This window comes from Taudactylus pleione, unplaced genomic scaffold, assembly GCF_031769625.1.
Source record: "Taudactylus pleione unplaced genomic scaffold, aTauple2 ptg000366l, whole genome shotgun sequence".
Taxonomy (NCBI): domain Eukaryota; kingdom Metazoa; phylum Chordata; class Amphibia; order Anura; family Myobatrachidae; genus Taudactylus; species Taudactylus pleione.
In genome coordinates, this window is record NW_028284767.1 from 9,292,020 (window position 1) to 9,565,550 (window position 273,531).

At 44.0% G+C, this 273,531-nt stretch overlaps 3 protein-coding genes across 9 annotated transcripts; all 3 read right to left on the reverse strand.

Moving 5' to 3' along the window:
• Window positions 1-106,668: 106,668 nt before the first annotated feature.
• On the reverse strand, window positions 106,669-172,175 carry ISOC2 (isochorismatase domain containing 2). 4 transcript variants are annotated; one of them, XM_088444571.1, is made up of 6 exons: window positions 172,001-172,161; window positions 158,821-158,961; window positions 129,344-129,556; window positions 124,015-124,085; window positions 113,938-114,055; window positions 106,669-107,218 (listed from the first exon to the last, which is right to left on the reverse strand). In XM_088444571.1, exons 2-6 carry the CDS (start codon window positions 158,950-158,952, stop codon window positions 107,138-107,140), a joined length of 615 nt encoding a protein of 204 aa, XP_088300697.1. In that variant the 5' UTR covers window positions 158,953-158,961; window positions 172,001-172,161; the 3' UTR covers window positions 106,669-107,137. The 4 variants fall into 4 exon arrangements, with proteins under 4 accessions (XP_088300697.1, XP_088300698.1, XP_088300699.1 ...); XM_088444572.1 differs by lacking the exon at window positions 172,001-172,161 and adding an exon at window positions 171,844-171,946; XM_088444574.1 differs by lacking the exon at window positions 106,669-107,218 and adding an exon at window positions 119,709-119,791 and having other exon boundaries at window positions 113,953-114,055; window positions 172,001-172,175.
• Window positions 172,176-186,577: 14,402 nt separating this feature from the next.
• On the reverse strand, window positions 186,578-200,775 carry ZSWIM9 (zinc finger SWIM-type containing 9). 3 transcript variants are annotated; one of them, XM_088444575.1, is made up of 4 exons: window positions 200,526-200,775; window positions 195,940-196,062; window positions 194,164-194,409; window positions 186,578-188,278 (listed from the first exon to the last, which is right to left on the reverse strand). In XM_088444575.1, exons 1-4 carry the CDS (start codon window positions 200,546-200,548, stop codon window positions 186,889-186,891), a joined length of 1,782 nt encoding a protein of 593 aa, XP_088300701.1. In that variant the 5' UTR covers window positions 200,549-200,775; the 3' UTR covers window positions 186,578-186,888. The 3 variants fall into 3 exon arrangements, with proteins under 3 accessions (XP_088300701.1, XP_088300702.1, XP_088300703.1); XM_088444576.1 differs by lacking the exon at window positions 200,526-200,775 and adding an exon at window positions 200,125-200,498 and having other exon boundaries at window positions 195,910-196,062; XM_088444577.1 differs by lacking the exon at window positions 200,526-200,775 and adding an exon at window positions 200,125-200,497 and having other exon boundaries at window positions 186,579-188,278; window positions 195,924-196,062.
• A 10,849-nt stretch (window positions 200,776-211,624) lies between these two features.
• On the reverse strand, window positions 211,625-242,325 carry LOC148508469 (uncharacterized). Of its 2 annotated transcripts, none has more exons than XM_088444578.1 (9): window positions 242,127-242,325; window positions 238,681-238,926; window positions 233,225-234,267; window positions 232,108-232,316; window positions 224,717-225,869; window positions 221,349-221,557; window positions 218,388-219,498; window positions 215,327-215,407; window positions 211,625-211,848 (listed from the first exon to the last, which is right to left on the reverse strand). In XM_088444578.1, the coding sequence occupies exons 3-9, from the start codon at window positions 234,209-234,211 to the stop codon at window positions 211,825-211,827; spliced, it is 3,774 nt and encodes a 1,257-aa protein (XP_088300704.1). In that variant the 5' UTR covers window positions 234,212-234,267; window positions 238,681-238,926; window positions 242,127-242,325; the 3' UTR covers window positions 211,625-211,824. The 2 variants fall into 2 exon arrangements, with proteins under 2 accessions (XP_088300704.1, XP_088300705.1); XM_088444579.1 differs by having other exon boundaries at window positions 242,088-242,325.
• Between the last annotated feature and the right edge of the window lie 31,206 nt (window positions 242,326-273,531).

Below are 273,531 nucleotides of genomic sequence, written 5' to 3' on the forward strand. Positions count from 1 at the left end.
AAGGAGGGAGTGAGAAGTGCAAAGTGTGAGAGATGGAAGGAGGGAGTGAGAGGTGCAAAAGGTGAGAGATGGAAGGAGGGAGTTAGAGGTGCTAAGGTTTAAATGGAAGGAGGGAGTGAGAGGTGCAAAGGGTGAGAGATGGAAGGAGGGAGTGAGAGGTGCAAAGGGTGATATGGAAGGAGGGAGTGAGAGGTGCAAAGGGTGATATGGAAGGAGGGAGAAGTGCAAAGGGTGAGAGATGGAAATAGGGAGCGAGAAGTGCTAAGGGTTATATGGAAGGAGGGAGTGGGAAGTGCTAAGGGTTATATGGAAGGAGGGAGCGAGAAGGGCAAAGAGTGAGAGATGGAAAGAGGGAGTGAGAAGTGCAAAGGGTGAGAAATGGAAGGAGGGAGTGAGAAGTGCAAAGAGTGAGACATGGAAGGAGGGAGTGAGAAGTGCAAATGGTGAGAGATGGAAGGACAGATTGAGAAGTGCAAAGAGTGAGACATGAAAGGAGGGAGTGAGAAGGGCAAAGGGTGAGAGATGGAAGGAGGGTGTGAGAAGTGCAAAGGGTGAGAGATGGAAGGAGGGAGTGAGAATTGCAAAGGGTGAGAGATGGAAGGAGGGAGTGAGAGGTGCTAAGGGTTATATGGAAGGAGGGAATGAGACGTGCAAAGGGTGAGAGATGGAAGAAGGGAGTGAGAGGTGCAAAGGGTGATATGGAAGGAGGGAGTGAGATGTGCAAAGGGTGAGAGATGGAAGGAGGGAGTGAGAAGTGCAAAGAGTGATATGGAAGGAGGGAGTGAGAGGTGCAAAGAGTGAGACATGGAAGGAGGGAGTGAGAAGGGCAAAGGGTGAGAGATGGAAGGAGGCAGTGAGAAGTGCAAAGGGTGAGAGATGGAAGGAGGGAGTGAGAAGTGCAAAGAGTGATATGGAAGGAGGGAGTGAGAAGTGCAAAGGGTGAGAGATGGAAGGAGGGATTGAGAGGTGCAAAGGGTGAGAGATGGAAGGAGGGAGTGAGAAGTGCAAAGAGTGATATGGAAGGAGGGAGTGAGAAGTGCAAAGGGTGAGAGATGGAAGGAGGGAGTGAGAGGTGCAAAGGGTCATATGGAAGGAGGGAGTGAGAAGTGCAAAGGGTGGGAGATGGAAGGAGGGAGTGAGAAGTGCAAAGGGTGAGAGATGGAAGGAGGGAGTGAGAAGTGCAAAGAGTGATATGGAAGGAGGGAGTGGGAAGTGCAAAGGGTGAGAGATGGAAATAGGGAGTGAGAAGTTCAAAGGGTGAGAGATGGAAGGAGGGAGTGAGAAGTGCAAAGAGTGATACGGAAGGAGGGAGTGAGAAGTGCAAAGAGTGATATGGAAGGAGGGAGTAGGAAGTGCAAAGGGTGAGAGATGGAAATAGGGAGTGAGAATTTCAAAGGGTGAGAGATGGATGGAGGGAGTGAGAAGTGCAAAGAGTGATATGGAAGGAGGGAGTGAGAGGTGCAAAGCATGAGAGATGGAAATAGGGAGTGAGAAGTGCTAAGGGTTATATGGAAGGTGGGAGTGAGACGTGCAAAGGGCGAGATGGAAGGAGGGAGTGAGAAGTGCAAAGGGTGAGAGATGGAAGGGGGAGTGAGAAGTGCAAAGTGTGAGAGATGGAAGGAGGGAGTGAGAGGTGCAAAGGGTGAGATATGGAAGGAGGGAGTGAGAGGTCCAAAGGGTGATATGGAAGGAGGGAGTGAGAGGTGCAAAGGGTGAGAGATGGAAGGAGGGAGTGAGAAGTGCAAAGGGTGAGAGATGGAAGGAGGGAGTGAGAGGTGCAAAGGGTGAGAGATGGAAGGAGGGAGTGAGAGGTGCTAAGGGTTATATGGAAGGAGGGAGTGAGAGGTGCAAAGGGTGAGAGATGGAAGGAGGGAGTGAGAGGTGCAAGTGTGATATGGGAGGAGGGAGTGAGAGGTGCAAAGGGTGAGAGATGGAAACAGGGAGTGAGAAGTGCTAAGGGTTATACGGAAGGAGGGAGTGGGAAGTGCTAAGGGTTATATGGAAGTAGGGAGTGAGAAGGGCAAAGGGTGAGAGATGGAAGGAGGGAGTGAGAAGTGCAAAGGATGAGAAATGGAAGGAGGGAGTGAGAAGTGCAAAGAGTGAGACATGGAAGGAGGGAGTGAGAAGTGCAAAGGGTGAGAGATGGAAGGAGGGAGTGAGAAGTGCAAAGGGTGAGAGATGGAAGGAGGGAGTGAGAGGTGCTAAGGGTTATATGGAAGGAGGGAATGAGACGTGCAAAGGGTGAGAGATGGAAGGAGGGAGTGAGAGGTGCAAAGGGTGATATGGAAGGAGGGAGTGAGATGTGCAAAGGGTGAGAGATGGAAGGAGGCAGTGAGAAGTGCAAAGGGTGAGAGATGGAAGGAGGGAGTGAGAAGTGCAAAGAGTGATATGGAAGGAGGGAGTGAGAAGTGCAAAGGGTGAGAGATGGAAGGAGGGATTGAGAGGTTCAAAGGGTGAGAGATGGAAGGAGGGAGTGAGAAGTGCAAAGAGTGATATGGAAGGAGGGAGTGGGAAGTGCAAAGGGTGAGAGATGGAAATAGGGAGTGAGAAGTTCAAAGGGTGAGAGATGGAAGGAGGGAGTTAGAAGTGCAAAGAGTGATACGGAAGGAGGGAGTGAGAAGTGCAAAGAGTGATATGGAAGGAGGGAGTAGGAAGTGCAAAGGGTGAGAGATGGAAATAGGGAGTGAGAATTTCAAAGGGTGAGACATGGATGGAGGGAGTGAGAAGTGCAAAGAGTGATATGGAAGGAGGGAGTGAGAGGTGCAAAGCGTGAGAGATGGAAATAGGGAGTGAGAAGTGCTAAGGGTTATATGGAAGGTGGGAGTGAGACGTGCAAAGGGCGAGATGGAAGGAGGGAGTGAGAAGTGCAAAGGGTGAGAGATGGAAGGAGGGAGTGAGAAGTGCAATGTGTTTGAGATGGAAGGAGGGAGTGAGAGGTGCAAAGGGTGAGATATGGAAGGAGGGAGTGAGAGGTCCAAAGGGTGATATGGAAGGAGGGAGTGAGAGGTGCAAAGGGTGAGAGATGGAAGGAGGGAGTGAGAAGTGCAAAGGGTGAGAGATGGAAGGAGGGAGTGAGAGGTGCAAAGGGTGAGAGATGGAAGGAGGGAGTGAGAGGTGCTAAGGGTTATATGGAAGGAGGGAGTGAGAGGTGCAAAGGGTGAGAGATGGAAGGAGGGAGTGAGAGGTGCAAGGGTGATATGGGAGGAGGGAGTGAGAGGTGCAAAGGGTGAGAGATGGAAACAGGGAGTGAGAAGTGCTAAGGGTTATACGGAAGGAGGGAGTGGGAAGTGCTAAGGGTTATATGGAAGTAGGGAGTGAGAAGGGCAAAGGCTGAGAGATGGAAGGAGGGAGTGAGAGGTGCAAAGGGTGATATGGAAGGAGGGAGTGAGAGGTGCAAAGGGTGAGAGATGGAAGGAGGGGGTGAGAAGTGCAAGGAGTGATATGGAAGGAGGGAGTGAGAGGTGCAAAGAGTGAGACATGGAAGGAGGGAGTGAGAAGGGCAAAGGGTGAGAGATGGATGGAGGGAGTGAGAGGTGCTAAGGGTTATATGGAAGGAGGGAATGAGAGGTGCAAAGGGTGAGAGATGGAAGGAGGGAGTGAGAGGTGCAAAGGGTTATATGGAAGGAGGGAGTGAGAGGTGCAAAGGGTGAGAGATGGAAGGAGGGAGTGAGAAGTGCAAAGAGTGATATGGAAGGAGGGAGTGAGAGGTGCAAAGGGTGAGAGATGGACATAGGGAGTGAGAAGTGCTAAGGGTTATATGGAAGGAGGGAGTGGGAAGTGGTTAGGGTTATAAGGAAGGAGGGAGTGAGAAGGGCAAAGGGTGAGAGATGGATGGAGGGAGTGAGAAGTGCAAAGGGTGACAGATGGAAGGAGGGAGTGAGAGGTGCTAAGGGTTATATGGAAGGAGGGAGTGAGAGGTGCAAAGGGTGAGAGATGGAAGGAGGGAGTGAGAGGTGCAAAGGGTGATATGGAAGGAGGGAGTGAGAGGTGCAAAGGGTGAGAGATGGAAGGAGGGAGTGAGAAGTGCAAAGAGTAATATGGAAGGAGGGAGTGGGAGGTGCAAAGTGTGAGAGATGGAAATAGGGAGTGAGAAGTGCTAAGGGTTATATGGAAGAAGGGAGCGGGAAGGGCAAAGGGTGAGAGATGGAAGGCGGGAGTGAAAAGTGCAAAGGGTGAGAGATGGAAGGAGGGTGTGAGAAGTGCAAAGAGTGAGACATGGAAGGAGGGAGTGAGAAGTGCAAAGGGTGAGAGATGGAAGGAGGGAGTGAGAAGTGCAAAGGGTGAGATGGAAGGAGGGAGTGAGAAGTGCAAAGGGTGAGAGATGGAAGGAGGGAGTGAGAAGTGCAAAGGGTGAGAGATGGAAGGAGGGAGTGAGAGGTGCAAAGGGTGAGAGATGGAAGGAGGGAGTGAGAAGTGCAAAGAGTGATATGGAAGGAGGGAGTGAGAAGTGCAAAGGGTGAGAGATGGAAGGAGGGAGTGAGAGGTGGAAAAGGTGATATGGAAGGAGGGAGTGAGAAGTGCAAAGGGTGAGAGATGGAAGGAGGGAGTGAGAAGTGCAAAGGGTGAGAGATGGAAGGAGGGAGTGAGTAGTGCAAAGATTGATATGGAAGGAGGGAGTGGGAAGTGCAAAGGGTGAGAGATGGAAATAGGGAGTGAGAAGTTCAAAGGGTGAGAGATGGAAGGAGGGAGGGAGAGGTGCAAAGGGTGATATGGAAGAAGGGAGTGAGAAGTGCAAAGGGTGAGAGATGGAAGGAGGGAGTGAGAAGTGCAAAGAGTGATATGGAAGGATGGAGTGAGAGGTGCAAAGGCTGAGAGATGGAAATAGGGAGTGAGAAGTGCTAAGGGTTATATGGAAGGAGGGAGTGAGAGGTGCAAAGGGCGAGATGGAAGGAGGGAGTGAGAAGTGCAAAGGTTGAGAGATGGAAGGAGGGAGTGAGAAGTGCAAAGGGTGAGAGATGGAAGGAGGGAGTGAGAGGTGCAAAGGGTGAGAGATGGAAGGAGGGAGTGAGAGGTGCAAAGGGTGATATGGAAGGAGGGAATGAGAGGTGCAAAGGGTGAGAGATGGAAGGAGGGAGTGAGAAGTGCAAAGTGTGAGAGATGGAAGGAGGGAGTGAGAGGTGCAAAAGGTGAGAGATGGAAGGAGGGAGTTAGAGGTGCTAAGGTTTATATGGAAGGAGGGAGTGAGAGGTGCAAAGGGTGAGAGATGGAAGGAGGGAGTGAGAGGTGCAAAGGGTGATATGGAAGGAGGGAGTGAGAGGTGCAAAGGGTGATATGGAAGGAGGGAGAAGTGCAAAGGGTGAGAGATGGAAATAGGGAGTGAGAAGTGCTAAGGGTTATATGGAAGGAGGGAGTGGGAAGTGCTAAGGGTTATATGGAAGGAGGGAGCGAAAAGGGCAAAGGGTGAGAGATGGAAAGAGGGAGTGAGAAGTGCAAAGGGTGAGAAATGGAAGGAGGGAGTGAGAAGTGCAAAGAGTGAGACATGGAAGGAGGGAGTGAGAAGTGCAAAGGGTGAGAGATGGAAGGACAGATTGAGAAGTGCAAAGAGTGAGACATGAAAGGAGGGAGTGAGAAGGGCAAAGGGTGAGAGATGGAAGGAGGGAGTGAGAAGAGCAAAGGGTGAGAGATGGAAGGAGGGAGTGAGAAGTGCAAAGGGTGAGAGATGGAAGGAGGGAGTGAGAGGTGCTAAGGGTTATATGGAAGGAGGGAATGAGACGTGCAAAGGGTGAGAGATGGAAGGAGGGAGTGAGAGGTGCAAAGGGTGATATGGAAGGAGGGAGTGAGATGTGCAAAGGGTGAGAGATGGAAGGAGGGAGTGAGAAGTGCAAAGAGTGATATGGGAGACTTCCGGTGGGCGGACCAAACGACCTGGCCGCACTTTTAATGGGCTCCCAAGCCGGCTCCATATAGCCGAGACATAGCGCCGCCGGAGAGACTCACTGCCTCACCTAAAGCCACCCTGAGGTCTCTGGGATAACGCGGGTAAGAGCGGCGCATGCCCCGGCCCCCCGCACTGCCCCACAACACCGGAGTACAGCCGCATTGGAAAAGCGGCACTGCCCGCGGCCGCCATCTTGGATCGCGGCCGGGCATAATTTCTCCCCTCCACACTTTCAGCAACAGCCACCGGAGCTATCATTGGACACATAGGAACAAGCGGGACGCCTGGACACCGTTTCAGGGACGCCCCTCAGTTACAAGATCCCCGCTGGCCACACATCACCCGCGGCCGCCATTTCTTGAGACCTGACTAAGCTACTGCAGCAAGCGCTTACCTCCTTTCACAATCCTCTCTGTTTGCTGCTCACACCAGGGAGCAGGGTGGTGTAGCTGGGTCCTCATACTGTGATCTTGTCCTGTCTGGTCCAAGGATAGTGCTCACAAGCCATACTATAAGTTTTAATTTACAGACCCAGTGTCATATATATCCTGAACACCTGGGGCTCCCCCTAGTGGCTCCTGATTAAATCGCACATCACATCCCTATACCATGGAGAAGTTTGTGGCCAGACCACAGCGTGCACCTAAAGGTCAAACTACTAAAGGGAAAGACAAAAATGTAGCTCCATCATCATCTCCTGACTCTCCTACTTCACCTCCAGCTGACAATATTCTGGACGGAACCTCTAAATTGACTCAATTTAGTACCGCCTCAATAGCTAAAGCCCAAGAAATATCTGAGCTTCTTTCTCCCTTGCTTGACAAAAAACTGTCCGGCCTCAAAGAAGCTATAGAATCAGCAGTTTCGCAACTTAAGGAACATGGTCGACGCTTTACGGAAGCAGAACAACGTATCTCCAATGTTGAAGATGAGCTAACAGAGGCACAAAGCGTAATACGTACACAGGAATCAGCGATCTCTGCTATGCAGGAAAAATTGGAAGACTTAGAGAATAGGAATCGCCGCAACAATTTAAGGTTAATAGGCCTACCGGAATCTGTTAAGCAAAGAGATCTCATGGATTTCGTCTCTAAATGGTTACCCTCTGAGCTCAATTGCTCGGCTTCTTCCAATACCCTCATCATAGAACGAGTTCACCGCATAGGCCCTGACCGTGCTTCTGACCAGAGAAGACCTAGGCCTGTCATAATGAAAATGTTGAACTACCTAGACAAAACTCGCATACTGGACGCCTACCGCAAATCAGAAGGCCTCACCTATCAGGGACACAAATTGTTGTTGTTTCAGGACTTCTCGTATCAAGTAGCAATGAAAAGAAGGGAATACTCCACTATTTGTAAAGCATTATTTGATCTGGGACTGAGATTTGCATTAATGTACCCTGCGAAGCTGAAAGTCCTACATAACGGCAAACAACACTTTTTCGATTCTCCATCATCTGCAAAGACTTTCCTGGACTCTCTAACTGACCAAATCACTCCTCAAAATGATATCGTGACTTAAGAAGATACATTTAATTGTACAAATCCGTCTCCTATCGCAAACATGGAGAGTTTGTTATTGGAAATATATATCTTATGCTTGTTTTCAAGATTTCTGGTTATTTTAACAACTGCTAAACGTCAACGGCAGAATTGTCAAGATAATCTCTGGTTTGTTGTTTTCTCCCCTTCCTTTTACACATTTACCATTCCTCCTCTTTTATATCCCCTTTTTTATTTTCTTTTATTTCTTTTTTTCAATTATCGATACTTTTATACCTCACTGGGTTTAAATAGGCCCGTAGAGCCTTATTTTTTGGTTCTTAAAATTTTCAAAAATTGTAAGACTGCATTATGTTTGTTATATTCCATACATTATGGCAGGTCATGTTTTTGTTTTTGTTTTTGTTTTTGTGTTATGTGTATTTTTGTAATGGCACTTTCAAGGTTTTACTGCAGGCGCTCTCTGCATGCTGGGACTGAGAGCGTGATGGTCTATTTACGATGGTTCATTTTTTTGATCTACAGAACAGGTATAGGATAATACAATGTCTCACTCTATTGCTGATCTCACTAAAACACAAAAAAACATAAGATTTTTAACTTGGAACGTAGAGGGTTTAAACACCCCGATTAAACGGCGTAAAATACTACAACAACTTAAAAAATTTAAACCTGACATAGCAGTGCTACAGGAGACCCATTGGAGACAGGGTGACCCTAATACTCTTAGAGACTCATGGATAAAAGATTATACAGCTGCATCTTTCACATCTAAAAAAAGAGGGGTGCTGGTGATTTTCCATAAATCTTTAAAATACACAGTTGTAGACTCGATCCTGGACACCGAGGGCAGATTTCTTTTTCTTAAACTGAATTTAGAAGGTGAATTAATCACGCTTGTCACTTTGTACGCTCCCACAGGTCACAACAATGCATTCTTCTCCGATCTCTACGCCCGACTCCAGAATTGGGCAGAAGGTGCCCTCGTCATAGGAGGAGACTTCAACACTACTCTTTCTCCTAGTCTGGACAGAACGGGAGCATCCGGTGAGTGGCGGGGCAGCACATCTCCAACGCTACAACTACTAATTGAATCCCTCGCCCTAGTAGACCCATGGAGACACCTCCACCCCTTAGCACGTGATTACACGTTTTACTCCCACCCCCACCACTCCTCAGCTAGATTGGACTTCTGGCTGGTCTCAAGCTCATTAATTAATAGGATTCAAACATCTCATATAGAAAACATAGTCATCTCCGATCATGCGCCTACATGGTTCACGTTACAACTATCTACCCCCAAAACATCTTCCTTCAATTGGAGATTCCCCTCATACTTATTCACTTCTCCAGACTTCAAAAAATACTTAGAACAACAATTTCTTAATTATAATAATGATAATGCTTCTCATATTGGCGACATATCATTGTTCTGGGCCGCATCTAAACCAGTAGTGAGAGGGCATATTATGGGATATGTTTCCCATAAACGCCGTAAACTTAACACACGTTTCACGGAATTGAGTAACGCCCTATCACAATCGTATGCCATTATGCTGCAAAATAACAACACAGAGACACGGCGGAATTATTTGAATAACAAAAATTTATATGACACATTGTGCACTGAAAGAGCCCAATATTATCTAGATTTCCAGAAACATCGCTATTTCCGTTGGGGAAATAAAGCGGGCAAACTGCTAGCTAATATAGTGAGAAGTCAGAAAACATCCTCTCCCATTCTTTCTCTTAAAGGTCCCCTAGGATCATTACATACCAACGAGGACATTGCGGCCTCTTTCTTACAATATTACACAGACTTATACTCCGCACAGGATGATAACCCTGTTCTGGGGATGAACTTTTTGAAAGAGGCTAATCTACCTTCCCTCTCTGAAGAGGCCCGCGACTCCCTAACAACTCCTGTTTCGGAGTTGGAGGTTGCTCTAACTATCAAGTCCCTGGCCAACGGAAAGACACCCGGCCCAGATGGCCTTAGTGCCGAGTACTACAAAATATTAAATCCACTTGTAACCCCTCATTTAGTTTCCTTATTTAATTCAATATTGAAGGGAACCTCAACACCACCAGACTTTAACCAGGCCCGAATTATCCTTCTCTTGAAACCTGAGAAAGACCCTACGCTGACCCAATCATATAGGCCAATATCTCTGCTCAACCAGGACTTCAAAATCCTCACTGGTATTATCGCTCAACGTTTACAATTAGTATTGCCACATCTCATACACACCGCACAAACTGGGTTTATGAAAGGACGACACTCAGTGATCAACGTCCGACATTTGATTGCAGGATTAACTAAATCTCACCAAATGAGAAATAACCAAACGCTCCTTGTCAGCTGCGACGCTGACAAGGCCTTTGATAGGGTGTCGTGGAACCACCTACTGCACATCTTCCAGCTACAAAATTTTGGTCCCGAATTTATTACATTATTCAAAACAATATACCACACCCCTATAGCATTCCTAACAGTTAACGGCCTGAATACTCCATCCCTTAGACTACATAGGGGAACCCGACAGGGTTGTCCCCTATCTCCTTTATTATTTAACCTGGCTATAGATCCTCTTATCCGCACCTTTTTGCTATGTCAACAATGGCAGGGAATAAATATCGGAAATAATACTTTGAAAGTCTCCGCGTATGCGGATGACTTATTACTGTATTTTGAGAACCCACATTCTGCCATACCTAAACTCCTTCATATCCTGAAAAACTTCCATATTATCTCTGGTTTTTTGATAAATTATAACAAAACAGAGGCCTTGGCCCTACACTCGGACGTCACAAAAAACTGGAAAAATTCTTTCCCATTTAAATGGGCCAAAACAACTCTAAAATACCTAGGCCTTAATATCCCGGCACATCCCTCCGCCCTATACTCAGTCAATTTCCCTGCTTTAATACAACGTACACTTTTAGATTTTAAAAAATGGAAACATCTCCCACTCTCATATCTCGGTAGATGTCAATTAATTAAAATGATATCTTTTCCTAGGATTTTATATCTTTTTCAGATGCTCCCCTTGCTTCCTTTAGAATCTGATTTAAAATTGATTAACAAAGCGATCAGCAAGTTCATTTGGGCGAACAAAAAACCCAGGATTTCATTATTCAAACTCAGACAACCACCTGCTTTAGGCGGAATTAATCTCCCTTGCTTAAAATCTTATGCTATTGCGTCAAATTACCGATACGCAATTGACTGGATTAGAGGAACAAATGGATTTGCTGACACGCTAATAGAGCAATCTTTTAGTGTTGAAATGCCATTAGCTAGTTTGCTACACACACGACCCTTGTCCTTTCCACCTCACGTAGTACAAAATCTACTACTACATACTACATGCTTGGCTTGGCGCCGAGCCAGAACTCAAATGAGAGTCCCTCCCAATGTCTCCTTGTTCCTTCCTATCGGCCATAACCCAGGGTTTGATGCTGGTTTTCTAACACAAACTTTCAAAACCTGGAACACACAGGGATTGCGTTACATATATCAATTATTGGATCTCTCCACAATGACTATTTACTCTCATAACCAAATACAGGAAAAATTTCCCTGTATCCAAATCCCTTTATTTATATATTTCCAAATACGTAGTTATGTCAATACTTTACTCCCTAAAATTCCCATTATACCTGGGAAAAATGGTTTGGATGATGTGCTGTCTCGCTGCCTCTCTATGTCATTTTCCACTTCTATGCTATACACCTATATACGCCGGGAAATAAATTTGGAAGTGGAGACGGTGGGATTTGCCAAGTGGCATTCCACATTCCCTAACATACCCCTATCCACCATTTTGAAATCTTTTGTTAGACTCAATAAGCAATTAATTTCGGCTTCATACGCGGAAATGCAATATAAATTATTGCATCGTGCCTATTTCACCCCCAAATTAAGACTCATCACAGGTACTTCCACAGACTCAAATTGTTTTAAATGTGGTCAACCTGATGCAGATCTAATGCATTGTATGTGGCACTGTGCGGAGGTACAGAGGTTCTGGTCCTTGGTACACACCTATATTTCCACCAAGTTGGGAATTGCCTTTGAACTAACACCCGAGTGGGCTATGTGGGATATTGTACCATCATCTGGATCATCCTGTGCCCCTGGAGGTGCCCGTCTATTACTAGCAAAGATTGCAGCAGCTGCAAAAAAAACAATATTATCTCAATGGATATCCACTGACACTTTAACACTCAGTCTTTTACAACCTAGAATTACGCACCTATTTAATATGGATTGGTTAGAACTATCCCTTAATAAAGACAAGGAAGCAGAGAAGTTCTTTAATATTTGGCTCCCATATGTTCACACATTAACACCTCAGGTTAAAGACACGCTTCGAGCTGCAGTTCAACTTACAGCCTGGTATAATGAAGAAACCTTGTCTTCAGGTGAACCACCATTTTAATTCCTGTATTGTTACGTTCCTCATGGATACATTGTATTGCACATCACTGTTGTGGTCTTGTTGATGTCTTGCCATTTTCTGATCAATATGTTATATTGTTTATTGCGGTTTTACAATAAAAATATGTTTTAAAAAAAAAAGAGTGATATGGAAGGAGGGAGTGAGAGGTGCAAAGAGTGAGACATGGAAGGAGGGAGTGAGAAGGGCAAAGGGTGAGAGATGGAAGGAGGCAGTGAGAAGTGCAAAGGGTGAGAGATGGAAGGAGGGAGTGAGAAGTGCAAAGAGTGATATGGAAGGAGGGAGTGAGAAGTGCAAAGGGTGAGAGATGGAAGGAGGGATTGAGAGGTGCAAAGGGTGAGAGATGGAAGGAGGGAGTGAGAAGTGCAAAGAGTGATATGGAAGGAGGGAGTGAGAAGTGCAAAGGGTGAGAGATGGAAGGAGGGAGTGAGAGGTGCAAAGGGTGAGATGGAAGGAGGGAGTGAGAAGTGCAAAGGGTGGGAGATGGAAGGAGGGAGTGAGAAGTGCAAAGGGTGAGAGATGGAAGGAGGGAGTGAGAAGTGCAAAGAGTGATATGGAAGGAGGGAGTGAGAAGTGCAAAGAGTGAGACATGGAAGGAGGGAGTGAGAAGTGCAAAGGGTGAGAGATGGAAGGACAGATTGAGAAGTGCAAAGAGTGAGACATGAAAGGAGGGAGTGAGAAGGGCAAAGGGTGAGAGATGGAAGGAGGGAGTGAGAAGTGCAAAGGGTGAGAGATGGAAGGAGGGAGTGAGAAGTGCAAAGGGTGAGAGATGGAAGGAGGGAGTGAGAGGTGCTAAGGGTTATATGGAAGGAGGGAATGAGACGTGCAAAGGGTGAGAGATGGAAGGAGGGAGTGAGAGGTGCAAAGGGTGATATGGAAGGAGGGAGTGAGATGTGCAAAGGGTGAGAGATGGAAGGAGGGAGTGAGAAGTGCAAAGAGTGATATGGAAGGAGGGAGTGAGAGGTGCAAAGAGTGAGACATGGAAGGAGGGAGTGAGAAGGGCAAAGGGTGAGAGATGGAAGGAGGCAGTGAGAAGTGCAAAGGGTGAGAGATGGAAGGAGGGAGTGAGAAGTGCAAAGAGTGATATGGAAGGAGGGAGTGAGAAGTGCAAAGGGTGAGAGATGGAAGGAGGGATTGAGAGGTGCAAAGGGTGAGAGATGGAAGGAGGGAGTGAGAAGTGCAAAGAGTGATATGGAAGGAGGGAGTGAGAAGTGCAAAGGGTGAGAGATGGAAGGAGGGAGTGAGAGGTGCAAAGGGTGAGATGGAAGGAGGGAGTGAGAAGTGCAAAGGGTGGGAGATGGAAGGAGGGAGTGAGAAGTGCAAAGGGTGAGAGATGGAAGGAGGGAGTGAGAAGTGCAAAGAGTGATATGGAAGGAGGGAGTGGGAAGTGCAAAGGGTGAGAGATGGGAATAGGGAGTGAGAAGTTCAAAGGGTGAGAGATGGAAGGAGGGAGTGAGAAGTGCAAAGAGTGATACGGAAGGAGGGAGTGAGAAGTGCAAAGAGTGATATGGAAGGAGGGAGTAGGAAGTGCAAAGGGTGAGGGATGGAAATAGGGAGTGAGAATTTCAAAGGGTGAGAGATGGATGGAGGGAGTGAGAAGTGCAAAGAGTGATATGGAAGGAGGGAGTGAGAGGTGCAAAGCGTGAGAGATGGAAATAGGGAGTGAGAAGTGCTAAGGGTTATATGGAAGGTGGGAGTGAGACGTGCAAAGGGCGAGATGGAAGGAGGGAGTGAGAAGTGCAAAGGGTGAGAGATGGAAGGAGGGAGTGAGAAGTGCAAAGTGTGAGAGATGGAAGGAGGGAGTGAGAGGTGCAAAGGGTGAGATATGGAAGGAGGGAGTGAGAGGTCCAAAGGGTGATATGGAAGGAGGGAGTGAGAGGTGCAAAGGGTGAGAGATGGAAGGAGGGAGTGAGAAGTGCAAAGGGTGAGAGATGGAAGGAGGGAGTGAGAGGTGCAAAGGGTGAGAGATGGAAGGAGGGAGTGAGGTGCTAAGGGTTATATGGAAGGAGGGAGTGAGAGGTGCAAAGGGTGAGAGATGGAAGGAGGGAGTGAGAGGTGCAAGGGTGATATGGGAGGAGGGAGTGAGAGGTGCAAAGGGTGAGAGATGGAAACAGGGAGTGAGAAGTGCTAAGGGTTATACGGAAGGAGGGAGTGGGAAGTGCTAAGGGTTATATGGAAGTAGGGAGTGAGAAGGGCAAAGGGTGAGAGATGGAAGGAGGGAGTGAGAAGTGCAAAGGATGAGAAATGGAAGGAGGGAGTGAGAAGTGCAAAGAGTGAGACATGGAAGGAGGGAGTGAGAAGTGCAAAGGGTGAGAGATGGAAGGAGGGAGTGAGAAGTGCAAAGGGTGAGAGATGGAAGGAGGGAGTGAGAGGTGCTTAGGGTTATATGGAAGGAGGGAATGAGACGTGCAAAGGGTGAGAGATGGAAGGAGGGAGTGAGAGGTGCAAAGGGTGATATGGAAGGAGGGAGTGAGATGTGCAAAGGGTGAGAGATGGAAGGAGGCAGTGAGAAGTGCAAAGGGTGAGAGATGGAAGGAGGGATTGAGAGGTTCAAAGGGTGAGAGATGGAAGGAGGGAGTGAGAAGTGCAAAGAGTGATATGGAAGGAGGGAGTGGGAAGTGCAAAGGGTGAGAGATGGAAATAGGGAGTGAGAAGTTCAAAGGGTGAGAGATGGAAGGAGGGAGTGAGAAGTGCAAAGAGTGATACGGAAGGAGGGAGTGAGAAGTGCAAAGAGTGATATGGAAGGAGGGAGTAGGAAGTGCAAAGGGTGAGAGATGGAAATAGGGAGTGAGAATTTCAAAGGGTGAGAGATGGATGGAGGGAGTGAGAAGTGCAAAGAGTGAGAGATGGAAATAGGGAGTGAGAAGTGCTAAGGGTTATATGGAAGGTGGGAGTGAGACGTGCAAAGGGCGAGATGGAAGGAGGGAGTGAGAAGTGCAAAGGGTGAGAGATGGAAGGAGGGAGTGAGAAGTGCAAAGTGTGAGAGATGGAAGGAGGGAGTGAGAGGTGCAAAGGGTGAGATATGGAAGGAGGGAGTGAGAGGTCCAAAGGGTGATATGGAAGGAGGGAGTGAGAGGTGCAAAGGGTGAGAGATGGAAGGAGGGAGTGAGAAGTGCAAAGGGTGAGAGATGGAAGGAGGAAGTGAGAGGTGCAAAGGGTGAGAGATGGAAGGAGGGAGTGAGAGGTGCTAAGGGTTATATGGAAGGAGGGAGTGAGAGGTGCAAAGGGTGAGAGATGGAAGGAGGGAGTGAGAGGTGCAAGGGTGATATGGGAGGAGGGAGTGAGAGGTGCAAAGGGTGAGAGATGGAAACAGGGAGTGAGAAGTGCTAAGGGTTATACGGAAGGAGGGAGTGGGAAGTGCTAAGGGTTATATGGAAGTAGGGAGTGAGAAGGGCAAAGGGTGAGAGATGGAAGGCTGGAGTGAGAAGTGCAAAGGATGAGAAATGGAAGGAGGGAGTGAGAAGTGCAAAGAGTGAGACATGGAAGGAGGGAGTGAGAAGTGCAAAGGGTGAGAGATGGAAGGAGGGAGTGAGAAGTGCAAAGGGTGAGAGATGGAAGGAGGGAGTGAGAGGTGCTAAGGGTTATATGGAAGGAGGGAATGAGACGTGCAAAGGGTGAGAGATGGAAGGAGGGAGTGAGAGGTGCAAAGGGTGATATGGAAGGAGGGAGTGAGATGTGCAAAGGGTGAGAGATGGAAGGAGGGATTGAGAGGTGCAAAGGGTGAGAGATGGAAGGAGGGAGTGAGAAGTGCAAAGAGTGATATCGAAGGAGGGAGTGAGAAGTGCAAAGGGTGAGAGATGGAAGGAGGGAGTGAGAGGTGCAAAGGGTGATATGGAAGGAGGGAGTGAGAAGTGCAAAGGGTGGGAGATGGAAGGAGGGAGTGAGAAGTGCAAAGGGTGAGAGATGGAAGGAGGGAGTGAGAAGTGCAAAGAGTGATATGGAAGGAGGGAGTGGGAATTGCAAAGGGTGAGAGATGGAAATAGGGAGTGAGAAGTTCAAAGGGTGAGAGATGGAAGGAGGGAGTGAGAAGTGCAAAGAGTGATACGGAAGGAGGGAGTGAGAAGTGCAAAGAGTGATATGGAAGGAGGGAGTGGGAAGTGCAAAGGGTGAGAGATGGAAATAGGGAGTGAGAATTTCAAAGGGTGAGAGATGGATGGAGGGAGTGAGAAGTGCAAAGAGTGATATGGAACGAGGGAGTGAGAGGTGCAAAGGGTGAGAGATGGAAATAGGGAGTGGGAAGTGCTAAGGGTTATATGGAAGTAGGGAGTGAGAAGGGCAAAGGCTGAGAGATGGAAGGAGGGAGTGAGAGGTGCAAAGGGTGATATGGAAGGAGGGAGTGAGAGGTGCAAAGGGTGAGAGATGGAAGGAGGGGGTGAGAAGTGCAAGGAGTGATATGGAAGGAGGGAGTGAGAGGTGCAAAGAGTGAGACATGGAAGGAGGGAGTGAGAAGGGCAAAGGGTGAGAGATGGAAGGAGGGAGTGAGAGGTGCTAAGGGTTATATGGAAGGAGGGAATGAGAGGTGCAAAGGGTGAGAGATGGAAGGAGGGAGTGAGAGGTGCAAAGGGTTATATGGAAGGAGGGAGTGAGAGGTGCAAAGGGTGAGAGATGGAAGGAGGGAGTGAGAAGTGCAAAGAGTGATATGGAAGGAGGGAGTGAGAGGTGCAAAGGGTGAGAGATGGAAATAGGGAGTGAGAAGTGCTAAGGGTTATATGGAAGGAGGGAGTGGGAAGTGGTTAGGGTTATAAGGAAGGAGGGAGTGAGAAGGGCAAAGGGTGAGAGATGGATGGAGGGAGTGAGAACTGCAAAGGGTGACAGATGGAAGGAGGGAGTGAGAGGTGCTAAGGGTTATATGGAAGGAGGGAGTGAGAGGTGCAAAGGGTGAGAGATGGAAGGAGGGAGTGAGAGGTGAAAAGGGTGATATGGAAGGAGGGAGTGAGAGGTGCAAAGGGTGAGAGATGGAAGGAGGGAGTGAGAAGTGCAAAGAGTAATATGGAAGGAGGGAGTGGGAGGTGCAAAGGGTGAGAGATGGAAATAGGGAGTGAGAAGTGCTAAGGGTTATATGGAAGAAGGGAGCGGGAAGGGCAAAGGGTGAGAGATGGAAGGCGGGAGTGAAAAGTGCAAAGGGTGAGAGATGGAAGGAGGGTGTGAGAAGTGCAAAGAGTGAGACATGGAAGGAGGGAGTGAGAAGTGCAAAGGGTGAGAGATGGAAGGAGGGAGTGAGAAGTGCAAAGGGTGAGATGGAAGGAGGGAGTGAGAAGTGCAAAGGGTGAGAGATGGAAGGAGGGAGTGAGAAGTGCAAAGGGTGAGAGATGGAAGGAGGGAGTGAGAGGTGCAAAGGGTGAGAGATGGAAGGAGGGAGTGAGAAGTGCAAAGAGTGATATGGAAGGAGGGAGTGAGAAGTGCAAAGGGTGAGAGATGGAAGGAGGGAGTGAGAGGTGGAAAGGGTGATATGGAAGGAGGGAGTGAGAAGTGCAAAGGGTGAGAGATGGAAGGAGGGAGTGAGAAGTGCAAAGGGTGAGAGATGGAAGGAGGGAGTGAGAAGTGCAAAGATTGATATGGAAGGAGGGAGTGGGAAGTGCAAAGGGTGAGAGATGGAAATAGGGAGTGAGAAGTTCAAAGGGTGAGAGATGGAAGGAGGGAGGGAGAGGTGCAAAGGGTGATATGGAAGAAGGGAGTGAGAAGTGCAAAGGGTGAGAGATGGAAGGAGGGAGTGAGAAGTGCAAAGAGTGATATGGAAGGATGGAGTGAGAGGTGCAAAGGCTGAGAGATGGAAATAGGGAGTGAGAAGTGCTAAGGGTTATATGGAAGGAGGGAGTGAGAGGTGCAAAGGGCGAGATGGAAGGAGGGAGTGAGAAGTGCAAAGGTTGAGAGATGGAAGGAGGGAGTGAGAAGTGCAAAGGGTGAGAGATGGAAGGAGGGAGTGAGAGGTGCAAAGGGTGAGAGATGGAAGGAGGGAGTGAGAGGTGCAAAGGGTGATATGGAAGGAGGGAATGAGAGGTGCAAAGGGTGAGAGATGGAAGGAGGGAGTGAGAAGTGCAAAGTGTGAGAGATGGAAGGAGGGAGTGAGAGGTGCAAAAGGTGAGAGATGGAAGGAGGGAGTTAGAGGTGCTAAGGTTTATATGGAAGGAGGGAGTGAGAGGTGCAAAGGGTGAGAGATGGAAGGAGGGAGTGAGAGGTGCAAAGGGTGATATGGAAGGAGGGAGTGAGAGGTGCAAAGGGTGATATGGAAGGAGGGAGAAGTGCAAAGGGTGAGAGATGGAAATAGGGAGTGAGAAGTGCTAAGGGTTATATGGAAGGAGGGAGTGGGAAGTGCTAAGGGTTATATGGAAGGAGGGAGCGAAAAGGGCAAAGGGTGAGAGATGGAAAGAGGGAGTGAGAAGTGCAAAGGGTGAGAAATGGAAGGAGGGAGTGAGAAGTGCAAAGAGTGAGACATGGAAGGAGGGAGTGAGAAGTGCAAAGGGTGAGAGATGGAAGGACAGATTGAGAAGTGCAAAGAGTGAGACATGAAAGGAGGGAGTGAGAAGGGCAAAGGGTGAGAGATGGAAGGAGGGAGTGAGAAGTGCAAAGGGTGAGAGATGGAAGGAGGGAGTGAGAAGTGCAAAGGGTGAGAGATGGAAGGAGGGAGTGAGAGGTGCTAAGGGTTATATGGAAGGAGGGAATGAGACGTGCAAAGGGTGAGAGATGGAAGGAGGGAGTGAGAGGTGCAAAGGGTGATATGGAAGGAGGGAGTGAGATGTGCAAAGGGTGAGAGATGGAAGGAGGGAGTGAGAAGTGCAAAGAGTGATATGGAAGGAGGGAGTGAGAGGTGCAAAGAGTGAGACATGGAAGGAGGGAGTGAGAAGGGCAAAGGGTGAGAGATGGAAGGAGGCAGTGAGAAGTGCAAAGGGTGAGAGATGGAAGGAGGGAGTGAGAAGTGCAAAGAGTGATATGGAAGGAGGGAGTGAGAAGTGCAAAGGGTGAGAGATGGAAGGAGGGATTGAGAGGTGCAAAGGGTGAGAGATGGAAGGAGGGAGTGAGAAGTGCAAAGAGTGATATGGAAGGAGGGAGTGAGAAGTGCAAAGGGTGAGAGATGGAAGGAGGGAGTGAGAGGTGCAAAGGGTGAGATGGAAGGAGGGAGTGAGAAGTGCAAAGGGTGGGAGATGGAAGGAGGGAGTGAGAAGTGCAAAGGGTGAGAGATGGAAGGAGGGAGTGAGAAGTGCAAAGAGTGATATGGAAGGAGGGAGTGGGAAGTGCAAAGGGTGAGAGATGGGAATAGGGAGTGAGAAGTTCAAAGGGTGAGAGATGGAAGGAGGGAGTGAGAAGTGCAAAGAGTGATACGGAAGGAGGGAGTGAGAAGTGCAAAGAGTGATATGGAAGGAGGGAGTAGGAAGTGCAAAGGGTGAGAGATGGAAATAGGGAGTGAGAATTTCAAAGGGTGAGAGATGGATGGAGGGAGTGAGAAGTGCAAAGAGTGATATGGAAGGAGGGAGTGAGAGGTGCAAAGCGTGAGAGATGGAAATAGGGAGTGAGAAGTGCTAAGGGTTATATGGAAGGTGGGAGTGAGACGTGCAAAGGGCGAGATGGAAGGAGGGAGTGAGAAGTGCAAAGGGTGAGAGATGGAAGGAGGGAGTGAGAAGTGCAAAGTGTGAGAGATGGAAGGAGGGAGTGAGAGGTGCAAAGGGTGAGATATGGAAGGAGGGAGTGAGAGGTCCAAAGGGTGATATGGAAGGAGGGAGTGAGAGGTGCAAAGGGTGAGAGATGGAAGGAGGGAGTGAGAAGTGCAAAGGGTGAGAGATGGAAGGAGGGAGTGAGAGGTGCAAAGGGTGAGAGATGGAAGGAGGGAGTGAGGTGCTAAGGGTTATATGGAAGGAGGGAGTGAGATCTGCAAAGGGTGAGAGATGGAAGGAGGGAGTGAGAGGTGCAAGGGTGATATGGGAGGAGGGAGTGAGAGGTGCAAAGGGTGAGAGATGGAAACAGGGAGTGAGAAGTGCTAAGGGTTATACGGAAGGAGGGAGTGGGAAGTGCTAAGGGTTATATGGAAGTAGGGAGTGAGAAGGGCAAAGGGTGAGAGATGGAAGGAGGGAGTGAGAAGTGCAAAGGATGAGAAATGGAAGGAGGGAGTGAGAAGTGCAAAGAGTGAGACATGGAAGGAGGGAGTGAGAAGTGCAAAGGGTGAGAGATGGAAGGAGGGAGTGAGAAGTGCAAAGGGTGAGAGATGGAAGGAGGGAGTGAGAGGTGCTAAGGGTTATATGGAAGGAGGGAATGAGACGTGCAAAGGGTGAGAGATGGAAGGAGGGAGTGAGAGGTGCAAAGGGTGATATGGAAGGAGGGAGTGAGATGTGCAAAGGGTGAGAGATGGAAGGAGGCAGTGAGAAGTGCAAAGGGTGAGAGATGGAAGGAGGGATTGAGAGGTTCAAAGGGTGAGAGATGGAAGGAGGGAGTGAGAAGTGCAAAGAGTGATATGGAAGGAGGGAGTGGGAAGTGCAAAGGGTGAGAGATGGAAATAGGGAGTGAGAAGTTCAAAGGGTGAGAGATGGAAGGAGGGAGTGAGAAGTGCAAAGAGTGATACGGAAGGAGGGAGTGAGAAGTGCAAAGAGTGATATGGAAGGAGGGAGTAGGAAGTGCAAAGGGTGAGAGATGGAAATAGGGAGTGAGAATTTCAAAGGGTGAGAGATGGATGGAGGGAGTGAGAAGTGCAAAGAGTGAGAGATGGAAATAGGGAGTGAGAAGTGCTAAGGGTTATATGGAAGGTGGGAGTGAGACGTGCAAAGGGCGAGATGGAAGGAGGGAGTGAGAAGTGCAAAGGGTGAGAGATGGAAGGAGGGAGTGAGAAGTGCAAAGTGTGAGAGATGGAAGGAGGGAGTGAGAGGTGCAAAGGGTGAGATATGGAAGGAGGGAGTGAGAGGTCCAAAGGGTGATATGGAAGGAGGGAGTGAGAGGTGCAAAGGGTGAGAGATGGAAGGAGGGAGTGAGAAGTGCAAAGGGTGAGAGATGGAAGGAGGGAGTGAGAGGTGCAAAGGGTGAGAGATGGAAGGAGGGAGTGAGAGGTGCTAAGGGTTATATGGAAGGAGGGAGTGAGAGGTGCAAAGGGTGAGAGATGGAAGGAGGGAGTGAGAGGTGCAAGGGTGATATGGGAGGAGGGAGTGAGAGGTGCAAAGGGTGAGAGATGGAAACAGGGAGTGAGAAGTGCTAAGGGTTATATGGAAGGAGGGAGTGGGAAGTGCTAAGGGTTATATGGAAGTAGGGAGTGAGAAGGGCAAAGGGTGAGAGATGGAAGGAGGGAGTGAGAAGTGCAAAGGATGAGAAATGGAAGGAGGGAGTGAGAAGTGCAAAGAGTGAGACATGGAAGGAGGGAGTGAGAAGTGCAAAGGGTGAGAGATGGAAGGAGGGAGTGAGAAGTGCAAAGGGTGAGAGATGGAAGGAGGGAGTGAGAGGTGCTAAGGGTTATATGGAAGGAGGGAATGAGACGTGCAAAGGGTGAGAGATGGAAGGAGGGAGTGAGAGGTGCAAAGGGTGATATGGAAGGAGGGAGTGAGATGTGCAAAGGGTGAGAGATGGAAGGAGGGATTGAGAGGTGCAAAGGGTGAGAGATGGAAGGAGGGAGTGAGAAGTGCAAAGAGTGATATCGAAGGAGGGAGTGAGAAGTGCAAAGGGTGAGAGATGGAAGGAGGGAGTGAGAGGTGCAAAGGGTGATATGGAAGGAGGGAGTGAGAAGTGCAAAGGGTGGGAGATGGAAGGAGGGAGTGAGAAGTGCAAAGGGTGAGAGATGGAAGGAGGGAGTGAGAAGTGCAAAGAGTGATATGGAAGGAGGGAGTGGGAATTGCAAAGGGTGAGAGATAGAAATAGGGAGTGAGAAGTTCAAAGGGTGAGAGATGGAAGGAGGGAGTGAGAAGTGCAAAGAGTGATACGGAAGGAGGGAGTGAGAAGTGCAAAGAGTGATATGGAAGGAGGGAGTGGGAAGTGCAAAGGGTGAGAGATGGAAATAGGGAGTGAGAATTTCAAAGGGTGAGAGATGGATGGAGGGAGTGAGAAGTGCAAAGAGTGATATGGAACGAGGGAGTGAGAGGTGCAAAGGGTGAGAGATGGAAATAGGGAGTGAGAAGTGCTAAGGGTTAAATGGAAGGTGGGAGTGAGACGTGCAAAGGGCGAGATGGAAGGAGGGAGTGAGAAGTGCAATGGGTGAGAGATGGAAGGAGGGAGTGAGAAGTGCAAAGTGTGAGAGATGGAAGGAGGGAGTGAGAGGTGCAAAGGGTGAGATATGGAAGGAGGGAGTGAGAGGTGCAAAGGGTGAGAGATGGAAGGAGGGAGTGAGAGGTGCTAAGGGTTATATGGAAGGAGGGAGTGAGAGGTGCAAAGGGTGAGAGATGGAAGGAGGGAGTGAGAGGTGCAAAGGGTGATATGGATGGAGGGAGTGAGAGGTGCAAAGGGTGAGAGATGGAAATAGGGAGTGAGAAGTGCTAAGGGTTATACGGAAGGAGGGAGTGGGAAGTGCTAAGGGTTATATGGAAGGAGGGAGTGAGAAGGGGAAAGGGTGAGAGATGGAAGGAGGGAGTGAGAAGTGCAAAGGATGAGAAATGGAAGGAGGGAGTGAGAAGTGCAAAGAGTGAGACATGGAAGGAGGGAGTGAGAGGTGCAAAGGGTGATATGGAAGGAGGGAGTGAGATGTGCAAAGGGTGAGAGATGGAAGGAGGGAGTGAGAAGTGCAAAGAGTGATATGGAAGGAGGGAGTGAGAGGTGCAAAGAGTGAGACATGGAAGGAGGGAGTGAGAAGGGCAAAGGGTGAGAGATGGAAGGAGGCAGTGAGAAGTGCAAAAGGTGAGAGATGGAAGGAGGGAGTGAGAGGTGCTAAGGGTTATATGGAAGGAGGGAATGAGACGTGCAAAGGGTGAGAGATGGAAGGAGGGAGTGAGAGGTGCAATGGGTGATATGGAAGGAGGGAGTGAGATGTGCAAAGGGTGAGAGATGGAAGGAGGGAGTGAGAAGTGCAAAGAGTGATATGGAAGGAGGGAGTGAGAGGTGCAAAGAGTGAGACATGGAAGGAGGGAGTGAGAAGGGCAAAGGGTGAGAGATGGAAGGAGGCAGTGAGAAGTGCAAAAGGTGAGAGATGGAAGGAGGGAGTGAGAAGTGCAAAGAGTGATATGGAAGGAGGGAATGAGAAGTGCAAAGGGTGAGAGATGGAAGGAGGGATTGAGAGGTGCAAAGGGTGAGAGATGGAAGGAGGGAGTGAGAAGTGCAAAGAGTGATATGGAAGGAGGGAGTGAGAAGTGCAAAGGGTGAGAGATGGAAGGAGGGAGTGAGAGGTGCAAAGGGTGATATGGAAGGAGGGAGTGAGAAGTGCAAAGGGTGGGAGATGGAAGGAGGGAGTGAGAAGTGCAAAGGGTGAGAGATGGAAGGAGGGAGTGAGAAGTGCAAAGAGTGATATGGAAGGAGGGAGTGGGAAGTGCAAAGGGTGAGAGATGGAAATAGGGAGTGAGAAGTTCAAAGGGTGAGAGATGGAAGGAGGGAGTGAGAAGTGCAAAGAGTGATACGGAAGGAGGGAGTGAGAAGTGCAAAGAGTGATATGGAAGGAGGGAGTGGGAAGTGCAAAGGGTGAGAGATGGAAATAGGGAGTGAGAATTTCAAAGGGTGAGAGATGGATGGAGGGAGTGAGAAGTGCAAAGAGTGATATGGAAGGAGGGAGTGAGAGGTGCAAAGGGTGAGAGATGGAAATAGTGAGTGAGAAGTGCTAAGGGTTATATGGAAGGTGGGAGTGAGACGTGCAAAGGGCGAGATGGAAGGAGGGAGTGAGAAGTGCAAAGGGTGAGAGATGGAAGGAGGGAGTGAGAAGTGCAAAGTGTGAGAGATGGAAGGAGGGAGTGAGAGGTGCAAAGGGTGAGATATGGAAGGAGGGAGTGAGAGGTGCAAAGGGTGATATGGAAGGAGGGAGTGAGATGTGCAAAGGGTGAGAGATGGAAGGAGGGAGTGAGAAGTGCAAAGGGTGAGAGATGGAAGGAGGGAGTGAGAGGTGCAAAGGTTGAGAGATGATAGGAGGGAGTGAGAGGTGCTAAGGGTTATATGGAAGGAGGGAGTGAGAGGAGCAAAGGGTGAGAGATGGAAGGAGGGAGTGAGAGGTGCAAAGGGTGATATGGAAGGAGGGAGTGAGAGGTGCAAAGGGTGAGAGATGGAAATAGGGAGTGAGAAGTGCTAAGGGTTATACGGAAGGAGGGAGTGGGAAGTGCTAAGGGTTATATGGAAGGAGGGAGTGAGAAGGGCAAAGGGTGAGAGATGGAAGGAGGGAGTGAGAAGTGCAAAGGATGAGAAATGGAAGGAGGGAGTGAGAAGTGCAAAGAGTGAGACATGGAAGGAGGGAGTGAGAAGTGCAAAGGGTGAGAGATGGAAGGAGGGAGTGAGAAGGTCAAAGAGTGAGACATGGAAGGAGGGAGTGAGAAGGGCAAAGGGTGAGAGATGGAAGGAGGGAGTGAGAAGTGCAAAGGGTGAGAGATGGAAGGAGGGAGTGAGAAGTGCAAAGGGTGAGAGATGGAAGGAGGGAGTGAGAGGTGCTAAGGGTTATATGGAAGGAGGGAGTGAGAGGTGCAAAGGGTGAGAGATGGAAGGAGGGAGTGAGAGGTGCAAAGGGTGATATGGAAGGAGGGAGTGAGAGGTGCAAAGGGTGAGAGATGGAAGGAGGGGGTGAGAAGTGCAAGGAGTGATATGGAAGGAGGGAGTGAGAGGTGCAAAGAGTGAGACATGGAAGGAGGGAGTGAGAAGGGCAAAGGGTGAGTGATGGAAGGAGGGAGTGAGAGGTGCTAAGGGTTATATGGAAGGAGGGAATGAGAGGTGCAAAGGGTGAGAGATGGAAGGAGGGAGTGAGAGGTGCAAAGGGTTATATGGAAGGAGGGAGTGAGAGGTGCAAAGGGTGAGAGATGGAAGGAGGGAGTGAGAAGTGCAAAGAGTGATATGGAAGGAGGGAGTGAGAGGTGCAAAGGGTGAGAGATGGAAATAGGGAGTGAGAAGTGCTAAGGGTTATATGGAAGGAGGGAGTGGGAAGTGGTTAGGGTTATAAGGAAGGAGGGAGTGAGAAGGGCAAAGGGTGAGAGATGGAAGGAGGGAGTGAGAAGTGCAAAGGGTGACAGATGGAAGGAGGGAGTGAGAGGTGCTAAGGGTTATATGGAAGGAGGGAGTGAGAGGTGCAAAGGGTGAGAGATGGAAGGAGGGAGTGAGAGGTGCAAAGGGTGATATGGAAGGAGGGAGTGAGAGGTGCAAAGGGTGAGAGATGGAAGGAGGGAGTGAGAAGTGCAAAGAGTGATATGGAAGGAGGGAGTGAGAGGTGCAAAGGGTGAGAGATGGAAATAGGGAGTGAGAAGTGCTAAGGGTTATATGGAAGAAGGGAGCGGGAAGGGCAAAGGGTGAGAGATGGAAGGCGGGAGTGAGAAGTGCAAAGGGTGAGAGATGGAAGGAGGGTGTGAGAAGTGCAAAGAGTGAGACATGGAAGGAGGGAGTGAGAAGTGCAAAGGGTGAGAGATGGAAGGAGGGAGTGAGAAGTGCAAAGGGTGAGAGATGGAAGGAGGGAGTGAGTAGTGCAAAGGCAGAGATGGAAGGAGGGAGTGAGAGGTGCTAAGGGTGAGAGATTGAAATATGGAGTGAGAAGTGCTAAGGGTGAGACATGGAAGGAGGAAGTGAGAAGTGCAAAGGGTGATATGGAAGGAGGGAGTGAGAGGTGCTAAGGGTGAGAGATGGAAATATGGAGTGAGAAGTGCAAAGAGTGAGACATGGAAGGAGGGAGTGAGAAGTGCTAAGGGTGATATGGAAGGAGGGAGTGAGAAGTGGAAAAGGTGAGAGATGGAAGAGAGTAAGAAATGGATGCTGACATGACCCGTTTTGAGTGGCCACGCCTCCTCGTGACACGTGGCCACGTATGACCACGCCTGTTTTTGGTGCACAGTGTTCCTCCAATTCAAAATTCTAACTTTGGCCACTGTGTATAAGTGTGTCAAGAAATGTTTATTTAGCTACAGAGGAGATTTTGGTTTCAATGCTTTACTCTAATCAAACACCTAATGGATGCGTTTGGTTTTTTCAAACTTTTGTGGTGGCTTGTTTTGCCAATAATATTTTTTTGCCGGTGTCCAGTACTCCAGAGGTAGGCAACAGACGGGTTGATTTCCTTACGCCTACGTTCTGTGTGACTTACAGTACTGTTCCATTGTTTCATAGCTTTATCCTTGTCATAAGGGGGCCATAGGCGTCAAGCCACGCACACAAATGAGATGTCTGCCTTCTTACTTTACATATGCTCTTCCTGCATACATTCTGATTTTTACAGACACACTACTGTATAACTAAACACAAATACTACATCACTATATAGTTTCATAAAAAATAATAGTAAATCTTTGCACAGACAGATGAACTGGGATACGTCTTAACACAAGAGACGGTTCATGGGCATCCGGTCTGGGACCGTCAGAGTGCTTCTCTCTAAGAAGATTTGTTTATAATTCGCAACCTGTAGTTGAATGTTCACGCGCCTGTGTCTTCACACTGTTGTGAGTCGCATACAAATAACTGAAACAGGAATAGACCTTCTAAATATAGCCCAATTGTTTGGTAGAACTGTGTCTCACATGTGACTGCAACTGTCAGGAGCCTGTTAATTGGTGTGAGTTCAACATACTAAATGGTTTCTGTGTGTATCTAAATATGATCACTGTCTTCTCATCCTATTACTGTTCATTTTAGTTTGGCTATAGATGGATCGTCATGGGGAAGCTGTTGTCTTTACATGTCTAAACCCAGCCTTTTGGGCGCGATAAGTGCATTAATTAATTGGCACCCAAAACAATAGAATTGCTCCGCAGGGTACCCATTGATTTCATGTTATTTTCTCTAGTAAGTAGAGAAACATGTGTAAATGATGTGGGACATGTATGTTAATATGTTGTAGGGCTTTGTTTTTTAAGTTGCAGATGTTTTTTCCCATTTTCTTTTCTAGTTGTATGTAAACACTTAAAAAAGGGCAATATTGGCAAATAAATAAATGTATTTGCTGAAATACACATGCTGGTTATAATTTTTCATTCATATATAAATGTTGTAGTATTCCACACTGTGACACCTTATAACAGCCTCTTATGGCTACTAACAGCCTCCTGGAGTCTCCTTATGTGGCCATCTGCTCTCTTTTTTGGGGTTCAGGATGGTTTCCCCGCACTGTCAAGCACTTCCGCGCACTGCAGAAACATGAGATGGCCCCATGTTGACGTGTGGAATTGAATTGCGCATTAAGGTAACTCAAAGTACGCGGATTTGTTAACGCCAGAGCCGACACATTGCAAAACATTATGTGTATATTGCCCAATTATCTGAACATACATCTCACTTCATATACACAGACTGTGAAACTGAATGGTCTTCGGATATAGGCCTAATTCTTCACACATCATCCCCTGAACAAAACTTTTATTTCCAGAACTGTTTCATACTTAAAACGTCTAGATTAGAAATTTCTAAATAGAATTTCTGTTGATTTGTTTTTTAACAAAATCTATGTATTTATTAAGAGCACAAATAGTACAAATGTGTAATATACAGTTATTTTTTATATAACAGAAGAAAATGTTTAAGAAAATAAATTTAAAACGTGAAGAAGAGTTTTCCAAAAGAGTGTAATTATTATTAAAATGTTTTGCCATTTATCTTCTTTAAACGATTCGTATGTATCACTTGACACAAACAAAAAAAAATGTTTTGATTAAGGTTAAGTTCAAGGTTAAATTGTATACTATTGCCAGCGTTGTTGCACAGCAGGATTAATGGCATTTTAGGCATATTTGTCCCTTTTTTTGAGTGCCTTTGGAATGCCCTTGAGCTCTTGTCGCAATGTTTTCTGAATTTTTGAAAGGAGAATGTTGAAACCTGTAGCCCAGAGGTTCCCAAACTCCACCATTGCAGTCCTGGTTTTATGTATATCCTTTAAACGTGGAATGTGGTGGCAGAGTTTGGAAACCTCTGCTGTAGACTAACTTTGGCTGAAGTTAGGGGTGCGCACCGGCCACTTTTCGTGTTTTGTGTTTTGGTTTTGGATCTGGATCTTTCTTCGTGTTTTGGAACTGGATTGGTTTTGCCAAAACCACCCTTCCGTGTTTTGGGTTCTGGGTTTTGTGTTTTGGATCTGTTTTTTTTTTTTTAAAAAAGCATAAAAACAGCTAAAATCACAGAATGTGTTGATTTTTCTGCTCCTATGCTATTATTAACCTCAAAAACCTTAATTTCCACTCATTTCCAGTTTATTCTGAACACCTCACACCTCACAATAGTGTTTTTATGTCCAAAAGGTTGCACCGAGGTAGATGGATGACTATGCTAAGCGACACGAGTGGGCGGCACAAACACGTGGCCCATCTAGGAGTGACACTGCAGTGGCAGACAGGATGGCAGTTTGAAAAACTAGGCCCCAAACAGTACATAATGCAAAGAAAAAAAAGAGGTGCAAGATGGAATTGTCCTTGGGCCCTCCCACCCTGCGTTATGTTGTATAAACAGGACATGCACACTTTAACAAACCAATAATTTCAGTGTTGTGTACCTCCTCATCCTCACAGAGTATTAATTGGTCCCCACTGGAATCCACCACCACAAGTCCCTCTGTACGTTCTGGAGGCTGGTCTCCCTGGAAAAGTTGATAATTAATTTTTATGAACATCATCTTCTCCACATTTTGTGGAAGCAACCTCCTACGCCTTTTGCTGACAAGGTTCCCGGCTGCACTAAACACTCTTTCGGAGTGCACACTGGAGGGGGGGCAACTCAGGTAAAATAGAGCCAGTTTGTACAGGGGCCTTCAAATTGCCTCTTTTTCCTGCCAGTACATGTACGGACTGTCTGACATGCCTACTTGGATGCTGTCACCGATGTAATCCTTTAATAGACAGACGCACGCTTGTCGCTGCTGCTTTGAGGATGCAGGTGCAGCTACAGCCCACACAATTCACAAAGACAGAAAAAAAAAGAAGAATTTTTTTATTGTTTGTGGAGCACACTTTGAGGGTGTCACCACCCTTTAACAGACAGACGAACGCTTGTCGCTGCTGCTTTAAGGATGCAGGTGCAGCTACAGCCCACACATTTCACAAAGACAGAAAAAAAAAGAAGAATTTTTTTATTGTTTGTGGAGCGCACTTTGAGGGTTACACCACCCTTTAACAGATAGATGCACGCTTGTCGCTGCTGCTTTGAGGACAGTATCATATGCAGTGACAGTAGACTTGTCAGAAATTGTTGGCACGTCCTTCAGTCCGGACCAGATGTCCAAACCGGCCCTTGACTTATGACACAGGCGCACGCTTGGCGCTGCTACTGTGTTGATGCACGTGCAGCTACATCGCACACAAGTCACAAACACAAAAAAAAATGTTTTTTATTTTTTGGAGCACTTTGAGGGTTACACCACCCTTTAACAGACAGACGCACGCTTGTCGCTGCTGCTTTGAGGATGCAGGTGGAATCTAGACGGGATTTGGAACCGGGGACACACTACCTCCATCAATTGTCTAAATCCCACTGCACTAATGGCGGATACCGGATGCACGTCTAACACCAACATAGCAGTCAAGGCCTCAGTTATACGTTTTGCTTCAGGATGACTGCTGTCGTACTTCATCCTCATCGCTAGGGACTGTTGGAGGGTCAATTGTTTAGTAAAAGTAGTGGTGTTCCTACTTCCTCTCTGGGATGATGAACAACTCCCAGCAGCAGCAACAGCACTAGGAGGAAGTGGTTCTTGATCTTTCCCTATTTTATTTTTATTGGAGAAAGTTTGATCCTCCATTTATGTTATATTGATATATACGTGCGGCTAAGGCGCACACAAACACAGAAAATATTTTTTTATTTTTGCTGGAGAGTAGTGCACTTTGTGGGTTACACCACCCTTTAAGAAATGAGCCAGCCGGCTCTTTACTTATGGGACACAGGCGCACGCTTGGCGTTGCTCCTTTGTTGATGCACGTGCAGCCACAGTGCACACAATTCACAAACACAGAAAATATTTTTTTATTTTGTTTTGAGTGTACTTTGGGGGTTACAGCACCCTTTAGCGGTCAATCCAGCCGGCCCTTTATTTATGGGACACAGGCGCACGCTTGGCACTACTATGTTGATGCACGTGCGGCTACTGCGCACACAATTCACAAACACAAAAAAATATATTTTTTTATTTTGTTTGGAGTGCCCTTTGGGGGTTACAGCACCCTTTAACGGACAAGCCAGCCTGCCTTCTACTTATGGGACACAGGCGCATGCTTGGCGCTGCTCCTTTGTTGATGCACGTGCAGCCACAGTGCACACAATTCACAAACACAGAAAAAAAAAAAATTTTTTTTTGCACTTGGGGGGAGCACCCCTGACGGACAGAACACCCCCTGGACAACACTACAGCACCCCTTTAGGACTGGGACACTGCACAGGACTTTGGAGTGGACACAGCCCCTATGGACAACTGACTGCACAACACAGTCCAGCCAGCCCCTATGGACTTTGAAGTAGTGGACACAGCCCCTATGGACAACAGCAGCACAGCGCAGCACAGCACAGCACAACACTACACTGCACTACACTAAACTACACTACACAGCCCAGCCAGCCCTAACTCCCACCCTCCCTCTTCACTGTCCACAGCCGAGTGAGAAAATGACGCCGACGCGGGTACCTTATATAGGATCCAAAACCCGCGAGACCCGGAAGGCAAGATGATGACGTTTTGCCTCGATTTCAGATCCGAGTCAGGCGGGAAAAGTCGAGCCTGACTCGGATCGGCCTCGGATCGGGGGGGATCGGGGGGGCTCGGGGGGGTTCGGATTTCAGAAATCCGAACCTGCTCACCCCTAGCTGTAGTATGTATTAAGGTCTATGGCAGTATTTCCCAACTCCAGTTCTTAGGAAGTCTTAACAGTATATATTTTCTAGATCTCCAAGTTGGTGCATAGGTGTATTCATTACTGCCTGCATGTTTTAATAGATACAGGTGGCACTAATGAGTTTACTTGTGATACTAAGGAGAAATTTAAAACATTCACTCTTATGCTGAGTACACACTTATACCACTTTTTCACTACTGCAATAACCCGGGTTATTGTCGGGCCTACCCGGGTCACGGCTCGGTGGAAAAGGGTCCCTGAAAAATAACTTGAGTCAAGTGACCTGGGAATCCAACCCAGGTAGCTACTAGGGTCGGACCCAGGATGGACATGGGTAATGGTGCAGTGTAAACGACGCAACCCAGGGTTATCCGACCTGGGTCATGCCTAAAATGAGCTGATTGGTGGTTGGTGAAAAGTCACCTCCCAAGTTTAGCAGGGCAGACCCAGGTTCAGTGTGAATGGGTCTGACCTGGGAATAACCCAGATTTAAGGTGCAGTGTAAGGGGCAGGGCCGGATTATAGGCGGGGCGAAGAGGGCGGTCGTCCCGGGGCCCCCACACTGACAGGGCCCCCACACATTGGCACACTTCCCCCACAATGCTTACATTTAAATTGCTGCTGATTCCGTGCAGTGCATTACTTAGGCAGCTATATTCGGTGGCTCAGCTGTTTCTTACAGTGGCCGCCGAGGAACTTCTCCACAGTCGGGGTCTCGCGAGATGATGTCATCATCCCGCGAGATAATGACTGAGACTGTGCTGCTGCCGCGCTGCGACGTGAGTGAAACGCCCGAGGCGCCCTTTCACTCATTGTCGCTCCTTGAAGGCTGCCTAGTCAGCTGCTGCCAGCTGAGCCTGCTGTGCTGCAAGTGACAAGGTAAGATCTCACTGTGCTTGTTCCCTGGCTGCCTGCCCTGTGAGAAAGAGCTAGAAAGGCAGCCAGGCAGGTAGTAGTCGTGTCTCCCACTCATTAAATAAGCACCCCAAGTCAAATAATTTCATTTATATAGATCAATGTATGTATGTGTATATATATATATATATATATATATATTATAGTGTAGGGTGGGGGTGATGCCTGGGTGCTGGTTGTTTAGGATCGAGTGCCTGGGAGCTGGTAGTGTAGTAGGGGGTGTCTGGATGCTGGTAATGTGGTAGGATTGTGTCAGTGCTGGTTGTGTAGGAGGGAGTGCCTGAGTGTTGGTAGTGTAGTAGGGATGTTTTTGGGTGCTGACAGTGTAGGAGGGGGATGTCTGGGTGTTGGTAGTGTAGGAGGGGGGTGCCTGCGTGCTGGTACATTAGGAGGAGGGTGCCTGGATGTTGGTAGGATAGGAGGGGGTGTCTGGCTGCTGGTAGCGTAGAAAGGCGGTGTCTGAGTGCTGGTAGCGTAGAAAGGCGGTGTCTGGGTGCTGGTAGTGTAGGAGGGAGTTCTCTGGGTGCAGGTAGTGTAAGAGGGGGTGTCTGGGTGCTGGTACTGTAAGAGGGGGTGTCTGGGTGCTGGTAGTGTAAGAGGGGGTGTCTGGGTGCTGGTAGTGTAAGAGGGGGTGTCTGGGTGATGTTAGTGTAGGAGGGGGGTGCCTGGGTGATGGTAGTAGAGAAGGGAGTGCCTGGGTGATGGTAGTGTATGAGAAGACTGTATGGGTGTTGGTAGTGTATGGGGGAATATCTGAGTGCTTTGGGTGTGATGATAGTAAATAAAGGGGTATGTCTGGGTACTGCTATGGTGTTGGTAGTGAATAAGGGGTTGTCTGGGTGCAGCAGATGTATTAGTAGTACATGACGGTGGGTGCTGCAGGGGTATTGATAGTGAATGATGAGGAGTGTGTCTGGACTGTGTGTTGGTGATGAATGTAAGAGGGTGATTGGGTGTTGCTGGGGTGCCGTTGGAGAATGACAGAGGAGTGAAGTAATTGGTGAATGATGTGTATATATATATATATTATGGACGTGTGTTCACTTTATACAATTATACCACATACTGAGGGGTTGAAAGCATTACGTGAAGCTCTAGTCAGACAACCACATACCAGTATTCCAGTTGAATATATCCTTGAACTGACTGAAGTGGTACTGGATAATAACTACTTCATGTATAACAAGGTCTATTATATGCAACGTCTGGACACGGCGATGGGATCCAACCTGGCACCCTCATATGCAAACCTGTATATGGCGACATATGAGGAGAAGTACATCATGCCTAGGTTTGGGTCTAATATCATCTTCTTTAAGCGTTTTATAGACGATGTGTTTTTGTTATGGATTGGAGGTGTGGAGACCTTTAATAACATGGCTGAGACCCTTAATGCGCTAGAACATCCGGTGAAATTGACATCAGCAGTTGATATGACAGAAATAAATTTTTTGGATGTCACTATTTCTAAATCTGGAGGCAAATTATCATCAACCTTGTATAGTAAACAAACGGATCGAAACACCATCCTAAATGCACGCAGCTTTCACCCGCCAGCGCTGATAAATAGTCTCCCCAAATCACAATTCCTTAGAGTACTTTGGAATAACTCAGAAAGTGGAAGTGCAGATAAACAACTAATGGAGATGACTGAGAGGTACATTGAACGTGGATACACACGGAAAGCGGTACAAAATAGCTTGGAACAGGCGAAATCAACATTTAAGTCACCTGGAATAACGGGAGCTTTAAAGGGTGGACGATTGATTTTTTCCACCAAATTCAATAACATGGCCATTGTAATAAAGAGGACACTGAACACCAGATGGCCCATATTAACCACTGATCCTGTATTAAGAATGAAAGGGATGCCACCGCCAATGATGGTGTTCAAAAGGAGCCCCAATTTGAAGCAGTTACTACTTAGACCAATGAAGGTGTGGATTGGCTATTGCAAAAGAAGCCGGGGTGTGTGAGTTGTGGGAACTGTATTACATGTAGAAGTCTGTTACAAGGACCGTCTTTCCCGCATCCCCACACAGGGAAACAGATTAAAATCAGATACCGTCTACACTGTCTGATGGATCTTGTTGTGTACATTTTGGTGTCCCCATGTAGTTTATACTACGTGGGCTTAACATCACGTACATTTAGAGAGAGAATGGCGAACCATAGGGCCTCAATTCGGACAGCCCGCGTGTATCTGATAAGCCCGTAGCTCGACACTTTATTGAGAAAGACCATAAAATCTCATCACTTAAGTGGCGGATAATTGACTGGGTACCCCCGCTAATTCGAGGGGGTGACCTTATTAGGAAACTGCACCAAAGGGAGAGCGGATGGATCAGTCGCCTGGATACTGTATCGCCCAGGGGACTTAATGAACTTAATCCCCTTTTGGTTTTTCTGCCATAATAGTGTGTTTACATCTAGTGCTAGTAGCGTGATGAGACATTATTGATATCTTCATAAACTGCTTTGTATATGATCTTGTAGTTTGAAATTAGTGAGTATTTACGTGGAGGCAAAAACTTTTTTGCATAATGATTTCAACATTATGTTGTTCTGGATAGGGCTGCTTTGATAGCAGAATAACAACATTAGCTGATTAATTAAATCACAGGGAGTGATCAACTATAAACCATGATTGATGATCAATTTATGTCCTTTAAGAATTGAGTTTTATTCTTATGTGATGGTATGTATAATAACTTTGACTTATGTCACGTGTGCCGGGTCCCCAGACTTTGATTACCCCTGATTTGTGAATATATGGAGAGATTGGTTACAGACATGGACTAGGTAGCATATACCCGCTAGACAGCTCTGTCCACACTTTCTGACAGCTCAAACTATGTTTTGGAATTGAACAATGTAGCGTGCATAGGGGGGTCTGTCTCCCAGAGATGGGAGGTTAGGCCACCTAGTATGCACATTATCATAGAATTACACAATTGGTTTGCCTTTAAGTGTGGGCTTGGCTCTATGGCCCAGTGATGGACCTATGTGTCATGTCACCTCTGGTATATCCTATTGAGTGTGCATCATGTGGGGTGATTGGCTACAGGGCGCATGCTATGTGGTGTGCGCTCCAGAGATGGGATGCATCATGCACGGTGGGCCGCGACCCACGTGATCGCTTAGATGGTGTAGACGCTGGGTGTGTATCATGTGGAGCGATTGGCTGCAGGGCGCATGCGCTGCGGTGGGCACCCAGGGATGGGGTACATCACCGCTGCGCATGCGTGGCAGGCTGCGACCCACGTAATCGCTCAGATGGTGTAGACGCTGACGTCTGAGCCTAGTGATCCGGCTATGGGTTGCTGGGAGGTGATGCAGGGTGCGCGAATGGCGCGCTTTGAGCCTGTACAGGATGCAGGTATACTGTGGAATAGTGGACATAGAGCCTGGTGTGGTGTGGTGCAGCCTGGTCTAATGTGAGTACATATCTCTTTTTTACATGCTAGCACTGACTGTAGTCCGGTCTATTGGTTTAGCCATGTGGACCTGGAGGAGGGGTACTAATAGCTGGGACCTGGCCAGAGGCATTTGTTAAGGGTTGTGCGAGTAGTACAGTTATTATTCGCCTGATGGATTATACTATAAATATTCCTTGTTGTGTTGGTGGATTGCAAGCCTTGAAAATGTTCTATACCTAGACCGAAACGTCGGCTCTTTACTGTATGCAACCCGGATTTGCCTGTTTTAACATGGATGAAAAATAAAGGAAGTTGTTTTTTCACTAATCTGGTGAGTGCCCTTGTGACTGCACATTTAAATGTGTGGTATATTTCTATATATTATATATACATACACAGTATATATAAATATGATGAAAAGGTCCAAAGTGTCCGCACTTGCAGCAAAAGAATCAAGTTTGGGGTGCTCAATTAGAGACAAGTAAAGCCCAAATTAATAACAAATTGGAATCAGCACTCACCAGGTAGCTGACAAAAAATATTCAATTTAATTACCCATCCTTATTGGAAGAAAAGTGCATAGAGCCATAAAGTGCAGTAGTCTACGTTTCGGTCCAATAGAGGACCTTCATCAGGACATAGCAGCAGACATGTTACAGCTTGACAACCAAGGAGAGACTGAACACCATCAGCACTAGCTGACATATATACCCACATCTATCAAGCAGAACTCTGCCCACACAGAACACAGGGCCTGCTGGGACATAGTCCATATACCTACAATAAATCTAAATATACACATCCAAGACAACAGTAAAGCAAACCCTTCACTAACACTGAGTTTAACCGCTATAGTAGCGTGGAATATAACTCCTAAATGGAATAATAAAATGAGAAAACAGTGAAAGCGCTATTACCGGAAGTTCCATGCGTTCCAAAGCAGTGGAACGCATACCCTCAACCGGAAGTCGCGCACAGAGGACATGGAATACAGCAAATCAACCCGGAAGTTGCAAGCACTCCAACTCAGTGGAACGCAAGCACTAATCACGGAAATGGCAGATCGCTCACTATAAACAGATAGTACATACCCAAGCACACAGTAAACACGATCTGTGCGTAAAGTGGCCATAATAATAGGAATCCACAGCTCTAATGATTCCAATAGCATACATTAGCCCGGAAATGAAGAGCATACAGCACAATCAGAAAAATTAATCACACCCCCCTAATGGTCGGGAGGATAATTACATCATTTAAAAAATATGTGAATGAATGAATACCTATAGTGCAACAAGATATTAATTTAAAAATTTATATTGGTATATGTCAGCATATCACATGACACCCAACATTTAAAGAAACAACATGCATAATATAAACAATATAGTGTACAGAGGTCATTAAACAAAGAAGAAAAAGAAAAAACTCCCATAGGGATATTGGAAATTAATTCATTTCAGAAAAACGTTAAGTGGATTGGATTCATTAAGTCCCTTAGGAACTAAAGTGTCTAACTCAAAAATCCATCTTGCTTCACATTTACGTAAAGCAACTTCCCGGTCACCACCTCTTCTCAAAACAGGGATATGATCCATCATCATGCATTTCAGACTGGAGACAGAATGTCCAACTTGTAAAAAATCTAATGCCACAGGTTTATCAGTTCTCTGTGTGTCTAGTGCCATTCTGATAGATTAGCGATGATTCGCAATTCGTTCCCTGAAGGATCTTTTTGTCATCCCGACATAATAAAGTCCACATGGACAAATAAGAATGTATATAATAAAGTCCATAAGACAATGCAACTTATGTTTTATTTTTATCCTTCTACCATTATGCGGGTGAGCAAAGGTAGGCCCAGTCAATAATGACCGACAGGTCGTGCAATCCGGACACTTAAAACATCCCATCTTCTGGTTAAACATCCAAGTATTGGCTCTTGCTTCTGGTGTCATAGTGGGCCGCATTAAAAGATTTCGAAGGTTAGGACCACATCGATAAGCACACAAAGGCGGCTTTTTACCAAGTGCTCCTAATTCACAATCCGACGTGATTATCGGCCAGTGTTTACGAACAATTTTGTTGGCATAATGGGAGGTTGCATCAAAGGTGCTCGTGAATAGCATCCTTGTTGAATCTGATCTAGGATTTTCCGTCAGACCTGTCTGTGAGTGCCGTTTTTTGCCTTAGATAGACATCTGCGTAAAGTCATATCCAAATAACCTCATTCCAAAAATCGCTGTGTCATGCCAGCAATCTGTGTTTCCGCTTGTAAAGCTGAGGAATTATTCCTGAAGATACGCAAAAATTGAGAAATTGGTAAACTTTCTTTCAAATGACTTGGATGTTGGCTCGTAGAATAAAGAAGAGTGTTGCGATCCGTATCCTTCCTGTAGAGGGTGGTGCTGAGAGTACTGCCATCACGATAAATTGTGACATCTAAGAAAATTATTTCACAGTGATGTATTTGACTAGTGAATTTTATAGGAGAATCCAATTCATTTAAAAAGCCGACCATGTCCATAAATTGAGCCTCAGAATCCAACCAAATCAAAAACAAGTCATCAATATAGCGTTTGTAAAATAAAATTTTTGACCCAAACAAAGGTAAAATGTATGTCTGTTCAAATTGTGCCATGTACAAGTTGGCATACGCCGGCGCCAAATTGGACCCCATAGCGGTGCCCTTGCGTTGTACAAAATAACTGTTGCCATATTGAAAATAATTATTGGTCAAAACTAATTCGGTAAGTTCTAACAGAAATTCAACTGGAGGACCATGATATTCGTTGTTTGTAAGAGCCTGTTTAACCACCTGTAAACCGCCATTGTGCGGAATCACAGTGTACAACGAGGATACATCCAATGTAGCCAACTATATAGAGTCTGGAAGACATGTCAACGATTTAAGGCAAGTAAGAAAATTGTTTGTATCCTTCACATAACTGGGCATCTTAACAACAGATTGCAAAAATGAGTCCATAAATTGAGCCAAAGGTTGCAAGGTAGAATTGCGAGCCGATATTATCGGTCTGCCTGGAGGGTCAACCAGTTGTTTGTGGATTTTAGGTAGCGTGTATAATATCGGACACACTGGATGTTCCACTTTTAACCAACTGGCGACCCTCTCGTCAATCCAACCATGTTGGCATGCCAAATCAATGGCAGAGTCAACTTTACGTTTCACTCTAATCATTGGACTGACATCAACCTTGGTATAAGTGTTCACATCAGACAACTGGCATTTGATCTCTCTATCATAGGCGTGCCAGTCTTGCACGACTGTAGCTCCGCCCTTGTCAGCTTGTCTAATCACAATTTGATCATTCTGAATTAGAGATTTAAGGGCAACTCTCTGGGCTTGAGACAAGTTATCATATTTTGGCTTAGAATTGACAGACATCATATCATTTTCAAAAAGCCGTAAAAAGGTTTTGATGCTGGCATTACTGCTTGGTGGGTCAAAAATACTAGGTGATCGAAATGATGAATCAGGCATGGAATTATTGGATTTACCAAAAAATTCTCTAAGTCTAATTTTTCTACCAAGTTTGTAATGGTCGACTGACCAACTGAAATTATTGTGTCGACATGTTGGAACAAATGATAAACCAAGAGATAAAACTTCCAACTCTGCTGTAGATAGATCATAACTAGATAAGTTGAATACATTATTTAATAACGGCTGCCCCAGCCTCTTCTTCTTCTTCTTATACCCCCCTCTCCTCGAAGGATATCTGGACCTCTTCCTCTGACCTAACCCACGTTGGATCTGGTTACTCTGCCTAAAAAAGTACCACTGGGTGGTCTAGAGTCATTGGGGCCCATCAAACTAGAATCAGTGTGTTCACTCTCTGAGAGGGATTGGGATGAAGAGGAGTCAATCTGTCTAGATGTATGTGTATAGGCTCTGGGTGGCCTTCTTAATCTTTTAGGACCTGAATCACCTTTCAACCACTTATAAACCTGATGGTTGGTATAGTCGTAATTGACCGTGATTAGCTTTTTCCGTTTGAAGGTAATGAGGTCTTGTTGGAAGCTATCAATTTGTTCCTTAAGTTTATCACACCAATTGACAGTTTTATCCACTGTAAAGAGAGTAAGAGAACTTTCATCAAAAATGGCAATTTCCTGTCGGATTTTAGTAAGCTCAACCCCCACCTCTTCAATTACTAACAACATTAGGTCTAACGAACATTTGTTCAATACCCCACACCATTTAGTGCAGAATGTAAGATTGTTACGACCAATAGTGGGTATATTGCTAACTCTGAACCCTCTAGGGATCCTCTTGTTTCTATAGTAATCCGACAGGAATTGACCATGTAATTTAAGCTCAATCTCTCTTTTCTTCAATCTTAAACCTTTATAGAACAAATCTTTGGGAGTTTCATCAGGAAGCTGTGTAAACTCCAAATGATCAAAGAGAACTTTGTCCGCATCATCATCGGTTAAAGATATTACATTGTTCTCAATGGCGCTAAACATAGCTTCATCAATCTCATATACCTGAACAGACGCCATTATAGATCGACAAAAAACACAATAAAGCTGGATAAAGAGGCTCAACCAATGGACAACAATACCACAATTAATCAAAAATGACATGTACAAAAAAATATTTTTTTTTTAAATTATCAATTTTCCCAAAAAAAGATAATCATATGTAGGATCATGGTAGAACAGTCAATATCCAGGTTGTATTTGATAAAAAGTGACCATATTAAACATCAAATCCGCAAAAACAGTAGAGGGCAGTGCTGAACAAAATCCGGTTTGTAGATCAAACTAGATGAATAAATAAAGGTCCAAAGTGTCCGCACTTGCAGCAAAAGAATCATGTTCGGGGTGCTCAATTAGAGACAAGTAAAGCCCAAATTAATAACAAATTGGAATCAGCACTCACCAGGTAGCTGACAAAAAATATTCAAATTAATTACCCATCCTTGATGGAAGAAAAGTGCATAGAGCCATAAAGTGCAGTAGTCTACGTTTCGGTCCAATAGAGGACCTTCATCAGGACATAGCAGCAGACATGTTACAGCTTGACAACAAAGGAGAGACTGAACACCATCACCACTAGCTGACATATATACCCACATCTATTAAGCAGGACTCCACCCACACAGAACACAGGGCCTGCTGGGACATTGTCCATATACCTACAATAAATCTAAATATACACATCCAAGACAACAGTAAAGCAAACCCCTCACTAACACTGAGTTTAATCGCTATAGTAGCGTGGAATATAACTCCTAAATGGAATAAATAACTTCCGGGTTGATTTGCTGTATTCCATGTCCTCTGTGCGCGACTTCTGGTTGAAGGTATGCATTCCACTGCTTTGGAACGCATGGAACTTCCGGTAATAGCGCTTTCACTGTTTTCTCATTTTATTATTCCATTTAGGAAAACAACTGTGGTGGATGACAGAAGAATTATTTCCCTGGTGAAGAAAAACCCCTTCACAACAGTTGGCCAAATCAAGAACACTCTCCAGGAGGTAGGTGTATATGTGTCAAAGTCAACAATCAAGAGAAGACTTCACAAGAGTGAATATAGAGGGTTCACCACAAGATGTAAACCATTGGTGAGCCACAAAAACAGGAAGACCAGATTAGAGTTTGCCAAACAACATCTAAAAAAGCCATTACAGTTCTGGAACAAAATCCTATGGACAGATGAGACAAAGATCAACTTGTACCAGAGTGATGGGAAGAGAAGAGTATGGAGAAGGAAAGGAACTGCTCATGATCCAAAACATACCACCTCATCAGTGAAGCATGGTGGTGGTAGTGTCATGGGGTGGGCATGTATGGCTGCCAATGGAACTGGTTCCCTTGTATTTATTGATGATGTGACTGCTGACAAAAGCAGCAGAATGAATTCTGAAGTGTTTTGGGCAATATTATATGCTCATATTCAGTCAAATGCTTCAGAACTCATTGGACGGCACTTCACAGTGCAGATGGACAATGACCTGTAGCATACTGCAAAAGCAACCAAAGAGTTTCTTAAAGCTAAAAAGTGGAATGTTATGCAATGGTCAAGTCACAAGTCAATCCCCTGACCTGAATCCGATTGCACATGCATTTCACTTGATGAAGACAAAACTGAAGGGAAAATGCCCCAAGAACAAGCAGGAACTGAAGACATTTGCAGTAGAGGCCTGGCAGAGCATCAACAGGGATGAAACCAAGCGTCTGATGATGTCTATGCGTTCCAGACTTCAGGCTGTAATTGCCTGCAAAGGATTTGCAACAAAGTATTAAAAAGTGAAAGTTAGATTTAGGATTGTTTAGTTTGTCCCATTACTTTTGACCCCTTAAAAAGTGGGAGGCACATACAGAAACCATTGTAATTTCTACACCGTTCACCTGATTTGGATGTAATTACCCTCAAATTAAATCTGAAAGTCTGCAGTTAAAACACATCTTGTTTGTTTCATTTCAAAGCCATTGTGGAGGTGAATAGAGGCCAAAATATGAAAATTCTGTCAATGTCCCAATATTTATGCATCTGACTGTATATATATATATATATATATATATATATATATATATGAAATTGAGAGCAAGAAAGAAAGGGCGCCACATAGTGCATAAACCATGGAAAATTTATTGCATACAGCGGACATAAAGCTCATTCAACATATATGCGTACCACAATCAGCGGTCAAGTACCACCGTAAGTATTGTATACAATTTTTTTTTTTTTAAAAGCCAGAGTATCACCCGAACATCTCCGGGATCTCCGTCGGCCACTAGATCAGTATAAGGAAGCAACGCCAAACCAGGCCCCAAAGCGTTTCGTCATCGACTTCATCAGGAGGCGTGAGTCTTAGGCATGCTCTTATACTAATCATCCCTCTACTTCCACAGGTGTTTTATAATTAGACACTCTAGCTATTCAGCTTTTGAAACATTGTAGGGAAATAGTAGCGGATGTTACAATCATAATAAAATATGGATACTTCAAATCCAAATACATATATTGCACATTGCATGACATATATTTTAAACATAATACAGATAATATGTTAAAACATGATACAAATAATATAAAAATATTAAAATATCAATATTTGGATAATAAAACAATGCATTTATACATACTCAAATAATTTTCCTTAAAAATACAGACCCATCATAAGGGCATAATTAATAATATAGAAAATAAAATACAATACAAGAATTAGAATAGGGAATACAAGATTGTTGAGACAAGGAAAGCAAGAGATAAGAAAACAGGTCTAAAGTAACAAGCATTTTAATTCTTTAAAAAAGGTGTAATGTCATATCACTCATTTAAACCATTAGGTTGCAAGGTATTCAAAGTTATAAAAAATTGAATCTTGGCAGTGAAAGGATTATTATTTAAAACATATAATTTTTCCCATTCCCCCATATACAGGTTCGCCAGAGAAGGTGCACAAATAGTCCCCATTGCGCAACCACATGTCTGAAGATAAAAAATATCTAAAAAGGTGAAATAATTAAATTTAAGAACAAAATCCAAACAATCACTAATAAAAATTATTTTTTTTTTCTACAGTCATATTTAAATCTGAACTAAGGACATCTTGTATTTTTGTCAGAAAATCAAAATGGGGAATAGAGGTGTACAATGACTCAACATTGATGGTTCCCCAACCAAAACCTTCTTCCCATTTAAATGTATAAAGTATTTGTAAAACATGCGTGGAATCTTTAATATAAGTATCGAGCTGCGAGACTTGAGGTTTTAAAAATATATTGACATATTCTGATATCCGCGACACCAAAGAGTTTATCCCAGATACTATCGGTCGACAGGGGGTGCGTTCAGATTTTTGTGCATCTTGGGTAAATAATAAATATTCGCTATACGTGGATGTAAATTGTATAGATATTGATATTCTTCTTTGATTAAGATATTAGAATGTAACCCTTTATCTAATAATGTTTTCAACACAATCAGATATTCATTAGTGGGATCTTTATCTAACTGTACATAAGATTTCTTATCAGATAATAATCTCAGCATTTCTTTTTCATAGTCAGTACAATCTAGATTTTTACATAACACACATTTTTAGTAAATAGACCCCCTAAAGCAGATAATAGGAATCATGTGGGATTTTGGAAGAGTGGTGTTTATTGCTACAGAATAATATCATATGCCTGGTTTCAATTACAGACAGGAATCCATTTTACCAGATAGTCACCTACTTTTGGTTTCTCCAATTAACTACAGAGGAATGAACATGGCCCCATAACTTGTTGAAATTCTAATCTGTAAATTCAGGTTCTTTGTAAATGAGGATAGAAGGTCACACTCAAGGAATAAGAACCTTACTTGCTGATGTTTTGCTAAATCCTTCCAGGAGATCCTGGAGAACCGGAGCAGGTGGTATGTGCAGGAAAAGCGGCATGATGTCATTGCAGTCCTGCAGCCCAATGATATTGGGCAGTGGGGGACAAGACTACGATCACACAATTCATTGCGAATCATTAAGACCCTGGACTACTGCAGTGGACGTGGGCAGACCTGGGAGGTTGGCCTACTCTCTTGGGAGTAATGAAGAGCTCCTTAAAATGTGTTATTCTCCTGGACATTCTGAGAAAGTGGGCAACTATGAGAACTTAACTGTATTAATTATATACAAGATATTAGTTACAGTGTGATCTGCCCATAACAAAAAAATGTATATAAAAAATACAGGGTCTCATTTAACATACTGTATGAGCTCGCCCCTTCAGCAATCATCTATATGCAACTATTAACAGAACAGATACTGCATGTTGCAATTCTAACACTACAAACAATATTATTGACTTTAAACTATAGTTTGATGAGCTACAGCACTTTGAGCAGTGTGAAAGTCAATTAGCAGCAGATGTGGATGGATTAGCAGTCAGTCTTTCTTCCAAAAATACATAATAGGCAAACTCTTGAGTTTAAGTGGATGTGAAATTTAATGCAAGTCTCTAGTCAAACAAGATATCTGTATACACACATCTATTATATATTTTCGTTAAGGGATGAAAAAATAATCAGTCATCACATCAGCGGGCATGCACATCAGCGGTGCATACTGTGCACAGCATGTTCCTGCTGCTAAGGGTCAGGAGCTGTACTTAGAGGTTGGGTTGTGAGGATATATCATTTGCTTAGTCTCTTTGTCCAGAACACTCTTTGAATTTGAATATCTCAAAGACTAATTAAGATATTCATGTGATTTTTTTTTGCGCTGGATTTCAATCAGAAATAAATTAAAAATTTGGAATTAAACTACAAAATTTGATGAAAAAAAAAATGCTTTGGTATTGCTAACCTTAAAATGTCAAGAAAACTACCAGAACACAGAGCCGGCACAGTGACAATGGGGAAGCGGTATAGCGGTGACCGGCGACGGCTACTGTTCTCACGCACTACTGGTGGTCTGTGCTCTCACATGGACCTGGTGCCCTAGCAATGTGCAGACACTATTAACGTTCTGCCCAGTTCGGCTCCTGATTGGCCGCGTGACATAGCTATTACATAATGAGGGAGGGCACGTGGGCGGCACAACACATGAGGCTGCTGCCGTAGGGGGCACTCTTCCCTCATCTACTTTCTCCATCATGTCGATTCCAGACTTGCAACTCCCAGCCAATCAGCACAAGGTTTGCGCCTCAAAAGCAACATCTCTTTTCTCTGCTTTCCAAGAGAGCTGCCAGCAGCCGCTGATTGGGAGGCTGGGAGATGGTGAGGCGAAGTACCAGTGCATTATCATTTGCATCTATAGGGGCTCAGCTTGCAATACCCCCTGGAAACGGTTCATTTTGCTTCAGAGTCCATGGCCAAATACACCATCACACTTACAAATTAGCGAAATGTTACAATAAAAAAATACCCAAAAACCAGAAAAGGGTGTGGCTTAGTCGGTTATGTTTCACACTCATTTTATAAACCGACTCCGTTGTATTAACATATGATCTAGCCATTGTCTAGAGAAGGATCTTCTGTATGTACTCTCCTTACGGCAGTGGGCTGACGGTGCGCAAGCTGCACATAGGCCAGTGATTGCAGAAGACCTATAGAAGTCCTCAGCGTCTCCTCGTTCAATCACCACCCAAGGTCTTCTGAGCACCCCCGCACTGGCACTGCCTCCTACATCCCAGCAGCCGCTAGGATATTATTGCGGGCTGCTGCTGGTGATTGGGGCCCGCTACCTCTCTGCATATAACCGGCCCTACAGCGTCTGGTCACGCAGGGCTGGCTCGTGAGCAGTTCCAGTGCGGCTACAACTGGGCACTAGACTTGCGCTGACTACCAGCCGCTGGTAATAGCACCAGGGTCCGGCGCAGGTGAACAGCCCACTCTGCCTCCAGTCTGCCCCGCAACTGAAGTTCCACTGTCTGGCTGACAGCATTTGTGCCCCTCCTCCCATCATGTGCTGACTTTCGGGCCACAGACTTTCCTACATGACGGCCTCTCCACATCACTCAGAAGTAGACAGAGTAGCGGGGATATACAAGGGATGCCATCTGTAACTTGAAGTCCACCTGTTGCTGTCCACGCAGGAGGCCAGGGAGGTGGACACTGCCTGGAGCTGGAGGTCTACACTCAATCATAATCTACCCTTGACCCCCTCCCTATCCCCAGTACTGTCCCAGCTGCTGTCCTGACCCCCTCCCTACCCCCAGCACTACCCTCCTTGCCAGAACAAGTTAGTTATGTACCCTTACCCCCTTCCCTACCACCAGCACTGCATGCAATTAACCCTCTCCTTGCCCGCCCGCATTGTCCCAACTGCTGTCTGCACTTACCCCCTTCCGGCCCCCAGCTTTACTCCAACTTCTCCCTGCTTTTAACCCCTGCTCTACCCCAACTGCCACTTGCCCTTAACCCCTTCTACTCCAAATGCTACCTACTCCCAGCACTGCCCAAGCTGCCACCTGACCCCCCAGCACTGTCCCAACTGCTGCCTGCCCTCATCTCCCATAATATTAGATGGGACCCGGAAACTGTGGAGTAGGACCCCAATACTTGGAAGTGAGGGGTCCCTGGGACCCACATTTTTTTTGCTCAGCGCAATCACTGATAGGCATGTGTTATATGCGGCGTGGTGGCAGTGCTTGATGGACACTGCTAGCAGCCTCACTGCTGTCCACATTAAGAGACACCAGGCACTTGTTTGGAGGGAGTGTAGGACCTGGCCATCCACTGTCCCACCTGCACAGTCCATAAAGCAGTCCCCTGCTCCCCACTGACAGTTCTCAGGCATCAGAAGTAGAGTCGGGCACTTTGAAAGGGTGTGTGGGGCCTGTCCATCCACTGTCCTGCCTGAACCAACCATCCAGCAGTGCCCTGCTCCCCGCTGACAGCTCTCCACATTTTATTTTTGAAAACTAAAATCTGGCTAATAATTTAAATTTTCATAGAAAAACAATGATGCATTTATTAATACAGTGATTTATCACTATACAGTATTAATAAATGCATTGATGTTTTTCTATGGAAAATATGGTTATTAGCCAGATTTTAGTTTTCAAAAATAAAATGTGGCTCTTCAAGACGTATCATTTTTCTCAAGTAGCTCCCACCCTAATTAAGGTTGGAGACCACTGGTATAGATCAACAACATGACCATTACCATTATGTGGTATCCCTCTGTGACTTGGAGTCTAGATCTTCCGGGATTGGGCCTCATCCACCATCCAATAATTGGGGAAGTTGCTAACGATCACAGGATACTACTATACACAATATTACTACACCAATATTACTACTACTGCAATTTTACTACTACTGCAATTTCACTACACCAACAGAATTTAAAAAATTGTTCTGAGGGCAGGGATGGTGGGGGCCGACAGAGGTCATGAAAATGTCCTGTTACGGCCTTGGTCACAAAAACCTAAGCTGCAAGCTACAAAGTGGATGAAAGTAGGCCAACTGGGATGTTAAAGCTGAGCTAACATTTCTGTCTAATTCACCTTAGTCACCAATTAGACTTTTCTTTCACATAATTAAGACTTTAGCCTAGTTCAGTGGTTCTCAATCATTTTCCACCTGGATACCCCTTGGCAGACCATTTGTGATATATTTGTACCCCTAACAATTGCAAGGAATATAATTTTTATTTGATAAAATATTTAATTTCCACTATATATAAAAGCAATAAATGTGCCATAAACAAGATCCAATAATTGGCAAGAATAGAATTGTACGTATATATTTCTCACATATTACAATTTAAGAAACATAAAATTGACAATAAAACTATAGTTCACATCAGCTTTCTTAATATATTTTTAAAACTATGTTATGTTATGTAACAATTACAGGGTCACAGGGAATATTAGTCTGATGCCATAGTTACAAGTCCTGACATTAGGGGCACTGTACAGAAACATGAGGTCCATGGTGTCAAGAGCAAGAGAGAATAGCAGAAATCTAATAAGAGAGTAAGCCTTAATGGATAAAAGTAGGCAAACACAGATGGTAGATATAGAGGTGCTTTTTATCACAAAAAATGCTTCACAGCACAAACAACTTGAAAAACTCATTAAGAGACATTGGAACATTTTAACTAAAGATCCCTTACTAAAAGATTGTGTATTCGCTAAACCTAGAATAAGTAACAAAAATGCGGAGAATTTAAAGAACATATTAGTGAAGAGTGCCCTACCAGTAGAAGAAAGAATCACCAGGATCAACTCAAAATGATTTTATTGTTGTGGTGTATGCAGCATGTATAAAAGTTGTAAAACCGATAAAAAAATAACAGTAAAAATCAAATACTACTTAACAGATGTATTTAATTAAAGACTTTATAACATGTGGTAGTAAAAATGTAATTTATCTTTTGGAGTGTGGTTGCGGAGTTCTATATGTTTCTTTAGATTTCAAAGAAAAATACTGTTGCAAGGTTAAAGACCTTAAAAGTTTTTGTGGTATTAAGGGGTCTATTTACTAAGCAGTGTTAGGAGACAGAGTGAAAAGTGATAAGAAAGTGATAAGGTGCCAGCCAATCAGCTACCAACTGTCATTTTTCAAACACAGCCTGTGAGATGACAGTTGGGAGCTGATTGGCTGGCACCTTATCACTTTCTTATCACTTTTCACTCTGTCTCCTAACACTGCTTAGTAAATAGACCCCTAGGATATGTAAAAAGAATTAGAGAACTAAGGATACAGAAGCGTCACTAGCAAAGTTGGAAATGAGAATTATATATGAAATTAAAACTTTGGCACCAAGCGGTCTGAACGTGGATTTTGAGTCAAAGTGGATCATATAAACATCGAAGTGCAATATATGGATACATTTTATTTGTCTCAAGCGGTGACTACACTGTCAGATTTGTCAGATGTATTGAACGATTTGAACGATTTTACCAAAGATTTGAACGATTGAACGATTTTTGACTGCATTAAAATGAATGGAATCTTCCAAGTCTGACTGCAAACACATCAGATGTCGGATATCGTTATCTGACATGCGGGAACGCGCATCGTTCATCGTTCAGGCATGTCAGATATGTCAGATTTTCCTTCAGATATGAACGATTTTTTAAATTGTTGTCGTTCAGATCTGAAGGAAAATCTGACTTTGTGTATGCACCATAATGCTTCTTCTTTTTTCCCTTTCTTTTTTTTTTTCACTTTCTTTTTCCCCTTCCTCCCCACCTATGTATATTTGCTTCATACTGTGGATTTATGAGGAATTACCATATACCTGTTTTTTATAATAATTTATGATTTTATATGGAATGTATATTTTAATACAAATATTTTAATATGGTTGCACTGTTCTAACATGAAGGACAGTATCTTTTTATAGTGGATTAGTTTTATTTAATATCTTTGAATGATAGATTTATCAGATGCTCTGGTTTTTTGGCCATTATGTATAACTAGAATGGAGCCTGAAAGTGTTAAGCACAATATAAGTTGCCGATTTTTAAGCATCCCCATTGGTGGAAGAATATCATGTGAACGGTCAGCTCGAGATAAGAGGCCCAGTTTGGTTGAGAGTGTGGCAGATCTTGAAAAAGGAGAGAGGACTCTCCAAATCCCGTATAAGCCACACTAATACCAGGAGGAGAATACCAGCCTAAGGAGGTCTATCCGTTCAGCCACCCATGTGATCCGTTGTCTGCGGCACGGTGAGCGGCCGTCCGTCTTTGCCTCTTTTTCCGTCCGGGACCTCCGTGCATCAGGAGAAATAAGTACTGATTGTTTGTAAGTGTTCTATCCATGAATAGACTCTGTGGATTGTTATGCAGGTTTTTGTACTAATAAACCTGTTATCATTTAAAGAACTGGACGTTTCTGCAGGATTTCTCATACCAAGAAACCTTGATATGCATGCGAGAATTTAAATGTAAGTGCCTTTTCAACAGGAAAGAGTATTCTGGGTGATGTCTGACTCTAATATCCATAGGACAAAAGATACCTTTATGTGCATACGAGCCAGAACGTGAATGTAAGTTTTGGCCTGATAGCTCGGGAAGGAGAACAGGGATTATTAGGAGTGCCAACCTGGAACATTACAAGTGATCTGGCCTCCATATATATACTTTTCTCCGACTAAAATTTAGCGCTGGTTACCTCTTATTTGTATTATACTCACAGTGTGTGACGAGGTTAGCAATTCCTGAGTAAGGTCAGAGCTTGTGCAGGTGTGCGTGAGGCTGCCATGGTACGCAATGTTACCAATGGTTTTGCAGTCTTGCTAAGTGTTACAATGTGTGTTAGGTAAAGTGGGCATCGAAATGTAGTGCTGCGACGGCATACTATCGCAGTGAGACTGTGTGCGTAATCCATATTGCAATCAAAGTTGTGATCCGTAATGAATCAGGCCCATAGTCTTCCTGCTGAAAACTCACTTACCCTGCACATATTTCTGACTTCAAGGTAAGCCATTTTTCAACTGCTTTGCTTCTGCAGACAGTATGAAGTGGTGAGTGAGGATCTAATACATAACAAAATTGTCTCAGTTAACAGATTTACATTTTCCCATTTTTAAATCACCAACAGCACAAACAAGTGATGCTTGCTAGTTACTTATGCCCCTTTTACACCAGAGCTAAAACCCGGGTTAATGCAGGGTTTAACGCGGTTAGCTGCTTGGTGTAAAAAGGGGACTGGGTTGGATTCCTGGATCGTGCCGCATGCCTGCCGATTGGCCAGCTTCAGTAGCGCTTGGAAATTACATCCACTTAAACGTCGGAAAAGCCGGGTCACTGCAGACCCGGCTCCGGTGTGAACGACGCCGACTTGGGAATATCCTGGGTCGGCGCCGGCTTCCGGGTCTGATCTGGTTTGGAACCCTGTTCCAACCTCCGGGTCAGACCCGGAATTTAGGTATAAAAGCAGTATAATTATTTTTTCCTTAGTAATTAAAAATTTTGCTGAAAAAGAAAAACAAACACTCAAATAAGGGAATAGTGGGTATGATGGTAGAAAACACAAAACCTAAAATTGCCCTCTATGTAGACGATGTTCTCCTAGCAGTGACAGAACCAACTCTATCAATTCCTAATCTTTTTAAAGGAAAAGAACATTACAACCACATATCAATTCATACCGATGTTCTAGATTTTTACATCCCATACACAGAGAGAATTTCCCTGCAACAAAAATATCCCTTCAAAAACCCTCAACACAACTATAGGTACCTCTGACAATGTAATAACTAAACAATACTATCAACACTCCCAGGCCAATATTCCACAATTATTGCCCCATATTATGTCCAATCTCAACACCTGGAATCAAAATTTTACATCTTGAATAGGTCATATTAATGCCACAAAACTGAATGTACTACCCAGACTATTATACCAATTTCAAACTCTCAAAATTCACACTCTTCTATATATATCCAAACATCATGTTTTACAGAGATTGCCAGGGGTATCCTGAACCTTAAGAATTGTTATAACATGCCACAACTAACTCAAAGCAAATTATGGAGTAGCCCAAAGTCCACGAGAAAATAGACACTGGCAGGGGTGGAGACTCTGAAGGTCATCTGGCTCTCTTTACTTCTCTGGCCACTTTGGCTTCTACACCCAAAAGCAGTCCAGGACAACCCCATAAAATACCCTATATGTAATGAACATTTGGATGATCATAAAGCAAATGAATGACATTACACATGATAATTCTTCCCTTTCCATCGCGGATATGTGGGCTAAGTTCATCAAGAATTTCTTTCAAATTCTGTAAATGGGCATAAAACACAAACACAACACAATGGGCAATGGCCACAGCAGCCTTGCAAAACATAATAAAATAAAAAAAACTAACAAGTAATCCGCGTGATTAGAGAAGGTAGGGGGGGTGCGAGCTCCAACTACTCTTTTTTAAAAGAAATACCTGATTTAGTTCCGCTGTATCATGTCCGCTGAATTATCTAGTTGTCAAGTGCATACAGTACTATAGAAATAAATCTAATCCAGCCTTCTTTTAACCCATTGTCCACTGCAGTATACCCAATTTATTTGGCAATTGCAAAAAAACCTGGAACAGACCATTGCTCAAATTGAAATAGCTCATGCCAGGGTTGTACCGAGGAGGAGAGACTGCTGCTGCTCATGACCCAAGGCCAAGTGGGTAGTGAAGTTGCTGCCCCAGCGGCACCTGTTTCCGGCTTGTTGGGTACCTGGAAGCCTTAGGAAACACCTGATGCCCAGCTTCTGGCCTCCTCTTCTGTGAAGTAATGAGGTATAGTGCACATAATACAAAATAAAGCGGCCATGTTGTTACTTTGCGTAACATGCTTAGGTTTAACTGGAAATTAGATTCCTTATCAGCAACTATGGTAGTTTGGCCACCTACAGATGTGTCCACATTCATCTTACTTCCTTGTGCATTAAACAGCCCTTCTATTCGCGCCATGCCGTGGCGTCTTTATGTGCGACTTTTTACTGTCAAATGGAACTTATTCGCAAAGCAATGTGAATAGGGCGCACAAGCGCTTACTGATTAAAATGATATGCAGCATGCCTATATTCTGTGTGTGACTGCGAGTACATCTGCATGTGAAATGCTACGTTACAGGGTCACAGCCGCTGAAACTGTAACGTAGCATTTTGCATGCAGATGTAACCGCAGTCACACACAGAATATAGGCATGCTGCATATCATTTTAATCAGCAGAAGCTGTTTGTGAGTTATATTCCCATCGCTTTGAGAATAAGATGCATTTGACTGTAAAAAGTTGCATGAAAAGATGCTCTACACTACCGAGTCGCACAATGCTAGCGCATTATGTTTAACGTGTATTGTAGCGCACGGACATAAGATGTATGTGGAAACATCTGTATATAGCTATATTATTAAATGAATAAACAAACTAGCAGATGTCAATTAAGACCACATCAGTATTATGGGCCTGATTCTGAGATATAAGCCGCATACACACTAGACGATTTTTATGAACGATCTGGACGATAACGTTCAACAATATATTGCTCATATCGTTCAGTGTGTATGCAGTGAACGACCAATGATGCGCGCTCCCGCAGGTCATTAACAATGTTTTTTGTCATCCATACATGCAGGCCAATCTGACGATATTGTCAAGAATTGCCTGTTCAGAGATGTGGCAGGATGACTTCACTGAAAGATATCTTTCAGTGTACAACTTCTTTACTTTGATAGAAGAGCCACCATGCCAGAGGTTGATAAAGGGGTTGAGAAATTCTATGCAAAATGGGAACTTTATATAGAATCTCTAGGCAATGATACTCAACAGCATATTTCAAAACTTTTCGAGAACACTGATCGGTATTTGCTCAAATATCTTACTTAATTACCATTGATGTCCTTGTAGCATTGCCTTTATCTCCCTTTTTTCAATGTTTTCTATGCTATAAGTCAGGGGAGTATCGAGGTTGGTTCCAGTGGAGTATGAGCTCCAGGCGTCAAAATGAACAGAGGGTGCCATTCAGGTTTCCAGAATTTATGGGGCGCTGCACAGTTTGACAGCCATCTGTTAGTTTTATCTCAGTTTGTTTGCTCTATGGGCCTGATTCAGACCCGGTCGCAAGCATTGAGCGCTCGCAATCGGGTCGATGATGGCCCACAGCGCAGCCGGTTCCGTCGTGCGCATGCACGAGACCCAGCTAGCGACGGGCAATCCGTCGCTCCGGGTCTCACACCAAAGGGGGCGAGCTGTCGATGTTGAGTGACAGCTCGCCCACTTTGGTGGGCAGGCCGGGGGGATGGCTGCCCAAATGGAGGCGTTCCCATGAGAACTCCTGCCGTTTGGGTGCGGCCCCACTGACATCACGAGTGATGTCAGTGGAGAGATTCCGGCTCTGTTAGAGCTGAAATCTCTCTGGGGCTTGCGGCCACAAGACCCTACCACAAGGATCTCGTCGCAAGTCCGATGGTCGCGATGGTCTTGACCATCGCGACCATCATCATGGCCGCTCGCAATAGCTGTGGGTGGTCACCCACAGCTATGTGAGCGGCCAAGAGGCCTATCCAAAAAAAAAAAGCCCAGCCCTGATTCAGAGCAAGCGCTCTGTCAGAGCGAGCGGCTCTGAATCAGGCCCACTATCCTAAATAAGTAACGGATCTGAGATTTCATGCTCTCTCAAGATGCCCAGATTGCCTCCCCTCCGGCCCTCCCTCCTCTGTGATCATCTTGTGAGGTTCTGAATTTGTTGTGGACCCGGGGTGGTGATAGGAGCAGACACAGAAGCAGACTTAAATGAAAAAGTGGTGTTTTTAATAAGTGACTTAGAAGACATGGAAATGGCAAATGAAAAAGTCCAGGTTTAGAGGGGGTTAATGAAGAAATGTCCAGATAGTGACAGGCAGGAACAGTCCAGTATACAATATGGTGAGCAGTAACAGAATGCAGCAGGTATGATGAACTGTAACTGAATGCAGGTATGGTGAGCTGTAACGAATGCAGGTATGGTGAGCTGTAACGAATGCAGGTATGGTGAGCTGTAACAAATGCAGGCTGAGATAATGAAGTCCAGCTGGGAGTGAAAATGAGGCAAGGTGCAGGGAACCAGCAGGTTTAGGTACTCAGGCAGGTGGGAACAGTGGCGTAGTTCATCCCAGATGCCCGGAGGCAAGTTATAATTTGGTGCCCCCCCACCACAGCCGCTGACACTGTAATGTAGCAATTCGCATGCAGACAGGTTATAGATAAACGAAGGCAGCAGCTGATGGTCTGACATAGAGCTCTCCACTAGTGTATGGTAGCTTCTCAGGTGCCGGGAAGGGGTGCCATGTATTGGGCAGCCATGACGGTACACTCAGGGTACATAGTTACAGCCCTAAGTGGGGTGAATATGTTGTGGACAGTGGAGGAGGTGCCCCTTAAGAGCTAGAGCCCGGCGGCAGGTGCCTCCGTTGTCTCCCATAGTTCTGACCCTGGGTGGGAAGGTATATGGAGGGTGCAGGGTAAGTCCAGTAGGTTGGAGCATGCAAGGTTCAGGCTAGTAGCGTAACAGACAGGCCGGCAAGGCAAGGCACAGGTACTCTCTCTCAGCCGCAGCTGAGAAACACTTTGCACTGGCAAAGAAGGAAGGCTCTGGACCTTCTTAAATACTCAGTGCCGCGCTGTGTCTGGGTGGAATGAGCACATGATCTACCGAGATTGGACAGCCGGAATCACATGGCCGCAGGCAAGATGGCGGTGCCCTTGCCAATGGAACGGAAACACCGCCAGACCTCACCAGGCCTAGTGACAATGTGCTCGCACAGAACCACGTGCAGCCAATGCCCCTCGCCAAACACCAGCACCGCTGCCAGAGACCTCCCGCCATAACGACCTCACAGGTAATACCCGGTGACTACCATGCCGAGAAAACCTGGCCGTGACACATCTTCCGTCACCTCCCCTTACCTGTCAGATTGATTACATCCACTTCTCATCTCTTTAATTCCCTCCCCTCTCTACCCTATGATCGGCTCTTTGCCCCTGTTCACTCCTTTCTTATTGGCTTCTGTCACCACCCCTCTCCTCTCCTTTTCTTATTGGCTTCTGTCACCACCCCTCTCCTCTCCTTTTCTTATTGGCAGGTATGAGTTTTACTGCTTTGCTAATTAAAGTATTGAGGTGTTCCTAGGCATGACCACAAAGTGTTATTTGAAAGGTCTTTTAAAAAATACTGTATTAGGAGACCTGAAATAATAGTGGTAGACAGAACATGATTAGTAGTACTCACATTAATATACAGTAGGTGCTTCCCATAGGTGTTCCCACTCCAGTGACAGCTGCTTGAGGCAGTAATCGCAGTCATAAGCTGTGCGCCCTGTGGAATCTCACTTTAGCACATGTATTCTGTCAATTTAAATTAAATTATCAGAATATATTATATAATCTGCTCTATTGACTAATAATGATTCAAATGACATAAAAGTCAGATCCTAGGTGCTATACATAAATAAGCAGTGCCAAAGCAGCTACCCCTTAATGTCAGATAGTGCATCACCGAAGCATTCTATTCCCCCAATGGGACCTCAATGCCCAGCATGATACTGCCACTGTTTGCTGTTTTTCTCTTCATTTCAGTATTCCCCCCACAGGCTGGCCATACCCCACTGGCACAGTTCAGTACAGGGAGGGCGGGGGGCGATACGGCATGCACTTTCTCCGGGAGCCATGGTTCCATGCTACTCCTCTGCTCTAAGTTCATATTCTACATTAATGTATTTCTCACCTAATCGGCTTACATATATCTGCTGTGAGTATCTCCCTACATTTTCTATTACCTATTTTACCCCCTCTTCACCTATGTGTTGCCCTTTGTCTTCCAGAAGGCAATAGTCTTCTTTATATTACACAATTTACATCTCTCTTGCTCTGTTCCCAGGCTTTATTGTTATGTACTTATGGTCATCATAGCATAATATTTAAGGGCGTGATTCAGAGCCGGACGCTCTGACCAGAGCGCTCGCTCTGAATCAGGGCCCTCCTACATGAAAATGGAGCGGCCTCTTGGACGCTCGTATAGCTGTGGGTGACCACCCACAGCTATAGCGAGCGTCCATGATGATGGTCGCAATGGTCAAGACCATCGCGACCATCGGGCTTGCGACGGAGACCCTGCGGTAGGGTCTCGCTGCCGCAAGCCCTGGAGTGATTTTGGCTCTATCAGAGCCAAAATCACTCCCACTGACATCACTACTGATGTCAGTGGGGCCGGCTTCAGACGGTAGGCGTTCCCATGGGAACGCCTCCGTCTGGCAACCATGTCCCCGGCACGCCCACCAAAGGGGGCGTGCTGTAAATCAACATCGACAGCACGCCCCCTTTGGTGCGAGACCCGGAGCGACGGCTATCCCGTCGCTAGCCGGGTCTCGCGCATGCGCACGACGGAGCTCTCTCCGTCGTGCGCATGCTCAGTAGGGCACCATCGACCCGCTTGCGAGCGTACTGCGCTCGCGAGCGGGTCTGAATGACCCCCTAAGTTCTGTTTATATGATGGAATTTTGTTCACTTAGAACAAGATCAATTTTATAGTAACAGACCCTATTGATTTCTTTATCTTCATTGTACTTTTGGGAAAATTCGTACGATTCTATCTCTATATTGCAACAAGACAACTATGGTGTACAGTATCTATGCGTTACATAGCTTTGTGTCTGATTTATTTATGTGTTTGTTACAACAGTGGACCTGATTCAGACCTGCTCGCTTGTGGTAGGGTCAGGGGCATATCTATAATGGGTGCAGGGTGTGCGGGGCACACGGGCCTCCGGATCCAGGGGGGCCCCGCACCGCACATCCTGCACCCATATAATTTAAAACTCACCTGTCCGTAGTCCCGTGTCGGGTGTCAGCGCTGCACAGAACACTGGAAAATGGCCGCCATGGACATTTTTTCCGGCGTCCTGCGCAGTAGACTCCGGGCACAGTCTAGTGCCCAGAGTCTACTGCTTCTGCGGTGGCCGGCCAGCCGCGTCAGTTGGCTGCCGGGGAGAGAGGAGTGGGCAAGGCGCAGAGAATGCACACGGGCCCCCTCCTCTCTTTAGATGCCCCTGGGTAGGGCATAGTTAACAACAGACGCTGCGTTTGCTTCCGATGGTCCTCGATGTACCAATGGTTGCATACACTTCCTGGAGATGACGTGCGCAAGTGGGCGTCTTAAAACAGGCTGGTGGGTGTCTGCATACACAGAGCGAACGCAAGCCAAGACATAGTGGGTGTGCTTGTGCCTTGCCATGCGATGGCCTGCCTTGCTGTCACTTAGGCGAATTTGCATACACATCCAGCGAGTGTACGCATCTAGTGAGTGGGTCTGAATCGAGCCCAGAGAGTGGTCTCTCACAGAATTTGTCTTTATTAAGTTTTTAAAACTTATATAAACATTATATTAAAAAAAAAAAGATATCTTTCAGTGTGTACACCCAATATCATTTGTCCTGCACTACAGAAAGTTCAAGGGAAATCTTTCACCAATATCGTTCATACAGCACATGGTCTAGTGTGTATGAGCTTCACGCAAATGCAATCGTATCTGTGATCTCCTACGGATCGCAGTTGCTAAAATATGCTAATGCCTTTCAAAGCTTAGCCAAGCATAGGGACGCCTACTGCTGCCTTCTCATATCTGTACGATGACATACAAGACCGTAAACATTGGTACCATCAATGCAGATCGGGCAGCCACGCAACTTCTAAGTCAAGTCTGATCGGCCTCAAACACTGCGGCTCTCCTGTCACACTGAGGGCTCTCATGCTGCGAAGGAGATTGCATTGGCTAATTTATACACACCCATAAAATGAAGTTTAAACAGCCCCAACAAGCCTACATTTGCCTAGCCCCCCCCGATACCTCCCCCAAAAGCTGACTACCTGTCACTCACTTTGCGACAGAATCTTAATGGGGACCCTGTTCACAATACAATTGCTGCTCATGCGCGTTGGCTAACAATTGCTCGATCTGCGTAAATATCGACATTGCGTAAATATCGGAATCAGACCCTATGTCTCTAAAAAAAACTTTTACTTCAAATCCATCAACCATATAACATTGTTATTAATTGCGTAGTATAATTCACTGCAGCTAGTGTTGCTGAGGTACAAATGTACTAAAATGTTCATACATTCCCTATAGCATGACAACAGACATTTGGAGCAGTGCTCATTGCCCCTGAGAGTTTTCGGTGACAGTGATGTATCTCTTGCGTATAGTAAGTAAATCCCAAGGGGAATTTGTGTAGTGGAGCACTGCCAACATAAGACCAGGCCAGTGAGTGCGCTTGAATATGCATAACTAGGAAACTCAATGCATGTCATGTTTAGATGTCTATCTAAATAGACTAAAACATGCATGTAAAACAGCACAATATTATATTATTTATTACCAATTATTTATATAGCGCACACATTCCGCAGCGCTTTACAGAGAATATTTGGCCATTCACATTAGTCCCTGCACCAGTGGAGCTTACAGTCTATATTTCCTACCACATTTACACACACACACACACTAGGGTTAATTTTGTTGGGTGCCAAATAACCTACCAGTCTATTTATGTAGTGTGGGAGGAAATATTGGCTCCCACAGTTAGGGCCATAGTGAGAATTGATCCCGCAACCTCAGTGCAGTGAGGCAGTAATGATAACTATTACGCCATCTATCAAACGATTAAATTATTGTGAAATACTAACAACCACAAAGGTCCCACCACATTCTTCTCAGGCCTGAAATGGACTGCCATATTTACAATAAACATCTCTAGTAGCAATGTGTTCTTTTGAGCCAATGCAAAGGGGTAGATGGAAAAAAAGCTAGGATTTGAAATGCAGAACCCTTGACCTGTGTTCTCAGATTATTGTACACTGAACAGGGATTGGCATCTACTGTACAGATATCTGATGTACATATTTAAAAAGATAACAAGTTGGCAGCAAAGCTGATACCGTATACTATATTTTATGCATATATAGCAATTTACTTGTCACTGCAGCAATTATTTTTAGGTTAGTTAAGCTGGGTACGCACTATGCAATCCGTCGTACAATATATCGTTAAGACACAGATCAGAACGATATATCGTGCGGATCGTATAGTGTGTACGCCCAATCGTGTGTGCACGCGGGTTGTACACTGCATCATCCCATCTACTATGCTGCCTAGCAGATGGGACGATGACATGAACACAGTATGGAACGACACGTCGTGCGGTCATACACCGCATCGTGCAGTGTGTATAGACAGCACAATACATATTGTTACACTGACTCATCCTCTTTGGCTGGGTACACAATTGTATAGTGTGTACCCAGTTTTACAGTATAATGTCAGATCCTTGTGGTATTGGAGAGCCTTAATGTTAGTGTGCACCCATTACTGGACTAATAATTCTACTGTTAGTAAAATTATTGCTCATTAATGGTGAATATGAAAAACATTTCATAAAATGTATTTTATGGATGTACAAGTTTGTTTGTGCTGTAACTTTGTTTAATTTGTTTATTTTCTACATCTCTTTAACCAAGGAATTTGTTGTCAAAACAACATTGAAAATATATAAACTACATTTAAATAGACAATTTTGTTCTGAATTACAAACATATATTTCTATTCGGAATTTCACATCTTTTTATTTAGAAAAGTGGGAGACAAATGTGTTAAACAACCACAAGCGTACATTACATTAACAAAAGACGGTAAAAGAAACAGTCAAATGTTACAGATTACGGGATGAAGAAAGAGGGGGGGATGAAGGGGGTAAAAAGGAGGTAATCACTCGGACAAAACTGCAGTAAACAGGGCATGTAAAAATGGGTAGGATGCAAGGAGCTCAAACCCTACAGTAGAGGCAGCCAGTAATACTATAAGGTGTCAGGAATTTGGCTATGGCTATAGGGCAGCGATTTTCAACCTTTTCAACTCGAGGCACACTACACAAGATTTTAAAATTGCAAAGGCACACTATCCGGCGAAGCGGCATGCGTGACCAATGAAAAAACATACACATTGGCTCCCATATAAAATAAACACACACACAGTGGCCTCCTCAGGAATAAAACACACACATTGGCCTCCTCAGGAATAAAACACACTACATTAGCCTCCACAGGAATAAAACACACTACATTGGCCTCCCCAGGAATAAAACACACTACATTGGCCTCCTCAGGAATAAAACACACTACATTGGCCTCCTCAGGAATAAAACACACTACATTGGCCTCCTCAGGAATAAAACACACACGCATTGGCCTCCACAGGAATAAAACACACTACATTGGCCTCCACAGGAATAAAACACACTACATTGGCCTCCTCAGGAATAAAACACACTACATTGGCCTCCTCAGGAATAAAACACACTACATTGGCCTCCTCAGGAATAAAACACACTACATTGGCCTCCTCAGGAATAAAACACACTACATTGGCCTCCTCAGGAATAAAACACACTACATTGGCCTCCCCAGGAATAAAACACACTACATTGGCCTCCCCAGGAATAAAACACACTACATTGGCCTCCCCAGGAATAAAACACACTACATTGGCCTCCTCAGGAATAAAACACACACACATTGGCCTCCTCAGGAATAAAACACACTACATTGGCCTCCTCAGGAATAAAACACACTACATTGGCCTCCTCAGGAATAAAACACACTACATTGGCCTCCTCAGGAATAAAACACACTACTTTGGCCTCCTCAGGAATAAAACACACACACATTGGCCTCCTCAGGAATAAAACGAACTACATTGGCCTCCACAGGAATAAAACACACTACATTGGCCTCCTCAGGAATAAAACACACTACATTGGCCTCCTCAGGAATAAAACACACTACATTGGCCTCCTCAGGAATAAAACACACTACATTGGCCTCCTCAGGAATAAAACACACTACATTGGCCTCCTCAGGAATAAAACACACTACATTGGCCTTCACAGGAATAAAACACACTACATTGGCCTTCACAGGAATAAAACACACTACATTGGCCTCCTCAGGAATAAAACACACTACATTGGCCTCCTCAGGAATAAAACACACTACATTGGCCTCCTCAGGAATAAAACACACTACATTGGCCTCCTCAGGAATAAAACACACTACATTGGCCTCCTCAGGAATAAAACACACTACATTGGCCTCCTCAGGAATAAAACACACTACATTGGCCTCCTCAGGAATAAAACACACTACATTGGCCTCCTCAGGAATAAAACAAACTACATTGGCCTCCTCAGGAATAAAACACACACACATTGGCCTCCTCAGGAATAAAACAAACTACATTGGCCTCCACAGGAATAAAACACACTACATTGGCCGCCACAGGAATAAAACACATTACATTGGCCTCCTCAGGAATAAAACACACTACATTGGCCTCCACAGGAATAAAACACACTACATTGGCCTCCACAGGAATAAAACACACTACAGTACAAGTGCACTGAGCTGACCGGGACAGCACACTAGACAACCACGCGCAGAACACTAGTGTGCCGTGGCACAGTGGTTGAAAAACGCTGCTATAGGGGGACCAAATACTCCAACCATTGTGAGAGTTGCATCACGTTGTTATTTTGAATAGTATAAATCTAATTAAAAGATCAAGAAAAGAGCTACAAAAGGCTGTCAAAAGAATAATAATGGACAAAAATAAGTGGTCACAGTGGGCAGTACATAATATGTAGCAAACATCATGCTAAGTGAGCAGAGCAAAATGGGATAGCGAGAAGTGAAGGGAGAGAAGAAAAATAAGAAAAAAGAAAGTAAAAAGAAAATAACTCAGAAGGGCAAGGGCAATTGAGGGGGGAACAGAGTTGGGGGCGAGGGAGGGGAAACGAGCCAGGAAGAGAAGAGAGTGGAAAAAAGCAGAGGAAAAAAAAAGGGGGGGGCGCAGCAGTAAGAAAAGATGGTAGGGTGACAACAGGGCAGAAAATTAGTGATTAAGTGAGACCAGGAAGGTTTGCATTGTGGAACCCATACCATGGAGACCAAGAATTGTGAAACTTGTCCACTGTGCTGTTTTGAAGGCTATCGATTGAGGAGCTCCTGCTGCGTCAGAGGGGAAGGATGTTTCCAGGCCCTGGCAATCTGGTATTTAGCTGCACAAGAGATATGCATAATCAGTTTATTGTCAAACTTGGATAGCTGGCATACCGGGGCACATAGGAGCAACGAGGTCGGGAAGAGGGGAGGGCACAGTGGGACTACAGAGGACATAAGCAATTGGACAAGCAACCAAAAAGGAGCAATATTAGGGCATGCCCACCATAAATGGAGAAGAGATCCCACTTGACTACAATTCCGCCAGCACAGATTGGAAGTAGCGGGATACATTTGGTGTAGACGTTCCGGGACAAGATACCAACGAGTATACACTTTGTAAGAATTTTCTTTAATGGAAACACTAATAGAACATCCCTCCCAAGTGTCTTCCCCCAGAGAAATACCTAGATCTTGTTCCCAGGAAAGTTCATGGACTGCCAGAGGTGGTTGGTCCTGGGTTAGGATAGTGTGATAAATGCGGGAAATGCCGCCTCTATCTACAGGACTATAAAATGCAAAGACATTCTATTGCCGTGGGGTTGCTTAGAGATTGGGAGGATGGAAGAGATGAGGTAACGAAGTTCCAAACTTGGAGATATTGGTAAAAGCAGGATTGTGGAAGTAAATGTTTCTCACTAGGTCAGTGAACATTTAAGGTGCAAAGCTACCAAGGACGTGACGAAAGTGGGCAATGCCAGCTGCTGACCATGTAGAAGCCATATGAGATGAATTACCAGGGGGGAAAGAAAGATGATGCCACAAAGGAGTTTGGGGCGAGGGGTAGGAGGACAAGGCAAATTTAGAGGAGAGAGAATCCCAGACAGACAAAGTGAGAGCAACTGGAGGGACTGAGAGGGCTAAAAAAGGTCTGTTTGTGGAGTAACAAAGGTAGATCAGAGATGGAGGCAACCTTACAGAGTTCAGATTCCAAAATCAACCCAACGTTTGGTGCCTTTAGGGAAGTGCCAAGCTGCCAACTGGCTGAGTCTAGAGGCTTTATAGTATTTAGATAGTGATGGGAGGCCAAGACCTCCTGTTACTGAGCTCTTGAAAAGGGCCGCTCTGCACAGACGAGGCCTCATGTTGTTCCAAATTAAGTTACTGTAAAACGATTGAAGTCAAATAATTGGATACGATCGCTTTACAATTATTATCTGACGATATAGTCGTCTATGGTCTGATGACGTATTACTAGGACGCTACTGTGCGTCGGTGCAATCTAATGCGCACAAATGCGAATCCACAACACACACACACTGACGCACACATATAAATATACATATATACACACAGACGCTCATCTGTATATATTCACATACATACACATAGACGCACCTTTACTATTTCAATACACAGACGCACATATGCGAACGTATACATATAAAATGGTTCCCACACATTATAGATAATAATCAGAGTAATTAAAGGTATGTTAGCTAATAATTATGATGTGAGATGGGGAGGAACAGCCACAGGGAGAGTCTGAAAAATATACAGTAGTTTGGGAAGGACATTCATTTGTACCGCATTTATGCGACCTATCCAGGAGATGAAAAAAAGGAGTTCGCCAGCGGGAAATATCTTGTTCGATGGCATCGATCAGAGGAGGATAGTTTGCTTTGTACATACTGATAAAATTTTGTGAGATGAATTCCAAGGTATTTAATGGAGTCTGACTGCCAGGTAAAGGTTAAATTAAGACGAAGATGGTCCAGGTATGGACTTGGGATGTGGTGGGGCAAAGCTTCATATTTATCGTAATTGAGCTTGTAACCTGTCAGTCAAATAATTGGATACGATCGCTTTACAATTATTATGTGACGATATAGTCGTCTATGGTCTGATGACGTATTACTAGGACGCTACTGTGCGTCGGTGCAATCCAATGCGCACAAATGCGAATCCACAACACACACACACTGATGCACACATATATATTAGGGATGTGCGCCGGACCATTTTTGCCGGATTTGGATTTGGTTCTAATTCGTCGTCCGGCTTTGGATTTGGATTTGGATTTGCCAAACTGCGGTGACTGGCTTTGGATTTGGATTTGGATTTTTTTACAAAAATTGACAAAAAAAGCTAAAATCACATAAATTGGTCTTTTTTTTCTTCCTAGAGTATTATTAACCTCAATAACATTAATTTCCAGTCAATTTAGACCATATCACAGCTCATAATATTGTTTTCAACATTATTGGCCAAAGGTTGCAGTAAGTTGACTGGTTCCTAAGCGACAGAGCAGCGGCACAACGACACAGACACCACAGTATAAAGTACATCTATGACACATTGCCACACAGCAGTGGCAGAAATAAAAAGTAGTGCACCCACCCAGTGGGGTACGGCCAGCAGAGTCACAGTACTTGTTTACATAGTGGGCTACGGCCCAAGGAGTCACAGTGCACAATCTTATTCACATTACACCGCACGTAGGGCCTGATTCACATTACACCATAAAGTAGTGTCTCTTATTTATGTTACGACACACAGTAGTGCCCCTTTTTCACAATGCCCACAGTAGTGACCCTTTTACACAATGCCCACTGTAGTGCCCCTTTTACACAATGCCCACAGTAGCGGTGTTCTTTACACAATGCCCCCAGCAGTGGTGCCCCCTATGCAGTCCCCTTAGTAGTAGGGTCCCCTATGCAGTGCCCCCAGTAGAATGCCCCCCAGTAGTATGCCCCCCATTAGCAGGCCCCCCCAGTAGTATGCCCCCCATTAGCATGCCACCCAGTAGTATGCCCCCCTTTAGCAGGCCCCCCCAGTAGTATGCCCCCCATTAGCAGCCCCCCCAGTAGTATGGCCCCCCAGTAGTATGGCCCCCCCAGTAGTAGGCTGCCCCAGTAGTAGCCCCCCTGTAGTATGGCCCCCCCTGTAGTATGGCCCCCCCAGTAGTAGTAAGCCCCCCCAGTAGTATGCCCCCCCCAGTAGTAGTAAGCCCCCCCAGTAGTATGCCCCCCCCAGTAGTAGTAAGCCCCCCCAGTAGTATGCCCCCCCCAGTAGTAGTAAGCCCCCCCAGTAGTATGCCCCCCCCAGTAGTAGTAAGCCCCCCCAGTAGTATGCCCCCCCCAGTAGTAGTAAGCCCCCCCAGTAGTATGGCCCCCCCAGTAGCAGGCCCCTCAGTAGTATGGCCCCCCCAGTAGCAGACCCCCCCAGTAGCAAACCCTCCCCCAGTAGTATAGCCCCCCCAGTAGCATGGACGCCCAGTAGCAGACCCCCCCAGTAGCAGACCCCCCCCAGTAATATAGCCCCCCCCAGTAGCAGGCCCCTCAATAGTATGGACCCCCAGTAGCAGACCCCCCCAGTAGTATAGCCCCCCCAGTAGCAGACCCCCCCAGTAGTATAGCCCCCCCCAGTAGCGCCCCCGGACCTTTGACAAGTAAAAAAAAAAAAAAAACTTACCTGATTCCCCGCTCCCGCGCCGTCCGCTCTGCTGTCACACGCTGCGGAGGGAGCCGGAAGACGGAGCTCATGTGTGAGCTCCAGCCGGCTCCCTCCGTACAGCAGCCAATGAGAGTCTGTGTGACTCTCATTGGCTGCTGTGACAAACACACAGCTGCGCTCTGCCCTACACGCGAGGAGACCTGATGTCGGATTCTCTAGTGAGAATCCGACATCAGGCGGCCGCCGTTCGGCCCCGAACGGGGATCCGAGTCAGGCGGTGAACACCCGAACAGGGTTCGGGTGGACTCGGATCCCCAATGTTCGGAGCGGTTCGGATTCCACAGAATCCGAACCGCTCATCTCTAATATATACACAGACGCTCATCTGTATATATTCACGTACATACACAGACGCACATTTGCTATTTCAATACACAGACGCACATATGCGAACGCATACATATAAAATGGTTCCCACACATTATAGATAATAATCAGAGTAATTAAAGGTATTTGTTAGCTAATAATTATGATGTGAGATGTACTTAAAAGAGATATAAGGTTCAGAATACAGTGGACATGTCATGTTTGGTATCACACTAAATCCCTGTTTATTTGCAGACATCCGTTTCTATCGGCAAAGAAGTCGCACCATGCGTCCGCTAGTTATGGATGATAGGGAGTTATTGAAAAGAATGTCATTACTTGTATGCAGTGTTGTAGCCAGTATTAACCAGTTCTTCGGCGGGAAGGTACACAATGTGACTGTTGGAAGACTGAGCCATATCCCTGATGACACCGTATGAACTGACCAATGACCAGATTGACCAGAAGCAAGAACCAATGAAAACCTGTCATTTTGTCCCTTTGTTAACTCGGAAAAATGTAAGGTATATCGGCTGTGTCCTGACCTCAGTGTACACACATCTTCTTGCGACCGCAGACTTCGGGATTGATGACTGTATACTGGGACCATTGCGCACGCGTATGTATCGGGCTGTACTATTTTCATTGCTTTTTACTCTAATTGTTAAATCTTACATCGTGTTAACCCTTTTACATAAATAACTTTTTGTACTTTGGAACCACACGATTAGACTGGAAAGCAATTCTTTCGTAAGCGACTTGCTTCGCTAAATAGCGACTAAACGGCATTCATAAACCGGAGAGGTGGTCGTACAGATACAGTTCCTGAAAGAGATTCAGAAGGGAGATCAGAGGGTTAGTGAGGTTGAGGAGGACATAGGCCCTCATTCAGAGCCGTACGCTCTGAGCAGAGCGCACGCTCTGAATGAGGGCCGGGCTCCATTTTCATGGAGCGTCCTCCTGGACGCTCGTATAGCTGTGGGTCACCACCCACAGGCTATACGAGCGTGCTTTGTGATGGCCGCGATGGTCGAGACCATCGCGACCATCGAAATTGCGAGCCGGAGCCTGCGGTTGAGGTTTTCAACCGCAAGCTCCGGAGTGATTTTGGCTCTATCAGAGCCAAAATCACTCCCACTGACATCACTAGTGATGTCAGTGGGCCGGCTTCTGACGGGAGGCGTTCCCGTGGGAATGCCCCCGTCAGGGAGGCACGCCCCCAGCACGCCCACCAAAGGGGGCGTGCTGTCAATCAACATTGACAGCACGCCCCCTTTGATCGGACACAACGAGCGAAGGACTTTCCTTCGCTCGTCGCGTCTGGCGCATGCGCACGACGGAGCTCCCTCCGTCGTGCGCATGCACAGTGCATAACATCGACCCACTTGCGAGCGGACAGCCGCTCGCGAGTGGGTCTGAATCAGGCCCATAGTTGGCAAAAAGAGAGTTTGCATAAAAAGTTGCCAATAGAGATTCAAGAGATGTCCGTTTTCACTCGGATCCTGCAGGCTAGGGGCTTGATAATCAAGACAACAATAAGCGGGGAGAGTGGACACCGTTGCCTAGTGCCGTTCGAGATAGGGAAGGGGTCTGAGAGAAGACCCCCTGCTAAGACAGAGGTGGAAGGGTTGTAGTAGGGAGCCTTGATGGCCTGGACAAATTTGCCCATAAAGCCGAAGCTGAGTGTTGGTCATAAAAGGCCACAATACCCTATCAAAGGCCTTCTCTGCATCAAGTGCAAGAAGGAGAGAAGGGGGCCTAAGGGTATATGCATGGTGGATTAGGTCGTAAAATGAGGAATTAGAAAACCTTGAAAAGCCTGGCACTTGTGAGGGTTTCTGGGAAATTAGTTACCTCCTCTTCAGTTATGGGAAGACTAAGATCCATGGCAGTAATAGAGTCAATCTGAGGTAAGGAACAGGAAGAAAGATATTAAGAAGTGGGGATAGGGGGGCGGGCTGAGGAGAGACGTGATTCTTGAGGTTGTAGAGGTGAGTATAATAGTCCCTAAATATAGAGTTAATTTTAAGGGGGTTGTATTGGAAAGAGCCAGAGTGTTCTCAGTGAAACAAAATAAGATTCTTGGATACAAAGAGTTAATCAAGCCACACAAAACAATGGTCCTCATTCAGACCCGGTCACAAGCGCTGAGTGCTCGCAACCAGGTCGATGTTTAGGTCCTGCACATGCGCAGCGGCCGCACTGCACGTGTGCAAGCCCCGGAGCGAGAGAGAAATTCTCTCGCTCTGGAGCTCACTACAAAAGGGCCGGCTGTTGATGTTGATCGACAGCTCGGCCCGTTTTGTAGGCGTGGCGGGGGGTGGTTTCACAAATGGAGGAGTTCCTTAAGAAACGCCTGCCGTTTTGTGGGCGGCCGCACTGACATTAGCAGTGATGTCAGTGGGGAGCTTCCTGCTCGATCAGAGCAGGAAGCTCCCTGGGGCTTGTGGTTGCCGATACCCAACCTTACGGTCTCGTCGCAAGCCCCGATGGTCACGATGGTCTTGACCATCGCAACCATCAACCTGGTCGGTCACTAAAGCTGTGGGTGGTAACCACACAGCTTAGCTAGCGACCAGGAGGCCGCACTTAAAAATACAAGCGGCCGCCCTCATTCAGAACGAGCACTCGCTTCTTGCGAGCGCCTCTCAATGAGGGCCAATATCTTAGAAAAATGTTATTTATTACAAAATAAAAACAAATAAAAATAATACATTAAGTAGCTTCGGCATATAAATCATTAGGCACTCTCTATCCAGGAGCTTCAATCCCCATAAAATGGAGCTGGATTTCAAAGACAACACTTTCTGGTCACCAACTGCACATCAGGTCCAGGTAAATGCAAATGCAAAGGCTACTTCTATACTGACAAATTACAGGTTATATAGGCTGAAAACTCCCGAATAAACATTTTAACAGGTATAAAGGTAATTTGTTGGAAATATACATAAATATTAATAGACAGTAGGGGGCACTGTTGCCTCATTATGAATGTTGGAAATCTCAACAACTTGTTTTATGGTGTGTATTTTCAGATTAACTGAAGGTAACACAAATGTTTATTTGGGATTAAGTATATCTGGTAACAGTGAACTTGTCCTTTCTTAACTTCTCTCTGTCAAAAACACCTTAAGATTATCTTATACATAGAAATATATATTTATATTTCACCATAACTTCCCTTAAAATACACCATTTATATTTGTATAACAACCACCCTTCTTAAACTTATATTATACACAAAACAAAACATAATTACCAAATGACATTATGAACATAAATGAAACTGCTGAAAAGACCCTCTAAACCTAAAACACAACCTTATATAGCTAAAGACAACGCCTTAAGGATTTATGGCATGTTTACTTTCCACATTCCTGTACCATTTCAGGCCTCATACACCACCTAATGTCTGACTCACACATAAGGACCATGAATAGACATGGCTGTCAGTTGCCATTTTGTTCTCCCCTTACACCAGAGGGATCCAGTAGCGCCGGTATCGCTAAGAGAGCCATACAGGCCTTCAGGCAGTGGGCAAGAAGAGTGTCTGCCTTATTACTTTTTTCGTAGAAGCTCTGATATAGCCATCTAAGAGATTTCTCCATCTTCTCCTAGAAAATAGCGTTAATAGCAGATTTCACTACAACCAGTTGCCTATATAGGACATCGGTCGGGATACATTTATGAAGAGACTCCAACTGATGGACCTGATCCGTAAGGGACCCGAGGAGTTGTTTATGTTCCTTATTCCGGAGTGAGGCGTAACAGATAACATGGCCCTGGAGGAAGCATTTATGAGCTTCCCAAAAAAGTGGGGAACATCCAAAGTCAGGGACATTAAGGGAGAAGTAGTCAACGTCTGTTATCTTTGTCCAAAAAAGAGGGATTTTCAAGAGTGTCTCATTAAGTCACCAAGAAGGTCAGGCGACTAGGGTATCCAGAAAGTAGTGACAATAGAGTGATTGGACCAAGGATTAGACACACACATAGCAACCAATCAGATTCTACTTAATATTTAACTAGCACCTTCTGGAAGATAATAGCTAGAATCTGATTGGTTGCTATGGGCAACAACTCCACTTCTAAAAACTCTTACTTTAGTAAAATTACCCCTAGGAGGCTGCTGAGGATTAGGTCGATTCTCGAATATGAGCGGAGTGAAGCAGAAAGTTGTAATATCTGAAAGAGGTATTGAGAGAGCACCATGTATCCAAAATACCAGCTTCTATAACATGTTTAGTGAGAGATCTAGAAAGAAGACATACCTGGGGATGGACCTGGGGGGGAAGATTTATCCAGAACCAGGTCCAGAACACAGTTAAAACTGCCGCCAAGGAACAGGTAGCCAACACATCGCTTATGCAGGGTGCCAAAAAAAGATTTAAAAAAGTGCTGGTGACCTACATTAGAGGTGTAAACATTAGCAACAGTGATGCCTATATGTCCCAGTCTGCCAGTTAGTATGATATAACGACTGTTCGAGTCAGTAAGGACACAGAACTTTGGATGAAGGGCAGTTTATTGTCAATCTGCAACTCCATCGTGTTGGTTGTGCTGAAGTAGTAAAGCACAGTGAAGAAAAGTTTAGAAAGCAGGGACAGATGGCATGGGGTACAAAAGTGGGGTCTCTTATAGAAGGATAATATCAGCCTTTAGACTACAGATGGTACGGAACATATGCAATCGTTTCTGGGTTTATTAAGACCTTGGACATTCATGGAAGCAATAGTGAATATCAAGGTAAGAGAAAACCAGATAAAAATACAGTAAGCTGGAAGAGATGGGCAGGGGGAGCGGAGAGGGGAATAAGAAAGAAGGGCAACAAAGAATAAAATAGACTGGAAAGGAAAGAGGAAAGAAGGATGAACTGGAGCGGTGTATGTATTGTAAACCCAAACACAGTCGTCCAAAGAGGTGCAGGCAAGAGAGCCTTTGACAACTCTAGGGAGAATGGGCAAAGGAGACTAGCTATAGATAAAGAGTAAAGATCCTAATAGATTATACAGAGAGGAGAGGAGATATTTGGAGGCAGCAGTGCCCCCGGGGGAGGGAAAGGGAAACAAGAAAGAAAAAAAATAAACGCTAAGGGTAGAATACCAAGAATGAGGAGAGACAATAGTTGGGAGCCATAAAAAATATGGAAGAGAAGGGGGAGGGGGGGGAACATCATGCCAGGAGTAGTAACAAGTAAACAATAGCTGCATATACAGAATTGTACATATTGGGAGGGGCTGTTAGAGGGATTATACAGTATCATGGCCTTCAGGTAACTGGGTAGCAGAGCTACATGAAGTAAGGTTGCCGAAGGGGGGCGAGGAGAGCTTGACACAAAAAAAAAAATTATTGCTATAATCAAGCGGCAGGCCCTATCACAGCAACACCAATAAAGGATACAGTCATATGAAAGGAGAAACATTACCCAGAAAGGAGGACCAGAAATTACTAGTACAAAAAAAAAAAAAAGAAAAAAAAAAAAAAGGAGGGTCTCTGCATGTCAATTATATATGTAAAAAAAGAGAGGGAAGGGTGGCTGAGTGGTAAACATAGCAAGAGGTATTCACATGTAGGTTGGTGCAGCCTAGACCAGTATCATGTGATAATGTCATAAACATTAAGATACTAGTATCTTGGAGAAACAACAGAGGCATTAAATGGTAAGCAAAAACAGTGAAAACATGGTCAAGACATTGCTACGGGGAGGAAGAGAACTCACCAGTCGGGGGAATCATTCCCAGGAGGGGGACCAGATTCCTGCAGGTGGTTTAGTAAGTCCTAGCACTCTATGAGATCATGGATGAGGGCCGTTTTGTCGTTCAGATCGACAATGAGCTTGAAGGGAAACCGGATTCTCCTGTCGCAAAGAGTTCTGGATAAAGTCTCGAAAATGTCTACGTTTCGTGGTCGTCAGGGGGGAGAGGCCTTGGTAGAATTGAAGCTTAACGAAATCAAAGAGAATATGGGGCTTACTCCGAGTAGGGGCCAGAATGAGTTCCTTGTCCTTGTACAGTAGCTAAGGAAGCACATTATCACATCACGAGGAGGATCATATCTCTTGGTTTAAGCCAGAGGCGCTATGAGCCCTTTCCAAAGGCAGCATCCGGGCCACAAGATCAGAATCAGGAAAGAGAAGAGGTTGTGAGATAGGGTTCCAAGGGCTTTGAGGAAACTAATTCCGGAATGTTGCGTATACGGATGTTGTTTCTATGCTCCTGATTTTCCAAGTCTTTGTTCTTAGGAGTTCATTCAGACCCGCTCGCTAGATGTGTACGCTCGCACCCAGCGTATGCAAATTCGGCTAACTGATGGCATGGCAGGCGATCGCACGGCAAGGCATAAACACGCCCTAACATAAACATGTCTTGGTGTGCGATCGCTTTGTGTATGTAGACGCCCACCAGCCTGTCTTAAGACGCCCACTAGCGCACGTCATCTCCAGGAAGTGTATGCAACCATCGGTACATCGGGTACCATCGGAAGCAAACGCAGCGCTTGAGGTTGACTATACCCTGCCGCAAGCACTTCAGTGTGAAATACAACCAGGTGACGTGTACTATGACGCTGCCTGTTAATTATGCACGCCTCTGAAACGGCGTTGAGACGTTCAGGCACGCCTGCGTTCGCACCTCCACTCCCCCGTTTCTAGTGGCCTGCCCCTGTCACCCCCAACAAACTGCTTCTTCCTTTTACTCACTCTGCTCGGCAGTCTATGCGCAACGTGTGTCCGCTTCCGGACGTGTGTCCGCTTCCCGATCTCTCGCACTGGTTCGTGCACGCGCACTGCGATGCATACACAGAAAGCGACTATCGGCCAGCTACGAGCGTTCGCATCATAGCGAGTGGGTCTGAATCAGCTCCTTAGTGCGAAGGTCTGAGAGTGTCTCTCTCCACTTTATCTATATCCAAGTTTTGATAAATCTCCCCTATAGAATATTGCATTTAACATAGAGTTTCCACTTATAGTATAATTTAAGATTTTATTACCACGATAGGGGGTATTTTTATTTAAATTGTTAATGTTTAAATAAATGTTTATATTTTATTAAATGAAGCATAGTTTAATTAAAGCATAGTTTTGTTATATATTTTTGCAAGAAAGGTTTCTGTAACATAACCAGCAGGGCCGTAGCTAGGGTAGTGCAGCCGGTGCCATCGCACAGGGCACCACAGGGCAGGGGGCACTGTTTGGGCCTGTCACATTTCTGTTTACTATCATTCTTGCTTGTAGCTTCCTCTTATTTCATCCCCAACATCTCCTGGACTGCCCTATCTCTTCCCTGGCCCTTCTCCATGAGGCCATGGCCCTTTTTTGGGTGCATTATGTCCCTTTGAAAAATGAGGGGGGCGCCAATGCTCTTTCTGGCACAGGGCACCAAAAAGTCTAGTTACGGCTCTGATAACCAGATTACATTATGTGCATCAGAAATTAGATTTAACCTGCTAAAACATTCTGCTTAACAACAAACCATCCATTAGTTGGAGGTTACGAGATGTTTGCATTAGATAAATAATGTATATTAGGACAGATAAGATAAGATAGGGAGAACTATGGCCCTCATTCAGAGCCGCTCGTTAGCGGCAGTACGCTCGTTCCGAGCGATGTTTGCACATCTGCGCATGCGTACGCTTTTTAGTACGCATGCGCGAACCAGTCAGTGCGGCCGAAAATCGTTTGTACGCTATATAGCGAGTGCCAGCTATTTTGAGTGACAGAATGAGGCGTATGTGGGTGGTAACAGGGGAAGGTGCTTGAAAATGGGGAGTGGAGATCCGAACGCAGGCGTGCTTAAAGGTCAAAACGGGCGTTTTATGGGTGTGTATATTTAAAACAGCAGCGTCAATGACCACGTCACTGGGTTATTTTAGAGCCAGAACTGCTCGCAAATTTGTGGTAGCAAACACCAACCACAAGAATAGCGAGCAGTTCATACGCTGATCGATGTACTCGATTAATCTAATAAATAGCGGACATGACGTATGGTGCGAGCGGCCAGGGGGCATTTTTAACAAATAAACGAGCGTATGTTTTGCTCGTTCGTTCAGACTTAGAGGTGTGAACAGACTGCAATGTGCGTACGGATCATTTGAATAGCCACCCCTTGTTTTTAAACGAACGACCGCAAATAGCGAACGGCTCTGAATGAGGGCCTATGTGTGCTCTGGATAAACTAAAAGGCTAATCTGTTTTTACAGGGTGGATTGATAAAGTGGGTTACCCCGTTTTTTATGCATAAAACACTTAAGTCATGAATAAATTAAATTGTAAAACAAAAATAGGTTTCAATCATTTATAATATTTAGAGAAGAGGACACACCTTCATCTTAAAACAAGTAGTTTTATTCAAATAGTCCATGTAATTGTGCATAATAGAACTGTGAACAAAAATGTTTTGCATTAATTGTGCACAGACACAAGTCCGAATGCTTTGATTTACTATCCAAATCAGTGGTCAAAGTGGGAATTTAGGAGTGACGGTATGAAAAATGTAATAGAACGGCTGGGGGTCGGGGGCCACCTGTAGCTTTCGGGATTTTGATAATATGAGATTAATCCCTGGGGCCCTGGCAAGTACAGGCCAGTCACTAAAAAGTCTTCCTTATATGTGGTATCTCTGCAACGGGGAACCTCTGAAGAAATTGTTCCCCCCTGGACAGATGGTGACTTCAGTCGGTATTCAGGTAGGAGATAACATGGTCCATAAAATGCCTGTTTGCATAGAAATATAAGAAAATCATAATCATATAGCAGAGGTTCAACCAGATAATACAGCCATGGACAAAAGTTTTGAGAATTACACAAGTATTGGTTTTCACAAAGTTTTCTGCTTCAGTGTTTTTAGACCTTTTTGTCAGATGTTGCAATAGTATACTGAAGTAAAATTACAAGCATTTCATAAGTGTCAAAGGCTTTTATTGACCATTACATTAAGTTTATGCAAAGAGTCAATATTTGCAGTGTTGACCCTTCTTTTACAAGAACTCCGCAATTCACCCTGGCATGCTGTCAATCAACTTCTGGGCCACATACTGATGGCCGCCCATCCATGCGGCCGGCGGTAAATCATACCGAATGCCTACAACTATAGCATATCTGTTACCTTATACTGGCCAAACTAAAGCCCATGGGCCAAACACAGCTTGATCCCTCGTAAAGTCTTGCCCCCATCTAGGATTTTTCCTCAGCTCCAGACACCTGGACTCAGGAAGCGGTATAAATGCTTTACGTGGCAGCAGGGCCGGTTCTATGATTACGCGTGGTACGCGGCCGCATAAGGTGCCACATAGTGAAGGGCGCCTTGGACGCGACCATGCAGATTTATTAATTTACTGAGCCAGCAAGGGAGAGGCTTACTGCGGTGCAGACTGTGTCTCTGTGAACTCCGTCCGGTCAGCGCTACACAGTGCCAAACAAAGCCGCCAGCTGTGTGTTTGTTTCAGCAGCTGATGAGAGTCTGTCAGACTCTCATCGGCTGCTGCTGCTCCTACTGTGGGAGCCATCTTCTGGCTCCCGCAGTGAGTAATGGGAGAGACGTTATGACGTCTCTCCCATAATGCAAAACGGCCCGGGAGGACGGACAGAGGAGCTGATAGCGGCGGGGAGGGGTTTGGGAACTACAAGAGGGGATTACTACTGGGGGAACTACAAGAGGGGATTACTACTGGGGGCACTACAAGAGGGAATTACTTCTGGGGGCTTACTACTGGGGGCACTACAAGGGGGATTACTACTGGGGGCACTACATGGGGGGAACCTCCACCGGGGGCACAACAATGGGGGGAACCTCCACTGGGGGCACAACAATTGGGGACTACTAAGGGCACTACAAGAGGGGGGACTACTACTAGGGACACTACAAGGGGGGGACCACTACTGGGGGCACTATATGAAGGGCAATACTGGGGGTATTGCATAGGGGGGGGAACTAGAACTGGGGCCACTGTTTAAAGGGCTACCACTATTGGGGGCTCTGCATAGGGGTACTACTACTGGGGACACTATATAAGGGGCTTACTACTGGGGGCACAAGGGGCACTGCACAGGTGGGCGCCAAAAAATATACTCGCATAAAGGGGGCCTTGGGCCTGCATTTAAGTGAGGGCTCTGGCTGGAATGTAAGAGGGGTTCTGGGCTGGCACATAAGTAGGACTCTGAGCTGGCACATGAGGGAGGCTCAATCAAAGTCACACCTCAATCAAAGTCACACCTTACTAATACAGCATCTCATTACAGTGAGTAAATCATTAAAAATACTTTTATTTCAAGATACAGTATTTGTATTAGTTAATGTTTCTTGGAATTAGATTTTATCAGCAAAAAACCCTTACCTAATTGCTGGAAGACTGAGAAAAATAGTTTGTGGCCCTCTGTTGAAAGTAATTTTCTTAATATGGCACTCCAAGAGGAAAATATGAAAAAAACACTGCGCTCTGATAATTAAGTAGGAACATATGAGTAACACCTTAGTATATTAAACTCAATTTATTATCTATAAAAAAGATATTAAAATAATGATAGGACACACATATAAATGACATATGAACACATAATAATCACATAAAATCAGCTAAGGAAGCTATATAGATTGTGAACAATAAAGGATAATTAAGATTGTGAATACAGATAAAGGAGATGATCAGGCTCCAATATTAGTAACTCAATCCTTTACTAATTGCTATAGATATATTATGACAATCTGTGCCAGAAAGTAAAGCTGCAGCTAAATAGCCAAGTTCAGGTGTAATCAGCAATGCATGTAAAATGAGAACATTTACACAGTCTAGCTAATGGTAGCTCTCCCCTTTAGAAAAAACAGAAGCCTTTGGTGTTATGTCCAACACATGTATCAAAGTCCTGGATACAGAGCGTTATCCCCAACAAATTGTAAACATGAAGAACCACAAGTAAGTCTGTATCAGGAAATAATTATAAATTCCTGAAATGTGTTCAGGACACAAACGTAGGTACCTGAGAGTTTATACAATGATGGAGGCCAAAGGTTTACCTGTGAAGACTGCTATCACAATCTCTGAGTGTTAAAAACACAGGACCTAGTGTGGCTTAGCGTGGATCAGCACCGCCAGCCAGAGAGTGACGACGGCAGAGGTAGATGTACTGCAGCACACTGCGTGTTGGGGGATAATACCAATCTCCGTCTGTGTGCTGACGTCCACCGGGACCTTCAACTGGCAGAGATAGCGTCTTGGGTGCCTGTGCTCTGATAGCACAGTGTGGTCAGTGGACAAGGATCCGTGTGCACCCGCACTGTCTCAGGAGAAATTGTAGATTACCGCTTCTGGTACAGCCGCACTTAGGTAGTGGTAACAAGTCTCCTGAAAAAATGTTTGAGCGGCTGTCAGACCATTAACTGCAGGTATCTTGATCGGGGAGCAGCTCCAATTAGCTGAATAAAGAACACAGCAACGCGTTTCGGCTACCACTGTAGCCTTTTTCAAGCTGAAATGCTCTCTTTAGATTGTGAGTTCATATATATAGTATCAGGCTGAAAGCCATTGGACAGTTGAATAATTGAATTTAACTCTTGACCATTTGTTTCAACATAAATAGATCAAAATATCTTTCTCTCTGTGTCATTTATCTTCTAAAATCACATCTCTTCTCATAGTATCAACATAAAACTATATATCAGTGGGCATAAATAATATAAATATAATCTATTCAAAAATAATAAATTATTCCCTTAAATAAATATAAAAATAATAGTCATACAACAACATATAAGGCAATTAGTGGTACACATGTGTATATACATGCATATTTTGCATACACACATGAAAGCACATCTACCAACATACACAGCATATACCCACATGTATTATCTATTATTTTGCATCATTTTTATTATTATTTATAAACTCAATGTCCCAACAAAAACAACATGACAAAGCCATGTGGACCAAGACTAATAAATAATATATCATATATTCCAGAAGTGAGATGGAGAATGCCCCCGAATCAATTTTTGATTCACATAAACAGGTTAGGAATGATGGGATGTACAATCGTTCGCCCAAATTAGATTTGGGAGCTAGACCTAAAAATAGAAACAACCAGTGGCAAAAGAGACAAGATTTTTCCAACACATTTATGGGCCACCGTCTTTTCTGTAGGGACCATCGATGAGGAATAGTCGAGGACCATAGTTCACCATCCTCGGAGGCTGGCGTCTGTCGTATCCACCAGAGGAGTGCCACCCTGGTTGCCGGGGCCAAATGGATCAGTTGATTTAGATGCAGGTGAGACCCTGATCCCTGTGTTAGCAGGGCCAGCTGGAACACTCGGGAGTGGAATCGTCCAAATTGTAGTGCCTTGAAAGCAGCTACCATCTTCCCCAAGAGACGAAGACCAAGAAGCAAGGACACCCTCCTTGGTCTGAGGGCTAGCTGAAAGAGCAGCCAGATGCCAAGTCTTCCAAAAGGAAAAACCTCTGTAATGCCATACCTAGGATCATCCCCAGAACTGGAGTCTTTGGGACGGACTCGGATTGGGTTTCTTGAAATTGATTATGTCAGTGAGGCATGGTCCAAGAGAAGTGGTCCGATGGAGCCTTGATTAACTGATCGACATGACAGACATAATTTTAGTGAAAACACGGGGAGCAGAGGATAACCCGAACGGCAACGCTCGAAACTGATTGTGAGTTTGCAAAATCGCAAAATGCAGTAAAGCCTGATGCGGTTCCCAATTTGGGACATGGTGATGCACATCCTTTATATACAGAGAAATGAGGAACTCTGCCGGTTCGAAGCTTGCAATGACAGACTGAAGTGACTCCATAGTGAAACGATACAGCTTCAGATACTGTTTGAAGACCTTAGGTTTAACAGGGGCCTTGTCCGTGGACACCGGCAGACTCGTAGAGAAGAACCGTTGTGGAGTGGAAACCTCGAAATCTATTCGGAACCGCATGGAAAGTAGCTTGCGAATCCACGGATCTAAAGAGGTCTGGTTCCAAGCTTGTTGAAAAGTCTGTAAGCAAGGTCCCATCGCAGGAGATCCAAGGTGGGATGGGAGACAATCAGCCACCTGTTGGTCGACTCGTCTTTGATCCTGTCGACGTGTAACTGTATGTGGGCGACCTCTACCTCTGCCACCCCTAATGTGCGATGGGGTACCTCTGGCCCTTTAACGAAAGGGATGCATGAAAGGAATGAAATAAGGGACCAGTGTAAGTCCTCCTGGGTGATGGAGCATTCTAAGGAAGGAAAGAAGACTTACCCCCAGTGGCTTGGGATATCCATTTTTTCAGTTCTGGACTAAAAAGCATATCACCTGTGAACCATAGACCCTCAACAGCCCGTTTGGAGTCTGCATCCGCCTGCCAAGAGAGCAAGCAGAGAACTCTGCGGGCAGAAACAGCAGAAGCGGACATACGAGCACTGATCTGACTGATATCATGTAAACTGCTGACTCACGGAGAGTTCTGCTAGTAATCGTAACTCTGTTCTGGAAGTATCCAAGCCCATAATCAACTGGTCCACCCAGCAATTACAGCATTGTTAACCCAGGTGCTAACAAGCGTAGGCCTAAATTGGGCTGCTGCTGCTGTAAATGGATCGCGGTGATTATTCCAACTTGCGAGCAGAAGAGTTGGAGAGCCACAGTAGTATTATATGATCAGTAGAAAGCAGAAAAACAGCCACACACACAACTATGTCAAAACGCTGCAAACCTTTACTGACTGATGCAGGAAGTGCTGAGACTTGTCCAGCATTAAGCCTATAGGCAGCCACAAGACTATAACCAATCACATCGCTGGTTACGTGAGTGGCCCGGCAAAGGAATCGTTGTTTCCTTAAAAAAAAAAAAAACGAAAAAACAAATGCATCTACTGGAGGAGGTGTTTTCCACTGTTCCATCATGGATAATGGAAATGGATAGCCAGAAGGGAAACAATGTGGATTTGGAACCGCTTATCCAGTTGTTTCCAGGCCACAGAGAGCTTGTCTAGAAGCGGTTGTGTGAGCTGCAGGAACTACTTCCTCAGGTAGATTAAGGATCTGTCTGACAGCTAGAATTTTAAGGCTCCACCCCGAGTGACAGATTCTAAATCCGACGGCGCGGAGCTGCGAGGGGTTCCTCCTATGACTGGAGGACAGTCGGCAGAGGACGCTCACTGCAGGCTTATGATAGGCAGTGGAGGACAATGTAGAAGCGGTACACATAATCTGTACCAGTCCAGATATTTGGTTAACCCTCCTATTAGTCGTCAATTCTGACGTAACAGCCGTCATAACTCCTGCCATGTCAGCGGCCCATGGAGGAGTAGGCGATACAGTAATAGCCACAGAGGTTTATAATGGTATATACAGTGGGAGGAAACCAGAACACCCGGAGGAAACAAACGCAAGCACAGTGAGAACATACAAACTCCACACCCAAGGGCCGTAGTGGGACCCACGACCTCAGCGCTGTGAGGCAGCAATGCTAACCATTACACCATCTGTGCTGCCCCTTGTGTTACTAAACAAGCATCACATAGCGTGGTGTCAACAGCAATTGGCTTAGTTTGTTGTTACATTTAGAACAACCAAACATTTTCTGATAATTGGTATACACACACAGACACTCAAACAGAATCAGTACAGAGACAGAAGGCTAGTGGGAAACAAAGGAGGAGGTTCACACCACTCCCTCCCAATAATTCAGATTCCCTGGACCTTGTACACCCCAGTGTTATCTTCACAGACCCTTTTGGAAAGGATCCTGTAGAAGGGGTGTGTGCCAGGAGATCATCCTTCTGCCCACACTGTGTGGCTTCTGCACTCTCCTGTAATGTGGAGAGATGCAGGTAGTGTGTTACAAACGGCAGCCACGCTGTTGTAACAGCCGCTTGCCGCATATAGAGAGAGCCCGCTCATTAGACTCCGCCCCCTTCCTCCTCCTGAGGCATGCAGTATGGCTGCTTAACGCTGGCCATATATGAACTTCCCCCTCTGACTGCCCCGCTACTTGCCGCTCTACTAGCGGGGAGAGGGGAGCCTGTGTACTGCTGGCTGCAGCACCTGTCAGCCCCTCTGCAGCCCGCGATGTACTAAACTAGCGGGGAGAGGGGAGACTTAGTAGATAGAAAGCAGCGCTGTAGCGCTGCTCTAAACCAGCGTTGGGAAGCAGGGCAGGGAGAGGGGGGATGCGCAGCTGAGTGTACTCACTACGCTCCCTCAGAGGTCTCTTCTCTCGTTCAGCTCAGCACTTCTTCTTGTGACCTTGTCACTGTGTAGAAAAGTGCTGTGGCGATAAGGAGGTGTCAGTTGCTTTTAGGATATACTAAGGACAGGGCGCCAGGTACCCGGACCCCACCTTTAGAGAGGTAGCGAAGGGTACCTAATATAGTGTAAAAGATGTAGTAAAAAAAACTAACCTAAATTAAAATAAAAATGAAATGTAATGCTGGAGCACAGCAGATTGTGACCAGCTCCATGAGGCACATTTTCTAAACTGAGGGCTGGTGGGGAATAGAGGGGGAGGAGCTTCACACTTCTAAATTATTTAAAGTGCCAGCTCTAGCTATCCACGCCTCTATACCCAAGCGTAAGCACCTCCAGTGTCCCCTAGTGGATGAAAGAGAAATAATCTGTTTATTCAAACACAAACCTAGTCCGTATAATACAGGAAAACCAGGAGTGATATTTGAGCCGGACTGGAACCAGAGGCTTGAACCGGGCTAGAACCTGTGGTAAACAGAAACTTGAAGGTATGCAAAACTGGATACAAACTGTAACCATGCAGAGTGGATGAGTCAGATTCACATGCAGCAATAGGAGGAACAGCTTGCAGAGGTGCAGCTGACTGAATACAAGCAAATGCAAAAAGCTGCAGTGAAGCTGCAGCTTGCAGAAGTCCAGTAGATAGGAGCGCAGGTTCAGGCAGTGGAATACAATTCAGGGTGCACAATCAATGACTAGCGAGGGGCATGGTGAGGGGCAGGAATAAACTGTCTGTGAGGCAGGGGATTAAACAGGAGAGTGATATTGACTCCTGCATGCGATAAGAAAATGTCAGTATACATCAGCAGTTCCTCTGGTGGCACAGAGGTACTGCAGTCAGATACAAAATAAAGTCCTAAAAATATAAAAATATCTAATTAAAGTAACTGAAGCAAGATGCAGCTTGGCTAGACTAATAAATAAAAGTTTGTAGCTGGTAATGAAGTAATTAAGGGGGTAGGTGTCATACTGGAGTCCTCAATCAAAAAAATTCTGATTCTGCATATCATGATGTAAAAATGGGAAACTTTCTTCACTTTTCACTGTCAAGAGCCATGAGCTGCACAGACAGGAAGCAGCCGGGAAGCCGACGGACGGAATCCGGACCATCGGCTTCCCGACGGTCTAATCCCGGCAAGGGGTTAAATGACAGGCATCGAAATCCCGTTGCCTGTCATTTTACCTACACCCAGCACCCAGCTTACCGATCGAATGTAAGCCGGACACTGGGCGCGGACAGCTGCGGGGGGGGGGGGGGGGAGGGTTAAGTTTAGGGTTCCCAGGGGGGGGGGACTTAGGGTTAGGCACCCCCCGGGAGTTTAGGGTTAGGCTAGGGGAAGGGAGGGTTAGGGTTAGACACCCCCCAGGGGACTTAGGTTTAGGCGGCGTGGAAGAGGGAGTTAGGCTTAGGCACTTAGAGGGGGGATTAGGGTAAGGCACTTGGGGGGAGGTTAGGGCTAGGCACCCCTAAGGGAGGGTTACAGTTAGGGTGTAGAATAGGGTAGGAAATATTTACCTTGGGATGATCAGGATTTTCACTGCTGCCGGGATGCCGCTGTCAGGATTTGAATCAATCATACTGAATCCGCACAGACATGGGGACAAGAATATTCTTACGGGGTCCTGTCCTGATCGGCCACGACTGATGACAACCTTTCCCTTCTGGCCAAGAATGAACTGTAAGACCCCACCCATCTGACTTTCCTCATTCAGAAAATGCAGGAATACATTTATATTGAAATATGAAGGGAGAATGGAGAAAAAAGGGGTTGGAGTGTGGTTTAGTACCAAACAAACTCCTCTGCTTTGGCCATGCCCCTTCAGGTTGCAAAATAATTTCAATGCAGGACATGTTAAATATTTATTTTGTGATTGAATTGGTCTGACACCCTATTTAATATATACCACAAACTTGTAACTCTCTCAACCTCCCTTGAATGATGATGTTATGCTCTTTCTTTTGGACCATACTCCACCCCTGTTATGTACTCCAGGCCCCCCAAATCTTAGTCCAGCTCTTGGTTGAGGACCCATATGTCATCTTCTTCCAGACAGGCAAATTTGCGCCTTTAAGTGGTCATATCGGGTGCATTTGGCATTAACACAGCCAATTTGAGACATTGAGGCTGATTCAGAGATGTGCACTAACCCGATGTTTAGTGCACATCTCCGATTATGATCCCCTCTGCACCAGCACATGAGCCATACTGCACATGTGCAGTACGGCTCTGCGATCCCACATGCAAACCGGCAGCAGACTGTAAGTGATTGACATTTCTGGGCATGGCGAGGGGGTGGCGATGGCCTCCGTTTCCCAAAATGCAGGCGTGATGCCGCCGCTGCGGGAGAGAAGCCAGGATATCAGCTGGCTGACGGAGATTTCCTGGCCTCTTTTGTGTATCTGCGGTGGTCGGCTACAATGACCCCATGGTCACTCAGTCGTCCGAGGATCAGGCAGATGTTCCGATGCTGCATCCATTTACGCAGCTAGGAACAGTAATGCATGCAGGAGACGTGATGCCTCCTGAGGCATTACCATAATAGTGCTATCACAGCTGCGATAGCAATAGCATCGGGGGCTGAATCACCCCCAAAATACATAGGAATCAAGCTTCTATCATGAAGCTTAGGATTCTAAGGATGCACTGATTTTCTCCTCTCATAACTCCTAAATTTATAGAGACAATTGTGCAGAAGCCACCATAAATATACCCCTTTGTGGCTGATTCAGGGCTGTGTGCAAGTCGGCCGCAGATGCAGCTGTATTGCATGTTCAAAAATAAATGTGGATCTTCTCCTGTATTCAGAGTTTCATGTATCTGTACTGCTACCACACCCCTATTCATCAGCTTGTGAAAGTAGCCATCAGCACAATCAGCGCATATTTGCACCAGCCCTATACGTGGTGCAAGAGAGCTGTCTGACATATGCTCAACTCTACATAGCCCACATCTTCGCCTACACAACCACCCACGACACAACATCAGGACACATACTACAGCCGAATTGACGTCCAGTTACACCGATGGAGATGCAAATGAGACTAAAACACTGGAGTGGCTTCAAGTTGCGTATCGTCGCCTATGAAGCATGCTCAGTGCAATAAAACGCAAGGTCTATCTGCAAAACGAACTTGGGTGCAACAATGTGTCAGTCCCTTTGTAATCCCCTACACGCCCTTGTCTCCAAATGGCCGCACGTGGTCTTTCACAAAAAGAAATTGCATGCTCAATCAACTACATTTAGTTATAACTGCATAGTATATCGAGTATAGTAAAGATAAACTTCAAACCAGTTGATTGAAAAAAATAATATGCTGAGAAAATACCAAAATACAGAGTAATGACAGCTTTTATACTAAATATTCTTATGGTTAGGAATATATATAGTCTGTATATTTCCAAATATTGAAAGAGATTCTGAGAACGCTGGATCTGGCATTTACATAATTATAGTCTTGAATAGAGATGAAGGAATAAAGACTCAAACATCTACAGACTGGACTGTTAATTTAATTAAATTCGACAGCCACTTGCTAGTGATCCAGCTCCTAGGGAAGCTGCTTCAGCACATGGGCAGTGAAAGCAAATCATATCATTCTGTCCAGTGAGATGGAATCATCAGACAGGGAGTCAGTATGTGAAGTAGGAGACCAAGCAGGAGAAAATGACGGTCATAGGGAAAAATACATCATAAAAATAATGATTTTATGTGTGTGTGTGTGTGTGTGTGTGTGTGTGTGTGTGTGTGTGTGTGTGTGTGTGTATGTACACATAAAACAACTGCTTAATATGTTATCGGATTCACAGAGAGCCTTATGCTGGGTACACAATGATACTGCAGATATATCGGCTGCTCCTTTGAACGGCTATAGTACATCGGTGGGTGGATACACACAATAGGTCTGTGAACGGTGCTGTTCACAGATATATTGGATCGGCCCTACAGCACAGCAGATGGCCATTATATCTTTATGATAGATCGGTAATCTGCTAGTGTGTACGGGCAACCCGCTGATTGCCCATACACATGCTGCAGGGACCGCTGGTGAATACCATAGATGACACAAAAACCATCTATGGTGAACCATCAATGGTTTGCACTACTCAGTGGTCACCACTGTTGGGGGCACGGCAAGCTGATCCAAATTACAGGGGGGCTTAGCGGCTGCTGGGCACGAGTCTAAGCTCCGTCCCACCAAATACGAAAAAAAAAAAATCCATCCGCTTACAGTAATCCATCGATGGCGGGGAACTATTGGCTCTCTGCCATCGATAGCAAAACCATCACCCATCGATAGTAAACAATTTATGTTTAACTATCGATGGCCATCCCTAGAGAGGGGTGGGCGCTGAAGGTCCCAGTGGCTGCAGAGAGAGAACTGCGGCCGGGAAATCACAAGGGGGAGGAAGGCCGGTGCAGAAGGTCCTGGCGGCTGCAGGGAGAAGCAGCCGCCGGGTGATCACAGAGGAAGGGGGGGGCAGTGCTAAATGTCCCAAATGGGATCACAGAAGGCCATTTCACACCCGCTGGTTTTCACCGGACGGCAAAAAACTTGCTGTTTTTTTGCCGTTTAGTACATTTATTTAAGTATGTAAACAGATGGGTCCTTTCATACGGCAAGGACACGGCACGGTCGCCGTTTTACAACCGGGAATATCTGTCCAGGGAGATGGAATCATCAGACAGGGAGTCAGTATGTGAAGTAGGAGACCAAGCAGGAGAAAATGACGGTCATAGGGAAAAATACATCATAAAAATAATGATTTTATCAGCTGTGTAAATATATTGTGTGTGTGTGTGTATTTACACAGAAACAACTGTTTAATATGTTATCTGATTCATAACATCATTCATGCTGGGTACACAATGATACTGTAGGTATATCGGCTGCTCCATTTAACGGCTATAGTACATTGGTTGGTGGGTACACACGACATGTCTGTGAACGGCGTTGTTCAGACAACTTGGATATTGCCCTACAGCACAGCAGATGGCTATTATATCTTAATGATATATCGGTCATCTGCTTGGTGTGTACGGGCAACCCGCTGATCGCCCATACACATGCTGCGGGGATCGCCGGTGATTGACATCTCAGCTGGGCGGGCAAATTCAAATGCCCACCCAGGTGTACGTCAAGCCCAGGACATCGGGCAGATGATTGGTAAATATATATGCACTTACCAATCAGATAGGTCGGCCGACTAGGATTCACAGAGAGCCTTATGCTGAGTACACAATGATACTGTAGACATATCGGCTGCTCCTTTGAGCAGCTATAGTACATCGGTGGGTAGATACAGACGATAGAGTGCATGTTCATAGCACACACGTCCCCTCTTTCCTCATGTGACTACCAGGAGTTTCCTGACTGACTGGTTACAGCTTACAAGGACCTTAACCACTTAACTGACAAAATTATTTTCCAAAAACCATTCTGAAATGGTCTTTTTTAGATGATTAAAATGGGTCAAGAATGTGTATTTAAAACTTATCCAACATGATTTTATGTTATACTGTAGCGATAGCCATCGATACGTGCACCATCAATGACCGATGGTTTTGAACCATCATTAGAAAACCACTGATTATGCAGCCATCGATGGTTGGGTTTTGCGCATGTGAAGTGTCAGGTTTGGATTATTTTTTTAACCCGGGGTGGATGCAGGAGAAGAAACTGTAACGGGTTTGCAGTATTGAAATGCAGCATGTTTAATAGGTGTATTATAATTCATGAAACAGTGCTAGATATATAAACTGGCTGAAATAAACAAGTCCAAGTGATGTGAGGCTGAAAACAAATGTCTGGCAGGGAAACAAAGTCCAATTAATGAAGCTAGGAACAGGTGTCAGACGAAAGAACCAAGTCCAAGTAATGAGGCTGGGAACAGGTGTCAGGCAGAGAAAACAAAGTCCAATGGAGGTGTGACTGAGGAACAGAGGTCTAAAGCACTGGAGTGGGTTCTGAGTCCGGAGAGCTGGAGGGTTCATAAACCGTGGGGAGAGTAACGGGGTATAGCAGGGTAGATGCGGGTATCCGGGAACAGCCTGTGATGGAGACTGAGCAGGAAATGGAGCACTGCTGGGACTGCAATTATCACACCGAGCTAAGGAGCACAGAGAACTCTCACACATGCGGTAATATCCACTGACAAGGACGACTGCCGTGCCGTGTCCGTGCCGTCACTGCAAGTCACTGAAGCACAATTTACAATGTTTCCTTTCACACACACAGGCTATCCGACCACAACCCCATCTGCTGCTGTGCTGCACATGCCTACTACATTAATATAACTAACCACAACATTAAAAACGGCTCATCGTCAGTGCATGTGAAAGGAACTGATTGCCGGTATGAAATGGCCCAGAGGGGTGGGGAGGCCGGCATCAAGGTACCGGCGGCTGCAGGGAGAAGCAGCTGCCATGTAATCAAATGGAGGAGGGAGGCCGACGCTGAAGTTACCGGCGGCTGCAGGGAGAAGCAGCTGCCAGGTAATCACAAGGAGGAGGGAGGCCGGCGCTGAAGGTCCCGGCGGCTCCAGGGAGAAGCAGCAGCTGGGTGATCATAGAAAGGGGGGGGGATGCCGCGTCATGAAGATTATCTTCCAATAGCGTATGGATAATGATAGGCGTCGGGATTTCGATGCCTATCATTAGACCCCTCCCGGGATTAGACAGTCGGGAAGCCGGCGGAAGGCATTTCGACTGTCGGCTTCCTGACTGCATCCCGTTTGGACAGGAAAGGGGTGGAGATGAGAAGACTTGGGTGGAGTGAGGGTGTTTCTAGAGAAGTGGAAAATGGGGATGACTGACATGAGATATCAAGTGAATACATTCAATGGTCCTTGTTGTTGCCACCAGGAGGACAATGAAGCATATAAGCTTACTTCAGAGAAATACTGACACAAAGTAGTAGATTTACTATATGTCCGGTTTACAAAGTTGCCGAAGTTCGGTGGCTTTGACTAGGGTGATAGTAATTACTGGTAAATCAGTGTTGTTTAGCATTAACTACTATTGCCCTTTCAAATGCATCAGTCAAAGCCGCTGTTCCACTTCGTTCCAAGTAGTAGTCCACTCGTCTTCATAAAATAACAAAATTAAAACCTGTTCCCACAGACTGCAACTGTACAGTGGCCGTGCAAAATTACAGGTCACTCCGAGGACTGTGTAATTGATTTTAATAGGAAGCACTGATTAGCTAAAGTAACGGTTGGTTTCTAGGGCAGCGTCCGCTCTCTGTCAATCGGCGGACGCTGCCATAGAACCCGTCCGGCTTTAATACTTCATATTATTTGTATTACTTGTCAGGTTCATGAGACACACCTTTCCACTATAGAAATGAAGGGATAAAATAAACCAGGAGTTTATTGAGTTTTTCTTTATACCTTACGATGTTGAATAGTTGTCCAGCAGCAAGAACCTGTCCTCAGCAAGTATCGCACGTATCTCTCTGTAAAACAAAGCCATTTACTAAGGGCATCATTTACAGTTAGGAGTAAAATTAGCTAAAAACTGAACTTTTTCACATTGTCAAAACCAGGATGAGCTGCAGGAGGCAAAATGTAAAATCTGCGGAAGGATTTACAGTTGATTTGGGGTGTGTCCTAACGTAGTATAAAAGTAAAGTTACCCAATATGTAATATGCTACATGTAAAAGCAGTCAGTATTTTCCAAGGAAAAAAAAATTGTTATTTATTTCCCTTCTACATGCTTTGCAATATAAATTTGTCCATTGCAAATTCACCACCTTTTGCTACGAGGAAAACTGCCAATGTAGATTGCACATTTAAAAGTACAGTTGTCTTTGTATTGTTACATTAAAACAGACTTTTCAAAATGCTGTAAAATGATGTCCTATTTTACAGAACAAGCTGAAATGGTGACATGATAAGAGGATTGTTAAATATCTTAAGACGCATAATCATTTTCCATTCATATCATGTATTATTAAACAAACAGTAAATCTCATTGATAAAACATGTTACTTAAGTGGGCTGAATAGTGCAGAAAAATTTTAGTAGCAGCTTTTATTTTAAAGTTATAGCTCTACACTCACTGTTGCTCTATATAATGGTCAGTGTCACCAAAAAGAAGTTTTGAATTTCAGAATAACTACTTCAAGAGACACTTACAAACATGCCTATGATTATTCTACGGCAGTGATTCCCAACCTCGGTCCTCAAGGCATACAAACAGTCCAGGTTTTAGGGATATCCATGCTAGAGCACAGATGGTTAAATCAAAATAACTGAGATACTAATTACGACACCTATGCTCAAGTGCGGCTATCCTTAAAACCTGGATTGTTAGTGCGTCTTGAAGACTGTGGTTGGGAACCCCTGTTCTAAGGGGCATATTTATTCATTATTGGGTTTTAGACATGATATTTAAAATTTATTATAGCATCAATAAGACAATAAGGGCCTGATTCAACATGGATCACAGTTGCACAGTCAGGTGATTGTTGCGTTCAGCGCATGCGTTGCAGTGCGCGAACTAGCTATTGCGATCGGGACTGCGATCGCAAAGGCTATGCAGACCCCTCGCAGAGTGATTGACAGTACAGTATGTATAAGGAGCTAGTACTATACAGTACAGTATGTATAAGGAGCTAGCACTGTACAGTACAGTATGTATAAGGAGCTATTACTATACAGTACAGTAGCTAGCAATCACACAAAGCACAAACCAAACGCAAACTGCATTGGTAGTGTTCACTGGCCATGTCAAAGTAATTGTGGCTACAATTCAGCTTAGCTAAGAGCAACAACATACAAAAACTTGATATCCTGTTACACTTAGCAGAGTGTGATGAATACGTCCTTGCATATTGTGAGACATGGAATCAATCAAGTATGAGCAATTTAATCATTTCTGCACTTACCAAAGCTGCAGGCGGCCTTGGGTCATGTTGATTACACATATACATTTTGTGCAGGTAGGCACACTGTGAATGCTAATCGGTCATGTCATACTTTTGCATAGAGAATTATAGACATGTGTAAGACATATAATTAAAAAAAACAGCTACACCAGACAAATGAGTATTCTAAGAAGCATTTAATTCATACTTGCCTACTTTCTTTCTGTGCCCTCTGAGATCCGGGGAGGGAAGATACAGGTGGGAGGGAGACTCACATCATCATGGTATCACCCAATGACATACTGTACTGTAATGCCACAATTCACAACATTACATAGCTGGGGCAGGGTCGGGATGATTCATGTGATGCACTAGAGAGGTTGGCAGTATGTGGGTTGTCTTCTCCCTCAAATGATGTAGTCTCCAGGATATTCAAGGAGAGTAGGCAAGAATGATGTAATTATACAGTATAGAATGACAATAGTAAAATGAAGGAAGTCTATAGGAGGCTCAGCTTCTCATTGGCCAAATAAAAAGTTTTTAGGAAGTCAATTTACTGTCAACCTGGGAAAACAGGTAATCACGCATAAGGGACAAATCTTATAGGTAAAAATGTGTTTTGTGTGCTGGGTACTAGACCCATGCAGAGGAATAATTTGGTGTAATGAACACTAGACAATCACAAAGGTCTTATGGCTGTTTCTTCAGCCATTTTCATTCTTTATAAGCGATACTGCTTGATGCTCACATAATGAATAAAATGTCTGCGTAATGATGCATCTGTCTTTCTCCAACTACACTATGTAGACAAAAGTGATTGGACACTGACATTAATTAATCCATGAGATTTTATTGACGTCAGTACTTTGTAGGTATACCGTTCTTAGCAAACTGTCCTCAAGTTCCTGGATAACAGCAGGCGGTATGTTTTGCCATTCCGCCTTAAGTACAGTGACGAACTGTGATACTGAGGAAGGCTGAGTCGGCCTAGAACAAACCCGTCGGTCCAATTCGTCCCAGAGGTTCTCAACGGGGTTAAGATCTGGACTCTGAGCTGGCCAGTCCATCTGGGTTACCGAATTTTCTGTGTACTAGTCCAGCATCACCCTGGAAACATGACAGGTGGAATTGTCGTCCTGATAAAAACATGCGTTGTTTCCGTAGAACTGCAAGTGCATGGACCTCCCTATGAAGTGTTCTTGTCAAAACCGCCACACTAGTGGCCATTTGGAAGTCGTGTGCAATGGTATGCATTTCGCTTGCGTGGCGGTGTTCAATCACTTTTGTGTACATGGTGTAGAACACTATGGGCCGTATTCAATTTGGAGCGAAAAGCCGTCATTTTCGCCGAATAGACTTATCCCCGTATTCAATTTTCCCGACTTTTTGCCAGAGCGAAAAGTCAATGCATCAGACCCAGCGAAAAAGTATCACCTATGAATAGGTGGCGAAAAGAGTGCAGAATAGGGGTTTTGGGGTGCAAATTTCCAAAAACCACCCTGCACCCCTTGGACAGTCCCCCAAAGTTAATCTGTGTAAAAAAAAATTAAAAAGTACAACAGGACACCCCAAAAAAGATACTTTCATTTTGGGGGCAAAAAAAAAAAAGTTGGGGACAAACTTTTAAACTAGCGAAATAGACTCAAGGGGGGTCCCCAAGTATGCCCCAGGTGTTTTTTTGACTGCAGGTGCTTGCGGCAGGTGGATTTTTCAGGCTTTTTTAAAAGTTCACATTAGCCACTTCAAAATATGCTAGCACCCATTTTCATGTACCCCAAATTTGATGGGACTACTTACTTTTCCCCAAAAAAGTTGGTAAATGCTATTCTTCACCACGTTACCAAAGACGCACCTATTGAGACCGTTGAAAGACCCCAAATACCTTTAGCAGGGCTATTCGGGGGTACCCATAGTGAACCCCCGTGTCAGAGCATGTTTTGGGTGGTGTCAGGCAAATTTCCCCAAAAATGACAGAACTGTTCGCTGATTTCTTTTTCGCCGGGTCCCGTTGTCGCTGATTTGAAATTGAATACGGGGAATCACGGGTACGAGCGCGATACTTTATCGCAGCCAAAACCTCCGATGACGGCGAAAAGTCCGGCAACGGACTTTTCGCTCCAAATTTAATATGGCCCTATATGTGTGGGACCCTATTTCGGATGTTGTAGATGGTGGTGAGGTCACCTTTTGAGAAAGTATGCCACATACACAGAAGCATAGAGAGGAAAGCCCCAGAACAACATGAAATCCAAGTTGCAGGAGACAGTGCTATTTGGTAAAGTATTTGGAAAGACTAAGAAAGTGATGTTGTTTGAATGGTGTTTAAACAAGTATTTAGTATTACTTAACTTTCTTCATACTTTTCTAACCTTCTATTCAAACACCATTAATTAACACACATCAATCTAATTCTAGACATTACTCTGAATACTGTTTATCTCATCTTTATCTATGAAATCACTTTACATTTACTTAACCTTTATAATAATATTTTGCTTGAAGTCTTTGGTTTTGTACATGAGTGTCTTTAGTTCACTCTTTTAGAATACTTGTTTCTGTCATGATTAGAGCTATGGAAGCAAATGCAGGGTCGTTTTTTCAATCCTGGGATTGAAAAACGCTCAATCCCGATTCCCGGGATTGAGTAGGTCAATGGGGTGGGCGGCCGTGGAGCTGTGCAGCGTGACGTGCGATCAGCCGGAGGCCGGGGCAGCTTGGCAGTGTCTGAGAGAGTGCTGCAGGTGCTCAGCGCTGCCCAGCATAAAAAAATAAATTAAAAAAATAAACAGCGCATGCAATCACTAGTCCCAAAATGCCGGGATTGGAAACTCTAATCCCAGGATTCAAATCCCGCCAATTTTAGACCTAAATCTCGGGATCCCGCCGATCCCGGGATTGGCCTCCCTAATTAGAGCCCACTAACAGTGAATGAATTCAATCTACTTTCTTGTTTGTAGTTCTGGATTGCAATCCACACATCAGATGTAGTTTTCAGATCTTGCAGTTTGGAGGATGTAATCTCAAACCGCATATGCTGTGTAACCCTTAAACCTGTTTGGTGCAAACTGCATGGATAAAAAAAATCTAATGTGAAACATCTGGTTTTACTTTGGCTATGTGGAGTGCCTGGAGATGTATTGTGTGCCCGGCTATCCCAACATGCTTGCTTGTATAATTACATTTAACCAACTACTGCCTGGTCAGGTTGATCAAGAAACAAAGCAAAAGTCAAACCACTTTCCAGGAGCGGAGCTAGAATCCACTGAAGCAGAAATTGTGACACATCGGGGTTCAAGTCCCCACTATAGGGTCCGGCGCTGTCATAATTCTGCCGTCTGTGGCCCTGCTGGCCGTCAGCGGCATCCTCGAGACGCATGGTTGTTAATCTTTAACGTACAGTTACTGCTGTTCTGCATTTTGGGCACCGCCATCTTGTACAGTATTACATGATCCGATCTGACTAACCACTCGCCGGCAGCTCTGGTCACGTGATTCACCCAGCCTATCCGTTCTAAGAACGGCCTATTTAAACTAGGGATGTGCAGGCTCGGTTTTACTCGGTTCTTATCGCCACTTTACCGCAAATTCGGATTTATTATATTGGCTATCCAAAACACATGATAGGCGATAGCCAATAAAATGCCGTTTAAAGATCCGAGTAAAACCGAACCCGCTCACCCCTAATTTAAACCAGGAACAGCTGACTGCTCATTGTCAGAACAATATCTCTCGCTGAGGATCTGTACGCTGGCACTTGGTTCAGTATCTGACTCAGTGCTATCCAGTAAACCCATTCCAGCATTGCTTCACTATTCTGTTCAGTGCCATCTAGAAAACCTTTTCTATCGGTGCTTCCCAGCATTCTGTTCAATGCTATCCAGAAAGCATGTTCCAGCATTGCTTTAGCATTCTGTTGTGTGCTATCCAGAAAACCTGTTCAGCATTGCATATGCATCAGTACGGTACATGCTAATGTCACACCTTTTTTGCCCACATATTACGGGATACCCATTTGGAGAAATTCTTAATCATACAGAGGAAAGAGACAGCCCGGACCACCCCCCTCCATACACACACCACCACAGTCACCCCCCCCCCACCACCACCTAATTCAAGCATTATCTTTCTGCCTGCTCCTACTCTGGCCTATCCTTTGCTCTCATTCCTGACTCCCTATATTGGAACCACTAGGTCCACTATGATGCTTCTTTACTTTATGTCAAGAGGTTTGCCTTTCTTGTACTCATTGTTCTGACTAAAATACTAGCTTTTTCTCTATTCAATGGCTGCCCTGCAGTTTTGTTCATGATAAAGCTTTGTGTTCCTTTTTAGTCACTCAGAGATGTTCAAACAATAAGTTTTTTATTGTATTGATATTATATTCCACCTAGTGTTCCTGTAAATACATCATAAACCTAGTGTCCTTGTGTGTACAACATGCCACCTAATGCTCATGTAGGTACAACACATCTGGACACAATTTACCCCTAATTATTTGTGTGGGTACAGCATACTGTACCAGCCAGTGTTCGTGTGGGTACAAAGTACCAACTAGTGTTCATGCAGGTACAACATACCACCCTAGTTTTCATGTGGGTACAAAATACCAACTAGTGTTTGTGTACAACATACCAACTATTATTTGTTTGTGTGGTTACAACCTACCAAATAGTGTTGGTTTGCATGGGTACTACCAGTCAACTAGAGTTTGTTTGTGTGGGTACTGGGGTACTATCTGCTGCCTAGCATTTGTGGGGGTACTAACTGCTGCCTAGTGTTTGTGGGGGTACTACCTACCGCTTAGCATTTGTAGGGATACAACATACTGCCTAACGCTTGTGTGGAAGCAACTTACTGCCTAGCGTTTAAGTAGATATAACATACTGCCTGTCGTTTGTGTGGATAAAACATACCAACTAGCATTCGTGTGAGTACAACATATCACCTAGTGCTTGTGTGAGTACAATATATCACCTAGTGCTTGTGTGAGTACAATATATCACCTAGTGCTTGTGTGAGTACAACATATCACCTAGTGCTTGTGTGAGTACAACATGTCACCTAGTGCTTGTGTGAGTACAACATATCACCTAGTGCTTGTGTGAGTACAACATATCACCTAGTGCTTGTGTGAGTACAACATATCACCTAGTGCTTGTGTGAGTACAACATATCACCTAGTGCTTGTGTGAATACAACATGTCACCTAGTGCTTGTGTGAGTACAACATATCACCTAGCGCTTGTGTGAGTACAACATGTCACCTAGCGCTTGTGTGAGTACAACATATCACCTAGTTCGTGTGTGAGTACAACATATCACCTAGTGTTTGTGTGGGAACACGTCACCTAGTGCTTGTGTGAGTACAACATATTACAGTACCTTAAAAGAAATTGGTTGGTCCGCGCTATTGGTTGTGAGATATGCACAGTATTATGAACATTAATAGAAAATGAATTGTAAATAGGATAAATAAATGAATGAACCCCACGAGTGTTTGTTAATCTGCTTTTTATTCTAATTGATCAATGAATGGATTTTGTTAGAAGTCACAATGCTCTTATTCCATTCATAGACCAGATGGTATCTGGTGAATTAAAACTGTCTATTGCTGAATTCTTTTTAGGAAAGAACTTGGTCAGTATCCTGATCGGTAGGAGATAACTGTATAATAAACGTACCCTAACCGAAAATACGTGGATGACTGTCAGTTCCCTGAACGGGAGTGATCTTATTTGAATGGCTAGGTGGACAATGCTGCTGTTAGCAGGTGTAGATATGTCCCGGGGGCTGTGTCTGGTGGAGTGGCGTCCCGTGTCCGCCAGGTGCACAACTTACCCGATGGAGCGCTCACCTCCTGGTAAGCGGTGGGATCGTCTTCTATCTTCAGCGTCTTAGCGGGCGTCCGTCTGCCTGTTAGTGCTCAGGGATCTCTGTAGTCAACGGTCCGTCATGTTCCTTCCAAGGAGCCGCGCTCTCGTAAGACTGCGCTGTCCTTTGTGTTCACGTTCTGGAACCGGTCGCTCGACTCGCAGGGGCGAGAAGACTTTCTGGACGCTGGGCTTTTAGATCTTGTGTGTATAGTTGAGTGTGCTCCGACGCGTATCGGCCATTCGGCCTTCCTCAGGGAGTTTGAATGAGCTCCATCATTGATGTGGGGTCTTTTTAAAGGGTTGATAATGCAGCGCCATCTTTGTTGTGGCATAATCCCCTCAGTCTTCCATTCCGGGAATTCTGGGTGATTTGTCCATAGGCACCATTTTAGTGAAGGGCAAATAGTCTTAGTATGCCAGTAGTTCATGTTATTAGGTGAAGTCAAAAATCCCTTTCGTTGTTCTTTGTCACAGAGGTCATAGTGGCTGCACCTCTATCATTCCTATTAGTCACTATTGTGGATATTTGATTAATGCCATAATCTGGTGTTGGAAATATAAAGATTAGTACAGTTAGTGATTGGACCATCATTGATGTAGAGCTATACATTCATTCCTTCAGGATTACTGCTTTAATTTCATTGTCTATATTTAGACCTCGGGGTTTGAGGGTTTTTAGGGTGAAAATCCATTTTAGTTCATTACGATTAAGCACCTTTTCAAAGTCACCCCCCCTCCAATTTTTTTTCACTCCGAGCAATCCCTATGAATATCAGACCCTGTGGGTTCTGATTGTGTTTTAGCTTAAAATGGAGTGAGAGGCTGTGTGTATCTACCCCTCTCCAGACATTACGTATATGTTCTGAAATTCTCACTTTTAGTGTGCGGGTGGTTCGCCTACATATTGTAGATCACAGGGGCATTGTATAAGATATATCACCCCTGTGCTATTGCAACTGATGTGGTGTTTAACTTTGTATGTTTGCTTGGTAGAAGTGGATTGAAAGCACTCTACCCTCCTTGTAGTACTTACACTGCTCCTGCAGTTGGAGCAAGTGCCACAGTAATAGAATCCCTCCCTTAGGGTGCCATGATGTAATGTAGTTTGAAATGTTTTCTTGTCTAATCTTATATGGTTATTTACCAATTTCTGTTGGTAAATAACCTGGGCTTTCCTGTATATCATTCTAGGATGGTCTGGTAATATATCTGCAAGGGTTTAATCTTCCATTAATATATGCCAATGAATATTTATTATCTTACGGAATTTCTTAGTGTCTTTATTGTACCTAGTAATAAAGGCTGTTTTGAACTCCATGTCATCCCCCTTCTCTCTTACTTTGTATTGAAGTAATGTCCCCCTGTCTGTGTCTCTCACTTTCTGGTGTGCTTCATCCACCAGTTTCCTATCATATTGTTTGGCTATGAACACATCTCTCATATCCTGACTTTGGATCTCATAGTTCTTAACTGTGGTACAATTTCTCCTCAACCTAGTGAATTGCCCCACGGGTATGCTACGGAGCCAATTGGGGTGGTGCCCACTGCTAGAGAGGATATAGTTATTCACATCTATTGGTTTGAGATAGGTTTTTGTGTGTAGCTGGATGTCTTCAATGTATATTGTGATGTCCAAAAAGTTTACCTGAATCTTGCTGTAATTGGTTGTGAATATAAGGTTCAAGCTGTTGTTATTAATGTGTTTTAAGAATTTTTGTAGGTCTTGTTCGTCCCCTATCCATATAAAAATTACGTCATCAATGAATCTCCTCCAGAGGACTAGATTTGCGCCAAAGCCATGCCCTGACCAGATGTTGCGGACCTCCAAATAGCTCATGAAGAGATTCGCATAGCTCGGCGCAAATCTAGTCCCCATCGCAGTGCCTGATGTCTGACGATAGTATTCACCTCCAAACCAGAAGTAGTTATGTTTTAGTATAAATCTTATTGCTTGTATGATAAATTGTGTTTGTTGTGACTGCACTGAATCATCCTGCATCACGTAATGTTGTATTGCTTCCATGCCTTGTTCATGATCTATGACTGTGTACAAGGATGTAACGTCACTTGTACACAGCCACATATCACCATCCCATTGTACCTCTTCATTCTTAATATGTCTGTTGTATCCCTTATGTTTGACTCATGGTTCTTCACATAGGGCTGTAGGAAGGTGTCTACATATCTTGATAGGTTCAAAGTTATGGAGTCAGTACCTAGTGCTTGTGTGAGAACATGTCACCTAGTGCTTGTGTGAGTACAACATATCACCTAGTGTTTGTGTGGGAACATGTCACCTAGTGCTTGTGTGAGTACAACATATCACCTAGTGCTTGCGTGAGTACAACATACCACAACATACCACCTAGTGTTCATGTGGGTACAATATAGCTGCCTGGAAATTGGTGACTGTACTAACTATCAGGAACCACTGCTCTGCCTGTGGTGATCAACTGACCACAGCAAGGAACAAGTTCAGTATCTGCTGCTAAATTGTTTTTATCTATGTAATTGTTAATGCGATGGATAATTGTGATCAGATGTGAATGAGCCATGTTATTGGGAGGGGTATCTAAAGGTCCCCTTAGACACACTGGGCCTGATTCAGAGCCGGACGCTCTGACAGAGCACTCACTCTGAATCAGGGCCGGCCTTGTTTGTTAGAGTGGCCTCCTGGCCGCTCGTATAGCTGTGGGTGACCACCCACAGCTATAGCGAGTGGCCAGGAAGATGGTCGCGATGGTCTTGACCATCGCGACCATCGGGCTTGTGACGAGACCCTTGTGGTAGGGTCTCGTTGCCGCAAGCCCCAGAGAGCTAACAGAGCCGAAAGCTCTCCCACTGACATCACTTGTGATGTCAGTGGGGCCGGCCCCAGACGGTAGGCGTTCACATGGGAACGCCTCCGTCTGGGCAGCCACACCCCCAGCCCGCCCACCAAAGGGGGCGTGCTGTCACTCAACATCGACAGCACGCCCCCTTTGGTACTAGACCCGGAGCGACGGAGTGCCCGTCGCTATCCGGGTCTCGTGCATGCGCACGATGGAGCCGGCTCCGTCGTGCGCATGCGCAATGGCCTACCATCGAACCGGTTGCGAGCGCACAGCGGTTGCGAGCGCACAGCGCTTGCGACCGGGTCTGAATCAGGCCCACTATCCCCACCTTTGAAAGAGCTGTCATTTGTGTAAAGCGTTAGAGTGTTTATCAAAGTGATCCTGCTATCTACCACTTATTCAAAGAAGACTTTGGTGGTGGTGCTTGTAATGTATCCAGCAAGTTGGCATCTTGGACTTTGACCTTATTTCCATCCAGAACCGAACTTTACCTGCACACCGCGAACATCTGAGGGCTCCAAGTCTATGTGTATGGAATGTACATGCTATAAGGATTATCCCTCTACCAATGACAAGGTCTGGTAATTACATACCAATTGGACAGTCCTGTGGTTCAAAATGAAATTGGTGAATTGCTGCTACTTATATTTTCTATAAATCCATAAATATATATAGGAACAGGCTATATATACTGTGGGCATTCACTTGAGTGAGGCACTTTGCTTATATACGAATTTGTGTATATTTTATGAAATTAAATTTTTATTTAAATTTGTCCCTCTTTTTTTTTAAATTAAACTGACTTTATATAAAATGTATTCATCTTTCTAAAAATATTTTTTTATACATATTTATGTACTGTAATAGAGCACTACTATCTCGTCTATGTGTTTTTTCTGTATAAGGGTTTAACTATCCCTATTTTAGTAGCTGCTTGGCTAAGCAGACCATCTCAGCGCCTGTATACAACCTTTATTGGTACCCACAAAACAGTATCTGCATATACCCACTGCCTAGTGCCAAGAGCTAGCACAGTGGCTGTATCTATGAACATGTATCTTCACCAACAGCTACACTTGACATTTCACTAACATAAGTAACAGGTGTTTCCCTTACCTCCTAGATTGTAAGCTTATTTGGGCAGAATCATCTATACCTTCTAGTTCATGTCACTGACTCTGGTGCTTTATAAATATAAACTAATAATAATATCACCATGGGGTATATTTACTAAAGTGTGGGTTTTTAGACATGGAGATATTGCCCTTAGCAACCAGTCAGATTCTACTTAACATTTATCTAGCACCTTCTAGAAGATAATAGATAAGATCTGATTGGTTTCTATGGGCAACACCTCCACTTCTAAAAACTTGCACTTTAGTAAATATACCCCAAGTCAGGGGCGGAACTACCAGCGCCCACCGCAATATAGGGGTCCACACTGCCCGGCGCCGTTTGCAGTTGTATGGCTGGCAAGCAGCTGCACTGCAGCCTAGCAGTCATCAAGGCTGTGACTGAGCCGGCCGGCAGCTACAAACACAGAGGACCAGGGCACAGTGCAGTCAGGCTCAGCACTGCAGTGCAAAATGTGTGGGAACCACAGGTGGCAAAATGTGTTGGCACTATAGTGTGGCATAATGTATGGGGCACTACAGTGTGTAGAAGCCATTTTGGATTAAGAATCCATTTTGTATGCCATGTATGCACGGAGGGTGGGTGCGCAGGACATGATGGAGTCAATTCATTGTACAGACCCTGTCATATGTGCACAGAAAAGCATATGTACACATATGGTAAGGTATGCGATTCCAATGTTTAAACAGCACTATAGTCTATATAGAACAACAGATGTGTTACTTGGAACCTATAAATGAGACTGTCTGTTAAATAAAGCGGAGAGGAGGAGATGCTTGTGATTACACATACACATTCGTGTCCGTGTCTCTTTACACACATGATCATATGTAGCCTTTAGCAAACAAGACCCTGGGGTGACTAAGAAAGGACTAATTCAGTAATCATAGTTATTGTCCAGAGTCGACAAGTGTGACATAAGTGGGGGGCACTACAGTGTGGTATAATGTGTCAGGCACCCACTGCATCTCCCTGTCACCTCTTCCTATCACCCTCTCCCCTCCCTGTCACCCTCTCCCTCAATGCCTCTACCTTCTCCATGTTACCCACTGCCCATCCCTCTCACCCACTGCTTTTCTCTGTCACCTCTCCCTGTCACCCACTGCCTATCCCCTTTCCCTTTCACCCATTGCCTGTCAACTATCCCTATCACCCTCTCCCCCTTTTTGTCACCCACTGCTTCTCTCTGTCACCTCACCCTCTCCCGTCTCCCACTGCCTCTACTCTCCCAGTCACCCACTGCTTCTCCCTGTCACCCACTGCCTCTTCCCTCTCCCTGTCACCCACTGCCTGTTATCTCTCCCCGTCACCCACTGCTTCTCTCTTTCACCTTCTTGCATTTCTACCTCTTGCCTTTCCCTGTCACCCTCTACCTCTCCGTCACCCACTGCACTTTGAACTTGGAGTAGGGCAGAGGAGGGGGTGCCAAAGCAAATGTTTGCACCTGGGCCCACCACTCACAAGTTCCGCCACTGCCCCAAGTGTCCCTGTTGATACAATATTACAACTTGTGTGGGTGTGGATACAATAGTAAATATACCCCCTAGTGCTTTATAAAGTGCGGGTTTATATAAGTGGAGCTGTTGCCGATAATAACCAATCAGATTCTAGCTAATATCTTCTAGAATGTGGTAGATAAATAAGTAGAATCTGATTGGTTGCTATGGGCAACACATCCACTTCTATAAACCTGCACTTTAATATATATACCCCTAGAGTTCAATCCTATTAGGTGCGAGTTTGCAAAAACAAGTTTACATCATGAAACTCACATATATCAAGTGACTGTGCATAACTGAGAAATGCGAGATACAATTAGAAAAGCCAATATGCGGGACTCGAGGGAGGGTTGTATGACTTTTCTATAAAAACAGCTATATGGGAAAAGTATGTGAAAAAGTGGGTAAACCATTCTGGACCCAACAAAAAGCGACAACTAAAATAGCAGGACCATATAGAAGGCTGTTAACATACCTCCCAACGCGACCCTCTCCAGGAGGGACACAATGCTCTGGTCCTGGACTTCCCTGGTAAGAGGCAGAGCTGCAGCACAGTCCAAAATTCAAATAGGGGAGCCACACCAACTGTCATATCACATGCTGCCAAACACCACTGGCTGGGACTCACTGGCAGTTGGTGTGACTCCCCTATTTGAATATTGGACTGTGCTGCAGCCCCACCTCTGGAGCCTCCACCAATCATAAATTACCAGGGAAGTCCAGGACCAGAGCATTGTGTCCCTCCTGGAAAGGGTCATGTTGGGAGGTATGTGTTAATTACCATAAGGAAAGTATTGGAGTTTTTTAAAAGATGTGAAATGGCTGATTTTTGCATTTGTTATTAATGGTGGGCAAATGACAGCCAGCAATTGTTTTTCAGCAATATAAAGTCTTCCCAGCATTCTGGGGTACAGAATAATGCTGCTATTTGTGGGCGGGGAGGGGCGGCGATGGCCTCAGTTTTCTGAAAAGGAGGAGTGTCGCCACCGTTGGGGGGGGGAGGGAAGAGGCCAGGAGATTTCCTGGCCTCTTCCTCCCAACTGCAGCGCCTGGCTGCGTGACCCCATGGGTCAGCTTAGCTGGCCGATGTTACGCATATTATCTGATGCTGCGTTGGAGGCTTGAAGCCTCCTGCTGCGTTACCATATCTGCAAGGATCGCAATTGCAAAGCTGCCTGCGTGCAGCTTTGAAATTACGATCCTTGCTGAATCAGGCCCTGGATCACTACATTTTCACCTTAAAATAAAGATTTTCTCTACCTTTCACTTACTCAGCGGGCTGTGCACAATAAACAGTGAATTTTCTCAGAAAATACAAGGCAAGTCTGGAATTGGATTGCAAATAAAATTTCAGCGCAGGCTCGCAGGACCCCACTCACACCTAACAGGATTGAATACGTTGTCGGTTTCATATAACATACAACCTAGTGTTTGCCAATTTATTCAAAGAACAACTTAAAAACTGGCGATGTGGCCTGGTGGGTAATGGAGTAGGATGTCTGTCCTGAGCTCTCCAGCATTTGTGATCCTGTTCGCTAATCCTTCAGCCAGTTTAGACTCCACGACTGACTAGCTTTATTATTGATACTTACCCTAGGGTCCAGTGCCGCATTTGAATTCCTTGGGCTGTCTCCTCTCCTCACCGTGCAGTCAGTGCTGGTGCCACGGCCTCCAGTCTCACGCCTTCCTTCTGTGATCTGGAAGCCTGCCTGTGTGTGCTGGATGCCTTTGCCTGGCTTCTGCTTTCCTCTAGCTGCTGTTGGGGTGACTGCGCCAAAATGTCCTGCTTGCCGCCATCTTAAATGCCAGAATCTCCTACTAGCTGCCATCTTGACTTCAGGGGTCCATGGAACTTATCCTATAAGCCATCCTGGAATCAGGGGACCGGGTGGCAGCACGTGTGAGGGAGCTTCATGATTATTTATCCTTTGGCTGCTCGGATCGATGTTCCTCTGTAGTTTGCTTGGTTGATGTGCCTGAGGGAGTGGAGAAGAATGCCCCTGTACAGATCCTGGATTCATGCTCGGTGACTGTTATTGTTCCTGCATCATTTTCGCCTCTGCTACTTCTCACTGTAATTCTTCATAGATTTCCTCCTTGAGTTCTTCCTGGATAACATTTCCTGTGATAACTTTACATTGTGATGCTCCTGTTGCTGCTCTTTGTCCTCCTGGAATTGAGAGTTCATTTGTCATCGGCGGTCAAGGCAATGCAGTCTTTCCGGATTTATGGGCCATGATCCATTTTTCTCTACTTGACTTTACCTGGGACGTTTTAATGTTGCTGGTCCTGCAGGCCTCGAAACAGTCTGACCCACCTTAATTGTTCCTGTTGCAATTGTGTATTTACCCATGATGTATATATTACTATCCTGCTAGTAAGTCTACCCTCTGTGTCCCTAAATTTTATTTGTGTATACTTTGCTTCTATAACTTGATAATTGTCTTGTATATCATTTGTGAGAGACTATACGTTGGCTCGTTTCTCCTGGGCTTGGACTACCATTGTATTATAGTTCATGGTTATAATTGCCTCATTTCCTATAGTTTGTTCGGGGGAAGGAGGTTAGGAGATCCAGGTATGCGCTAAGTTGGGAGGGTGGCCATACCGGGTGGGGGGTCTTGGTGGATATATGTGTGGTGCAGTCCATCCTTTTAGGACATTGTTAGATGCGTAAGGTGCGCTCTCCCTGCTAGTAGTGGTGATGGTGATGACTTGTGTGTGTTTGTGAGTAGTGTTGATTGGAATGTTTCTTCTGGTGGTGGTGTTTTGGGAGTGAGAGGGAGGGTGTGATTTGGTATGGAGTGTAGTTTGGAGTAATGTGAAAAAGGGAATGAGATAGGATCAAAATGAGGCCAGCGAGACACAGTAGTTTGGGGCAAAATCTTTTATTGAGTAGTCGCAATGCTGCTCTGTTGAGATCCAGGGCAGGTGGGTAGGGTTCAGTGATGAGTGGTGATGAGACTGGGTAGGTAGGTGGACCCTTTCAGGAGACTCCTTCCCGTGCGGTTCAGTGACCTTGCACGTCACCCCTGCTGGACCTATGGTCGACACTCTAGGAAGTCTCAGGGGTGGGGGGATGTGCAGAGTGGGTTGGAACACCTGTGCGGCGTCCCGCGTGTTGGTGCGAGTCTTGGCAGTACTTACCTACTGGTAGGTTTTTTGTTATGGTGATGTAGGGCGAAGTTGCGGCCGTTGCAGATAGGTTGGAAGCTGAAGGTTTGTTGGTGAGCTGGATCAGCATGTTGCTGGTGTGCTGCAGGTGCACGGCTGTTCTGATTGGTCTGCGGAGGTCAGTGACCGCAGTGTGCAGCTGAGGTTGGCTCTTGGTCATGCCGCTGGTGGTGCGGAGCCAGAGGTGTGGATGGGTGAGCCACTGGGAGGCTGGGTTGCAGCGTGTGTGCTAGGACCACCCCTGGTAGGGGGGGGGTCTGCCCAGGATACTGATTGGATAAAAGTCGGGGAGGAGGGGAGGATATGGAAGGTGTGACCGGGATGGAGCTGGTGACTCACGGGACCTGACCACACCCCCACCCCGGGAAGTGCACTACATAAGAACCTCAGAAGCATTGATCCTCTCACACCTCCTTGAAGAAGGCAACTGTGCCGAAACGCGTTGGAGACCCTCACATCAAACCTGACACCGATCCAGGCTGACCTCCACTAAAGATCCCCATCCGCACCAGGGACCGCCAGTGCAGAAAGCTCTCAGCCCACCCGCCCGCTGGTCCGCACCGCTCACACCTCCAGTGACCGGCTCCACTCCAGACCAGCCTCTCTCCCCCCCTCCTTCCCAGGCGTGCTCAACAACTGACTCCTGGCCAGGGTTGTCTCCACCGTCGATTCCCATTTCCACGAGGGACCATCAGTGCAGAGAGCACCCCGCACATCTGCCCGAAAGTCCGCACAGCAAACATCGCCAGTGACCAGCTCCATCCCGGTCACACCTTCCATATCCCCCCCTCCTCCCCAGGTGTTATCCAATCAGTATCCTGGGCAGACCACCCCCCCTTCCCAAGGGTGGTCCTAGCACACACGCTGCAACCCAGCCTCCCAGCAGCTCACGCATCCACACCTCTGGCTCCACACCACCAGCGGCACGACCAAGAGCCAACCTCAGCTGCACACTGCGGTCACTGACCTCCGCAGACCAATCAGAACAGCCGTGCACCTGCAGCACACCAGCAACATGCTGATCCAGCTCACCAACAAACCTTCAGCTTCCAACCTATCTGCAACGGCCATAACTTCGCCCTACATCACCATAACAAAAAACCTACCAGTAGGTAAGTACTGCCAAGACTCGCACCAACACGCGAGACGTCGCACAGGTGTTCCAACCCACTCTGCACATCCCCCCACCCCCTGAGACTTCCTAGACTGTCGAATATAGGTCCAGCAGGGGTGACGTGCAAGGTCACTGAACCGCACGGGAAGGAGTCCCCTGAAAGGGTCCACCTACCTCACCAGTCTCATCACTGAACCCTACCCACCTGCCCGGGATCTCAATAGAGCAGCATTGTGACTACACAATAAAAGATTTTGCCCCAAACTACTGTGTCTCGCTGGCCTCATTTTGATCCTATCTCATTCCCCTTTTCACATTACTCCAAACTACATTCCATACCCAATCACACCCTCCTTCTCACTCCCAAAACACCACCATCACCAGAAGAAACATTCCAATTAACACCACTCACAAACACACACAAGTCATCACCATCACCACTACTAGCAGAGAGAGCGCACCTTACCCCCCCTACCTCCATACGTATTCAGTGCGGGAAAGGTACTCCCACACAAAGGTGCAGCACCCCGAAACCACAACACACCACCCCCTGGTCAACGAGAGCACAGTTCTACCGCCCATCTTCATTGTTAGATGCGTGTTTTCCCATTGTTTTATTTATATCTTCCCCCCATTATGATGGTCTATTATTTTGATACTTTTTGGATGTTGAATTGAGGATTGGATTTCTTTATTTAGGGCTTGAGTCTTCTTTTATTTAGCTAGTTTATACCCTTTCCTCTGTTGTTTCTTTGCATTTCCAGGGAGGTGGGGTCTGAATGGAGCCTTCAGACACCCATCCGGTTGTTATCCTGCTATATGAGTTTGGGTATCTGAGTTCTTTAAATATATTATTATTTGATTTCCTGCATCAAAATGGTTTAAGGTTACTCCGGTTTCATCTATATGTATGTTTTATTTCCTACTGTATGTATTTAAGAGCCTTCTTCTTGCTTTTGTTGACTGTTTTCTCTGCTTATCCCAGTCTTCATTTATACCAAACTTCTATACTGTATTGTATTTAATACTATCGAGATATATATGCTTTGTCCCGTGCTTACTATGCTGTTTTGGGTGTATAATTCAAAATTTCAAAAATAAAACACGATTTAAAAAAGAATAACTTAAAAACGATATTTAAAATATTTTAACTAACTTTATTGAACTATTTAAATGAACCATTGCTGGGGTTCTTTGTCCAACATATTATAATAATCAGGCATTTAAAGAGACAGTAATGTGGAAATTGACTAGTCAAACTTTTTGTAGGCTTGTTTATTACTATTTCACTAGTATGTGCAATAAAACCCTTGAATGATTATAAGTGATGAATATAGATTGTAATGAAAAAATATACTGCAAAATTATTTTTTCCCAGCTGGTTTGTCATCCAGTGTAGTGCAACTAGTTGTGCTGAATGGGCTTGTGTGTCATTACTAGTGTGTCACCAGGGGTGCAGAAGGTAACTGATATTAAATCACATGCCTTACAATACAGCGTGATACACTGAATTGAGAGAGTGTGATAAATTATAATTATTTTAGTGCCATTTGCACTGACCAACCCTTATCCCCAAATACCTGGTAACAATTACTATACAGAACTTTAGGTAAAGAGAGGATTCTGGTTTTGAAAAAGAGACAAAAGACCACTGTCAGGAGCGGATTCCATTATTATCTTCTGAACCTAGAAGACAAAGACAGAATTACTGTAATCACTTTCTGATTCTCCTTATAGATCTCCAATAAGTATAAACTTTACACTGTGACCCTACACAGCAGGGATAATAAAAACATTAGGAGAACATGGTACTCTGGGCTGAGAGAATAGAGAATGTAGACATTGAACAGAAGATAAACAAAGAAATTGATAGTTATGCTGGGTACACACTGGCAGATATATTGGGCAATCAATTGATCGGCCAATATATCGTGTCCCGGTCGGCCAGCGTGTACCAGTGATATGTCTGAACAACGTCGTTCACAGAAATATCGTGTTGGCTGTGGTGCACAGTCGTTGGCAGATATATCTGCAGATATACTAGGGCATCGCACTATGTGTACGAGCGGTCAACCGACTGCACGTACACTTGCAGCTGAGGCCATAGGGAGGGGGACGCGAGGCGACCACCGGCCAGCAGGACCCACGACCAGATGATGGTTGTTCAGTGTGCATGGAAGTTCATCTGCAGATGTATGTTAGGTGTATACCCAGCTTTTAGACGTAAAAAGTTGTGGCACCAGAAAATATAGAATAAAGTTCAATGAAAAGTGCATTCAGTAAACAATCTGAAGTAATAAAAGACATGAATCAGCAGTCAGGGTAGGAAACTGTATGTATGCTCTATAAAAGCCTTACTACAGGTAAAAAACAAAAACTACTGCACATTCTATACAATAGTGGGCTTTGACTGAGACAGGCAAACTTCAGTTAGTGTGGAAAAAGGAGTTATGGTAAAAACTTACCTTCGTTAACTCTCTTTCTTCCAAGTCCACAGGGTCCACAGGGAGACATTGGGGTGTAGGTGGGACCTGGAGGACAGGGCACCAACAGCAAAGCTTTTTAATCCCAGGATGCTCCGGTCCTTCCCCCTATACCCCACCCACAGCCCAAGGACACTTCAGTTTTGTTAACAAGCCCAAAGCATGAGCAGGACAGGAGAGAAAGAAGACTGTTACACTGAAGAATCACACTCTCACACAGAGAGGGAAACGAGTGACCAGGAGAAGAAACCCATAGAAGCTAGGAGAGTCAGAGCGGGTGCCCTGTGGACCCTATGAACTTCGAAGAAAGAGTTAATGAAGGAAAGTTTTACCATAACTCTCCTTTTCTTCTTCAGGATCCATAAGGCTCCACAGGGACACATTGGGGATGTCCAAAGCAGTTTTCAAGGGCGGGAAAGCTCCTAAGCTGATAGGAGAACCCTACGCCCAAAGGAAGCATCCTGAGAGGCAAATGTAAGAGAAAGGTGTGGACAGCACACCAGATGGCTGCCTTGCATAGCTGTTCAGCTGAGGCACCACGCCGGGCTGCCCACGAGGGATCCACAGATCGAGTAGAATGAGCAGATACTGAAGCCGGCATAGTAAGGCCAGTCTGCGTGTAAGCCTGTGAGATAGTTATGCAAATCCATCTGGCCAGAGTCTGTTTGCTAGCTGGCCATCCCTTCTTGTGGAATCCATATACGACAAAGAGGTAGTCCAATTTCCTGATGGAAGTAGTGCAGTACACGTAGATCTTCAGAGCACGGTCCATGTCCAACGAGGCCTCACCTACTGAGAGGTCAGGTGAATTAAATGCCGGAACCACAATTTCCTCATTCAGGTGGAAGCGAGAAACCACCTTGGGAAGGAAACCTGGGCGTGTACGAAGAACAGTCCTGTCCTGATGAAATATTAAAAAGGGGGAGCGACATGAAAGTGCCCCTAAATTCGATACCTGACGGCAGATGCTATAGCCAGAAGAAACTTTGAGTCTTCGCAGTGAGCCACTTGACATTCACTGATTTTAGGGGGTTCGAATTGAGGTTTCTGAAGTGCTTGAAGCACCACTGACAAATCCCATGGAATCACAGGATGAATAAAGGGAGGTTGTATATGTAGAACACCTTGTATGAAGCTGTGAACATCCGGTATAGTAGCAATTCTGCTCTGAAACCAGATAGACAAAGCTTAGACCTGCACTTTCAGAGATGCTAGGCGGAGGCCTAGATCCAGTCCAGCCTGAAGAAAGGCAAGAATTCGAGAAACCTTAAAAGACTTGCGGGTCATAGTTTCTCGGAAAACACCATTGGAAATACATATGCTGAGGCCAGTTTACAAGCTCTGAGCATGGTCTGGACTACAGAGCTGAAGAAACTCTTAGCCGTTAGGAGGGATGTCTCAAGAGCCAAGCCGCTAAAGACAGATGGGCTAGATCCGAATGTAGAAATGGACCCTGAGACAACAGGTCTACTCATAGAGGAAGTTGAAGAGAAAAGTCTATGGAGAGCCTTTGAGGATCGAAGTACCAATGACGTCTGGGCCAAGCCAGAACTATGAACAGGACTGTGCCCCCTCCGGTCTAAACTTCGAAGCACTCAAGGAAGTAGGGATATTGGAGGGAATAGATATGCCAAATGAAAGTTCCATTTCACAGACAATGTGTTTATGAAGGCCGCGTTGGGGGCCAGTGTTCTGGCTCCATAAATTGGAAGTTTGTTTTTGTGTCTTGAGGCCATGAGATCCACTTCCGGAAGACCCCATTTGTCCACTAGAAGCTGAAAGACTTCTGGATGTAGAGACCATTCTCCTGCATGCATGTCATGACGTTTGAGAAAATCTGCTTCCCAATTGAGAAACCCCGGGATGAACACTGCAGAGATGGCTGGGAGATTGCTTTCGGCCTATGTGGGAATGCGGGACACTTCTGTCATTGCTGACCAACTTAGAGTGCCCCCTTAGTGATTGAGGTAGGCCACCTCTGTGGCGTTGTCAGACTGAATTTGTACTGGCCTGTTTTTCAGAATATTCTGAGCCAGAGTGAGAGCTCTGCAGATGGCTCGAAGTTCCAGGATAGTGATTGGTAACACTGCCTCGACTGGGGACCATCGGCCCTGGAAAGGCTGCTGGCCAGTTACTGCGCCCCACCCTCGGAGGCTTGCGTCCGTGGTGAGGAGAGCCCAGTCCAGGATCCAAAAGGGATGACCCTTGTTCAAATGGGAAGTCTGTAGCCACCAGGTTAGGGACAGGTGAACCTCTAGGGGGAGGCTCATCGTCTGGGAATGAGCAGATAGGGTTGCCCCTTCCACCTGGAGAGGATCAGGTGTTTTAGGGGCCTGGAGTGAAACTGTGCGAACTCCACCATGTCGAAGGTGGACACCATTGATCCCAAGGCCTGCATTGCAGAGTGAATTGACACTCTGCGCTTGTGAAGCAGTCTGTGTAGTCTGTGCTAGATTAATGAAAACTTGTCTGCTGTTAGGAAGATTCTCTGAACTCGAGAGTCTAGGAGGGCTCCCAAATGTACCATCCTTTGAGATGGTGTTAGAGAAGATTTCTTCCAGTTGATCAGCCAACCGTGCATTTAAAGAAAGGCAATGGTTGCCTGTAGATGGCGGTGAAGAGACTCTGGGGAGCTGGCCAACAGCAAGAGATCTTCCATGTACGGTAGCAGTCTGATCCCTTGGTTACGGAGAGGCTGCCATAATTGCCATGAACTTGGTAGAGACCCGGGGGGGGGGGGATATTGTTGTTGAGAAGGAGCTATAGGTACATGTAGGTAAGCGTCCTGAATGTCTAGAGATACCATAAAATCCCCAGGCTCCATAGCTAGGATAATGGGAGGGTTTCTATACGAAACCTGGGCACTGATAAACTTGTTCAGAGATTTGAGGTTGAGGATACGCCGATGAGACCTTTTGGTCTTCTGACCTAACAAAAGGGAAGAATAATAGCCCTTGACTCGTTGTGAGGAGGGGACCCAATCTATCACGCTTGAATTCAGTAAAGACTGAATGGCATTTTGGAGCAGCAGGGCCTTGGCTGGGTCCGATGGAGGTACTGTGTAAAAGAACTGCTGGGGAGGCCCGCCCCGTCAGGCTGTAGTCTTGTCCTCAGACTTGGCAGGTGGACGTCTAGTAGCCCAGGCTTGTTTGGTTCTGGTCTTGGAGGCCTTGGTTGATGTCTGCTGTCGTGGAAAAAACTGACCTTTGGCTTTTCCTTGAGAGCGAAAAGATGACATCCGAGGCTTTGTATTCTATGCAGAGGGCAGGAACAACGTCTTGTTAGCCGCCAAAGTAGTCACAATTTTATTCAATTCTGGACCAAATAGGATGTCTCCTGCATAAGGCAGAACTCTAGAGCATGTTTTGATTCTGAATCAGCTTTCTAGGAACGTAGCCAAAGAATACGGCGGGCCACTACCAAAGTGGCAGATATCCTGGAGGCCAGGAGAGCCATATCCATAGCTGCTTCAAGTAGGAAGCTGCATCTCTAATGTGAGATATGTAGGACAGCTGTTCCCTTGAAGCATCAGGGGGAAAGTCTCTTCTAGGGCCTCTGCCAAACTCTCATTGGCATTTGCCACACAGGCTGTAGCCCTAGCAGGGCAACAGCAAGAGATCTTCCAAGCAATAACTCCTGTAAGAGAGTATATAGATTTATAACAAGCTTCTATACGGCTATTTGTAGTCTCCTTCAAGGAGGTTGCAGTATGAATGAGTAAGGTGGTATTTTTAACCAGACGTGTTACATGAGAATCCACTGCTGGGGGAACTTCCCATTTAGTACAATCAGTAGCTGGAAGAGGGTAACAGGAACTGAACAGTTTTGGAATTTGAAACCTTTTACCAGCCATATTCCAAGCTTCACTCATGTGATCGGATAGCTGGTCAGAGTGAGGAAACTCTGGTAAAACAACCTTGTGTCACTTAAAAAGTGCATGTTCTTTTTTTTCCACACAGCCCCGTTATAATGCCTAGTGCAAGTCCAGATACTAATGATGACCACTGCGTCTGCAGTCGGATATCCAGTGGGTGGGACAGACTTCCGCTGTCGGGTGCACGGATTTTCCGCACACAGTGGTATTCTCGCATGAGCCTATGAAAGTGACTAGGAAGCCACGGGCGTACGGAAAAGAGATTACATATGCGTCCAAAATCAGGCCCTAAATGCAGAAAGAGACAATGGAAATCTGCAATATTAATTAACTTTTGGAAACTACCTGACACTGTATACGACCTAAATATAACTACAATTACATTAATGTATGTCTGAATTCTCTATTTTGCTTATATGCAGCCATGGCCAAAAGTTTTGAGAATGACACAAGTATTGGTTTTCACAAAGTCTGCTGCTTCAGTTTTTATGATGGCAATTTGCATATACTCCAGAAGAGTGATCAGATGAATTGCAATTAAATGCAAAGTCCCTCTTTGCCATGACAATTAACTTAATCCAAAAAACAACATTTCCACTGCATTTCAGCCCTGCCACAAAAGGACCAGCTGACATAATAAGGTCAGCGATTCTCTCGTTAACACAGGTGAGAGAGTCTTGACGAGGACAATGCTGGAGATCACTCTGTCACGCTGATTGAGTTAGAATAACATACTGGAAGCTTTAAAAGGAGGGTGGAGCTTGCAATCATTGTTCTTCCTCTGTTAACCATGGTTGCCTGCAAGAAAGCACGTGCAGTCATCATAGCTTTGCACAAAATGGGCTTCTTAGGCAAGGATATTGCTGATAGTAAGATTGCACCTAAATCAACCATTTATCGGATCATCAAGAACTTCAAGGCGAGAGGTTCAATAGTTGTGAAGAAGGCTTCGGGGTGCCCAAGAAGGCCCAGCAAGTGCCAGGACAGTCTCCTAAAAGTTGATTCAGCTGCAGGATCGGGGCACCACCAGTGCAGAGCTTGCTCAGGGATGGCAGCAGGCAGGTGCGAGTGCATCTTCATGCACAGTGAAGCGAAGACTTTTGGAGGATGTCCTGGTGTCAAGAAGAGCAGCAAAGAAGCCACTTCTCTCCAGGAAAAAACATCAGGGACAGACTGATATTCTGCAAATGGTACAGGGATTGGACTGCTGAGGACTGAGGTAAGTTATTTTCGCTAAAAAAAAAAAAAAACCCTTTCAGATTGTTTGGGGCACCTGGAAAAATGCTTGCCCGGAGAAGGAAAGATGAGCGCTACCGTGTGTCATGCCAACAGTAAAGCATCCTGAGACAATTCATGCGTGAGGTTGCTTCTCAGCCAAGGGAGTGGGCTCACTCACAATTTTGCCTAAGAACACAGCCATGAATAAAGAATGGTACCAAAACATCCTCCAAGAGCAACTTCTCCCAACCATCCAAGAACAGTTTGGTGACGAACAATGCCTTTTCCAGCAATGATGGAGCACCTTGCCATAAGGCAAAAGTGATGACTAAGTGGCTCAGGGAACAAAATATTGAAATTTTGGGTCCATGACCAGGAAACTCCCCAGACATTAATCCCATTGAGAACTTGTGGTCAATCCTCAAGAGGTGTGTGGACAAACAAAATCCCACAAATTCTGACAAATTCCAAGCATTGATTAGGCAAGAATGGGCGGCCATCAGTCAGTATGTGGCCCAGAAGTTGATTGACAGCATGCCAGGGCGAATTGCAGAGGTCTTGAAAAAGAGGGTCAACATTGCAAATATTGACTCTTTGCATAAACTTAATGTAATTGCCAATAAAAGCCTTTGACACTTATGAAATGCTTGTAATTTTACTTCAGTACACCATAGTAACATCTGACAAAAAGGTCTAAAAACACTGAAGCAGCAAACTATGTGAAAATCAATACTTGTGTCATTCTCAAAACTTTTGACTGTAGATGCTAGATTTATACATTAACTTTCAGCAACAGGAGAAAAAAAATATATATATATACTGTATATTACCTCTTTGAATTTTGGATGGGTTGAGTCTTGTAGTAACTGCAAGATCACGCCTTCACTAGTGGTTAGAAATGCCCCACTCTGCTTCATGCGGGACAGAGCTACAAGGCGGTCCACCTGGCTGGCATGACAGAAAGTTACATGGTTAAAAAGACGGAAATAAAACAATCAAGATCAACTGTACTTAAGTGCTGCCTGCACTGACATAGAAAAAAGCAAAGCAAAACCCTCTTTCCGATCTCTTATCATCAAAAAGGAAAACATGACCCCAACATTTCAATCTGATAAATTTCCCAAATTAATCATTGCCCTAATATTCTTGATCAATTATAGTAAGATATACTAATATTGTAAGAAAAAAATACAATAATACACTTTTAAATTATGTTCATGAATTTACCATCACCAACCCATGGTAAGGAATTCCATAGCTTAACCACATTTACAGTACAGAATTGTTACTCCATAGCTTAGCCGCATTTACAGTACAGAATTGTTACTCCATAGCTTAGCCACATTTAAAGGCACACATCCACTAGACGATTAAATTGAGCGATTGAACGACATCTTTATCGTTCAATCGTTCATTAATCGTTTGCAAATCGCTTAGTAAAATGTCTAAAACGACCAGCGATGCGCGCTCCCGCTGGTCGTTTAGACATCTATCATCGGGCAAAAATGTTGTACAAGCTGACGATAACGGTTCATCATGTTAGGAGATGATTGATGCGCCGACACATCAGTGTAGGCACATCACAGACTGACAAACGACTGCACAATTACAATGTCGTAATTGTGCAGTTGTTTTCATGTCTTTAAGTGGATGTGTGCCTTTACAGTACAGAATTGTTACTCTATAGCTTAGCCATATTTACAGTAAATAATGGATTCTCCATAGCTTAGCCATATAGTACAGCATTGTAGAACCTGGTACACTGTGCAGATGACTCTGCAGATCAGATAAAAGCTCAGATCTTCATGCTGGCAGTTAGTTGGAAATTCACAAAGTCTATGATGCCTGGATGTTCGAAAAGCCACAGAGCAGAGGGTTTGTGGGTGCTGCGATCTCCCTTAATTTACACTCATGCATACATTTCATTCTCATTGATAACAAAGCCAAGTAAAATATGCAGATCAGGTATTTTCCACACCTCCATTCAATCAGCTTTCATTCAGCCTTCCAGGTAGAGTTATTGTACATGCAATGTTCCCAGTCATCACTATGTTGTTGGACACTGTGCCCCACTTTTGGTGGAAAGATCCAAAAATAATATCCATGTGAAAAGATAGCTGATCACTAATACATAGAATCACCAAAACCTCTCCCAGATTCACTATTTTCTGTTTTCTCTCAAGTCCATTTTTAGAAAAACCCAAGTAGCCCCACTCTGCATGCCAATATAAGCAATATCTGCAACATTTACAGAACGGAACATTACAGGTACATTAGCCACAAATCCATGAATAAATGATCTAAGGTCGGAGGAACCTGGGCCTGTATTTTTGGGGCACATTATCCACTTCATTATAGTTTACTGCATTGTCTCCTAGGATGAATATTGGGTAGGGCATTTACTATTCCCCATTGCCACTTCTGTTCTGCTTCTCTTACCCACTGTACTGGTCTCTACTTACTGACTTATAATGCTTGTCAACGCATATTTAAGTACTTTGTTATTCTATTCCAGAAAAAGCTATAAAACATTATATACTCTCAATACCCGTTTAATAAAACAACTTTCATTAAAAATGTTGTATAAGACTTTCCCTATTAATAGACCAGATTTATAACAACATACTCTTAAAATCCTTGTATTCACGTAATTATAGGCTTTATGCATTGATAAGTACTACACAAGCCAGAATGAACCACTAACCTCCACAAAGAGTAGCAAACAAGTCTCAGAATTCTGCTAATTGCCTACTTTCTCACATCAGGGCACTTTGTAATTGTCCATTATATCTCATCCTGCCACCTTTTCCTTTCAGTGTCACCATTAGGCTTATTCACCTAAAAACATGGAATGCTTTTTTTTTTTATGCTGAATAAGTGTTTAAACTTAATGGGAAAGTGGCCAACTGAGAGAACATGGGCAATTAGAAAGACGCCATGAAGAGAAAAAGCAGACAATTAGCAATATTATGAGATTTGAGTACTGACTATTGTGTAAGTTAGTTCCTTTGCCCTTGTGTAAATAGAGGACCAAACAAGTTTGTTTTTATAAGTCTGGTTTAATATTTGAAAAAATAATTCACATAATTATGATTTAAACAGGTTGTTATAATGGTTCCCATATATAGCTTTTTATAATTTTCTTTGTTACTTATTTTTATTATATTTCATGTTATGTTGCATTTCTATGCTGTAATGTGTTTAAGCATTACCTAATTTTATTAGATGTATATAATTAAAGATGCTTAGCATTTTTGAGAGATTCAATTTGAAAAGTTAATATTATATGGAATCTATATTACACATGGTTATATGCTTTAAAAAGTACTCACTAGTATTTTTAGCTATATTCATATCAATCTCTACACTTGGCTGCATTTTATTTTAAATAATTTTAGTATGTGTTTGGTATGGATATGGATAGTAGAATTAATTTTCTATGAATCTTTCAGGGAAATAAATCTTAATTTATTAACCATAAGAACTTACTTTCCCACTGCTGGTTTGAAGGCCTACCGACATTTCCATCACTGCAAGTGGGACGTGTATCTTATCCACAAGCAAACTGTGCGAAATTTACACGAGCAGGAGTACCTGTACCAGTGCGATTATATCTGTGATGTTGGGAGTTTAATGGATTTTGAAGGTGCATTTAGTAACAGTGGCCATAGTGTTTAGATTCCTTTTTACTTCATAATAACAAATCACTTGATAGTTAACTGCTATTTACATACTATAATTGTGAATATATGTGCACACATACAGGTGGATTCGTAGCAAAAATCAGATGACGATGACTTTTAAGGGTGTGTGCAGATGGATGTATCAATGATGAAAAGTCCATATAGCACAGTATATTATATATATATATATATATATATATATACATATATATGTGTGTGTGTCAACATTTTACACTGATAAGCCTGTATTCTTCTAATTTCTTTGTATGAAACTTCCTAATCCCTAAATCATTACAATGTGGATGAGTCCACAGGATTACAAGTGATTCAGCTAATACTGAAATACAATGAAGAAATATACTGGAAATGTTTGTCCAGCATGGCTATAGCCGAATGTTACACAACTAGAAAAATAGAAACTAAAAGCACTTAATACTCCTAGGCACGATGCTTCTCACCCTAGAAAAAATAAAAAACATGTCTCTTACTATTCCATCACTCCTGGTCACCATGCCAACAGGACGGCTAGAAAATTCTGTCCAATTATCAACTCTGACAAAGATCTTCCAGTATTACAACATACTAAACTAATGTCTAGCTATACACAAAGCAAAAATATTAGGGAATGGGTACAGGATCCAGACAGTCACAATGCAGACGGCCAGAATACCGACAGTGGCATCTCGACTGTCAAAATCCTGACCGATTTAGGTAAGTATTCTAACCCTTACTTTAACCCTAACCCACCCCTCCTGCAGCCTAAACCTAACTTTTCCCCTAGTGCGTAGCCCTAACCCTTATCGACGGAATGTGTAGGGATTCTGACCGCCAGGATACCACTGTCGGCATTGTGATTGTTGGCATCCTGACAGTCAAGTTCCTAACTACATCCCAATATTAGGGACTTTGGCCCTCATTCAGAGCCGTACGCTCTGAGCAGAGCGCACGCTCTGAATGAGGGCCGCCCTCCATAATTATGGAGCGTCCTCCTGGACGCTCGTATAGCTGTGGGTCACCACCCACAGCCTATACGAGCGTGCAGTTTGATGGCCGCGATGGTCTTGACCATCGCGACCATCGCCACTGCGAGCCGGAGCCTGCGGTTGAGTTTTTCAACCGCAAGGCCCGGAGTGATTTTGGCTCTATCAGAGCCAAAATCACTCCCACTGACATCACTAGTGATGTCAGTGGGCCGGCTTCTGACGGTAGGCGTTCCCTTGGGAACGCCCCCATCAGGGAGGCACGCCCCCGGCACGCCCACCAAAGGGGGCGTGCTGTCAATCAACATCGACAGCATGCCCCCTTTGATCAGACACAACGAGCGAAGGAAAGTCCTTCGCTCGTCGCCGTCGTGCGCATGCGCAGTGCACAACATCGACCCACTTGCGAGCGGACAGCCGCTCGCGAGTGGGTCTGAATCAGGCCCTTTGTCATGAAAGCAGACATGGAAGGTTTGGCATCTACTCAGCCAGCACATTTTAGGACTCCTAGATTAGGGTGTTTCTCATTTTTTTCATTAACAGTTACTTACATAGCGCCAGCATGTTACGCTTTTGTCTCATGGAGGGTTCACACGGTCATATTGCTCGACAGTCAGATAACGATCGTTATCTGATCGTCCTGCATGTGTTGGATCGAACATCCGCACATGCAGCAACCCCCCAACTACTATAACGACCCGCGATCAACGATCACAGGTCTCTATAGTTAACAGCTAACCTGGTCGATATCGACCAAGTTGGCCTGCCTGCATGCACAGGCGATGGTCGATATCATTATTGACCATTCGTGCCCGCGCATCGACCATCGTTTGGTCGTGCGAGGGAACCATAAACTTGACGATTTGAACGATAACGATATGATTTGTTTTGAGATGTGTTTTTAGTGATAATTTAAAGCTGGCAATATTGGGAGATCTGCTACAATATATGTGCAGCTATCCTGTCAGGAACCAGTTAACAGCTGGTGGTGAGGAATTGTTCCCAGGCTCGCCATGAGTAGCATTGATGCGTTATCATATCATAGACCATGTAGCCCACTTAACCAGAGGAGGTACAGAGCTAGTTGACTCCTTCCCTTTGGGAACACAGCTGATCTCCAGGGCTTGACATGTGCTCATATAGTAGAGAAGAGTAGTATATAAAAGGGGACACACATTAGGGGTTATATAGTTACAAGGGGACAGAAATTAGGGTGTAACCTGAGGATGCATTCTGGCTGTTTCAGGTAAAAGCAGAAATATTGGGATGCGAGTTCCGTGTATAGGGCTTAGTGGCTGCTCCATCCTTGGAAAATGTGATGTCTCAACTTCTCTGTCCTGTGGATACTGGTGAAGTACTTGGTGCCCATTACATAGGTGCACAGCACACATTGCCGGAAACCTGCTGGTATGTGAACATTTTATTCTTTCATCTGGATGGAGGTAGCATTAGGGGATGTGGAATGGGACCAACATCTTTACAGGTGGAGCAGAAGGGAGTAGTAAGGTCTGTCCTCACTTGTGGAGGTTGTTGTCGTGCGGTTGACCTAAAAAAAGGTTCCACATGGGACTAAAACGTTGGTGGTAGCCTTTTCTTCTTAAATACTGGTGGTATGTAATTATAGAAATTATATTTTACTGTAGTGCCAGGCATCTCGCTTTGTATGGTGTATAAACACTAGACACAAACGCCAGGACGCATCTGTGTATATTCCCCTGTATGAAATTCAGTTGATTACAACGTCGATTGTTTCCTAATACAATTTTGGACTTGCAGATGAGATTGGCTTTTTTATATACATACCTCATCTGTCGGAATGCAGTCACCATGTCAACATTGTTGAAATGTAGACATGGAACATGTCAACATCTGCAGATGTTGACACGTACACAATATGGAAAAGTGAAATGCTGCAGGGTGAGGAGTTAGAATACTCACCACCAGAACCTTGGCTCAGATGACTCCACTGGAACTCCCCATCAAAAGACAATGCACCACCAGGACCCACCTTCTGTGAAGATCTAATCATACCAACATGTCATCATTCTCATGTCGACAAAACATACCGAACACCTTCTGTCTTATTGTTATTGTGAAGCCTGAAATGTTTGTGCACATGCTGCTACATATATGCACTTTATAGTGAGAGTAATCAGGTTATTTCAAAATAGGTCCTGTCTGAGTGGTTACACCATATGCTCTTTATTATATTATTATTTGGAACTGGTGAGGCAGAGCATCCTAACTATTGGTAAGCCATGCTTGCAAGGTCTGTACGGACAAGCTATGGAGTGGTGAAAGGCACGGAGTGTACTGTGACTGTAAGGCAGTGGGCTGACGGGAAAGGGGAGAACTTACATTGTCAGGTAGGTCCTGCCTCCCTCAAGTTCTACTCTTTAGTTCTCTTTCCCCCTCTGTAAGCCACTACAGAGCTCCAGGGCTTGTCAGCCTCGTTGTGCTGGAGGTGAGAGAGTGTGTTCAGACTGCATGGAGCGGGGGGGGGGGCAGCAAGGGTTAACAACAGATATCGAGGTATCCTGCTGCAGCCTGCAGGTAGCTGTCAGAAGGGAGCAAGAGAGTGCCGTCTGCTCCTCTAATCTTGAGTTAAACAATCATTTAGCAGGATTATGTAATAGATATAGTTTAAGGATTATTTTTGAACATCAAAGTTGTTACTAATAAGTTATATAAATGTCATTCCTTTTTTGCTATATATTTGCAGGAACCATATTTGTTTTTTGGTTAAACTGCAGTTTACGTTTGCGAATGGTTAATTAATATTAAATATAAATAGCTGTCCTGGGCTTTGGTGCTGGTGCATTGAGGGACTAGAATGGGGATTGTACTCTTCGAGTTGGTCAGCTGGTAGTGGGTTTGGCATGTTTTCCTTTTGCTGACCTACAGAGGCACTATAACCTTTCTGATAGGAACTTCTGGACCTATTGCCAGGTCAAACATTATTTAGTTGCTAGCTAGGAGTTAGGTGTTGAGATCAGAAATGATCTGGTACATCACTGATGCACTCACTCCCTTTCACAAATTGCAAGGGGAACAGCACTACTCTACCATCCCACCCTTTGTTAGGCTTTGGCAGCGGAACTGTTCCCTCAATTTTGATGACAGCAAATGGGAAAAGGTCTTCCTATACACACACCAGTTCCCAGAGTATGTCTGTTATGAATATAAAGTCTTATCTAGGTGGTATAGGTGCTCCAACATTCTACACAACACCGAACACTTGCCGAAGGTGTAGTCTTTCCCCAGATTCCCCTTTTAATATATGGTGGAAGTGCCCTGGAATCACCATTTTTTGGCAAACAGTATATGAAGTATCTAGGAAATTATATGGTTCAGGCATCACAACAGACTTCTCTTTCTAGCTTTTTAACTTTATCAAGATGACGATGTCTAAGTACAAGAAATAGTTATTGTAACGGCTTAGGCCCGTATTCAATTTGAGCCGAGCGCGTTAACCTAATGCTGCCTTCGCCTGTTTTCCAGGCGTTAAAGTATAGCGCGCGTGCCCGCATATTCAACTTGAAAGTAGGTGAAAACGGCACCCGGCGATAACAAACGGGAATTTTTGGGAAATAATTGTAGGACCCCCCTAAAGATGTCCAGACCTCGGGGATCACTATGGGTACCCCCGTTTTTGCCTACAGAAGAAAGTCAGGGTTTTTAAATAGTCGCGGCTGGTGTTTGTTTCCCGACATTGAAGAAGTGATGCAGAAGAGGATTTACCTTTTTTTTTTCGTTTTTAAAAGTGGTCCCATCAAATTTGGGGTACATGAAAATGAGTACTAGCAAAAATTGAAGTCCCTAAAGGTAATTTTATAAATTCTGCAAAAATACACCTGCCGCTACCCTGCGCAATTAAAAAAAAACACCTGCCACATACATGGGGACCCCACCAGTATTAATTTTGTTAGTTTTGTTAGACAAATTTTTTTTGTCACCCCCAAATTTTTTGTTTTTTTTACATTTTTTTTGCAACATTTCGTTTTAAGGCGGCATTCCCAAAAGTAGAGGCTAATTTTTAGAAGCCTTCACCCGTAAACCCCAAATCTAAACTTTATTTCACTTACTATAGTTAATTAAAAAATTATCCCTGTTTTTTAAAAATAACCCTTCACCCCATTTACGAAAAAAAACTGGAATTTTCGGGAAATATGCCTGGGACCCCCCTAAAGATGTCCAGACATGGGGGATCACTATGGTACCCCTGTTTTTGCCTGCAAAAGAAAGTCAGGTTTTTAAACAGCTTTGCCAGGTCTTTTTCCCTGTCGTGGCTATTAGAAACCCTGACTTCCTTCAGGAGATAAAAATGGGGTTACCCATAGTGATCCCCATGTCTACACACCTTTAGGGCGGTCCCTAGAATATTTCCCAAAAATTCCCGTTTTTTTTAACCTGTAAAAAAAAAATTTGTAAAAATTTACAACAAAAATGACATAAGGTCCTCCCCCAAAAGCCAAACCAGCCCCAGGCTTGCCAGCCAGTGGTGGTTTCTAAAAATAAGGGGAACAAAATGTGTAGGGTTCCACCGTATTTTAGAAACCAACACCAGGCTGCTGGGACTAGTGCTGGTTTTAAATATAGGGGGCAAAAAAGACGTGGGGTACCCCCTATATTTAGGACCAGCACCAGACCCAACCGACTGGGGTGTAATGCCACAGCCCGGAGACCCAATCACCGGGGCTCCAGGTCCAAAGCATTACACCGCAAGTCGGTCAGCGCAAGCCGGTGATCTCGGGGGAGTCAAAAAAGGGTCCACCCTCTCCCGAGCACCACAGGCTTACGCTGAAGCCTGGGGCTCATCCCCATACCCCTGGAGCGGTGGGTATGGGGGCAATAGGGGGGCCAAATAATGTAACACTATTGTACTTTACAGTGGAACTACAAGTGCCAGCATGCCTGCCATTTTGCATCTGTGGAACTACAAGTGCCAGCAGACATGCGGCACCTGTAATTTCACTTTAAAATAGTTTAAAAAAGACAAAACACACACACCGTGACAGTATAACTTTATAACTTTATTACACACACCTACCCATTCACACATATACTTACCTATACCAGTTGAATCTGTCCCCTTCTCCACGTAGAATATCCCCAAAACATGGCACTGCAAATAAAAAAACATACTCACCTATATCCTGGCGCTGGTCTCCGCAGTAATCCACGTACTTGGCAAAATAAATAACCGACTACACAACGATTTTAAAGTTGCTAAAGTGACTTTAAAAAATCATGAAAAACCCTCCTGCCGCAAACACCTGCAATCAAAAAAACACTTGGGGCATACTTGGGGACTCCCCCAGAGTAAAGTTCACTATTTTTTAAGTTAAGTCAATTTTTGGGTGCCCTTAATTTTTTTTTTTTTTTGACACAGTTTACCTTTGGGGGATTGTCTGAAGGCTGCACGGGGGTTCCCGAAATGTTGCACGTCAAAACCCCAATTCTGTACTTTTTAACACCTGCCATTCATAGGCGATACTTTACCGCCTATTACATTGCATTGACTTAACGCCTAGGCGGAAAGTCTTTCAAATTGAATACGGAGGAAAACTAAAACAGGCGATAATGACGTCATCGGCGGTAAATTACCGCGAATCCGGACTTAACGCCTCAAATTGAATACGGCCCTATAGCTGTTATCCCAATATACGGGAAGGCCACTACCTCCCTGACAATATGGACTGGTTTCATAGAATTTAACTTTATATGTAAATGGGAGACATCACCCTATCTGCTATGGATAGAAAAACATAGTTCACCTCTATTTGGTTTGATTGGCTGGAGTTTAGCGAGTCTGATGATTATTTGCGTTATATCAGGTCTGCTTAGCAATATCCCCATCCTTTCTGCTTTTTCTCTTATCTTGTCACCCTCCTTCCATTTCTTGGAATTCAGTGATACACTGTTAATTTGAGATAGTGGATTTCAACTTAGTTTTGTTATTGTTTTTCTTATATGTCATGGTGAATGTGTAGTTTCTGTGACTTAGCGAAAACTGTACCATTGATTTAATTGATATACCGTTGATTGTTCTACATTTTGTTACTCAATAAAAACCAGATTGCAATATAATATATATATATATATATATATATATATATATATAATTAAATGGTCATTTGTATATTTGCTCCACTATAAGGCTCCTATTATTTAACCTTCTTCACAAATGTAAACTTTGCAAAGCTGTAATCACCAAGGAAGGAACAATGTACATAAATGTTACCTGCGAGAAGAGCAAGCGTCTGCTACAACATGTACATCAAAGCCTTTATCCAACAAGTCCAATGTGGTACTCTTTAAAAAAAAAAAAAAAGTTAGAAAAGATACATTTTACAATACTTGCAACTTGAAGTAGTTCATGGAAAAATATAAAAATTGGTTAATACTTTGTGGGTAGTATTCCCTGAAACATTCTATATTGTCCTAGACCACAGGTGCACAGCCTATTGATACAAACTGTACAAAATTTTATGTACACTAGACAATGATAATCAGTGATTATCAGACATTTCTGAACGTAGACAGACGATTTTTAGGGTTAGGTTTAGGCTGCGGTTAGGGTTATTTAACATGTCTATGGCCGTCATGCCGACTGCCGACTTTCACATTGTTGACATTAAGTAAATATTGCCATCCATGGTGACATTTTGGTGTTAACATTCTGAATGTTATTTTGGATGAAACTATAAAAGCAATATAATAAAAAAGTTATTGACTTTAGAGTCATAATGCTTTTTAGAGTATAAAATTATTGCTACTGATATCCTTCCTTACAAGGAACTATAGCTATACAATGTTGTACAATATACACTGGTGGGACAATGCTACTGTACAAAGAGGATTTTTGGGTACTTGCGTTGAAACCTTTTCTCCAGTTCATGCTGGGGGAAACCTGTAGCTTTAACACTAGCTCCTCCCCGCTGCAACCCCATCGTGCCAGTGCAACTTCAAAAGTGCCTGGCAAGGATGAATCAGAGAAAAGGATTCAACGGCAAGTACCCAAAAATCCTCTTTGTACAGTAGCATTGTCCCACCAGTGTATATTGTACACTCTTTTCTCTTTCTTCAATGATGGGGGACACTGGACCATGGGACATTCAACAGCCGCCCCCCAGGGGAGGGAACGCTCAGGCTGTCTGACCGGAGAACTGTATGCCCAAAGTGGGTGTCGCCGGATGCAAAACATGAAAAAAAAAAATAGATTACAAATAAAACAAAATACCAATTTGTGCTGTACTCCCCAGGCACTTAAATCATACTGGCATGATGGGGTTCCAGGGGGGGGGGGGGGGGAGGGGCTAGTGTTAAAGCTACAGGTTTAGTTTAGATAAGTGCCAGCTACTGCAGTCCCATCTACACCCCAAGGTCCAGTGTCACCCAATATTGAAGAAAGAGAAATATAAAGACACCTGCAAAAGCAACCTGGTCATTGCTTAATGTGAATTTCTAGCTGAAGGAGTGACTTGTAAAATAAATCTTGGAGTGTAGTATAATTTATATTAAGATTCAGATGAGGTTAAGGGTAAAGTGTAAACAGAAATGTATGGATTTTGGGGAACATTGGAGATTCATTACAGAAGCAAATGAGTACACAGTGAAGGGAGTGAAGGAAAGTTTAAGTCTCTGATATGCAAACTAGTTAAAGAGTAAAAATTAAGCTGTCTGGAAATATATGATCATAAAGTGTTTGTGAGAAGGCATAATTCATGTGGTAGGTCCACAACTCACATGCCAGATCATGGTCATTGGCTGATCCCAAGGGTCATTGATACTAAGCAGATATTGATCAGGGTTGCGGCCATATATTTAGCAATTTGGTATCAATGTGGACTAAAATGACTCTTCACACTGCTGCATATGAGGGTTAATCTCAGTTACTGGGGAAATATACCTGCACAGCACTTCAGTACCCGCAGTTGTGTAGAACTTTGCCGAAAAGTTATTGTGCGCAATCACATTTTCTACCTCCAAACACTGAGGTCATCTTCAATTGCTACTAGCCTTACACTGGGACATATCCCACTTGCTTCAGTTTCTATACCAGGGAACATACTGTGTCCCAGAACCACTATGATAACATCTAATAACTGAAAACATCACGTTATTATACATTACATAACCAAATCACAGTGTTGCGTCCTTACAATCCTGCTCATAATGGGCCCCATTTATGTACTAGGAACTGGATATATTATTACTCCATTCCCTGCTTATGCATCTGCAAAAACAGTGGAGACCTTGGGGCTACTAGATGCCGGGAATTTAATTTCCCTTTTGGTGTCAGTGTCTGTCTTTGTTACAGAAGCTCTGGATCTGCGTTACATGCCAGTTACTGATACCATACAGTGACAATAAATAGTGTGTAGGTGAAAGCTCATGTAACAGGAAAGAAAAATGTCCTAGCATTCAGCAGCCCAGCACAGCACTTAGCACTGTATCAGTATTACTTAAGCTCCATGGTAACGTTTCAGTAGAAGAATGCAGAAAACTACATACAGTATAAGGAGTGGGATAAACCAGTGACATAAACAGGGATATAAACAGCACTGCAGTGGAGTAATGCCGGCCATACACGGTGCGATTAGAAACCTCACGATGTGCTGTACGATTGCCCTTGCGATTCCTCCTTTCAAAGCCTCCATACGATGTGATCAAATGGTGTACGATTGATAGTTATGTTCATACATACATAATAATACATCCTACACAATAGATCGCAATCTTACGGTTTTTCAGAAAGATGTACAATCCAACTATACGACGGCGGGGACGCGCATCAGCGTCGCAAACATACCAAAATAACACATGATGTGCACGATTGATCGTTACGATTGGTGAAAATCATGCATAAAAATAGCACAGTGTATGGGCCGCTTTATCCCCAGGGACTGAGCCCTATGACCAGACACAGGGTTTTCGGACTATGTAATATGGAGGAAAGGTGTTTGTTATAATTAGAGTGTTCATAGGTGTGTGAGTTAATTGGTTTTCGGTGTTTGTAAAGGAGAGGTTTATGTCCATTCCGTGGCTCGTCTTTAATTCTATGATTAAATATCATCTTTGGGCTTGTACTTTTATTCTGCTCATGGAAATCTAAATAGAGTTCTAATACCCAGAATACCCATAATCATTTTCATTACTTCAAATTAGTTATTCATTATAGCAGCAAAGTTTACCAAATGAATACAGAAGAAATTACATCAGGAATCACAGTAGGTTAAAAAGCTACACAATGGGACTCATTCGTGAAGAGTTTAATTTTATCCAGGGAGCATAAGAAAATAGCTGGTGTGCAAAGTGGTCGTATGTGACAAATACAGCTAGTGGGCGGAGGTGGTGGTTGGGAGTTAATAAGCTGGTGGGCAAAAGTGGTATGGTATGTGACAGAAAGCCAGGGAGGTAAGGACTGAAGTGGAATGTGGGGAGTGAACGGGCCTTAATGAATGGGAGATGAAGTGTGAATAAGATGTGAAGACTGGGTAGGCATTAAGAAAACTGAACTGGTTTGAGTTGAGATGTTGGTATTGACTGAAATGTGAACCCTGAGATTGAAGCTGGAGAGTGTGGCCTGAGCGGTGGAGTGCAATGCTTATGGCAATTGAGTCTGATGGTTCAGGCTACTGAATGATTCTGGTAACTGAGTGGGATGGATGTGAAGACAGTGTTATGTGGCGATTGAGGGGGGTGGATGTGGCGAGTGAGTATGATATTGTGGGGACTGAGTGTTATGTAACACTAGATTGTAAGCTCCTAGGAGCAGGGTCCTCCTCCCCACTGTCTCACAGCCTTCTTCTCTAGCACTTCAATGACAGACTTCACCTTCCCAGCTGTACTGTGTATGGAGAAATGTGTTGCTAATTGTTACTTGTGCTCTATTTATAAGTTGGTTACTGTATGGTAATGTAATGTTCTGTGTACCCTTTACTGTATGTACGGTGCTGCGGACCTCTTGTGGCGCCCTATAAATAAAATGTAATAATAATAATATGTGGCGATCGAGGGGGGTGGATGTGACGAGTGAGTATGATATTGTGGGGACTGAGTGTTATGTGGCGATCGAGGGGGGTGGATGTGGCGAGTGAGTATGATATTGTGGGGACTGAGTGTTATGTAACACTAGATTGTAAGCTCCTAGGAGCAGGGTCCTCCTCCCCACTGTCTCACAGCCTTCTTCTCTAGCACTTCAATGACAGCCTTCACCTTCCCAGCTGTACTGTGTATGGAGAAATGTGTTGCTAATTGTTACTTGTGCTCTATTTATAAGTTGGTTACTGTATTGTAATGTAATGTTCTGTGTACCCTTTACTGTATGTACGGTGCTGCGGACCTCTTGTGGCGCCCTATAAATAAAATGTAATAATAATAATACGTGGCGATCGAGGGGGGTGGATGTGACGAGTGAGTATGATATTGTGGGGACTGAGTGTTATGTGGCGATCGAGGGGGGTGGATGTGGTGAGTGAGTATGATATTGTGGGGACTGAGTGGGGTGGATGTGGCGAGTGAGTATGATATTGTGGGGACTGAGTGTTATGTGGCGATCGAGTGGGGTGGATGTGGCGAGTGAGTATGATATTGTGGGGACTGAGTTATGTGGTGATCGAGGGGGGGGTGGATGTGGCGAGTGAGTATGATATTGTGGGGACTGAGGGCCTGATTCAGACCCGCTCGCGAGCGGGTTGATATTAGGCCACTGCGCATGCCGGAGCCGGCTCCGACGTGCGCATGCGCGAGACCCGGCTCGCGACGGGCGCTCAGTCGCTCCGGGTCTCGCACCAAAAGGGGTTGGCTGTCGATTTTGATCGACAGCTCGCACCATTTTGGAGGCGTGGCGTGGGGGTGGCTTCACAAACCGAGGTGTTCCCATGCGAACGCCTGCCGTTTGTGGGCGGCCCCACTGACATCACCAGTGATGTCAGTGGGAGAGCTTCCGGCTCTATTAGAGCCAGAAGCTCTCTGTGGCTTGCGGCCACGAGACCCTACCACAAGGGTCTCGTCGCAAGCCCGATGGTCTTCATCGCGACCATCATCCTGGCCGCTCGCAATAGCTGTGGGTGGTCACCCACAGCTATGCGAGCGAGGCCCCTCAAAAAAAAAACACCCTGATTCAGAGAGAGTGCTCCTTCAGAGCGTCAGGCTCTGAATCAGGGCCTGAGTGTTATGTGGCGATTGAGGGGATGGATGTGGCGAGTATGATATTGTGGGGGCTGAGTGGAATAGCTGCACAAACCTTCATTTGCGTAGACTGCATGTTTTTATTTCAGGGAACACATACATCTGTATGATAGTGCTGAACCTGCAGCTAACCACAGGATGTCATGCCATACCATATCTGTATTGTGCAAGGAAAACATTTATTAAGACATCGGCCTTAATGGTCATAATCTCATTGCTTTTTAGAGCTTGAGTTACAATAGGTTTTAGAAATGTTAGGTTATGTGTAAGAGAAGCCTTAAACTGGACATGTTCACCTGTAAGGTTTATTGTGTATGGAATATATACAACTATAGATAGTGACAGGCTGTATACCATTAACCATGAATTATACACACCATAATGCATGCCTGTGTCTCAATGCCGCACAGGATAACAGAGCGCCATTTAGGGATGGACTGAAGCTCCTTCTCCACCTCAGGGGTCAGCATACTGAAACAGGTCTTCGAGTATTTTTTGATGCCATCAGCTCCAAGCTCTGGCACAGTAGGACCAAGTCCCTTTGGATATTGTTCAGTAACAATAACTGGCATTTCCAATAACTTGACAACCTATAAGAAAAAAAAAAAAAAACACTTAGCACTGTTAGGTTATTAGTAATAACTGATTCATTGATATACAAACCTCAACTGCATAATCATCAGCATCGTGCCCATCTCTGAATCAGGCCCTTAGTACACTATTAGCAAATTAAGGTAAGAGTGGAAATCCAGGTAAAAAGGCAAAAGGCAGTGGTCCCTACAGTATACGGTATCAGCGTCTCGCATCATTATGCTTATAGCGATTCCTTTGTGGAAAAAAAAAAATACTAACCCTAAGCATTTAGTATATTACAGGTATTAGCAAATAAAAATTCAGGAAAAAGTACGTAATATGGTTAAAGAGGGAAAAGGCATATATATGAGCGGCTTGCACCACGCATCATTCTGTTACTTTATACTAATTTGTTTGTGACAAAAAAATACTAAGGTTTAATGGTTAGCATTACTGCCTCACAGCACCGAGGTCGTGGGTTCAATTCCCACTACGGCCCTAACTGTGTGGAGTTTGTATATTCTCCCTGTGCTTGCGTTGGTATCCTCCGGGTGCTCCGGTTTCCTCCCACATTCCAAAAATATACTGGTAGGGTAATTGGCTCCCAACAAAAATTAACCCTACTGTGTATGTGTGTGAGCATGTGGTAGGGAATATAATGTGTAAGCTCCACTGGGGCAGGGACTGATGTGAATGGACAAATACTCTCTGGAAAGCGCTGCGGAATATGTGTGCGCTATATAAATAACTGGTAATAAATAAATAATCCTAAGAAGTTACTATTAGCGAATTAAGATACAATATTCGGCAAATAGTACTCAAGCACAGGAATTGCTACCCGTGGCGGAACGTCCAAGTGGCGCCAAGAGTCTCACGCCAACTGGTGCAAAAAGGATAGGTGTATGATGACACACCTGTTACTGCAGCTGGAAGAAGTGGGAAAAACCAAGAACGACGCTATGTTAAATATAAAAAAAAAAGTTTTGAACTTAATTATAACTGTCTACATAAAAAGATCAAAGCATACAGTACCCAGGAGTGCAGGACAGGCATAACCATGCCCCCACAATGCCGAGAATACACCAGTCTGTACATGATTCTGCTTTGTGGTGACGCACTCCATAGGAACATTGGGCCTGATTCAGCCGGACGATATTTGCATTCTGCGCATGTATCCTAGCTCGCGAACTGACCGTTGTGATCAGGAATTGATCGCAGCAAGCACGCAGTTCCGTTACACAGTGATTGACAGGAAGTGACCTTTTGGGCTGGAGAGTGGGGGTGGTCGTGTGAACGCAGGCGTGCCTGTGCATTTGAACGCCGTTACAGGGGCGTGCATAATTAATCCCCTGCGATTGTATACGTAGCCAGGGATCTAGTTTGGCGATAGGAAGTTTAGCAGTTTGTGAGGTAGGGTCAGGTCAACCACAACTGTGCGTATGGGTTCGAGTGTTACCGATGTTTTCGCTGACTTTCGGATGTATGTCATAGGAAGTAGGCGGTGTTAGGGTGATGAGGCTTCCTACCCCTGGATCACGGTATGCAAAACACTACTCCTGTTCTTAATTTTCCTTCCAGCCGGCTGGGGAGATGATGAAAACGCAACACACACTTGTGATGAATCCACTAAGCTCTCAGAGGCACATCCCCTTGGAGCCGTCTTTTATAAGTTCAGAAAACTGCTGTCTCAAACATTTGCCAGAAATGGTTTGACAGAAAAGAATACATATGATTGGTTTAACAAGTACATAGGATGTATCAATGCATCTTCAGTATGTCTTTTTTTTTTCACAGTGTCCAGACTTAGTATCCTATTCTGGGATCATTCAGCTGCTGTTGTCTTGTAACATGCTCGTTCAGCATAATGCTGGCTTAATCTCATGATATTTGTGTAAAGGAAAATGGCTTTTTCTGATAAATCATACAGTATGTTTCAAATAAACACTATAAATTATTATAGACTCTCACAATCCCCTCTTTTTATTAAAACATACTATCTTTCCCTTATTGGAGTCATGGCTTTCATAGTAACTATATTACTTCCATAGGCACCCTATGCAAGTAGATGCAAGCATCATTCATCACCTGAATACCAAGAATCCCGCATCTTTCCCTAGAAAGAGGGGTTTCTTCCAACATCAGTACTACAGAAAACACATTTCTTCTCAGGTGTGATCAATGTAATTCTTTCACACGCTGAACACTTTTCCCACTCGGAGGCACTCTTCTTATGTGTGACAAAGAGTCCCTACCGGTGCAGATGCCTTATTTACAATTTTCCTAAAATTATAAGATAGATAATTTTGCTCATTTTGTGGAATTGCTAATAAAATGATTATAACGATTACTGGATGAATGAGACCACTAAACATCCTTTTGACTGAAGGTGAGTTACCTGTGAACACATCCCACCAATGGTGCTGTAAATTATCTTTTAATTGTGTGGCTACTTCCACTAATTTCTCTGCTTCTACAATTGTCTGCATGATGGGCAGAATAGTTTACTTTCTGTAAGTGGTGAGCAAGTTTTTCTGTATTATTAATGGCATTAATGATACTTTGGAGATTAACTGTAAGGTATCTCAGTCACCTGAAATTCAAACTGTACATCTTCTTGTCTCTTCGCATAGAACACATAAGTAGTGTTCTTCCACCTGAGGTGTGTAACGTTAAATAAGCATCCAGAAAAAGGATTTGGTAAATTATAGAGGGAAGTTGTATTCATATCATACAGTCAGGTCCATAAATATTGGGACATTGACAGAATTTTCAGATTTTGGCCTCTATTCACCACCACAATGGTTTTGAAATGAAACAAACAAGATGTGCTTTAACTGCAGACTTTCAGATTTAATTTGAGGGTAATTACATCGAAATCGGGTGAACGGTGTAGGTTTACAACAGTTTCAATATGTGCCTCCCACTTTTTAAGTGACCAAAAGTAATGGGACTATCAACTCAAAAGCTATTTCATGGACAGGTGTGGGCTATTCCCTCGTTATTTCATTATCAATTAAGCAGGTAAAAGGTCTGGAGTTGATTCTAGGTGTGACATTTGCATTTGGAATCAGTTGCTGTCAACTCTCAATATGAGATCCAAAGAGCTGTCACTATCAGTGAAGCAAGCCATCATTAGGCTGAAAAATCAAAACAAACCCATCAGAGAGATAGCAAAAACATTAGGTGTGGCCAAATCAACTGTTTGGAACATTCTTAAAAAGAAAGAACGCACCGGAGAGCTCAGCAACACCAAAAGACCCGGAAGACCATGGAAAACAACTGTGGTGGATAACAAAAGAATTATTTCCCCCGTGAAGAAAAACCCCTTCACAACAGTTGGCCAAATCAAGAACACTCTCCAGGAGGTAGATGTATATGTGTCAAAGTCAACAATCAAGAGAAGACTTCACAAGAGTGAATATAGAGGGTTCAGCACAAGATGCAAACCATTGGTGAGCCACAAAAACAGGAAGACCAGATTAGAGTTTGCCAAACAACATCTAAAAAAGCCATTACAGTTCTGGAACAACATCCTATTGACAGATGAGACAAAGATCAACTTGTACCAGAGTGATGGGAAGAGAAGAGAAGGAAAGGAACTGCTCATGATCCAAAACATACCATCTCATCAGTGAAGCATGGTGGTGGTAGTGTCATGGCATGGGCATGTATGGCTGCCAATGGAACTGGTTCCCTTGTATTTATTGATGATGTGACTGCTGACAAAAGCAGCAGAATGAATTCTGAAGTGTTTCAGGCAATATTGTATGCTCATATTCAGTCAAATGCTTCCTAACTCATTGGATAGCGCTTCACAGTACAGATGGACAATGACCCAAAGCATACTGCAAAAGCAACCAAAGAGTTTTTTAAGGCTAAAAAGTGGAATGTTATGCAATGGCCAAGTCAATCCCCTGACCTGAATCCGATTGAGCATGCATTTCACTTGATGAAGACAAAACTGAAGGGAAAATGCCCCAAGAACAAGCAGGAACTGAAGACATTTGCAGTAGAGGCCTGGCAGAGCATCACCAGGGATGAAACCCAGCGTCTGGTGATGTCTATGCGTTCCAGACTTTAGGCTGTAATTACCTGCAAAGGATTTGCAACAAAGTATTAAAAAGTGAAAGTTAGATTTAGGATTGTTTAGTTTGTCCCATTACTTTTGGCCCCTTAAAAAGTGGGAGGCACATATAGAAACCGTTGTAATTCCTACACCGTTCACCTGATTTGGATTTAATTACCCTCAAATTAAATCTGAAAGTCTGCAGTTAAATCACATCTTGTTTGTTTCATTTCAAAGCCACTGTGGTGGTGAATAGAGGACAAAATATGAAAATTCTGTCAATGTCCCAATATTTATGGACCTGACTGTATGTGACGAGGCTCTACCTCTATAAACATATCCACCTCTTTATCATGCAATTCCCAGTTGCATACACTGGTTGAGTGTTCTAACTTACAAGGCTCAGATAGCTGTGTTTGCTGAGGACATACTAATCCATCATCAGTATCAGTACATAGGGATAAGTCATGTGTCCTATTACTGGTGTCTATGGGCCTGATTCAGAGCTGCTCGTAAGCGGCCGCTCGTTCGTTCCGAGCGATGTTTGCACAACTGCGCATGCGTATGGATCGTAATACGCATGCGCGAACCAGTCAGTGCGGCCGAAAATCGCTTGTTCGCTAAATAGCGAATGCCTGCTATTTTGAGTGACAGGAGGAGGCGTATGTGGGTGGTAACAGGGAAAGGTGCTTGAAAACGGGGAGAGATCAGAACGCAGGCGTGCTTAAAGGTCAAAACGGGCGTTTTATGGGTGTGCATAATTAATACAGCAGCGTCATTGACCACGTCACTGGGTTATTTTATAGTCAGAACTGCTCGCATGATTGCGGTAGGAAAAACCAACCACAAGAATAGCGAGCAGTTCATACGCTGGTCGATGTACTCGATTAATATAATAAATAGCGGACATGACGTAGGATGTGAGCGGCCAGGGGGCGTAGTTTTCAAAAAAATGACCGCAAGTTTTGTTCGCTCGTTCAGACCTAGAGGCGTGAACTGACCGCAAAGAGCAAACGGTTCATTTGAATAGCCACCCCTTTTTTCTGAACGAGCGAGCGCAAATAGTGTCCGGCTCTGAATCAGGCCCTATGTGTGTACCTCTCATCTGGGGAGTCCACAACTGAGTGCCTCCAGTAGTTGTCCACAAGGGGACTGGTAAGATGAAGTACTTACATATAACCTGTTTCTGTGTGACATTATACACATGAACTTCACCTGTGCAAAAGTTGTCAGTACACAATATCTTCTTTCCCTGAACTTGTATCCATAACAAAGAAGATATATTAAACATCCTTCTGTATACTTGTTCGTTACCTGTCATTAACTGTGTTTGTGCTTTACCCTTTTGCATATTTTGATGCATGGTTCTGAGAGAACATTCAGTCCAATTAAACAGTTCAGAAACATTTGTTGACAGGTAAAGTGTGTTAAACAATTTGCTATTGAACACCTGTAAATATTCATTATCCCAAGATATACTGGCCTGTAATGGGGTAAATACTGTAGGCATCCATGTAGCTTGCATTGTAACTAATCTTCCCATATCTTCTCCTGCATTACTCATTTTGCTGGCTAAAGTTTCTATATCTATACTATTAAGTAACCCTATACCTGTACCTGATGCTCCTAACAATGTATCATACCATTCTCTCTTTTGTCTGCTATAGCATTTTGGATCTGGGGGGAAGATAGTAAACCTTAATATAGTGGTTTGTCTTTGGGTACCCACATTTACACAAGTGGAGGGAACTTTAACTAGTGAGTCATTCCTTATAGTGGGATTGCTATTTAGGACGTACATCCTTGTCATTATTACTGAATTATTTGGTAATTGTGTGGTATTAGTGCAAACTAGCACTACACCTCTTTCTATAGTTGTTGGGCTTCCTATGGGTATACCAGGGTCCATACTATTGACACACTGAATAACCTGTGCCCACGTTTTCTTAAATCCTTTATAGCCCGTAAACTTATCAGTACAACACTTAATTTTTATTCCACTTATGATAATATTACTATCATACACCCTTGGTGCCCAATAGAGATGCCTTATATTATATTGTCCCAAACTTTTTACATATATCGAACCTCCTGACCAGGTTACATTAAATATGTGTAACTGGTAAGTCTGGTTACCATAGACTACCCTAGAGTACTCTATTTGTCCTCCTATTGTCCCTTGGTGTGTGTGCGCAATACCCTTAGACTAAGTATAGCCAACATTATCACACAAAAAGGATTCATGATGGTGGTTCAATCTTGACCGTCAACTTCTTGCAATGTGAGGCTTGTATCCACGTGCTCTTTCCTCCAATTTTCACTGAAGTTGGTGTAGTCAACAGAACCTGATATGGACCATCAAATCTTAGCTCCAGAGACTTTCTGACGTGTCTCTTAGTGTATACCCAATCGCCCGGTTCCAATGAATGTACACCAGGTACTGCTTCTGGGTCTGGAAGGGAGGAGAAAACTAAAGAATGGATGTTATTCACTTGACTACAAAGGGTAGCTACATAGTCTGATAAATCTGCATGATTGTGCTGCAACTGTTGGGGGAAATAACAACACCCTGTCTTAGGAGGTCCTAAGAATAATATCTCATAAGGTGACAACTTATGTTTCTTACTGGGGGTGGTTCTTACTGAATATAAAGCTGTGGGCAGACAGTCCACCCATGTCTTGCCTGTCTGTTCCATCATCTTTTGTATCTTTAGTTTGAGGGTACCATTTAGTCTCTCTACATACCCACTGGACTGAGTCCTATAAGGGGTGTGAAAGGCTTGTTCAATGCCCATATCCTTCATTATATGCTGCATAATTTCTCCTGTAAAGTGTGACCCTCTATCAGACTCTATAGTTTCTGGTATACCATATCTGCAAATTACTTCACTTATTAATTTCTTAGCTGTTGTTTTTGCAGTGGCTTTAGCAACTGGCCAGGCCTCTGGCCAATTAGAGAAGAGGTCTGTACAAACGAGGGCGTACTCATATGTCCCCACCCTAGGCAACTGAATATAGTCTATCTGCAGTCTCTGAAACGGGTATAATGGCTTTGGTGTATGTTTCTGTGGTACTTTTACTGTCTGTCCTGGATTGTGTTTCCCACACACCTGGCATGATGCTTCGTACGCTGTAGCTGCTGCATTAAAGCCTGGTGCTATCCAGTGCTGGAGCACCGTGTTTACCATGGCCTCCTTTGAATTATGCACTAGACCGTGGGCCAGCTGGGTCATCAGGGGATGCATATTAAGACAGGTGGCTCCCTCTTTCTCCCAGCCTCTCTTTTCGCCTTCTGTGGCTTGTTCTTGAAACTGGTGTAAAGCCTGTATGTCCAAGGGGTCTTTCTCTGTGTCTGTTTCTATACCATAGAGGGCTGGGATAGGTAACAGGGCAGCTTGCTTAGCCTTGGCCTCAGCCGTTTTCTCCTTGGTGTGTGCTTGCACCTTTAAAATGGCTACTCTACTTGGAAGTTGTAAGGCTGCAAACAACGATCTAATGAGCTCAGCATGCTTAATGGTTTTACCAGCAGAGCCCATAAAATCCCTACTCTTCCAAATAGGCCCAAAATCATGGGCCACACCCCAGTCATACCTGGAGTCAGTGTAAATGTTTGCTGTCTGATTTTCAGCCATTATACATGCCTCAGTGAGTGCCCTCAACTCTGCTTCCTGTGCTGAGCAGGAAGGTGGGAGTGGTTGCTGAATCAATACCTCATCTAAGGTGGTGACTACATACCCTGTTCTTGGGGACTCTTCATGATAATATCTAGAGCCATCTACAAACAATTCCCAGTCTGGATTAGATAAAGGAACATCTGTTACATTCTCTAGTTCCTTCATTTCCATTTTCATAAGTTCAAGACAATCATGGTCAGAAAATTTTTGATTTGTATTTTTATGTGACTGTATTTGCAGTACATTATCCCCCTCATCATCCGCACTGTTGTGTTCCTTATTGCCATTACCTGATATGTTATCAACAGGTGTATGTATGCCTCCCTCACTATTCCCCTCTTTTGAATCCTGTGTTGGAAGCAATGTAGCAGGATTCAACACTGTGCACCTCTTAATGGTCACATTGGTAGGGCTTAGTAGGGCTACCTCATACTTGGTTAACCTGGCTGCAGAAAGATGCTTAGTTCTGGCCTGGTTAAGTATTTCCGTTACTGAGTGGGGAACCTGTATTATCAATGAGTGGTCCAGCACTAAATCTGCTGCCTTGTCTTTAAGCATAGCTGCAGCTGCTACTGCCTTTATACAAGAGGGCGCTCCTTTGATTACACTGTCAAGCTGCAATGAATAATATGCCAGGGGCCTTTGTTTACCACCAAGTTCCTGCTCTAATACCCCTTGAGCATGTCCTTGTGTTTCATGACAGAACAACATAAAAGGCCTGTCATATCTGGGTAATCCTAGTACTGGTGCTTGGGTAACTGCAGTTTTTATCTGTATAAAAGCTTTCTTCTGTTCTGATGTTAATATTATTGTTTTGTCTTTTGTATCTGTCAACGCATCATAGAGGGGCTGCATTATGAGGGATGCGTTGGCAATCCATTCCCTGCAATACCCTGTTAGTCCTAGAAATGCTCTGAGTTGCCTGATGGTAGTGGGCTCTGGCACTTTCTGTATAGTGGATATCCTATCTTGTGTCAAATGTCTTGTACCTTGAGAAATACAATGTCCTAAAAAGGTAACCTGTGTTTGAGCCGTTTGCAATTTTTCACTTTGACACTGTCCCTCAGTATTCTGCACATAGGAGCAAATCATCCACGTACTGCAACAACTGGGTGGTCTCAAACATTGGTCTCCACGCTTGCAGTATGATGGACATAGCCTCTGTAAATGCAGATGGAGAGGTTGCCCCTCCTTGGGGTAATCTTGTCCAGCAATACTGTTTACCCATACTTGTAAAAGCTGAGTAGAGCTGACACTCTGATGTAAGAGGTACAGAAAAAAATGCATTAGCCAAGTCTATTACTGTGAAATGAGTTGCTGTTGCTGGTATTTGGTTTAGCAAGGTATGTGGATTAGGCACTATAGGTACGTCCACCACCAACCATTTGTTTACCTCTCTTAGATCATGCACCATCCGGTATTCCTGTTTACCATCTGCCCCACCTTCTTTTTCACTGGAAATAAAGGGGTTCTCCATGGGGACCTGCATTCTCTTATAACCCCTGTTTTCTGATATGCAGCAATCTGCCGCTGTAGGGCCTTTCCCTGATCTCTGGTCAATGGGTATTATTTAATCTTTACTGGCACTACACCTGGTTTTAAGGTAAGTGTAACCGGTTGTACATCCAGTAATCCCACATCTGTTTTACCCTTAGACCATAATTTTTCAGGAACTCCTGAAAGCCAGTCAGGGATCATCACTTCTATCTGTGTCTGGTGTTGCAGCAAATATATTGCTGCTGCTAGCTGACATTGAAGATCCTGCCCTGTACTTCCTTTCAGTATTACATTTCCATCCCTGTACTCAATGGTAGCTTGTAATTCATTAAGGATATCTGCTCCTAACAAATTAACTGGACAGGATGTGGGAGGTCAGGAATTCTACAGGCACTTTAATTTCTGCTGACCCCACTGCAACTTTTATGGGCTTACTAACATGTAAGGATACAGTATGTCCCGTTAGTCCTGTTCCAGGAATTGTCTGATTTGTTACATATTTCTTGGGAACATCTTCTGCCCTTAAAACGGTATGGCTTGCGCCAGTGTCTATTATACAGTCAATTTGTTCCCCCCCAGGTAATGTCAATTTTATTATTCCCTTGGGACCTGAGGTATTACTAATGGATTGTGGGGGACCTGACACTGGACAGCCTATTTCCTATGGGCTGTGCACTGTTTTAACCCTTACTCCAAATTGCTCCCTTTTCTCTGCCCATTCCTTATATTTCTGACAATCCCTTTTCATGTGACCTGCTTTATGACAGAAGAAACATAACCCTCTCCTTTTTGCTTCTTCAGGTGATACTTTGCTATTTTCTCTGGTCTGTCTAGGCTTTGGTTTATTATAGGGACCATCCTGCATCAAATGAACTGTCACTCTTGGAACCTGACCTCTCTCTCTTACTTTCCTTTTCTTCTTCTTCCCGATCTTCTATAGCTCTTAATACATCCAGTACAGCTGGAAGTGTCATAGTACCTGCTGCTTTTGATATAGTTCCACCCTCAAATTTTCAAGTAAGCCTCCCAAAAAAGCAGTTCTAAGCAACCACTCATGGGTAGGATTATTATCTTGGAATCCCCTATCTAAGTGTGACTGGTGTGTTTGATCATAATAATCCTTTACTGACTGTCCCATTCTCTGCCTACCTTCAGGCACAGTAGGCATACGCTGCTGTTGCTGCTCACACCACCTCTTTAACCTAGTAACAAAGAGTGTCCCTGACTCAGGAGTTTTTCTGTTATCTGCACCTGGGAATCCCACTAATCCTGCTTCACCTATTGGCAGAGCTAGTATTTCTGTCAGGCTACCTGCTCCCACTGTCATCCTACATATTTCCTCCAAATCTGCCCAAGGAGCTCCCCAAATAGCTACTAATCTCTCCACATATCTGGAGGGCCATTGGATTCTTTCTGGTGTCTGGGGCTTTATTTACAATTCATTCATCTCTGCTGCTGTCCAGGGTCTATACTGATTTTGGGTTCTTACTCTTATCATAACTGCTGTATTCTGGGGATCTGTTCAAACACCTTATTTGTAGTTACAGGATAAGCCTCTACAGATGTGTTTTGGTATGGGGGTGGACCTGTCCCTTTCTGAAAATACATCTGTTCACCCCCACAATGTTCACAGCCGCAAGGTTCATCATTATTGCCTGTGACTTGCTTCTTGCACACCCGTGTCCTGTCTGTTTTTATTAAACATCCAAGACATTAAGGTACCTGCCCACCCTTGTATGGGAATGGGGCTGAAATTTCCTCCTGCATAAGGCAGTGGAGGAGCTGGTGGTGTAGCTGGTGATGTGTGGAGGTGATGGATAATGAGGTGATCTGGTTAAGCCTTGTTGATCACAGGGTTCCCCTGACCAGGGCACTTGATTCCCACAAAATGGACAATTAGTGTTAGCATTAGGTACACATTTACCTCATCCTGGGCATTTTCTGCCATCCCTTACTGGTGTGGTAAATGGAGCCAAATTTGGGTACTTTGGGCTTAAATCAGGGGCTGTTGGTGATGCCTGTTGATTTACAAAAGGGATCACTGGGACAGGCCTCACAGTATTTGGACCACAAACTTCCATAAACTCAGTGACTTGTGTTACCTCCTGTTCTTTATGTATTTCTTTGGCTACCTTTAACCAAGCCTGTACTTGCTTGCCTACTTTCTTATACTCTATCCAAGCCTTGCTTTCTTTTGCAAAGGTTTCCCATCTTACAGGATCCAGGGAACCCACACTGGGCATCCCTGCTTTCTGTAGTATCTTTTGAATATCTTTAAGTGCACTTTTCCCCTCCCTGGATTCGACTAGATCCACAGGAGCACATGGTAATTCTTTTACCATGCCTTTACTGCCCTGAGCCCCCATTGTGGGTTTTGGCTCCTAGTCTTTCCTGAATCCCCTGAGGAATCTTTATTTTATTCAAAAGAACAGTCGCTTCTTATTCTGCGTTCCTACTGGGTAACCATACAACAATACCTGTCTTATCAGCTTCAAATACCTATCAGCTGGCAACCCCCTAATAACTGGACAGGCTACTACTGAACTATCCCTGCACAAATTACTGGCTAGCTAATTTATTAGTCCAGCCCAGTCCTTATCTATCCTGGTAGCCAAATATGTTAACACCCTATGAGACAAATATATACCACAGGGATCCTCTGATATATTACAGCTATTAGATCAGGACTTATAAATGATCTGGTTTTTTGTAATACCACTACATAAGTACACCCCTCAAACTTTAGTTATATGTGGTTCATATATCAGACTCTGGAGACCTGTTATCCCTGTCCTTAAAAAAAAAACAATACAGTATTTCCAATGTCACTATAACACTCCCATAGATTATGACCCACTGTTCTAATCCTTCTGACATGCTACACAGATGAATAACATGTACATCCCTTCAGCCCCAGGTGCCCCTAGGGGTACCAACGAAGAAACGTGAAGGACCCTATCCCGAATCAATGGGCACCTTTCTCTGCACTCCTTAACACTTTTACCGTGTTTAGGCGCTAGATGTCACTTTTTACAGCTACTATGAGAGCAAGGAGATCAGTGAATGTCTCAACCCAGGGGGTCACACCTCTCAAAAGACAGGACAAGCCTCTAATAGCAGATGAGAGGTGCAGTCTTTGATTGATTATTTAAAGATCTGGTTCCTTTATATACATCTCATAGTTAGCACACAAGACAAGACAACTTATACTTTAAAAGAGCAGGTTTGGCATACAATATATTCATAGATCCCCGATTAGCCCATCCATACTGAACCCCACAATACTAATCAGGAAGCGCAGAAGAGAGCATTGAAAAGCGCAAATGTGCATTTGTTTTTCAATACTCACCCGGGTTTTGCTTCTGCAGTTCCAAATTTTCAAGTGGACATCCGTCAGTATAGACAGGCAGTTGGGGATCCCGGACGTTTGCCCCCACAAAATGTTAGGGTGATGAGGCTTCCTACCCCTGGATCACGGTATGCAAAACACTACTCCTGTTCTTAATTTTCCTTCCAGCCAGCTGGGGAGATGATGAAAACGCAACACACACTTGTGATGAATCCACTCAGCTCTCAGGAGGCACATCCCCTTGGAGCCGTCTTTTATAAGTTCAGATAACTGCTGTCTCAAACATTTGCCAAAAATGGTTTGACAAAAAAGAATACATATGATTGGTTTAACAAGTACATAGGATGTATCAATGCATCTTAAGTATGTCTTTTTTTTTTTCACAGTGTCCAGACTTAGTATCCTATTCTGGGATCATTCCGCTGCTGTTGTCTTGTAACATGCTCGTTCAGTATAATGCTGGCTTAATCTCATATTTGTGTAAAGGAAAATGTCTTTTTCTGATAAATCATACAGTATGTTTTAAATAAACACTATAAATTATTATAGACTCTCACAGCGGCTTTATACAGTGGTGGACATGTTGGTATAGTGCTGCAGTTGCCATGTAATTGCATTCATTAGCATATTTTCTCAGCAAGTGGGTGCGTGCAAACGCAGCCTTGCGATCCATCCTGAATCAGGCCCATAGTCTACAATGGCCCATAGCCACCCCCCTCTGGTGGCCACACCCCCACCAGAACCGATGCCCGTCCGATGTCTTGGCGGCATGCCTATGGACTTGAACAACTATGTGTTTGATCTCTAGGGGTTCATTATATAAAGATGTCATTTTACATCTTATTTACTTTGTGGATTTCAATATGTGCTTGCACTTATGTCAATGAACCTTTTTGTTTAACCTCTAGCAGTTTACCACCTACCTTTGTAACATTATCAAGTATTCTTGGGACTTGAATTGCTTAAATTTTAATAAAAACTGGAAAAATGGGGGTGCTCTAAAACTTTTGTACATAATACTGACTTCTAAAGTTGTGTTCCTACCACTCAAATATAATAATCTGTACAGGCTGGGTCAAGACAGATTTATAAGCCATAGACACAGCAAAAATGGGTTGTAGATTTCATAAATCACAACACAGTTAATAAAAATTAATAAATTAAAAGCAGCTAGTGGTGTAGTAGTAGGTCACTGCCTGGTGAGAAGTCAGGGAAGCTAATCCTGAGAGAGACCTGTTATTTATCATAATCAAGTAATAATGTATTATTTTTATGCCATGTTCCTGGAGATCTGCACCACAGATATCACCAGAAGATTGGTGCCGATGCCATATTTCCGAAGCTCTGTGCATGTACACTACAAAAATCCTCGAAGATTGGCATATGTGCAGTAGACTAGCAAGTGCCAGAGTCTACTGCGGAATCAGGAAGTGAGACATAGGGGTGGGGCCCACACAGAGGCTGCAATTGGGCCCTACCCTCTCTTGATCCGCAGCTGATGCAGCAGTAGAAGGGGCATATTCAATTAGGCGCAGGGTGTACCACACAAGGAAAAGCTCCAGGTTTCATGCACAGAGCTAATCAATTATTCTGCCTTTTCCATGTGCAGTAACCCATAGAATGTGTGTAAAATACTGAAATCTATTGGTTTCCCCACTTATGAAACCCCAGAGGCTGCATTTAACGTGGATTTTTTTCCTCGCCACTCCTGAGGTCTGACACTGTCAATTAGTCACAGGGTTTAATTGGATATGCAATTTGAAAAGAAACACTATTAGCACTCTTCACCTTCGAATTCCTGAACTGATGCAGGGGCAGAAAAATAATGGTAATAAGTCCCGTTTGCCTTTACATGCATCACTTGCATTTTGTTACAATAAATGAAGACATCACTTGTTTGCATATTTCAAAATGTATAAAAAAAATGGTGCAACAAAATGCACTGCAGGTCTCCACGTGTTATCAAATCATCATAAATGACTTACAATGTCATCAAATTAAATGAAGCCAAAAGTGGAAAATTAAGAGATTCAATAGCGCATGTTTTCTACAGACTGTGTAGACACCAGAGACACCTGGTGGCCATAGTGAAAAGTACAACTACTACAGAAAAATATGCAACATAAAAAAGTAACCAGTGACTGCTCAAAAATCTATGGAAAACTAAAAGCAACATAATGGGTAAATGTATTTGTGTGTTTTGGCAGCTCAAACATTACACTGTTTTGTATGGTATTTATTATTATGCCTAGAAATGTAAATTGTTTTGAAGACGTTAGACTCAGAATCCAGCCAGGTCTCTGCATAAAAGTTAACACTTGTGATGGGACTGGCTTTTACTGTCTCTTCTAACTTTTCCAACACCAGGATGTCATCCAGATAGACACAACTTGACACCTTGGTTTCATAATTCTGCTGTTCCTGTCGTTTTTGCAGAGGTTGTTGTCACAAGCGGCACTGATATGAGCATGGTTGCAGTCTATGAGGACGCTTCCTATTACTGCTGCTCATTTCCAGTACGGGTTTCTGTGGCTGAGTTGTCAGTATGGGTTGTGAAAGTTCACCACCATTGCCCGACAGCACACTCAGAAGCTATACCCATGAACTGTATCTCTAGTACCATGAAACATACACGCTGCACCACTCATGTATGCCATCTGTTTGTGATGTCACCATACCACTATCCCATTAATGGCAGTCTGACCCATTCCACTGTGCTTGACAGTACTGCTTCATCGTGTACAGAATCCTTCTTCATCTCACCTAGATGTATAAAAGCTTGGGTAGAGATAAAGTACCAACCAATCAGCTTCTATCAATTTCCAAACACAGCCTTTAAGTGACAGTTATAAAGTAATTGGTTGGTACTTTCTCTCTCCAATGTTTGATACATCTCCCCCATATCAGACTAACAGGGGTATTCAATATGGGAGCGATAAGTCCGTTTTTGCGTTAATATCGGAGGTATGACGTCATTATCGCAGGTTTTACTTTTACACCGTATTCAATTTCAGAGACTTTTCAAAACTGCGATAAGTCTTTGATAAAAAACGGGGATAACTTTTCACCACTGAATAGGTGGCGAAAAAAAGTGCAGAATTGGGGTTTAGGGGTGCAGGTTTAAAAAAAATAGCCTGTACCCTTCAGAATGACCCCTTGAAACGATCTGTGTCAAAAAAAAAAAAAAAATTCGGGACACCCCAAAAAAAGCACTTTGAATTTGGGGGCCAAAAAAAAATAAATGTTGGGGAACAAAGTTAAAAAATAGCGAACTTGACTCAGGGGGTTCCCCAAGTATGGCCCAGGTGTTTTTTTCATTGCAGCTCATTGCGGCAGGTGGGTTTTCCACGATTTTTTCAAGTCTCTTTAGCAACTTTAAAATATGCTGACCCCCATTTTCAAGTACCCCAAATTTGCTGGGCATAGTTATTTTTCCCCCCAAAAAAATCAAAATGCTCTTCTGCACCACTTTCTTCAAAGTCGCATTTATGCACTTGCCACGGCTATTAGAAACCCCGACTTCCTTCAGCAGTTAAAAATGGGGGTACCCTAAGGGAAACCCCATGTGTAGACATCTTTAGGGGGGTCCCTAGAATATTTCCCAAAAATTCCCGTTTTTGTTATCCTGTAAAAAAAATAAGTAAAAATTTACAAAAAAAAAGACATAAGGTCCCCCCCAAAAGCCAAACCAGCCCCAGGCTTGCAGCCAGTGGTGGTTTCTAAAAATACAGGGAACAAAATCTGTAGGGTTCCACCGTATTTTAGAAACCAACCCAAGGCTGCAGGGACTAGTGCTGGTTTTAAATATATGGGGCAAAAACAACATGGGGTACCCCCTATATTTAAGACCAGCACCAGACCCAACCGACCAGGGTGTAATGCCACAGCCCGGAGACCCAATCGCCGGGGCTCCAGGTCCAAAGCATTACACCAAGTCGGTCAGCGCAAGCCGGTGATCTCGGGGGAGTCGGGGACCCCCCAAAAAAGGGTCCCACCTTTCCTGAGCACCACAGGCTTATGCTGAAGCCTGGGGCTCATCCCCATACCCCAGGAGTGGTGGGTATGGGGGTAATAGGGGGGCCAAATAATGTAAGACTATTGTAATTTACAGTGGAACTACAAGTGCCAGCATGCCTGCCATTTTGCACTTGTGGAACTATAAGTGCCAGCAGACATGCGGCACCTGTAATTTCACTGTAAAATAAATAGTTAAAAAAAGACAAAACACACAAACCCCACGTCGTTTTTGCCCCTATATTTAAAACCAGCACTAGTCCCTGCAGCCTGGTGTTGGTTTCTAAAATACGGTGGAACCCTACACATTTTGTTCCCTGTATTTTTAGAAACCACCACTTGCTGACAAGCCTGGGGCTGGTTTGGCTTTTGGGGGGGGGGGAACCTTATGTCATTTTTTTTCTAAATTTTGACAAATTTTTTTTTACAGCTTAACAAAAACGGGAATTTTCGGAAAATATTGTAGGGACCACCCTAATGATATCTAGATATGGGGGATCAATATGGGTACCCCCATTTTTAACTACTGAAGGAAGTCGGGGTTTCTAATAGCCACGGTAGGAAAAAACACCTGGCAAAGCTATTTAATAACCCGACTTTCTTTTGCAGGCAAAAACGGGGTTACCCATAGTGATCCCCCATGTCTGGACATCTTTAGGGGGGTCCCAGGCATATTTCCCGAAAATTCCCGTTTTTTTCCTTAAATGGGGTCAAGGTTCATTTTTAAAAAAACAGGGATAATTTTTCAAATCACTATAGCAAGTAAAAAAATGCAGAATAGGGGTTTGGGGGTGTAGGCTTATAAAAAAATAGCCTGTAGTTTTGGGAATGTCCCCTTAAAAGGAAATTTTAAAAAAAAAATTCCCTAAAAAAACCGGGACACCATTAAAAAAAATAAATAAATTTGGGGGGGTTAAAAAAAAAAAAAATTTGGTAAAAAAATTACCAAACTAACGAAATTATTTCTGGTGGGGTCCCCAAGTATGTGGCAGGTGTTTTATTCATTGCGCAAAGTAGCGGCAGGTGCATTTTTGCAGAATTTTAAAAAATTACCTTTAGGGACTTAAAAATATGCTAGTACCCATTTTCATGTGCCCCAAATTTGATGGGACCACTTAAAAAAATGAAAAAACTAACCTAAGTGCATCACTGCATCACTTGTTCAATGTCGGGAAAAAAACACCTGCTGCGGCAATTTAAATCCCCGACTTTCATTTAAAGGCTAAAACGGGGTTACCCATAGTGATCCCCCATGATTTTACAACTTTAGGGGGGTCTTACAAATTTTTTAAGGAAAAAATCGTAACTTTACGCAAATCCAACTTCGGAGGTTCCCGTTTTCGACGATTTCAAATTGAATACGGGGATACGCGGGAACGCGCCCGATACTTTAACGCAGAAAAAAACTCCAATATGAAACGTAAACTTCGGCAGTGAAGTTAATGTTTCATATTGAATACCCCTGTATGCCTTCTGGAGTAATCCTCGTCTGCTGTTCTGCCTCAGGACTGAGTCACTGAGCACTGACCATAGCATTACATTTGACCATGCCTCCTGGAATACTCCTTGCCTTCTGTTCTGTCCCAGGACTGATTTACCATGCACCAAACATAACATTACATTGAACCATTACTTTGGGTCTCCTCCACTTTGCCATTGTCACGACCGTGTCTAGCTGTCACCTTTTTGCCTTGAGACTTACCCCTGTCAGCTGTCCCATGGATCTGTTTTTGTAGTTCTCCTGGGGGATCTGCTCTGACTTCTCTATGCATTCCTGTCACAGTGATTATTGCACCTGGTCTCTCCTGTCTGTGAGCACTACTAGCCCTGATTGGAGTTGCAGGTGTGGTTCTGATTCTCAGTGCTGCAGAGATGAATACTCCCTCTACATGTTGTGCCTTCCACCACTCAGAATGCTACTGCCAGACCACCTGTCCGTATCCACCAATTGCTGCCAGACCCAGGGTATATATTTCCTCCCCTGATAGCATTCTGCGCCTGAACATCTCGACTTCCCGTGGTGTATGGTTCATGCTGTTTCTGCGTTCTAGTGTATCCCTGAAACCTGCTACAGCAACCCCTGATGCAATCCAGAAAACCTGTTACAGCTATACCTGGCAATCCAGTAACCCAGCTGGCAGCAACCCTCAATGCTTCCAGAAAACCTGCTACAGCTAAACCTGGCAATCCAGTAAACCTGCTGACAGCAAACCCTGGTGCATCCCGAAAACCTGCTACAGTAATACTTGGCATCCAGTCGTCCTGTTACAGCAATACCTGGCCTGTGCTCTGCTGCTAGTCCTACTCCTGGTTGGTCCCTGGCACTCTGTAAACCTGCATCGTGTCACCCTGCCTTGCTTCCTGCTATGGATCAACTCCTGCTCCTTTTACCTACCTACTCCCTCCCTGAACCTAAAATTCCCAAACCTACCGACTCCTACCTGAAACCGGTTATTCCCAATTATCCAATCCAGCCTGCATCTGAGTTCCAGCCTTTGTCATAGAAATTCCAGATTACCCTGTTTAGCCAACGTGTCAGCATTACCTGACTTCCCTTCAGCAATTGTCACATTATTCCAGTCCAGAGTCAAGTTCCAAGCTCATCAGTTCAGTCCACGTTGTTCCAGCCCAGAGTCAAGTTCTTAGTTCATCAGTTCAATTCAACAAGTCTTCCTGCCGGTCCCAGTCCGGTCCCTCCAGTTCCTGTCATTTATCATCAAAGGCAGTTTTCACTGCTACACAAGTCTTGTGAATAGAGCCATCTACATCATCTGTGGTTCGAGTCATGCCGGCCTCCGTTGAAACCCGATCACCACCTGAGACAGGTAACTCGAAGACACCAATTGTGACAGCCATTGTACAGATACGTGTGCCAACCTCTGCTCAAGATTATTATAATGACCCCCTATGTACATTCTTACTGCCTCCCTAATTTCCATTCACAGAGTATCTGACCTTTGTCTTTCTCCAGATACTGGAATTTCTATCCCATGTAATAGGTATAAGACCTTAACATTAAGAAAGTTACCAGGCCAAGAGACAGACGAGTAAACTGGAACTGCTGTGCCAGGATCCATAAGCTTAAGAAATTTTGTCTGCGGAACGAATATAGGAAAAAGAAAGTAAGCGTCCTGGAGATCTATGGATGTGAGAATTGGATAAGAGTAGAGTACATGGGTTCTCTGCAAAACTGACAAATAATAATGAGATAGGCTCCTGAGGATTTCTTGATAAATAGTTTAGAGCAGAGGTTCCCAAACTTGGTCCTCAAGGCACCCTAACAGTCCAGGTTTTAAGGATATCCATGCTTGACCACAGGTGACTTAAACAGTACCTCAGTCAATTTGATTTAACCACCTGTGCTCACCCATGGATATCTCTAAAACCTGAACTGTTGGGGTGCCTTTAGAGAGCCGCGTTTGGGAACCTCTGGTTTAGAGGAAAAGCCTATACCCCAAATGATCTATGGGAACTGAAGTAAGAACCTTGGCTTTAATTAATGGTTTGCAAAGTTTCTATATCTAATACATTTCCAGGGGTTTGCACAGTGCAGAGATGTTAAACTGCTTATATTCTATACTGCAGACATTTTTTAATCTCTTAAACCCACTGACCTTTGAAGTAATGTGTCCATATGTCTGCATATTGCGAAATTCTAACTGGAGTTAGAGGTGCAGATTTTGGCAAAAGTCATCTTAGGGTTCTCCGATTTTCACTTTCATTCTCGATCTTGAAGGCACAAAAAGAGTGTCAGTAGAAGGAAAAAAGGTGACTATTGTAAAGTCTTCCTGTATATAACACTTGCATCTCTAATCTGCTGACATGTGGAAAGGGGTTTCTTCTCGAGGCAATAGTTTATATCTTTCTTCTAAAGATTTCAGTATCACAGAATCTAATTGGCCAAAGACCCCAAGTATCAGACCCTGCCACTTGCCTGTCCGGGCGTGCCAGGGGATCTCGGAGTCCTCATTCATCCACGGCGGGTCCCGATGTTCTGACTCGCCAGCGGGTGCAGTGGCAGGACAGAGCACTGCTCACTGCCTTTCCAGTGACAGCGTCCTGCTTCTTTCTACGGGCAGCCATATCTTAGTTTACCAAGCGATTCACTTGGGTTCTATTCCATGGGCTTCACTTGCTGGGCACAGTCATGTTGCTTCTAAATCAGGTGACTTCCATAAAACCAACGTAATCCTTATTTGCTGTCTCCTGAATCCAGTATTCAATTGCTGGCTAGCCAGGGGTATTTTAGGAAGTTCCCAGCCCTGAGCAAATTGCCAGTGCAATGTTGTCTTCAGCCTAGCTGTGAGATACCATTTGAGATCCTGCAGTATCCTCCGTTTATCTCAATGCAGATTTCCATCTCGCTGCACCGCTGGCTCCAGTTGCTATCTGGTCCCATTTCTGTGAATCCTGTCCGGTTCTAACTTAGGCATCCCTATCCAGAGTGTTCCTCATTCGTGTCAGTCTGCTGCCAGTACAGGGAAACCATAGCAGAGGACTGCAACCTGCACGTCGGGCGTAGCCAAGCCCAAATCCCCTTGCAGGGGTCACTGGTGAAAACCACTGGCCTGTTAGACTCCGCACCTCTGACTAGGGACTCAGCCAACTTCTCTGATACTGGGCAGCCTCCATCAAGTCAGTATCAGTGGCATAACTTCATCCCAGGTGCCCGGAGGCAAGATAAATGTTGGTGCCCCCCCACCCCCCAAATTAAAATTTACCACCCCCCCAGCACCTATGCCAGCCCCAGCTGCCGCCGCCCCCCTATACAGATCCTTTTATACAGAGCTTCCAGTAGTGATCCCCCTATACAGTGCCCTCAGTAGAGGTCCCCCTATGCAGTGCCCGCCTCTGTAGTGCCCCCCCAAGTAGTGGTCCCCCTATGCAGTGCCTCCAGTAGTGGTCCCCAAATGCAGTGCCCCCAGTAGTGGTCCCCATATGCAGTGCCTCCAGTAGTGCCCCCAGTAGTGGTCCCCCTATGCAGTGCCCCATATACAGTGCCCCCAAGTAGTGGTCCCCCTATGCAGTGCCCCCAGTAGTGGTCTCCCTATGCAGTGCCCCCAGTAGTAATAATGCCCCGTGCAGTAATGCTCCAGGTAATAATGCCCCTAAAAGTAATGCCCCCTGTAGTAGTGCCCCCAGTAGTAATGCCCTCTGCAGTGTCCCCAGTAGTAAGGGCCCCTGTAATGCCCCCAGTTGTAATGCTCCCTGCAGTGCCCCAGTAGTAATGCCCCTTGAAGTGCCCAAAAGTAAGGGCCCCTGTAGTGCCCCCAGTTGTAGTGCTCCCAATAGTGCCCCCAGTAGTAAGGCCCCTGTAGTGCCCCCATAGGATGCCCCCAGTAGTAAGGCCCCTGTAATGCCCCCGCCTGCGTGCACACACACAAAAACACACTTACCTTAAACCCAGCTCCAGTGCCTGCTTGTGTCCGCCCCCGGTGCCCACTCCTCTGAACTATGGGAGTGAAGTCATGACGTCACTCCCATAGTGCACTGCGGGACCCGGAGCTCAGGAGCGAGTGCTGCCGCTGGTGCCATGGAGGGGGGGGGAGATTTGGTGGGGAGAGTGGAGAGAAGGAGCTCCTTCTCCATGCAGCTCCTCAGCAGTGCCCGGAACGGTCGGGTGGCAATGGAGCCAGGTGCCCCCTTCAGGGCTGGCGCCCGGCGGCAAATTACTCCATTGTCTCCGGGAGTTTCGCCACTGATCAGAATACATTCCATGAGGCAGGATTTATATCAAACCACAAGTACTCCTGAACACTCTCCTACCAGAATCTACAGCTCGGGTCCACAAACCACTCGAGTGTGACACCATTTTATTTTCCAAATATGATAGAATAGGGAAACACAGTCAGGTGCATAAATATTGGGACATTGACAGAATTTTCATATTTTGGCCTCTATTCACCACCACAATGGCTTTGAAATGAAACAAACAAGATGTGCTCTAACTGCAGACTTTCAGATTTAATTTGAGGGTAATTACATCCAAATCAGGTGAACGGTGTAGGAATTACAACGGTTTCTATATGTGCCTCCCACTTTTTAAGGGGCGAAAGTAATGGGACTGTCAATTCAAAAGCTATTTCATGGACAGGTGTGGGCTATTCCCTCATTATTTCATTATCGATTAAGCAGGTAAAAGGTCTGGAGTTGATTCTAGGTGTGACATTTGCATTTGGAATCAGCTGCTGTCGACTCTCAATATGAGATCCAAAGAGCTGTCACTATCAGTGAAGCAAGCCATCATTAGGCTGAAAAATCAAAACAAACCCATCAGAGAGATAGCAAAAATATTAGGTGTGGCCAAATCAACTGTTTGGAACATTCTTAAAAAGAAAGAACGCACCGGAGAGCTCAGCAACACCAAAAGACCCGGAAGACCACAGAAAACAACTGTGGTGGATGACAAAACAATTATTTCCCTGGTGAAGAAAAACCCCTTCACAACAGTTGGCCAAATCAAGAACACTCTCCAGGAGGTAGGTGTATACAGTCAGGTGCATAAATATTGGGACATTGACAGAATTTTCATATTTTGGCCTCTATTCACCACCACAATGGCTTTGAAATGAAACAAACAAGATGTGTTTTTACAATATGAAAATATGCAAATGTCGCAGCCACTGGGAGATGTATTTAGACGCCCACCTGCGGCTCTCCAAATCCAAGCACCTACACAAAATGCAGCATTGGTCGCAGATCATTAAATTGTTGCAGACCTGAGTGAGTCTATGGTCCCACAGAACGGCCATGGGGATTGAGACGCCAGAGTCCTATTCCTTGTGTACGGGATCGCAGTCGCAGAGATGTGCCCCCAAAACAGTCATAACACGCCTGCACTCTGTGCTGCCACTCCCCATTACCTCCCCCAAATGCTCCCTGACTCTGTCACACTACGAATAGTTGCTGTGAGCGGCTATGGTAATGGTCCTTAGAAGCCTGCGCACTGCGACTTAGACGCATGCACGGTGTACTGACAATCACTCCAATCTGTAAACATAGTACACAACTCTGAATAGTCCAAGTATTCATGGAACTAGTATCTAGGGATATGGATAAAATGCTAGAAGAAGGCTTACATACTCAGCACCTAAATATTACAAAATCTGAAGAACAAGCGTTGAAAGAAATACAGGAATGGGATCATATCATCATTAAGCCATCTGACAAAGGGGGCAACATTGTCCTTTGGCCTAAGGAGATGTATTTATTATTTATTTATTACCAGTTATTTATATAGCGCACACATATTCCGCAGCGCTTTACAGAGAATATTTGTCCATTCACATCAGTCCCTGCCCCAGTGGAGCTTACAATCTATATTCCCTATCACATGCGCACACACATACACACTAGGGTTAATTTGTGTTGGGAGCCAATTAACCTACCAGTATATTTTTGGAGTGTGGGAGGAAACCGGAGTACCCGGAGGAAACCCACGCAAGCACAGGGAGAATATACAAACTCCGCACAGGTAGGGCCGTGGTGGGAATCGAACCCATGACCTCAGTGCTGTGAGGCAGTAACGCTAACCATTACACCATCTGTGCTGCCCAGTATGTGAAAGAGGTTCTGAGACAATTACAGGATGTCTCTTGCTATACACTACTTATGTTTGATCCAACCGAAAATTTTCACAGCTTATACAACAGGATGATTAAGGTGGCCCAACAGGTAGGCATTATCACTAAGAATGAATTTGAGTTCTTACAGGTCAAGACCCCCAAGATACCTACTTTTTATGCACTCCCAAAGGTACATAAAAATGCAAAAATCCTCCTGGTAGGCCGATTGTCTCTGGGATAGGCAGTCTTACAGAACAAGGCAGTAAGTTTGTTGACATGCATCTGAGGGATCATGTCCTTACTCTCCTCTTCTTACCTCAAAGATACCAGAGATGTCCTACAAAAGATCCACGGTATCAAATTAGGAGATGACCATTTGCTAATTTCAATAGATGTAGAGTCTTTATATACTTCTATTCAACATAAGGATGGTCTTTTAGCAGTGAGATACTTTCTAGAGATGACTAACAATGGTGAATTCAATGAATTCTTGATTCATTTGTTGTCCTTTATTCTACATAAAAATTATTTCACCTTTGAAGACAAATTTTACTTACAAACAAGAGGAACAGCAATGGGTTCCACCTGTGCTCCTACCTATGCCAATTTATTTCTAGGCTGGTGGGAGCGGGAAGTTGTTTTTGCGGAACCCTATGACAAATATACCCAACACATCTTACAATGGTTGAGGTATATCGACGATATATTTGTCATTTGGGGAGGCAATGAACAGGAATTCGAAGAATTCATGAATATTCTGAATACCAATTAATTGAATTTAAAATTCAGCGGGGAAATTAGCAAAGAGTGTATCTCATTTTTGGATCTAAAGATACGCAAAGAGATAGGTGGAGAAATTGTTACTAGCCTTCATCGAAAATCTACTGCTACTAATAGCCTCCTTCATGAGGAAAGCTGTCACTTCCCACCTACAATATCTAATCTGCCCAAAGGCGAATTCCTACGCCTAAGTCGTAACTGCTCCAACGAAGAAGATTTTAAGAGAGAATGCGATAATCTCTCTTTGAGATTACGGAATAGAGGCTATAGCAATCGCTGTATTAAAAAGGCTAAATTTGCAGTGTCCAAAATTGAGAGGGACACTCTAATCTTCCCCAAACCTAAATCCAGAAAAGATGCTCAAAAAATTAGATTTGTATTGATTTTTGTAGAGATTGGCAAAAAATTAAAAAGATCATTCAGAAACATTGGGCAGTCCTTTTGTTGGACAATGACCTACAAGCTAATCTTAGTTCCGAGGTATCAATGAGCTGGAGGAGAGCGAGAAATCTGGGGGACCTCTTGACACAGTCATTATGAGCGTCTTCCTAGAAGGAGACCTAAAACAGTAGGCACATTCCCATGTGGTATGTGTAGGGCCTGCAGATATATCAGCACTGATTGCAAAATACAAAATAGATATGGCAAATATGTGGTCGCCCGAGACTTTTTCAATTGCAATACAACAGGGGTCAACTACTGTCTAATTTGCACATGTGACTATAAATATGTAGAAATGACGACGAAAAGTTTTAAAACTCGCATTCTGGAGCATATTAGTAACATCAAAAATGCGAAATCTGACAGTACAAAAATGAAGAAACTCTCCTCAGTAGCTAGGCACTTCCTACTAAAACATCAGAGTGACCCTAGGCAGTTGAAAGTAACATGCCTGGAAAGAGTGAAGTTGGGGATTAGAGGAGGTGATTTGAGTACTACCTTACTCAGAAAAGAAACTGAGTGGATATTTAGCCTCAATACCCTTACACCAAGTGGATTGAATGAATATAACAGTTACAGCCCCTTTCTGTAATCTTTATAGGCACCTAATACTGTAATATTTTCTATAACAGCTCTGATATAGTAAGGTTCTCAAACCTCACATATTTAATTCACATACACTTACTTTCACTTTTATATATATTTATTTTTTCACCTTGATCAATATAACTGTCTAATAACAGTTATTATGCCTTGTATTTAATTGGTATATTATATATTTTTTTCACACACCATCACATACATTGCCACATTATATTTTGTTCCCTTCCTTTCCCCTTCCGCTCCCCCCCCCCTTTCCACCCCTTTTTCCCCCTTCCCCTTTCCCCCCCTCCCTGTTTTCATATTTAATATTTATACATTCACTGATTATAAATAATCACCACTATATACACTTAACACTTTCACCATATAAGTTATATTTATGTATATTGACACATTATTGCACTTATCACATCACTTATGCCCATCAATATTTTTAATTTTATATTTAATATCTATAATTTATTTTTATTATTGTTATATATTATTTATTTTCATTTTTTAATTTGATCAATTTTATGTTTATATACCTTTCACCAATTCATATTTATTTATCTATTTATATATTTATATATATTTTTATTTATGTTGGTGAATGGGACAGGTTTTAATATATATGTCCCTGGTTCTATTAAAGGCTATTATGTAAGGACTACATGGGGCTAATGGAAGAACGGTTATTAGTTATATTCATTTAAAGTTAGTAATCCGTATATATTCATCAACCTGATCTCCTTGTTATTCACTAATTATTCATACTAAGTGATGGTCACATAAGTAGGCTGATTATTTGTTGTACCCAGAACTCTACGATAGAAGTAAATACCAAATCCAGATCAAAGGAGGTTCAGGCTGGATCTCTCTATCTCCTTTGACTATTTCGGTCTGGCATAGATGCTTACAGGCCGGATCATATGTCAATCACGTCTCAACGACGTATGAGACGCTACTGCACGGGATATTAACCCGGGCAGTCCTGAGACTTTCAAACAGTGCTCTCACCTCCGTGAACAAGCCTGGTCGGCGAAACACGTGTTGGACGGGATGGACGGGTGCCTGTGATTGCGCAGCACAGGACACCCACTTTACTAGTTTGTATTTCTTACTTTCACTATTTATCACTTGTTGGTCCGGACGTTATACTGTATAGGCGGACCACTCAGCATGACCGCATACTGTTATCTGACAGGTGCTTTGATTTGTATAGTGGCCCCTACATGTCAGTATTAACTACTATTCAGATAACACATTCTAGTTATATGATCCGATATCATTCCGGATGCTACATAATATAGGTGGACCACACGGCGTGACAGCACACTGTTGTCTGACAGGTGCTTTCATATTGTCCAGTGGTATATATCAGCCTTTGTACTATTTAGGCAGCATATTTATTTCTATTGATTCAGCATTATACATATAATTTAGAATGTATCATTAACAGGCTTATGACCTGTGTTCAACGATTGCTTAAAATACCATTTTACTTTCCTAAATTTAATTTTCCACTAAGCTATACGCAGAAAATAATAACGATGGTATTTGCATTTATTTTGTTATTGTGTATCAGCAGACATTTGCCTTTACATATTATTGTAAATATATGATTATTTCTCTTGTTACTCTGGTGATGCCATTTGATGTGGATTAATTACTTGAAAATGGATATACTTTGACATGTATTAGCAACCCCTTGAATTATCAGTATAATCTACCAATCACGGACCTGCTGAATTCATACAGCAGGATTAAATGGATGTTTGGTAATAACATTCACACTTGCATCTTATCCTGTTATAATATAGAAGCAGGAATTTGTTCTAAATACATTGTTGCAGATACTTGATTATGTCTTCTGTTGTTTCAATTAAACCAATTAACACAGATTGATTATTTATGAGCGAAGACTTCTTGGTTCCTTATGAAAAAACTAGTGGTTCATTTACATGGGTTATATAATATAAACCACTATAATAATAATATATAATATTGATATATAGGTATTTATTCAGATTATGCTGACACCTGTTGTCTTCTCTCCTTTTCCTATTCACTCTATTAACTGACGACTACCTCAATCAGAGTAACTCTCTCATTAAGGGCCCTATGCATTATGTAAGACCCATAACAGCAGAAGTGAAATATTGAGTAACGTTGCGGTTACTCTGTTGTTTCTAAGGGGCAACTGCTCCCAAACAATCTCTCACTCCCAATTGATGGCTATATGCTAAGTGAGGAGCAGTAGAATTTAGTGCAACAGTGTCTCCACCCCTGACTTTTCTGATATTCTTAGGTGTTACCTATACTGTTAAGACATTACTGATTATTCGGCAGACACAGTGATATATGTTGTTTATCTTACATGCTGTCATCATACAAACTAGTCCTAGCTTATATTTAATTTTTATAGCTGTATATGAGAATGTATGCATGTTATATTTCGCCATTATTAGGAGCACACCTTGCTCTTATGTTCTGAGATTATATCTATTATCTCACAGAAGTATACTACAAAGAGGCACTTGTTTTCTTTCCCGATTAATTTATTTTTAATATATTGGTAATCGGTAATATATGTTTCATGTTGTATCATGTTATTTATTATTATTGTTGTTTGTCCATACTGTGAGTTACATAGGCATTACTATGCCAATTAAAGGTGTTTTTAGTAATTACATCTGATATAAGAGTGCTCACAAAATAGAGTTTCTTTTTTCTGTATTTTGATAACTCTGAATCAGGCCCACAGGTAACTGGGTTTCAGTACTAAGAACAAACACTTACCTAGCTATCTTCTGCTGCTCCAGACAAGAAAAATAACCTGCTATTTCAGGCTCATTATTTAGTTCAAAACTATAGAAAAATCCACAAGTGGCTTTACTTGCTATCGCTTGCTATTAGAGTATTACAGACAAAATGAGGCAGAAGAGAGAGGAATTGGCAAAACATGACATTTCTTATTTTTCATCCTTAAAATTTACCGACCTAGCAATTGTTATCTATATTAAACTGTAATATATGTTGATTGTATTATTATTATAGGGATAGGTTTTCTAACTTGTCTTTATTGAAAGAAAAAAAAAAAAAAGTAAAAAAGCCTCTGATATACTTTGTACTTCTCAATATATTAATGCCGGTCTGATACTTTAGAATATCTTTCTTTTTCTTTACACAAACTAATTAAACAAAGCAAGCAATTTCCCATATCTTGATCAACCATGCATCTCATGCAAAACCCTTTTATAGTATGCAATTTATCTATTGATGTTGTTTAGATTGTTTTTATTTATTTTACCTGGAGCATCCGTGCAGCTACAGATACAATCTGAGGAAAGAAGACTATGTTATGTCGAAACTTCTCTTGCATGTCACATAGGAACAGGACACTGGACTGCTGTCCCAGCCTTCCAAGGTGTCTCAGCGACATTTCAGCTTTCTACAATAAAAATAAATAAATAAATATACTCAAAATTAAAAACCCACACAATGAGGGAACTCGCCCATAATTAACTATTCTTTGTGCATTTCAGTCGTTAGCAACTGAAACGTGCAACAACATGTACAAAACAAGCGCTTAAAATAAATAGGAGAGTGGTGGCCAATAAGTCACAAACAACCTTAAGTCTTATGTTGGTTCTCTTAGAAATCTGCTTATAGGTGATAAAACGCACCAGAAAAAACAATGTTGCCCTTTTTTCAAAGTACTGTTGAAGTTATTATTACCAGAACAGGACAGTTATTTACAACTGGGGGGGGTCATTTACGAAGTGTCAGGTTGTAAAACCCGACGCTTGTGTTTGTTTTTATGCCCAATATTTACAAGGACAGTGTTTTTACTAGCCGTGTCTTGGTTTTACAACCCAACACTTCATAAATAATAACCCTGGGATCTGTTTCCAGTTTGTCCACATATCTTGTTCCTTTTCTGAATAAGTAGTAGCTAAGCACCAGCATCCTTTAAGGAATACAGGGCCAGATTCAGATATGTACATAAACCCGATGGTTTACGTACATCTCCGACGGTGGAGCGGCTGCGCAGGACCCATTCTGAGAATGTGCAGAAAGAGTCCTGCGTGATCGCATGCAGTGCCCTCAAGTCGCAGCATGATGGACATTCTGCGGCCATTTTGGGGCAGGGAAGAGGTGGCAGCGGCCTACATTCCCAGAAACGGAGGCATCACCCCCTTTTCCTAGGAGTACTGAAGCCAGGGACTGCATTGGAAGCAGATTTCCAGGCCTTGCAAGCGGGAAGGAGGTGGGCAGTTTGAGTAAGCTTCAGCGACTTGTTCTGCGTCCATCATTGAATCAGGCTCACTGATTGGAACACCAATGATCATATGGAGGATGGGTTTTTACAGCACCACGAGATTCTGCAAGTATTAATTTGCTAATAATGAGCTCATAATACCTTGATACTAATTCCAAAAGCTGGAAAAGATCCTCTGACGTTGCTGTACACCCTAATCATCTAAAGGGTGCATAAGAAAAGTGTTTATGTATTAACAGCAGCAAAGATTATGCGATCACTATATTCCAGTGTCATAAGGAATGAGACTATATGGCGGTTTTCATTAATAGTGTTTATCCTGTAGGTTACACTCACAGGCTTATTATAATTGAAATCACTACAAGCGCTGGCCCATAAGAAGTCATTCACCATTTCTTTGAATGTTTCTTGTGTTAGCTGCTGAAAAGTGCATTAATAGAAGGCACAGGTGTAAATTAACCCTTAAACATAAGATTTTTTTGTTCAAAAACAAGGGTGTGGTGGCCAACATTAAAGCTGCATACACACACAACGATTTAGTTAATGAACGATTTTAGTAAATTATTTTTTCCCTTGAAAAAATTAACTAACATAGTTTACTAAAGTTGTTCATTTACTAAATGTAATGAACGATTTTTTAGAACTACAAACTATTTTTGCATATTAACTTACTGAAAATCGTTCAGTTGACAAGTCTGACTGAACTACAAATACACAAACTACAAACTACAAACGTGAACGCACATGAACGATAATCGTTCATCGTTTGACTCAGAAAGTGAACGATTTTTTCAAATGATTATCGTTAAACGATATCGTTTAACGATAATCATTCAAAAAATCGTTGTGTATGTGTATGCACCTTTAGCCATAAACAACTTTAATTCTTAAAACAAAAAACAAACCCCATTAAAACAATTAAAGCTGTCAACGAAACCTAGATAAAGATCTCTTGCAAGCAAAATATATATACAGTAAGTAGCACCTGGACTTTAGCTTTTTCTCAAAAATGTGCACTTATTTTTAATTTATATTTACATGTCCCATAAAATAGAACTAGACCTTAGAAATGAAAACAAACAATGAGTAATTATATAGTTTAATTATTCTGGGTACATAGATTGAATAACTGTTATAAATTGTATCTCTACCAGGAGCACAAAACAGTAACGTACTAAGGAACATGTAGCTCACTGCAAGAAACTGTAAGGGTCATGCGTTATAGATAAAAAAAGATTCAAGTGCTAAACCTAAAATAGTAGCAATACCTTACATTAAAATAAGCTATAATTTTCGAAAACAGAGAGAAGTGAAAATAAAAATCAAATTTTTTTTTTACAAATTATTTAACAAGTGAGTTTTTGGAAAGTGATTGACCCTGACTTGGATCTTCAGAAAGTGATCTGTTCAGAGATGATCCGATTTTTTTCTGACATACTCTGTTCTAGAAAGATAAATGTTATCCAGATCCAGTGTTTACGATTTTTCTTACCTTTTCTTAATTGGTTCCGGAGAAAATAAATCTGAAGTATAATTTTTTGGTTGACATGAAACTTGGAGAACAGTTTAAGCAGTAATGTAGACTTGTTTTCCAGCACACTGAGGGCCTGATTCAGACCCGCTCACGAGTGCTATGCGCACGCAAGCGGGTCGATGGTGGCCCAGTGCGCATGCGCACAACGGAGCCGGCTCAGTCGTGCGCATGTGCGAGACCCGGATAGCGACTGGCAATCTGTAGCTCCGGGTCTCGTACCAAAGGGGGCATGCTGTAGATGTTGAGTGACAGCACGCCCCCTTTGGTGGGCGGGCCGGGGGCATGGCTGCCCAGAGGGAGGCGTTCCCAAGTGATGTCAGTGGGAGTGCTTTCAGCTCTGTTAGAGCCCAAAGCACTCTAGGGCTTGCGGCAACGAGACCCTACCACAAGGGTCTCGTCGCAAGCCCGATGGTCGCAATGGTCTTGACCATCGCGACCATCTTCCTGGCCGCTCGCTATAGCTGTGGGTGGAAACCCACAGCTATGAGAGCGGCCGGGAGGCCGCTCTAAAAAAACGGAAGGCCGGCCCTGATTCAGAGTGAGCGCTTTGTTAGAGCGTCCGGCTCTAAATCAGGCCCTGAGTACATGTTCCTTGTACCACAGAGCTTGAAGATCCCACCATTCTTCCGGCTGCCACCAAAAAATACCTGGGCCACTTGAGTGACACTTTATCTAGGGGTTCAAGGTGAAAGTACTTCCAGCACAAGAATGAGATTCCACAGAGCCACACATTTTATGCACTTGGGTCAAATTTTGGCTGCATAAATTAATTTGATCATCTTTAAATAATCTTTCACCCAACACTCCGTGCTGTAACCTGTACTTTTAATGTACTAATGGCAAAAAGATTTTCTAAACCTTCCTAAATAAAGTCCAGAGGTAAGCTGGCATTCTGTAACTGTTTCAATTTGGTTTGCACCAAAATATAACTATTCTCCATGCATCAAAATGTAGCATAACTTTGAAGGAAAACTCTTTTTTGCATGTAATGCTTCAATATGTAACTTTATTTGAGACACCTTTATTCTTCAACAATAATAAATAATAATCAGTGTTATCCCCAGAAAATGTTTCCAGCCATTATCAAGAAGTAGCCAAGTGGGGCCTTCGCAATAATAAAATGTTTTAAACCCTGATCGTATAGTAATTTAAACTTGAAATAACATTTTTATATGTTAATTCTACTATTATTAGAGGCCCAGTTGTCTGCTTATGAAAAGCTGCAAAGTCTGTAGGATCTGGTCCTTTTTATACAGCTCCCCTTACCATTCCAGCCCGACATGTCTCAGGCTGCTCCCCCACTGACTCTCAGTCAAAAGTGCCCATTATGCAGTGCCCCCTGTAGTACCCATTATGCAGTGCCCTTTATACGGTGCCCCCTATAGTTTTTCCCTTTATACATTGCCTCCTGTAGTTTTGTTTTTCCCCTATGCAATGCCCCCAGACTGGCCCCTTATGCAGAGCCCCCAGACTGGTCCCAGCCCAGAACTTACCTTAATATGCTGCTCGGCGCTCCCACTCCCTCACTCTGACTGGATCTAACTAGATCCAGCAGGCGCGCAGGACAGGCTCCTCACGTCACGGGTGACATCATGACGTCACCCACGCAGTGCATCACTGGGAACGCTTGCCTCTGAAGTGATCGGAGGCCTCTTTAGCCTCCGGTCGCTTCAGAGGCCAGCGTTCCACAGCAGGAGGAGTGCGGTGGCGGAGGGTGACCGGGAAAGCGGCGTGGGAAGTGCCGGGCGGTAGGCTGTTTCTGCCGGGCGATACGCCCGCAGAAAACAGCCTGGGGAGAACACTGTAATAATAATAGAGCTTGTCTGGATTTGGTTGCAAGACTGATTCCTGATGTAGAGGGTACAGCAGAAGAAGTTCAAGCCACACTTGTTGTAGGAGCATTATGATTGCTACGGTGAACCATGCCCTGTGATGCAAGAATGGAATCACTACAATCAATCTGCTGGTTTACTGGTTATCCTCTTCAGAGTTCTTGCAATTAGAGAGGTCTGCTACAGTAGTTCTGTTCTACGTCTATTCAAATTATTTTCTGGGGTCTCACATCAGACAAGAGGTTGATCTAGTGTTACTGGATTGCAAGCCCATTGTGTCAGTACTTCTAGCCGCAGACTGAAGATCTCTACCGAGACTGCATATGATAAGACAGCTGTTTATTTTTTTAGGATTTTTTCTTGCCACATATAGGTTCTCTCTCTCACTGGGGCGATTCAATTGTTTTCACTGGCGGCTGTGAATAATGGGCGCCGAACAGTGCAATTCAATTGTTGCTTCGTTCGGACGTGTCTATCTTACTTCACTGAAGTTTCCAGCTTTTGTTGTTGTCGTCGTCTGCTTATTGCCAACTGTTCTTGTTTGCTTCTTCCAGCAGGGCCAGTCATCTCCCTGCAACAGAGGAGGAGCTGGAGTCTCATGTGATGCAGCTGCTCTGAGTCACTGATAAGCTGGGAGCATACTCTGCGGTAACCTCATCACCAAGCGGCAAGCTTCCAGGGACTGGGAACTGCCACATCACTTGTTCCAGTTCAAGGATCCAGATTCCTGCACAGACTCAATGTGTCACCAGTTTTAGCTCCAAAGCAATTTCTTCTGCCTGTAGCTGGGTGGTATCTATTGCTGACACTAAAGCCATATACTCAAGTATGTAAGCCTCTCCATTTAATCATTTTTATCTTTCCAGCAGTGGCGTAACTAGGGCAGGGCGAGCGGGGTTCGTGCCCTGGGCGCCGTTGGACCGGCGGCGCGGGGGGGGCGCCGCCGGCCACGGTACCGGCCTGCCCGCCCTAGTTAGCCAGTGTAGCGCTGACTGCAATGAGTGCGGTCAGCGCTACACATTTGCACAGGACCGGCGCTAGGCTTCCAGCGCCGGTCCTGTGCTGCACGCCTGAGCCCGTTCCCTCCCCCTGAGCGCTTGCCCAATAGCACCAGGAGGCGGGCTCAGGCTGTGCATAACACACGCATCGCCGCCAGCGCTGGCGGCGATGCATGTGTTAAACAGCAGCCAATGAGAGTCAGATAGACTCTCATTGACTGCTGCAGCACCCACTGCAAGAGCCGGACTTCCGTCCGGCTCCTGCAGTGGGTAATGGGACTGACGTCATGACGTCAGTCCCATAATGCTGAGCACGCCAGCCCGGGCGGACTGGAGGGCGGGAGCGGCATCGGCATCGCGGACAGGAGCAGCGTGGAATCAGGTAAGTATATTTTTATATATATATTTATTTATTTTTAAACCTATATGCACAACGGGGGAGGGGTTGGCTACTACTGGGGGGGACATCTACTGGGGGTGCCATTGGGAGGACCTCTACTGGGGGGGGCTACTCTACTGGGGACTACTACTTGGGGGGGGGGGGACTACCACTGGGGGCATTCTAAAAGGGACCTAGTATTACTGGAGGCACTGCACTCGGGGGACCACTAATGGGGCAATAATAGGAAGGGCCACTACAGGGACCACTGGATGGGGGGGGGGTCACTACTGGGAGCCTGCATCAGGGGGACCAGTACTGGGGGAACTGCATGGGAGGGTGGACACTACTGCTGGGGGCACTATATGCGGGGCTTACTGCTAGGGGCACTGTGGGGACCACTACAGGGGGCACTAGATAGGGGGGGATCACTACAGGGTGCCTGCAAAAGGGGACCACTACTGGGAAAACTGCATGGGGGGGGACTACTGTTGGGGGCACTATATAAAAGGGCACTGCATAAGGGGATACCGCTACTGGGCGCACTGCATTGTGGGGACTGCTACTGGGGGCACTGCATAAGGGGGAATACTACGTGGGGCACTGCATTTGGGGGGGCCACTACTGGGGGTACTGAGTAAGGGGAACTAATTGGGGGCTGTATAAGAGGGACCACTACTGGAGATACTGTATAAGGGGCACTACTACTATGGGCCTGCATGAGAGGGACCACAACTGCATACTGGGGGTACTACTGGGGTCAAGGTGCATACGGATAGGAATGTTCAGTTTGAAAATAAAGGGGTGTGTCATGTTGACACGCCCCATTTTTAAGTGACCACGCCCATTTTTTTGCCACGCGCACATGGGGGGGGGGGCTCCTTTTTCAAATTTGCCCTGGGCTCCAAATACCCTAGTTACGCCACTGCTTTACAGTCAGATTATAGACTCTATGGTAATCACAATATAACCAAAACCAGATTGGTTGAAGAGGGATGGAAGAAGGTGAAGAGGTATAGAGTTGGGAGAGTAGACATAGAGATGGGGTGGGATGAACAACAGAAGTCAGAGTATGAAACAAAATTGTCAGGGTGAGGAAGATAGTGATAGGTATTTTAGAGGAGGAGCTGCCAGCTATCTACTGGTTTTAAAATGCTGGACACTCCCCCAATTTAATGTAGCCACAACCTACGTATCATGGCCACAACCACTTCTCGTACATGCAGACTTTGTCTCATTTCCGCATTAAAAATGTTGTGAGGTATACACATGGGGGAGTGTGTTTAGGGTAAGCACTAATCTCATTCTGCCCTAACCACTGAATCAATCAATTCCATCATCTCCCACTCCTGAAACATTTCTGACTTCCCTAACCCTCTTTGCTGCTTACAAATATCACTTCCTCTTGTTCACACATCTGCTCCCTCCCTGTTCCCAAAACCTCTCATCAAGAGCAAACTGGATGACCTCAACCTTATCACTTTCTTGTAATTACTTAAATCCATCCTCCCTATAAACAACCTGGCCTTCCCAAACCAGAGTGTAATCAGGTTTCCCCAAACATGACCCTGCACTGCCAAACATCTGTGGAGTACGGTAAGTCTTGATCTCTTGCTGACTTCTTTCACTTCAAATTTATTTTCTCAACTTATAGTTCTTACACTAGCCAAAAAGTCCTTCTTCAAGGCTCTCATTCCTCCCAATCATCCAATGCCTGGTGTTTTTTTACCTCCCTTCTCCCTCTTGGGCATTATTGCCCTCTCCTCTCCTGCAAAACAAACAGGTAATCTCCTGCTGCCTGTACATGCCCCCTGTCCATTTGTCCTTTCCACCACAGAGGATAAAATCTGAGCTCTCCTCTCTTATCCTCCTTCAACCTGCCCATTTGATCCCATCCCCTGCAACGCTGCCTAAACTTTACCCACCCTTGCAGCCTTTACTCTCACGTAGCATCTTCCCTCGAGTGCCCCATTCTCAAAAGATCCTATCGACTCCACTTCTCTGTCAAACTACTACCACTCTCTTATTTTCCCTTTGCATTCCATACTCGAGAGGCTGGTCTACACCGGTGTCTCCATCTTTCTTTCTAAAACTCCCTCCTTACCCCTCTCTAATCTGGCTTTCACCTAATCCACTCTATAGAAACTGCCATGAACCTAGTTATCAATAGCCACTTCTCAGTTTTCATCCTTCTTGACCCCTCACCAATCATTGACTCTGTTTACAATGCACTTATCGACTCCCTTCAGTGTCTTATTGACGTGGTGCTCTCTTAGGTTATTCTACTATCTCCCCAGCCAAAAGTTCTCCATCACAACATTCTACTCCCCAACTGCCAATAGAGTTCCCACTAGCTCTGTCATCTGCCTCCTACAGTACCATCTATATGCTGTTGACATGCTACTCTACCTATCCTCCTCCTACCTCTTCCCTTTTCTTCCCTCCAGAATTTAAAACTGTCTATCTTTTATATGCTCTAAGATGCGCCAACGCTTTCTCAAGCCCGATATGTCTAAGAAGAAACTTATAGTCTTCCAGCCTTCTTGTGCCTCCACCCATCAACACCTCTCCCTTACCGTCGACAATACCACCATCTCTTCAGTTCCTCAAGTCCGCTGTCTGGCCATCACCCGTGAATCCTCTCACACACTCATCACATCTAGACTTACCCATTCCCATCAGTTCCATCTATGGAATACAGTTGAAATTCGACATTTCTTCTGCCTCAAAGTTACCAAAAACACTTGTCCACTCCCTTATTTAGACTACTGCAACCATCTTTTCTCAGGTCAACCTTCATCTCTTTCCTTTTCAATCACTCCCTAAAGCTGCTGCTAGACTGATCTTTCTTTCATACTGACCTCCCCTCTCTGCCAATCAATAAATAGGCTCCCTATATCCTACAAAATCTAATGTAAACTCCTCACCTATAAAGCTCTTATACTATCCATACCATCCTTTCTACATCTCCAAAATCAGCTCCATCCACACTCCCTTCTGCCCTCTTCGGTCAGCCGATGACTGCAGGCTCTCACTCCAGCTTCCAGGACTTTTCGTAAACTCCCCTAAACTTAAGGTAGATTCTCTTCCAAACTTCATTGCTTCCAACTTATATATTCAACCAAGCCTACTGAACCACTGTGATCCATTCTTTTTCCTTACTTCTTTAACCCCTTTTTTCTCCCCAATACCCCCACTCTTCACCCTGTCATTTTGTTACACTGGTGTTTTGTTGTCTGTACAGCGCTGGAGAACTTTGTGCAATGTATAAATAAATGCTGATAATAATAATGTGTTGCATAATATTTTGGCACCATATAATACTAGTAACAAGAACACACACAATAATAAATAAATTTATATAAATAAAAATGCAGGCAAGTTTTAATATATTCTATTTTTTTTCCAATAAAAGAACAAAACTAACAAAAGACGTCTGAGTTACTGTATGTCTTAAAGGGAATAAAGAGAAACAAAGGAGCCCTACAGGAACACCATCTTTTGCCTGAATCATTTGTTTTTCTTGCACCAGAGCTGTAGACAGCACTAAAACATTGCTCTGAATAGGGCTGTGTGAAACTGCTTTCATACAGCTCTGTTCTTTAGCTATGTACAAAGTTTAGTCTTACAGCACCAACAGCCAGCACCGTAACAGGGTGGCAGTGCGTCCTGTGTCTGTCCAATCCACTAAACCTGTGACATCAGGGCGTCATGTCTAGGGGGAAGGGTCATTGGCTCTGGAAAGTAGAACACTGCCCAGAGCATCCTAAGGATGTTCCGGGCAGCTTTACAGGCTGCAGAGTGCCTGGATGCTTCGGGCGGCCAGAAGTATCACTACTTGCTGCACCCTGCAAGCCACATTCCTGTGCCATGGAGCAGTGAGGGTGTCGCCAACAGGGCCCTGCACAACAACACAGGTCGCACACCCCTAGTTACGACCTTGGCAACAGCTGCAGCTAGAGCCACCTCTTGGCTTTATGCAATGAAGCTGTATTTGATTACACTGGAGAACATTTTTAACACTATGGGGTATATTTATTAAATAGAGATAAACACTAAATCGGAGAAAGGGCTTCTCTCCCTATTTAACAGTCGCCAGCTAGCAACAGCCTTTGCTGGCTACCTCCGATGATAGCTTGCCCATTTTATTTTTATTTTTTTAAATCCTTTCACTATAGTCATATCAGGATGGTGAGAACAGAGAACCCTTACAGCAAAAACTGCTTTATTATTAAAATAAAACATGAATTTCTTTGAAAATATATTTAAATATATATTTTTAACAATCTTAATTTTGAATAGATCTGCAATTGGGAGTTGGGGCTTTGAGTGCAGTACTAGTTTGAACTGGTAAAGCTGATTTGTGCAGGCACATAGAGATCCTGCTGAGGCAATAAGCTAATTATTTCTTAATAAATTGCGGCGATAGCTTAACCCTGTCACCACAATATGCAGTAACAGAAGCGCTATCGCCACAGATTAAAAAAAAATAGACCCCGAGCTCTATTTAACAATGAGTGATAATCCTTATGTCTCCCACTTTTCACGGGTAAAGGGATTATCACAGGCTACTGAAATTTAACAAGGGGGCTTCAGCTGAGAAATCAATTATTTTTTTGGGCGATGCTCTACTAAACCTTTGAACTTGCTGAGCTGTTGGTAATGGCAATGCTATTAATAGTTAATGCTTACCACTGTTATAGTTAAAATCATATGATCTATAGATGGTTTTGGCAATGGGCACCCAGCGAAGTCTCTTTACGGCTTCGCAGAATCCCAGCCTGGTTAAAACACTGTGCCTGATTCAGACCCGTTCGCTAGGTGCGTAAGCTCCCTCCTAGCGTATGCAAATCTGGCTAAATGACAGCAAGGCAGGCGATTGCACGGCAAGGCATAAGCACACCCACTATGTCTTGGCGTGCGATGGCAGTGTTTATGCAGATGCGCACCAACCTGTCTTTAGACGCCCACTAGCGCACATCACGTCCAGGAAGTGTATGCAACCATCGGTACATCGGAAGTGAACGCAGTGCTTGAGGTGGACTATACCCTACCACAAGCACTGCGAGCACTTCAGTGTATAATTCAAACATGTGACGTGTACTATGATGCTGGCTGTTAATCATGCACGCCTCTGAAACGGCGTTAAGATGCTCAGGCACGCCTGCGTTCGCACCTCCACTCCCCCGTTTCCAGTGGCCTGCCCTTGTTACCACCCACAAACGGCTTGACCGATCACTCATTCAGCTGGGTGTCTCTGCTGTGCGAGCGAATGCTTCCCGATAAGCTCGGTCTAGTTCTCGCACTGCGATGCATACGCACATTGCAAAACATCGCTCGCTCTGAGCGATCGCTTGCTAGCGAACAGGTCTGAATCAGGCCCACTATGCACAGAGAGCCACCATGCATGTGCACTTGACAGTAACCTGTCGGTATCACAGCAGAGGACACCATGGAGACACAGCTAGACCTCGCCAGACAGGTAAATAACAGAGAGACTAAATAACCAGGAGCAACTTATGAAAGAAGGGGACTTTCACAGTGTCCAGGGCACTGGCGTTGCACCGTTTTCCAGGTGATTTTTGCGGCCTGATGTTGAAAAGTATAATGCGGGCAGAGCCGTAGTAGGGGAGGGGGCATGATGCCTACAGCCCCTCCTAACTGCATGCACTGTACAGTCCTGTTGTGGGGGCGGACCGGATGACCGTGTGGGGATGGGTGGCCCACTGCGCTCATCCTTTGCTGGTGCTCTATCCCACTGCACCTTTGCCCACCTCTGTACTGTGCCAGGCTCTGTCCCACTGCACCCAAGCAGTTTCCGGCTCGGTCACTCACAGCTCCGTCCAGTCCTCACAAGCAGCAGAGCTAGTGAGGTCGGGCCAGATGACGAGTGGGGGTTGGACGAGTGGAGGCCGTACTGACAAGAGAGGGAGGGCCTCCCTGTCTTAAGTGCCATGTGTAGAGATGGCCATCGATGGATAAAATTGAAGGCATAATCGTTGATATAAAACTATGCAACAGCGTACCACTGCTGGTCGAAACCATCAAAAGTTTGCGCATGCGTAGAAGACACATTGTCCGTGCTCACTAGCGGGTCCAGGCACAGGCAAGCCGGTCAGTCGCCCCGAGCGCCATGGGTTTCAGAGGGCGCAGGAAAGGCCATCCCACCCTCCCGGCGCTATTTTGATTATATACGCACAGGGGGAGGGAGTGGAGGAGGGAAAGGACAGCAACACAGGACAGCGCTGGGCACAGCAAACCATAGCGCTGGCCCTGCCCGTGCTGATGCCAGAGACATAATGAGCAGGGCACTTTTCCTCAGTGCATTCACTGCATTGCCCGCAGGACTCTGAGTCAGACCCGCTGGTTCTCAGGCTAGCCAGTGCAATCACTGCTGTATGCCAGGTCAGCGAAGTGGGCCAGCTCATCCTGATGTGTGTTAGTGTGTGTTGTTGAACTGTAAGCTGCCAACTGGGAGCTGGTGGTAATGCCGTAGCGTAGGGCTACTAGCTGACAGCTTAGTAGCTCTGCGCAGCAGTGCAAGTGTGAGAAAAAAAATAATAATCGGGAAACCATCGATGGTGGGAAACTATCTGGGCCTTTGCAATAAATATTAAAACAGTCTACCAACAGTGGGCAACCATCGATGGTTGCCATCCATAGCCACAGGCCCCCAAAGACTAAGGAGCTCATTTATCATCAAGTTTTATCATGCGCAACCTGTTTTAAAACTTGTTGCGTATGATAATGGTGCTCCAGCCAATCAGCTCCTGTCATCTGTTTGTAATCTGATGATTGACTTGAGCACCAATTATCATACGCAACAAACCCAGTCCATCCCTGTGTGATACTAAATGCAATATGCCTCCAGCAACTATGTTTAATTATAGATATAGCCTCTAAACTCAGAGGGGCTCTTTGAAGCAATTTGTTTAAGCGGTCTTTAGTGGTAGATGTACTATGCCTTGGAGAGAGCTAAAGTAAAAATACCAAACAGATCCCGTCAGTTTTTAAACACAGCCTGTAACATGACAGTTAGGAGCTGATTGGTTGGTACTTTATTTATGTCCAAATCATCTCTCTCGAAGGCTTAGTACATCTCCCCCTTCATCTTCAAACAGGGACGTGATAAGAGCACTGTACACGACACGACAAATAATAAGCCACTAGGTATTTCTCTGTGGCTCGGTCCATGAAATGAAGGAATCCAGCGGTGTTTGGGGAACGACCCGCAGTCTTCACATACTGAGCAAGGCAAGAACAGTTACGCTGAGCCAAGGATCCCTGATCCCCATTGCTGCAAGATACCTTAGCAGAGAGCTCCGTCCGAAACTAGCTGTCAGCTGCCTACTTCCAGCTTGAGCGATATCTGCGCATGTAAGACATACTGCTAAGAGGTGCTGTGGCGCAGTATGTTCCTATACATGTGACACATCTTTCTCACCTTGGCGGCTGTGTAACTCACCTGCTGATTTCCTGTATTACTTGTTATGCATAGCGTGCTATCAGCCAGTCATGTACAGCCGCCGCCGCACCGCCCACATCTTCACCGGCCAACGAGAGAGGAGTCCCGCCCTAATCTACACTACATCCTATCAGGGACTGGCGCTGACAGCAGGAGGGTCTGTAGTACACCCTGTCAGGGACTGGGCTGGCGCTGACAGCAGGAGGGTCTGCACCTTATCCTATCAGTAATCACTGTCAAATGAGAGTATCTGCTCTGCATCAGGGACTACTAGCTAGCACTGTCAGCAGAAGGGTCTGCACTGCGCCCTCTAAGGGATTGGCACTGTCAGTAGAAGGGTCTGCAAAGGGACTGACAGTGTCAGCTAGAGGGATTGGCCTGCACTGCACCCTAGCAGGAGAGTCTGCAATGCATCTAATCAGGGACTGGCACTGTCAGCAGGAAAATCGCTATCAGCAGGAGTGTCTGCAGTGCACCCTATCAGGGACAGGCACTGTCAGCAGGAGGGTCTAAAGAGGTTGGGTACAGGATCACAGTTACCAAGTCCGCTTATAACAAGCCGAATTGGGCTTCTTTTTTCCCCGAGTTGCTTGTTTTGTTTTATGGTTGCTTGTTTTTGGGCTTGTTTTTTAAAGGTAGATTGTTTTTGGGCTTGTTTTTTTTTGTGCATTGTTGAGGCGCCCCTGGTAGTACATGTATGTACACTATGTGTGTGTTTTTTTTACACCAGTAGTGACTGAGGGAGGAGGGGGGTAGGTTGTGTCTGGGGTATAGACGGCAGTAGCCAGTGGACAGGGTGGAATTGGAGGGGGCAGGCAAAAGGGAAAGGTAAATAGATTATAGAAATGAGGCAGGTACATCTGGGTGAGTTAAAACTACTGAGGCTGTTAAAGAGAGGGGATAATGGCATTAGATATTTGACAGGAATGAAGGAGGGGTGAGAGAAATGGGGAGTAAAGGAAAGGTGGGTACACACTAGATACTATGTCACCCGATCCTGCTGATCGGGCCGACATATCGTCCACATCGGCCAGTGTGTACCCACTATACACGACCCTGCCCACTGCCACGGGGGCGTCCATCGGGGTCATTCCGTCGGCTTGCATGTAGGGCCGATGGAACAGCCCAGATGCCGACGCTTGCATAGTGGTTGGAGCCGGTGCCCGACATATCGGGTGTTCGTTCACCGCATCGTGCAGTATGTTTCGACTGCCTGATATATATTGTGTGGTTGGACGTTGCATTTCTGGGTCCACACATCGGCAAGTGTGTACCCAGCTGAAGACTGGCAAGGGAATGAGGTATGAAAAGAGGGAGGAGGTAAAAATATGGAGGCTGGTGTAGAGGGAGAAAAGCAATATAGGCAGATAATAAGGCCGTGCACACACACACTAAAATATTTAGGTTAGTATAGGGGGGAATAAAGAAATTAGGCAGGTAGATAGTGAGGACAAAGGAACACCCCCATAACTTGGGCCTTTTATGATTGGTTTGGGCTTGTTCTTCACTTATTGGTTGCTTATTTTTCATTTCAGAGTTGGCAACACTGTACGGGATACCGGCAGTCAGGAAGCCATTGGTCAGAATTCCGTCAGCGGCATCCCGACAGAATTCTGCCACATGCAGGTAAGTACCCTAACCCTCCCCTCCTGTAGCCTAACCCTAACCCCATACCCTCTCCCTAGCCCTAATATTTACCCTCGGGATGCCAGTGCTCGAGATTCCGGTGCCGGAATTCTGACCGCTGGCATCCGAGCATCGGGATGCCTACTGTCTCTTTCTGCAGGGTACCCTATCAGGGAATAGGCAGGGTCAGCCGGAGGGTCTGCAGTGCACCCCATCAAGGACTGGCTGGCAGCCAGAGGGTCTGCACTGCACCCTATCAAGGACTGGCACTGTCTGCATTGCAAACTATAAGAGACTGGCCAGGGGCGTTTTAAGAGAGGAGCGGGCCATGTGCATTCCCTGTGCAGGGCCCCCTCCTCTCTCCTCAGCAGCCAACTGACACGGCTGGCCGACCACCGCAGAAGCAGTAAACTCTGGGCACTAAAGTGTGCCCAGAGTCTGCTGTGCATGTGCAGAACGCTGGAAAAATGGCTGTGGCGGCCATTTTCCAGTGTTCTGTACAGCGCTGACACCAAACGCGGGACCATGGACAGGTGAGTTTTAAATAATATGAGTGCAGGGTGTGCGGTGCCCGTGTGCCCCACACCCATTATATATACGCCCCTGAGACTGGCATTGTCAGCAAAACGGACTGCACTGCACCCTATCAGGGAATAGGCACTGTCAGCAGGAGGGTCTGCAGTGCACCCTATCAAGGACTGGCACTGTCTGCACTGCAATCTATAAGAGACTGGCATTGTCAGCAAAACGGTCTGCATTGCACCCTATCAGGGACTAGGGGGGAGATGTATCAAAATTTGGAGAGAGATAAAGGGGGAGATGTACTAAGCCTTGGAGAGAGATAAAGTACCAACCAATGAGCTCCTAACTGTCATTTTTGCAGGCTATGTTTAAAAAATGACAAAAGCTGATTGGTTGGAACTTTATCTCTCTATAACCTTTGAAAAATGTCCCCCTAGGAACGTTAGCAGGAGGGACTGGCAGCTGATCAGCAGACATTTTATCACAAGAGACATACAGTGCGTCTGGAAAGCATTCACAACGTTTCACTTTTTGCACATTTTGTTATGTTACAGCCTTATTCCAAAATAAAAAAAATTCATTTTTGTCCTCAAAATTCTACACACAAAACCCCATAATGACAACATGTAAAAAGATTTTTTGCAAATGTAATTTAAAAAAAAAAAAACTAAGAAATCACACGTACATAAGTATTCACAACCTTTGTTCAATACTTTGTTGATGCACCTCTAGTAGCAATTACAGCCTCAAGTCTTTTTGAAAATGATGCCACAAGCTTGGCACACCTATCTTTGGGCCGTTTCGCCCATTCCTCTTTGCAGCACCTCTCAAGCTCCATCAGGTTGGATGGGAAGCGTCAGTGCACAGCCATTTTCTGATCTGTCCAGAGATGTTCAATTGGATTCAAGTCTGGGCTCTGGCTGGGCCACTCAAGGACATTCACAGAGTTGTCCTGAAGCCACTCTTTTGATATCTTGGCTGTGTGGTTAGGGTCATTGTCTTGCTGAAAGATGAACCGTCGCCCCAGTCTGAGGACAAGAGCGCTCTGGAGCAGGTTTTCATCCAGGATGTCTCTGTACATTGCTGCATTCATCTTTCCCTCTATCCTGACTAGTCTCCCAGTTCCTGCCGCTGAAAAACATCCCCACAGCATGAAGCTGCCACCACCATGCTTCACTGTAGGGATGGTATTGGCCTGGTGATGAGCGGTGCCTGGTTTGCTCCAAACATAACGCCTGGCATTCACACCAAAGAGTTCAATATTTGTCTCATCAGACCAGAGAGTGCTTCAGGTGCATTTAGGCAAACTCCAGGCCGGCTGCCATGTGCTTTTTTACTAAGGAGTGGCTTTCGTCTGGCCACTCTAATATACAGGCCTGATTGGTGGATTGCTGCAGAGATGGTTGTCCTTCTGGAAGGTTCTCCTCTCTCCACATAGGAATGCTGTAACTCTGACAGAGTGACCATTGGGTTCTTGGTCACCTCCCTGACTAGGGCCCTTCTCCCCCTGATCGCTCAGTTTAGATGGCCGGCCAATTCTAGGAAGAGTCCTGGTGGTTCCGAACTTCATCCATTTACGGATGATGGAGGCCACTGTGCTCATTGGGACCTTTAAAGCAGCAGATATTTTTCTGTACCCTTCCCCAGATTTGTGGCTCGAGACAATCTTGTCTCGGAGGTCTACAGACAATTCCTTGGACTTCATGCTTGGTTTGTGCTCTGACATGCACTGTCAAGTGTGGGACCTTATATAGACAGGTATATGCCTTTCAAAATCATGTCCAATCAACTGAATTTACCACAGTTGGACTCCAATTAAGCTGTAGGAACATCTCAAGGATGATCAGTGGAAACAGAATGCACCTGAGCTCAATTTTGAGCTTCATGGCAAAGGTTGTGAATACTTATGTACATGTGATTTCTTAGTGGGTTTTTTTTTATTACATTAGCAAAAACCTCAAAAAAACTTTTTTCAACCGTGTCATTATGGGGTATTGTGTGTAGACTTTTGAGGACAAAATTAATTTATTCCATTTTGGAATAAGGCTGTTAAATAACAAAATGTGGAAAAAGTGAAGCGTCGTGAATACTTTCCGGATGCACTGTATTACAAATTAGTACTTTTCTATTTTAAGTCACTTGAAAATAATTGACAATGTGGTTTTTACAAAGTTTATGTTATGTTTACATAAGAAAGTAATGAAATGACTACAAGCACATACATAATGGGGCAGGTGGTAAAGGAAGACCTCTCTTAAAGGCCTATGAGTAAAATATAAAGTATTTCAAAGCATTCTTAAAATGAGCCCATCCAACTCCTCCTATCAGTTTGATAATATTTTAGTTATGCTTTTCTTAATACTTTCCATTTGGAATAACATAGTTTTTAGTATATTAGTATTAAAGAAGTTAAAGTGGGTTGATGGTGCTGGATAATCTATGTAATATATTACAGTATAATATTAGCACATTGGGAAAAGGAGTCAGGCTTTCATGTACTGACAAACATGTACATATTACCTTGCAGAAGATGAACATTAATGTTCAAATATGACAACTCCCAGCACAATAAAGTCCTATAGGGGATTAGGGGTTTCAATACCTCTTTTTCTTCATGACCCCTGCAGCCATAGGGCTTGGGAAAACCTTTTATCTCCTTGCTGTCAATCAAAGTTTCCCTAAGGAACTGGATCTTCAGAACCCAGAAGGAGGGAGCCTCCGATTACCTGTTAACGACACATCTTGAGGAAGCAAACCTGTTGTATGAAACACATTTATCCTTTTTATTCATTGTAATGTTATGAATTGTATTTATGTATTCTGTGTTCCAAGTATATTGCAACATATCTTTATTCCTCATCCTATGAAAATACAACCAGAACGGATACTCTGAATGAAGAACCACCTATCACGTTCCGCTACTCTGGATCAGATTACCTTGCTCATGTGGCATTCTGGCGTGTCCTATGGTCCTCTGTGCATGCCATGTTTCCTGGATATTCCTGTGCATGTCATTCCCTGCATTGCCTCTGGTTCCAGTTAGACTGCGTGACTAGGTCCAGCAGCAGCCATCTTGATATCTTGGTCATGTGATCATTCCTACACCAATCTGCTTCATGCAATTCTCCACTTGATCTCTGCACCCTATGCGCTCCCTGGACAGCCTATTTAAACCCTTCCAGTTCACCTGCACATTGCCAGATCGAGAAGTCATATTCCTGTTATTTTGTACCTAGTTGTCAGCTATTTTATTACCTTAATCTTTCCAAGCTACAATTATTTTTAGTTCCATCTGTATTCCTACAAGCTAATGGTGCGTACACACATAGCAATTTAAATGATTGATTTGAACAATAATGTTATCGTTCAAATCGGTCATTTAAATTGTCCCTACCAACTCATCATCGACCAGCGATGCGTGGCCACGTATGGACGATAGCGACTTTGTCCATTGGCCTTGCATGCCAGTCCACTTGCTCGATAGCGAGCAGGTTACTATAGGGACCCGCGATCATTGATCGAGGGGCACTATAGTCGTCGGTGAGTGGTTGGTGTGCTGGATGATTGATATCGATCATCCAGCACACCAGGGAGGGTGCATGACGATCAGCCAGCGATATCGTATTGCTGGCTGATCGCTACGTGTGTATGCACCATAACATTACATTCCACATATCTGCACTGGTTTCTGCATTATTAGAGCTTTAGTGAATCTATTAATTGTGCTGTCCGCCTGAGGAGCTAGCTAATCAAACAGAGCAAAAGAGAAAGAGAAGACTCTTGTTTGGGGGCACTACTTATCATGTAATATGAAAAAAATAAAACTTAACATTTATTATCACTGTTTTAAGATAAGTTCGGACAAATGTGATATCCTATTAAAATAAGATTATTCTACAAAAGGGCATAGAGGCTAATGTCATTTTGAATAAAGTTTATTTAAATAAAAAAACAAAACAGCAGTTTGAGGAGTGACAGTTGGAGCCATTGTGAGGACAGAGCTGATGATGCCATGGAGCAGAGATGAGCAGATGACAGAGAGTAAGCAGAAGGAGAGACAGCGGTGGGAGAGCAACATAAGTAAAATAGAGTCAAATTAAGAACTGTAAGGAGTCAAATCGTGATCCTGCTGACACCCTCAGTTAAGAGAGCGCACAGCATGTGTCAGAGAAAAGACTTTATACCTTTGTCTGATTCACCTTCATCTGAGGGGACACTGGCACAGCAACGTTCATTGGACTGGGCGAGATAAATCCTTTAAATATATATATTTAGAAATCTGCTCCACTGCACAGGACTTTATCCTATAGAGGCTATACCTACACAGCGGATTCCACAGGGAGTAGTTCCAGTTTGTTTGATACAACCAGCTTTAATATATGTGCTGCAATATTTTGCTCAATGCTACAAGGAGTTTTACATCCTGAATCCTACAGCATAACAAGATAATTGGGCCCCAACGTGCACATAAAGACCCCCTGTAGTATCCTTGGCCACACCAAAGTTATCTTGGACTTTACTAATGTCTATGCATAGATTTATTATATTGGTTTATTTTAGTAATGTAGTATTAAGCTAAAATGTTGTTATATATTTTCCATATGTGTGATGACCTTAATATATATAAACTGTGATTTCATTAGATTGTGTGAGTTTAAATAAGCTGAATCCATTCTCTCTCCTCTTCACCATAACCAATTCCTATTCCTAGTTATGGAATAAACTGTTTTATTCTTTTATGCAAAGCTCTGCCTACCCTTCTTTGTGTCTGCCTGGGGAATGCTTGCCTCTCTGTCGGGATAGTGTTTAGGGAAAAGCTGCTGTCAAAGGAAGAATACCCTACCAAGGAAACTCTGACCTGTACCTACACCACATCATTTGCACCCTTTTCACACCAGGGTATTACACAAACATTAAACATATAACAAATATTTATACATAACAGGGTAAATCAAGATCCCCCTAAATGTAGTATAATACCCTGCTGCGAAAATATAGAAAAAGTATATCTCTATTTAACAGGCTATTGACAATCAATATAGCCTAGCAGTGATTCACAGTTGCTAAAACAGCACACATCCAAAATTTCATGCATATCCTGTAGCCATTGAGTATGTAATTATACAATTCTGCAACACTGTATTCAACTTATAACATGTAACAGATTTTAACTCGCAGTATCCAAAATTAGCTGTCAGAATCATGCACAGAGAATGTAATATTAATTGAAGCACATTGTGGTAACACAGGCTATTTGTAAGACAAGAAGTTTAACATGGGAGAAATCATAGGAACCAGAGACTGCTATAGTCTATTCCCCAAAGACAGTACTGATACCCCTTAATCGCTATACCTAAATGTTGCTATTTAGCGCTACAAGTCGTATAAGAAATAATTGCTTTCCAATCCAATTGTGGTTCCAAAGCACAAAAAGTGATATTATTCAAGGAAAAGTATAACGCGCTGTGATCTAAACAATTAGCGCAAAAAGCAAGTAAATACAAGGTACAGCTAATACATACGCTAGCGCTCTGGATTCCAGTTCTCAGTCATCAATCCTGAAGCCTGTGGTTAACTAAGAAGGGATATGACTTCCCTATGGTTTCTAGATCACTAGCTTATATACCTTACAGGTCACAGCTCTAACAAAGAAACTAGTTGATAGATTTCCATTGGTTCTTGCTCCTGGACATTCTGGTACGATGCAGGTCATAGGTTAGTTCATACAGTGTCCCAGTTCCTCATAAGTTTCTTTGTGTGGTTTTCCCGCCGAAGAACTGGTTTAAACTAGCCAAAGACACTACATACAGAGGTATACATTCTAATCACTAATTCCCTATACTTCATAACTTGCGGAAGCATGATGCAATCTCCTTGCAGATAGAACCGGAGATCTGCAAATAAACAGGGATTTAGAATGGTACCAAACATGACATGTCTACTAGTTTCTGTACCTTAAATATCATATACATTACATTTCACAACATAAGCATTTGCTAATAAAACCTCTAATATCAAGCTTAATGTGAGGGAACCTTTTTATAAGTGCGTGCATGTGTGAGTGTGAGAATATTGTGTACGTTTGCAAAAGTGCGTTGTGCGTCTTGTATATTTTATATGTATTATCTAATGTGCGTATAGGTTTTGTTTGGACTTTCAACAATATGCCGTAGCAAAACAGACTCACGACGCTAATAACCAAGTATAGCGTTGTACACAATGGTATTGTGCTGACGACGCAAAATGACATCACTAGAGGCGACGCAAAATGGCGTCGCCAGATATTAATTTAAAAGATTTGGTCTCAGCCAATCATCCGGCTTCGACAACAGTAAGTACAGTGACAATATATTTAAGTGCCACTATTTGGTACAAAGGACACTCTCAGTAACAGAAGAGAGCTAAGGAATTGATTATTCTTCATGTCAGTCATACATTTAAATGCTGCTGATTGTGATACTAGTCGTGTTTTACAGCATATATTAGCAAAATTGCCAAAAGGTAATTGGTTAACCAGTGATATGCTGGGCATGCACTCTACCATTATCTGTCAGATATCTGTCTGGTGGGAAGGAAAATCTTGTCTGATTTCTAGTGTTTGGGAGCATATTTCTTTTGTTATTTGCTCCCATAGATTACCAGGTTTTCATTCCAACCAGCCAGATTGGACAAATATCTGACAGATAATTGTATAGAGTATGGCCAGCATAAAGTTAAAAACACCAAATACCTTCAGCAAGTAAGATCGGGGGTAACCATAGCTAACCCCCATGTCAGAGCATCTTTTGGGGGGTGACAGGCTGATTTCCCCAAATCTGACAGCACTTTCCGCCTGTTCAAGTTTCGCCGGGTCCCATTTTCGCGTACTTTCAAATTGAGTACGGGGATACGCAGGCACGCGCGCGATACTTTTCCGCCAACAAAACACACAATGTAGGCGAAGAGTCCGGGAGGCGGAAAAGTATTGCGGGTCCGCTCAAATTGAATACGGCTCTTTGTCTTATAAATAGCCTGTGTTACCACAATGCACTTCAATTAATATTACATTCTCTGTGCATGATACTGACAGCTAATTTTGGATACTGTAAGTAAAAATCTGTTACATGTTATACGTTGAATACAGTGTTGCAGAATTGTATCATTTCATACTCAATGGCTACAGGATATGCATGAAATTTTGGATGTGTGCTGTTTTAGCAACTGTGAATCACTGTTAGGCTATATTGATTGTCAATCGCCTGTAAAATAGAGATACAGATATACTTTTTCTAAATTTTCGCAGCAGGGTATTATATTACACTTAGGGGGATCTTGATTCACCCGGTTATGTATAAATATGTATAAATATTTGTTATATGTTTAATGTTTGTCCGAACTTATCCTAAAACAGTGATAATAAATGTTAAGTTTTATTTTTTTCATATTACATGATAAGTAGTGCCGCCAAACAAGAGTCTTGTTAAGCACACACCGCAGTGGGTGAGCAGCAGGAGAATAGATGGCGTGCGCATGTGCACAGCATTTAATCTCAGTTTAAGGGGAGACGGGGGGCAGCCCAGCATCTCAGATGGCATGCTGCGGGGCTCAGTCCCCTTCAACAGATGCTCTGCCCCCTTTTTGATCCCAAGTATAACCATCACGATGGTTATACTATCTAAAATTGCGAAGCGATGGCTAGTTGCCATTGCATTGCTGGATTTGATTATGGAAGCCCGGCAACCATTCGATGCGGCTTCCAATGCCCATGTTCAGAGCCTACTGGTCCCAGCTTGGTCCAGTATGCATTAGCCAGTCCCAGCCTGGCATCCATTGAGCATACCAGCCCCAGTCCAGTGTGCGTTAGCCAGTCCCAGACCAACATCCGTTGAGCCTACTGGTCCCAGTATGGTCCAGTGTACATTAACCGGTTCCAACCTGGCAGCTATTGAGCCTAACGATCCCAGTCCGGTCCAGTGTGAGTTAGTCGGTCCCAGCCCGGCATCCATTGTGTCTACCGGTCCAGTGTGCGTTTGTCACTCCCAACCCGCATCCAGTATACCAATTCCAGTCCAGCCATCTTTCAGTTCAGCCTGGTCATGCTAATAAAGAACTTTAATAAAGTTTACAGTTAAGCACCACTTACATTTTTATCATTCATACCAGTCTCATCCATACAGCCCAGTGGTACCAGTTCCTGTGCCCACAAACAAAACATAGATTCCTAATACCACCTATGTGAATGGAGGGAGTCTTGGGTTCTATTTCCAATAAAGGTGCAGATGATGTGAAAATAACCTGTTTGTATTTTGGTAGTGCCAATCATTTCCTGGAAATTATCAATGGAAAGTCCATGGCCTGTCACCATAGAGAACTTGTGCCTGAAAGTCATGGTGAAACCTTTTACACAATTTAGTCCTCACCCAAGTACTAATATGTGATATATCTGGTCATCTGTGACAATCCAAAAATAGATTTGATGACATGCTAAGACACCTGTGAAATAAAAGTGCTGTTCACCTTGAAAAGTAAAAGGTTAAGTTAAATACACACGGTACGATCTGTACCACCAACGACTTGAAAGATATCTTTCAGTAAGTCATCCTGCCACATCTCTGAACAGTAAAGTTGACAATATCGTCCAAGTTGACCAGCATGCATGGACGATGAAAGACAGCTTTATCGTCCATGTGGGAACACGCATTGTTGGTCGATCATTCACTGCAGAAAAATGAACGAGTTGAACGATATTGTTATTGTTTAGGAAATCGTCCTGTGTGTATGAAGCATTAAGCCCACATTGCCTCCACTCTCGCCAATTTAAACAGTACTTTCTTTTTTTTTTTTTTACTGTTTTGTGTGTTTATATGCCGAGTTTTCGGAATGGGTATGTAACGGCGCCTGTTGGGATGCCTAGAATACAGACAGTGGCATCCCAATGGTTGGTATCCCGACAGGGGTCGGGTAAGTATACTTCCCTCCCCCCTAACCCTCCCTTCTTGTAGCCTAAACCTAACCCTCCCACCTTCGTGGCTAAACCTAACTCTAACCTCCCCCCCTATGGGTACCTAACCATAACCTCCCCCCAAAACCCCCGCGGCTAACGCTAAGGACGCCACGGACCTACCTAATTCGGGCTGGCGCCCCGTCATCGGGATTAAGATAGGCGTCAGTATTTTGACACCTATCTTAAGTCCCTTGTAGGGATTTCCCTGTCAGTATTGAGACCGGTGGCATCGCGGCCGCCGGCCTCATAACTACATCCCACATTTAACAAGTGTTGGCAGGCGGGTTCTACACAATCAAGTCACATTATTATGACCACCAGCTAATAGCCAGAGTAACCGCCGTATGCAGTATGGACAGCAGCTAGACGGGCTGGGAGTAAATCAATAAGGTGCTGGCAGGTTGGCACAGGTATCTGGAGCTATGCTGACTGCAGTACCTCCCACAGCTGCTGGAGGGTGCGTAGTGGAGTATCCACAGAGCGAATATAAAGATCCATGTGGTCCCACAGATGCTCAATTGGGTTCAACCCCTATCGGACATTTCTAGCCGTGTGACATGTTGCATTGTCTTGCTGGAAGATCCCATCTGCCTCAGGGAAGACAATCAGCATGTATGGGTGTACGTGCTCTCAAAGGATGGATTCATAACCAAAGCAGTTGAGGGTGCCTTACACATGGATGAGTGGGTCCAGAGAATGCCATGAAAACATTTCCCAGACCAGAATGCTGTCACCACAAGCTTGTGTTCTTCCAGCAGTGGTTGCAGGGTGTTAGTTCTCCGATGTTTCTCGTCTGACACGCCAACGTCCACCCATTAGATGAAGCAAAAAACAAAACAAAACACATGACTCATCGGAGAATGAAACCCTTCGCTAATAAGCGGATATCCAATTTCGATACAGGCGTGAAAATTGAAGCCTTTTCTGCCAATGCACTTTCGTTAGCACAGGTGCAGTGGTGACCATCCATTTGCTTCGGAGCCCCATACTCAGCAGGTTTTAGACACACGTTTGGTGGCCCCCAGGTTCATTTTGACGGGGAGCTGCTCCACTGTAGCGTGTCGGTTGGCCTTCACACACCTTCGTAGCCAACGTTCACCACACACATCAATGGCACATGGTGCTCCGCAGTTTCCACGTCAGTTATTCGCAATGGTGCCATTTGTACAGTCATGATACACCTTCACCACAGCAGAATGCGAACAGTTCACAAACTGCGCTGTTTCAGAAATAGTGTAACTATCACTTGAAGGCATGGGCAGAACTGTTCAACCTGAGGCACCTGGAGAAGTTGCATCAACTGTTAGCGGGACATGCTCCAATGTTGGGCTGGTCAACGCATTGACCAGTGGTTCCCAAACTGTGTGCCGCGGCACCCTGGGGCGCCTCAGGACACTTGCAGGGGTGCCTCAGGTTGGTGGTCCAGCACCATATCAAAGTTTGTATGGTCAATGTAATTTAAATATATGGACAAACAAAAGTGCAAACCTATTCACTACCACATCACTGAACCTAAGGATGACAGGTAAGCACAATTTACTTCACCGCATTTTTAAAAAAAAAAATTCTCAATAACAAACGTTTGGCTTAGGGGTGCCGTGAATACAATGCTGATGCACTAGGGTACCTTGCTTCAAAAAAGTTTGGGAACCACTGGCATAGACTATTCAATCTGAAAGCTAAGTATTAACAATAAGGATGTCCATGCCCTATAAAATAAGGCTATTTTGTTATGTGAACCCTTTTGATCTCAACTGAGCTACTTCAGACTACCAAGAGCCAGGACTACAGGGGGATCTGCTGTAGAACTACATGCTGGGCTAGGTGAAATAACAGCACTCAGATAAGCAGGTAGCCAACCCAACAGTAAAATGTTAATGAAAGCTACTTAACTAGACATCACTAAAGCAATCGGACCAGGGTTAAAAGATAGCAGTGGCTACTGGTCACCGATACTTTTGAGCTGATTCAGTATGGTCAGTCGGGCTAATTCGGAAGTACACGCAAGTGCACTACTGAACGCAGATTCCCGATTAATCTAATTAGTCTTGCTTTATCGCACGCAAGCCCTTGAATGCTTTTTCCTGATCGACAGGCAGAGGCATTCGGCTGGCGTTCCCGGAAACGGGGCGTGTCCGTCCTGTTTTCCAGGAGTGGCCAGTCCAAAGACTGCGTGGACGTACGCAGTCTTCTGGACTTGTAGGCCGGCCAGCCTGAGTAAGATGAGGCTTACTCAGTTGGCCCCCCAGTACCTTCCACCATCGAGACCATAAACCACCTATGGTCGTGATAGTGACCCCAGCCTGCAACCTCTGTCGCAGTACTAGGATTGCAAATGCAGTGGGGGATGTCTTGCACCTCCTGCTGCATTTGCATGATTGGAAGGATCGCATTGCAAAGCTGCCTGTGTGCAGCTTTGCAATTGCGATCCTTGCTATATCAGGCCCAGTGATCAGACTTCCTAGGCCCCCATGGACTTTTTCACCCATTAGTCAAGGCAGAAAGACATATAATGGTCCCTACTTCAGGTGTAGGAGAGAAGGCTAAAGGACTCTACAGCTGAAATATCACTCCAAAGGTGCTATTTGTGCAGCAGACCACCTCACAGAAATTCCACATAGTAATGCTTTACCGTCTTCTTTGTCACACCATGGAAGATGGCCTTCACTGCATGAAAATGGCTTCATAACAATTTCTAGACCGAACAGCAGAAATGATTGGTTATGTGAGATCATGATGCAGTTTTATTTTCTCCTTGGCACAATGTAAGCACAAAACTGAATACTCCAGACCAAACTGCCAAAGGTTCTTTTTTTTTTATATATACAGTTGATTGGACAGCACAATGAGCAAATATTTAAGTGCATTTGCAATTGACCTTAAATTTATAGAAAAGCAATAACGGTGTACTTAATTATTCACACATTTTCATGTTGGCTTGTTTTTTAGTTTATTAAAAACTGAGTAAAATCTGTAATGGGTTGTGTGTCACATGTAACACTTCCTCCCTACTTTTAGTCTGGTATTATAGTATACATTTTCAATGAATACATATATCAAATAATCCAGCAGTATGGAAACCCTTGAGAAAGGTGCTCATGATGTCACCAAAACTAGTGTTAGGTTTGTGACATCATCCCACACTGCTTAAAAGGGGAGTATTTTGTTGCCATGGTGCTATTTTTTACAAATTCTGTTAAAATAAATATATTGCTGGTAGCTGCGAAAAATCTTTATTTTGATGGACTCTACACAATGCACACTAGTGTTGCTTAAGTGTTGAGTAATTGTGTAATGCTTCTTTGACTGTGGTATGTATGCATTCAATATTATATATAAATTATACATACACACATACTTCTAAATAAAAACAGAAAAAAAACTTAAGTAAAATAAACTATATAAATAATACAGCAGGGGAAAAAAAAAAAAAACATGAGTCACTTAAATAGGTGTGGACATAGGAAAAACAGAATTGTGACATTTATTGAAGAAACTTACACAAGAGATTCAAAGTTTATTTATTATCCATCTAATAATAAAAACATTTCTATGTAATGCTGCATAGACATGTATTCAGATCTCAAAGAAGACAGTGTTGCAAAGAGCTGGCTAGTAATTGCTCCATGATTTAAACAAATATTCCGGTCATACTCAAAATGTCTTTGATAAAGAAGACTACGCTCAATATAGTCAATAGGTTTCAATTGCACAAGGATTCTGCCTCTCAAACAAACCGATAGTTCATTTCGCATAACTATATAAGGTGTGCGTTGCTCTTTGCCAACAACTGTAAGTCGAAAAGTTCATCTCCAGTCTGGAGACGGGTGGCAAATAGGTGGCGGCAGGGAAGAAGACTTGAGACATGGATTGTACAGCTGCATGTTTGGAGATCTCGATCCATAAAAAATTCAGATACACCATCATTGAGTGAATAACCACCAGAAGTCTGTTTGATATTATATTTGCCATCCCTTAGAAAGCCAAGTTCTTCCTCAATCATACTGGCTGCCTCAGGATTACAAATAGATTTGTATTGGGAGGCAATTTCGTCCTCATTTAAATGTCTTTCTATGTTTGTGGATTGCAAATTGGTAAGAAGAAGAATACATTGAGCCACTGTTGCGTTTGTACACAACCAAGCCGTTAGCTTCTGTTTATGTTGAGAGACAACCTCGGTGGTATCAAGATGCACAAAGCTAGAACCCCAAATGTCAACCCACATATCTCGGGACGTGTGCCACTGGTCCATATAATATTTCATAAAGCTATTGGAACAATATAAGCCCATGTTTCTCACTGCCTGTTTGTACTCCTCAGGTGTCTTAGAAGACGCTATGCGGCACAACAAAGGCCAGATCTTCTCATCTTCTTTGACACCCATCTCATTAGCCTTACTATGCAATGTCTGTAAAACTTGGGAACGTAAAATCTGAACTGTGGCATGAGGGAAGATTTCTTTGATCACCTCCTTCTCCCCAATATCTACACCAAGTGTTACCCATTGTACTCTGAACTTTACATCAGGAATGCTTTGTACTAGCGATGCCGAAGCAAAACGCAAAACATTGGCTGTTCCTTTCTTAACTAGAAGATAAGCACAGTCTCTTCCTTGCACATTATCATCCACACACAGAAAACTAAACAAGTCAAATTCTTCATTAAAACTCAAGACCTTGTTGAAAAAAAGCACAGATGGGAAACGCTGGCAGAAAGAACCCATCAAAGAAGTGATTATAAATACGGTCTTGACCACAACTTCATCCTCTAAGAATACCAATTTCACCTTAGCATCTGGATCATTATCAAAAAGGCTGTTAAGAGACTTCAATGTGTCCATGATCCCGTGACCCTTGGTTTTGCAGTATGATATAAGGCGCTTTATATCCTGTGCTCCCACAAACTGCTTAGAGATTTTGTTGGTGGTGCGTATTGGAAGACAGCAGTTTGCCAGCAACAAACCCTTTTTGAAATAGTAATCAAACTCAATAGGGCATAGTGCGTGATTGTGTCTCAATTGGCACTTTGTGACAACAAGGCTGTTTTTCTTCTTACTTTTCTTTACGAATATATAGGCACTGCAGCTTTGGCGATCTTTAGGCTCTTCTTCCTCTAAGATATTTTGCATTTGCTTATCTTTATGTGCTCTGTAAAAACCAAGGAACAAAGTAAAATGTATTAGCACATTAAAGAACAAAGGATACAGCTATATAGCTTATATATAAGAACATGGTGGATTTTTTTTTGGCATCAAATAAGCGAATGAAAAGGGTACCAAAATATTTAAAAATGTCAACTACAAACTGTTTGGAACAAATATATGGAATTATGCTATAACATACCTTTTGATAATTTTTCTTTGAGGTCCATAGGGTCCACAGGAATTACCTTGGGTATGTAGTTGGACAGCATCCAATGCACCAATCAGCAAAGCTTTTGGAGCTCCCAGCATGTACTGGTCCTCCTCCCTATATACCCCGCCCCCAGCCATTCAGTTTATAACCAAGCCTTGCGGCAAGAGATGGAGAGTGGAGAAGGAAGAGTCATGTACACATGGGAATCTGTGACAAAAAGGGAATCTATATGATTTCATGCCGGCCGCAAACCCTAACCCCCCCCGGGGGTGCCTAACCCTAATCTCCTGGGGGGTGCCTAACCCCTAACCTAACCCTCCCCCCACGGCTGTCCGCGTCCGGCTTACCTTCGATCAGTAAGCCGGGTGTCGGGCTCCCGGCGTAGGTCTAATGGCAGGCGTCGGGATTTTGACGCCTGTCAGACACTTGCCGGGATTAGATAATCAGGAAGCCGGCGGTCGGGATTTCGTCCGTCGGCTTCCCAACAAAAAGCTTAGGAACAGATCCCATCTGAGGCCAGGTGAGTTAGGGTGGGTGCCCTGTGGACCCTACGGATCTCGAAGAAAGAATCAACAAGGTATGTTGTCATCTTCTTCGGGTTCCATAGGGTCCACAGGAATTACTTTGGGACGTCCTAAAGCAGTTCCCTTAAGGGTGGGGACGCTCCTGAGCAGATAGGAGAATCTGCCGCCCAAGCATTCTGGGAGCCATATGCATCAACAGCATAAACTTGATAACGTATTAACGGAAGACCAAGCTTGTTCCCACGGACCGAGTAGAATGTCACCTTGTTAGGAATTGGGGGATTTGGGGGGTAATCAGCCTGTATATAGGCCTGATAAATGACCATACAGAGCCAGCGAGCCAAGTCTGTTTGTTCGCTGGCCAACCTCTTTTGCGAAATCCATATAACGCAAAGAGAAAATTTGATTCCCTGATGGAGCTGGTCTGATCCCCGTATATACGAAGAGCTCAAACCACATCTAGTGAAGTTTCACTTCTGGACAGGTCTGAAGACTTAAAGGCCGGGACTACAAATTTCCTCATTTATATGAAAACGGGAAGCAACCCTTGGGAGGTAGCCCGCCTTGGTACGGAGGACAGCTCTATTTTGATGAAACATCAAATATGGAGAGCGACATGACAGTGCTGCCAAGTCAGAATCTCTGCGAGCTGAAGAGATGGCCAGGAGTCAGCCATCTCAAATCCACCCTATCCAAGGGTTCAAAAGGGATGAGACTGCAGTGCCCTGGGAACCAAAGACAAATCCCACGGTGCCACCGGTGGTAGAAATGGAGGTTGCAGTCGCAGAACCCCCTGTAATAATGTTCTAACATCCGGCAGAGGAGCAATCTTGCGCTGGAACCAGACAGTCAAAGCAGCCAGGCAAAGACCTAAGTCTAATCCAGCCTGGAGAAATTCAAGGTATCAAGGGTACTTGGTTATCTTAGGGTCATAATTCATGTGGCAACACCAAAGAAAAAAAATGACTGCCAAATCCTGTGATAGATGAGAGCAGAAACAGGTTTCCTTGCTCTCGGCATCGTCTGTATCACTGAAGGAGAAAACCCCTTGGCCTTTAAGACGGAAGACTCAAGAGCCATGCCGTCAAATCCAGCTAAGGTAAACTCTGGTATAAGCAGGGACCCTGTATTAGCAAATCCTGCCACAGAGGCAGTGGAAATGGACCGTTTATGGATAGATTAGTAGGATCTTGAGAACCAATGCCTCCTGGGCCAGGTCAGGGCTATTCGTATGATCCTGCCGCCCTCCTGCTTGAATTTTTTGACAACTCTTGAGAGGAGGGAGATTGGAGGAAACAGGTATGCCAACCTTAAATTCCATCTCACCGCCAGTGCGTCCACAAAGGTAGCTGAGGGGTCCCTTGTCCTGGGGACCTTGTGGTTGTGACGTGATGCCATGAGGTCTACGTCTGGTGTTCCCCAGGAGTTGAAACCCTTCCAGATGAAGAGCCCATTCTCCAGCATGTATATCCTGCCGACTTAGGAAGTCCGCTTCCCAGTTGAGTACACCTTGGATGAATATTGCTGGAAGATGGCTTTCTGTCCACAGTAGAATCTTTGCCACTTCTTCTATGGCTGCCGGACTAAGTGTACCTCCTTGATGATTTATGTAGGCAACTATTGTCGCATTGTCGGACTGTAACTGGACAGGCCTGCCCTGTAGAAGGTCCTGTGCCAGTATGAGTGCCCTGAGCACTGCCCGAAGCTCCAATATATTTATTGGCAGGTGACTTTTCTGTATCGTCCACCTTCCTTGAAAAGTTGTGATGACCTGTCACTGCTCCCCATCCTCACAGACTTGCGTCCGTGGTGAGGAGTATCCACTCCGGGATCCATAGTGGACGACCCTTGTTTAAATGAGTCGTCTCCAGCCACCAGGCTAGGGAGAGGCGAGCCTCTGGTGAGGTGCAAACCATCTGGGATTTTATCAGATGATACTGACCATCCCACTGGTCCAGGATCCACAGCTGCAGGGACCTGGAGTGGAACTGGACATAAGCCACCATGTCAAATGTGGCTACCATAGAGCTCAGCATCTGCAAGTGACCAGACACAGTTTGCTTGCAAAGTAGATTGTGTACACGAGTCTGTAGTGCTACAATCTTGTCCTCTGAGACAGAGGATTCTTCTACCAGAGAGTCCAGCAGTGCCCCTAAGTGCACCAACTGCTGAGTTGGAGAAAGTTGCAACTTTTTCCAATTGATTACCCAGTCGTGCGCCAGTATGTAAACAGGCAATGGTCATCCGTAGATGCCATTGTAACATCTCCTGAGATTGTGCCAATATCAGGAGGTTGTCTAGATATGGCAGTATCCTGACTCCTTGTCGTCTGGGATGAGCCGTCATGACTGCCATTATCTTGGTAAACACCTGAGGGGCTGTGGCTAGACCAAAGATAGAGTCTGAATTTGGTAATGTTGCTGATCTACCGCCAACCTGAAGACGGCTTGGCGGGATCATGCAATTGGGACATGCAGATATGCATCCTGTATGTCCAATGAGGCCATGAAGTCCCCAGGCTCCATTGCCAGCATAATCAACTGTAGGGTTTCCATACAGAATTGGGGCACCTTGGCAAATCTGTTGAGCTATCTCAGATTCAGTATACGGCGGTGTGACCGATTGGGCTATTGACTCAAAAATATATTTGAACAATAGCCCTTTCCCTGTTGTGTCATAGGGACCTGACTATAACTCCTGATTCCAATAGACTCCCAGTAAGCCAAGGCTCTGGCCAAGTCTGCAGGAAGAATCGAGCCACAAACCTCTGAGGGGGATGCCTCAGGGCAAGATGGCATAACCCTGAGAGACCAGCTTTTGCACCCAGGCATCTGTAGTGGTCTAATGCCAGGCCTGAGCAAACTGCAAAAGTCAGCCTCCACCTAGACATCCTCCAGGAGGAGGCCCGCCCCATCAGACAGTAGCTTACCATCTGGCTTGGAAGCAGGACGCTTGGACGACCAAGATCCTTGGGCTGCGGTTTCCTCTGGGAATGCGCTGTCTAATAGAGGACTGTTTATTTGTCCTACCTTGTGAACGAAAGGACCGAGATGACAACTGCCTCTTAGAGATAGACATAGATGGCATTTCAACCGACTTCAGTGTTGCCTATGAAGTCGTTATGTGATGCAATTCTGATCCAAACAGTACTTTTGTAAAAGGCAAAGCGTCCGCCTGCCAGATCTTTTAACCATAGTGGTCTTCGGTCTGCACTGAGCTTGCCGAGACCCTAGAATCCAGAATACCAGCGTAAATAACCGCTACCCCCGTATACACAGCTACTCTTGAATCCACTGAGAGAAAACTGCTGCTCTCTTGTTACTCCCAGAGATTTTGTGCAATCCTCAATAGCTCTGGCCTACCAGGTTACAGCCGCAGCTGGTCTGGTAATGGCTCTAGATAATGAAAACCTCGAGTCTTCTATCTGTAACCTCTTATAAAGAGGATACTGCAGGAATGGATAACATAGTGCTCCTGATCAATCTCATTACATGAGCATCTTTTATGTGGGGGAACTCTTATTTGCTACACCCTCCTGGAGAAACAATATGGGTACCTAGAGGTTTATATTCCTGATAGCATAAAAAATGCTTCAGACCTGAGATTCGTCAGCAGCCCAGACTGAAAACAATAATTCTTAATCACCTTCTGACATCTAAAGATTGGATCCCTAGATGTTAGTGCAACCTCCTTCCCCTAGGAACTGATGGTCTTCTTTCACCGAGACAGACCCAGACTCCCAGTACCGGAGTCTGATGAGAAGGCATAGAGTCATACTCTTAAGGCCATAGGCGACGAACACCTCTTCTATGCCCCTCTCCTACGCCCCTGCTTCTCCGATACTGATCTAACTGCCTGCGGAAAGGCTGTAGACAGCGGCATACTCTGACTAGAGTGAGCAGTATAATAAACCCCACAAAATTCATGGGGGGGCATATACATAGAAGGACACAAATGCTGTGAACACCTTGTAGCATGAGGCACTGCAGCTGGAGCCCGTGCTTCTGTGGCTTTTGTCCACTAAGTGCGACAAAATCTGAGACCAAGCATCCACACAGGTGGCTCTAGTGCTGGTGTAGATGTACCGAAGACAAAGTAGCTGTTACAACAGTACTACACAATCCTTCCTAGTTAACAACCTGCTCAGACAAGCTTGCAGCACAGGACCCGTCGCCCGGTTACCCTCAACATGTCCTTGTTGCCACAGACACTGGATGTGACGCTGAGCTGCGCCGATGTCACGTTCTTCCCATCGGAGGCTCCGAGTCCGCCTGGCATCTGTGTACGCAGGCAATGACACGTTAGCGAGGGTTCCGAGCAACAGGAGTGCTGGGCAGTAGATTGTACGGGGATGCGGCGCATCGGGGCAGGGGAGAGTGCCGCGTGGTGTAGTTCAGGCCCGTCATAGTGCAGGGCGGTGTCAGGCTGTAGGGCAGAGATCCCTCCCCCTGTATAAAAGCAAGGGCATGCTGTTCGGGAGGGAACAGTTGTCTAAACACATTAAAGAGTAGTCCTGCGTCCACACTGTCTGTGTAGGAGCTGAAAAAAAAAAAAATCTGTGGGGACAGTATCTGGGAGCCTGCAAGTGGGGACAGTATCTGGGAGCCTGCAAGTGGGGACAGTATCTGGGAACTGTATAAAAACAAATTCTGTGGTGCCAGAAAGTGAGGACAGTAGATGTGGAGCCTACAAGTGGGGACACTATCGGAAAGCTGTAAAAAAAAAAAAAATACACATTCTGTGGTGCCAGTTTCTGGGAGCTGTATAAAAAAAATAATTATGTGGTGCCAGCAAGTGGGTTAGTACTCTAAAACAAATTAAAACCTGTTTAAGGAATTGCATGAAGCAGAACACACTAAATAACCTGATGCCAATTTCACTAGAGGGACCAAACCCTACAGACTTTGATTATGAAAGAACTGTAGATGACTGGGCCTCTAAGAAGAACAGGAGAATATATAAAATGTTATCTCAAGTTTAACTCATTATAAGGTCAGGATTTAAAAAATTTTATTATTGCGAGTGTCCCCACCCGGCTGGAAAAATATTCTGGGGAGAACACTGGTCACAATAAAATGTATTTTCGAAAAACACTACTACAGGACATGTTTATCATAAACATTAGTTTCCTGACCATCATTGTCTCTTGCTCACCCCATTTCTTTCTTGCTGGAAATGTTGACATTTTTACAAGCGAGACGAGCAGAACTGTATTTCAGTGCTTCCACCACTTCCCATTTGAGGTTTTCAACGGCCCATTTACACTTGTTTAACGGGATGTAATTTCTGAGGAAAAAGAGAGTTTTCCTCTTCTCACACCAATCATCAAAAAAGACACAAAATTCTTCCCAGGAGAAAAACTCCATCAGCTGCAGCTCTGTTTCATCCATTGAGGACAGGCTAAAAAAAGGAAGACATTGAGAGATGTATTTACACAGGAAATGTGTGTAACTGCATCTAAGATACTGGAGTGAACTACAGTACACATACAGCAAGAGGCAAAAAAAAACAAACAGAATAAATGGATCACAATCTACGTGCATGTTTTAACCCCTAGCTGCAGAATGCCAATCTTATGTACCAATCATTTATTTGGAAATTATGCTTTTGAAAAAACATCCACTGTAATAGATCCAATATGCAACTTATCTCCTCATTTCAATGTATTGTAAGGGACACATGGCCCGATTCAGACCCGCTCGCAAGCGGGTCGATGGTGGGGCACTGTGCACGTGCCGCGCGCAAGCCCCATAGCGAGTGAGAACTTCACTCGCTTCGGGGCTCTCTACAAACGGGGCGGCTGTCAATTTTGATCGACAGCTCGCCCCGTTTTGTAGGCGGGGAGGGGTGGCTGGGAAAACGGAACGCCTGCCGTTTGTGGGTGGCCCTACTGATGTCAGTAGGGAGCTTCCTGCTCTATTAGAGCAGGAAGCTCACTGGGGCTTGCGGGAACGAGACCCTACCGCAAGGGTCTAGTTGCAAGCCCGATGGTCGCGACCATCACCTGGCCGCTCGCAAAAGCTGTGGGTGGTCGCCCACAGCTTAGCGAGCGGCCAGGAGGCCGGATGAAAAATAAATAAGCGGCCGCCCTGATTCAGAGCGAGCGCCTCTGAATCAGGCCCACTGTCTTTATAATGGACTCACAAGTGATTGCTGGCTTATCAGGCCGTGTTTATACCTGTAAGAGACAGGACTGGGACTACAAAAGACGTTATATTTGCAGACTAGCTACCCTTTATAGTCAGAGGTCAAACAGAGAGGTAGTGCCCTGAATGGGGGCTAGGCTGTTTATTATTTTGTTCCTGAATTGCTGACAGTAAAGCACCATTTTCATTTAAACCTAAAAAGCTGCGTGTGGATTTTTAATTTTGCACCCACTCACTGCACCACTGACCTCCCTACTGAGGTAATTACCCCAAGTTATCACAATAATTATATATACATACACACACCACACATTTACTGTATGTTGCTCACGTAATAGTAAAATATTAATCTCTTACTAACATATTTCTTAGTATTTTTCCTCTATTGTAAACATTGCTGAAAATATTGTATTGGTTTTTTTTTAGTTAAGACTTTTTCTGTAGCAAATCCAGTTGTCAGTTTCTATTTTTACAATCCCAATTTACAGAACTTGTTACCTAATATCTACTTAGTCCATTCTAGTTTTGATACTTTAAAAGTTTTTGTTTATCACTCCATTAAGTCTAGTTATTTCCTAATACACCCAAATTCAAATAGATCTCAAGTATAGCAGCATGAAAGTGGCAGTCTATTCTAGCAGATCACAGCACTCTAAGCATGTCTACAGGTAGACTACAGTATGTTATGTTAAACTCGTATTGATCATTAATGGGGACCATTCTGAGAGCTACTGTACCTAAACCACAACTTAACTATTTCATACTAACAATGAGTCAATCTAACTTCAGCAGTAGGTGACAGTCAAGGTGGTTGAGTGAATCTTGCTGATGTTTTCTAGACAGGTAAGGTTTAGTACTGGTTAAATATGACAGCTTGGCGAAGTGTGTGTCCCAAAGACATTTGCACCTGGGGGAAACAAAGACAAAAACAATTAAATCTCTGACAAATCATTATGTGGTAAAAAAAAAACAAAAAAACTACAGTACCATATCCATTTGCCTCTGTACAATCATTAAAAGCAAATGCTACATATACAGTAGAGCAGGTAAATGCAGAAGGCCATGCTTTCATAAACAAGCAAGTCATCATTTCACCATGCTGAACACATTATGGCAGACACAGCAGGCCTAAATTTTGTCTCCTTTGTAAGGCAGCATTAATAGGTCAAAGTGTCAACTAAGCTTAATGGTAACTGATGTGCCATTTACAATTACAAGATTCAACTCAGAAGTCTGCCAATACTGACTTAGTGGCCACTCAAGCTGGGTACACACTTACCTGACCAAGCAGCCGTTCGCCCATCGCGCTGGTCGATTTGGAAATCTAGACACACTTACCAATCTGCCGCTCAATATGTCTGGCCAGACATCAAAACTGCAAAGCATTCAAGTTTGCCCGCCCATTTGTGTTGCCAGAGCACAGGTGGTTGGCGGGTCGCCCATACACACACATGCAGAAGCACGGATATATCGGCTAGATATATTGCCATCAGCTGTGATGTGAAAGGTCTGTGAACAATGTCATTTAACCAATGCACTTGTGATATTTCATTCGTTGTCTGGACGAACGATATATCAACAAATGTGTACCCAGCTTTAGTCTCCACTGGTTAAACAAAAGTTTTAGCTCATGGAGAAAAAGATGTTAAATGTAGCCCTTTTAGTAACGCCTGATACAATATGGCACCTTGACAAAGTGCAGATTTGGTAGATCAATCTTTGGATTTATTTTTTATCATCATCATCTTTTTACCTTATAAAGCACCTACCATAGAAAGGACAATATGGGCCTGATTCACAGCTGCTCGCAAGTCAGCTCTGCTGATAGATATAGCTATTTATAGCAACTGCGCATGTGTCAGAGTCCCCATAAGCAACTATGTGCGACTATGGGCCATACAGAGTTGTACGCATCTCAGCTGCAACGCCATTTTTGGTATGTAGCGGTCACTGAGCATCCGCACGCAGGATAAGTGTGCCGTGGGTGTGTAGAAGGAATAGCGTCCTCTTATGAGGTGATCGTTCGCTGAGAACCATGTCTTGCACCAAGGACATGGATGGTACGAGTCCGCACACAATGATGATGGCTACTTTAACAAGTGGATGGATGGATGGTGGTCATGTGGCCGAATAGATGCAGCCAGCTTGATGAAAGTTGACAAACTATACCACATCCCACCAGTGTCACAGAGACCCAGTTATAACTTGCACAGAAACATATATGACTTGCACAAACCCCAAAACCAATAGAGCCTACAGTATTTACTCAGTTTCCATATTTTTTTTTTTTAAACACATTTAACTTTGTCTGCTATATCCAATCACAAACAGAATTAACTGTGCCATATTATATCTATGTAAAACATAGGGCTTTTACTTTTGCTAGCTCTTATTCACTTCAAGTCTTAAGAGACCCAGTATAACATATTAGCTAGGTGGTACAGGTGCCCTGTATATAAATCACCAGATGTTCCAAATGTATTTACTCTATGCTAGAGATGTGGTCAGGCATTGGGTTCTCCTCTCCATATTTGGTGGCACTGTCCAGTGCTGGCTGGCTTCTGGAAGACAGTTTGGCAGATAACGGGGTTGATCACTGGTCTTCCCTTACCTGATAGGCCTGAGTTTGAACTTAATGGATATATCCATTTCAACTTATAAAAAGTTCTTGCTTCGACAGCTGGTGAATGCCTAGAGGGCAACTTTGCTATGTTTTGGAGGTCCTCGACTAGAACATTATATGCTAATGGAAGATCTCTTCTCCTCTTTGAAATCACATTCCTCTGATTGTATGGCTACTTTGTATAGTTGGTTGAGTTTTAAGGAGATCTTAGATTACAGTATGCACATTAACTCCCCTCCCCCTATAATACAGAAATCAACATGGATGACTCTTCCTTCCTTACATCTCTTTTCCTCAATCCTTTCTTCCTTTTTATTATACTTTATTTGTTTTTGCACTATTGTTTTAAAATTGTATTTATTTTTTATTTAATCAGCAGCATATTGTACACTTGCATTGTTATTAGCTCTCACTGAGTTTTTATATGGGCCATTTTTGGCCATATATATGTTGTTGTTTTATATTTCAATAAACACAGATTATACAAAAAATAGGGAAAGGGGGCTGCACAGGCATAAAATAGATCCACAGAACGAAATGATTCTGCAAAATTACGATACCGGCAGTTACGGGGTGGGGCAATGCTGCATTCTGCAACATGGCATCTTTAACGATGTCCTCTGATTTGGCTGCATGTACAGCCAACTGGGGAGAACGTCAACAACCCGCGGGAGTGCGCATCGTTCGTCAGTGAGGGCATACACACTGGATGATATGAACAATATATTGTTGAACGATATCCTTATTCATAAATATCGTCCAGAAGGGGACTTCGGACACACATACGCCTGGGAAAGCCGTATTATGTTAGGGTGGTCAGCAGGGGCGAATCCATGGAGGGCGGTTTATGAGAGTCGATTAGTGTGTGTTCTGGGCCAGGAAGGGAGGCTGCTGCCTCTAAGCAGCAGCAGTCTCTGCTCTCTCCCTGCAGCACAGCGGCCAGAAATAGTGGCCAGGGGAGAAGTGTAACGGGGGCAATCGCTTCACTAATAAACAGATAGTGACTGGCTGTTTGTGAGCACTTCGCTGACGATGATTGGTACTTTATTCATCACCTGGGCTTAGATTATGCTTTTATGGGAGATGTTAAAGCTATTTTGTGTGTGTGTCCACAAGACTGGGAGCAATATCTGATGAATTAGAGAGATTTTTGCAGTTTAAATGACGCCGAATAATGAATGAGTTTGTTGCACATAAAATAGTTTACAACATAGATGTAGGTGTAACATAAGTGTCTGTGACATGTGCCTGCTGTTTTTGACAGGAACACAACTAGAGTTCTGCATTGGGCTTTGTTTGCATGTGGTGTTTTCCCTAGAATAATAGAACACCATTTTGAGACCAATTCTGCATCAACCGCACAGATCTCCACTGTAGAACTTAGTTCAATATCTGTACCTTATAATAATGTATGCAGTGTTTATTTTACCCACCAATGTACTCTATGAAACAACAATATACTTTACACTGAAATACAGAGTCCCGTAGCTGGAGAAGGCCAGATCCTTAGCAAAAATTTAGAGTTGGTACCACAAATGATTGTAGCTTAACACTCCTACTGTCAACAGCATCCTCATTGTTTTCTGTGTCTAAATAAAACAAATACGCAACTATAATCAGTTTACTTGGTTTTCCTGCTGTCTGATGTTCTATTGTGAAATTTGATTTCTGCATAGAGTATATGATCGCTTTTAGGGTGCGCCATTTAATGTTGTACACTGACATTAGCGTACTACATTCATGTAAATTCCTTTACCCCAAACATTGCAATATACTGTAATACCCAAATATGTTTTGCAGTGATTGCATGTTAATAATGGTTACAGCTAGATCCCCTTCCGTGGATTGACCCTAACGTCATCAGCCAGGGCATAGAGGGGGAATGCAATCTTGTGGCAAACGTAGCGAGCCACCGAGCCCGAAGTGTGGCGAGTGAAGCAAGCCTGCGAGGGGCCAACTTTGTGTGGGCAGGAAACTACACTTCCGCCCACAGTCCACATCACTTCCAGGTACAATATCTGAAGGGTAATGTCTAAATCCCCTTCAATGAGAGGACCCAGACATCATCAGTCAGCGTCATTCCCTACCATCCAAGTGGGCATAGAGGGGGAATATATTCATGTGGCGAGCATAGCAAGCCACCAAGCCAAAAGCGTGGCGAGCGCAGCGAGCCCACGAGGGGACAACTTTCTGCTTTAGGTGGTCTTAATGTGCAATGGAACTGCATGTCCGCCCTCCCAGGTCCCTAGCAAGAAGGGGAAATAAGCTCTACCATATCTGAAGGGGAAATATGCCTCTCCATTATATAATAGCAATATAGTATACAGCACAGGCCTTAGCACTCACCATCACAGGAGCTGTATGGGAGACGTAGATGGGCGCTCGGAGATCACCTCTCCGTTATATGTCTTGCAATGTAAATCCCCAATGTTACATCCATGGAAGCAGTAGCAGAACGTCCGTCCCCGTGTTGTTGTATCCAGCCCTGAGGGTGGAGAGTTCTATACCCGGCATTCTCTGCGGCGCACTATAACCCCACCGCTGCTCTTCCGCATCAGCACGCAGCTCTCATTCCCCACATCATGTGATAACGACACGTGTAGCGTCCTCAGCTCAGATAGGGATCACAGCTGCCTCGTTATCAGCGTGTAACCTTTCGAACAGAATATATATATATATATATATATATATATATGATAGTAAGAGACCAGACCGCCATTGCTCCTAATACCCCACAGAGCATGTACCTGATTTGCTTCTGCCCTAACATCTGACAGGACTCCTCGGGTTTTGCTTTCAATAGCTTCAAATGAAAAGTCTTATCAAAATGCTGACCACAGCCAGGCCGTAGGGGTATCCAGACTTATTTCTTTCTTCTTCTTAAACACTGGCAACCTGCCAAAGTATCTGTACAATAACCACGGTCTGTCTGTCTGTCCCGTCTGCGTCGTGCACCGTAAGCACCCCTTACTAATGGCTCCCACTACGGGTCTGGAGAGCAAGGACTAGTAACGAGCGTCTAGAGCAGGTGTAGGGTGGGGTGGTGTGGTAGGAGGAGATAGACCAATAACCTATCAAATGAAAGGTCCAATATGATAATACTTATAATAAAATGAAGGGAGCAGGGGCGTATCTATAATGGGTCCACAATGCTCACCCTGGCCTGCACCCATAGGGCCTGATTCAGAGATGGATGCTAATGAGATCGCAGCTGGCATTTTGCATGGAACGCAGCTTTGAAAATATGCTAATAGTTCCAAAGCTTACCAGAGTATAGGGACACCCACTGCCATAGGCAAACGCAGGGGGGGTTTCTGTCTGCCTGGAAACCCCCCTCCACAGCCCACAATAAAAATAGTAATGTAATAGAATTTTACTAGTGCTGAATGTTCTTCTCAGTATCACAAATGATTAGCAGCACCTATGAATCTTTTAACATGTATCAGTCAGTAATAACCTGTGCACCAACTAGGAGATCTGGAAAACATTCACTGTTAGGGATGCACTGCTATAGAGCCCAATATGTACATATAGGTCCAGGTCAGTACTAGGTTATTCTGCTGCTTCCCCAGACTCCTGGACTTTCTCCAATACTCTGGAATGATGCCCACATCTAAAATAAAAAGATTCGCTCAGGCAGGATGGCCCTACTGCCATATTTAATGGCTTACTGTGATTGCTGGTCCTCTATATGCTGGAATTATGACACACAAAAGCTGGTTAAGTGCTAATTCTACCCTCTTCATGGACTGGCCACACTCACTCTAAAATCAAGCATTTGGAAACCCCACTCTAGAAATCCTGCGTTTGCCACTGACTGCTGCTTTCTCATCTGCGTATGACATCGTGTACTAGTGTAAATATCGGTAACACTGATGCACACCGACCAGCAATGCAGTCCTTGCGGAAGGTCTGACCTTGCTCAAATATAGCGGCTCTCCTGACACGCATAGCACTCTCATGCTGCATATGTGATTGCAATGGTTAATTTATGCACGCCCAATTAACAGCGATTACACTGCAAAACACACCTGCGGTTTTCTTACCACCCCCCCAAACGCTGACTACCAGTCACTCATTGTGCGAATGTAGTCTCTGTGCGTACGGAATCACAAGACAATCGCAGCGCTTGCACAGTGCAGCTTATATGCATGCGCAATGGCAAACAACCGCTCGATCTGCGTCCATCTCTGAATCAGGACCATAGACTTCAATACTTACCTCTCCGCCGAGTCTGCCACCACAGATATCTTCTGGAACAAAGAACATGCGCAGTAGCCTCTGGCACAGTGCCAGGGGCTATTCATATAATGTGTCGGCGAACGAAGAGGGTGCATGCGGGCACATCCCCTTTTAGACCGCCCCTGGTAGGGAATTAGACTATATACCCAAAATTTATGAAATGCAATGGCACCTAAGTACTTGGGCTGGGCTTTCCTGGGGCTCAGGCAGGTGCAATAACACCTCCTGCAGCATGTAAGGCGCCCATTCGCCATGCCCAATTGTAACAACAACTTCTCCCAGCGGTCCTTGTTATATGTATTACTTATGGCCATAAGAAGGGGACTATTTAACAACTTATTTTGTGATGGCATGTAACCATGGCATGTTAAATCATTTGATTAACCATCGCTGGGCAGCCGAAGTTTGTGCATGTGCACAGGAGCTGCGCTACGGAGATTCTCCATCCTGATGTCCTCAGCAGCCATTGGAAAGTAGCATATAATGGTGGCAACCATTGCATCAAATGAAAAAAGCATTTCCATCGGATTGGAAGCAATGATGGCTGCCAAACTTCGGTTTCCAATGGCCATCCCCAATATGTATGTGACTTGTAAACTGAATTAAACATGTTTAGTTGTGAATTTTTCTTCATCGAATAATGATTAAATCTGATGTACTTAAATAGCCTCCTAAGGACTGCATAATATGTTACCACTACATAAATAAAGGTTAATTATAACGCAAGAAAAATTAATTGAGCAATTTATACGCAGGCTTTTTTCTCAGTCCACTTTGAAAATGATAGCTTTATTATTATTTTCAATGTTCATACATGGGGATCGATACCTTGAAGTAACATTGGTGGATTCTATTGGATACAAGTAATTTATTTAGATTTTGATAATCACAATTTTAAACACCTGGCTCACCTTAGGTCAAAAGATGAATATGGCACTGGTCCACATGTATAGATGTGGGACCACGTTGAAAGTAGCAATTTGAAAGTAATATTAAAAGAAAAAAAACAAAAATCACCTGCCAAGCCATTAGTATGAATAGAATGTCCTAACTTTCATGGTGAGGCAGAGTTAATTGCAAGTCGATTGCAATTGCTTCCACTTTGCGTCTACAGAACTAAAGGCTTGATTCAGAGATGGTCGTTGCGTCATTTCCACATCCACAGTTTCAGAGGCCATGTTTAATTGGCTTTGAGGAGAGTAGCTAGAGGAGACCCTAGGCTACTACAAATGTTGATGTTGGAATGTTTACAATGTCCATTGAAAATGCACACACCAAGAAGCCTCAAAGTGAGCGTCTCACCACTCGTACAGTCCATCGCATCGTCTAGCATAAGGGGAAAGTATTTGCATATTCCTGCAACCGCTATTGCAAATGTGGCTGCATTACCAACCATCTCTGAATCAGACCCTAAATATATATTATTCAACAATATGTAATGTTGTACTCATCTTTGCGTCTGGACCAGGGGTGTATCTAGGGGTCTGAGCGCCCCTGGCAAAGCAAGGGACTGGTGCGCCCCCCCCCTACCACCCTGTGTCACTCCAGACCCCCCGGTGCCACTCCAGGTCAGGTCTTCATCTGTGTATCACCAGGCCTCCTCCTGGAGAGACAGGAGGTGGCACAGAGCCCCCCCCCCCCCCCGTTACCTCCCCCAAATGCTGACTACCTGTCAGCCCCGGTCTCAGTTCTAATCACAAGTCAGACTTGAAGCAAAATAAACCCAGATTGCAAGAAGACGCATATGCACAATTGATAAAAAAAAAAAACTTAAGTTGAGACAGAAAAATGTCTCCACCTATACTCGTGGCTGACTCTGTATAAGCCCCAGAGAGAGCATTCACTAGGATATACCAGCCTAACACGAAGGCTGTCAGACACGTGTGAAGATCAGTGCGTTCTGTCCTACACAAAATGGCGGCGCACAGAACAGGAGACACTGGTTGCATAAACACCTGGCGGGGTCATGTGATGCAGCAGCCAGAGTGACAGAAGCCTTATGGAAACCTGCAGTGAGGGGACAAGCTTATTTTTTTTGGTGGACTGTATGGGCAGGGAACCGCACTTTTGCCCTCACTCCACATCACTTCCAGGTACAGAAACTGAAGGGGAAATATACCTTTCCTTGAGATCACGGTGGATGTAGCACTGGGTGCTGACTCCTAACCATAATGTGGGCGGGGAGAGGTGACATAGCTTAATTCATGCCCCGTCCCCATTGTATGACAGCCACAACAACACAACACATTTTTTTGTGTCATATTTGATAGATGGCATTTATCAAACGTTAGTCTAAAACATAGACTAGAGAAAAAAAATTAAAAAAAGACAGATGGAAATTGACTGCATGGTGTTTTGAAACTACAGTTAACAAGCAGTCAGTGAGAGAGGGAAGTAATATAGGAGTCCAGGGCTAAATTGAAGCAGGCAAGTGAGTTCTGTCTATGTAAAACAGGGACATAGACTGATTCACCTTCTCAGACAAACCCTTTATAAGGCTTGGCGGAAGCTGCTAAATAAGACATTTGTCATGTTGAGTCTGTGTGCCACACCTTTCCTTTCTCTTTCCTCAGAACCCTGTGAGCATTGCCACGGGAGGGTACAAGTAAATTAGACAAGTGTCCCATGGCACAGATGTGGTATCTTCTAGAACAGTGTTGGCTAACCTTGACACTCCAGCTGTTATGGAACTACATAACCCAGAATGCACTGCTACAGTTTTGCTATTAGGGCATGCTAAAACTGTGGCAGGGCATGCTGGGATATATAGTTCCACAACAGCTGGAGTGTCAAGGTTAGCCAACACTGTTCTAGAAACACTCTCTAATCCCCGATTACTGTGTAGAACGTTTACAACTCGTGGTTCAAATATGACTCCACTACGTCAATGTCTGGCTGGCCTCACCTTTCCACCAGCTGAAGAAAAAAAAAAAAAAAGACTTCTGATAAAGGGTTCTTCCCCAAGTGTGAAGATCTTGCCATCTGAGAAATTCCAGTGTCAGAACGGACAGCGCCATGATGGCCCATTATATAATATAGCATCTGTCACACAAGACAAGAGGAACCTGATTGCATTACACCAGTGCAGGTGTTGTCAGAATGCATTTTTACTGCATTTCTGCACGAAATGGCATCCTCTTTCTAACGTATAAAACACTGCTCTTATCTTCAGTACATGGATCAGAAGGTTAGACTCCTCCAAGGTCCAAATATCCTATAATCAAACTTAAATTGTGATCGCTATTAAACCCTAAAAGCTTGCATCTATTGTCACCAGTGTCCAATCACAAGGGTTGCTCTCGTCTGAGGTTCTTTGCTCTGAACCACCAAATAAAAGACTCATTACCTGACTGGATACACATTGGGAAGACATGCTTTTTTTTGATCATACCGATAATTGGGAAGATTTTTCAGCAAAATCACAGTCCTGATACAGTATCAGTGCTACACACTATGCAATTTAAATGAAATACCAGTGAATTTGCATATGTCCGCCCTCAATGATGATGAGGTAAGCAGGAAAAAGCATAGGAAATAAGGGCACATTATTGACAATGCACACACACACTGCACGATATCAGGAAATGGCCGAGAATTTCAGTCTTAACCGACAGAACAGATAATCAAAGGAATGCATTTGTGGATGTTTTCCCACCGTTTCATCAGTGAACACATTTGTACACATTATACAATAAATTAAGTTGATCACCCGATTATTGGCAAATCATCCCAATTTTCATCCCCTTTTCCACTGCTGTAATAACCCAGTTAGCGGCTCAGTGGGAAAGGGTCCCTGAAAAATAACCTGGGTCAAGTGACCAGGTATCTACCAGGGTTGGACCCAGGATGCTGCAGTGTAAATGGCGCGACCCGGGTTATCCGAGCTGGGTCATGCCTAAAATAAGATGACCTCACAAATTTAGGAGGGCAGACCTGTATTCAGTGTGAACAGGGCTGACCCGGATCGAAGGTGCAGTGTAAACAGGGTCTGACCTGGGTTGGAATCATGTCCAAAAACCCAGGTCAGACCCGTGTTTTTGGTGGAAAATGGGTATAATTGTATAGTGTGCAGCTAGCTTTGAAATAAGTTCTACCAGGAACTCTCGAGTGAAACTGTACAAGCTGGATGGCCTCATAGATTGAGGCCAGCATCCCTCATACAAAAATGCACAAACTTCTCTTAAAATGGAAAAAAGGACTTCACCAAACCCTGAAACAAGAGAATCTTGTCCTCCAGCGGTAAAACTCACTGTCATCGGGTGTTGAACTGGAGCCAAAGAAAGATTATACACTGGGAAGGAGTTTGCAAATGTCTGTTTCCTCTCCATATCAGACTGAAATGAAAACTCAGTCTGGTTTCTGAGCCAGGAAGAGTCTGAAATAAAATCCTACCCCAGAGGTTCCCAAACTCAGTCCTAAAGGCACCCTAACAGTCCAGGTTTTAAGAATATTCATGCTTAACCACAGATGAGTCAATCAATTTGATTTAACCACCTATGCACAACCATGGATATCTCTAAAACCTGAACTGTTTGGGGACCTTGAGGACAACGTTTGGGAACCTCTGTCCTAAACTCTTATGCCTGTCTGGTACAACAACCCCCAAAGATCGTAAAACATTGACTTCCTGCAGTGCAAAATATTTGTTCCTGTCTCCAGAAAAACGTGATGAAAAACAGCAAACATCATTAGCGACCCGTGGGAGCACGCATCGTTAGTCGTTTGGTGCATACACACTGGACGATATGAACGATATATCTTTGAACGATATCGTTATTCATATTGTTCTTTTATCGTCTAGTGCAGAGGTTCCCAAACGCAGTCCTCAAGGCTCCCCAACGGTTCAGGTTTTAGAGATATCCATGATAGAGCACAGGTGGTTAAATCATATTGACTGAGGTACTAATTAAGTCACCTGTGCTCAACCATGGATATCTCTAAAACCTGAACTGTTGGGGAGCCTTGAGGACCGCGTTTGGGAACCTCTGGTCTAGTGTGTACGCCCCTTAATAATCTATGACATATCCCCGGCTCATGATACCTCTGACCCAGGTGTCTATAGTGGAACCAAACCACTGATCCCAGAATAGAAGCAGGCTTCTGGGTGGAAATGTTGCTGGTCATGCTGATAATTTGTCAGATTTATTTGAAGCTGAGAATCAAGCTGTCCAAGTCTGTCTGCCAGGTCAATTTGCTAAACATATTGAGAAATGGAGAGTGGACCTTAAAAGGACTGACTCCTCACACTACTTGAAGTTCAAAATTACTTTAAAATGGGACATCTAAGTCTAAGAGTATTAACTAGCTCCCTGTAGCCTGCAAAATGATCCTAGCCCGAATGAGACGGGTATTCAACATGCAGCCCTCCAGCTGTGGTGGAACTACACATCCCAGCATACCCTGCCACAGTTTCACTATTAGGGCATGCTACAATTCTGACAATGCATGCTGGGAAGTGTAGTTCCACAATACCTGGAGAATCGCATGTTCATTACTCCTGGAATAAGACCTCACCTAAGAAGAGATTCTCCTCTTAAACTTCAGATATACTTAAGCCATAGGGTCCACCCTACAAAGACTGCTGACACAAAAACTCTCACCCCATGACCAGAATTCATAGCCGCTATCACCAAATTACTTTAAGGTGTCACAAAATATTTCCACCAAGTTGTGCAAGTCTGTTCTTGGCCTATTAAACTGATATCTTTCAGTGAAGTCATCCTGCCACATCTCTGAACAGGCAAAGTTGATAATATCATGCAAGTTGGCCTGCCTGTACGTACGATCATAGATATTATCGTTCATGCGGGAAGGCGCATCGTTGGTCGTTTACTGCATAAAAATGAATATCATTATCGTTCATATATATCATACCGTGTGTACGCACCTTTAGACTGTAAGCCCTCAGAGAGCCTAGCCATCAGTGTGTCCACCTCCTTAAACAGACATGTGGAAGAGATGCTCCTAATACCAGAATATCAGGTTTGCAGATGTCCAGCACCTGGTGCACAGCCCAAAATGAGGCATCGCACCCAACCAACCTGAGGACTCATCTGCACCTCTTTGGGATTTGTTGCCCTAATGTATACAGGGATGCTGACTACAAGGCACTCTCCTAGAAATGGGAGAGGCTTCACTTACCTCTGAGACTCATATACGCAGTGGTGCAGCAGATGCCAGAAATTTAAAAAAAAACCTAAAAGCTGCAACTAATACCCCTTTCAGACATACTGAGTTGCCACATATGTCTGAAAGGTACCTACCCGGGAACACGTTCCCGGGTAGCCGACCCTTCAATCGACCAGGGTATTTCCCAGGACTTAAGTCCCGGGAATTACCCTGCTTATGTATGAATGGTGCTACCCGGGAATTTCTCTCCCGGGCTGCACCAAGCAGCTTTTACATTGGCAGCGCAGAGCTTCCTATAGGACGCTCAGCGCTGCTGCTCATTACATTGAGTTGGCAGTGCAGAGCGTCCTATAGGACGCTCAGCGTTGCTGCTCACCGCCCTCTGCGCCGGGTCCTCAGGTACAGAGAACCCCAGCCGGACGCCCGGGAACACCCGCCGGCGGTTCTTTGCCACAGCGGGCCGCCCACACTCCCGCTGGACCACCAGGGCAGATAGGAAAATATTTATTTTATTACCTATTTTTATAATGGCTGCATGATGATGACATCATCAACGGCAGCCGGAGAGGGAATAGGCTAGGATTGGCAGAGGAGAGGCAGGTAATATTTAATACTAAAAAACCCAGCTTATGTCTGAAACGGGTCTACCTTGGAATTTCCCGGGTAGACGCTGTAGTGTGAAAGGGGGGTCTCGACCAAATACCTGGGAATTTGCATAGGAGAAATTCCCGGGTCTGAGCAGGAAATTTCCCGGGTCGTATGTCTGAAAGGGGTATAAGTAAATTCCCCACACTCCAAACTGGCTGTACTCATCAATAGCCACTATACTGCAAAGTTCCCAAGTGTCCTTCAATTGGAGTACTAAAACAGTAAAAAAAAAATTATTGTTACTTCTCTACCTGTTGGCCATCAACCTAGAGTAGGGTTTTCCAAATGCAATCCTCAGTTACCCTTAACAGTGCATATTTTCCAGCTCTCCTACTTTGTGCACAGGTGTATTTACTGGCTGAATTTTTAAAAAATCCACAGGTGGTGCTATTTTAATTGTGATACTGAGGAAATTTGCACTGTTAAACTGGCCACACATCTAAAGATTATCTGTCCAACCAGCCAACTAGTTGATTGGTTGGAATGAAAATCTGGTAAGGTATTAAAGCAAATGACAATCAGCAATTTGCTCCTAAATGCCAGAAAACAGATGAAAATGGATGTTCAGACACGTTTATTAAATGTTTGATCTAGACAATTTGTTCAAACAACAGTTTTTGTCCATTTTCCAGTGTTTGGGAGCAAATTGCTGATTGTCATTTGCTTTCAAACTTTACAAGTTTTTCATTCCAACCAATCAACTAGTTGGCTGGTTGGACAGATAATCTTTAGATGTGTGGCCAGGGGTTTATGAAGCCCAAGTTTGGAAAACCTTGACCGAGAGCAGAGGTTCCCAAACTCCACCATTACTGTCCAGGTTTTAAGGATATCCATGCTTGAAACCAGATGGTTAAATGAAATTGACTGAAGTGCTAAGTAATGCCGCGTATCCACTTGCAGACAGGAATGTTTGAACAATTACATCGTAATCGTTCCTCATCCTGTAGGTGCCCACACTGAACAATATGTCGTTCAGTGCAGGCACCCTCCCTCATCCCCGAACATGCCCAATCTGTCGTTATCGGCAGATTGACCGGAGTGTTCAGGCGATGATTGCCTGCCATTAGTGAGCACGAAAATAAGAGAGCGTGAAATTCCTGGCATTAGTGAGCCATCAGGTCCCGTGCTACTCTGCTAGCGTTGGGCATCTTTTTTTTGCCGAAATGCGTCTAAGTTGCAATGCGAGGTGACTACGATGCACCAGGAGACTTTGCTGATTAATTTGATATGTGACATTTGTATATCGGTGTGCAAAGGAGTCTGTAAACAGAACTTGGTGTAGGAAAAAAAAGCTGTGGCCGCTGCTTCATAGCACTTTACATGCTGATTGAGAGACTCAGTCGCATAGAGATATACAAGTATCACATATCAAATTAATCAGCAGAGTCTCATGGTGCGTCCTAGTTGCATCACGACTTAACACATTTTTGCCAAAACAGACGCTCAGCATTACCAAAGTCTCAGGAACAGGAGCGCTAAGATGGGCTGTTTGGTGCAACTGCAGCAAAGACAAGTGAGGACACATCTATATGTGAATCCAGTTAGAGTTTTATCCATCAGTTTAGAAAAGCTTGATATGCAAAGTAGAAAGGTGCACTTTATGCAATGTTTATATACCATGTACTTGTCCTGCATGTCTTGTACTGTAAAGCCGTATACACACTGGAGCAATGTCGGCACAATATGTAGTTTCTAGCCGAATCAGAACGGCATATCGGCCGCATCACTCAGTGTGTATGGCCAATATGCGTGCTCCCGTGGACACTTGTGACATCGTCCGGTTGGTCGTGCTGCACATCCAACCGGAAGATATCACAAGCGGCCCTGTTGCAGGTAATGCATGCTAATGTGTACCAAGGATCCAATATGACAACCCCATCGCTCATTGTGTACCCAGCTTAAGTTACTGTTCTCTTGTTCTGCTCAACTGTTTATGTACCCTTCTAGCACCATATAAAGGATTATAATAATAATAATGGTACCACAATAAACTAAGCCCGATAGGAAAAATCTAATTGCTAAATTGGACTCAGCATAAAAAAAAAAAAAGTATATTTATAATTAGAGATGAGCGGTTTGGTTTTGGCTCAGATCTTCCCACCAAGTTCGGATCTCAGAATGAAGTAAAACATCATCTTTCACGGACAAAGATGAAGATTTGTCCGTGAAAGATGACAGCATGCCTCGTTCTGAGATCAGAACTTGGCGGGAAGATCCGAGCCAAAACCAAACCGTTTATCCCTACTTATAATACCCATCAAATCTCTTGGAGCAAAATGGTTATTGGTAATTGTCACACACTGAGGGGAGATGAGCTCTGAAAAGTGATAAATTGGAAAGTGATAAACTAGCAACCACTCAGCTCCTAACTGTTCTCTTATAGGCTGTATTTTAAAAATGACAGGAGCTGATTGGTTGGTAGTTTATCACTTTCCAATTTGTCACCTTCCAGAGCTTAGTACATCTTACCCACTGTGTGAATATTCAGAGCAAAGAGTAAAACGGCTACTACTCGATATCCCTGGCAAATGCGGCTGTGGAACAGAGAAAGTGATCGCTTGCTATATCGTATTACTATACTGCATGAATGTTAAATATACACTTTATTTTAAAAGTATTGAGCAACTTGAAACTAGAATATTCAGTAAATGGCAAAAGCATATGGTTAAATATAAGTATTGAAGCAAAAGCACACTTGAATATCCTTGTCCTTACAATTACTTATGTATAGCATCAATATTGTATAGTTTCTTTAAATATAATTTGCATTTCTACAAAGTCTCTGGCTAATTACAGAAATAAACACAAAAAAAGACTCAACAACAGATTGTGGAAAACAGTCTATATTTACATGCATTTCCAAAATATTGACTAAAGAATGATTTATATAAAGTTAACAGTAAATCCAAAAAGCTGTGTGTATCAGGTGAATTGACATGTCCGATGCTGAGAGATGAAATCTGTACTCAATATGCTTCATGTGCCCAGGAATACGCAGCAAGCCGAGCTTGGAGCAGGATTCAGAAGTTACCACATCTGGTCCACCTGTTTCTGTCAGGACAAATGGAAGAGGAGAGACTGAATGCAAATGGTTACAAACTGCAAACATCCATACTGTTTATTTAGACAAACTGGAGATTTCTCTCAAACCCAGAGATACATTGAACATCCTAGGTAGGAGGGCTGACTGAAAAGTAATGAGACTGCCTCTGTTATTCTGTCCCATATGTAGATGTGACAACACTATGCTGGTTATTGTGAAGCTCATACATTGATGTGTCTGAACCTGCGGTTGGACGTCTTTGTTTGGTCACAGTGAGTGGAAGATCTTCGTATGTTTCGTCATGGAGGATGAGGAAGATGTGTCTGTGAGATTATGGTAGAGATGTGTGATTGAATTTTGTGTTAAACTTGGAAAAAGCTGAAATGTTTCAATACAATGGACTGTTGTTTGGATTCCGGGTCATAATGACGAATCCACGATTCATCACACATCACAATCGATGTCAGGACATCAGGTATCCTCTCCGACATTCGAACGGTGTTCTTGCACGATTCAACTTGTCGTTGCATCTGTTCTTCTGTGAGATTTCTGGGTACCCACCTGGCACACACACGTGATGCATTTTCAGTTACTTTGTCACAATATGCTGAACCCGTTGGAATGAGATGCCAAGTGAAGCCAAAAGTTTGTGTAAAGTTAACCTTCTGTCATTTGGCAACATCTCCGCAGCTTTGGCAATGCTGACATCTGTAACTGCGGCGGATGGTCTCCCAGAGCGCGCTTCGTCAGTCACTCGCATATTGCCCTCTTTGAAATGCTTCCACCACCGAAATACTGCAGCGCGGCTAATTGTTTCTCCATCGTACGTATGCTTGCTGTAACATTCCAGGAGTTTCATTTCCGCTTTTTCCAAGTTTAACACAAAATTCAATCACCACATCTCTGACATAATCTCACAGACACATCTTCCTCATCTGCCATGACGAAATGTACAAAGATCTTCTACTCGCTCTGAGCAAACAAAGATGACTACGGCAGTCCAACCGCAGGTTCAGACACATTGATGTATGAGCTTCACAATAACCAGCATAGCGTTGCCACATCTACCTATGGGACAGAAAAAAAGAGGCAGTCTCATTACTTTTCAATCATCCCTCGTATGTTTCATTTTGACACATACTTAATCCATATTTGCTTCTAACTATTTTCATCAAGTACTCATCAGGTCAGTCTTGTGCATATTAACTGGTCTAGTATTGTTTTAGGTTCTAACAAATTGAAAGTCACAGACTAAGATGATACCCTGCACTCTGCAATATTGTAGGCATTGCAGGGCAAATATCAACTCTAACAAAGAAGTCTGGTACTGGAGAGTATTTGCCATGTGTGACCCAAAAATTGGGTTGCAATACTGACATAGGAGAGAGACTGGACAGGAGGGATGCAGTACTGACAGAGGACAGAGTGGAGAGCAGGGCGACAGTACTGACAGAGAGAGGCTGGACAGGAGGGATGCAGTACTGACAGAGGAGAGACTGGGCAGGAGGGATGCAGTACTGACAGGGGAGAGAAACTGTGCAGGAGGGCTACAGTACTGACAGGAGAGAGACTGTGCAGGAGGGATACAGTACTAACAGAGGAGAGAGACTGGGCAGGAGGGATACAGTACTGACAGAGGAGAGAGACTGGGCAGGAGGGATACAGTACTGACAGAGGAGAGAGACTGGGCAGGAGGGATACAGTACTGACAAAGGAGAGAGACTGGGCAGGAGGGATACAGTACTGACAGAGGAGAGAGACTGGGCAGGAGGGATACAGTACTGACAGAGGAGAGAGACTGGGCAGGAGGGATACAGTACTGACAGAGGAGAGAGACTGGGCAGGAGGGATACAGTACTGACAGAGGAGAGAGACTGGGCAGGAGGGATACAGTACTGACAGAGGAGAGAGACTGGGCAGGCGGGATACAGTACTGACAGAGGAGAGAGACAGCACAGGAGGGTTGCAGAACTGACAGAAGAGAGAGACAGCACAGGAGGGCTGCAGTACTGATAGGAGAGAGACTGCACAGGAGGGCTACAGTACTGACAGGAGAGAGACTGCACAGGAGGGATGCAGTACTGATAGGAGAGAGACTGCACAGGAGGGTTCAATCTTTAATGACTGTACCATAACTCTAAACTAACATGGCTAATACCAGAAAACTATTAGCACAACCAAGTTCATATTAACCCCTTAGCTGCGGATGAATAGACCTACGACATGGAAAGGTTACGTTTTCCATAGATGATGGGAGTCACATTATGACTTCACCATACTGTCCCACACACATTGGGAATGGTAAGGGTCTCTTCTTCCAAATATTATAACCCATTAGTAGTTATTGTCTGGTGATCACCAGACAATGACTAAAACAAAAACAGTACACAAAGAATTATCCAAAGCTTTTGGGAGGGGGGGGGGGGTTGATCTCAAGCCCAAATAACCCCATCCTCTGTCAAATTAAAAAAAGGTGGCTCCCTCATTTAATGTTTAATATTTTCTAGTTAAAAAAAAAAAAAAGTATACCTAGTTGGCCACCGAGGCCAGCATTTAAATTAAAGCTGTAAAAAAAAAAAAAAAAAATTTTTTTTTTTTTTTTGTGGAAACCTACATGTAAAATCCTGTTTGTTAGTGTTTCGGTAAGATGTATGGATGCTGAAGAGGTTTATAAAACAATAAAAATAAATAAATTAAAATAAAAACAAAAAAAATCATTTTAGTTCACTTTATTGCATTTAAGAATAACAAATTATATATGCTAAGCATATATGAGTACATCATGTGTGTGACCATGTAAGTATTTCTACATACCTTCATGCACATTTAAACTTCATATCTGATGAGGCTTGCCATAGTTTCTCAGGGGGGAATCAGTTAGGTGTGGGTTTGCTTTAATTGCCATTTTCCCTGCGCAGTAAACCATGGGTTAATGTGCGCTAACCCATAGATTCCTTGCAAAGTGCTGTAATCTGTGCCTTTCCCTGCGCACTAAAGCAGACTCTCCATTTTAACGCTGATTTTTCCTTGCAGCTTCAGAGGCCGAGGAAAAATCCATCCTCTGCGTCTTAGTGCGCGGGGTTCCCGCAGCTAATTGAATCAGGCAGTGCGTTCCGTTAGCTGGGAGGTAAATGCTGTGCCTAATTGAATCTCCCCTTAAACGTCATGGTAATTTTGAGTGTGTCACTCCTGCATGCCATCGATTGTAGGCAATTCGTGCATAGCTAGATAGTGATTTAACCCCATTCACTGCTGAGGATTTTCTCAGAATTTTTTTTTTTTTTTAAACAGAAGGCATTGCATTTCAGAAAATGCCATTAGTCTTTTTGCATCTTTTATAACATCAACATTTTTCTTAACCAAAATGGGCAAAAAAATTATATATATATTTTTTCTTCTTGGGATTTATCACATTTAATACATTTTAAATAATAATCCCAACTATAGCTATATGTGATGCGGTTAGTAAAGTGCATGTCATCGTACCTCATAAGTTGTTCTTTCTGTGGAAGTAATTTCATATAGAGTTTCTTCATTCTCTGTCTTCAACTCAGGAAGCTCACAATCCTTTTTTGAAAAACAAAAATAAACCTATATTTCAGATAATTCAATAGACAACAAAAGTGTTTGCACTTAAACATTATTTCATTCACTAAGGGCCTATGTATCAAGCTGTTTTTTACATAAACTTATGCAGAACTGTAGTTTCTGCATAATTTTATGTACTGTTGCTATGTACTAATAGCACAATGCAGGAGATTTCACTGAAATCTCCGGCAAAGTGCTAATTAGCACTTCAGATTGCTGTCCCCATTATTATCAATTGGGACTATGATCTGACCCATATGCACCAAACTCCAAAAAGTAAAGTTTTTCAGAGTTTCCTGGTAGTTTACACCATCTTCAGATGGCTGGCCCCAGAGGCTGACAACTGTGTGCATGCATAGTATCAGCTTCCCCCGAAAAGAAGTCTTTCACTTCTGTGAAAGACTTCTACAATTTGCCGGGGATATAAGTCACAGGGACAGCTGTTGTTGCGAGTTTTCCTTTGTACATAGCGGGAATATTTTCATTAAAAATGTAAATATCCCCTGCAATATGGATAGATAATTGCGGCAGTTCTGCGATTATTAGTACATAGACCTTAATCTTGACTGCATGGTGCTGCTTGCTATCACTGGCAATGTATAAAGGGGTGTGCAATGCCAGGTGCTGCTTGCTATTACTGGCAGTGTGTTGATGGTGGATAGCTTAACATGATCTAGTGCATGCTTGGTGCTATTTGCTATCACAGGCTGTGATAGCCATTAATTATATTTAGAAAGGCAAAGAATATTAAAAATTATCTGGCCCCTAGTATGTTCCGTTCAACAAACAGTAGCAATAACTCTTGGTTACCGTAAAAACCTGAAGGGACCTTTAGATGTACAGTAATCATACTAGGTGTCTAACCTGCCCCTTTATGCAAAATAAGGCAAGAACATGTACCTCCAATACAACTGGAGAAAGACATCCTTTAAAGAAATTCATCAATTGCAACACTGTATATATAATTTACGTGTTGCAATGTGAATCCAAGTTCCAATATGTAGGCCGTACGACTCGCCTACTTAAACAACGTATATAGACACCGGCAACTCCAGCCATTCATTTGCACAATTCACTTTAATATTCTCCAAACCGGGCTCCTGATACTTAAAGCTTTGGGGCCGGGAGAAGCGAACATTTAAAAAGCTTTATTCCTAATACGGATTGTTTATATTAGACACAAAGGTTCACAGACTGAAGGTGCAAACACACGGAACGATTTTTTGAACGATTTGTCGTTAACGGCGTCGTTATCGTTCAAAAAAATCGTTCAGTTTCTGAGCTATAACGATGAACGATAATCGTTCAAGCGCGCTCCCATTTGTAGTTCATCGTCCATTTCAGACTGTCCAACATAACGATTTTCATTAAGGGAAGGAACATTTTTCGTTCATCGTTGTAAAAATTGTTCATTACACTTCAAAAAATCGTTCACTTTTTCAAGGGAAAATCTGACAGATAATCGTTGGTTACAAAATCGTCACGTGTGTATGCACCTTGAGACTCAATATAAACACAGTCTTTGTAAAGTCCAGGCCTTTCTACATGGAAAGAGGTCTCACTATAGCGAATGCCTAATAGAATTGGGTGTATTATATTTAGAAACTCTCACTGCGGACTGTTTCTATTTTAAAAGCAATTGCAACTTTTTGATCTAAATGGAAGTCTCTTTTTAGAAAGCGACATGTGCACAGATATATACGTTTTACTTTTGGTTAATACACCTACCTTTTACATTTTGATTGGTTATATGTATAATTTACTGTGTATTAAACATTTATAAACTGTGAATAGGTCTGTTTGTTTAATATTGGAAGCACTGGCGCTTTCAGAATAATAATTTTTTGAATAGATGGTGGACAGCTTATATGATTCAGCCCATGCCTGTTGCTACTTGCCATCACTGGCAGTGTACAGATGGTGGACAGCATATGTGCTACACACATGCCTGGTGCTGCTTGCTATAACTGGCAGTGTACAGATGATGGACAGCTTACGTGATCCAGCGCATGCCTGGTGCTGCTTGCTATCACTGGCAGTGTACAGATGGTGGACAGCTTAGGCAATATACACATGCCTGGTGCTGCTTGCTATCCCTGGCAGTGTACAGATGGTGGACAGCTTAGGCAATATACACATGCCTGGTGCCGTTTGCTATTCCTGGCAGTGTACAGATGGTGGACAGCTTACGCGATATATGCATGCCTGGTGCCGTTTGCTATCACTGGCAGTGTACAGATGGTGGACAGCTTATGCGATATACGCATGCCTGGTGCTGCTTGCTATCACTGGCAGTGTACAGATGGTGGACAGCTTACGCGATATACGCATGCATGGTGCAGTTTGCTATCCCTGGCAGTGTACAGATGCTGGACAGCAATTTTCTGAATAAAGAACATGTAGAATCTGTATTTTAATGTGAATTTTTCCTTGCAGCTCCTGACACTGAGGAAAAATCCTGCGTCTGGGGATAAGTTCCTGCAGCTAAATGAATCGGGCAGCACATGTGGGGTAAATCCTGCGGCTAATTGAATTTCCCCCTTAGAATCCTTTTAGAGCTCTATCACAACCATATTAGATTTGTGGAACACTCCCTCCCTACTGTTGTCATTTATATAATAGACAGGAGCAAATGGGTGTGGTGTATGTCGGCAGCATGTCACCATTTAACACGTAGACACTGCCAGAATGTCAACATTTGGATTTTAAATGTAAAACTAACTCTAATTGCAGCCCAACTCTAATCTAACCCTATCCCAACACTAAAATCATGTGTTGACATTCACAACATCCACATTACATCATTCAAACCATGTCGGCATGACGACTGCATACCGCAGCAAAGTACTTCAAGTGTATTGGAAACATTGTATTGTAAGATTACTGGTATGCACTTTATTGCTACATTAAAGCCTTAATTAATCCACAAAATATAATGAGGGCTCTTGTTTGAATTTACCTGTTGGTTTGATGCAGGTAAAATAGATTTCTCATAGTCACAGATTGATGCTAGATCTGCATTCTGAAGGTGGACATCAGCAGCTGAAGAGGATTTCCCTTTGCTGTCAAGTATTGAGCAAAGGCAGTGATGCAAAGATGACATATAGCCGACTTTGGCCTTGAGTTTTGCATGATTCAGGGATACCATTTCAAAGAGATTTCTTTCAGACTCTTCAGTCCTATTATCCTTTTTTACCCACATTTTTCTGCGTGGATGCCACGTGTCATAATAATATTGAAATATGTCTTCTGGACAAATGGCTTTTAGGTCATTCAAATATCGCTCATAGACCTTAAGTGAGCACGTCTGTGAAAGAATATGGAGGAAGGTTTTAATCTGGGCTTCAACCGTAGTATCCAGGAGTGAGATTCGGCAGTAGATCAAGTTTAGAACCAAATGCATACAGTACCTCAGGTTAGCATGCGGAAAATGGGAACTCAGGTTAATCGGCTGCTGGATATCAGGATTGACCGTTACAAGTTTTACCTTGCTGCTTAATGTGGGGACAATTTCAACAAGCAAGCCTGTAAGGAACTCAAATGTGCCATCAACGCCTTTCCTGGCAATGCAATAAGCACATGGCGTCCACGCTTCTTCTCCCTTCACCTTGCAGAAGGTTGTGTACAAAGCAAAGCCTTGACTAAATTCTAAAAAAACATCAATGAACAGATACTCGGGAAAATTTTGTACTGCGTCTCTCATAGCTGACGTCATTAGAAAAATTTGCTTCACGTGTAGTTTGCCTTCCACGAATACCAGTTTGACCTTTGCTTCAGGGTCTGAATAGAAGAGAGATTGCAGCTCTGCAAGGACTTGAGTGCGGTCTTCAAAAGCACCAGAGCGAAAGCGAAGGAGTCTCTTTAAATCACTTGGCTCCAGAAATTTCTTAGATATGTTGTTTGCAACTTGTACTGGTAACCCTACTGCAGGTGATGGCTTGTATTTCTTCTCAGGGGGTGCGTCATTGGACTCTTCTACAACATGAGTGTGATGCAAATTACTTTGGGTGATGACAAGCTTGTCCTTCTGGGGACCCAATGTCAGCTCAATGAATGCTGAACAGTTCTTCCTAAATAGAAACATAAAACAAAACACCACACACATAAATTATTGTCCTTTTAACACAAGCACTGACCAGTCAACATGCCTATAATGAAATGAACTTGGAAAAACAGTATATGAATGCTTATAATGGATTACACACCGTACAACCACCATGCGTTAAGAAGCCTAGGGGAAAAAACGTTAGGGAGACATTTTAGTTAATGTTCAAGAATTAAAATTCAAGTTTGAGATTCCCTGGTTTCATCCTGTACATTCTCCAACTCAAAAAAATTAATTAGATATTTTGAAGTTGTGTGAAAATAATCTCTCCATTCTACAGAATTTAGGAAATATAAATGTGGTCACTGCCTTATCTTAAATACCAATTAAGCGTTCCACTTCTCTGCAAAACTCTGCCCTTCAAGTGTTTAAGAGGTCAAGGGTTGGTTCTAATTAAACAAAATTATTTAATAAATAAATGACAACTAATTTCATAGCTATTGCAAAATCTCATGACATGGCCCGGTCCTCAGAAAAGAACAACAACTGTGCTGGAACAGTGTGAATATTTATAATTACATGATTTAAAGTGAAACATACAATATGATAAAATCATTAGCTGATGTGGTGTTGTAATCTGTATTCCAAGCAGCTAAACAAGCCTGGTGAAAACTGATCATCAGGGGTGGAACAATAGTTAAAAATACAGTGGTATGAAGACCTAGGGTGCCCAACAATGATTGGTCAAACTGGCAGTCTGAAATGGTACTGCGAGTAAGCACTGGGTACAACGAGGACTTCTATCACAAGTGCAAGTGAGAAATTATTTGAAGTGCAGAAGCCCATACTTGCAATTACATCTGAACATACCAGATGGCACCTTCATATACGGAAGTGTACAATATATTAGTGATGTAGCTCAGTTATCGTTGCTTTTCTCCTTTGGCAAGCAATACTAGTGGACAAAACAAACACATTGATGTTAATAAGACAGTGTGTCCAATAATTTACCCATGAAACAGAGAGTGGGGTTTAGCAGAACAGTGGTATTGTACACACCTTTGGGAATGACTGTTGCTAAACTGGCACTACTGCCAATGTGGTCAGTCACATCTGCTAACAAGGTAGTCTCTCCCACTATGGTAGCCTCCCAGCACAGCACACAACTTCTATCACCTCTGCTGGGAACCACGGAGACATTGCCCCCCATATTCTGCTAGCCATTGTGCCTCTTGAATGATCCACACCTAAAGCATAAGCTTCTGCTTCTCTGTAGAATCATAATTAGCTACCGGGGCCTTCAGCAGTCTGCCTAAAGATGTTAAAAAAAATCCTCAATTAAAAAGGTACCAACACTTTGGTACTGGCTGTGGGAAATAATTACTACAGTGAGACGGCGCTGGGCTCTGTAACTTTCTTGCAGGTCCCTCAGTAGTCATTGATGAGCGACCATATCGGTCACTTCTACTATCATCATTCAACACTTCTGACCTGTACTGTTTATCCCACTTTTTCACCTTGCTGAAGGGTAGTTTCAATGCCTATTGGTGGGCACAAGATCTGGAGAACCTCCTTAGACATTGCACTGTACTTGGCCATGCTACATATCCCACTTTTCATCCATTATTAAATTATATCTGCTCCAGTGTGGCCGACTCTTGAGACTCAGTGGAATAAATGCATGTCCTGGATTCATATGGACCCAGGAGGTGCCTGTCAGAAGTCCTACCAGTACCCCTTCCACGAGGCCAAGGAGTACAGTGACTAGTTGCCACAGAATATTTTCTTTATTTTACTTAATAGGAATAAAAACACATGGACACAAAAATCGCCAAAAGTAAAAGGAAATATAAGGAAAGAAAGAGACTGGCATACCAACTGCAGGAAAGCTGCGCCCAGCTGTACTTCAAGGACTCGGCCATATTTGGAACAGCAGGTACTTCATCCACTTCCTCTTCATTGAGTGAAGAAGACAAATTAAGTAAGTATTTGTCTTTAGTCCATCCTTGCATGTAAACGCAAAAGTCGTCCCAACTCTGAAATTCTTTACCAATTAACGGCATTTTTAATGTCGCTTCACAATCCTGTGGGGAAACAAAGCATATTGGCCTTTGTCTTTAGTGATGACATGGTGAGTTAATGTAAAGATTAAGCATTCAATCCACTGTTACCAGTGTTTTTCCCATACAAAAACAAAGAAAAAAAAAAGAAAAAAAAGAAACCCTTAGTTATCTTGCAATGTTCTGCAGCAATATGCCATCGCATGCTTCACTTCTCTGCTGAAAAGGCCTTTGGTTAACTTTACACAGATCACTAGACAAATCTGGTAGATAAAACTGGGACATATACGATTTGGGTGTGCTTCATTAGATCAACAATAAAAAAGGTAGACAGTGTATAAGTCAACACCAAATGGTCGACAGGGACAAAAAATTGTCAGGTACAAAAGGTCTACACACAAAATGTTGACATTGATTTAGGTCGGCAGGGTCAAAAGGTCCATATGGGTATGGTTGACTTTTTTTTTGTAACCCCAATCATTACCCTAACCCTCCCCTTGGTGCCCAACCATAACCATCCCTACTAGTGCCTATACGCAACCCTCTGGTAAGTGTCTAACCCTAAAAAAACAAGCAAATAAAACCCCCATATGCCGACCACTTGTGTGTCAACAATTCCCATGTTGACACTGGTACATGTCGGCATAAAACCAATGTTGTCCATGTCGACCTATTGACTGTTGACCATCTGTTGTCGATCTATTGCTTGTCAAGCTTTTATCCAGAACCCAACAGTTTAACTAAGCGTCCCAAAACACACAAACTTTAGATAATGGTAACTTTCAATGTAAAGTCATCACTCTCAACCGACAGAATGGCATAAGGCTGGGTACATACGTAAAGATTTTCTGTCCAACCATCCAACTAGTTGATTGGTTGGGATGAAAATCTGGTAACGTATGGGAGTAACTGAGGATCAGCACTTTGCTCCTAAATGCCAGAAAACAGATGAAAATGGTCGTCAGACAAGTTTGTTAAATGTTTGATCTAAACAATTTGTTCAAACAACAGTTTTTGTCCATTTTCTGGCATTTGGGAGCAAATTGCTGATTGTCATTTGCTTTCATACCTTACCAGGTTTTCATTCCAACCAATCAACTAGTTGGATGGTTGGACAGAAAATCTGTGTGTGTGTACTAAGTTACCCATGAAACATGCCAAGAGTAACGCTCTATTGCAGGATTAGAAATAAATTCTATACTTGGGGCACATTACTTCTATTACAGTCAGAGAGAGATTGTGTGCCTTCCATATTTATGGCCTTGATCTGGTAACCAATGTTGTCCTAGCAGAGATTAATAGCAAGGGACTTGTACTGACATCATGGCAATGATCAATATTACCATGCATGCACCTCTCCTTCTTCCAGGATCAGCACTGCGGAAGGTGGCTGTCCAAAAGCAAATGTCCTTTTTCCATATTTGGCTTGATACAGAAGACCCCTCAGCTGCTTATTACCATGCTTGTTTAAAAACATTCAAGAGATTGGTGACCGTATAAGGTAAAGGTTTTGGAGTTGATATGTTAAAATATTGAGCCTAGAGTTTACCCCAGGACATTAGAATGCAATGGGTAAGACCCCTTACCGGACTCCAAACTCCATAACCGTAATAAACACCAACCTTATTTTAAATCAATAAGCAGTTTTTACAATGGGAAGATTAAAAATACACCATGTCTATGTGGAATTCCAGTTTTACTTTTGTCAGGTAAATGATTAAACATGAACTAAAAAGAAAGCCATATAAAATAAACCATACAAGAGTTACATGTCATGGCAAAATAGAAAACTATATACTTTTAAATGGAGTTAAGAATGTTTTGCATTGTCTATACTGTATTTGTCAAAATAGTTTTTAAACCCATAATCTACTCATCAGCGCAACACTTTCCCGTCAATATTTAGAAATGTTTATGGCTAGAGTGTGTCTGTAACACGCATGCAATAGATACATCTTTTGAGGTTAAGATGGAGGGGAAAACCTATGATAACTGGCATACTTTCTAAGGTTAGGGGAAAGGTGGGGATCAGAGCAGCCTGTGTGGTTTATAAAAAAAATAAAAAATAAAAGACTTTTGTATTGATTGCACAACTTCTCTGGCTCCTTAAAGGTTCCAGGTGGCTCCTAGATGATCATGAATTTCAGATTTTATTCCAACCCCTTAACTTGGTAGAAAGAGTAAATCATTAATTCTAGGTCTGTCCTTCTAAGGAATAGAGTCTATGAGCCCTATTCAATTTGAGCGGACCCGCAATACTTTTCCACCTCCCAGACTTTTTGCCTACATCGTGTGTTTTGTAGGCGGAAAAGTATTGCGCACGTGCCCGCGTATCCCCATATTCAATTTGAAAGTACGCGAAAATGGGACCCAGCGAAACTTAAACAAGCGGAAAGTACTGTCAGATTTGGGGAAATCATCCTGACGCCCCCCCAAATGATGCTCTGGCATGGGAGTTAGCTATGGTACCCCCGATCTTACTTGCTGAAGGTATTTGGTGTTTTTAAACGGGTTCAATAGCTGCTAAATAGCGTTTTTGTATAAGTGGTGCAGAATAGTATTCAGGAGGGGTTTTTTGCAAAAAATAACTTATCCCAGCAAATTTGGGGCACTTGAAAATGGGGGTCAGCAAGTTGCTCAAGTTAAGTTGAAAAAAATCGTGAAATATCCACCTGCCGCAAGCCCCTGCAATGAAAGAGACACTTGGGGCATACTTGGGGACCCCCCCAGAGTCAAGTTCGCTAGTTTTTAACTTTGTCCCCCAACATTTTTTTTTCGCCCCCAAATTCAAAGTGATTTTTTGACACAGTTTACCTTTGGGGGACTGCCTGAAGGCTGCACAGGGGTTCCTGCAACGTTGCACTCCAAAACCCCAATTCTGCACTTTTTTCCACCTGCTATTCATAGGCAAAACTTTTCTGCCTATTACATTGCATTGATTTTCCGCCTAGGCGAAAAGTCTTCCAAATTGAATACGGAGTAAAGTCAAAATAGGCGAAAAAGAAGTCATTGGCGAAAAGTTTCCGGCGAAAACGGCTTTTCGCCTCAAATTGAATACGGGCCTATGGGGTAAATTTGGATATGGAGATGGATATTTTTGTAGGAGAAACCAGAATATAAATACTCAACTGAGAGTTCTGATAGCAATCTTATCATATAATGTACGCAGAGTGCAAGAAATACCTTATTCAAATCACCAGCAGCAACAACCTCTTCACCAGCACTGTCTTGGGCCTCGCCAGTCTTCACACATGAAGCGTCTAAGTCATAGGTAGAAGTGCTTTGGTCCGTCGTGCAAGTGTTACTGGATTCTGACGGCTCTTGACCATGGCCTTGCTCCTCAACCAGTACGGCATGTAGACACTGGCTCAAAGAGGACAATGATCCCAGGTGTGCTCTTAATTCTTGATGCTTCAATTTTACATAATTATAAATAGAGTTCTCCACATCGTTTGTTCTACTATCCTTCCCGGACCATAAATTCCAAAATGGATGCAAGGTGTCAAAATAGTATTGGAAAATTTCAACCGGACATGCAGCCTTTAATTCATGAAGGTACTGTGTATACATGTCAGTTGATGACGCTTTAGCAAGACAGACCAGTAACTCTTTGATTTGGGACTGTTCCATCTGACTCAAGAATGAAATTTTACAATGCATAAATTCCAACACAAATGGTAAGCACAGCTTTATCGTGGCATTGGGAAGCAGCACCTGCATATCCAAAGGATTCTTAATGTCTGGGCTCAGGGTCAAATGCTTTACTTGCTTGTCCAAATTAGGGTGAACTTGCAAAACAGAAAGCATAAGAAACCGCAATGTCTCAGTGGAGTTTTTTCTTGCAAAACACTGGGCACAAACTTTCCAACTAAAATTCTCATCTTGGCAAAGCACAGAGTACAAATCAAATTCTTGATTAAGGCCCGGATAGAAAGCAACAAATATGTGTTCTGGAAAATTGTGAAGTAAGGTCTGCATGGCAGACGTCATCAAAAATATATTTTTCACTGTAAACTTATCGTCTATGTAAAGGAGTTTCAATTTTACACCAGGATCAGTATTAAAAAGAGATTCCACTTCATCCAAAAACTGTGACTCCCTGCCGAATGGGAAGTGTAAACGAAGGAGCTTAGTCAGATCTGTTCTATCCATGAATTTGTCAGACACATCAGGTGACACCTTGGTCGGGACATCCACATAGGGCTCTGGGTTTCTTGTAAAACGAGATGGAAGGTCGATCTCTGAATCGTGGCTGTGATTGAGGTCAGCCTTTGTGATTATGAGTTTGTCCATTTCTGGGCCCAGTCGCAGCTGGATTGTAGCTGGACAACGCTTCCTGTTAAATAATTAAAAAATATATATATTTTACACACACACACACACAATATAAAAGGAATTACAGGAAATTGTCTTGAAACTTTCACAGTCAGTAGCCAGTTAATTAATAAACATACCCTTTTTTTTGGACAGATATTTCCAAATCTACACTGCTACCTAGACGGATCCCCCTATCCATGAATTGGAAGTTTTTGAGCAGCTACCATGAAAACGAACAAAACTGATCCAACTTGTGGGAATGTCGTGGGCGAGTGTGTTTGATTCTGGCATCTGGACGAAGTTAGGGCGTTTTGTACCCAGCTTAGGGTGGGTGTAAGACCTGATACTAATGATGGCTGCAAGCAGAAAAACAGTGGCCGGCGCGGCATTACACATGAAGACGGACAGATACTCAGCATAGATGAGCGGACAAAAAGAAGAAGAAAAGAATGTCCTCTTTGTTGGCGCACTGAGAATAAATATAAAATATACCTTTTAATTCATTGAAATAAAATAAATATAAACCTCTTACGTGAAATATGAAGAAGTATGAATATCAAAAAGAAATAAAACAATATTAAATAAGTGTGTGTGTCATTATTATCCCTAGAATACTAAAGGTATAGTTAACCTAAATTTCCGTTGTTTATATACCTTGAATTAGGATCCTGATAAGAAAACAGGCAGACATTTCAGCCTGTATGAAGTAATGTATCCAATAGGTCGTAACTTGTAACTGTCTTATTACAAGAAAGTATCCACTCTATAATGTTTCTTTAATAATTAGACATTGTTACAATTTCAGCAATCCCAAATGAAATTGTGCAGCCATATCTTTGGCCAATAGGTGTCACTGTTGTGTAAATAGTAATATACTGAGATAGCACTGATTATTATGGAAATATAGTAAGGTTGTAAGTGTACACTAAGATGGAATTATGATCCAATACGGATTCAACCAGTAATAACGCTGTTGGTATACACCTTATATTGGTTATATCAAGCTCAATTAATAAACTAACAACACATAGAGAGCTGATAATTAAATCTGCTGAAGGTAGGAGTAAAGAGTTACTCTGAAAATCACAGTAATTGCTGGAAATATAGTTAGCATGTGATGCGTTCAAATATACTCTTACTGCTCAACCCACTGCAATTTGGATGCATTGAGCATAAATCAATTGAAATAGCGCATCCTTGCCACCCAAATACATATATCCAATAAGGTCATAATTAGCATGTATATGGCATCTGTTTAAGTCATATATTAGTGACCTATAAGCACTGCTAGTCTCAATTGGACATGTACATATATATGTATGTATGATATGCGCTGTTAGTTCTGAACCGTGTACAGCTCACAAAAAATACTGTGTTTAATTATGAACACCACAGAAATATCGCTGAGGTAGTTATGTGCCATAGACATGCACGCTACAGATTATATTAAGTATGTGCATATATACGTATTATGCACTGTTGGTTCGCAGCTAAATACACTGTTGAAGAAAGCACTGGATTTAAATGCTTGGAATGTAAGGTCCTTAAAGCGACATGAATGAATTTAACAGTTGAATTCCTGCTGGTTTTGTTCCAATAGTGACATATAACATGCGTATCCTGGTGGATATCTATATCTATATGTTCAGTGCTATTTGTTTTAGGCAGTGCATACAATTGAAGAACGTGCTTGTTTATTTCACATACAACATACACAGTGCACTTCCCATTAACTGTATATATTATTGTATATCCAGCACTTTTTGTTCTAAATGTTGCACATTATGAAAATACGCTGCATCTCAATTTGGACAGCTTGATGATAAAGTGCAAATTATCTAAATATAAATCATTTGTTGCTAATATGTACACAGCCTATTGCTTTGGACATAAATACATATGTCTGTTTAAACACTGTCAGCTCTAAAACGGAGCGTTACTAGTCAATGCACTATGAATTGATGTTTAAATTGAATAGTTAGCTCTCTGACAAGTGCAGCTGGTATACTGATTAAACTGCTGCCAGCATAAAAATACAGTGGAATCAATAGTTAAATTATTACTAACGTCCACATCATATTCAAATGTGTGGATCAAAGGTTTTAATGACCAAACAACATTGTGACACCACGAGGATAGGTATAACAATCAAATAGCTAATTTGCTCTGGGAGACACACATCAGAGTAGTTAAAACTACTCCTACGCGGACGTACGTTTCACATCTACAAGTTTTTTCAAGGCAACCCGAGTGTGCCGTGAGGTGAATAAATATTGATGCCAACGAGCCAATAGGAAGGGTCCAATACAATCACGTTCCCAATGGCCAATAAGAGGTTCCCAGGAGGCAAACCAATTGAAAACTCATGTTTGTACCACATGTCCTGTTGCAGCCAATCACGCTGTATCAACAGGAACAAGTGGTAAATGAAGAGATGAAATTATTATGAATGAAACTTACTACTACAGACGGAGCTCATCAAAATTCATATTAAATGCCTTATATCGAAACCGATAGTTCTCCTGTCTATGGAGTCTGTTATTGAGCAAAAAGTATACATAGAAACCTGATTAATCATTATGTATAAATACATAAATTATCTTCTAGACAGCTGGTAGACACATCTGAAAAACGAAACCATATACATTAATTTTTTAACTTCATGTGTGCCACACTGTGTGTGAAAGTGAAAAATGTGACAAATGTGGAAATGAATGAATAATGTTAATTATATAAATAACATCAATTAAATGTGTGGGTATATAAAAAGATAAATAAAACTAAAATGTGCTGTAGGGATATGATTGTAAAAGTTCCTTATTCATAATGTGTGCAGATGAAATGTCATCTGCTTTTAGTGAATAGTGATGCTGGTGAATACTAATGTAAAAGATTAATGAATAATGAATAAAAAAGAAAATAAATGATACAATGAATAAAGATACTACTAATAAATAATAATAAAAAAGTGTTTATTTATTAACTCAGTGACAGTGATAATAAGAGCATGAAGATTAGGATCACCCTTCATAAGATTAAGGTTTGAAAAACCTAAATATGTGAAAAAAATGTGATACAAAAAAGAAAAAAAGAGAAAATAAAAAATAATAATGTGAATATCATGTGATGATTTGACCTACAGATACCATTAACACCGCATAAAAGGAAATTAATGTGATGAGGTCTAGTAATTTTTGACATCTAATAATTAAACCTGATGGAAAAATATTAATAACAATTAATGAATAGATAATCGTGAATAATTCACCAGATATTTGTAAAATAACTGGTGATTATGATTCTGTATGTAGAAACTTACAAATGTAAAATAATAAATAAATTCTATTTGATGTATCACAATTATGAGTACCACATAATAGGTTAGAAAGGAAATATATAAAAAATAATAAAAAAAATTATTCCAACAATTTATAAAAATGGTAGAAAACTGTTAAATTCATTAAGACCATTAGGGTGTAGGCTTTGCATCAAAAAGATCATCTTAGTCTCCAACTTCAAGAGTTCCTTATCAAGATCTCCACCTCTCACTCCAAGTTGGATCTGTTTCATACCAAAAGCACGAAGATCTTTTGGATTTCCCTCATGAAATCGCAGAAAATGATTAGCTACAGGGGTCAGAGTTTTTAAATTGTTTCTGTCGGATCTAGCATGTTTGATACGGTTAACATGCTCCAGTAATCTTATTTTAAGAGGTCTAATAGTTTTTCCAATATAGATTTTATTGCATGGACATTTTAAAAGATAAATGACACCTGCAGAGTTGCAATTTATGTAATTATTGATGTTCCATTTCCTGCCTGAGATGTCATAAAAAAATTTGGTCGGAGTCATATATTGACAGGCTTTGCAACTCTTACAGCTAAAGGAGCCTTTGGTAGGATATATCGGTCTCTTGTCAGATGTTAAATGACTTTGAACCAGGAGATCCTTAAGATTTTTGGATCGTCTCCAGCTTGTTTGGACCTTCTTTGGAAGTACTGTTGCTAGATCCTGATCTGTCATAAGAACCGGCCAGTGTTTCTGTAAAATGTTGTTGATGTCCTTCCATTTACTATTAAATGTTCCCATGTACCTCACTGGTTCTTCTTTTCTAATTTTAATTTTAGGAATCAATAAAGATTCCCTGTGTTGAAATTTAACCTTGTGACAAGCTCTCTTTATCAACCTCCTACTGTATCCTCTTTGAGTTAATCTTGTGCATAATTGCTCCTCTCTTTCCAGAAAAGTTTCATTCTCTGCACAATTTCTTTTAGTTCTCAATAGTTCTCCTTTTGGAATACCCCTCAAAGTTGCTGGTAAATGAGAACTATCGAAATGTAAGATGCTGTTGGTCGCCGTTGCTTTTCTAAAAATGTCCGTAATAATCTGTCCATCTTCCTTAATTTTGATAGTCAAATCCATAAAAATTGACTGTGGATTGACTCGCTTCTCCCGTGAGTTTTAAGTTCAAACTGTTGTTATTTAATATGCCAATAAATTCCTCCAAAAGTTTTTGTTCACCGTCCCAGAGGACCAGGATATCATCAATATATCTCAAATAAATCAAGATATGGTCCGTATACTTTTCATGATTCTCAGTAAAGACTTGTTCACGCTCCCACCACCCCAGGTAGAGGCCGGCATAGGTTGGCGCACAAGCGGTGCCCATTGCCGTGCCTCTAACCTGGAGATAGAATTGATCATCACATGTGAAATAATTTTTAGTTAATACAAATTCTAATAGTGAGAGTAAGAAGGTCTTGAGTTCTTGATTTCTACTCATATCCAGAAAATATTTGGCAGCTTCAATTCCTCTTCTATGATGTATGCTGGTGTACAAGCTTTCTACATCATAGGTGGCTATCCATGTTCCTGGAACTACAACTAGATCATGAAGTTTGGTTAACACGTCCATTGTATCCCTGACATAAGAAGGTAAGGTTAATAAATACTGTCTGAGATATTGATCAATGAAGGTACTAGCTTTCTCAGTCAGGCTCCCTTTTCCAGATACAATTGGACGACCAGGAGGTGTTTGATTATTTTTATGGATTTTGGGGAGAAGGTATAATGTTGGTACCTTCGGGTTGTCCACTCTGAGAAACTCAAAATCTTTTTTGGATATAATTCCATCTGTTAAAGCTTGAGATATTAAATTGTTATAACTCTTAAGAAAATCCTGAGTGGGATTAAAGTTAAGTTTTTTATAGCATTGGGTTTCGCTTAGTTGTCTCTTTAATTCATTGACATACATGGTTCTAGGCCACAAAACCGCATGAAGACGGACAGATACTCAGCACAGATGAGCGGACACTGGCAAGTTCTAGTAATTGGATATAGAGCATCGGTATTGCTATTTTGAGCATGACCGATACCATTTTACAGTGTTGTGAGACTGACGGTGTATAGATTTTCTCATACAGAGAGATTGTTACATATAAAATTATCATCTTTCCATTTGGTGTCCACTTTCCATAGCAACAAAAGCTGTCTGATGTTTGTTTGTTTGGTTTGAATTTGGTAATTATCCAATCAGATTGCAGCTATTGATTATGTGTGTATTAGTAGGTATTTTTATTGTATACCGATCATCGTATATAGCTCCCAATCAACTCTCTTCTGTTTGTAGAACACTGTTTACTTATCCTTCACCTAATGCTCCCACATTTGTTAAAATAAAGACAGTATTGCCTCAACAAAGATAAAACAAAAGCTGCAGTCAGGCCACATGTGATAACACTTTATTCCCCTTCCTTGCGCTGAATAGCTGACTGTACTGCGAGGCATACAAGAACAAACCCTCACCGACGTGTACATCCGCACAGGGGATGGTACAGGCAAAATACCCCTGTATAAAGGCTTGTTTCATTTGTCACACTATTAGTGTGGTTTAGTTTATGTCGCTCTAGACTGTGCATCTTTCTATTTCAATTCCAAAAAAAAAAAAAACATAGTTATGCTAGAAGAAGATGTAAATATAGATCTGTTACCATTTTGTTCTGATCTCCGTTATTACTAAACTGTAGCAAGTTCTAATTACTGATCACAATAATTGTTGCAATAGATCTGGAGGGCCGTCTACTTGTGAAGAAGCCTATTAAAATTATTGCCACTTTTCATTGTTTCTCATAATTCAGTACTTAGAGACACTCCAAAGATCCAAATACAAATATTATTCCCGCACAACATAACTCTATATAATGAATATAAACCCACTCCCTGTTCCGATTACCTAAAAGACAAACAATACCAGGTACCTGGTGTAACTGCTGCATCCAAGGTTCACCATACTGTACTTCAAAGACTGCATCCGGGTGGGACTCATATCTTCATTGCCGAGTGGCACAGAATTGCGAATGACAAAAATAATCTTTTGTTCTTCACACCAAAAGTTCAGAAAGGTCCAAAAGTCATCCCAACTGTAAAACTCCATTTGTTCCAACTCATTTTTCTTATCGTCACATGCCTAACAAATTCAAAGAACGGATTAAAATGCAATTAGACATATATAGTTACGCTACAAAGGCTTGAAACAATTATAGTCCATGTACAGTATGGTTTACACAATTGATATAAAGACTTTCTCCCAATAGGACTCAATGCACTTCACATTAGGAAAACAAACTCCACATAGATAGGTTGAAATTGAACCCATGAACCTAGCACTGTGACCACATGTAAAGTCTCCTTAAAGTAAAAAAATAAAATAAAATAATGCCCACATGCTGAGTGCCATTAGAGTGCTAGTTGCTAGGTTGACAACTTGTATTTTGGACCGGTTCTTTAGCTTTTGTAGCCACCATATACACTCATTCCACGGTCTCTCTCCAGCTCATTGTATTTTCCAGACTCCACCTGTGTCTCTCTGGCCTCATGCTCCCCCTCTCTTGTGCTTCTCAGGTCCCATCAGCCCCATCCATCAATGGTCTCTCTGGCATCATGCCCCCTTACTTTATCTCTACGAACCCATTGCCACACCAGCCCCGATGTCTCTCCATCCACAAAACTCTCCCGTGCCTTTCCTCCATCATATCACGGCCCCGTGTCTCTCCAGCCTCATGTCATGCCACCCAGTGTCTCTGTCCTCATGCCCCCCTCCACCGTGTTTCTCCAGCCTCATATTACTTATGCTCTGGTAGCCAATGTTTGTATGTTTACCCCCCATTTACGGTGCTGTAGACACATTGTTGCGTTTTACAAATAAATAATAATACATTACAGACACACCACATCTAGGAATTGTCTTTGTTACATTTATAATTTGCAAATTAATTGAGTTTCCCATGTCACATTCTGTTCAGCAGTTCTTGTTTGGTGAATCCAAATTATAAATGTAACAAAGATAATTCCTACATTAGGATCTTTGAATCATACCTCAACAGAAGCACTTGTAGAAGAGTCAGGCACAGGCGGAGAATCCACATCAAGTAAAGAATCTGGCACGCTCTTTAATTCATAGGTATCACGCAGAATGACACGCAGGCACTGATAGAGAGAGGGTAAAATACCCGTTTTTGAGGAAAGCGTGTAATGCAGAGATGCAACATAGGCATAGATTGATTTGTCTGTTCTTAACCTTCTGCTGTCCTTTGTGCACCACACTTTTCTGCTTGGATGCCATGTATCAACGTAGTACTGGAAAAATTCTGCAGGACATGCTGCCTTCAGGTCATTGAGGTGACGATTGTACACTTTTAGGGAGCGTGCATGAAACAGGCTTTGTAAAATAGACTTAATTTGAGCCTGGGTAGCAGATTGTAGATGAGCAGTTTTCTGTTCCAAAACTTTCACAATGAGCAACATGCAATGCTTCACTGACGTGTTTGGTAACAGCATACTCAAGTCCAGAGAATCGGTGATCTCTGGATGTATTATAATGGATTTAATCTGCGCTTTCATTTTTGGTATACTCTGTAGAACAGATACAATAAGGAACCTTAGTGTATCTTGGTTATTTGTTTTTGATATGCAACTAGCACATATCTTCCAACCAGATTCATTTTCACAGGAAACGCTGTACAGATTCAGCCCAGGGCCAACATTGCTTAGGAGATCTACATAAAGATTCTCAGGGGACTTCTGCGCCAGTTGCTGCATAGAGGAGGACATAATAAAAATATTCTTCACCAATACACTGTCTTCCACAAACACCAGCTTTATTTTGGCATTTGGGTCATAAACAAAGAAACTATCCAGCTCCACTAAGACCCGCGTGTGATCTTTGAGAAGGTTTGAGGCAATCTTTAAAAGCCTCGACAAATCGTTGCGATCCAAGAATTTTCTCGATATGTCGTTGGAGACTTGGGCAATTCCTGCAAGACTTAGAGATCTGACTTTCTTTGTCTCTGGTTGGAGAGCCATGTTTGGTAAATCGCACAACTCCAAGCAATTTGTTTTTTCTTTCTGTACTTTTCTCCCTAGATGAATAAACACACATCAGATGTTATACACACAGTACTGGTAAAAAAATATTTAAATATGAAGAATTACCTCTCTCTTTAAGTTAACTAAAACATTTGAAATTATTTCTAAAATACTATTTTTTGAACGATTATTGTTAACGATATCGTTTATCGTTCAATCGTAGTAAAAATCATTCACTTCCTGAGTTAAAACGATGAACGATTATCGTTCATGCGCGTTCACGTTTGTAGTTCAGTCAGGCTGACCAACTGAACGATTTTCATTAAGGGAATATGCAATAATCGTTTGTAGTTCAAAAAAATCGTTCATTACACGTTAAAAAATCTGACAGATAATCTGACAGAAAATCGTTGGTAACAAAATCGTTGTGTGTGTATGCAGCTTTACACTTGTTGGTATAGGATAAATGCCGCTCTTACATTTACAATATTATCTTCAAGTTCCCACCGTATGACTGCCAGCATATAGGTGAAACACTACGCTTCTCTTAAATCATTAGCCAATTTTTGCAGCATTATTTCTACAGAGAAAGGGCAGATGTAATTATCAAAAGAGTAGATTTTATTTGTATGACATTGCACAATGTTTTAATTATTTGTTCCAAATACTTATGAATCAAAAAAACACATTAAAAAAAACAATAATAGTCCTGCGTGTGGGAAAAATTGTGGTGCAGCGCTCACCACCGGTGAATAGATGCCATGCACACGGCATATATTCACAGAGAGGGGATAGCTTGGGGGCAGCCCAGCATGTCCGTAAGTGCTGGAAAGTCCCCTAAGAAGGATGAAAAGGGGGCGTGTCTTAAAGTCATCTCCATTTCTCATGGACACGCCCCCTTTCTAAGGTCTGACACCCTGTCCTGCACCGGACCTACAGTGAATACTATGTCAATAATAACAATACTATCAACTCAACCTCCCAAACCTGTTGCACAACCAGATGTTACCAACACTTTCATACATTCAACATTTCCCACCTTGCCTCATCACCCCTCTATCCCTGCTTCAGTTCACTTAAACATCACAGCAGGTCTGATCTTCTGCTCTAGTCGCTCCACATCCGCGGCACCACTTTGCAAATCATGACACAGGTTCCCCGAATAGACCTGAATCCAATACAAATTACTCACCCATAACACCATCCAGCTCCCTTCATACATATCAAATGTCATCTCAAAATTCTTTCACCCTCTGACATCTGATTCTGACATGCACATTGCCTCTGGTAATCTCCTCTCACAAGACTTCTGAGTGGCTATGGCCTTATGGAGCCCTGTGTCATGCCCCACAAAACTCTCCCACAGCCTCCATATTTTTATATCGAAAGTATTTATTAATATTTTGAAATACATCAACTGCAATTTGTAATGGAAGAGGGCCCAGAGCAGCCTCCTTATCTGCTTAACAGGAATCGCCCCAAGCGGGTCTGCATAGAGCTGCAGGAATCCTTCCATCCTGAAATACTCTCCAGTGGAACAATATTACCCCAAGCGGGACTGCACAGAGCGGCAGGAATCCTACCATCCTGAAATACTCTCCTGTGGAACAATATTACCCCAAGCGGGACTGCACAGAGCGGCAGGAATCCTTCCATCCTGAAATACTCTCCCGTGGAACAATATTACCCCAAGCGGGACTGCACAGAGCGGCAGGAATCTTTCCATCCTGAAATACTCTCCTGTGGAACAATATTACCCCAAGCGGGTCTGCACAGAGCTGCAGGAATCCTTCCATCCTGAAATACTCTCCAGTGGAACAATATTACCCGAAGCGGGACTGCACAGAGCTGCAGGAATTATTCCATCTCTACAAAAACTTGCATTGGACGGTACGGACACTTATTCTCGGACACGGTAACTTACCATTTTCCACTCCTATCTGCAGGTCAGGCTTGATTTTTTTAACCAGTGACTCTTCATATGCATACATTTTTTGGTACTGGGACGTTATCACATATACATTTTTCCAACAACAATTAATCTTGTTTCCCTTTCATCAGTATGCTTACAGTATTTTATTGAAATGTTAGTTCTATGAATTGTGAATAAATTTAGTCATGGGGCCCGTTTGTAAAGTTAGAAGGAAATGCCAAACACGAAGATACTTCTAGAAATCACGAGCAGGAATACTGTATTGAGATTGCAACTGTGCAAACGACTTGACACCAGTACTTTCTAGTAGGTTAATACTTACTCAGACTCAGATCTAACCAGGAAGATAAGGAAATGTCTGGGACCAGTTTAGCCACAGCTTTCAAAGATAAATGAGCTGAGGGCAACCCAAAAACACCAGTAAGTTGTATCTGGTATCAGCCTATGTCCGGGATCTAGTCAAAGGAGGCCCTCTAAGGGCAGGGGATCGGACCGAAAATGCTCAACGTCCACCCTGGGTTTAGGAGATGTAGTGGTAAACCAATCAGAAAGCTGTGCCAACAAACTTGCAAGTTTATAAAATTCTAATTTGGGTGCAGCGATTCCCACTCTTATCTTAAATCTAAACAGGCGGACACAAGAGATTCTGGAACGCTGTCCCTTCCATAAAAGAAAGAGGTGGTCACAATATTGATTAATAAATGGATGCAGATATAGATATAGATATATATATATATATATATATAATGGCCTGAAAGAAATATAATAATTTCGGGAGGAGGATCATCTTTACAGCAGCCAGCCTACCAAGCCATGATATCTCATAATTGGTCCACTATTTAGTTAGGGTTTTAAATTGCTGTAAAAGGATAGAGTAGTTACAATCAATGGTGATATCTAGATCTACCGGAATCCTGACAAACAAATACCCAATCGAGGAGGTCTGCCAGTTATACAAGTACTTAGATTTAAGAGAGAGAAGCTAGTTCTGGTCAAATCAGCTTTCATAATTTTAAATTTGAGCTGATGGAAATGCTACTAACACTAATGCACCCCTCACAACTGTCCCAATCTCCACTCTGAGACACACTCACTCAGCTGTGTTACCTTACAAAATAACAACAGCGCAAAATGTATTTTGACCCCAGAATTGTTTTCTGTAGAATCTTCCGTGAATCTCTAAAGCAGCTGTGAAACTCTTGCCTAAATGCAGTCCTGGGGAAGAAGGGGCTAAAGTTACACCACAGCCTTGTATGCAATGACAAGACTGCGGCAGTAGATTACACCTCCCAGCATCAATTGCAACTTTGCAAATATCACAGCAGTGCGTGAAACCCTTATTTCAACAAAGTGAGAGGCCTTTACACTACCAAAGTTTTCTTTAGCAAAAAACTTGTATGATGCGATTGGTTGGTAATAATACTACTTGTTACATTATTGCTTTTAATCAAATTAGTGAACAAAAATATTTAAAGAGCAGGAAATTCTTTATCAAGGAACCTGCTACAATATCACCAATGAGATGAAGATCTGGTCTGCACATTGCTACAGGAGCTGGAATGTTATAAAGGCTACCACACATCTTCAGCAGTTTGTACAACATATTTAGGTACAGAAATAGCTGCTTAAAATTAAATAATCATGTAGCAAAAAAAAAAAAAAAAGGCACAATAAGGTTATAGGTCATACCGGCTAGGTTATTTCTCCATTTCCACTTCAATCTCTCTGAATTATAATTCTCTGATAATTTATTTTATTCTGCGGTACATTGTGTCATCCTAGATCTCACATCACTATTGTGCCTGTATTTACAATATGTTTTCCAGACACAACATAGGAAGTCAGTGGGAAAATGAAGGAGCCACATTATGTACAACCTCATGGGGAGTTTTTAAACACTACGGCCTAAAATGTAATAGCTGGTGATAACGCTGGCAACGGTGCAATTCTGGCAAGATAGCAATTCGATTTAAAGCATACTTCCCCACATTTGGGAGATGAGGACCTTGTTTCAGCACCTATGGCGCACTAAGAAGTAGCAAAGGTGCGTCTTTCGTATCACGGTGGTGGCATGGCTGCACGCCACACCCTTCTTCCACATCACGCTGAGAGTGGACCAAGCACTTTCAAAGCCACCCCCAGCAGCTCTCTCTATACTATTTAGATGCTGCAGCATTCATTAATCGCTACTCTTATGTAGAGCAGTGGTAAGAAGAGTTACCTCCCAACCTTTAGCCACCGTGGCAAGGGGTGACGGTGGGACAGTCCCACCAAAATCAGGATGGTTGGTAGATATGTTTAAAGTGGAAATGAGTTGTAAGGCGAAACCAACCTGATTTGGCATTAAAACTAATCTCCGCTTTAAATCTAGCGGCTATCTGGCCAGCTCCTGCACATCGCTGGCTACTACATTTGGTCCTACATGTCTATATCTATCTAGAATGGACTCATGTAAATTGTAAAGGTTGCCAGGGAGTATTAAAGGAGAAATAGATCTGTGTATTTTGTTTTATGATCATCACTTCATAAATACCTTTTGACTGTGCTTCTGTGAACCGCAGTAGCAGTTTTGGCTTGGTACCTCTTTAGAATGCAGTAGTGGTGGAGGAAGAGCACCCTGCAGTTACATCACAACTGTGTGCAATGATTGTGGCCGTTAGTTACACCTCACATTACCCATTGCAACTTTGCAAGCATTACAGCAGCAGTTAACAGAAGATGTCTCTCCCCCGTGACATCATCACCAAGCTGCTAGTGCTTAGATCCTGAGAAGTAACACCTGTAGGGAAGGAAACACAAAATTAAATTGTAAAAGGGTGACTCACACAGTCGCAAAGCTGCATTGCATTGTGCTACCCATAGCAGCCATAACAAGCATACTCCACAGAAGCAAATAGGTATATTTGGGTCTGATAAACTAATTAGAATCTACTTCTAACTTGTAAACTTTAAACAGAATAATTAACAAAAACAGAATCACCCGTTGTATTAGATGTGTTTTTACACAGCGCCATCTTAAAAGTATTTAATAGACTGTCTTGGGGTGGAAGATTTGTTACCATTTAGCACATGACAGAAGAGATAAATGCAAGAATCTTGCCTGTAATTACCATAGTTCCTAACCAATAGCCTCTGTTCTGAGCTTTCCATAGTTTACATAACAACTTTGTACTTTACTAAATAACCTTTGTGGCGAGGGGTAAAAACATGTCAGTAATGTATTAATATGTTGAATATAAGGAGTAATCTTGCCTCTCTGAAGGCACAAACATTTCTTGAAATTTCTATATTTGTATTCATCAAATTGTTAAAACAAATTGTGGTCCTTCTCTACAGATGCCAACATTGTTGACAATCGGTCTGATTCAGAGATGCACTCTAATGCCATCGCGACTGCGTCTTTGTACGCAGTGGTTGTTCGTAATTATGCAAATGTTGCAGCCGATTGTGCACAAAGACGCAGTTCATAGGACACACATCTATCGATAATCGACCGCCTGAGTAGCCCTATTGGCCACACAGAATGGCTGATGGAACTAAAATGCCGGAGCCATCTTGACTGCATACAGGATCGCAGTTGCAAGCTGCCCCAAATCGTTCGCAACACACCTGCGTTTGAGTCACTAGTCCTTCCCCACCCGTTGCTGCCCAAAATACGGTCCCTGACTGTTAATCATTTTGCAAATAAATCCTCTCTGTGACTGCCATCGCAAGACCACCGGGAGGCATGTGTAGTACTACAACATCGGCCATTTGTAAAAACATCGGAATACCGTCCATCTCTGAATAAGGCCCAGAATCACTTTCAAGCACCTAGAGCAACCGACTGTTGCCCTTGTAAATATATGAATACTTAGACTGGATGAATTAAGGGATTGGTGCACTATAACTAAACCTACAGTCATAAGTCTTTGAAAAAAAGTGTCTAGATCTATTGCCATTCAAGTATATACAGCTCTTAGGACATACATTCTATGTAGAAAATTTCCCGAATTACAGACATTAATTAGCTTGTGCAGTCTTGCTGCATTTGAACACTTAGCTGAGAAAATATGCCTTCCTATTACCAACTCAATCATTATAGCTGACTTCTATTGAAAACAATAAACTGCTCTCCAGTCCCTAAATAATAGAATACACTTTCTATGCAGCACTGCTTCTCCAAAATGTAAAAAGCGAGTGGGTGGTTCTTGGGGACCTAAATCTGAAAAGGCCTGACCACCAAGAACTACAAATTCTAAGCCAAAATCAAATGCCCTATTTCGCAGAGCCTGGATATCACCTTCCCTGGGTTATTTCCAGTGTTCCCATTTTAATGTTAAAATGTCCTGTCTAAATTTGCACTAAAAATGGAATGGTTCATACACAACCTGAAAACCAACAAATCTAAGGGGGCGTTCAATTCCACAGACATCGGCTCACCAATTCTTTCAGAGATGCCTTATGGCAGGGATGGGGAACCTTTTTCCTGCCGTGGGCCATTTTCATATACTGTATATAACATTATTTGCGGGCCCGGTGCAGATCGCGCCCCCTCCGTGTGATGTCAGACGGGTGCGGGGCCACAATCGCCGGTGATTACAGCAATGCCTGGAGCATCCTGAGGATGCTCCGGGGAGCTGTAAGGGCAGCTGTGTGACTGTCTGAAGTGTCCTATGGACGCTCCAGGTGGCACTGCTGTATAGATTGTGGCTGCAAGGTGCCATTCTAGGCACCCTGCTAGCCAAATGAGGCTAGCAGAGAAAAGCTCAGAGGGCCAGACAGAATGATACCGGGGGCCTTATATGGCCCCCGCGCCTGAGGTTCTCCATCCCTGCCTTATGGAATCAATAGAACTTATCGCATTCTCTACCAAAGCTCCTTGCAATAGAAACATTGAGCAGCGAAAGACAATTTTCTTTAAAACACTTCAAATCCTATAACTCTGGAATGCCATTAGTAATTTATCATGCACCTGCTAACACCAGTAATACTACTACAATGCTCCCTGACAGCTATGCTACTGCCAGTGCATTCAATGAACATTTTGAGGGGTGTGTTAGTGGTGAGGCCTAACCTTTGCCCACTTTCTTACATCACGAGGATTACTCCATCTAAAGAACTACAAAACCATCAAAAAAAAAGACTGACGTAATCTGCTTTAAAAATAACAAATCTAGAAAGATAATGGAGCTTCAACACTCATCCCCCCCCCCCAAAAAAAAAAAATACAACTTTCTTTACATACAACAATTAATTAATTTTATTGCTTTTGAGAGATCTGTCAGGAAATGCACTTCTGACAAGCAGTTCTTGCTTTAAAATAATGATGTGCAACCAGATATTCTTCGGGGGCCTAAAATGGCGATCCACCAATCTCCAGTAGGGCTGCACACTGCTTTTAGTCTCAGTAACAAGTTAAAAAATTACATTTAATCAATGAAAGAGACAACTCCGAGTAATAACATATCATCAGGTCTTTAAACAGTTTTTAAAAACTATGATAAACAAATAAGACAAAACAGGAAGGAACGGGGGTCTCAGGTGAGGGGCTTGGTGGACCATTTGTTGCCCAACATTGCATTAAGCAGAGATCACCATTCAGCTAAATACATGGGAAATCAAACTTATGCAAAACAGAGCACGCTCAGTGTTAAGTATTGTGTGATTTCAACTAACATTTCTAATGCACTTTTATAGCATTAAAAAAAATAATCTGTATAGTTATTACTTTAATCTAATAAAATAAATGTTAAAAAGTTTTAAGAAAATAAATGTAATGTGGCATTATAGTTACAGCAATAAATAGGCATGATATGGTTTAGTAATGTAATAAGCATCACAAAGCAGCAAGTGTCAAAAAAAAAAGGGAAGTTTGTTACTTGGACTTCAATGTAGCACTAAGGTTATTATGACTGTGGGTAACACAAAGCCCCTCTTATGAGACATATAGAGACGTACACGAAGACGAGACCCATAAGATGATCATGGTACACTCACAGCAGCAGGAGCCGCTTGGGGTACAGAGGTCGCCGCCCGCACCAGAAATACAGGGCTCGGAGTCACGAGGTCACATCTCAAGATCGCTTCCCGGTGCATAGACAACTTTCCTATTCATCAGCTTCTTCCGGTGAGTGACGCTAACATTCTGCGACACCCGGAGCCTCTCACATCATCAAGACACTCTCAACAGTAGAGGGATCTGTTGCCAACTAGCGGCCAAGCTAGATGTTACGAAGCGATGGCATATGGAAACGTCATCAGATGGCGACAGCGTTTTAGTTTAATATTGTAAATCTCTGTTTAGAAAGTGTCTTCACACTAGTGTACAGAGAGGGCTTACAGGTGCCATTTAATGGAGGTTGCTATAATAAGGATTTTGGCAATACACGTTTTGTACAACCAGGATGATTGTTTTCAGAAATATTGTGGGCAAATTTATGCAAATTAAAAAACATGTTTTAAAAATGTGTTATCAAATATTTTGTATTTTGTATCTATCATTCGCCTAGGCTCCAACTACATAGGATGGAGATTGGACAGCATTCAAAATTATTAAATAGATGTTAAATATGAAAAAAATACGCCACAACAGTTCCTTCAAGGAGAAACAGTAAAATTACCTACTGCATAACTAGTACTAAAGTAATTATTTGAAGTGTTTTTTTGTTTGTTTGTTTGTTTGTTTGTTTGTTTTTTTAACAGTTTCAGCATAAACACCACAGAAACATTAGAAAGAAAAGCAGGAGAAGAAATAAAGACTGACCAGGCTTGCTTCAGAGCAAGGATCAGTAAACTTTACAAAAAAAAGAAAAAAAAATGACATAAATAAAAAATTATTTTTGCACTCTATTAATTCTGCACTGTTTTTCTAAAAGTCACTCGGGCTGGGTTGCATGTAAGTTGGCTGTAGTTGCACTCACTGCGTGCACGGAACTAAGGGCCTGATTCAGCATGGATTAGGATCGCAATTGCAACTGCGTACGCAGATCGGCCCGATGGTTGCGTACCGCGATCGGCCATCGCAGAGCGAGTGACAGGCCATGAGCGTTTGGGGCTGGTGACGGGAGAGCGGTCGGAGAAATGCAGGCGTGCCTGTCCATTGGAACACCGTTGCATGGGCATGCATAAATTAGCCACTGCGATTGCATACACAGCTTGAGTACCCACTGCGTGCGACGAGGCTTGCAATTTCTGAGACAGGTCAGACCTGCTGTAATTGTGCGTGAGGGGCCGATGTGTATATGAAGGACTGCGAGGTATTACGGAAGTGAGAAAGCAGTAGTGGGCGTCTCTTTGCTGGCTGAGAGGTGGCAGACATTAACATATTTTCGCAGCAGCATTGCATGCGATTACGCAGTTTGGATGCAGTTGCGATCCCTGCTGATTCAGACCCTAAATGTCGATATTCGTCCATATGCAAAGTTGTACACAACTGTGTAGTTGCAATTGTGGAAGTATCTTTATTAGAGCGCACTTGCACCAGCCCTATACCTGGTGCATGAGATCTGTCTACGTACAAGTCATCACACCCTCCACCACACCCAGCAATTTAAAAGATGAAAACCAATAATACCTGGCGATGCTTTAAAGCCCACACATTGGCGTTAGTTTGCAACCCCCAAGCACATGATTGATTGTGTTTTGTCTTGAAAATAACACAAGCTCCTGATTGCCTGGCCGGCAATTAACTATTCAGACAGCTTGATTTTAACTAATCGCACGTTTAACTAATTGTACTTAGTTGCATACCTCCCACAAAGTCCAAAAAGGGGGCGGGGCCTCTTGGAAATGGGGCGGAGTCTCGCGCCAACCTCCGTTGATCACTATAGGGGGCGTGACCAGCACTCTGAGATGCTGGGCAGCCCCCAGGCTCTCCCTGCACACAGCATCTGTTCACCTCCTGCACACCCACTGCTCTGCTATGCAGAGCAGCGGTATGTGCTCTCCCCAACTCCCTCCCACCCCTGGACACTGCGGCCCGTGGGTGGGACAGCAGGACAGAAAAACGGGACTGTCCTGCTGAATGGGAGGTATGCAGTTGTGACGTCAGGGGGTCAAACCAAGTAGGTGCGAAGGGGGCGAATTGCCATTGGAACGGCATAGAAATGCATGCAACGTCACGGCAATTTGCTCCCTTGCGGCCCAATGTCACATTTTTGAAGCTCCTATGTTTCTGCGAACAGAAATGTGCGGTGTCCGGAGGTACCATTCAGAAATTTAATAGGTAATTCAGTTCCAAGGTGAATATCTTGGGGCAGGTGGACAATTTACCACTGCCAGCCTAGACTGTTACCATTGATGCTGGTTACAATTTAGAGTGGGTGCATTTTTTTTTTTTTTTTTACATAAAACCTGCTAGAAAAAAATGATGCTGACTACTGGAGTGTCAAAGCATAAATACCATGCTTTGCTATTGCAGAGATTGCAGAGATCTTGAAAAAGAAGGGTCAATACTGCAAATATTTACTCTGCATAAACTTAATGTAATTGTCAATAAAAGCCTTTGACATTTATGAAATGCTTGTAATTTTACTTCAGTATACCATAGTAACATCTGACAAAAAGGTCTTAAAACACTGAAGCAGCAAACTTTGTGAAAACCAATACTTGTGTCATTCTCAAAACTTTTGGCCATGGCTGTGTGTATATATATATATATATATATATATATATATATATGCACACTACTATACAAAAGTGTATATATATATATATATATATATATATATATACATATATATTAGGGTGTGCATCGGCCACTTTTCGTGTTTTGTGTTTTGGTTTTGGATCTGGATCTTTCTTCGTGTTTTGGATCTGGATTGGTTTTGCCAAAACCACCCTTCCGTGTTTTGGGTTCTGGGTTTTGTGTTTTGGATCTGTATTTTTTTGAAAAAAAGCATAAAAACAGCTAAAATCACAGAATTTGTAGGTTTTTCTGCTCCTATGCTATTATTAACCTCAATAACCTTAATTTCCACTCATTTCCAGTCTATTCTGAACACCTCACACCTCACAATAGTGTTTTTATGTCCAAAAGGTTGCACCGAGGTAGCTGGATGACTATGCTAAGCGACACGAGTGGGCGGCACAAACACGTGACCCATCTAGGAGTGACACTGCAGTGGCAGGCAGGATGGCAGTTAGAAAAACTAGGCCCCAAACTGTACATAATGCAAAGAAAAAAAGAGGTGCAAGATGGAATTGTCCTTGGGCCCTCCCACCCACCCTTATGTTGTATAAACAGGACATGCACACTTTAACAAATCAATCATTTCAGCGCCAGGGTCTGCCACACAACTGTGGCTGAAATGATTGGTTCGTTTGGGCCCCCACAAAACAAGCTGGCAATTAATGTGTCCCTGCACAAACTGGCTCTACGGAGGCAAGATGTCATCCTCATCCTCCTCATCCACCGATTCCTCACCCTCTTCAGTGTGTACATCCTCATCCTCACAAAGTATTAACTCGTCCCCACTTGAATCCACCACCACAGGTCCCTCTTTACCTTCTGGAGGCTGGTCTCCCTGGAAGAGCTGATAATTCATTTTGATGAACATCATCTTCTCCACATTCTGTGGAAGCAACCTCCTACGCCTTTCGCTGACAAGGTTCCCGGCTGCACTAAACACTCTTTCGGAGTACACACTGGAGGGGGGGCAACTCAGGTAAAATAGAGCCAGTTTGTACAGGGGCCTCCAAATTGCCTCTTTTTCCTGCCAGTACAGGTATGGACTGTCTGACATGCCTACTTGGATGCTGTCACCGATGTAATCCTCCACCATTCTGTCAATGGTGACAGTATCATATGCAGTGACAGTAGACATGTCAGAAATTGTTGCCAGGTCCTTCAGTCCGGACCAGATGTCCAAACTTGGTCCTGCCTGCCCTGCATCACCGCCAGCGGGTTGCTTAGGATACCTAAGTTTTTTCCTGGCAGCCCCAGTTGCGGGAGAAAATGAAGAAGGAGCCGTTGACGTGTCACGTTCCGCTTCAGCTGACAGTGTGTTCACCAGCAGGTCTTTGCACCTCTGCAGGCTTGTGTCGGCCGGAAAGAGAGACACCACATAGGCTTTAAACCTAGGATCGAGCACGGTGGCCAAAATGTAGTGGTCTGATTTCAACAGATTGACCACCCTGGAATCCTGGCAAAGCGAATGAAGGGCTTCATCCACAAGTCCCACATGCCGAGCGGAATCGCTCCGTCTTAGCTCCTCCTTCACTTTCTCCAGCTGCTTCTGCAAAAGCCTGATGAGGGGAATGACCTGACTCAAGCTGGCAGTGTCTGAACTGACTTCACGTGTGGCAAGTTCGAAGGGCTGAAGAACCTTGCACAACACGGAAATCATTCTCCACTGCGCTTGAGTCAGGTGCATACCCCCTCCTTTGCCTATGTCATAGGTGGATGTATAGGCTTGTATGGCCTTTTGCTGCTCCTCCATCCTCTGAAGCATATAGAGGGTTGAGTTCCACCGCGTCACAACCTCTTGCTTCAGGTGATGGCGGGGCAGGTTCAAGAGTGTTTGCTGGCGCTCCAGTCTTCGGCACGCAGTCGCTGAATGGCGAAAGTGGCCAGAAATTTTTCGGGCCACCCAAAGCGTCTCCTGCACGCCCCTGTCGCTTTTCAGAAAATTCTGCACCACCAAGTTTATTGTGTGAGCAAAACATGGGACGTGCTGGAATTTGCCCAGATGTAATGCCCGCACAATATTGGTGGCGTTGTCAGATATCACAAATCCCCAGGAGAGTCTAAGTGGGGTAAGCCACTGGGCGATGATTTCCCTCAGTTTCTCTAAGAGGTTGTCGGCGGTGTGCCTCTTACTGAAACCAGTGATACACAGCGTAGCCTGCCTTGTAACGAGCTGGCGTTTCTGAGATGCTGCTACTGGTGACGCTGCTGCTGTTGCTGCGTAAGGTGATACATCTACCCAGTGGGCTGTCACAGTCATATAGTCCTTAGTCTGCCCTGTTCCACTTGTCCACATGTCCGTGGTTAAGTGGACATTGTGTACAACGGCATTTTTCAGGACACTGAGGACACTTTTTCTGACGTTTCTGTACAGTCTCGGTATCGCCTGCCTAGTGAAGTGGAATCTAGACGGGATTTGGAACCGGGGACACACTACCTCCATCAATTGTCTAAATCCCACTGCACTAATGGCGGATACCGGACGCACGTCTAACACCAACATAGCAGTCAAGGCCTCAGTTATACGTTTTGCTTCAGGATGACTGCTGTCGTACTTCATCCTCCTCGCTAAGGACTGTTGGAGGGTCAATTGTTTAGTAAAAGTAGTGGTGTTCCTACTTCCTCTCTGGGATGATGAACGACTCCCAGCAGCAGCAGCAACAGCAGCAGCGGCAGCAGTAGGCGTAGCAATGCAGGATCCTCCGGAGGAATCCCGGATAGGAGAGTCAGTCATGCCAGTGATATGGCCTGCAGGACTACTTCCGATCCTGACTAAGGAGGAAATTGACGAGGAGGGAGTTGACGGTGTGGTTTGCAGGCGCTTGGATACAACAGGACAACGGGATTTAGGTGTCCCTGGACTGCTTACGGTCTGAGCCAAAGTTTCTGAACTTGACAGTAACTTTTTATGAACGCGCTGCAGGTGCCGTATAAGGGAGGATGTTCCTAGGTGGTTGACGTCCCTACCCCTACTTATTTCACCTTTACATATGGTACATATGGCAAGACAGTTGTTGTCCGGATTTGGATAGAAATATTGCCAGACCAAAGAGGTGGAATGTTTGGTCTTCTGCCCAGGCATGACCGTGATGGGCTTTTTCATCCCACGGACAACAACTGTCTCCCCCGGAGCCTGATTTAAACAAACCACATCACCATCAGAATCCTCCTCGCCAACTTCCTCCTCAGCGCCAGCTACACCAGTATCCTCATCCTGTTGTACTTCAACAGTGACATCTTCAATTTGCATATCAGCAAGTGGACTGTGGGTGCTCCTTTCAGCACTTGCAGGGGGCGTGCAAATGGTGGAAAGAGCCACCTCTTCCCGTCCAGTGCTGGGAAGGTCAGGCATCGCAACCACCACCACACTTGGACTCTCTTTGGGGATTTGTGATATCTTCTTAGAAAGCACAGTTCTTCGCTGTGCTTTTGCCAGCTTAACTCTTTTGATTTTTTTAGTGGGAGGAGTGCTTCCATCGTCATGTGAAGCTGAACCACTAGTCATGAACATACTAGGGATCGACCTTAGCCGTTCCTTGCCACTCCGTGTCGTAAATGGCATATTGGCAAGTTTACGTTTCTCTTCAGCTGATTTAAATGTCTTTTTCAAGGTCATTTTCCTGAACTTTGCCATTTGGGATTGTATGTGCCCTCTACTATGACATTGGGCATCGGCCTTGGCAGACGACGTTGATGGCATGTTATCGTCTATGTCATGACTAGTGGCAGCAGCTTCAGCACTAGGAGGAAGTGGTTCTTGATCTTTCTCTATTTTATTTTTATCGGAGAAAGTTTGGTCCTCCATTTATGTTATATCGATTTGATATATACGTGCGGCTAAACACAGAAAATAAATTTTTTTTTGGTTCGGACTGGAGTGTACTTTGTGGGTTACAGCACCCTTTAACGGTCAAGCCAGCCGGCCCTTTACTTATGACACAGGCGCACTCTTGGCACTACTTTGTTGATGCACGTGCGGCTACTGCGCACACAATTCACAAACACAGAAAATAATTTTTTTTTGGTTTGGACTGGAGTGTACTTTGGGGGTTACAGCACCCTTTAACGGTCAAGCCAGCCGGCCCTTTACTTATGACACAGGCGCACGCTTGGCACTACTTTGTTGATGCACGTGCGGCTACTGCGCACACAATTCACAAACACAGAAAATAATTTTTTTTTGGTTTGGACTGGAGTGTACTTTGGGGGTTACAGCACCCTTTAACGGTCAAGCCAGCCGGCCCTTTACTTATGACACAGGCGCACGCTTGGCACTACTTTGTTGATGCACGTGCGGCTACTGCGCACACAATTCACAAACACAGAAAATAATTTTTTTTTGGTTTGGACTGGAGTGTACTTTCAGGGGTTACAGCACCCTTTAACGGTCAAGCCAGCCGGCCCTTTACTTATGACACAGGCGCACGCTTGGCACTACTTTGTTGATGCACGTGCGGCTACTGCGCACACAATTCACAAACACAGAAAATAATTTTTTTTTGGTTTGGACTGGAGTGTACTTTCAGGGGTTACAGCACCCTTTAACGGTCAAGCCAGCCGGCCCTTTACTTATGACACAGGCGCACGCTTGGCACTACTTTGTTGATGCACGTGCGGCTACTGCGCACACAATTCACAAACACAGAAAATAATTTTTTTTTGGTTTGGACTGGAGTGTACTTTCGGGGGTTACAGCACCCTTTAACGGTCAAGCCAGCCGGCCCTTTACTTATGACACAGGCGCACTCTTGGCACTACTTTGTTGATGCACGTGCGGCTACTGCGCACACAATTCACAAACACAGAAAATAATTTTTTTTTAGGTTTGGACTGGAGTGTACTTTCGGGGGTTACAGCACCCTTAACGGTCAAGCCAGCCGGCCCTTTACTTATGACACAGGCGCACGCTTGGCACTACTTTGTTGATGCACGTGCGGCTACTGCGCACACAATTCACAACCACAGAAAATAATTTTTTTTTGGTTTGGACTGGAGTGTACTTTCGGGGGTTACAGCACCCTTTAACGGTCAAGCCAGCCGGCCCTTTACTTATGACACAGGCGCACGCTTGGCACTACTTTGTTGATGCACGTGCGGCTACTGCGCACACAATTCACAAACACAGAAAATAATTTTTTTTTAGGTTTGGACTGGAGTGTACTTTCGGGGGTTACAGCACCCTTAACGGTCAAGCCAGCCGGCCCTTTACTTATGACACAGGCGCACGCTTGGCACTACTTTGTTGATGCACGTGCGGCTACTGCGCACACAATTCACAAACACAGAAAATAATTTTTTTTTTGGTTTGGACTGGAGTGTACTTTCGGGGGTTACAGCACCCTTAACGGTCAAGCCAGCCGGCCCTTTACTTAAGACACAGGCGCACGCTTGGCACTACTTTGTTGATGCACGTGCGGCTACTGCGCACACAATTCACAAACACAGAAAATAATTTTTTTTTTGGTTTGGACTGGAGTGTACTTTCGGGGGTTACAGCACCCTTAACGGTCAAGCCAGCCGGCCCTTTACTTATGACACAGGCGAACGCTTGACACTACTTTGTTGATGCACGTGCGGCTACTGCGCACACAATTCACAAACACAGAAAATAATTTTTTTTTGGTTTGGACTGGAGTGTACTTTCAGGGGTTACAGCACCCTTTAACGGTCAAGCCAGCCGGCCCTTTACTTATGACACAGGCGCACGCTTGGCACTACTTTGTTGATGCACGTGCGGCTACTGCGCACACAATTCACAAACACAGAAAATAATTTTTTTTTGGTTTGGACTGGAGTGTACTTTCGGGGGTTACAGCACCCTTTAACGGTCAAGCCAGCCGGCCCTTTACTTATGACACAGGGGCACTCTTGGCACTACTTTGTTGATGCACGTGCGGCTACTGCGCACACAATTCACAAACACAGAAAATAATTTTTTTTTAGGTTTGGACTGGAGTGTACTTTCGGGGGTTACAGCACCCTTAACGGTCAAGCCAGCCGGCCCTTTACTTATGACACAGGCGCACGCTTGGCACTACTTTGTTGATGCACGTGCGGCTACTGCGCACACAATTCACAAACACAGAAAATAATTTTTTTTTGGTTTGGACTGGAGTGTACTTTCGGGGGTTACAGCACCCTTTAACGGTCAAGCCAGCCGGCCCTTTACTTATGACACAGGCGCACGCTTGGCACTACTTTGTTGATGCACGTGCGGCTACTGCGCACACAATTCACAAACACAGAAAATAATTTTTTTTTAGGTTTGGACTGGAGTGTACTTTCGGGGGTTACAGCACCCTTAACGGTCAAGCCAGCCGGCCCTTTACTTATGACACAGGCGCACGCTTGGCACTACTTTGTTGATGCACGTGCGGCTACTGCGCACACAATTCACAAACACAGAAAATAATTTTTTTTTTGGTTTGGACTGGAGTGTACTTTCGGGGGTTACAGCACCCTTAACGGTCAAGCCAGCCGGCCCTTTACTTATGACACAGGCGCACGCTTGGCACTACTTTGTTGATGCACGTGCGGCTACTGCGCACACAATTCACAAACACAGAAAATATATTATTTTTTTAGCACTTGGGGGGAGCACCCCTGATGGACAGAGCACCCCCTGGACAACACTACAGCACCCCTTTAGGACTGGGACACTGCACAGGACTTTGGAACTGACTGCACAACACAGTCCAGCCAGCCCCTATGGACTTTGAAGTAGTGGACACAGCCCCTATTAACAACAGCAGCACAGCACAACACAGCCAGCCCCTATGGACTTTGAAGTAGTGGACAACAGCAGCACTACACTACACTACACTACACAGCACTAACTCCCACCCTCCCTCTTCACTGTCCACAGCCGAGTGAGAAAATGGCGCCGACGCGGGTACCTTATATAGGATCCAAAACCCGCGAGACTCGGAAGGCGGGATGATGACGTTTTGCCTCGATGTCAGATCCGAGTCAGGCGGGAAAAGTCGAGCCTGACTCGGATCGGACTCGGATCGGGGGGGCTCGGGGGGGTTCGGATTTCAGAAATCCGAACCCGCTCACCCCTAATATATATATATATATATATATATATATATATACAGTCAGGTCCATAAATATTGGGACATTGTCAGAATTTTCAGATTTTGACCTCTATTCACCACCACAATGGTTTTGAAATGAAACAAACAAGATGTGCTTTAACTGCAGACTTTCAGATTTAATTTGAGGGTAATTACATCCAAATCGGGTGAACGGTGTAGGAATTACAACAGTTTATGTGCCTCCCACTTTTTAAGGGACCAAAAGTAATGGGACTATCAACTCAAAAGCTATTTCATGGACAGGTGTGAGCTATTCCCTCGTTATTTCATTATCAATTAAGCAGGTAAAAGGTCTGGAGTTGATTCTAGGTGTGACATTTGCATTTGGAATCAGTTGCTATCAACTCTCAATATGAGATCCAAAGAGCTGTCACTATCAGTGAAGCAAGCCATCATTAGGCTGAAAAATCAAAACAAACCCATCAGAGAGATAGCAAAAAGATTAGGTGTGGCCAAATCAACTGTTTGGAACATTCTTAAAAAGAAAGAACGCACTGGAGAGCTCAGCAACACCAAAAGACCCGGAAGACCACGGAAAACAACTGTGGTGGATGACAAAAGAATTATTTCCCTGGTGAAGAAAAACCCCTTCACAACAGTTGGCCAAATCAAGAACACTCTCCAGGAGGTAGATGTATATGTGTCAAAGTCAACAATCAAGAGAAGACTTCACAAGAGTGAATATAGAGGGTTCACCACAAGATGCAAACCATTGGTGAGCCACAAAAACAGGAAGACAAGATTAGAGTTTGCCAAACAACATCTAAAAAAGCCATCACAGTTCTGGAACAACATCCTATGGACAGATGAGACAAAGATCAACTTGTACCAGAGTGATGGGAAGAGAAGAGAAGGAAAGGAACTGCTTATGATCCAAAACATACCACCTCATCAGTGAAGCATGGTGGTGGTAGTGTCATGGCGTGGGCATGTATGGCTGCCAATGGAACTGGTTCCCTTGTATTTACTGATGATGTGACTGCTGACAAAAGCAGCAGAATGAATTCTGAAGTGTTTCGGGCAATATTATATGCTCATATTCAGTCAAATACTTCAGAACTCATTGGACGGCGCTTCACAGTGCAGATGGACAATGACCCGAAGCATACTGCAAAAGCAAACAAAGAGTTTTTTAAGGCTAAAAAGTGGAATGTTATGCAATGGCCAAGTCAATCCCCTGACCTGAATCCGATTGAGCATGCATTTCACTTGATGAAGACAAAACCGAAGGGAAAATGCCCCAAGAACAAGCAGGAACTGAAGACATTTGCAGTAGAGGCCTGGCAGAGCATCACCAGGGATGAAACCCAGCGTCTGGTGATGTCTATGCGTTCCAGACTTCAGGCTGTAATTGCCTGCAAAGGATTTGCAACAAAGTATTAAAAAGTGAAAGTTAGATTTAGGATTGTTTAGTTTGTCCCATTACTTTTGGCCCCTTAAAAAGTGGGAGGCACATATAGAAACCGTTGTAATTCCTACACCGTTCACCTGATTTGGATGTAATTACCCTCAAATTAAAACTGAAAGTCTGCAGTTAAATCACATCTTGTTTGTTTCATTTCAAAGCCATTGTGGTGGTGAATAGAGGCCAAAATATGAAAATTCTGTCAATGTCCCAATATTTATGGACCTGACTGTATACACACACACGTGTGCGTGTGTCTGTTTTTCTGACTTAAAAATTATATTTAATAGGTAATTCAGTCCCAAGGTGGCAGGGGGACAATTTACCACTGCCAGCCTAGGCTGTTAGTGTTGATGCTGGTTAAAATTTAGAGGAGGGGGGGGGGCATTTTTTTTATATGCTTTTTCCCTATTAATACACTTTTGGAAAGGAAAAATTGCAGACTGGAAAAATAAACCTTTATATTTATCTTCTGAATGCTTTACTCATGTAAGCATACAAGTGAGCATTTCTGTTATAGTTTCCCATGGTACACGGATGGGTGTATGAAAATCTTAATTTCCCCCTGAGGTGCACAATACTGAAGTCAGAGGTTCTATTTCCCTGGGATGCTGCATGAGGATCATTTCTATATTCTTTGAATTTTCACGAATCTCTGAACAGCATTTAGTACTTTTTTGTTTGTTTATTTTTCATGAACACGAACATCTGGATAAACCCTTTGAGAGACATAGGACATCCTGCTGAAGATTTACTATAGTACTCTTTGGAACAACTTCTAGCACAATTTGGGTTTCTTTTGAATGGTCTGTATATTCAAGTAGAAACATGCCGCAGCAATCCAGGCACTCACCAGAGTGATGCGGGTGCGAAGTTACCAAACAGTGTTCCTCAAGGAAGACACAAAAAAATGCAGACCTCAAAGCGACCAGGGACAGGAACAGATGAGGTGTACCACACTAAATTGTGATATTATGACTTGCTGAAGTTTACCCTCGACCAAGGCAAGCAGAGAGACTCTTTGAATTCCAAATATCTGCCAGAAGGGGATAAAGATGAGGACTTGGAATGTAGCGGCATTGAGATGGTAAGTTTGATAATGAGAAAATTTCAATTTGCTTATTCTTAATAGCTGGGATACCTGCATTGCCCGAATTGAATACTGGATCCATTGATCCTGAAAAGGACCCCACTGTTTGCTAACACACATGCAAACAGTGGTGTAACTACCGTGGGTGCAAGGGGTGCCTTGTTGTCCGATTTGCCTCTGTGACCCGCCACTCCCTCTGCATTCAGTCTCGCAAACAAGGTGGGTCAGTCTAGTCAGGGCCATTGTGGGGGTCCCGGGAGTCAGCGATGTTGATTTGGTGCCAGTCCACCAGCTTATTACAGCTGGCGTACTGGCAGGCAGTCATGGAGAGACAGTGCCGCCGGTCGCGAGGCAGAGCTGGTGGACCAGGAGCCAATTAACAGTAGCTGCTCCTGATTGGCTGCTGTCTCCAAAGTAAAGTAGGTGGTAATTGCGCTCTGTAACCCCCTTTTTTTGGTGCTTTGTGTGTATGTAATGGGTGATTAGTAAACAAATCAATAGTAACATTTAAGTATGTTTACTTCTAATAGTCACAACAAGATTGTTAAAATACAAACAGATCCACCATTGAACCGACCATTGAAACAAACAAAAATAAAACTAGAAGAGGATGCAGGGGAGAAGAGGAAAGCAAAAAGGCTAGATCAGTGACCACAGTAGAGAAAGAAAAAGGCATTTTCAATTTGAGCAATCTCACACTAACAGATGACCATATATCCATACAGGATAAGGCACTGAAATTTGCTCCAACCACTCACCCAGATAAACTGAACACCTATCTGGTTATCCACAAGTTTAGCAGAAAATTTACTCTTAAGAGATTCTTTCAACAAAAACCATTACCCCAATACCATCCAATCCAAGACAGCTACCTACACACAGTACCTAAACCTCCATCGAGATTCTACCCTATCCAAGAAACAGGCAATCATATTGCCACATTCACAATTATGCTAGAAAAAACCTGGAGAGACTAAGTGTCAACATACCATAACTTTGGCGCAAACCATGTCCTCTGGACACGCTACATAGATTACATCTTCTTCATTTGGAAAGGTAGCGAAAAATCCCTCAATACTTTCATTCAGTACATAACAACCACTATTTACTCTTCATAACCAAATACAGTAAGACCAATGTAGAGTTCCTTGACTTGAACATCTTCATAGACAACAAACACATACCAATACATATCGCAAACAAGTGGATGTAAACAGTTTCATCCTAGCAACTAGTGGCCATCACCCTAGTTGGTTGGATGGCATACCAACAGAACAATTCAAGAGGGTAAGTTTGTAATTGCTCCAAACTTAGTGACTACGATGCACATGGTAACCTACTGAAATCACAATTAATAGCAAAAAAGTATAACGCCAAAAAATTTCAATCAGCTTTTCAAACTGTGAAAGAAACAGAGACCCCCATTTGAAATACAGCAACCAAACCACAAACACTGGTAGGGATAACGACATCTATTTTGTGACCCAATATAACAGTCAAGATAAACAAGTCAAAAAAATAGTCAACAAACATTGGCCCATACTCCTAAATGATGAGATTTTGGGCAAGGTTCTACCCCCCAAACCCAAAGTAGTGTTCCGAAAAGCCCCATATTTAAGAACTAAAATGGTCAAAAACCACATAGCACCCATTAGTTCCATACAAAACACCCTTACCAATATTTGGAACCAGAAGATAAATGGAGAAGGTGAGGGAGGTTTCTTCTATTGTGGTACCTGCCAAGCTTGTACTACAATGAGGAAGAGAAGCACCAAACCTAAAATTATAGTACACTCCACGGGGAACAACACAATCTTCAAGATAAGAGACAAAATTGTCACGGCTCGGGTAATTGGGATTAGTGAACCCGAACTGGGTTGATGAACAGACACCTTGTACCAATGGGTAGTTGGAATTTAGATGGTTTAATGTAATTCTTGGTCATACAGCTGAATGAGGACTTTAATATGAGATGTAGAATAATGTCCTCTATGCAGAGATGCGCAACAAAAGATACTGAATAAAACTATAACACAAAAGTCTCTGGAGTACATGAAGTAACGTGTCGACAAGGACTGTAGACTTGTAACTGTGACGAGAAATATTAAAACTTGAAATAGAGTCCGGGCTGAGGTTTGCTGAATAAGAATTGGATACTTGAATGTGACTCCAGGGTGGCGTACGCTAGATTGGAGTGAGAACTTGAGTCTTACTCTGGGATGGAGTATGCTGGATTGGAGAGAGAACTTGAGTCTGACTCTGGGATGGAATATGCTGCACTGGAGAGAGAACTTGAGTGACTCCGGGATAGAGTATGCTGGATTGGAGAGAACACTTGAATAGGACTCCGGGATGGAGTATGCTGGATTGGGTGAGCACTTTGAATAGGACTCCGGGATGGAGTGTGCTGGATTGAGTGAGCACTTTGAATAGGACTCTGGATTGGAGTGTGCTGGAATGGGTGAGCACTTTGAATAGGACTCCAGGATGGTGTGTGCAGGACTGGAAGCAGGAGTACTCCCGACTGGAGTATACAGGAACTTGAGGCAGGCAAACTGGAAAGGAAACCAGTGGAGCTCAGGAACAAAGGTCTTGCTGTAGCAAAGAGCACTATTGTACTGGCAATGAGGCAGAGTCAGGGAAGGACTTTTATACCCCTGGTCGGATGCTGATTGGCTGGAACAACTGGAGAGTGCTGCTGACTGGATGGATCTGGACCACCTGACTTGATCCAAGATGGCCGCGCCCATGATCCGGAGGTCTAACACACTGAAGTGTACGAAGTTCATGGAAGTGTGGCTGGGACACCTAGGCAACAGCGGGGATGCAGGAAACCACCTTCAGGCATAGGCCCCACTCTGTATTCCACTGACAGGAGCGGCCGGCGACTGAGCAAGGCGCGTTGACATAAGCGCATGGGGAGATGCAGGGGTCTCAGCCGGAGGTTTCTAGCACGGTTTGTGACAAAAATGACATGCAATAGCAAGGGCGTGATTTATTTGTTACAGTGCCCTTGCCTAAAGCAGTATATAGGGAGAACCATCCACCCACTCAGAGTAAGAATCAATGAACACTTACGAAATATTAAGAAAGGATGTGAGGAACACCCCATCCCAAAGCACTTCAAGATCTTCCACCAATCAGACCAGACAGTCCTTGACTTCACTGCCCTTAAAACAGTCAAACCCAATATGAGGGTGGCCGACTACACAAAACATATTAATAAGGATGAACTGCGTATTATGATCAACATGGGGACCCTCCACCCCAGAGGTCTCAATCTAGACAACGAAATAAGATCTATTGTGTGTGATTAGCAGCACTACCATTCTAGTTATGCTACACATCTACATACATTAGGGCCATCTCCTAAACCCAAAACCCTCATTTCTATTAGCTATATATGTGGAAAGGGACCCTCGACTGCACACCCTGAATAAATAATGGGAGGTGCTACCTGTGGAGACTATTGTTGCAAAAAAAAAAAAAAGAATTACAGATGCACAACTCCAACATTAACATTATATATAGTAATACATATTGCAATAGAATTTTGCAAATAATAAAGTAGAGATTTTGGCATAATCATGGCCATGGTTATGGGCCTACCCACCGAAAACCAGGTAAACTGGGAGGGTAGGTCCCTAACATACTGTGGTTGAAATCCAGAGCACAGGACACCCCGAAATCAGCCCAACTGATCCTCCCCAGGGCATCACTCTAATGAGGAAAGGTGAAATGTAAAAAGGTTTTAGATAGATAAGAGCAGCTGCTGCTGCATATAGTAAGGTGAAAAATAAAGCTGTGAATATAATACATATATATTAAAAATCAATAGAAGTGCTAAATGTGCAAGAGAGGAAAAATTTGTTTATTATGCGATGCCCTGAAGCAGCCCAACCAAAGCAATCCAGGGGACCCACGCCCCAAAAATCAACCCATAGCTGTACTACAGTATAAAAATTTGTGGGACTTACCTAGATTGTGCCTCTTACTAAAGTGCAGTCAAAATGCCAGATTCCTGCTTAAAACCAGTAAGGGACAGGTGGGAAGGGGTGCTAGCCTAGGTTGAAGGCGTCTCATGCCTTCAGGTGTGCATAGGAGCACACTAAATAGAATATGTGGAAAGGGCCCTAGACTGCACACCCTGAATATATATATAATGGGAGGTGCTACCTGTGGAGACTATTGTTGCAAACAAAAAAAGAAGAATTACAGATGCACAACTCCAACATTAACATTATATATAGTAATACATATTGCAATAGAATTTTGCAAATAATAAAACAGTGGTTTTGGCATAATCATGGCCATGGTTATGGGCATACTGTATTACTATATATAATGATTAATGTTGGATTGTGCATCTTTAATTCTATTAGCTATATATGAGAAAGAACATTGTATCCACACCTCCCCTGTTCCATCTGACAACATGTTAAGCCAACTAGGTTTTTGTATTATATATTACAAATTATGGTAATGTAACCAAATGCTTTAATTACAGGACTATAATTTAACATCCCATACACAATCAAGCCGATTAGGTTTTATACTACATGATACAAATTATGAGTTTTTTAATTAATTACTGTAATTCCAGGACTGTAATTTAACACCCTATACACAATTACTTAAGTAAAGTAGAGATATTCTGGGCTACTCGTATCAGTTTATGAGCCTAATTGCCCAAGCCACTCTATCAAGCCATATATTTTTGACTGACAATTCTCCCAACCACTCGCAAGATGCCAAGACCCCCCACCAATTGGAACATTTACAGAAGGACCAATCAATAAAGAGGCGTGAGTCAGATCTGCTATTTACAGCCTCCCTTCACCAGACCATTCCTTATGCAACACTGCCCAGAAGTAGACCCTCAAAGGGTCGAAATGCGTTGGGTATATGATCCCCAGACTCAAAGAACACTAGGGAATCCTAAAACGCCAATCACCATCTGCTCATGGGCGACCTGTCACTAGTTGCGAGCACACTACAAGACCCGGAAGCACCTATCAGAAGGAGGAAAACTGCTATCAACACACGCTGGCAGTTAAGGCTTGGGCATGATCATAGGGAAGTAGTCCTGCAACAGCCTTGAGGGCTGGTATACCTTGGCTGCATGTGGCCATGCAGCAGCCTTGAGGGCTGGGTATGACTTGGCTAGATGTGGCCCAAGGGCCAATGGTGAGATGCAGCCTTTGGGGTGTGAGAGCAGCTTTGAGAGCTGATGTTCCTTGATTAGTTGTGGCCTGAGGGCCAAGGGTGTGATGCAGTCTTTGGGCTGTGGGAGCAGCCTTGAGGGCTGGTATGCCTTGACTAGTTGTGGCCTGAGTGCCAAGGGTGTGATGCAGCTTTTGGGCTGTGGAGGCAGCCTTGAGGGCTGGGTGCAGCCTTTGGGCTGTGGAGGCAGCCTTGAGGGCTGGGTGCAGCCTTTGGGCTGTGGAGGCAGCCTTGAGGGCTGGTAAGTCTCTGGTGTAATATGCCCAAAGGCGTGGAGATGCGACCAGTGGCGCCGGGTTGACACTAGTGGATTGCGCACTTTAGATGCTGAGATGAGACCAATGTCAACGGGTTGACACTGGTGGTCGTGCGCCAGACTGCGCACTTTAGATGCTAAGGTGCGACCTGCCGCCGGGTTGACACTGGTGATGGTGTGCCGGATTGCGCACTTTGGACGCTGAGGTGCGGCCAATGTTGCCAGAATGAGACTAGCAATGGTACGATGGACTGCGCACTTTGGATGCTGAGGTGTGGCCAATGTCGCCGGGTTGGCACTGGCGATGGTGCGCCGGACTGCGCACTTTGGACCCTGAGGTGCGGCCAATGTAGCCGGGTTGACACTGGCGATGGAGCACCGGACTGCGCACTTTGGATGCTGAGGTGCGGCCAATGTCACCAGGTTGACACTGCGATGGTGCACTGGACTGCGCACTATGGATGCTGAGGTGTGGCCTATGTCGCTGGGTTGACACTAGCCACCAGACGCTGGCATGCACCCCAGGATGAGAATGCACGCCCAGCCGCCTAGATGATACAAGCAGCACTAGCAGACAGCGTGCAAGCCGGACCGCCTGGATGAAACAAACAGCAGCGGGTAAACACAGCAAAACAGGATACTGGAACTCGACTGATGAAACTGGAAACTTGAGAAACACTATCACCAGCATGGAGTGAAGGGCTGGCTGGAATTTAACAGAAACAGGGCCCAACCAGAGTAAGCCTCCTTAATGACAGGCTAGTGTGCAGCAAGGCTGTGCACAGACAGGAGGATCAATTAGTGTGCACTTGATACTGCACACAGACAGGTAGCAATTAGTGCAGAGCCTCAGTAGCAACTAAGGCTGGAACTGCAATATGCTACAACCACAGATCTTAACAGAAGGAAGGAGGAGACTTCAGCAAACTTTTGCCTGGTGTTCACCCCACACAGCATTGGCAGCTTGGCGACTTGTGATAGTACCCCCTCTTGACGCGGGGTTGAAGAACCTCTAGACCTGGTCTAAAGGGAAACTCCTGAAAAAATATCTTCTTCAGCCTGGGAGCATGTAAGGCATCTTCCTGAATCCATGAACCTTCTTCTGGACCGTAGCCCTTCCAATGGACCAGAAATTGCAGCCATTCCCTGGATACTCTAGAGTCAAGAATCCTCTCCACCACAAGCTCTTATTGACCATGGATCACCGCCAGAGGAGGCCTGGAAGAAACTCTGCCTCCAAATGTATCTGATCTATGCACTGGCTCCAATAAAGAGGCATGAAAGGTGTTGTTGATCCTCAGAGAGGCCTTGAGGAGATTACGATGTACCTTGGCCCAAATTCGCCTAAGTCTGGAAACTATCGATGAATCAGAGGAACTGGAGGAACTGAAGTTAAAAGAATTGGCTTAAGGATGCTGCCCAGTTACACAAAAGAATGGAGAGACTGAAGATGCTGAGTGACAGGAGTTGTTGAACGCAAACTCAGCCATGGGCAGATGGGAAACCCAATCAAACTCACACTTCGAGACATAGCAACGTAGATATTGCTCCAAGGTTTGATTAGCACGTTCCATCTGCCCATTGGACTGTGGGTGATATCCTGAAGACAAGCTGAGACTGATGCCTAATGAAGCGCAGAAGCATCTCCAGAACTGCGCAATTCATTTTGTCCCATGGTCTGAAACAATGTCACTAATAAGTCCATTCAAACGAAAGACATGTTCCAAAAATAGGACAGAAAGTTCTTTGGCAGATGGCAATTTGGGCAGAGGGACAAAATGTGCCATCTTGCTGAAGGGATCAACGATGGTCCAAATTACGGAGCAACAAACAGAGCGAGATAGATCTACAATGAAGTCCATTGCAATGTGTGTCCAGGGTCTCCTAGGTATAGAACGAGGGAGCAGTAATCCTGAAGGCGGAGTCTGAGGAGTCTTATTATGAGCACAAATCTCACATGCCAGAATGAACTCCCAAAAGTCCGTAGACAAGGACAGCCACCAAACAGCATGAGAAACTAACTCAGTGGTCTTATTGATTCCTGGATGTCCAAAGGCTCGCCTCATGTGGAAGTCCTGCAAGACGGTCTTCTTCAGGCCCTCGGAGACAAACAAATGATTGGATGGTCTATCGGGAGGAGACTCCGCTTGAAATCTTGATAGATCCTCAGCCAGGTTCCAAGACAAAGCCACATGAATACATGAACTGGGAATGATGTGCTCTTTCACCACAGTATCCTGCCAGACTGGGACGAAGCTCCTGGACCGTGTGTCAGCTTTGATGTTTCTAGACCCAGGTCGAAAAAAGATGAGGAAGTTAAACCTGGTAAAAAATAATGCCCAACGTGCTTGCCTGGAGTTGAGTCTTTTGGCCGACTCAATGTACGCCAAATTCTTGTGGTCAGTAAGGACGGAGATCTGGTGTTTGGCTCCCTCAAGCCAATGTCTCCAATCTTCGAAAGCCAACTTGATGTCCAGCAGCTCCCTTTTGCCAATGTCATAATCACATTCGGCTGAGGAAAATTTGCATGAGAAGAACGCACACGGGTGAAGTTTGCCATCCAACGGATCCTTCTGAGAGAGAATAGCTCCAGCTCTGACCTCAGAGGTGTCCACTTCAATAACAAAAGGCTGACCTGGATTTGGATGTCTAAGGACTGGAGTGCTGGTGAAAGCAAGTTTAAGAAGTTTGAATGCCCGAAGAGGCTTGGAAGTCCAGTTGGAGGCGTCTGCACCTTTGTTGATATACTCCACTATGGGGGCAACAGTGGTGGAAAAAGAGCCAATAAATCTCCAATAGTAATTGGAGAATCTTAAGAATTACTGGATACCTTTCAACGTGGTAGGCTGGACCCACTCCAGCACTGCTTTCACTTTCCAAGGATCCATGGAGAAGCCACGGGAAAAATGACATATTCGAGAAAAGATACTTGCTCCATATGAAACTCACACTTCTCCAATTTGGCAAACAACAGATTTTCTCCAAGTCTACGCAAGACCTGACTAACGTGCTGGACATGCCGGTGCATGGATTGAGAGTAAATGAGAATATTGTCTAGATACACGACCACTACTTGACATCATTAATCAAATCTTGGAACACTGCTGGGGCATTGGCCAACCCAAATGGCATAAGATACTCATAATGTCCAGTATGTGTGCTGAATGCCGTCCTCCACTCGTCTCCGGCTATAATTCAAATCAAATTATAGGCTCCTCGAAGATCAATCTTGTAAAAGTTGTTGCCTTGCCGGAGCTGATCGAAAAGCATGGAGATAAGGGGCAAAGGGTACGAGTCTTTGACTGTAATCTCGTTCAGTGCTCTGTAGTCAATACAAGGGTGTAACGATCCATCCTTCTTCTGGATGAAGATAAAACCTGCCCCTACTGGAGATTTAGAAGGATGGATAAATCCCTTCTTGGCCAAGGCATCCTCAATATACTCTTCCATGGCCTTATTCTCAGAAATAGAAAGGGAATAGAGCCGACCCTTGGGTAAACTGGCTCCTGATGACAGATGTATGGCACAATCGTATGGATGATGATGTGGTAGAGAATTAGCTTGGGACTTAGAAAATAAGTCAGCAAATTGATGGTATTGAGCAAGAAGATCAGGAAGAGATTCAGAGATTGAGGGAAGGATCACCCGGATAGGAGTTGACATACAACGGGCATGACATACCGGACTCCACTTGACGATATCTCCTGAGATCCAATCCAGGACGGGATTGTGAGTCTTGAGCCATGGGAGACCCAAGATGATGGGAGCAAGAGGACATTGGAGCAACATGAAGGAGATCATCTCAGAATGCATAATCCCCACGGAAAGACAAAGAGGTAGTGTCTTGAACTTAATGATGCCGTCAGCCACCAAGCCACCATCCAAACCACAGATAGGAAGCAAAGGGACTGCTGACAGACCTAAAGAATGGAAGAAGGAAGGATCCATAAAGTTTCCAGCAGCTCCACTATCCACGAATGCAGAGATGGAATGGGCGGCTTGAGTCAGATGCACAGCTGCAGGAACCAGAATAGATTTTATTGAGGAAATAGGTGCTAGGCCTAAGTGTAACTCCTCATTTACACTTAGACCCGATCTTTTACTAGCCCGTGAGGACAGGACTTCAATGGATGACCTCCATAACCACAGTCTAAACAGAGGCCCTAGGTCCAACTTTTTTGTCTCTATTTGGGTGACTCCACCGAGAGACTGCGTTCCCTCCTGCATTCTCGGAGGCGTCGATCAATATGAATGGCAGAAGATTTCAAGTCATCTAGAGATTCTGGTGGTGGATGTTGGACCAAAACATCTTTGATGGCATCTTAGAGACCCAGGTGAAATTGGCTTCGCAAAGGCCAGATCATTCCATCCAGAATCCACCACCCACCTCCAGAACTCTGAAGAATAATCTTCTGCAGACTTGTCCCCTGTCAAAGAGCCCATAGATTGGACTCTGCCAGAGCATTATTGTCTGGGTCTGCGTACAATAAACCTAGGGCCTTGAAGAAGGCATCAACTGCCAGAGGCAGACTGGATCCCCTTGTAGGAGGGAAATCACTAAACCAACTCTCTGAGTCTCGGATCCAGAGGACAAAGGTCTGTGACGAAAGTAGAGTTTACAATTCTCCTGACAGTTCAGGAAATAGGTACAATCTCGCAAAAATCTATCAAGGAGGTTCATTTTGGGCTCCTTAGAAACTGTATCAGTGGCAGAAGTCCGAATGTCCTTCACATGTAAGGTGAGCTCCTGCACTCTTTGCGTGAGCACTTGAATCTGCACTGCCAAGACTTGGGATGGATTAATGGACTGCTCCTTTCTTACGGGCAGGGATAATGCGAAAAAGATGGAAGAAACAATTTCCTTAATGTGTGGCCGGTGATAATGTTAAGGCTTGGGCATGACCATAAGGAATTAGTTCTGCAACAGCCTTGAGGGCTGGTATACCTTGGCTGCATGCGGCCGTGCAGCAGCTTTGAGGGCTGGGTATGACTTGGCTAGTCGTGGCCCGAGTGCCATGGGTGAGATGCCGCCTTTGGGCTGTGGGAGCAGCCTTGAGGGCTGATATGCCTTGACTAGTTGTGGCCTGAGGGCCAAGGGTGTGATGCAGTTTTTGGGCTGTGGAGGCAGCCTTGAGGGCTGGATGCAGCCTTTGGGCTGTGGAGGCAGCCTTGAGGGCTGGGTGCAGCCTTTGGGCTGTGGAGGCAGCCTTGAGGGCTGGTAAGTCTCTGGTGTAATATGCCCAAGGGCAGGAAGGTGCAACCAGTGTTGCCGGGTTGACACTGGTGGTGGTGTGCTGGATTGCGCACTTTAGATGCTAAGGTGCGACCAATGCGCCGGGTTGACACTGGTGCCGGTGCACCGGATTGCGCACTTTAGATGCTGAGGTGTGACCAATGTCGCTGGGTTGACACTAGCGATGATGCGCCGGACTGCGCACTTTGGACGCTGAGGTGCGGCCAATGTCACTGGGTTGACACTGGCAATGGTGCGCCGGACTGCGCACTATGGACGCTGAGGTGCGGCCAATGTTGCTGGGTTGACATTAGCCGCCGGATGCTGGCATACGCCCCAGGATCAGAATGCACGCCATGCCGCCTAGATGACACAAGCAGCACTAGCAGACAGCGTGCAAGCTGGACCGCCTGGATGGAACAAACGGCAGTGGGTAAACACAGCAAAACAGGATACTGGAACTCGACTGACGAACAGGAGACTGGGCACAACTGGAAACTCGAGAAATGCTATCACCGTCATGGAGTGAAGGGCTGGCTGGAATTAAACAAAAACAGGGCCCAACCAGAGCAAGCTTCCCTAATGACAGACTAGTGTGCAGCTGGGCTGTGCACAGACAGGATAAATAATTAGTGTGCACCTGATACTGCACACAGACAGGCAGTAATTAGTGCAGAGCCTCAGTAGCAACTAAGGCTGGAACTGCAAACAATATGCTGCAATCACAGATCTTAACAGGAGGAAGGAGGAGACTTCAGTGAATGCTTGCCCGGCGTTCACCCCACACAGCATTGGCAGCACGGCAGCTTGTGACACCGGTGAGGGGTAAGAGCAGAACACTGTCGAGCTACAGGGAGGTAAGTCTCACTCGGAGGGGGTGCATGGTCTCAGATTCCCAGGAGCCTTAACTGCTACATCCCCTCCCTAGACAGTAGTGGTCCGCTCCCACATGTGCTGGCGGTACCCATCTGTTCAATCAGGCGACTACCGGTGTGTACACCCGGTGCAGGATGCACGGTTAAGAGACCCCTGTCCCTTCACTCCAGTGCCATACTCCTTGCCCCAGGAACACATCCCCGGGCAACGATATCCAGCAACTACCATCAAACCTTAGTGCACACTGACCAGCAGGACGCCGCAGTTTAGTGTAACTAAAACCCCCACTCGGTCTGTTTATCCGGAACTCTGTTCAAGCATCTTTTATAACATGTTACAACCATTTAGATATTCTCAGATGATTGAGATTTTTTGTATTTTTTCAATTTGTTCTGTTTTGATTATCTCCTCCACCTCACTGCAAGGGGACCTTTGTAGTCTACTTCACCAACCCCGCTGCAACGTGATTACATTCGTGGACAATCCATCCCTGCACATCATTGTATTAGCTAAGACTGTAGTGATCGTACCGTTTAAACTGCCATTTTTTCTGTGTAGCTCTGCATGACAAGCCTCTTTTCTGTGCACCTGAGGCAGCACAGCACGGGACCATATTCTTGCTCATTTTTCGCTCTTATGTTGTATTATCCTCTTTTGATTTGTAGTATACTCTTTTAAATTTGTACTTAGATATTTTAACAATCTTGTGACTATTAGAAGTAAACTTACTTAAACATTACTACTATTGATTCGTGCATTGATCACCCATTACATAAACACAAAACACCAAAAAAAGGGGGTTACAGAGCGCAATTACCACCTACTTTTCTTTGTATGCTCCTAGAAGTCCAGACACCCTTCTTTGTAAGTGTGGGCCCCCCCCATCCACTAGGGTTAAGTCCAGTGCACATTAATCCTTCCCTACTCTGTTTATGTCTCCCGCTGCATGCTGGTGTGCCAGCTGTAATTAGCTGGGGGCCTGTCCCCAAATCCACAACTGGCTGGCTGATCATCACACACAGAGGGGGGGACTGCTGGAGGGACAAGGTGTGGTGAGTTGCTGGGGGGCATAATATGTAAGGGGCACTACTATTGTCTGAATAATGTGTTATATGAGGCACTACTACTATGTGGCATCATCTGTAAAGGGCATTACTGTGTGGTGTAATGTGTAAAGGGCATTAGTGTGTAGTTTAGGCAGCATTACTGTTTGCTATACCATATAAGGGGCACTACTACTGCGTGGCATAATGTGTATAAGGGTAACTATAACCTGAATGGGCTCTGTGTAGCATAACCTGAATGAGGTATGTGTGGCATAACATGAATGGGCTCTGGGCCGGATTCAGACCTGCTCGCAAGCGCATAGCACTTGCAAGCGGGTCGATGGTGGGCCAGTGCACATGCGCGGCATGCGCACTGCGCGTGCACGAGCCCAGGAGCGAGCGCAAAAAGCACTTGCTCCGGCGCTCACATCCAAAAGGGGCGGCTGTCGATTGGAAGGCAGGGAGGGGGGGTGGCCTGGCAAATGGAGGCGTTCCTGCAGGAACGCCTGCCATTTGTGGGCAGCCGTACTGACATCACTCGTGATGGACTATTAGAGCAGGAAGTCCACTGGGGCTTGCGGCCATGAGACCATCACCTGGCCGCTCGCAATAGCTGTGAGTGGTCACCCACAGCTATGCGAGCGGCCAGGAGGCCGCACACAAAAAAACTCCCTGATTCAGAGCGAGCGCTCATTCAGAGCGTCCTGCTCTGAATCAGGCCCTCTGTGTGGGGACAAATGTATGGATTTGTATTTACCTCTAAGGGGGCATTTTAAGATCTTGCTATGTGGCCCACAAAGTTCTAGATACAAACTTGCATGCAAACTCAGAGGTTCTGGATTTAAAATGAACTTTCATGAGTCAAGACGTTTGCTGAGACTGAGGTTAAAAGGATTCTTTTGTATCCTGCCAATTTCCACTGGAGCCAGCCCTGGAACCTGTGTCCCCATATTTAGAGATTTTGTGACAGTGTGTGGCCCTGATGAAGTTCAAACCTAGGCAAAAACCTAATCCTAGTCAAACTACACCACCATGCCAAATTTGGTGGAGCTAGGTCCAAAACTCTGGCCATGCATAAAGGGCAAACAGACAGACAGACAGATAGAAGACACACATGCTATCTCGCTTATTCTATGGATAATTATCTAAGAAATTCATCTTGCCATGGAGCTGCACTCACACCATTGAAATATGCCATGTAGTCCTCCCAGGTTTGCTTGACACATGTACTCAGTGATTGAGTTCCAGATGCCACAAGTGGTGTCCATCTACTCTTCTACTCTGCATGTTCCACTTGATCCTGTAAAACATGCAAATGGACCTTTGATGTTGGCTTTTACAGCATAGGAAATTGTGCAACGCAAAGCATTGATGGCTGTGTGAAAAAATGCTAAATCTATTACTTAGCATTCCAGAACCATTCTCCACAATTCGCCTAGCCCTTCAAAGTCTATAATTAAAAATCCACCTCTCTTTGATTAATGGGCCCAATTCAGACCCACTCGCTAGATGCGTTCGCACGCAGCTAAAGTATGCAAATCCCGCGATCGCACAGCAAGGCATTAGCACACCCACTATGTCTTGGTGTGCGATCGCGGTGTGTATGCAGATGCCCACCAACCTGCCTTAAGACGCCCACTTTCCCTTAGTGATATACGTCATCTCCAGGAAGTGTATGCAACAATCAGTAACATCGAGTACCATCGGATGCATACGCAGCACTTGTTTCAGACCATACCCTACCGCAAGCACTCCGAGTGCTTCAGTGTAAATCAGCCAAGTGATGTGTACTATGACACTGCATCTTAATTATGCACGCCTCTGAAATGGCGTTAAGATGCTCAGACATGCCTGCGTTCGCACCACCACTCTCCCGTTTCCAGTGACCAACCCCTGTCACCACCCACAAACAGCTCGTTCTGTCACTCAGGCTAGCAAGGTGTCTATGCACAAGGGGCGAGCGCTTTGCGATCGCACAGACTGGTTTGTGCACGCACACTGTGATGCATACACATGCACAGAATGCAAACATCGGCAGGCTGCATGCGAGCGCATCTTAGCGAATGGGTCTGAATCGGGCCCAGTGTCCTTTGCGGGTATGGCTTCATAATATTTTCTTGTAAAGCAAAAAGCTCATCAGCCACAAAGACAAATGGTACTCCGTGTTTGGTTTCTGCGAGAGATGGTAAATTCATAGTATTAACCACTGCCATCAGCACAATGCTAAAGAAGATTTTATAATTGTAGAAGTAGGAACCTCTGTTGGGAAGTGGGAGACGTGCTTTCCATCTTTAGCTCCTCCACAGTTTGGAAAATTCAAGCGGATCTCAAGTTCTTCAGCATTACTTTTCCACTCATGTGCAGTTTGTCAGTTTGCGGCCTAGGATCGGGCATCACTCACCTCAGCGCTGGCTTCCCCTGACCTCTCAAGTAGTCAGACCTGAGGTGCGGCGGCAGGTGATGTGCTGAGGATTATACCTGGGGTCTGCTAGGACATCCATGTGCTTGTTCCGTGATTTGGTTCCTGCAGTTGCCATCATGGGTGTAGCTTTGACAGTCTACATCACCTGATTAGCCTTTTACCCAATGGTAGCATTGGTTGCTGTCAGCTGACACTATCCTTCAATGGACTGCTACCATAGGGTATTTAGTCTGACTCCAGAAACAGGAAGTTGCTGTTCAACTTTGCTTTCCCAGTGACTGTGATTCTATTACATGGCTCCAGGCTTATGCTATTTATTTTCAGTGACTCCTTCTAGTGCTAATCAGCATCTGACTTCTCTAGTGATTTCTGCAGTACTAGTCTGTGTGCTAAACTCCAATGAAACAACTTCAGCACTAATCAGTGTCTGACTTCTCTTGTGATTTCTTCAGTACTTGTCTGTGTGATAAACTTCGGTGAAACAACTTCAGCACTAATCAGTGTCTGACTTCTCCAGTAATTACTTCAGCACCTGTCTGTGTGTTGAGACTCTAGCTATTAACTTCAGTGCTATCAATGTCTGGATCACCAGCATGTGTTCACAGTACAATCAGATTCTACTTAACATTTAACTAGCACCTTCTAGAAAATAATAGCTAGAATCTGATTGGTTGCTATGGGCAACATCTCTTCTAAAACTCACTTCTAAAAACTCTCACTTTAGTAAATTTACCAGCTAGTGCCATTCTCTTGTACCAGTCCTGCTTCTGGATCACCAGCGAGTGTACTCAGTACAATATATGCATACTGACTCCTAGTGCCATTCTCCTGTGTCTATCCTGCATCTGGATCAACAGCATGTGTACTCAGTATAGCATTCGTATACTGACTCCTAGTGCCATTCTTCTGTGTCTATCCTGCATCTGGACCACCAGCATGTGTACTCAGTACAACATCTGTGTACTGACTCCTAGTGCCATTCTCCGTGTATACATTTCATATCATTACACTGCGTAGTGTGGGAGCGAGTTAGCAGGACCCATTCTGCACACTTGCAGAATGGATCCAGTGCCTGCACAGATTCCCAAACATCGGGAATCTGCATTCAGCAGTGCACTAGCTGCATAAAAGTCAATTGTTTTTGTTTCACTGCTTGCTAATGTCATAGTCAAATATACTTACAGGTAAATAAAGACTGAAAAAAACTACAGTACTGTACATAAAGATTTATTTAAAAATAATACTGTACATGTCATTTTACTGTACTGTACAGTATGTTGTCTGACCTACAGTAATCTTTTTGTTTTGTTTTTCTGGTCATCATGATGAGTTCATGGTTTTTCTTAAGTCAACATTGCAAAAAGTATACAGTACGGTAGATTCTGTCCTCAGAACCCCTAACATTTAATTTCATGTCAGCTACAGTAGCCAGAATCGGTACAGTATGTACTGTATTCCCGGCAGACGGGATGCCAGCGGTCTAAAGACTGACAGCGGCATTCCAATGTTCCAAATACCGACAGGGGCTGGTAAGTACTCTAACCCTCCCCCTGCCCCCCTTAACCATAATTTTCCCCTGGTAGCGCCTAACTCTAAACTCCCCCTGGTGGTGGCTGAGTGTGAATTAAACGATCTACAGTAAAAAGGTAGACAATGTCTAGATACAGTAGACACCAGATGTTAGACAGTCAATAGGCCGAAAGGGACTTAAGGTCGAGAGGAACAAAAGGTCGACACACTATAGGACAAGTAAGAAGGTCAACAGGTACAAACTGTTGACATGGTCAAAAGGTTGACACAAAAAATCAATAACCTCCCAGGGTGGTGACTAACCCTAAACTCCTCCCCCCGGTGGTGCCTAACCTTAACCCCCCCCTCCCTGAAGCCTAACCCTACCCGGGCCATGCCTAACCCTAACCCAGTCCGGGAGCTCCCTAAACCTACACTCACATCCCCGACCTAACACTAACATGTATACTTACCTTCGAGATGCTGGCGGTTAGAATGCCAATATTGGTATCTTGATCTATTTAAGATATCTGTTGTGATTCCGGTGTCCAGGATCCCGTTCACCGGCATCCTGACTGCATCCCCAGTATCCTATACAAAACCTAACAGTACTGTACATAAAGTACTCTAGCAGAGGAAATGTTTTGAAACAGAGTATATTGTACTTGTAATAACACATTTTTTTCACAACATGCACTGAACTTTTGAACACCCATACTGAGTATTCCAGTAAAGAGGACAGTAGTTTGTTGGACAGGAGAAGGAAGAGGATCTGTTGGCATTTATCCAGTAGCTGCATTGAAGAACATATGTTTGTGATACTGTACTGTTTGGCACTCTGTAACAAGACTGTACAGTACTGTACTGTAGATGGTTCTACTGCAAATACTATATATAGTAAATGTAATTGATTTAGTTTCAATGAATGCTAATGTCATAGTCTAATACATTTCACTGCTGCCGGGATGCCGCTGTCGGGATTTGAACCGCTGGCCGCAAGGTCAATCATACTGAATCTGACGTATCAATGAGATCCACTCATGCATCTGTGAAAAAAAAATGTATAGTGTACAAGTGTAAAATTAATGCACAACCAGCCCAGGGTTTTTAGAGCTCCAGTCCTTTTTGTGAAAATAAAGGGGACAAATGACAAAGGGTCCCCTGTATTTAGCACAACCAGCATCAGGATTTTCAGAGACAGTCCTGGTTGTCAAAATACAGGGGGCAAAAGATGTATGGGTCCCATGTATTTACCACAACAAAGACTGGGCTCAGCAGAGCCGGTCCTGGTTTTGGAAATACAGGGAACTGAAAGCATAGGGGTCCCCTGTATTATCCATAATCAGCACCAAGCTCTTTCTAGTGGGGGAGTAATGCCACAGCCAGGGGAACCCTTTCACCAGCCAAATCATTACCCCTGACCGCTAGTCAGCAAAGGCCAGGTATCCATGGTAAGGTGGGGAGCCCCCCAATAAAGGGGTCCTGATCTCAAGGGCACCCCAGGAATAGGCTGATAGCCCAGGGCTATCCCCAAAACCCATGGAGTGGTGGGTGTTGGGTTGATTGTGTAAAATGTTGTGCAAATGAAAGAAGTAAAAATATTGCCTTTTACAGTAGAACTACGGTTACCAGCAAGCCTTCACCGCATACTGGTACTTGGAGAACTATAAGTACCAGCATGCGGGGTATTACAGGCCCACTGGTACATACTGTACCTGTTGTTCACCTGCAAAAGAAATATTACAATAAACACAGGACACACAAACTGTGATAGTAAAATTTTATTAAAGCATATATGCACACTCACAATCATACTCACAATCACTCATGCTCACCTACTGTACAGTATGTTTGCCTGAAGCCATTCATGTCCCCTTCTCCATGTAGAAATCCAGGGATACTTGTAAAAAAAATCCATACTCACCTGCTCCAATGCATGGCTTACGTCCTCTTCGTTCCAAAGTACAGTAGGCTTCATTGGTCTTGGCAAAACAAAAACAGAAATGACCCGGATCACTAACCGAATGACGGCTCACCCACAGGATTTCATTATAAAAATCCCTGTACTGCGCACTCATTGACTGAGAGGGGCAAGCCTTCTGCCTCTCAACCAATGAGCACTTCCCCCCATTGTCTTAATGGTGAGAACTGCTAAGGTGCGTCAGAGCCCCTGAACCCCAACACCTGCGGGTGCGTCTCAATGATGGGTACAAAATGCCGACATGTTTAAAAGGTCAACAATAAAATGGTTGACACAAAAATGGTCTGGGTTAGGTTTAGGGTTAATTCATCTTATTGAAAGCTGTGTGTGTCTGACCCGTCTGAGCCCCTGACGCTGAGAGTGCATCTAAAACCTGACACTCGAGCCCCTGCACCCCATCACTGTATGGGTGTGTCATTGCAGGTTACTGGGGAGTTGTGGAGATATGTAGTGACGTCAATACAGTACTGCAACATTATTGAACAGGAAATAATGTGGTCTTATTGAAAACTGAGATTGTACTTGACTCCTTGAACCCCAACACCTGTGGGTGCTTCTGAAACCCGACAAGTGCA

What these genes read in the sequence shown, in the direction of transcription:
- ISOC2 (XM_088444571.1), bottom strand. Translation starts at nt 158,952, where the DNA reads ATGTCGCTGAGACACCTTGGAAGGCTGGGACAGCAGTCCAGTGTCCTG. An exon ending in AGACACAGGCATGCATTATG is followed by an intron (nt 124,086 to 129,343) that starts GTGTGTATAATT and finishes TTTTTTTTAAAG; the next exon opens with AGTACCACATTGGACTTGTT. An exon ending in GACGCTTGCTCTTCTCGCAG is followed by an intron (nt 114,056 to 124,014) that starts GTAACATTTATG and finishes CTGTCATGCCAG; the next exon opens with CCAGGTGGACCGCCTTGTAG.
- ZSWIM9 (XM_088444575.1), bottom strand. Translation starts at nt 200,548, where the DNA reads ATGTTAGGGCAGAAGCAAATCAG. An exon ending in GACTGTCACCTACTGCTGAA is followed by an intron (nt 194,410 to 195,939) that starts GTTAGATTGACT and finishes TCCTTTTTTTAG; the next exon opens with CCTGTCCTCAATGGATGAAA. An exon ending in TCCAGCAAGAAAGAAATGGG is followed by an intron (nt 188,279 to 194,163) that starts GTGAGCAAGAGA and finishes TGGTTTTTACAG; the next exon opens with AGCACATAAAGATAAGCAAA.
- LOC148508469 (XM_088444578.1), bottom strand. Translation starts at nt 234,211, where the DNA reads ATGGCTCTCCAACCAGAGACAAAGAAAGTCAGATCTCTAAGTCTTGCA. An exon ending in CTACAAGTGCTTCTGTTGAG is followed by an intron (nt 232,317 to 233,224) that starts GTATGATTCAAA and finishes TGAATTTGTTAG; the next exon opens with GCATGTGACGATAAGAAAAA. An exon ending in TACCTGCATCAAACCAACAG is followed by an intron (nt 215,408 to 218,387) that starts GTAAATTCAAAC and finishes TTTTCAAAAAAG; the next exon opens with GATTGTGAGCTTCCTGAGTT.